Below are 288,358 nucleotides of genomic sequence, written 5' to 3'. Positions count from 1 at the left end.
AAAAAATAATAACTTGAAACCAGTACTCAAAAAAGAAAGACTGCGAATTCACATGTGTAAATGCATGTAAAAATTTTGTTTCATACTGATGTGTGAATTTGCCTTTGTTATTTAGCCCTATGCTTTATTTCATCTTGGTTTGATAATTCCATAGCATCTGCCATGATTGCGGAAATGAACATGGGATTTAAAGTAGAACAGGTGTTTGAATCCCTATATGAAAGTTTGATAATACTCCTGGAAACCTAGGTTTAGAGGATATCAAGAATTTATCTTGGGGTCTTTTTGCATCATCTCTTTTTAGATTAGTGTGATTCTGAAATGTCTCAAAATACTTCAAAATCCTGAAGATGGTCAGTGAAATGTTGGCTGAAAAATACATACAGAAGCAGATGTAGTGCTGCTAAACCATCTTTTCAGTGCTATATTTCAAGTGAAAGAAACATCCAATTTTATTCATGAATCTAACTTTGTCACAAAAATGTGGATTAAAAATGTAGGAGTGAGTACTGGAAAAAGAGAAGGTCTAATTTACTGAGTTTTTTTCTGATAAGCTTTCCTGGGGAAGTGTTCAGTTATATTCAGGAAGTTTGGAAGCAGAATAGATTGATCAGATGGTGCAAAATAATCTGCAAGAGAGCTAAGAGTTGAAAGGGAATGGAAGTTGAGATGCAGGAGAGATGAGAAGGTGAATGAACAGGAGGTAAGGAATTGGAAAAATAGAGTTTGAAATTTTCTCTTGTCAAGTGATGATGCCTGTAAATCTCTGACAAAGGATGCTTGCTGAGAGCTGAATAAACTTGCTGGTTGCTGGCAATACAAGAAAGTGTCCTGGCATGCTCCCATACAGCTGCTTTCATAGGAATAATAATGTTGGTCCTATACTTCTCTACAGCATAGCGTGACTTTCGGAAAAAGAGAACAATTTCTGGATATGGAGAGAATGGGAATTTTCTATTAAAATCAAAATAAGTTCTTGGAAAGTGATTGTGCTTTCTGTCCTAAAATTGACATATTGCATATCATATTTCTTGAGCTTGGTGAAAATAAAATAACCTTTTTGTTAGCATATTTTTATACATTCACAGTCAAATTCCTGTGAACTTGAGTTGTTTATCCTGAGTTGTTCAAATCAGAGTTTATGTTTCATTTGTTTTTCAAGCAATTAGCTTAAGGGCTTTGCATTAGTCAGACAAATACATTCTATGTGTTGACTTTTCATGCTCCGTGACATTTCTTTCATTTTAATTTTCAGATATGGTTACAGAGACAAGATTGACATTCTAGAATGACAGCTAGGGAGACTAGTATCCCAAAGTCTACCACTTTAATCAAGAGAGAGAGTCATTACTCATGCAGTCCATATGTAGCCAGTGCAACCTGTAGTTGGCATGTGTGACCCTTGACTTGAGTAACCCAGCACTGGCCTAGCGAAGTAAACCAGAGAGAAAAGCTGCTCTTGTGTGATTTCAAAGCCTGTGGGCAGAATGGAAGGAAAGGAAGAAGCTGAGGAGAGTATCTTTGAATACTCTTTAGAAAAGAGGCAGGAAAAGTAAGTGCTGAAGTAGGGGAAAGAACTAAGGAAAAATATGACAAGAAGAAACACCAAATATAAAGGAGCTGCATTTGCATAGATCTCTGCATTCTACCATCTCTGGCTGCTTAAGACTGTTGGGATATCTGATAGCTAGGATTAGTGAGGTCTTGTTAACAATGGATAATGGATAACAATAATGGATAATATTGGATATTGCTTTGTTTTGTATAGTTGTATCCTATGTATCCAGTAAGGGCTGTCTGTTAGATGATGGAGTGTCTGTCTCAACTGCTGTCTGTTTTACTGATCCTCCCCTGATTTACTTCTCTGGTAACCACAAGAAGAGAGACTGTGCTCTCTCTCTTTCCAAGAGTCTTAGTGAGCAGGGAGAGGTGGGAAGACATACAGCAGTCTGCACCCAGGTTTGCAACATCAGGTTGTTGGCATTTTCAGTCTGAGAGTCAAGGGAGCACCTTAAGGGCACTTTATTGGTGTTCTTATGTGCAAGGTTGTAAATAATTTTCCCACCAGACTGATTTATGTTACTCAATGCAGGACTGATATATGTTGCTCATCTGCTACATGGTTTTGGTCTTCCTCTTGCCTGTGTTGGACCTCAACTACCAAAACAGGAAATGTTGATAATTTTCTTTGTTACTTGGGTCCAATGAAGGTGACACAATGTGTGGTGATTCTCCATGATTTTATTGGGTGACTCACGTAACAATTTTTACCATTTGTCTGCTTGAATTCAGGTAACTGCTTTTCTTCTGTGTAAGCAGAAGAGTGTGATTTGTGCAGGGACTTGTTATGCTGCCTTCTGTGAAGATGAGTGGGAAATGCACACACTGTGGGCTGTTTGTTAGGCTGCCCTCTATGACACTTTTATGTTCTCCATGAGTTTTATTCTTGTGATTCTGCTTCAGAAAAAGGAGAGCACAAGTTGAGATTAGAGATTACTGTGAGATACTTAGAATAGCTCCTTGCCCTCTCAACATCTTTTTAGCTTTTCTTGACTGTGGGAACCTGGGAATGCTTCACAGCTCCTGGGTTCAGCTGTAAGTTAGAGAAGGTGGAAAAGAACAGGAGGATGGCAAGATGGAAAAGAGAAGTAAGTGAGAGTTGAAAAAAAAAATCGGGAATGTAAAACTCCTTAGTCCTCAGTACAGCAGAACAGTCATGGTTCTATCTAGAACTACCAGTAGGAAGCAAATATTTTTGTGTGTGATTAAAGGTTGGTATGAGGGTGTATTCCCTTCCCTAAAGCTGAAACAAAAAAAGATTAATCTAAAAAGGATGTGAGTTTGAAAATATTCTATGATTTTGAAGACAGCACTGTTGTTCTTGTGGGGAATGATGTGAGACAAGAATTTTGTATCCTGGTTTTGACATTATAAAAGTGAAAATATGGAGATGGAAAAAGTAGTGAGTTCTCCATGACAGATCAGTGACCAGGACTGGATTAACAGCTAATGCTTGCAGTAACAACTAAGAGGCAGTAGAAAGGTGGGAATAGGGTAGGGAAAAACCCCAGGAAGATGTAGCATAGCAACCTACTGGGCTGGATATTATGTTTAATAAAGCTTTATTTAACAATACAGAGTTCTCTCATAGCACCTGTAGTATCTAACAAGTTTAACAAGTCAAAGGAAGTAAATTTGCTTGTGGGATAGCTTGCTGTTATTTATAACACAAATTGCTGAGACTTCAAATGTTGCCTGTGTCCTCACCATCTTTTTTGGAAGCATCACAACAGGTGTGTTTTTCAGGCTGTGTCTTCTACTAATGCAGTTTTGGTTGGCCCAGGTCACCTGAGATGAATTCTGTCCTTTTGAAAATACTTGAATTTAAACACTGCTTATTTGAATAATTACATAAATAATTGCCAGAGATTTTTGAGGCTGAAACTTGTTCACTTGTGTGAAAAGGTGAAGGTCCATGTGCTCCTGGGAATTTTGACCACCTGCATCTGCATTTAGATTAACTTCACAATGTCTTCCTTTTCCTGTGTTACAAATAAAGGCATAGTATGCAAGATTTGGATAACTTGGGGTATGTTTTCTTATATCTTTTTAAGTGGAACTAGGATGTTCCAAAGCAAACATAAGCTTTTGGATGAGATTGCTTAATGGTGTTGTGTATTTCTCTGCTTACGAGACAGCTGTGGAACAACAATGAAAGGAAAGATGTGCAACTCCCCACATAAGTGCTGGTGAAATGACTAGGAAAATAAAATGTGTAATCTTGAGAGTTAGGCTTATCATAATACCTTTTAAGGATAGATATGAAAGGAACATATATCTGATCTCCTTTTTCAGCAGACTGTAGAACTGCTCTCCATACTTTTAAAAACCAATCTCAGTAATTTCCTCTTAAAATTTCAAAGTAATATTCATTCTTGAATAAAAAATTTCAGTGAGTGTCTCTAGAAACATTGTTTCTATGAATAATTTATCTGTTAGATTCTATTTTGCCCTGTTTCATGTTAATTTAAGCTATGCTCAACTCCTAGCTTTCAGCATATCTGTAACTGCTTTTCTGTAAGACCAAAGGACAATTCCCTAAGAAAAGAAATCTCACCACATAAATCATCTCCATTACTGTGAAACAGATTCTTACCTTGCAGAGCTGCAAAATATTTTCTTAGAAAGCAAGAAATGATCTAAGTAAAAAATAGAGTGAAGAAAGAAAAAGTTACATTGTAATTTAAATTGAAGAAATTATATGGTAGCTAGTATGTAATAGGCTTTAAAAAAATACCATAAACAGTATATTATATTTTAATGAGTATGTGACTAAGAAATATTTTAAGTTTGAATAGCAGTAATAATGTCACTTTAAAGAACAGGGCTATGTGTACAGTAATTTCATGATTATAAGCCTCACTGACTATAAACCGCATCTCTGGGTGTTGGCAAACATTTCTTTCTTTGTCCATACACAAGCCGCACCCAATTATAAGCCACTCTGTTGTTTGCAGCGAGGACCCGTGTGCCACGAAGTTGCCAATTAGTAACAGAATCGCGGGATTGGGGGGGTTTACTGGCTCGGCTCAGGCTGTAAGGGCTCGGCCTGCTCGGGGCTGCCGACGGGGCCAGGTGACCCAGCCTGGCGCTGCCGCTCAGCGGGACCACTCGGGGCCGGCTGCCACTGGGCTCACTCACCCCGGCCTGGCGCTGCCCCGCGGTGGCAGGCGGGCACAGAGCCCACTGGCACCTGCAGCGGCGGCAGTGGCAGGGGGGAAGGAGCCCCCCCGCTCCCGTGGCAGGCGGGGATGGGAGCCTGCCTGCTCCTGCGGCGACGGCAGCAGGCGAGGACGGGAGCCCCCTGCCTTTCCCCCTGCGCCGCAGGGATGGCAGCACGGGGCCCCCCGTCTCTCCCCTGGGCTGCGCTGCCTGAAGGAGGGAGTCCCCTGCCTTTCCCCGCCTTCCCCTGCCTTCCCCCACCCCTGCACCACCCGCACGGAGCCCGGCTCTACCCACCGCGAAACAGAGTAACCAATTTGTAACAATCGTGAAAAGCCGGGTTTTACTGGCAGGTGCTCGGCTCAGCACCCTGGCTGGCACTTCCGGGGTTGGAAATGTCAGAAAATTATTCACATATTAGCCGCCCCTGAGTGTAAGCTGCATTTCCGGGGTGGGAGCAAAATTTTAGTCAAAATGGTGTGACTTATAATCATGAAATTACTGTACATGTGAACAAAGGTCTGGCATTTTCAAATGTTTAAATAGTGAAGGCTATTTGACGTAGGCAATACCTCATTGTTTTAAAGCATTATTAAAGCATCAGTGGGACACTAACCCTAGGGGGCATTTTATTTACCTTTTTCACAAAAAATAAAATAAAAAGTCATTCTCTTTGCAGGAATAGAGAGAAGACTTTTTTTTTATTTTTAATTAAGATTGTATTTTACTAAGTTTTTGAAAGTCTGCTTAGTTTTATGTGCCATATTAGCTTTCTTTCATTTCTGTTTGGGAAACACCAGTCTTATAAAACCAATGAAGAACCTTTGTAAAGTGGATAATATTTTAAAATTATTTTTATTCTGCAGTTATGCTGTGTACAGAATGCCCTTTTATGTTGTAGAAGGAGCACATCTATGTTTTCACCAGCATTATGGTAAAGTGCACCTCCCCAGTTTCTGTGCGAGAAAATATTTTTGTAAAAATTATTGCTTTTTTATTTCTATGTGGAAAAATCCAGCTAGTTTTAGAGCAAGTTACGGTTATTCAAACTGTTTATCAAAAAACCAGGAGAGATACCTGTTCTCACTTTAACCTGTTTCTCATTTGACCAGTGTTCACAAACATTTGGGCTTTTCTACAAAATAGTTCAGGCAATTAAAATAGTTTCTTTAAAGGAAAACGCCCTTTGGTATTTTGACAGTGTGGTCACTCCCAAAGTCTTTTTATCATTTAAAAGATTTGTGGTGTGCTTCCAGGAGAACAGAAATATGGAAGAAGAGCAGTTTGTTGTTCCACAGTTAATCCAATGTGGTGTGGGTTATGGGTTATCAAGTTTTTGTGTTAAAAGAGCTTTAATCAGGAGCCTTTGATCAGGAAAAATCAGGTCTTTATAGCATGCATTCTTGGGATATTTCTTTATAATTACAGCTAGAAGTATTCTCAAGTGTTGAGAATACCACTATGAAATGTGTGGAGTGCCTTGGAATTAGAGGGATGTCATAACAGTTGGAAATGAACCCAGCACTGGCTGCTTTGTTATTAAGAGTGTTTGTGTCTTACATGGAGAAGTACAGGCACACGTTATGAGCAGTTAGGATTTCAGATTTTCAAGAAACAATGCAGGAACCCAGAAATCTCTTTGCCAGAGTTAACTGTATGTGGTACTTAAAAAAAATTTTCCCCCAGTTAGATTATAATTCCCAACACTGCAATTTGTTAAGTGCGGGTTATATTACAAAATTTTTATGAGAATGGACTATCCTATATCGAATAATTTTTTTGTATTATCTTAGCAATGCTTCTGCTTTCATGTTTAGTGATTTATTGAGTTTTCATTTTGTGTGTCCTAACCTAGCTTGCAAATTTATTTTGCAAGGACTGCCTTTTATTTTATGCTTTTGCATAGAATAGAATAGAATTCTGACTGGACTATTGGGGGCTTACCATGAGGAATTACTATCTTTATTGTACATATAACGGGAGTGTGACTTGCAGTTCTAGTCTTTGAAAGCTGGCCTGTGTTCCGGTAAGAAGAGTAGTAACTCTCTCTTTTCTTATACTTCCTTTTCTTTACCAGTCCGCGTTTTTACCACACATAAACAAGATCTGCAAATCAACAATTCAGGGAATGCTGAACCAGAACATTTTTGAGGTTGGGGTTTTAGCAGCAATGAAACAATGAATTGAAGGGGTCTGGCTCAGCACCAAGAAGGCTGAGCTATGAGATGCTTTACCAATGCTGCCATCTCTTGGCCTTCTTTGGTATTGCCACCCTAAAAATTCATGGGACCAACAGTCGGATCCTTAAAGGAAAACCCAAGACCCCTCTCTCCAAACCCTGGAGTTAACAAATGACATCAACATATTTTTTTCCCCTAAAGCCTCTCAATTTTTATATAAATAAACTCCTTAAACACATAACTTCATTTACTTCAAACAAGGCTGCTTTCAGTCTTTTACATTTTTAAAAACTTAATTGCCTGGGTTCCACTAACTTTCAGGTTATTTTGAGTTGCTGTCATTCAAATTGAAAATGAACACAGAGAAACAGAGGAATCAAAATCGACAGATGAATTAAAACAACAGATCTATCCAGTAGTACTGTATGCTTCCTGAACTCTTAAGAGGTTTCTTTTATTACTGGAAGCCATTATGGAAGTAAATTGGAAGTACAGACTACAAAGTCTTTTTCTCTGTTCACATAAGTTGAAACTCCACTTTCTTTTACTAGGCAATGGCTGCTTTGATGTTTTTATGAAGTAGGGTCTTAGCTTGGTTTCCAGGTGGCCATCTAAAATGTTCATTCCAGATGATAATTCTGTGTGGATATTTTAATGGTTTTGTTTCTTTTTTTTTCTTCTTTCCCCTTCCCCCCCTTTCTTTGTCCAGAAAGATACCAGTTTCCATACCTGAATAAATTAATGGGAAAGTGTGGATTGCAATAGTCTTGTATTTTCCACAGCTTAACAAAAAGGTCAGTCTGGTTCTGGTGGTTCTTTTTTTCCCCCTCTCCAGTTTATCGGTGTTTTAAAATATGCAAGTTTAAGATTTGAGGTTAAAATGACAGGTGTCTTTAAGGTAGTATATATGTAAACCTACTGAAATCTGAAGGTATAATTTTGAAATTATTGAGATAGAATAATTTTGTAGAAACCTTTTGAAATTATTTCTGAGTTTTTTAAAAAAGCTCAGTTATTTTTTGATCTGTCATAAAAATTAATATGGTTAGGTATTAATTTGAATGGAAGATAACATTTCTCAACAGATCCAAGCTCTGCTGCCAGATGAAAATGAACTTGTTTCTAAATATACTCTATCCTGGACAGCTGGTATGATTATAGTCCCTGTCTTGGCAAATGCATTTGATAGGTAAAGATAATTATGCCTGTCTAGCTGTTTAAATTCTTTTAAAATACCAAAATGAGTGGTAGGCAAATGCAAGTTTTAATTTTTATTTTTTCTGTTTTTCCTCTATTTTTTATAATATAAGGTGGTACATTTCCAATGAGAACGCTTTGGGGTGTTCTTGAGAACTGGTTTGAGATTTGCAGTACTGCTGAGAAGTTATGTTTTATAGAATACTGGTTTGAACTGGAAGAGAACTGATGGTTCAGAAATACTCAGATTTGTAATATAATTTCATATCAAACCTCTTAGAAAACCTCACTGTATTGTTATTCTGTAACTTTGCTACTCAGGCATTTTAGTGGTGGGGGAAGACAACTGGGTTGGTTTATTTTCACATTGTTTTTTTATTGGTATTTTTCTTTGACTCCTTCTGCTTGTGGTGCTCTTGGCTAGGTAATTTATGGCCTAATAACAAGCTCTGGACAACTAGAGCTGGTTGCCAGAGGCCTGACAGTCAGATCTGAGAAGTGTTTCAAAGACACATTTACTTTGAAATTGCTTTTCTGTTCTTCCCCAAATGAAACCCTGCTACTACTCACATTATTTTTGGACTGGGAGAAGCAGCAGTGGAGCAGGGTTGGTGTGTGTTTATAATGCCACCTGAAAAACAAATTTTTTTGGAAGCTGAAGCTTGCTGGGGAGATGAGAATTGGGCCACTTCTGTTTGGTGAAGAGGTGGAGTTTTCAAAGAATGAGATGGGTGTTAGGGTAATACTCCTGAGGCCATGCCTAACATTTGCATTTCTGCAGGCTGAGGTAGTGACCCTTCCATGTCTCCCCTGATTCTCTGAATGCACATGCTATAGCCCTGGGCGTGCTGCTGTCCTGAGGAGGCCAGCAGAGGAGCATCCTGTGGCCTTCTGTGATCCAACAGAGATACCTGGCTCTGCCCCTGATGCTGCTGCCCCTGTTGTGTACGGTAGAGCTCCTTACTCAGCAGATCGCAGTGGCCATGTGGCTTGTGCATCACCATGCTCTGGGAACAGGGTAATGGTGGCATTGACTGAGGGCTCTTCAGAAATGAAACACTTTTTCTTTGAGCGGTTTGTTCGAAAGAGAGCAAGGAGAGTGAAAAATGGTTTGTCTTTGTGTGAGATACAGCAAGCAGAGTCATGTCTCTGGTGGTTTCATGAAATCTTGTAAATTTCTTTCAGTGATGCTTGGTCCAATCTTTGTGTAATGTCTGCAGCATAGGCAGAATCAGTCATAATATTTAAGGGAGTGTGAGGAAATAGTTGGGAAGCCATAGTTACAGCACGTAACTCCAGGTGATCCATTATCGTGACTTTCTAGTGTTTGCCACCCATTGTCATCCTTCCAGGTCGCAATGGCTTTCCTTGTTTTCCCAGATCCATCAGTAAAGACAGTGAGACCTGAGGGTGTGATGGTTCAGTGGTCTCAGTGATAATGCAGGGGTCCCATTTAATTGCAGCAGTTTATGGCTAGGTAAATGGTAGGTGATTTGTCCTGTATAATTTTGTAAAGCACTATGTAGTGCTGTGCTATTTGCAAAGCACCATTCAAAATATTCCTGTGGAACTGGTACAATGATTTTTGCAGGATCTTTGGCATTTAATTGTAAGCATCTTTGGCGACATTTGATAATTAATTATGCAGTCAATTCAAATATGGAATGTGTTGTCTTTTTAGGCTGGTGAGGTAAAAAACCCATTCCAGAATGTGTAGTGGATTGGACCACTGAGCGTCCCATTGACCAATGATACCTGTGGGATGTAAATCAGCAATAACAACTTTTGCAGTTGTGGAAACACCAATTTAGTGTAGTGGTTTGCCAATTTCAGATTTCCCAGCCAACACACTGATTATATTGTGGATTTAGCGCTGGCTAAATCTCCAGTGCACCCACTAGAATTATTTACTCATTTCTTGCTGTGATAGGATTAGGAGAAAGGCAAAACAGGCTCAAACTTTGAAGGGTATAAAGAAAACTTTATTAACACAAACTAAAAGGAAAAATAGTAAGAATCAGTATAAAACTTGGAGAACACTTCTCCTTCCCGCAAACCTCTTTCTTTCACACTGGCAATGTACAGAAACAAACCAGTCAGTTTACCATCTCTAAAATAGTCTTTCTCCAATTTATTTAGGGAGAAGACTATCTCTCTTCAGTCTGTGGAGACTTCTTCACAAGAAACAGTTCTATCATGGCTTCAGATTCCACACATAGCAGCCGCCCAGGAAATCTGCAATCATGAAATCCCTCCCATTTTTCAGCCTTCCCACAGCTGAATTTATGGGTGATGTCAACTTATGGGGCACACTTTAAGGATTATAGCAGTTCAAGGCTTTTTTCATCTCTGAAAATGGAGGTCTTTCTTCTTCCCTGAGGCAAAGGGGGTCCTCATCACTCTACTCCCCACCTCTGCTTAAACTTCTCTTGGCATCACAGCTACTTCAACATCTGCTTACTTCAACATGAATGCCTCTGCTCATGTCTACAATGTGAACACTTCATCCACCCCAAAATGCATTTCTATGGGAAACAAGAGTATCTGATTTATCTTCTCCATAGCTTTCAAGAGAAAATTTCAGTCCACAACTCTCCTCATCCCCTGAGCAGGGAACTGACTCCTCCTTATTGTCTGACTTCGATGTCTCTATGCTATTTTCTGTGCATGTCTTAATCTCTGTCTGTCCTGGTTTGAAAGACAGGTATTTGCCAAGAAAGGCAGGAATCCTTCCCTGAGATGGAGAGTGAAAATCCCCCTCCCTCCAATTTATTATAATTTTGAAATTAAGGGGCTCTCAGGCAAAGATAGGGAGTTAGGAATAACAGTTCTTTACTAATATATCTACAAGACAAACAAAAACACCAACAGCTATGAAAATTAACAACAAAACAGAACAGTAACTCAATTCCAGTCCTTTTTGGCCGCAGACACTCTCTCCCTGTGTTCAATGCCGTGGTGGGGGAGCAGGGAGAAGGATGGAGAAAGGACTTCCCTGCTCACCGTGTGGGTTACGGCGCTCGGCTGTGTGCTCAGAGGTAGCAGGCTGAAGCAGGAAGGCAGCAGTGCAGTGTCCAACAGCAGTGAATGTGGTTCCCGGCGTTGGGATGGCGGGGGGGTGGTAGGTAGCAGCCTAGGACATCTTCCTCCGACTCCACAGGCAAGAGAGTGGGAGAGAGAGCACAGCTACCTCCCACCTCCTTTTCCCCCATGGTCTCAAGGTGTTCCCCCTCCCCTCCTCCCCTTTTGTCTCTAGCCACCCAATTCCCAACCCTGTCCTATTCTTTCACTCAGGAGAGGGAACAAAGTGTCTGGAAGTCTCATCTGGGCAATGAAGGAGTTAATTACTTGCCTGGGCCTGCAGATGGTCATGGGATCCCTGCCGGATGGCGGCCCAGAGCTATTAATGATAGTCTTTCAGCAGCTGGGCCAGGAGAGCAAAGGCCCAGACAGAAAATGGTGATGGTTGCTCTTGCTGCATTCCATTCCAGGGGGATGTCAGCTCAGCACCCCCCCAACCCCAGACTCACGGGGCATGCAGGGAGAACGCAGCCCACCCGGAGGGTGCTGCTGGGGCCCAACAGAGCCTGGTGCTCAGCGTGGGGCAGCAGCAGGGCAGGGCTTAATCTTGGCTAGATGTTAGCAGTGGCAGCACTTCAGCCACGGGCCTGCCTGGCTGTGGTAATGAGGAAAAAAACCTGTCATCCCCGCAGGCCTGTGGGGGCATGTGGGCCTGGCCCTGCCCTGCTGAGCCTTTTACCTGTATTCAAGTAAGAAAGAGCGCTTCCCGGGCTTTGTTTTAAAATGCGTATTCACGGAGGTGTGTTTAACCTTCTCAGTTGTTTAATAAGTCGTCAATTGTCAAAGCAGGTCATTGATTGTTTTTTGTCAGACATAAGAGGAATGCTCTCAGAAAAAAAAATTCTGTGAATGTCTCCTTCCTTCCTCACTAAATGTATATTTGCAAAACCAGCACAATACTGTGATACAAACCTTTGGACATATCTGATACACTTGTCTGTTTGTTATGGCCCACTCTACTAATTCAGCTGCGGTTTTTGCCTCTGGTGTTAATTTCCTTGATGAGGTTAACTCAGCATCACCTTTAAGGAAGTTAAATAAAGGTGCCAATTGTGGGGTGGTTAATCCTAAATAAGATCTTACCCAATTAATGATACCCAAAAGCTTTTGTGCATCATTTAAAGTCTGAGTTTTAGTTGAGAATTTAATTGTTTGTGGTTGTATAGTCTGATCTAATATTTTAACTCCCAGGTATTTCCGTGGTGATTGTTGCTGTACATTTTCTGGTGCAATTTGTAAGCCTTCTTGTGCAATTTGTAAGCTAAATTCTTGCAATGCTCTCTTAAATTCCGGCCAAATTTGTAAAAGGCCTTCTCTGGTTGGTGTTGATATTAAGATGTCATCCATACAGTGATAACAATATGCCCCTAGAAACTATTTTTTCACTATTGAGAATGCCTGTGCAACATACCACTGGCAAATTGTGGTACTATTTTTCATTCCCTGTGGCAGCACTTTCCATTCCTGTCTTTCAACTGGTGGCGCATGATTGATGTAAGGCACTGTAAATGCAAACTTTGGGGTATCATCTGGATGTAAGGGAATAATGAAAAACCAATCATTTAAATCAACAATTAATGTCCCCGTTGGCAGACATCATAGTTGGTGATGGCATTCCAGGTTGTCAAGTACCCATACCTTCCATAACAGCACGATGCTGAGTCCCTGCAGCCCTCTGGCCACCCCCCCCCCAGCCCCCACAGGCCACCCTCCCGGACCCACACCTCTGCGCTCGGTCTGGCTCTTCATTTCCTCACTCATACCTTTTGCACGCTCTCCCTTCCACCAACTCTGCTGCAACACACAGACACCACTCGCCCCCCTTGCCGCCATCGGTACTCTCTCCTGATTGCCTTTACTGCCCCCCCCACCCCACCTGCTCTGGAAGTGGAGGACACAGGGGACCCGTAGCTGCCCCCTCCTCTTCCCCAAATCTCTATGGATTAATAATGGATTAATAATGGATTAATTTTTCTTTAGATTTATTTCTCTTATCAGGACTCCCCTCCCAGTGTTCTATCATCCAACCCAGCGGGCTGTCTCTTGTTATTTCGGGCAACTTACATTTTTTCAGTTTCTCCAGGGTTTTTCCTGGGGTTTGCTCCTTTTCTGTCCCATTTCTTTTAAAAATAAAAAAATCCCAAGCTACCATAGTATACTTTCTTACTGTGTTTCATGCCGGGACCTTCCAAATCTGAGAAGTATTGAACTGCAGTTTAAACTTTGTTTATTTCAATTTTTCCAATCTACTCACCTCACACAGAGAACCGTTCTGTGGAGCTTTTCGAAAGGAGATGAGCTCTCTTCTTTTCCTGGGCTTGAACTAGCCCCTGGACCGAGAGGTTTACCAGTTTTCCAAATCCTAGGAAACCTACCTCCCTCCTGATCCCCCCTGTGACCGACCCCCAAAACACCCTTAGTTTTAAGCTTGACACACGAGAAAGAGTTCTTACACGTAACGTTCGCTTCCCCTTCAACCAACCACGTCCCTCGCGGGATAGTGGAACTGCAATTTCTGGGTCCGCACTCACTCCGTGATCAGATCACGTCTCACCCATGTGCTCAGTCACACCTCACTCAACCACGCAATACTTACGGTTCCTTTTCCTGTGTGGATTCTTCGTGCACGTCGAGTTTTATGAGTGAAACAAAGTTGCCGCGGTTATCCGAGAACTCTGAGCCCGTCTTCCCCCTTTTTGATTGTGGCTTCTGGTTTTAGTTCGGGTTCCTGCCTGGTTCTGGGGAGTGCCCTGATTCTGCCAGGTCGCTGAAATCAGCGAGACGCCTCCCGGACGGAAAAGGGGAGTTCCCTCTGAACCCCAAATCAGGATCGCGTTGGGGTCACCAGATTGTTATAGATAATAACCGAATTAAGCCAAATTAACTAGTAAAACAGCAATTTTTGTTTTTGTGACCAAAAATAATGGTCTTGAGAAGCCACAAATGAAACAGGACAGCACCGAGTCTGGGATCAGTGCCAGGTGGACATACACGCTGATCTGACCTTTACCACATCAGATTCCCCTGTGTTCACACTGCCATCCCAGGGAGCCCAGCTTTTATACAGTTTTTCTGGCCTGAGGCGAGAGTTTCCTTTGTTTCTGCTGTGGATTCACATATTCAGATTAAATCCTTTTCTTGGTACTGCTCTGGACAAAGGTCCTTCCTGCACATCGATGAATCTTGATGAGGGCTGTGCCTGCTCCATATTGATGTGTAATTTTCCTTGGGAGTGCTGTTCTCGCTTACGGGAACCGAAACTTTGGAATGTAATTTTTCCCGGTGGAGATGATTGGATTTACGGGAACTGGCAATGGTATGGGGGAACTCCATGTTCTTTATCGGATGATCTTTTCCTGTTCGGTTGTCATCGTTTAGCTAGGTTTGTTGATATGCTAATTAAGGCCTTTGTCTATGGCTCTGGGTGCTGGTGGCAGTGGCTGAAAATTATCTTACTTTATTTCTTTATTTTATACAGCCTTCTTATATTATATAAACACGAATTATAACAACATATATCACAGCAATATTTGCTAATACTCATCGAGTTGTGCTGAGTGTGACTACTCCAGATTGTGTAACTGGGGAGATTCACGCCTGTGTGCTGTGAGGAACCTGAATTTGAATGCCAGGGTGAACCATGTACATGTTACATATTGAGTAGAAGTGGGTTTAGAGAATGTGCAAGATGTCTGGGGACCTGGACAGGCTTTTTTGTATCTAAGTTAGATAGTTTAAGAAGTTCTTATCCCCAACTGCTCAGTTTCCACCAATGCTAGAGATTTCAGTCTCCTCAGCTCAGCTAGTGCAATTGGAAGGATACTACAGTACATTGTCAGATCATCACCCCCAGCACCTTAAGCTCAGATAATGGGCTTTGAATAACAGTAGGTGAGGAATCCTTGCACCTTTTGTCCTCCTGGCAATGGGAGTGAGATCCTGCTGATAGGAGTGAGGAGTTGGGGGTGACATGCATCTGAAGAATGCTAATGTCTTAAGTCACTTCCAGTTTTCTGTAGAATAAACATGTGTCTAACCCAAGGCAAGGCTGGAAAGGTGCTGGTAAACGTGGCTTGATATTACAGACAATGAAACTTCCTGCCTCTGAGGGGCTTTCTGCTTTCTCAAGAGAGATTGCAGTAATGTGTAATTCGGGAAGGAATGTGTGTGACAAGCAGATCAGGTGTCCTTTCACTGAAATTTGTTTACCCTTTAGACTGAGGCTGAGCTACTGAAACAGTTTTGGGTTTTATTTCAGCATTAGAAAGTGCTATATCAACTGGCTAGTGATATGTCATCTTCTGCTCCATCACTACTCTGCATCTATTAATGATTAAATCCACATGGAGCTGTCTCATCCCTGACCAGCTGCTGCTATTGCTTTGATTTTGATGCCCTGTGTTTGGAATCAGATCCTAATCCACATCAGAAAGCAAACAAATGCCAGGAGCTGCAGTGCAGTTTATTTATTAAGATAGACTGACTGGGTGTTTGCTCCATTTCTGACATTTATGCAAGGCTTGCTCTTGTCCAGAGGTTATTACTGCCCAACAAATGTATATAATGCAGATCTAAGGACCACTCATTTATATTCAATATAATTTTAACCAATACTTGCGTGGCCTCATGTATGGGGAATGATCACAACTGTTCCTGAGCATATGTGGGGTTTATGTAGTCCTCCATTCTGGCTGCCCTCCCCTTGCCTTTCTGTCAACCAACCAGCACAATGACTTTTGTGTTGGTCTCTCTGCCAGTCTCCAGGAGTTCTCAAACTAGGTCTCTTGGCTGACATGGAAAGAAGGAAAAATTGCTTTTCTCTGACCCTGTGTAATAAGGCTTGGGAAGCTACCGGAGAGATATGGAGGAGAGACGTCTAAAAGCTGTTGAAAACAGTTGGGTAGAAAATAAATCATCATGGCAGGAGAAACATGGCTTTCAGCATGACAAAGAAACCAAAGTTTTCTGTTCACATCTAGTACTATGGGACAGCAAACCATGTGCTGCATGAGGTTTACATAAGTTTGTCATGTGAGATGAAGACTGTTCAAATCTTTAATCCTTGCAAGAAAAGAGAAAAAAATCTTCCTACTAGAGTATGTATTTTTACCATTCTTACCCAAATTTTCCTTGTCTTCACTGTTTTGAATGTGTATCCTGGAAAAATTAATAGTCTGAAATGAACATTTTTCACTTTGACTTGTTATTTGCAGTCAGATAAGGATTTTGTTTCTAAATAATGTTACTGTTCAGCATTCAGGCATGTTCTCAGGAGGAACTAGTAATATTTTTGTCATACCTCAGATGTGACTGTGAGCATTCCCTAATGTGCAGTAATGCAAAATTGCCTGTATGTGATTGGAAGGAGGGCTGATTTTTCAGGGTGGCGGATGAGAAGTGTTCTTCTGTTCCTTCCCACCGGCACCACTCTGATGAGCCCATCAGAGCACTGACGATGTGTACAATGAATGCAAAGCACATCGTGCAAATAAGCACAATAATAATAATAATGTTGAAGATAGGAAATGAATAATTTCTCTAAATGAAGCTTGGGCAGGAATTCAGATAGAAAGTATGTAATTAAACCAAGCTGGAACTTGATCAAAATACTGAAATGGTACTAGGAAAAAAAGAGAAAAGTTATTTAATGACTATTAGCAGGAAAACCTTGACTTTTCATTTAATCCGGAAAGAAGACAACTGCCAGCTCCAGAAAAAAATTGAATTCCCAAGAGAATGTCCCTCTTTCTCCCAAGTGGTTTTTCCACAGAGAATTTCTATGTTGGGCTGCCAGGATAATACTCACCAGTTCCAGAGTTGGGGCAGATATTTGTGCAGGAGAGAGAATTCAGGGCTTGGACCTGGAAGGACAGTGAGATAGGTGGTGGCTGAGCTGAGCGTGGCCAGTGCTGGCCCTGTCTGAGGCAGCAGGGAGTAGCAGGTTGTCATGGGTTGATGATGTCCAGATGTCAGGCACCCACAAAAGCCAGTCACTCCCTCCCTTCTGCAGCTAGACAGGGGAGAGAAAATATAACAAAGGGTTCATAGGTTGAGATAAGGAGCAGGAGAGATTGCTCATCAAGTATTATCACAGGAAAAACAGGCTCAACTTAGAGATATGAAGTGAATTTATTACTAACGATATCAGAGCAGGATAGTGAGAAGTGAAATAAGCTGTTAAAAACACCTTTCTCCCACCCCTTCCTCCTTCCCAGCTCTACCTCCTACTCCAGTGGCTCAAGGAGACAGGGAATGTGGGTTATGGTCAGTTCATCACCTGTGGCTTCTCCCGCTGCTCAGGGAGAGGACTCCTTCCCCTGCTGCACTGTGGGGTCCTTCTGTGCTGGTTTTGCACATACGACATTTAGTGAGGAGGGGAAAAGACACTCACAGAAATGATTTTTTTGAGAGCTTCCTCCATGTCTGACAAAAACCAATCAGTGACCAGTTTTGACAACTGACAATCTGTTAAACCACTGAGAAAGTTGAACATGCCTCTGTGAATATGCATTTTAAAACAAACAAGCCCGGGAAGTGTCTTTTTCTTTCTTGCACTTGGGAGGGGAGGCCCTTCAGCTGCTGAGATCCTGCCTGCTTCCCCCTTGCCCCAGCATGGCCAGATGGCCCGAGGCAGCTCGCTGAAATGCTGCTGCTGTTAACATCTGGCTGAGATTAATCCCTGCCCTGCTGCCAGCCAAGGCCAAATGCCAGGCCACCAGGCCCTGGGAGCAGCTCTGGGCCAGGCCCACCCTGCTGGCCCCTGTGGCCCAGCAGGGGCTGAGTCAGGCCCCCCTGGAATGGAATGCCGCCAGAGCAACTATCATAATTTCTGACTGGGCCCTTGCTATCCTGGCCCAGCCCCAATGCATCTACTGAAGACTCTCTATCGTAAATAGCTCTGGGCCACCACCTGGCAGGGATCCCATGACCATCTACAGGCCCGGGCAAGATATTCACTCCTTCACTGCCCAGATGAGACTTGCAGACATTTTAGTCTCTCCTGAGTGAAAGAACAGGACAGAGATTAAGACATGAACAGAAAACAACATGGAGACAACATCGACCAGAAGGGTCAGGTCTCAGTTGAGAGGGCATGAGGGGATGTCTTCTTAGACTGAAATTATTTTGTAAATTATGGAGAAGATATGATGCATAAATCAGACTCTCTTATTTCCCTGTAAATTATGAAATGCTTATGGGGTGGGGAAGTGTTCATACTGAATTATAAGCAAAGACATTTGTCCTGAAGTAAGCAGATGTTGAAGTAGCTGTGATCCCATAATAAGTTTGAACAGAGAGAGAAAAGAGAGAAGAGTGTGATGCCCTCTGCCTCCAGGGATGAAGAGAAGATCTCTGTCCCCAGAGTTAGATGAAGAAAACTTTGTTCTGAACTGGTCATCCTTAAAGAGTGCCCCATAAGTTGACATGGCTCATAAATCCAGCTGTGGGAAGGCTGAAAAGTGGGATGGATTTTTACACAGTGATCGGATTTCCATTCTCCCAGGTGGCTGATTCACTGTGACATTGAAGAGAACTGTTTTCTTGTGGAGAAGTCTCCATAGATTGAGCAAGAGAGACTCCTCTCCCTCAGTAAATTAGAGAAAGACTATTTTAGAGATAGTAAACTGACTGATTTGTTTCTGTGCATTGTCAGTGTGAAAGAAAAGAGGTTTGGAGGGGAGAAGTCTTCTGAAAGTTTTGTTCTGATTATTAATATTTTTTCTTTTAGTTTCTGTTAATAAAATCCTTCTTTGTAGCCTTCAAAGGTTGAGGCTGTTTTGCCTTTCTCATAATCCTATCTGTTGGGGGTTGGGTTTTTCTCTTCTTTCTGTGGAATTTTCCGATTCTGATGTTAAGAAAACTTGTTGGCCACACCCTAGCATGAGTGGCTAGAGACAAAAGGTGACGGGGAGGGGGAACACCTCGAGACCATGGGAGAAAAGGAGGTGGGAGGTAGCTGCGCTCTCTCTCTCAACTCTCTTGCCTGTGGAGTTGGAGGAAGATGTCCTAGGCTGCTACCTACCACCCCCCCGCCATCCCAACGCCGGGAGCCACGTTCACTGCTGTCGGACACTGCACTGCTGCCTTCCTGCTTCAGCCTGCTACCTCTGAGCACACAGCCGAGCGCCGTAACCCACACGGTGAGCAGGGAAGTCCTTTCTCCATCCTTCTCCCACCTGAGCCGCCACCGCCATCATCCTAGCCCTTCACAACTGCATGGAACCTGCCCCTCACCACGGCATTGATCACAGGAGAGAGTGTCTGAGGCTGTAAAGGACTGGAACTGAGTTACTGTTCTGTTTTGTTGTTATTTTCATAGCTGTTGGTGTTTTTGTTTGTCTTGTAGATATATTAGTAAAGAACTGTTATTCCTAACCCCGTATCTTTGCCTGAGAGCCCCTTAATTTCAAAATTATAATAAATTGGAGGGAAGGGGATTTTCACTCTCCATCTCAGGGGGGGATTCCTGCCTTTCTTGGCACATACCTGTCTTTTAAACCAGGATAAATTTTGGCGCCCAACGTGGGGCCTGAGAGCATTGAGAGGAGGATGAAAAAGGAGTAACAGTTCTTCAGTTACCTAAGGTTTTGCTTTAGGTGGCGCCATGTAGTTGAGCTTACCCTGGTTCGGGCCCCATGTGGTCACAGCTATATCTCTCCCATTTGCAAGCCTTTTTTTGAACATGGGTCCCCTCACTAAGGTTACTGTGGTTATTATAAAGCTAATTTCGTGGGTTGATCAGATGAGGAATTAATGGATTTTTAACTTCCTCTGGAAGGCAGCCACATGAACCCAGAGCTATTGCACTGTAACTGGGTGTTTTTGGGGTTGCTTCAATAACGGTACTTGCTGTGAGGAAGTGACAGCAGGGGAAATTTTCTCCCAACCCATCACCCAGTTTTTCAAGTCCACCCCACCAGTTTTCAAGGGCTCAAATCCACTCTAAATGCTAATGACATTACACTGTGGGTGGTGTTGCTGATATGCCTGTCAAACCTGTTCTATCTAACATTCAGAGATTAAGGGGAGATTGTCTTGGATAACAACCCTGATACCTACCCCAGAGACTAGGAATGCTGTCGAAGAGCCTGACCCTACCCCACAGCCCACCTCAGAAAGGAACCACCCGGAGTGGGTGGGGATTCTAGTGAAGGAGGTAGGCCAGATTCTGAAGGGGTACCTTTCCCCAGCTGGTGAGAAATCCTGCCCCTGCCTTAACGAGGGATAATCCGATGATGCTGCAGTGGAACCCATAGATGTTACATCTGTCCAGGTTCCAGCTGAATTGCAAGGGCAGTCACAGCCAGCAGCAGTCCCCCCTGTGGAAACTAGAAAGTCTGATATGAAAACAAGACACCTAGATAATGAGGATCAGAAAGGAGGGCCCTCACAATCAGAAAGAAAGCCAGAGGTCAAATTATTACTGAGTCCCCCTCATACGAAAGTCTCCGTAATCTGCGAAAAGACATTGTACGACAGGGCTGTGAGGCTTTTGCAACTTGGTTGCTTCGGGTCTGGGACCTTATGGGTACATGTGTGCACCTGGATGGTACTGGGGCAAGGAACTTGGGATCCTTGACTCAGGACTCATATGTGGATCAGATATTCGTAAGCGAGCAAGGCCTCCTTTCCCTCTGGGAGTGGCTCTTAATGAGTGTAAGAGAGTGTCAACAGAGAGAAAATGCAGGAGCATCACCATGGAATGCGCTGGAAGACCCTTGAGGAAGCAATCCAACAGCTGAGAGAAGTGGCAGTATTGGAGGTACTCTTTGGGAGGGAAGGACAGTATGACAATGACCCTGACAAGGTCAGGTGCACAGGGCACATGCTGTGGAATCTGGCAAACCTAGGGCCATCTCAATATACCACCTTCATTGCAATGATTAATGCTGATGAACACTGAGAAACAGTGAGCTCTGTTGCTAACAAGCTTAGGGATTTTCGCAGTATGATGAATGGCGCAATGCAGGCCCAGGTTTCTGCTGTGGTCAAGAACCTCCAAGAGGAAATGAGGGAGATGAAGGAGATGAGATGTGAGATGAGGGAGGAGATGAGGAAGATCAGTGCAGCACCAGTTCAAGTCTCAGGCCCCAAAGTTAGAGCCCAATGCCCCCCAGCTAGGGAGAGAGGGTATACCCCACAAGCTGACCTGTGGTTTTTACTTCGTGACCATGGGGAAGACATGGGAAAATGGGATGGGAAACTCACTTCTATCCTGGCAGCACAGGTGCGTCAACTCAGGGAGGGAAATGCTAACCAAGGGAGCTACACTAAAGTGAAGGTAGCCTCAACCTCCCATGACCAAGGTGCTGGGCATTACAGAAGGGAGGATGATCTGTCAGACCCACTTGAAGGAACCTCCACTATGTATGCCCAGGAAAGGGATAATTACCAGGGCTAGAGGGGCCCTGCCTCTAGCCAGGGAGAAGCACGGGAAAACAGGGTCTCTTGGAGAGTGTGGATCTGATGGCCTGGCACATCAGAGACACAGAAACATAGGGTGTTAGTTGATACTGACTCACAGTGTACCCTGATACCATCAGGACATGTGGGGGAAGAACCTGTTTCCATTGCTGGGGTGACAGAGGGATCACAGCAATTGACTTTGCTGGAGGCTGAGGTGAGCCTGACAGGGAAGGGGTGGCAGAAACATCTGATTGTAACTGGCCCAGAGGGTCTATGTATTCTAGGCATAGACTTTCTCAGGAATGGCTATTACAAAGACCCAAAGGGACTCAGGCGGGCTTTTGGAATAGCTGCTATAGAGAGAGAGAGGGCATTAAGACTATCAGAAAACTCATCTGCAGTAGGGCTCCTGAAGGTGGAAGAGCACCAGGTACCAATTGCTACCTCGACAGTTTACCGCCAGCAGTACCAGGCAAATCGAGATGCCGTGATCCCCATCCACAAGATGATCCGTGAGCTGGAGAGCCAAGGGGTGGTCAGCAAAACCCACTCACCCTTCAACAGCCCCATCTGGCCTGTGCGCAAGTCTGATGGAGAATGGAGATTGACTGTGGACTATCGTGCGTTGAACGAAGTGACTCCACCGCTGAGCGCTGCCGTGCCGGACATGCTGGAACTCCACTACGAGCTGTAGTCTAAGGCAGCAAGGTGGTATGCCCCCATTGACATCGCCAATGCATTTTTCTCCATTCCTCTGGCAGCAGAGTGTAGGCCTCAGTTTGCTTTCACCTGGAGGGGCTTGCAGTACACCTGGAATCGTCTGCCCCAGGGGTGGAAACACAGCCCCACCATCTGTCATGGATTGATCCAGGCTGCACTGGAAAAGGGTGAGGCTCCAGAACGCCTGCAATACATAGATGACATCATTGTGTGGGGGAACATGGCAGTGGAGGTATTTGAGAAAGGAGAGAAGATCATCCAGATTCTGCTAGGAGCTGGTTTCACCATCAAGAAAAGCAAAGTCAAAGGACCTGCCCGAGAGATCCAGTTCCGGGGAGTGAAGTGGCAAGAGGGGCATCAGATCCCCGCTGAGGTCATCAATAAGATCACCACTATGTCTCCACCGACCAACAAGAAGGAAACACAAGCTTTCCTAGGTGTCATAGGCTTTTGGAGAATGCACATTCACGAGAACAGCCAGATTGTGAGCCCTCTCTACCTGGTCACCCACAAGAAGAACGATTTCCACTGGGGTGCTGAGCAGCAGCAAGCCTTTGCCCAGATCAAGCAGGAGATCGCTCATGCAGTAGCCCTTGGCCCAGTCAGGACGGGACCAGAGGTAAAGAATGTGCTTTATTCTGCAGCCGGGAGCCATGGCCTGTCCTGGAGCCTTTGGCAGAAGGTGCCTGAGGAGACTCGAGGCCAACCTCTGAGATTTTGGAACTGAAGCTATAGAGGGTCTGAAACCAATTACACTCCCACAGGGAAGGAGATCTTGGCTGCCTGTGAAGGAGTCCAAACTGCCTCAGAAGTGATCGGCACGGAAGCACAACTCCTCCTGGCACCCTGACTACCAGTGCTGGGGTGGGTGTTCAAAGGAAAGGTTCCCTCTACCCACCACGCCACCGACGCCACATGGAGCAAGTGGATTGCCCTCGTCATGCAATGTGCCCATATTGGAAACCTGAATCGCCCTGGGATTTTGGAGATAATTACAAACTGACCAGAAGGTGAAAATTTTGGTCTCACTGATGAAGAGGAGCAAAAACAAGTAACCCAGGCTAATGAAGCCCCACCGTATAACCAACTACCAGCAGACGAAACATGCTACGCTCTTTTCACTGACGGCTCCTGCCGCGTCGTGGGGATGAACTGGAAGTGGAAAGCAGCCGTATGGAGCCCCACACGACAGGTCGCACAAGCTATTGAAAAAGAAGGTAGATCAAGTCAACTTGCTGAACTCAAAGCTGTTCAGCTGGTCCTGGACATTGCTGAAAGAGGGAAGTGGCCAAAGCTCTACCTTTACTAATTTTACCTTTACCTTTACTAATTCATAGATAGTAGCCAATGCTCTGTGTGGTTGGCTGGAAAGGTGGAAAAAGGCAAGCTGGCAACGTAGGGGAAAACCAATCTAGGCCGCTGACGAGTGGAAAGACATTGCCACTCAGGTAGAGAAACTACCTGTGAAAGTCCATCATGTGAATGCCCATGTTCCCAAGAGTTGGACTAATGAAGAGCACTGACACAATGAGCAGGTAGATCAGGCTGCACAGATAGAGGTGTCAAAGATAGACTTATTTTGGCAGCACAAGGGAGAATTGTTCCTGGCTCATTGGGCCCATGATGCCTGAGGTCATCAGGGCAGAGATGCCACCTGTAAGTGGGCATGAGACCGAGGAGTGCTTATAAGGTTGTTCTTGAAATGAGTCCCATTTTCTGACTGTAAATCCTTACAAAGTGAATTAATTGTAATCAATACATTTTGGTGATGACTGAAAGGCAATTTGAAGACTAAATAAAGCAGGATGTTGAAATTTCAGAGAGTAGGTATTTGGAAAGGATTTGAGGCCAAAGGAGAATACCTGCAATTCTCTGCAGTGCTTGAGATGTGGCTGTGTGTGCTAATAGGATGGTCAAGCAGTACATGGCTGCATGGGCTCATGGGGAGAAGGAAGGATTGAACCTTCCTTCCTGCAGTGGAGACAAAGGAGGTGGAAATGCATGCCAGACATGTCATGGACCCATGCCCAGCAGTCCTCCAGCCCATTTTCCCCCCCAGTTTTCAAAAAAAGGGTACATTGCTTAAGGCAGGGGTTAATTCCATGGTTGTCTTGCTGCTTATTTGAGCCTACTAAACCCAGAGTGTCACCCAGCTGTGCTCTGGCTATGAGGGATGGTTTTACAGCCCCAGGCATGTTGGTATCTGTGGGAGACACAAGGGGCAAGGAAGAGTTTGCAGAGAAAGGCATCGTTGAATGCCACAAAGCTTTAGCAGTGTTAAGGTCAGTAATCTTGGAGGAGCTTCTAGCAGCTGGCACTCTGGCCTTGGCTCACAGGTGATGGGGGTCCAAGGCTGTGTGACTCCCGTGTCTGTGCTAAGCCTCAGAGAAATTAAAGCAGCAGGAGCAGAACTGCTCAGGCTGGAACAACTGAGGAAATGGCACCTCAGTACATGCCAGTTACTTAGGAATCCCAGGATGGGAGGAGAGGGAGTTTACTATGATTGCCTTCATAAACTGATCTATGATTTAGGCCTGGTTGAACATGTGATCATTAGGCTGTAATCTCCTGAGTTACTGGGAGGAAATCTACAATACGAGCCGTCCTTGGCTCCCTGCTGTGCTTGCGTGATGTGGGCTGCACTGGGGACTTGCTGTGCTTAAGGTGCTATGAACTGGATCCAAGCTTGATTTAAGGCAATTTTCTTGTAATTCACAGTCAAGCAATGGAATAGATCTGTCTTCTGAGAATCAAAAATATTAATAACTCCCTTAGATACAATTTGGAAGCAAATGAATACCTACATTTTTAGCTGAATTTGAGAGCGTTATTTTACTGTACGGAGATGAGCTCCATTAGCAGAACACATGAATTAAAACAAAGCAGCTTTATTTGCATTTTGGTTAACTGTTCTTGAGACAAGAAAGCTCATCTAGTTGTGAATATGTGGCAACGAAGATTACAAATGGTGCAATGGGGCTTAATCTTTAGTTTTTATATTTCTACAAAATGGCTCTCATACAGAAACATTGCCTTACCTACAGCTGAAATTTGTCACCATGGTAACCTTCTGAGTTTGGAGGGGTGGGATGCTCTAGGCAAATATGTGGCTACAACCTCAGAAATTGTTACCCAAACTGAGTTTCATCTCTCCTCTCTTTCTCTAACATCTGCGTGGTTCTTATGCACTGGACACTGCTCACATAACCACATCAGAGAGAGGCTGTGGGTATTTAAATGCTTTTCTTTTTTTGAAAGGAGCAGTGTTTGGGACAATTTCCTCCCTTATTTGACTGGCTCCATCGTTCTCTGGGTGCAGCTCCAAACCAATTTGGCTCTCAGAGGTTGCTGGACCATGCTGTGCTCCGATACCTGCAGTATCACCCACTGTTGCTGGGGAAAAGCAGAAATCCTGAAGTGGAACCCCAGAAGTTCAGCAGTGGGGGAGCATACTGTTAATTTACTGGCTTCAATATACACATAGCTGAAAATTATTAAAGCTTTGGAGAACCCTTGCTCACAATATTGTGTCAATGTAATAATATTTGAAAGACATGTCATTTAACTTGATCATTTAACTTCGGATTTTTATTTCCCATTTGTATGTCAAACTTCTTCACACTCCTTGCCCACGTTCCATTTTTGGGTTGTAGGAAAGTGGAGGAGTTTATGATTAAAGCTCTGGACAAAGGTTGTGCAGACTGAAGTTGCTATTAGTGAACTACTGCCACTAACTCTTGACATAACCATGGCTGAGTCATTCCATATCTTTCTTCCTTAGGTCCCTGTCTATAGACAATACCCTTTTCCTCCTTTTGCTTGTTGTGTGGGCATACACAGAGACAGCTGGTGTCAGGGATGTTCCTAATCTGTGCAGTAGTGCCTTGATTTTATCTGTGGCTTCTTGGTAGAGCTAATAAACAAACAGTGAATAAAAATGATTCAACGGAGTGCAATCACAAGCGAAGTGGTGACCCTACCTGTTTATTTGCTTTTTGAGAAGCTCTTGGCTTGCCACGGGAGCCACCATGAAAAAGGCCCTGTCATCTGAGTACATTCATGCCTTTCTTCTCCCTGTGGCTGACGTTTACATCTTCTTATCTTTACCCTGTAGGGTAGAGCAATCAAAAACATTCCTTTATGTTAAGGCAGGATGTGTTTGAAAGTGTTGTCTGGCCCAGGCTAGCTCTGGCTTCTGTGCCTGTCTTTGCTCCTTTGAGGCCACCTGCTAATCTGAAGTACATCACCTTGAAGTAGGAAGATCAAGTTCAACAGCCTCAGAGGCACTGGTAGGCAGAAGGAAGAATCTTCAGGGCAGTTTGAGCACTGGGTCCACTTCCTGGCATCTAGCACATGAGGCTGAGCTGACTGTAAATATGCACCCACCCACCACACTGCTGTCCCAGTAGGAACTGGGGGCAGAAAGCATAATTTTGGGGATTTTACAAGGCAAAAGAATATGGAGCAGAAAAAATAGCTGTGTTCACAGGTTATCATCCATCATCTCCCTTCCTTTACACTGTCTTCTCCTCTCTTTGTCGAGAGCAGCACAGCATGAGAGGGGAAAAAGGCACATGCTGAGGGTGCAGTAAGCTCTTGGTGTCCCCTACCTTCTTTCCCCTCCTGTTGTACACACTCCTCCTTTCATCTTGTTTAGGTTGGAGTAGTGGATCACGAACAGACTGTTATTAGGAGAAGGACCTTGCCATCAGACACTTTTAGACCCATCTTCCAGATTACTGATGTCCCTTGCATCTGCAGAATTGGGTAGGGAAATTTGTAAGAATGTGTTTTTCATCAAGAGACTTTTGGAGACATCTTCCTATCGGTGTGTATTGCACAAAATGGCTCCCTCCAAAGGAGGTAGGATCTCCCAGTCAACTTCGCCAAAATTTAAGGCAGGGAGGAATGTGAAAAACAACGATTTCCAAAATTATCTGAACATTTTTTTCAAGTAACTTAAATTGTTTGCAGGCTCAGACTGGCATGGGGGATGAATGGAGGTTGTGCTGGGTGCCTGTTGCATTCAAATAAATTGCTCCTTTCCCCAGAGTCCCATCTCCTCTGTGCAGCCAAATCATGTATGTTTGCAGGAGACAGTATGCTTGTCTTTCTCCCACGACCCTGCTGGCTCATTAGTGTTATTTCTGGAGGTCTTGTTTCCACAGTAACAAGCAATTACCATTGTTCCTTGGACTGCCAAAGTTACCACCAGCAACGCAGAGGAAGATGCGTTATTCTCTATATTGGGATAAAATGCCTTCATATGTCTTGCTATTCACTGAATGCCAATCCTGACGCAGGTCCTGTGCAAATAGCACACTCCACCCCCTGCCAATGCTGCTTTTTCTGGTATTAAGACATGCCAAATTCTGAAAAGATCCAAAATGATCTCCTCTGGTCTGTGGCTACACTGGTAACGACAGGGTCAGGATTTCAGCAGCAGAATGACTGTACCAATGGTAGCTCTGGTAGGAATATAAATAGAATAGCTTGGAGGCAGTTCTTTTTGCAATTGTGCTTAGCCCTGTTCTAAGTAATGCTGGCTAGTGACGTCAATGAAATACACTCTCTGTATTTACCCTATAGCTCCTACCAGTGTTGTGGTGGAGCTCCCTCATAGGAGTCCGGTGATGTTGTTCTGGCAGGGTGCTGTGTCTGTATTGCACAATCCTTCATCATCCCCAAGGGGTAACGTGTGTGCATCAGATCCAACCATTTCTTCAGTCAGTGGCTTCTCCTTTCCTGTTACCTTTACATTGCACACGGACTGATTCAACTAAAATGGTCTGTCAACCCCATAGAACGTATACCAAATTTCGTGCACGTCATAAAAAAAGTGGTCAGCTGGGAAGCTGAAGGAATATGGATGGGCTTTTGTAGGTGAGAGCAGTGGGATACTGGAATGCTGAGGCACGTTTATCAGGTTTCATGGCTTGGTGAGTTTTTATGGCTTTCAGTGGCTCCAGTTTCCAAGTGTGACTATATATTAAAAAAGGCTCTGGGGCCCTGTTGTAAGCTCTGAGCTCCTCTTAACAGAGTTTTCTTGTGAATGGGTGTATGTATGGATCTACATATACACACCCACTTGCCCAAATGACTAATAGCAGATGTTGGAGGGAGAACACAGCTTCTAGCTTTCATAAACCAAAGCACAAGGAGCCTTGCTCCAAGGAAGCTGAAACAGAGGGATCAAGAGGAGCATTTTAAAACTGATGGACTGCCTTGTGTGAAAGGTCTTGGAAACACCTGCACTAGAGATTTTTAAAAGCTGGACTCACCAAAGAAGGTAGAAAACACTTTTGTATCAGGTCACTGTATGAGTGTACTAGGGTGACAACAAACAAAGGGTGCTGCTTTGACAGCTACGAAGATTGTACTGCTTACGATGCCCTTATGGAAATAAAAATCCAACAGCAAACACACTGTCTTTTCATAGGCTGGAGAAAGGGATAGGCAGAAACAATTGTTGATAAGGTCCTTCATTCTTTGTTTTGATTCAAGTCCCACCAAGTCTGCAATGGTTGTCTGGGAAGTGAAAAAAAAACATCACAGGGAATGAGTTACTCATGATGAAGAATAGCCATCACCTTGATGTGAAATGAAGGTGGAGAAAGGAGTCAAACACAAGTGGAAGGAAAGTGCCTGTCCATCACATATCCATTCTAAAGACTGTGTCTAATTTCTAAGTATCTCTTAATTAGTAGAATTGAAGTGTTAGAAAGTCACTCAGTTTTCTTGTGGGCTTAATAGGAAGGCAAGTCAGCACTAGAGAAATGTTAAGAAAATCCCCTTGGGCATGTGAAAGGGGTCCTACCTAATTCAACAAGCTTCTGTTGCATCCACCTAAAGCCTTGGATTTTAGCATTGTCTGTATGTGGGGAAATAAATAAATAAATAAATAAATTTAAAAAATCTTATTTTCCACATGTAAACGAGAAGCTGCTTAGTTCTAAGTGACATCTTGGTTGGTTCACAATGAGGCTTAGTTTTGCATTGTAAGGAAAATGCTCCCACCTCAGGAGTGCACCAAGGCTTTGCTCTTGATGTGGGCTGCAGGGCAGCCCTGGTGCCCCAGTGTTGCAGTGGGTGTTGTGCCGAGCTGGCCGGCAGACACTAGGTGGAAGCCTTGGGTTGCAGTTCCACTGCAGCTGCTGGCGGCAGGAACAAGAGGACTTGTGCTTTCAGAAAGAAAAGCTTTTTCTTTCCTTCTTGCCTTCACATGTTAGAAAGGGAAGCCCAAGCTCTTCTGATGCGCCATGGGGTGAGCAGAGGAATGGAGGAGAAGTGTCAGTCCCATCCCGGGTCCTCCCTGCAACAGGATCTTGTGAGCAGGGCTGTGGTGGCAGCCTTGAAATCTGTGTTCTTGGGTGTGGTTGGGTGGCAAGATTGATTTAATTTATCCTGATTTATTTTATCCTCATTTATATATTCTGATGAGGATAATTTTGAGAAACCTGTGAGTGCATAAAAAAGTATTAATATTGGGATGAAAGTGAGTACCAATTAGCTGCTTTATCTTGCAACAAATGCTGGTTGATCCAGCTACAATAAAGTGCATGCTGAATTTATGATGATTGCTTTTGACAAGGCCTCCAATCTGAAAGCTATTCCAAATAGGGAGATTTAGAGTTAGTACAAAGAATGAATCACAGGTTAAGTGAGATCCAGATGAAACTTGAAATGTTCATTTGAGAGAAATGTCAAAGTTTATGATTTCAAGGTGTCTTGTTACTTTTAGTAATAAAATACTGTTTTCAGTGTATTCCTGGAAACAAAAAATTATGAACATTTCAATTAGATACTTACAGAAAAATAACTGATACTTTATTTTGAAAATTAATAAAGTTTTGGTATCATTTCACAATCAGTTGAAATGCAGAGTTAGCTAATGCCAAATCAAGTCTCATATGAGGCCGCGTTATGCAATCCTACCAGAAACATAACATACTATGAGTATAATAATTAAATATTGTTATGTAATTTGGTCCAGGTGATATTTTATATTCAAAACAAGTGATTTTTCTACGAAGTAATGAGTTTTCTATCAAAAGCAATAGCAGCTTTATTAGTCTGCTGAATGGAACAATTTAAATTTTTGCACTCTGAAATAGAATTGTTCTGGGTACTAGTTAGGGAACAATTGTTTTTAATATCCTGGAAACCTGATTTCAGGCTAATGGCAGGATATTGAGCACATCAGTGTCTCATTATTAACTGAAGAATGTAAAAACAATACAAGCAGAAAAATATGTTAAGAAAATAAAAGGTTTCTTTCAAAAATAGTGTTTTAATTTGAAAGAAAATCTGTAATTTTTTTTCTTTATGGCAGGCATTTCAATATTGAAATTTTTGTTTCAGCCTCCTTTTACATAGGGATTTTTTTATTTGTACTTAGAATTTTTTTAAAAAATGTTGATTTTATCAAAGTGGTATTTTCTGGTTGAAGACTGTTTCAATTAGAATTTTCTCACTAGTGCGAGCTGTTATGACACACTCCTCCTCCACCCTCTGAGCTGTGGTAATAGGGTGAGTGAAGTTATTGATTAATCTTCCCTTTTTTTTTTTTTTTAGTGCAATGACTTCGAGAGCTTCATGGCTGTTCTGCAGACAGATGCACGATTGTGAAACATCAATATGGACTGCAAATCTCTATGTCAGTCAGCTGCTGTTCCCCTCTGCATAACGTAATCCCTATCGCCACAGTGCCTGCACAGATACACGTTTGCAAAGATGTTTTTCTGGAGATAGCGTGTATAGCAAACACTCCCTTACTTGTTCTCATCTCTAGCAACATTATACAGAGTTTCAGTTCACAGTTCCCTGTGTTCCCCCTCCTACCACTGAAATGCAGCCAACTCTGAGCTGCGGCTATTAAACATCACACAAGCAACACCACAAAACAGATTGTGGAAAGCACAGGAATTCAAAGAAAAGCAACAAATTGAGTGAGGTCTGGGAAATGATAACAAAGGATCATAGGGAATGAATTACTCATGATGCAGAATAGTCATCGCCTCGATGTTCAGGTGATACCAGCATGCAAGGGAAAGTTTTTGAGGGTGGCACAAAGAGATGTCACTAGGAGCAGTCAGGTTTCAGCCAGGGAGATGAGCAGGTCAGCTTCCTTAACCACTGAGTTTTGTCAGTCTTTCAGAGTCCCAAGGAAAGGGCTGAAGGTGTCATGGCTTGGGGTTTTTAAAACTCGTCTGTTTCAAGACAGGTCAAGGCACTTTCAGGACAGATGAATAAAACAAGATGGAGCAAGTACTATATCTATTCCAAATTTTTATGAGTCTGAGAAAACAGTTGGGAGAAAGATGGAAAGGTCTGAAGGAATCACATGTACAAAGTGAGAAAGCAGTGTGAACTGGTGTGACAATAGCCATGACATGGCCAGGGAAAAGCTTCCAAAGACATTGCTCTTCTTTGACAAGAAGGTCATCTTCATGATGACCTTAAAATGAGAAAGAAAGAAGGGGAAGATATGCAGTGAATAAGAGGAAAGAAAAATGTGTGTGAAGGTATGTAGCTGTTTATGTGCGTGTGTAGCACAACAGGAATATTATTCAGGTTGGAAAAAGGATTGTAAGTGTCTGCATCTCAGTTTGCTTACTGGCTTGAAGAGGGCACCTTGGCACAAAACCTGCACATGAATTCTTGCTGCTTTAGGTAAAGTGATGAGTGGAGAAGGTTGCCAGACACTGTCACTGAGCATTCAATGGACAAGTAAGAAGCAACTGCAAAAGTCTGTTCCCAACTCAAGTTGCATAGCAACACTAAATCGTCAGATTGCTGTTATGTCAGTCCCTTACATTATCCCCATTATTACAGCCGGTTTTAGGAATCACGCAGCATGATGTTACTAGCCCACTTCACAGCTGGATGTGTGACCTTTGTCTCTTGCTGAATGATTCCATGTCATTTGCTGCAAAGGTGTCTCAAAGTAGTACACCCCTGAGAAAACTCTTTGAGGATCCATCAACACAGACCATAAGGAGAAAAGGATGTGCCTGTGCAGCATGGGGAAGGAGAGAGAGATCAGGGAACATCAATACCCTTAAAGAAGTCTAGTGTCTGCCAAACTTGTCAGGATGTGTGTTAGCCCATTACTTCTCTGAAGTGAGTCTTCATTGATGCAGTTAAAAGCCTATATTAAGGGATGAGCCACAGTTGCTCATATGTTTTGAATGCTTCCAGTGTGTGCTTGTGCTTGGTATTTGGATGTCTCCTGTGGACCATTGCTGCTGTGCAATTCTAACTTCCAGCCAGCTGTTTACTGCTTTTCAGTGTAAGCACCTTGTGAGCTGTTTCCTGGTGGAGATGCTGAAGTACTAAAGTAATCACAACATCATCATCCTGTGATGTTCAGACACTGCCAGTCTCTGAAAAAATACCTAGAAGTCTGCTTCTCTTGCAGGATGTTTCTAGTAACCTGCATAATGTCTTTCCTGGATGTCTTGAGTAGCACAGCATCCTCCTCCCTTTTTCATTCTATTGCTGCTTCTTTTGCTGGCACAAGATCCTGAAATGCCCCTACCATCTCTTCGCAGCCAAGGCAACCAGGGTCACTGAGTACCAAGGTGTGGCTGGAGTTTTAAGGATGCAAATAAAGTGAATGAACTCCTTTACTGCAACATCAGAGTGACATGGATTTAGGACACCAGGTGGAATGAAAATTACCTTACAGGGCTTTTGCACTGGATGATGGGGCGAGTGACCTGATAAGCAAGTAATTCTCAGTGATATATCTCCTTTCTGAAGAGTGCCTGGTTGTAAACTGTGCCAGCTTTTTCAAGATCACCACTGCAAATTATGATCCAGCAAACAGACCTCAGAAGGACAAGATAGACTGCCTGCTCCCTCTGTATAGAGTAATGGAATTATTCTGCTTCATTAAAACAACTGATGAGAAAACAAAGAGCCTCAAGACTCAGTTCCTCTGTTTCTGTGCCCAGAATGCAAAGCACACAAATGGCACAACACCTGGACTAGGACCTACAAGTCACTCTTGCTTGACATCAAGGAGACTGAGCTCAGGCAAAGTCTAACATAGCAGGTGATAAACATCCATGTATGACATTGCTAAAAGAGATCTGATAGCCGTGGAGTTACCCTTAACAAAGGAACATCTCTTTAATGCAAAAAAGCTTAGCAGTTCTTACAAAAAAGGAACAAAAGCTGTTTTTCTGATTTTCACCTTTCTTTCCTTTAGTACTCCCCTGAACTGTTGGATGGGACACTCCAAAAAGCTTATTTCCCTCTCCAGGAGAGAGTCTCCTATCTCTGTATTTTTGATGTATCTTGCTTCCCTGTGAGAATGAGGGATTTGAGAGCATTAGTGAGACAGCAGGTGTTGGAGTGGTCACTGGCACCCACCAGCTTTGTAGCTCAGTCATCCTGAGGACCATTCTAAGGAGGCATTTATCCAAGGGCTCTGCAGAGCAAATAAGACTTGTAGCTGCTCTGCATGTGTTTGTTGACAGTCCTGGCAGTTCAGTGAAGGAGTCAGTGCCGAGTTTTAGGCTGTGTCAGCCGGACTGAGAGGTTTTGTGTACAGTAATTTCACGAATACAAGCCGCACCAATTTGACCAAAATTTTGGTGGAAACCCGGAAGTGCGGCTAATATTCCGGGGCGGCTAATCTATTAACAAAATTCTAAAAGCTGCCAACACGGAAGTGAGAGCCCGCGGCAGCCCCAAGCCAAGCTGGAGCCCAGCCGGCCCCGGCAGAGGTGGGAAAGCCTGGCAGAGGCGGGGCCAGCAGTGTGGGGGGCGGGCGGCAGAGCCTGAGCCAGCAGGGCGGGGCAGGGGGGCGGCAGAGCCCGGGCCAGCAGGGCGGGGGAGCCCGGGAGAACTGGGGCTAGCAGTGCAGGGGAGCATGGCAGAAGCAGGAAGGCCGGCGGGTGGGGCTGCCTGGCAGCGGGGGAAGCCCAGCATAATCGGGGCCAGCAGCGTGGGGGAGCCCGGCGGTGCGGGGGCCTGCAGTGCCGGCCAGGGCGAGGAAACGCGGCGGCGGTGCAGACGGGAGGGGGCGGCCAGCGAGCCTGGCAGGGGCGGCAGCGGCTGGCCCGCCGGCAGGGCGAGTACGTGAACGCAGCAGCGAGGCGGCCAGCATGCCTGCCAGCGGTGGCAGGCCGCCGGCAGGGCTAGGGAACGCGGCGCGGCGCGGCCGCCGAGCCGGGCGGCGGCGGCGGCAGCAGCCCGCCGGCAGGGCTAGGGAACGCGGCGCGGCCAGCGAGCCGGGCGGCGGCGGTGGCAGGCCGCCGGCAGGGCTAGGGAACGCGGCGCGGCCAGCGAGCCGGGCGGCGGCAGGCCGCCGGCAGGGCTAGGGAACGCGGCGGCGGCCAGCGAGCCGGGCGGCGGCAGGCCGCCGGCAGGGCTAGGGAACGCGGCGGCGGCCAGCGAGCCGGGCGGCGGCAGGCCGCCGGCAGGGCTAGGGAACGCGGCGGCGGCCAGTGAGCCGGGCGGCGGCAGGCCGCCGGCAGGGCTCGGGAACGCGGCGGCGGCCAGCGAGCCGGGCGGCGGCAGGCCGCCGACAGGGCTAGGGAACGCGGCGGCGGCCAGCGAGCCGGGCGGCGGCAGGCCGCCGGCAGGGCTCGGGAACGCGGCGGCGGCCAGCGAGCCGGGCGGCGGCAGGCCGCCGGCAGGGCTAGGGAACGCGGCGGCGGCCAGCGAGCCGGGCGGCGGCAGGCCGCCGGCAGGGCTAGGGAACGCGGCGGCGGCCAGCGAGCCGGGCGGTGGCAGGCCGCCGGCAGGGCTAGGGAACGCGGCAGCGGGGCGGTGCTGACGGGAGAGGGGGGCCAGCGAGCCCGGCGGCGGCGGCAGCACCACCCGGCCAGCTCCGCCGAGCCGTGGCGCTGAGCTGGGCTACCCGGCCCCGTCGGCAACCATGAGCGGGCCGAGCCTTCCTGGCCCCGCCCCGAGCCAGTAAAGCCCGCTATGCCGCGATCCTGTTACTAATTGGCCAATTTGTGAAAGCTGCGCACGGATTCTTGCGACGAACGAAAGTGCGGCTAATATTCGGGGTGCGGCTTATCTATTGACAAAGACAGCAACATTGTCGAGGCACCGGAAGTGCGGCTTATAATCCGTGCGGCTTGTATTCGTGAAACTACTGTAACCCTGTTGCCATGGACTATCTGGAAGTACAGATATGAGAGACTATGCCATGGAGCCAATTCATGTTTGATAATTAATATGGCTTTTCCTTTTTGACTTGAGTCTTCTAGTTTATGGTGGATAAGACTGAGGGTCCCCATTGGTAAGTTGAGGATTCTTTTGTCAGACTTCACACTATGGTCAGACCGCTGTAAGATTTCTCTACATATATCTGTATCAGTTTCAGTCTGTATGTATTACCAAGTACCATCTTTGCAGTGCCTCAGCTTTATTTGACAATCTGAGTTTCCTATGACCTTTCAGGATAACATTTGCATGTTAAAATGTGCTGAATAAGGACAAATGAGAAATGCAGAAGAAGTGAAAATAGTCAGGTTTTAAAGAAAATCATCTTCTGTCAGCATTGTTTGCATGTGTGCTCATTTCTTACAAGCATTCAAAGGCTTGAGTTTCCTGTTGCTAGTATATGTGGAAAAACAAATGTCAAGACTGCACATGAGTACTTTCCATAAATTAATATTAAATGTGCAGACACATTTCATTTCAAAGTGCTTGTACACTCCTCTTGTCAGAAAACAGAATAAATGATGATCAGAATCACCACCTAGGGCTGGTTATTTCCATCTGTAGTTATGAAAGTGCTCTACAAGGAAGGTCAGGATCATAGCCTCCAATTTTGCAAATGGGAGACAGTTCCTCAGTAAAGCCACTTGTCTGGCAGTCAAAGAGCTTCCACCTCTCTATCGAACCTGCAGAGGCAAGTGCAGATGCACATTTGATTATTTTCACTTCCGTCCTTGACTACCCCTTTTAAAAGGAGTCACTCACCCTTTCATTTATTGCTCAGGACGTGAGGTTGTCCATCACCACCCAGCAGAGGCTGCTGTCCATCCTGTGAATGCATGTGTGCTTACTGGCTTGCATTTTCTCTCTGTCTCTTTTCCAAGGAGGAACTGAAGGCCTTGCTATTTTCCTTCAGGTCACCTCTGCTTCTGCCTTCAGTGCTCCTCACTGCAAAGGATCTCTTCTCCCATGGATCTCTTTTGAGCTGGCCAGAGGCTGCCTTCAGCAAATGTGCTGGCAGAAGAGTCCTGATTGTGTGCTTGAGTACTCTGTACCTTTCCTTGTGTCCTTATCTTGTTCTCAGGAGCCTCTCATTTTCCAAGGCTGTCAGACAAAGATTTGTAGTCCTGACTCTCTCTGCTTTCTTGTGTGTGTTTTCATCCTGATTGTCCCCCAGACTGTGCAGAGGTGCAGGAGGGTTATAGGGTGAGTGTGTTGTTTTGTGCCTGAGAAGATTTTGATAATGCATTTTACAAGGTTCCCTGGGAGGATGAGCTTGGTAGTGGCTTCAAGAAATGAAATTCATTCAGAAGGGACTTGATTGAAATATTTGAAGTAGCATGTATCAGAAGAGGTCTTGTTGGGAACATCTTTTCTTCATGTCTTTCCAGAAACTAGCAAAAGGCCATTTGGAGAAAAATTGGCAAATACAGTACCTGGCTACTTCCCACAGTGGTGATTAAACCATGAGGTCTGTTGCCACTGTATGTTCTGGAGGCCACAAATGGAAGTAAAAAATCCCAGTAGCTTTATGGAGTAAGCCAGTCTTCAGATTCCTAGGAATTGAAATGTTTCTTGAGCTGCTTTGTACAACTTCTTCTCAAGGGCTCTGGGGACACCAACGACCTGATTGTCCTTGCCCAGCATTTCTCAGGGCTTCTTCCACCCCGCCATCAGGCCCCCAGAGCCATCAGCCTCTGTCCCAGTGATGCTGCAGCAGGGATGTGCTCCAGCTCCCCACAGCTCTGCCCTGCTGGGCCATGGCCCTGCTGCTCCAGAGAGGTATCTGATCCCATGGGATGAGGTTGCCCCTGGTGCCTCCCAGACACTCTGCTTCTCCTGATGCCATTGGATGGGGTTGGCCCTGGTGCCTCCCAGATACTCTGCTTCTCAGCTAGGCTATAGGGATGTCCCTGTGGAGCCCCCAGCCTTCCTAGGTCCCTGGCACTTCTTACACAGTTTTGTAAGGCTGCAACCTACTTTATATAAAGTATATACCATCACATGCCATAGTCAGTAACATTTCTAAAGTGGGTGATTCTCTCCCAATATGCTGCTTTTATCAAAAGCAAGAGAGTTAATGCCTGCCAGGATATAGAACTTATTGCAGAGACTGCAAATGCGATACTTGGACAAGTAAGTCGTTTTACCAATGCTCTTCCTCTTAGAAGTGATCATTGTTAGAAATCATTGATCTTTTCCTTGTCCTCTTAGTACGACAATATCACAGCTCCAAAATGGAAAGCCTTGCTGTGTGAGCAGAGATACACAGATCAATATCCCTTCTTGTGGCAGCAAGTGAAAATGTGTCGTGCAAAGGTAGACTTCCACAGTCCTGTTAGCAGGAGCAGCTTGGATGTAAGTATCAAAAATCACGGCAGTTGAAATGGAAAAAGTGAATATAGACATTTATGGCATCAATCTGCCTTCTTTGGAATTTAAGTAGCGTTATTTGGAGGATAGTTGCAACATTTCATTATAAAACTTCTGGAATTTCTAGTGAGAAGGAGGGAAATAAAGCTAGAAATATCTGTGAAAATAGCTGTACCTCACAGTGTTTGTGCACATTCATTTCAGAAAGGCAGGTTGTGACCAGTAACAGGACCCAAGGGAACAGCCTGAGGTTGTGTCAGGGAAGGTTTAAGTTGGATATCAGGAGAAGGTCTTCACCCAGAGGGTGTCTGGGCTCTGGAACAGCTCCCCAGGGCAGTGGTCACAGCACCAAGCCTGACAGAGCTCTCAGGCACAGGGTGTGACTCTTGGGGATGGTGCTGGACAGGGCCAGCAGTTGGACTTGATGATCCTCTTGGTTCCTTCCAACTCAGCATATTCTGTGATTTGGTGATTCTGTAGTCAGCGAGAAGAGGCCAAGGGATCCATGTTTTAGTTAACACACACTCCTATGCTTACTGAAACTGCAGGCTACAATATCTTCTAGATTTACCAGCAGATATGTTGAAACTTAACAACCAGAGTCTCCAACACCAAAGTCCATGAACTAAAGTTTAGTCTTGGTACAGCCCAGGTAAATGTGATTCTGGCTCTTCCCTTAATGAGATACTCGAGCAAAACATGTTGCATTAATTGTGAGGATTTTCTTGCACCATGAAGGACAGAGGGATCATGGACAGATTCAACATTTTTTAAAAAAAGAAATAACTTTTCAGACCAAAGAGTTATTAAAATACTGGTGTCCTGACTTCCATCACTTCATTGTGTTGGATTGAGGGAGGGGACTTTTTTCTCTAGTAGAAGATTCTTCTTGAGTTTTTTGGTGTTAATGCCTGGGTCAAATTCATGGCCCAGCTGCTTCTCACGCCTAGGAGGGGATGGCTGGGCTGCCTTTTTTGCAATGTGGCAAAGGTAGGATCTGACTGTGCATCAAGTCTGAAGAATCCCATAGGAAGCCTCCCCACAGAGGATTTAACTTGTGATTAAATGCAAGACAAGGCTGCATCCATGTTAACCTTCTCTCTGCAATACCCAAGAAGGTCTCCCAACTCTCTCCTCCCAAACCTCCACCACTTTTCCTTTTTCTTTGATTTCTCAGCTAAAAATAGGGTGACAGAGGGACTGTGGGGTAAGCAGCTGGAGTAGAGCGGAGCCAGTTGCCATAGAAACCAATGAGCCATTTAGCAGCACTTGCCTTCCTTCTTTGCCTGTGGATTTATTTTTCCTCTTGTTCATGGAGGGCCTGTGTGGGGTGGCAGGAGAAATCCCACACCATCTGAGACACAGCTCCTGTGGCCACCTGGGATACCAGCATTCCCTCAAGATCTGCCTCCCTAGTGAGGAAAGAGAGAGGGAGAATGGACTTCAGATGGAAGAAGGGTCTGAGCTTCAAGGCTTGCACATACGCTGGGTTTCTCCCCCTCACCCTGGCATCTTGTTTTCCTCTCGTGCTAGATAGCACTTGGTTGGTGCCACAAATATTCAAAGAGGACTCTCCAGGCCACTTGTGCCCTGCCCTGTCTCTAAAGATGGCAAATAGCAGCAGTTGGGTTTTTTGCATATAACCATGTGCCGTTCTACACCCCAGGCTTGACTAGCAAAGACGGTAGTTTTGAGATGAACATATGGGTTAGAAGAAGAGAATATTCCTTTCTTCCCAGGTCTTCCTTCCATCATGAAAAATTACCATTTGGGTGATTATTTAAAATAGATGCCCAACCTACTTTTGGTTCACATGGGGCTAAAGTTGTTTTAATTTCACTGCATATACATTTCTCAGTGGGGAAAACCTATTTCCTTGAAAGATCAGAAGCTCTAAATGGAATACCTGAAACATATTAAGCTATAATTTGGCTACACCTGATTTAGGTTTGGAGTGCTTGATATTCAGTAGTTTTTTTCTTTTTTTTTCCCTTTTTTTTTCCTGAGACTGAAGAGACATAGATTGTTAGGTAGCACATACTTCACTAAATTTAAAAATAAACTTAGGAAATATTATCACTAGCAGAAAAGTACTAGATTGGCAGCTCTTGCAGAATGAAATCTTCTCTTCAGCCCTGAAGTGACAGAGCCAGTTTTGGTAAGACCTTCCCACACTGCTCCTCATCCGTATGCTCCAAACGTTGCTTCCTCATAACCCGAGTCATGCGAAAGAGCCCCAGCTGCTCACACCTGGATGCAAACCCCAGGTGTCTGCTGGCAGGTGTTATTTTCTTTCTCACTCTGTGCTACGTGGAAGTGGCAATTCATTAATGGGTGCTGCAAGCACAGTAAAGCTGTAAGGAGTTTGCCAGCAGAACCATGCCTGATAAAGCTTGCTGATGTATTGCTGCTCCTTCAGGTTGCATGTTACCAGCATTTCTGAAACTTAGGAGAAAAAGTCTATTGTTTAGAAATCAAGGTAGATAAAACTGAAAGCAGTTTCTGGAAATTTGGGCTGGATATTTTTTTCTCTGGGTGGTCTGAAATAGGGGGTTTTTGTTTGATTTCTCCTCTGAGCATGGAGGACTGAAAGAGAATAAATGGCATCACACAGCAGTACATACAGGAAAGTGTAAATGTTAAATAATGAATCTTTATGACATACCTGCAAAGTCAAATGTATTATTTAACTTCTGCTCATCAGAGAAGGCCCACCAAGTCGTGTGTGATGGAGTTAGAACTGGGTTAAAGGTATACCTGGGAAGACCTGAACACCTCCTTTACTGAGAAGTGGCTTAGATATCCCAAGGATGCCCTTCTGAAGTGGCTTAGAAGAGGTCAGCTTTAACTCTTGATGCTGACGCTTAGTATTACTCACCTGTACCACATCACTGACACCAGGAGGACCTACCTGTGCTCTGAAGAGCTGTGTGAACACTTGTGCTGCTGGGTGAGTTCGCTTCAGATCTCTGCAGACCTATAGAGGGAGCATGGAAGAAATATGGGCAGGGTCATGCTGTGTTCTGGTGTTGTCCTGGTTGGCACAGCATTCTTTTTGCAGCTCTTGCTGTCAAAATAATGCAAAATAACCTCGGGGTTTTGTTAATGTGTCACATCAGTGTCATTTATTTAGTTGCCCGTGCTTTCTTCCCTCTCCTAATTTCTGCCCAGGGTCTTGTGCAGCAGCTCACTTGCAGTTAACTGCTTTCCAGCATTTAACTGAGACTGCAGTGCAAAAATTTGAATTAAAATACATCCCCAGATTTAGGCAGCTTGATGCAGGTTTGGTGGTGGCCTATTTCTCAGTGAAATGTGTAACAGCAGCCAAGTGTCTTCTCTTGTATATTATTATGTTTCTTAATTTCATGGTGTGTTTTCTTTCTTTGTTGTAGTAGCCTGAAGTCATGCATCAAAACTCTTACTGTATTCATGAAAACATACCAAAGGCGAGCTTCACTGGCTAATTAAATCTTCTCTGTTGCACACTGGCAAATATGATAAATATACTTTTAAAGCAAACAAAATTTTCTATTATAGAACTTCTCCTATTCTATTCATCTGATGTTATCAGAAGGGTCTGGCCTAGGAGGCAGGATATGCTGAATGCTACCCAGGAAGTAGGAGGAGCAAGAATTTGGGGCAATTGGCTACAAAAGTAAAGGGGTGTTTGTACACAGAGGAATTCCTGTATGCTAGAAGAAAAAAGGTAGAGGTTACAAAGCAAATTCTTCCATCAGCAAGATCAGGAACTGCAATCTTCTGTTCTCTTTAGGAGTCATTCAGAGCTGCAGCTTGTTGGCTGCAGAAAGCAAATGAGATTTGGGAGGAGAAGAACTGAACCCCACAACAACAGCTTGTGGTGGAGGGGAATAGAGAACTGTCGAGCACACTGAACATCAACAACAGATGGGTTTTTGTGCAAAACATGGTGTCATGGTTAGCCTGGGAACAAAAAATGATGTCTTTCCATCTCTACATCAAAGCATTCAGGAAGAATAGGTGTGTTCTTGATGGTTTGAACTTATAGGTGGGGGTTGGCTCATTTCTCCTTCCTCTTCTTCCTCCTTCCTAAAGAAACCCTTTCACTTTTTTTCTCCTTCCTCAGGACCTTCATCTATGCAGAAAATGCTATCTTCAGCCTCTAGGGGACTGAGATTTTGGCACCCTCTAGTCCCTAATACTACTCATTACTGCCGGTTTAGCTGAGCTGATGCCCTTTCTTTCAAGTCCACAAGCTGATGTCCACATATTACTGTATAGAAGCATTGCTGGGAAATATATGGCAATAGATGGAGTGTGCTGAGTAAGCAGAAGAGATAAGAAATGACTGGGCAAGAACCAGCCGGGCTGGAACCAGGTCTGAGATGGTCTTGCCATCCAGCTGCTAGAAACAAAACTCAAAACCCAATGACTGGGTCTTAATGCTGCTGGAAAACTCTTTACTTTGCATGGCATGTATAACTTGTAGAAAAATTATTTGTTAAAAAAGTAAAAGTATTTACATATAAAATTATAATGTTTTGCATCTCTCTTTTCAATGTGAAATGAGTTTTTGTACTGGTTGCTGTTCACTGCTGAACTAGCTGATGGAGAATGCAATGAGAGAATCAATGGTAACTTGGTGTTTGGCAATTCAGCCACTGTCTGTACTGGGTCTAAGGAACCCCTGGTTTGTTCATCTGTTTTCTCTAATAAAGGGAACATAATAGTTCTAATAATTTTATTTTAATTAACATTAGATGCCAGTAAGGAAAAGGGAAGATTTTCTGCCTTTTTTTCATGTACTGAAGAACCACAGAGCTCAGGCATAAGACCTCCCTGGAGGGGAGTGGAAAAGGGTGCTTCCATGCTGATTGTGGATTCAGGAGGGCAGCATGGCATCAGATTACATCTATCTGGTATTTTAAGATTTCTTTACAATCTTAGAGTAGAATGTCATTATCTGAAGAATGCAGTCCTGCAGTTTAAGAGGAAATAAAATGTATTCCATAGAAAATTCTGCCGCTGTGGAAAATGTGGGGCCTTGTCAGAAACCTTCTCACCAAGGAGTGAAACCACACTCCAGACTCCAAGATATTAAGCATGAGGGGAACTCTCTTGCCCTTTTTGGTGAGATTGCAGCTGACAGTTTGGGCAGGAGGATCTGTGCAGTGAGTAGCATGAAGTGGGATAATGCACACTGAACACGGCGTGCTGGGAGACTTGCATACAGCTCTTGTTCTAAATATTGCCTTCAGACATAGCCTGTGGAGTATGTGCATAATGGCTCTGTGCTGGGATTTTTGCAATGTATAATCTTTGCCTCTGTATAAAATGGCATCTGCCACTGCAGACTGCTAGGCATGTTCTGTGCATAATGTTGTGGTGTTGCTGCATGTGTACATTGCTAATGCCTAGGCACACTTCTGAAATGATGAATATCTTTTTCTTTCTTATGAACTGGTGTAATGACAATTCCTCATGGAAGTGTGATCTCTACTTGCACTTCAGTAGTGCAAAAAGATCTGATTAATTATTTGTTTAAAGGCTGTAGAGATACTTTCTTCCATCTCTCCCCCTTTCATTCTCAGATAACTCAGGCATAACGTCTTTGAAAATTTTTCCTGAGGCTTGCCAGAATACTTCATCACTAGGATAAGGCCCAGGTATGTGCAGTCGTGCTTCAGAACCAAAGGAACTATTTGAGATTTGTTTATTTTGCAAACAAAACAAAGCCTGGCTGCTTTTTGTTGTTCTCTTTTCTAGGCTGTTAACTCTGGGTATTGTTCACTGTCAGTGCTAGCAGAAAATTAATAAATTTAAAGTATGACTCCTTTGAGCAACTGAACAGAGAAGTTCCTTCTCAGAATTACTTACTGCAAACCATTCAGAGCTTGCTAGACTGCTCTGTTTTCTATGGTGCTTTGGATCGTGACAGAAAGAAACTGTGTAAAAGTAAGATATTATTATTAGCTCCATTCTGTGTTCAAGCTGACTGATAACAGCAACTGTCCTCTCCTTTCATTGATGTACTTGTGAGATCTGTCAATCAAGGCTGTGTCAGCAGCACACGAGGGGGAGGGTGCAAGTGTGTTTATTTTTACTGTCAATTGTATTTGCTAATGAGACTGGAGTCCATTACTAGGGAGGGAGCCTATGTGAGTTAGTGACTGAGTCAATTCATTATCAAGTGCTGGCTTTCGTGCCAAGAATTGCTGGGGAGAACTGGAAATCATCATTCCTCCACCCCCAGCTCCCCTCTGTCTAACCTTTCACATTCACTCCTGATATTAACTGGAGATCGCAGCTGCTGGGAAACTGGCAGATACAATTTTACAAATGGATGTTGTCTGATGTCAACCTTTCCTCCTCCCCTCCCTGAGCATCTGACATTTCTCAACCAAACGGACAGATGATAGAGCAAAAGTGGGATTATTTCTTTATGTTTGTAATAATAATAATAATGACTTATTTTCAAAGTGCTTTTGCTCAGTAAGGAGTGGGGATGGAACAGTGTTTATCCAGCTTGCATTTTCCATATCATCTAATGTTTTTTCTGCCTCTCAACTTCCTCCTATTTCCACTTGATCTTTTCCTCTTTCTTCGTCCTTTTAATCACTTCTGGTCCCTTGCACATCATGTTGCTTTGGTGGTGTCCTCCTCCCCTGCCATCAGACATGGTCCTAGACCACTCTGGCTTTACAAACCACTGCTTCCTGGCCTTTTCCTGAACTGACCATATTCCTGACCCAACCTGCCCCTCCCTGGAGCATATTTCTTACTGCCTGGGAAGACATGCTTCATCCCTGCTTGAAATAAGAGCATGTGGTAGCTGCTCTTGGTATGAGCAGAGTTATCTGCAAATACTGGATAGAAACATCAGTCTCCCAAGCTCTCGGAGACACTGCCTTACCACTGCTCAAAGCAAGTGAAACCTCATTTTGCATGAGGCAGGGCTTCATAGTCCTAAAAAAGGATGAAATCATGACAAACTCCAAAGCCTTGGGAAGAATTTGGGGCCATCTGGCAGACAGCATCCTCAGATACAGTCTTACAGGACGTGCTCATCCAGAGCTGTCTCTGGTGACAGAGCGCTGTCTGCTGAGCCACCGACACAGTTCCTGCTTTGTTTCCTCATGCTGCTCATCCACTGTCGTTCAAATCCAGGCAGGGCTGTTTCTGTGGGAGCAAACCCCAAGGTTGTTTCACTACATATAGGATAAACCTGTGTGGCCTGCACATACCAATTGTCTCAACCATACTTTCAGAAAAACCCTTACTTTTAAATTCAGATCCTCTTTGTCTATTGCAACATCTTTCTCCAGGTATGCTTTTCTCTTTTCTCCAATGGAGCAATTCCTGTGTGATTCAGGAGGTGATTCTTGCATTGTTTCATTATTTCACACTCTTTTTTGGCCTTGCCTAGCCTGCCCACCTAGCTGCTCTGGTTTAAAAAGGTCCCCTCATCACCTCACACTAGATGCCAGAGGACAGTTCATAGCTCTCAACCATGACCCTAGTTTCATTGAGGAGGTGGCTACTGTTTTTTGGTGGATTGAAAAAGACTGGAAAACTGTTTTTAAACTGGGAGGAAGGACAGTGGACCTCCTGTGGGTAGACAGTAGAGGAACAGATATTCTGGGCAGTGCTCCTCCCTTGTCACCTTCGGGTAAAATGGGTTGACTTCATTTTACTCCACTCACTTTTAGCATTGTAGGTGGAGAAGAGGGAAGAAGTGAAATTCCAAACCCTTCTCTCCCCCAGGCAATAAAGAATCAGGAAGTCTTGAATGCTGCTGAGGTTGAGTAGATTCACCCCATCCTATTCCACCTTGGTTCACTGCAACCTATGTGGTAGGCTGTGGTTGTAGAACAAAGAGGAATCTCAGCAGAGGCAGGCTGAGGAATAAGGGGGAGAAGTAGAAAGTAAATCCTGTGAGCTAGGACAACATCAGGAGAGGTGGGGCTGAGAAGTTAATAATTCACTACTGGTCTTGCAGATGAGGAGGTGTGTGGAGCAAAGGGAATTACTGACACTTGTGGGGAGGAGCTGGATTTTCTGCATCTCTAAGTGGCCAGTCACTCCAGAGGTGGTCCATCTGCTTTTGGGAGTGCTGGTGACTCTGTAAGTGTTACATGTTGGGGAGCTGGGAATTGAGTGCTCCAAAGACTGTTCAAAAACAGCAGTGTTTCCAGAGGGAAAAATATGAAGACCTTGTAGTGACTTTTCTGGGTCCAGCTCCTGGGTTTCTTCAGTCTTTGAGGCTGGCTGTATTGCACTTACATTCCTAAATGTCTTCACTCTATTAATCCTTGCAATACCTCATTTGTAAGTCCTACCCTCCCACTACAAATGCAAAAGCTGTTCAGCAGAGGAATTCAAAGGACTTGCCCCTAGACTCACCCTGAGGCAACTTTATGGTTCAGGTTCCTTTTTCTTGTCTGTTACATCTTTTAGACCATGACCCCCTCCTGACCCCTCCCCTCATGTACCACCTTGCTTTCTTCTACTTATCTACCACAGTTCGTGTGAAACCTCCTCTAGTGTTGATTTAGCCATGTAAGAACAGTTTTCCTGCTTTTCTGCCTCAACTAATTGCTTGTTAAAAAATTTCAGCTGAAAGTGCATCTTCATAGCCTACGCTCTTGAATTTTTCTCTTCCTCTGCAATTATTTACCCCTCAAAAGTGGTTTTATTTAGCTACAGTATGTACATTAAATATGAAAATGTGGTTGACTTATTTAGAATAGTTATTATTGGATGATTTCAGATTGCATGATGAACATGAAGTAAATAAGCCTTGCTAAGTAGGTAGACAGTAATAGTCAAGGGTCAACTTCAATATCTCACAAGCTTTAGTTGCCACAACCTTTGTGGGTATAGGCTAGGAAGTAAAGTTCAGTTGTAATTTACCAGTGGACATTTTCAAGTCTTTGCCTTTCTTCTGTAGTTTCTTTAGTTCCTGTATGTTGTGCACTTGACTCCCAGCATGATTTATGGCACAGCCCAGAAGGTTGGTTGATTGGTGAGGCATCTTTTGTCCTGCAGAGGAGATTAAAAAGCAGTATTTTGTACTTACCTGGTTGTATGAGTACAGAAAAAAACTCAAACTCCAGACCTCCAAAATTCAAGTTAGTTTAAAAACTTTGTCAGTTAAGTTTGATCTAAAATTTGCTGGAGCTGTAATTTAGGTCAGATTTTAGGCAACCAGAGCCACTTTTGTTGAGTAGGTTCCAGCTTTATGTGTAATTGGCTGGATAGAAATACAGCAGATATGTGATGTCTGTGGCAGCACAGCTGATTCTAGCATCAGCTTTATCTGAGCTGAAACTAGTTTAAATTATGAAAAAAGTTTGCTTTTACTGCTCTGACGTAGCAACATCCTTCCATAGTGGGCAAGCATGATTTGTCCCAAGCGCTGTTCTCTCCAAGGTTGATTGTTTGCCTTTCTGTCCCATCTTCATCAAGAGCCTGCAATGGACTGCATGTACTAATTTCATTAATATGTTTGTATAATGTGTATCTACTTCATACTATACTTCATACTATATATATATATGTAATTTTCTATGCTTCTGCATGCTTTTCAGTATCTCAGTTCAGCAAGACCTGAATCCTCCCTTTTATTTGGTAGGGTGTTAGGACTTTCAGCCTGGAAAAGAGATGTCTGAGTAGGGCATGACAGGGGTCTAGGAGGATCACAGAGATGGATAGGAAATTACTGTTTTCTCTTAATATGAATAGTAGGAATCCCCAGTAGATTTATCAGTCAAAATCAAAAAGAGGCACTTTTTTTTCATCTGGTGCATGCATAAATTGTGGAATTCATTGGATGGTGTGAAGGACAAAATTATAAATAATTCTAAAAGCATCTTGACACATTTATGGAAAAAAAAAAAGAAGGCCATTAAGATCTACTAAACTCATTGATGCAGATGTGATCTTTGGCACAGAAAACTCTCAGCCACAGATATTTGGCTGTTGGGAGAATACAGTGGGAGAAGGATCACTGTATATTTGCTCTGTCTTCTCCTAAGCCTTTGCTTTGCTTCAGAGTACTGGGCAAGGTGGTCCTTTGGGTCCAGTACCAGACATATGCTTTGACAGTCTTAGCAATATTTCTTTAAAAACATTAAAATGGCTTGTTTGGAGCCAAGTTAAACATTGGTATTTAACTTCACCAGCAAAGAGGTTTTTTAACTATCTTGTCAGGAGTTGTTCCTAGATATGATCAAGGGACAACAGCAGCCTTTCTAAAGTTAGGACAGTCAATAATAATTTGGAAGAAATGTTAACATAGCTTGATTAAATATTAATGTTATGAGTCATAGGGAGTTCTTGGAGATTGAGGAGTATGGAAAGAAGCCTTAACTCTCAGTGGAACTTTGTGAGGGAGTTTTGTATTTAAGGTAAATAGCATATCCAGTATGTGTCTGAGAAATACTCAGGACAAGGGTCTTGCCTGAGATTTGGATCCTTAGTACAAGGACTGTGTTCTAGCATCTTTTAAGCTGGATGATGCAGAGAGTGAACTTCTGGCAGCTTAACTATAGCAAAAGCCTCTTTTTTGTCTCTAAGCTTAGCAATTCTATTTTTAATATATGGGTAGTGACAAATACACTATATCTTAAATTTTGTCTTAACCTCTTTGTCGTCTATTAGAAGTGCCTTCAGGGAAGACTGAACTCCAGAATCTCTATCTGAAGGGAATGTTGAACCATAAACCGCTCTAAGGGTGTCCTGGGATGAATTCAAGCTCTCTCATTAAGCTTTCTGAGCTTGTATGAGATCTGGCAACACAAGATGTCAATCTGAGAAAGATTTTTTTTTTCCATCAAAAAATTTACACAGACTACCATTAACATGAAATGAAACAGTCAGATGCATTTCTGAACCTTAAGGCTCTTCCATGAGTTTACAAAATCAGGCCAAGCAAATTTTGAAATGGTTTGGAGCTACAGTGGAAGCAAATCTTGGAGAAAATTAATGCAGTTGGAAGGGAATAATGCACTTTTTTGGTGCCTTTGTGTTCAGCTCTATCTTCCTTACAGTTGGCAAAGACATTTGTTCTGAAGAAAGGGTGCCAGTACTGGTGTGGATGAAGGTAGAGGTCTGGTGTAAGTAAAGGCAGATTTTGTAACCACTTATGATGTCCCCAATGTCTGTTTAACTTGAGACTTGGAATATGTCATGAAAGTAATGAACATTTCACAGCTTCCACTGACCCGAGCTTTGACATGCTCACAGATGTGCTAAGGGAATCCTGAGACCCACACATACCTCGTGGCCCAGCTTATTGCTTCCCTGTCTGAATTCCTTTCAGCTCTGAGCTCTTTTGCCTTTCTCTATGTTTCCCACCAAAAGGGCTGACCTACCCCATAAGTGGTTGTGTCTGACAGAATACCTGTCTGCCCTCTCCCTTCCCTTCATCATGCAATATATACTAAGCAGATTCTCATTATTGTTCTCTGGTAACTAGGCAACCATGAAATGTCAGCTTGGCCTAAATAAATAAGGCATACATATCTTTGTGATATATTTGAATCTACATACATGTCGTTATCAATATATGAGGTCATTTGAGCATGTCTGTACATGTGTGAAATCTGATTCTTACAATACTTTGCAGTTTCACCCATGATCTTAAAGCTTTTTGCTTAAGTATGCTCATGCTCTTGTGATTGAAATATTATCACTATCTGTAAATGACAGGTAAGTAAGGGAAAGTATAAAGAAATAAAGTGACATTTCAAGGTCACAGAAATACCCAGCTGAAAATGCAGGAACATCTTCTTGAAAAACGTGTGCCTGAATGTCCTGTAGCAGGTCCAAATCCTTCACCCCGTCACTATTTCCAGAATTGCGAACGGCAGACTGGCATCTCCCTGTCATTTCTCCATGCATCTGCTCCTCTTTTCCTCTCTCATTTTGCTCACTCATTGCATTGCTGTTGTTGTTCCCCAGATTTTTCCTGTTGTTCCCCAGTGACTGTACCGCTTCATCAGATGTCCTTTTACTGCATACAGACACCCTTAGACCCTCTCTGGCTTATTGTTCCTCTTTCTTCACTGCCACACCTCCTTTCTGCTCTCCAGCTCTGCTCCAGCCTGCTCTTCTTCCACCCTTCACCCACATATACAGAAATTGGCAAGATGCAGAAAATAGTCATTCCAAGAGAAACAAGTGGCATGACCTTGGAGCTGGGAGTGGCCATAGGCTGTAAAGAAAAGCATTCTCAAGTTGGAGGTGGAGAATTTGATTCAATGAGCACAAGGATTACCTGAGGAGGAAGAAAGAAAAACTACCAAATTTTGTATCTTCTCTCCTTTTCAAAAGAGAAGGATTTCAGGAAGTTTGTCCTATGTGAAGTGCATCTATTAAAATATTTTTTATAGGCCAGACATGAGTTCATGCTCTGGTAGTGCAGGACTAGTACCTTGGTATTTCAGCACCCACCAAGGAATTTCATGATGTTAAAAAAGCCCTTTAGAGAGTTGTGGGCTGGTCTCAACACCCTACTCACAGGTTAACGCTGGAGCATCTTTGTGCACTGACAGTCCTTTGTTGCCATCACAGATCTTTCCCAATATCTGTTCCAAAATAAAGCTCACCTCCCCTGTGAGCGCCTGGGAATTCCCCAGGATCTGTCTGTGTCCTGCTAGTGTGTTTCCTAGAGACTTAACCCATATATGGTTTGGATGCTGTTCAAGACCCAGGGCAAAAACTGAGTCAGGCAAAAAAAAGGTCTTAGTGGATCACTCAAGCTGTTCCTTGATTATCTAGAGAAGAATTCAGGTTTCTCAGGTTAAGGATCACTGCACGAAGTTGTTCAGCACTGAGAGAAACCAGAACCCTAGTTAAAAATAGGGATCAAGGACTGGAGAGTGAGGTTTTTTGTCCATGTGTGCCAGCCACACAATAGCAAGGGGGTATATGTACAGTTGTATGTTGAATTTTGCTTAGGAATGTGTTTATGCAAGCAAGAGGTTTGCTCTAACATAACTGCAGCTAACCCTGTGTAAATTGAGTGGGCTTAAAAGACGAGTGGGAGGAAAAGAACTGCAGCTGAGCTGGAGGCAAAAAGGGCAGGAACAGCTACCTTAAAGCATGACTACTTAAAATTTCCTGACCCATGTGGGCACGACTCCTCTCCCTTAGCTGAAAGCATACATTCATGGCTGTGCATCCGCACAGATCTTCCATCACATACATTCAGCCATGACAATTTTCAGCAGGCCCGTTTTCAGCCAGAATATAAACCAGGACAGATCCTCAGCTGGCTGCAGACACTAGAGTTGCCAGGGTCCTTTGGTGGCTGCAACCAGAGTCCATTGCAGGGCAGCAGCAGGTAGTTGGGACTCTGTGGCTCAACACATAAGAGATGCAGTCTTTCCAGGAAGGCAAAATCTCACTTCCTCCAGGTCCCTGCTTCCCCTAAGGTGTGCTGACTTCTTTTCCATGCACAGTGAATGCCATCCCATCCCACCCATCAGCAATGCTGATCTTGGGAGTCTGTGATGACACTAGGCAGAGTCAGGGCATTGGATGTCCTGTGATGATCCCAGTCTTCACACTGTTAGTGCAACCCCCAAAACATATAAAGGCTGTGCCAGATTGCATACAAAGCCTGGCTCCAGCTCATGGATGGCTTCATCTAGAGAGGTGATTCCAGGTGATGGGAAGAGGTAGAAGAGGAGGGTAGCTTTAGGGACATGAACCCCAATATGCCACTTACCTGGCTCATTTTAGCTCCTAGGATTGGCTGAGCCCCCTAATTGCTAGTGACAGAGGGCCAGGATATGTGTAGAAATATTGGTAGAAAGATCACAAGGGAAGGCAAATGAGCCTCATCCCTGACTCGGCCAGCCCAGCTAGGTCACCCAATGATGTTAAATTGCTAAAAAAGAGAAGTAATGGCTTTTAAACGATGTTTCCAACAGTAATTTCTCTTTTGCCTTTTACAGGGAAATATTCGGGGCAGCTGGTGGTGTAGCTCCACCTACCAGGAAGCAACAAGTCAGGCTCCACTGTCAGTCACAGATGGTGTAATTAATTCTTCTAGGTAGTGTAATTAGTCCATCCTATCAGCTACGTATTTTCTCAGTCAAAATTATGCTAAAGCTAATAATACATAAACCAGAGAAAACAAAAAGAAACCCAAAAAAAAAGGGGAAGCGATAATGGGAGGAGAAGGGATTAGCACAAAATTTACCAGTGTATAATTTTTTCTTGTTGTACATTTCCTCTTCCCTTCAGCTTCAAACACAATTCAGAACAACTGGTGAATGTAGCGAGCAGAATGAATACAAATTGGCTTACTTTAAATAGCAGCATGTAGGACTTAGCCAAAGTCTGCTTTCAGATGCTGAGGCGAGATAAGGCACAGATCCTGCAACGAACTCAGGGGGTGTCAGGGCTGGGCTCCTGCACTGTGCTCTGCCCCAAAGTCGGGGGGTGGGGGGTAGGAAGGCAGCGTGTCTGCTGCCCATGTGTGCTCCTCTTTGACTGGGGTCCCAACAGGGCAGACCTAATGGCAGGGCTGTGTGGAAACCTGGGTATAACTCTCCTGCAACACAATTTGGGGTGCATTGGCTGTCTCTGCTTCTGAGCATAGAAGCAGAGGCCATAGGTTTGGAATTTGGTCCCCAGAGAAGGGAAGGGTAAGTTAACTGGGACAGTACCCATTGGAGAGGTATCATGGCCATGCATGGGTTGGGGGACTATGGCTCAGAAGACGCTTGTGGACTTGTTTCCTTTCCAGCTCAGATGTTAGTGCAAAGCAGTTCTCTCAGATCCCCAAAATGTAGCTGCTGGGGTAATTTCCTAGAGTCTCAGATTTGAGGGTTGACCCTAGAGAGAGGACAACAAAAAACTGCTAGGTGAAGTCTTCCTCTACCATGACATGAATTGTTTGCCCAGAGATTGGGCAGTCATGGGGAGGAGGTGAAAACTGGGCTGAGCTAACTGGAAAAGGGGGCCTGTGGGGCTCTGCAATGAGCTCTGCTCTTGTCATGTCACCTTGACTCCCTCTGAGCTGTTTTGGCTCCCCAGCTTGCCCAAAGCATCCCATGGACTTGCAGTACCCAGAAGGGGAGAGGATGGTGGGTGATTGTGAAGGGGCACAGGGTTGGTGTTGTGCAGCTGGGGAGGACTTATTGGTGAGCAGGATGCGTCTGGCTCTCTGTGGTGGGAAGGAGGGCAGTGAATGATTTTGCAAAGAAAACTGGTGCTGAGAACATGAAGCTATTTTGGGCAAATAAGAAGATTCAAAGCAGACTGCACGAGTCACCCTCAGTAATGAGAGACTTCTGAGCACGGTCAATCTCTGTAATCACTTCTGTGTGAGCTCTCCAGAGCTGGGCAAGCTCACAAAGGTGCTGTGTGGCTCCAACATAGAGACCAGCACATGTTCCTTGGAGCATCCTGTGCTCACAGAGCTCCAGACCTGGGTGGCCCTATGAGGCTGATGCCCCACAGTGCCTGGGTGCCTCAGCCTCACTGCTGAGTGACCCCATAGCCAAAGGAGAGGGGGAGCTGGCTGAGTCCCTGTGAGCGCAGAGAGCCTGTTTCCCTGGAGATAGAGCTATCTCTTTCTAAGAGTGGATTTAGCCCAGATGGGAAAAAATTGCTGAGCGGGAACAAAGTCCTTTTTTTAGAGCTTGAGGAGGCACAGCCTTCCCTAGTGCTGACCCTCAAGTCTCTGAAAGCACCCTTTCCTCTGGGAAGAGGTAGTGAAGCAGCCTGGCTACTCTCCCTGATCCTAAGCCTGACACCAGCAGGAAAGGCTGCAGCATGGTGTGTCCTGGGGGAGGGTACAGTGTACAGGGCTCTGGCTCTGGATGGGGTGCATGCCCTGGGCAGCTCTTGGTGTCGTGCCTTCCAACCCTCCCAGCAGCTTCAGTTCAACCAGCTGAAAATCAGCTATGGTAGTGCTCACCTGTCATTCCTCAGTGAGCAGGGCAAGAACTGCCTCGTGGCTACCCCTTGACAGAGCACTTTGTGCTGCCTGACAAAAACCAGAATTGGGGTAAGTTCATGCACTGCAAATGACAAAGGCTTTGGTCATAGATGAGCTGGTGCAGAGCTTTTGACATGCAGATCAAAGTACAGGAACCCCAAGACCTGCAGTGTAGCTCAAGAGGGAGCTGGATGTGTCCCTCACCCCATGCTTTCCCAGGAAGGCTGAAGTGCAGAAGGGACACTGCTACTCACAAACTTTGTCCTTTAGAAGCTCAAGTAGCTTCAGGCACCACATCTTTCTCTTAATCTCCCTGACAATTTGGTTTCTGTCTTTCTCATCTCATTTTGCTTCAACATCCCCCCTAACACCCCCTATCCATCCGTCTGTCTTGTTGCTAGGTGAAAAACTTGGAGCAGCAGCCATGGAAGCTGACTCATGGCCCTGACATGGGAAACTGAGTATTGCGAGCTGCTGCCGAGTCCCACTGCTCTGGTGGGCTGCAGTTGCCCTGAGCACCTCACCTGGAACCCCCACCCATTCACCCTCCCTGCTCCTTGGCCTGGGGATGCCTCAGCCTTGCTCTGAGCCTGAGCTGTGCAGTGAGCAGCACAGCTTTGATGAATCTTCTTGTGTTTCCTGACTGACCTTGGACTTGATTTGTGGTTCTGCGGTGACTGCTGTACTGGCTTTGCTCAGGTGCTGTGCCTGTGTTGGTGATGGTGTGGTTCTGCAGTGCCCAGCTTTTCCTGCTTTTCCTTGTGGAGCAGCCTGCCCCTTCTGCTCCCTGAGAACCTAAAGGATCTCGCATGAGAAACCATCCCCAAATGTGTCACTTGTCTCTTCTCCATCACAAATACTTTTCAAGGCATTACTGAGAAGAGCACTGATAATTTTTGGCTTTCCTTACACCACTGCAAGAGCATTCAAAGTGTGGCTGTAATGAAATGGCTGCTTGGCTTCTTCTTAGAGACTTTAGAGACTCAGTATAGCTATGAGCCTTCTGCTAATTTTCTGGCAATCTTGATGTTCTTGCTAATTCTGAGTTGCCATTCTCTGTTAGCGACCTGGAAACCTTCTGCAGCGACAAGGATGATGTTTCACCTTGGACCATGTTTCTCCTACAACAGGGTGGTGCAAGGCAGTGAACACAAGGGAGCAGAAAGAGATGGGACTTGGGCACTGTGCTGCTAATATTTCCTAGGAAAAATATACAAGGTGGAGTGTGTGGGGGTCATTGCCAGTAAAAATGGTATTTAAAACTCTTCAGATTTTTCTTCAGAGCTAAAATTATGCAGCAATTTATAGTGTTCATGATGATCTTTCGTCACATTGTTAAAGAAGACCTGATAATCTATTAGCTTAACATGGCAATGTTTCTTTTTGGTACACAATGGCAAGCATTTAGGGTTCTGTATCTTTTCAGGTTTCACAGATCTCTAGAAAGCTGGTGTGACAACCACCAGCTCTGGAGCTGTCAGCCTGGCTTACACAGGGGCAAGGGAGGGGCATATAGCTCACCATTATAGCTTTCCACTAGTGCTTCTGATCTCATCTGAGTACTAAGGGTACTTCAAATTCATACTCTTAAATCTTCCTAGAGTGCAGGAAGGACCAAAGGCTTGATTTGGAGGCAGATTAATTTGGCAGAAAAATTACTGTTCTCGGTATCATGAGAGGAGACAATGATTTACCTGTGTAATTTTGGGGTTTTGTCATGACTACTCATTGTACAGTATAGGAGCTCTTTACATGCTGTTGAAGCAGCCTGGGCAGAACTTGGGGAAATTTGCATGAAGATCAAAGAATCACCTGTTTTAGGGTTTTGCCCCATTCTGGGAAGAGCAGTGCTAAAGTGATGAGGTATATTGGCTCACACTGCATAGTGACTGGGATAGAGCACTGAGAGCCAGACCAAAGAGGAGACTGATCGAGGGGAGGAAGGGCAGTCCACTGTCAGCATAGCTAGAGATCTCCACTTGAGTGTGTTGCACTGCGTGCTCTCTTCTTTCCCTTGTGCAGTTCTCCTATTGGGATCTGTGGTGCATCCTCATACACAGACTGTGGCTTTGAAAATGGATCAGACCTTAATTGTTCTTCAGCTCTGTAAATGAGAACAGGATTTGTTCCTTGCTCTGAAAAAGGACTTTAGTTTGGCTCTTCCACGAGGTGCAGTATCAGGCTGTTTTACATTTCACATAATAAAATGAAGTCTGTTTCTTCTCTTACTTTTGTGTATGGTATGCTGCTTGAAATAGTAGATATTTTTAATGTTTTAATAGCTTTTTATTAAAGGAAAATGGAAATGGAAACCACATTTCTTAAATGAATTTTATCTCTATAGCAGTTCCAGCGATTCAGATCTGTGTCAGTGCCAGTTTATTGCAGTCTATTTTCTCCTCAGTGAGCATCTGCTTAACAGTTCAGTGCAGATACAGACAGATAGGAACATTCTAGCATGCACCTAACTCCACCCTGGGGCATGGTAGAAGTTACTTATGGTACTAATTCATCTTTGTAAAGCAAAAATATTTTGGTCAAGCAAGATGTTTTGTCCACTGAACAGGTTAAAATTGTCTTAGAATAACAGAAAAAAAAGGATTGTGTGCTCTCCCTCCCACTGTTTCCTTAACTTATTTTTCCCTAGAAGCATTATTTAAGTAAGCTGTTGAATAAAATTTGTATTAATCTTTGTATGCTTTACCCTCATCTACATATCATTCTTTGGTCTTGTGTTGCAATGTAACCTAACTGCTATGACCTGTTATGACAAGTTGCAGAGCAGAAAGCGATGAAGCTCCCCCAACTCATGTTTTTGCCCTTTCTCTTTCTCTCCACTGACTACAGGATTAAGTATTTTTTTAATGCTTATGCACTGTCAGGTCAAGAAATGGATTCTATTACCAGGTGGAAAATAAGTACAGGATTGAAAGCAAAATGCTCTTGTCTGTGTTTATGGAATTGTTTAAGAAATACCATTTTGGTTAAGCAGAGCATAGAAACAGATATAATTATCCATGCTATCTAGACTGGAAAGAGTGCTGCGAGGGAGGATGAGGAGGAGAAGGAGGAGGAGGAGAAGGAGGAGGAGGAGGAGAAGGAGGAGGAGTAGGAGAATGGCTTCCTTCTCCAGTAAAGGCAGAGTGGTTTCTACAGTGGAAGAACTGTCCTTGTTGCTTGGGAGTGCCCAGTCAGCCACAGAATCATGGCGCAAAATGAGCAAGGTTCTTTAAACAATAAAGCATGAAACAAGACTCTTCTGTTCTTACCTTTATGCTCCTTAAATAAATAAACTTATTTTTGAGATGTTTCTATCAACAGGCTTTGTTGGAGCAGTGATCCTGGAAGGGAAGGATCTGATTGTAAGGGTCCTGCTGCAGGGTTGGGACATTGCTGAAGGGCCCTCAGTCACTGGGCTCAGTCCCGCCACTCTGAGGGGCCCTACTTCACACAGGCACACAGGTACTTGTACACAGGCACACCACCAGCAGGCCTTTGCTGATGTGATGCTGTTTTTGGCATGCCTGTGCATGACTACACCACCTGTAGGGGTGCTTGCAGAGCTGACACCTGAGTATTTGGTGGGGGAACAGGGATGTATCCAGAGCAAATGGACCCCTTTGCTATCAAACAAAAAAGGATTGTTTTGCCAAATCAATACTTCAGACTTCCAACTGGAAAAACGCACGATGAATTATATGTGCTTCAGAGAGATTTCAGAGTAATTTTCAGGATTTCTACTGCTGTCACGATCTCATCTCAGTGAAGGGAGCTGGCTGTTGTCTCCCATGAGAGGCCATTGCAGGGACTCAGCATTATACCTGCCAGCAGAAGGTCTGGCTATGGGAGCTGCGTGATGAGGCAGGGGAAAATCACATGGGTAGCTTTGGGGCAGTACTAGGCAGCACTAAGGGCAGCCAGACCAAGGTTTTCTGCTGTGCCTTGGTTTTGCTTTTTTTCCTCCTAAGCCTTATCTTACTTGGTAATTTGTGCTCCTTGTCACAGCAGGGGGACGAAACAGAGACTTCATTCAGCTATGTCTCTTCTGTCAGACAAGTGAGATACCTATGCCACTGCAGCCCTGACCTTGTGGGGGTCCTTTGAAATCACCATTCTCTGGTTTCTGATGGAGTATTGCCTTAGCATTGCCCACACTGCTGGCTGTGGCTTTAGGCGCACAAGAGACGTGGAAAGGCTTCTGCCTGCTTCTCTGCCAAAGGTGTGGTACAACTGTCTGCAAGAGCAATTAGGCTAGAAATCCCTCTGGACAGGAGAAACACTGGTGAAGATAGAGTAGGGTCCCCATAGATGAGGAGGGACCCTTAGGGCATGTGTTTTGAGCATCATGATCCCTCTGGGAATTGGTGGCTGGTTCTCCTCGGTGTGCTACAAAAAGCTTTAAGGAGAAAAGATAATTTCATCTGCAGAGGCTTTAGATAGCACTCACCCCACACTGACTTGGGGTGGGAGACTGATGCAGGGAGAGGCTCTCATGGGAGGTGTGTGGAAACCCAGCCTCCAAGCATCTCTAGCTGCAACTCCCACAGCAAGAAGAGTGTTTTAGCTCCTCATGTCCCTGTGACCTTGGTTTGGCACAAAGTGAATACAAAGCAAGGAGCGGTTTAGTGCTCAGAAGTGTAGCTAGCTAACTACAGCTGTCTTAGATCACCCTTCTGCGAGATCTACAGATTGCAAGGCAGGAATGGGGGTGGGGGAGAGGATTTAGTCAGCCGATGAGCCTGGCTTCTATGTCTCTTTTAAGAAAGCGGATTTATTGGTATTAAACATGTCTCTCTTAATGTGGGTGATTTAAAATGGAAATTGCCTTTGAAAGGGGATTTCCTATTAACTAGCTGAGAAAGAAAAATAGGATAATACCATCATCCCTATACAGGGTCCATAGATGAGATGCTGGAACGGAATTATTTGGTTAACTGCTGCTTCTTCAGAAATTATAGCTTCTCTGTAAGAGCGAAACTTGCTCAAATTCCTCTGTGAGGAATGGTTGTATAGATGCTTCCATAAAGTTATTTTTATGGAAACAGCAGTGATTTTACTGAGTCCTTTGGGCTTCAGGTAAGAACACAATAAATACTGATTCTAAGGACTTGTTCAAGAGTGTGTCCAGCTCCTGCAAGTTTTATATTTGGGGCCAGATGGAGACAGACACTCAAAGACTGGACTGAGTATTCACTTTTGTTACCATACAGTTAATGCCAATCAAAGCTTGGATTAGTTAATGATTTTAATAAGAAAAATAAAGCCTTGTCTATACCCAAATTTGCACTAGTTTAGTTCAGGTTGGCCCAGTTATCAATTTAATTAAGTCTATGCAGCCTCTTTATGTGGGAGGATTGATTTACTTAATCTGAAACCTTTCAGTTAGCTTTGGTTAAAATACATCTTTACAAGGGCAAGAGTGTACAGCCAATGGAGATGGAGGTGGATATATGTAACCCAGGTTTGGACAAACCAAATCCAGAATACTACCAGCAAACTGGTGCACATGGGCTGATTAATGGCGTCATTATATGCCACAGTTAGGATTTTCTAATGTCAGTTTACTATACCATGGAGCAGACATGCTCTGTCAAACCTAACAATCCATTTGGAAACCAACATCCTTCTCCAAGTCTTTCAGGACAAAAGACAATGTGCATTGGAAAGAAGTGGCCACAAAGTCTTCTGTCCCTCAATAGTCAACTTGGAGCACACCATGGAGGCGATCCCAGCCCCTAATAGTGATACATCTGGTAAAAGCAGTGTGCCTTTCAGCTATGAGGGCTGCCCTCGTACAGACACACATCCCTGATGGTGCCAGCATGTGAGCCACTGAGCTCAGCTTTCCCTGGGGTGACTTCTTAGATTGCCCAAGGCAGCCTGGGGAGCCTCTTTCTCAGCTGTGCTGAGTGAAGACAGCAGTTGGCTCACCCTGACTTCTCCACCTTCTCTAAATGCAGCTGACTGGAGGCAGCAAGGCCAAGCCTCCAATTTCTCCTGAGTGCCATTGGCGCCTTCCAAGAGTTTACTGCCTCTCATTTGCTCACAGTATCTGCTTAAAAACTCTAGGAGAGTGAAGCACAGAAGTGACCTTCTGCCTTCATCTCCCTTGTACAGGAAGTTATATGATTGTGATACAAGGGATTTGGTGTTTGGGAGCCACTAGTGCTGGTCCCAGGAGGTGCTGTGACTGGCACCTGAAGAAAAGCAGAAGAGACAGAATAAAGAGCAGCAAATAGTCACTAGAGGATCTTGCTGCTGGCTGTTTGTCTCCTGCCATTGTGCTTTACAGCCCCTGAGGAGTTTGTTCCAAAAGTGGCCAACTGGGGTCTGTCTGCCCTGTGGCTCTGGTGACTGGTTGAACCACCATCCTCCCCAGGATGATCATGTCATAGCTTCTGCAGAAGCTTTGCAAGGACAAGGTGTGTTTCCAAAGGCAGATAAAAACATTGTGCTTCATTTGAAAGATTGGGGTGAGGCTGGAGGAAATACTCTGTGTGTTCTAACAGTCCTGTGAAGAGGAAGGAGGACTTAAGGCAGGTAGTGGACCTTGGAATCATTTGTCTTGGTATGAGGAGAGTGAGCTGACCTTTAGTATGTTGCATAGAATTATAATCCAGGTTGGAAGTGGCAGGAGTGCCTGGGGTGGTGCTCTTGGTTGATGAGGGAAAAGAAGAGGATGGATTTGAGTGGAACTGAGCTATGGCTGGATGGAAGAGACGCTAAGAGGCAAAATGGTACCAGGCCCATAAGCTTTGGAGTGGATTTGCACCGGATTGCTGCGATCTGCCATGGTTGGTTGCTTGGAGGATTCATGTTGCTTGGCAACCCTGTTGTCAGCATTCAGATGCAATATCTGAGGAGGGGACACTGGCGAATACTCACTGGGAGAAGGGGGAGCTGGGGGACAAGGATGGGTACAATAACCACGGTGGAGATAGGGAGCTGGTGAGCATCTTGATGCTGCACAGGGATGCGGGCAGAGCAGGTGATGAGGAGGAAGGGCACTCTGTCTTGGTACCAGCCAGAGTTTTGAAGAGATACATGGAATGTGAGTGTGTGGGGATTCTGGAGCAGGCCTCCTCATGCCTTTGTGAAGGCATGCTGGTAAACAAGGGGGCTGTCTGTCCAGACAACAGGCTTTTTTCTGGTCTTTCTCAGAATTTTGGGCTCAAAGTCCCTGTGGAGCATACTTCCATGCTTCTGCAGGAATTGACTGAAGACAGGAAGGCAGTGGGACAGATTGCCCAGAGAGGCTGTGCAGTCTTCATCCCTGGATATTTTTATATCTGGTTAAAGACCTAAGCAACCTGTTTTGGTCTCACAACTGACCCTGTTTTGAGCAGGAGAGTGGACTAGAGCCTCCTGAGGCTGCTCCCAGCCTGAATTATCCTGTGATCCTATGACAGCTTGGGCTGCTTTTACTTTGTCTCTGTGCTGTAAGATGCCCACAGACTTCAGGCCAATACAGCACCTCTGCAGTTCCCAACCTTTTCAGCTATCAAGAGGAACTTGCAAACAAAAATGTCACAGATGCAATGGCAGTCAGATATGTAGTTAATACCAAAACCAGGTGTTCCTATTCACCCCCTTGAATCAGATTGTATTTCTTTGATGGCAGCACACAGAGGCACCAAGCAGAACTCTGTCAGACTTCAGAAGAAAGAGCAGATTTTTGAGGAGAGTGTCCTTTGTGATGACAACTCTGAAAGTGGTCTTTTGAGTAGTAACTCCAGGGGACATTTATCATTTGTACATATGCAAGATTCTTGCTATCATACAGCTTGGGGCCTATCATTACAAACTGAGATTGTGTGATTAGTTATGTCAGTTCTATGCAGTAGAGTTACTGGTAGAGAAGAATAATGCAGATCCTGGTGGCAGTTTGGGAGGATGGGGCTATCACTAGCCTAGTATTGTTCTTCTGTGTCCTGGGAAGTTAGCCAGTATCAGTAATCTCATCATGCTGTTTCCATTAAGCAAAGAAACCATACAACTCAGTTTATTTTTTGTGAGCTGGTTTATTTGCAGCTAGTGTGCCTGAGGACTTGTTTCCTGGATTACTGTAGAAGCAGATGATCATAACCAGCTTCCCTGCTCATTGCCCTACCAGTCAGGAGATACCTAACTCTGCACCATGTTCAAGTGCACTAGAGCCTCTCAGGTAAGCTGTCCTTTCAGATCCCTGGGTTTTGAAACAGTGGTATCCTGTTTGGTGGAGATCTACTCAATACTAGCCTGCCTCCAGCATCAGGTGACCAGAATTTTCCATTTGTGTCTAGTGCCTTCTACCAAGTATGACCATTGCAGATGGGGATTCCTGCAGCCACTTGCACTGTCCTCTTTGCTTCTTCCTTGAAGATTTGTGTGTTTGGAATAATAACAGTAGAAGTCAGACTTCTCTGCAGCTGTTATGGTCCCCTAGTCTTATTTTAAGTATGCTCAGAAAGGAAAAATTCTCAGTTTGCTTTTTTGGGGATAAAGGTTGAGGGAGACAGTGGGAATTGCTGAGGAACAGAGAATAGACTGAACTCAACTGTTAACTTTATGTTACCTGGATGCCTGCACCCAGCCCCAATCATCTTATCCTATTGCATGCTTTTTGTCAGAGATCCTATGATGTGGGCTTCTGGCTTTTCTTGTGATGGGGACCTGGTCTGGGGCCAAGGCCTTTTCCAGAATACTGTCTATTATCAACTCTATGACCTAGTATATGTGGGCAGAGAGAAAAAGCAATTCTGGACCCCTTATTTTTTGAGGCACTGTTTAGACTTTTTTTCCCCCCCCAGCTGCAAGTGACTTACCCTGATTCCTGCCTGTGTGCTGCAGACCATCAGTTCTGGGAGACATGAACTAACACTCCAGGGGTTCATGGTGTTCTCTGCATCTGGAAAGGCCAGCAGCAGGTACAGGTGCTTGTATACATGTGAATATCTTCTGAGTTGCTGTGCCATGAATTTGCACACATCCAGGACTCAGCATGCAGCCTTTAAGGCGAAAGGTGCAAAGGGACAGCTATCAGCTTCTGTTGATGGGTAGCAGCCTCAGTTCATCACTGAGGCTGTCACAGGAGGGGTAGGCACTGTCATGGTCCTCACTGTTTATCCCATCTTGATATGCCCCATGTCACTGCACACCTTGTAGTGTCCTAAAGGGAGTACTAACAGTTCTAGTTAAACAAATTCTCCAGTTGCTGGGCTCTACAAATTGTCAGCCTGAGGTGATAGCTCACCAAATGAAGAAAAAGGAGTCTATGCCATTATAACATAGGGACTAATAGATGGTTGAATAGGATGTTTGACTTTCTCTATGGGTATTAATGCAGGCAGTGTTGGGTGTGTGTTGGATGCCTACATAGAAGTTCTCTTTGTTGTCATGGCCAGGTCAGGCTTTCTTCTGCCTGTGGACAGTAACTTTTCTAGCACATAGCCACCAACCTGCATTCCAAATGATGCAGCTTATCCTAATTCTTGCATCTCTTTCTGGCTGTTTCTGGCCATCATGTACATTGCACTAGCCCTTCAGGTCCTGTTGACTTGTCACGTGCAGTCAGTCACCTGTAACAGCTTCCCAGGGTTTGCTGACATTTCCGTAGCCTGTTCCAGACACCACAAGACAGTGAGGCCAACAAGGAGCCATTTCATTCAGCACTGGATTTGCTGAAGTCAGACCTACCTTTGCTCAGTCTAACCACATCACCAGTATTGGGTGACTCCTGGTAGGTAAAGGTCTCTTTTGGTAATATAAATGTCCATGGCAGAAAGGAAGCGAATGTAATTCACACTTATAATTGACCAGTCATAAAATTATAGAATAAGCTGAGTTGGAAGGGACCCACAGGGACCATCAAGTCCAACTGCTGGTCCTGCACTGGACACCCCAAGAGTCACCTCATGTGTCTGAGAGCACTGTCCAAACGCTTCTTGAGCTCTGCCAGCCTTGGTGCTGTGACCACTGCCCTGGGGAATCTGTTCCAATGCCCAACCACCCTCTGGGTGAAAAACCTTTTCCTGTTATGACACCTAAATGACCCCTGACATAAATTCATAGTTTTGCCAAATAATGATTTCTTCATTATTTTCTCTCTCAGCATCTCTCTTCTCTCTGCATCCCCTGAGCTGCCACAGGAGCAATATAACTGAGACACAGACCCTCTCTGATGTTTTTGAAGACAAAAATATCTGGGAAAAGTGGTATTAGTGATACCCCTCTTCCCTGTGCTTTTACTTCATTATCTTGTGGACCATCCCTTTGTTGTCTGTGCCACTGAGACAGTGTTCTCTGCAGAGGATGTGCTGCAACAAAAAAAGCTGTTAGGCTAAAGATGAGGCCTAAGTAAGTTGAGTAATGCAAGAGATACGAGTCAGTTTATGAAAAAAATTTACAGTTCCTTCAGATAGCATGAAAACACATGGCTGTCCTTGGCCTAGGATAAGAACATGACCAACAAGGGCACAACAGCCTGCAGGTTCCCTTGTTGTCAGCCTGAGAAGGCCTGGTAGCACATCAAGCTCAGAGTTCTGACTCCTGGCTGACGTAGGGGCTGGAGCAGAGATGGCCAGCTGCTCTTTTGCCAAGGAAATAAGCCATAACTCCACAGGAGTTTTATGTACTTGCACTTAAAGGGCACAACAAATGACAAATGGCCTTGTTGTAAACCCACAGAATACAGTCACAGACTTCCCTCTACTCAGGCAAACCTATCTACAAGAGCCAGAGGAAGCCAAGATTTTCACTGTGAGCTGCTTTAAGCTGTCCTTCCAATAAATGTTGCCTTGCTGTATTGCCCAGCCTCCGTCCTTGGACTGGGAAAGTTGCCAGAGTGTGGCCAAAGCTCTAGGTGGACATTTTCTCAGGATGATGATGGAAGAGGGACAGAACATCATGTGCTTTTCTGAATCCAGTGCTTAATAAGGAGTGAGGAAAAGGCCTGCCCCATGCACAGGAAGGGTTCATATTTTACATTTTCCCACTGCTAGGGCATAGAATCCTGGAAGTAACATGGCAGGTAGAGGACATACTTACAGACCTGCTGGAGGATGGAGGCTGGTCAGCTGAAGATAGCCCTGACTCTGAGTTCATAATCACAGTGAAGGTGAAAGAGAACTTACATTTGAGTAAGGCCTGGTCTTTGGGGTCAGGTGTACAGCTAATGTATGGGAAAAAAACCCACAAATCCAAACAAAAAATGTCAGAGCATGAGACATTTTGTGGGTAGTGCATGCCATTAAAATGCTGACGTTTGAGTTTGGGTCAGACCTAAAATGAGAGCAAAAATGGGCTGCTGGGCTTCAAAGCTGTTGAGACAAATGCCTCCATTTCAATTTGATGGTAGATTAAAAGATGCAACTAAAGTGTACTAGAGGTGTTTTGCTTATTGCCTCTTCCTAGATGTCTAAGTAAAGGAGAAAAGAAGGTGGCAGTTTTCTTTAGAATATAGAGTAATCTGACAGAAATCTTAATGTTTCTTCCAGCCAGAGGGCTGAATTATTGAGTCAGCTGGCTCACTTGGAAACAGCTCAAGCAAAAGAAATCTATCTCCATTTGCATAAAGTAATTTGCCAAGGGTAGGTCTTTTTTTCAGGAAGGTGTGGTGGTGATGGAGCAGCAGGATAACCTCAGCTGCTGTAGGTAGATGTTCTCTCCAGGACTGTGGATATTCAGGTTTAGCACATGCTTTTCCATCTTTTGCATTAATGAGACTACTATATAAATGGACAGAGGAGCAGGTGACCCTGATGCTGCTGGCTCTCAGCTGACCATGGACAGCAATTTTCAGAGCTACTTTTAAGCTTGTTAACATCTCTCTCCTGTTTGCCCCTGGGCAGAGCTATCCTGGGGGACCACAGCTGCATGCTACCAGAGCTAATTTTTCACTATAAAAGGTGTCTAAAGAAAACACTTATCTTAAATTAGATGGTCAATGCAAATTCACAATAAATGCTGTCGTGAGCACCTAACTCAAACCCAGTGAGAACGTTTCCAGCTCACAGGCTCTTGGCTTGCTGGTGAAATCATTTGTACTTCTGTTTCAAGGAAGGCTTTCAGGCCCATATTTCTGTGTTAGAAAAGTGATCCGCTTTTCTAAATCTATGCTGCTCCTTTTTCAGAATCCTTGTCAATACAAATAATATTTTCCTTCTCTACTGTTTCTTCCCCTGCACCCTCTTGGTAAGTTATTTCACCTGAAGGAGAAATGAGATGAACAGAGAGAGACTTGGTGCTGTTATCAACCCCAAACTTTTCTGAACAGAAGCAGGGGCTGTTAGGATATAATGAACTAAGGGATTTTCAGAACCGTGCCAACAGGGAGCTGGTGACAATAACCAGTGCCTACCCTCTGCCACATTGGCATTAAAGTGAATCCCTTTGCTGGATATATCCTCTCCATATGAACTCGTGTGTAATAAATGGTATCAAAAGTTCTGACAGAGCTTGCAGGTGAAGGAGGGCATAGGAGGTGGGTGGGTGGGACTTTGCTTTGTGTACATTGCTTCCCTGTGTCAAGGACTAGAAAGAAAAGATAGAAACCATGTGTTTGGGAGGAAAATAATAGTGATGCTTTGGTGTTAGTATTTTTATGTCATAAGGTGTTTAAACAAAAAATACATTCTTTAGGAGAAAACCAAATGTTTATGTACACTGCTGTTGTTAGATTTGGCCTCAGTGGTGACATGTGTATTTTTAAGAGTGAAGGATTTATTTTTTACCCACAGTAACTTAATGTTCCAAGTGAGTTTATAATAGCACTGATTAACTGGTAGCATTTAGTTTGAGTGAATTATCAGCTCTGATGTCTCTCTGTACGCTTTTTTGCTCCAGACACTTTTATCAGTCTTGGAGCTATTTAACTTTACTTATTCTTTTCATAGGAGGTGGTTTAGCAATGTCCCATTGAACAAGCATTAAGGATTTGAAGCTGCATAAGTGAAGTTGAGGTATTCTGGGTAGCCTTAAGAAATCTGTGGAATAGCAAGGAAAAAGCTGGAAATATCCCATTGTTTTGTCTAGAAGCCATTGAAATGGAGTAGGGCTTACCAGCCACTTCACTAGCATGTGGGCTTTCTGTGTAAGAAAAATAAATGTACTTATTTATGATAGCACCAATACTGTAGACCTTTGACCCAACTGTAACACACTGAGCAAAGAAGTGGCATGTTATGAACGATTCTGTTACCTACAACAAAGCATGTTAAAAGGTGAAACCCAGCAAACTTAAGTGACTGAAACTTATTGCCCTGTATATTTGTAGTGGGCAGTTTCCCTTTTAATACTGGGGGCTGGGAAGTTTCTTGGCATGTGTCTAGTTGAGCTTTTGCCTTTTTATGGATATTGTGTTAAGGATGACACCATCTAGGTAAAACGGATCCCTGAGGGTGTTTGCAGCAGCTCTCAGTAGCATGAGCAGTAAACTAGATAATTGGTGTGTTGGTTCTCATCCAATAATAATTTATTTCCTGGGAGCAACTTCAAAGCTTAATCCTAGAATTAAATCCCCTATTCCTCCTTGGGATTTTAATTTAGTTCTGAATGCTCTGATGGATTGTCTGCTAGAACATTAAAGACAGCTTTCAGACATAAGGGTGATTTTTCTGGCTGCTGTATGCCCTGTATGGAGAATAGGTGAATGCAGGTACTTTCCTGAAGAAACTCTTCTTTAGCTTTTCATCATGATAAGCTGGCAAAAGCCACACTTTATCTTTTACTGAAAGCGGTTTTTCAGTTTCCTTTAAACCATGAAGGCAATCCGCCTAATCCATTTTGCAGCTCTTCCAGTCAAGAGAGTCATCACTTGAATCTGGAGAGAACCAATAAGATTTTCATCAACCAGAAAGTTGATTTTAGAAAAAAAACCCCAGATAATCTGTTTGTCTTGTTAGGGCTGGAGCAGAATGGAGATGACTGCCAGGAGGGTTGTGGTTTCCCATTCATTCAAGTGTGTCAGGAAACTGTATCTTGTTAAGACCAGTGAGATGGGACAAATCTCCAGCCAGTGGAATGGTCTTTGCACCCCATAGGTGGAGAAGAAAGACATCATCCTCAGAGTGATGCAAGGCAGTGAGTACTTCAGCCTTTCCTTTCTTCTTCTGAATGGCAAGGTAAAAGGGATGGGGTCTATGGCTAATGTTTGTGCCATGCTTTGATGAAATACAGTGCAGCATTTGATGATAATTACTATTTATTATTAGATAGATGTGCTGCCTTTTGATGGATAGGTTCTTCAGTCTGAGTGTGTATAGGTAGAAGAGCCATGTATCATCTTAGAAAAGTGACAGTGTCAGTTTGAAATCCTGTCTGTACTTCTGCAATTCAAAAATAACACATTTCCATTTGAAAGAACAAACTCCACAGTTTCTTAGTTTAATGTGCCTGTATTTCATACATAAATGACCATCCAGGAAAACCAATTTCGGTGAGCCTGACATCCCATACTCAAAAGAATAAAACAACTCTATAAAGACACAGAGAAAGCTATTTCTCCTTTAATCTACTTCACATTGTTTTTGATTCTGCATGACAAAAAACTAGTCTGCTAGCTGTTAGAATTTCTGGGGGCAGACTGACCATGGCAGAGACAGTAGGGGATGCTGCAATTATTGCAATGTAAAATGATGAGAGCACAGCTAAGTGTCCTGGTATGACAGTTGAGACAACATGTGTAACACTTCAAAGCAACCACAACAGTGTTCACAGCTCCCTTCTGCTGGGCTGCTGGCAGGATGAGTGTCCTCAGAGTGGCAAAGTGATCAGCCTCCTTGTGTCCAGGTATCCTTGCAAAAGATTGATGAGATCTCCCCACCCAGTGGCTTCTGGCTCCATCTTGCTCTAGCATCTCTTCACCCTGAACCATGTGCAAAATAAAGGAAAACAAGTTTCATGCCGAAATTTAGCTGAGTCTTTCAGCCAGGTGGTTATGCCACTGTCAGGTTTGTATGCTTTTTCCTCCATTTGCTTTCCCGTTAATTAGCTGATAAAATTTCTTCCATGTTATTCTTTATGCATCATGACATAGCATCCTTGTTTGTGGACCTGTGTGGCCAATGTTATGGTGATCTTCCAAAACTGACATAGGGCTGGTGTCTGAACACCAGGACATGGGCATAAACGTATTCAGCCACTTTATAATCAGACTGGCTGAGTAGAGCAGGGCACAGAGCACTGTATAAAAGCAGCTGGATCTTGGTTACCATGCTCTGCAGCCCATGTGCAAACACCCAAAGGAATGCTACTATGAAAAACCTTTTTATGGTGTGAATTATCCAGAACAGTGGATCCATTTCATTGATTATAAGAAATGGTTTTCCATAGACATGGCTTTTCTTCTACTAATGGAAGTGTGTCTGTGTTTGAACAGAGGACCTATGAAGTGGCAGTCTTTTCTTCTGCCTGCAGACCCCATTTACCTGGAGCCCTGGAAATAGGCTCTGATTTTTTGAAGTCTGTGGGGCCTTTACTAAGGGTCAAAGCTGCTGTAGGGCCTTTGTCCCTGTCTGTGCTGGCAGAGGCTGTTCTGTTGTGTCAGAATGGCTCTGCTGGATTGCATCCTCCCCAACATCATCACTGCCACATCCAGCCCTGGTTTTGATATCAGAACTTTCATTCACATTCTTTTATCTTAGGCAGGACAAAAATAATATACCCTTAATTTATAGTAAACATGACCTGTTTAAAATAAATCCCTCAATTTGTCTTACAAATAACATATAAGTGGTTTTGAATTGCTGAGATGTTTGAAAAAACATTTCCTATCAGAGATGCTATTTGTTTCATTTTATGCAGTTCATTCATCGTAGTTGATTGGAGAAAAAATAAAAGCCTACCCCAGCTAGTGACAGTAAAACCAGCCACAGTACTGCCTGCTGCAGATTTTGCAACATTTTTTATTTGGAGCCAGTCTCCACACACATTATTTGCAAAAAAATTACATTTTAATATGAAAATAATTTGTGGGTTAGATGTTGTGCAAAATCTTGAGAAGATAATTCTGAAGCATTTGGCATTTTTTGTGCCCAATTTCAAACTTGCAATTGAGCCTGATTTCTTTGGTCAAGGGGAATTCACCCATTTTGTCTGAAAAATGTGTCAAATTGGACACTCAGGCCCCTAATCTCTATAGGGAACTTAGCCCTTATGATTTATTTAAGAAAGAATTATAAATATACATATGTATTATGTTTATGTAAGATGTCATAGATATCTATCAAGTAGAAAAGCAACTAGTCTCATCCTTAAAAGTAAACAAGGCTTTCATGTACCATGCAGCTGTGGAGTTGTGTAGTTTTATAAAGGAAAATAGTTGATGAATTCCTTCATCTTAAGATCACAGAGAATTATAACCTTAAATATTGCTGACTTGCTTAAAATGATTGCAGCCCCTTGTCAGAAATTGTTCCTAGAGTTACTTCTTAACCCTCCATTTTGTGTTTCTAAGTAATATGCTGGATGAAATCCTCTCCCTCTCTTTTTGTCAAGCTCCTTGACTGCTTGTTTCATCCAGAAGAATGCAGGAGGACTTGCAGAGTCATAGTTTATCCCTTCTTGCCATACAGAAAGAAAAAAACATCCCTTGGCCAAATCATATCTGCTATTCCTGTATCACTATTATCAGTGAAAGTAATGGCAAAGTCAAATGACTAATCTCTTCAGCTATTAGCAGCTTCTGTATGTAAGTATCACTCTACAGTTATTTCCTCCAACTGTTCTGAGATAATTTCAGATTACTTTAGGCTTTGGCTAGTATGTCTTTCATTTTTACTGAAATCAGAATGCAAAATATCATAGTCACTTTTTAAAAGTGTGCCTAAAAATCTTAGGAAAATCTTTCTAACAGAATAATCCTTACCAGCACCCTCAGGAAGATCCAGGCTGTCAAAACGAAAATATTGGTGTCTGCTTTTGTGTAAGAGCTCAAGCACAGATTGGTATTGCTTGTGGTCACTGCAGCTACATGAAAAATATCACTGTACACACACTACACATGGAAACAGAAATTCATTCAAGCTCCAGATGGCATATTGATATATATGCACACAGTGCTACAGCCACATTGCTGTCCATAACCTTCCCTAGAGACAAGCAAACTCTATTTGGACCATGTGGATCGATTCTGAGGCACAAACTGAGACAGGACCTGGGGCTTAAGAGAGCCACAGCTGCTGTGGCTCTTTCAGGAGACTTTCTCCCTCAGAAACCTTGGCCATATGCATGATTTGTCCTGCAAGTACATACCTGCAACAAAGGTCCACCACTGATTGCTTGTCTGCTCACAATTCTTTGGAATGTGGGATACAGCCGTCCTTGCCTGTGTTTTGAGCAGCATGATCCTCACTGCTCCTGGACATAGAGCATGGTAGGTAGGGCCAAGCAACCATGTATTCCTTGGAGGGGCCTTTCAGTGAGAGGGATGCAAAGGCTGGACAATGCAGTCTGCATCAGCACTGAGCATATGGTGTTGGGCCTGGGGTCTGATTTCCTGCAGGACAAGTGTAGCTGGCATGGAAGCATGGGGAGGGCTTTCCTCAGTGCTCTTGTTTCTAGGGGGTCACCAAGGACCATCTGAGCTCTTCCAAATCTCCTACCAAGACTCAGACATTGGCAGGATGGGCATTTGCAACCCTACAGTGACTACACTTCTACCTGGAAGGGGTCTGCTTTGTTACCCACTCTGGCTTTTCCTGGTAGGGGGCTAGACTTGCCCTAGGGCCGTTCACAGTGCCGAGGAGGGTAGGCGGGCATGCTCTGCTCAGGCCACCCATGGCACAGGAGGGGACAGGAACGGATCTGTGACAACAGAGTGGATCGCCCTGCCGCAGCGAGGCTGAGAGCACCATGGGCAGCGAGGGTGCAGGCATCCATGGGCAGGGCAGGATGAGGATGACGACACGTGTTCCTTTCTGTTCAGGCTGATTTCACATTTCTTAGCTTCCAAGGGGCACTGAGAATAGCAATTAAAGCACCGGGCTTAATTGCAGAGTATCCAATTTGGATATTAGCGTTATCTCTGCTCTCACTGCTTTCTTTTCCTTCGGATCCAATTCTGCTGCCTGCCTACTGGCTGGGTGCCTATTCCTTTCTTCTCATTATTACTATTTTATGGTTATTGTTATTATATTTTTTTAAAGCATCCCTTCTCTCGGTTGCTTCCACCCATGCGGGTCGCGGTCGGAGAGGGCGCCGGGAGCCCCGGGCGGTCCCCGCGGAGCTGCGGCTCGGTTCGGTTCGGTTCGGCTCGGCCCGGCCCGGCCCGGCCCCGGCTCGGCCGGAGGCACAGGTGTCGCCCGTCCACGGCTCCCCCTTCGCCCCGCCAGAGGCCGGGACCTGCTTCCCCCGGCGGCGGGCAGGGGTTGGTCTCCCCTTGCCCGTACTGCCCCTCCTCCTCCTCCCCCCCGTTTCCTCCGCTGCTCACTCGCACAGCTTCCCCGCCCCTTGATATCTCCCCCTCCCCACCATTTTCCGCGGGTATATTTAATTATTATTAATCATTAAGCCGCTTTATTAATTCACCTTCCCATGCTTCCCCACCTCCGGGAAGCATTCTCGGAGCTTTTATATCGCTGAGAATTTTTTTTTTAATGTATTTTTAGGGTGATGCTCTGAGCACTTCCCCCTCCCCGCCCCGCATCTCCCACCCGGGCAGTACCAGAGAGGAGCATGAAGAAGTTGAGCATGTCTGAGGCGGATCAGCCTTGCAGGCAGAGAGGGGGGCAGTAGCTACTCAGAGCAGCCCGAGTGCTTGAAGCAGGATTTGCTGGTATGTATGTGGGTCTGGATTTTATGACAGCTGTAAGTGTGAATCTTTTACCGAGCGAGAAAGGAGGGGAAAATAAATATCTACGGCTTCATTAAATAAATGCCTGCATAGCTGTAAGCCCTGTCCGGCTGTGCTGGAGGAGGTGGTGGTGGGGACACTCCCAGCCATCCACCCACCCCAATACAAAAAAAAAAAAAAAAAAAAAAAAGCGCCCAAGCGAAGCCCGGAGAGCCGAGGGTTGCGTTGCCGGGGGCGGAGGAGGCGGGGGGCCCCGCGGCAGGTGAAGCATCCCCCGTGCCCCCCGCCCCCGTGGCGGAGCGTGTGCGTGTGTGTGCGCCCGGCGCGCCCCGCGCTGCCCGTGGAGCCGAGCGCGGCGGGCAGCGGAGCCGGCAGCACTGCAGAGGGGTGGGCACGGCCCTCGCCAGCCCTCGGGGGCTGGGCCCGGGGGTGGGCGAAATGCTGTGCGTGCATGGGGAGGGGGCCGCGGGTGGGGGGGGGAGTCGCTTTCTCTCCGCGATTCACATCGCGCCCGCTTTCCCGTCTCGTATGCATGCCTATCCCGGGAATGGTGTAGTCAGCCCGTATCTGAATTATTTATAGACTCGTGCCAGCTGTTTTTTTTTTTTAATATTTTTTTTTTTAAATTTCGCTTGTGTGCACTATTGGGAAATGCGTTTTGCCTTCCTTTCTTCTCAATATATTAATGTCTTTGTTGGGGAGCGTTTTCTATCCCCTTCAGATCCTTCTAATACAAAATTGATGCTTATTTTTCCCTTCAGGAAGGGGACGCTTTGAGGATAATCATGCTTCACAGAAGAACAGCACCGACCTCCAGTTGCATTAAACACAACCTTCTCCACTAGGGCTCCAGGGGAAAAAAAAAAAGAGAGAGAGAGAATAATTATAAGAATAACCATTAAGAAGGCGAAAGGAATGCTTACTCTGGAACCTGCATTTGACGATCCTCACCACTCGCGCTGAATATCCTCTGAAGTGATTCTCTCCAGCTTTTGAATTTGCACCGCTTCAAGACGCAAGATTGCCACAAAGAAACCTCTATTTTTTTTACAACCAAATAGGATTGTTTTTTAACTCATTCCCCCACGTTTGCCCCCGACCCTTATTCTTCTTACGTGGATATGCAAGCAAGAAGAGAAGACTGGACATTCCCAACATGCTCTCTCCCTTGATCTGTCCGTCTAGAGGTTCTGCTTCTACAAACCAAGGTAGGGAAATTCCTGTTTCTGTGGTTTTGCTTGCAGCTCATTTTGGTACACGGGTTTGCCCAGGGAAGATCACTCACGGTAGAACAAAAGGTTTAGAGATGCTGCTTTTAGAAGCAGATAGAGGGGAAAAAAACCCCAACATTCACCAGACATGTTGATTCCCTCTTGGCTCATCAAATAGGACGTGAAGAGAAGGCGAAAGGGTTTGAGTTAGGTACCACGTTGTAAATTGGGGGAAAGTCCCTTGTGATTTCTTTGGTTTTTTGGGGGGGTGGGCAGGTGGGGTCGGGGGTGACACGGGAGGAGGAACACGGCTTTGGAAAAGGGTGAAAACGAGAATAATTTTCATCCATCCACCCGCAAATCGCCTCCCCCTTTTTCACTGGTCCAGCGGCTCCTTGCCATGCTTTGATGTGAAAGCAGAGCTCGTCAGGAACAGCAGGACGTAGGACCCGCTTGTTGCCGCGGAGGATGGTGCATTACTGAAAACCCACGCCGGGCTCTCGATCGTGAGCGGCCTAACGCGGGGGCCGGGGCCGGGGCCCGGGGAGTGGCCGGGGCCGCCCCTGGCACCGCGGCAGGAGCCCGCCCAGCGCCGGGGCCAGTGCGCCTGCTTGCGTGGAGGTGGAGGGCTATTTTAAGTCCGAGCACGTCAAGCGACTTAGCCTGAACCTACGAGGCGCTGTATTCAGGCAACTTCACGTGTTTTAATTTATCCCCGTCCCCCTGGTGCTATCAGCGAGCATCGTGGCCCCTCTCCGCCTCGCCCCATCCTTTTCCCTCCGCATCCGCCGCGCCTCGCACCCCGTGTGCCCGCGCCGGCAGCCCCTTCCCCAGCCCACTCGGGAGGGATGCAAAATGGCCATCGTGCCGCTCGGCTGTAGATACGCGAGAGATACCGGTGCATCCCGACCGTAACGCGGCATGTGAGTCTTTCCGTAAGATGGTGGCAAGACAAAGGGAGCGGAGCCGCCGCGGGGTGCGGGAGCGCCGGGCACAAGGTGTTGAACGCCTCGGGGTTATTTTGAGCCTCAGCCCGTGCCCGCCGCGCCGCTTCGCCCGTCACGCGTGGGTCTGCCGGGAGAGACGGGGGCAGGCTGGGGAGCTGCACAGCCCCCCCGGGGCGGACCCCAGCACCCTCACCCGCATCGCCAGCCCCCCGCCCAGGCTCCCCCAGCCGCCTCTCCCTTCCAAGCCTGGAAGCGGGTGGGGGGCGGCAGGAGCAGCGGGAGGCGCACCCCACAGAGGGAGGAACAAGGGGGGGTCACCCTCCAGCCCTGCTGCGGGCTGAGGCAGCCTTGAGCCACTCTCAGCCCTTGATGCGTCCGAAGCATACCGAGGCGGGGGCGCGCCTTTCCTACCACCTCCCTTGCCTGCATGCTTCCAGTAGCTCCTCGCCACATTTCTGAGGGGGTTTTGTCGGCCTATTGTTAAAAACCGGGAGCGGTTCCGCGTGAAGGGGTTGAGAGCCACCTTTCCTGACATATTCTGGCTGTGCTTCTATAAATATCTAAGGCTTCCCAGGGTATCCGCGCCTGGATCCTCCCTGCCTGAGCTCTCCCTCCCTCGCCGCAAGTGGGAGTAGAAAGTTTACCTGTGCGGAGAGGAGGGCGTGTGGGAACCTCTCCCCCGTTTTCCGAAAGAATTTCTCAGGCCTCACAGCTCCCGGATTTTCCCAGGACCCCAGCACTGAACTGGTGGGGGATTGTAGCCCCCTACTCGGCCATCGCACACTCCTGAGAGATCCTAAAAGCACAAACCGCGGAGGAGGATGCACGGAAAGGGGAGGGTGGGCTCAGTCCCTGCCTTTCTGCCCCCTGCTCTGGGTTTTGCAGGCACATCGGAGGGCAGAGGGCAAGGTTTTCTCGGGTTCCTGGCCAGCGGGGCCAGGCTGCCTGCTCCCCTAGAGAGCTTTACCCAGCCCTGCCGGCCACGGCCGCCTGCCCTGCCATCAGGGCACCCGGCCCGAGCGGTGCCGCATCCCTGCCACAGCCCCTCCTCGCCATGACCAGGGCCAGCCTCATGCAGAGGTGCAGCAGGGCAGGTGGGACTTGGGGAGGGGTCTTAAAGCTTTGATGCTCAGCCGTGGGAGCCAGGAGCATCAGCCCACATCCTCACTCCTCTTTACTGCCCAGTCTCTCTGGCTGCTACCTTTACCTGCGACTTTTCCTCATCTTTGCAAGCTCCAGTATTGGCAAAAAGAGATGCCCACTGACATTGCTTTCCCCACCATCGAGCACAGCTACCTCAGGCTTCACAAGCAGTGTATGGAGGCAGCTGATTCCTCCTGAGCTGCCCCTTGGGCGGGCAGGGTATGCAACACCCCCAGCTCATGGGGTGCTAGTGCTATCCCATCCCCATAAGGCCTTGGGGATTAGAGCAGGGACACAGGACCCTGCTGTGTTGGGTGACCTGGTGTGCCCCAGCTGCAGCTCTGTAGAGAGCAGCAGTTCGTTCGTGGGTGCAGGATGCTCTGCAAGAAGGGAGGTGTGGGTATGGGCAATTTTCAACTGCTCACCCACGCCACCCCAAAGCAGCAGCTCCTGTCACCTCCGTATATCCTGCTTTTCTTTGGTCGCTCACCACACCACCTTGTCTCCCAGTCCTAGGTGGAGGTCTCAGAGGGTTGGGACACGATGGAACAGGTTGATGGCAGAGTCAGAAAAGAGCCTGGGGATGGTGACATCTGCTTCTACTTCCCCTTGGCGCAGCCATTGTTACACAGGGGCAGATCTCAGCAGGGAAAAGAAAGGAAGCATGGTCAAAGCCATAGCTCCTCTTCCCAGCGACCCTGGGCTCTGATCTGTTGGCACACACCTGCTGCACCAGCCAGTTCAGCCTGTGTCAGTCCTAGTGCCTCTTGAGATCCGTGTGCCAGTGAAGCCATTGCTGAGCAAAGGGAGATGTCAGCAGCGGCACCCAGCCATCCTGTTCTGGGCAAGGGTCTCAGGATACCAGCATTGTTGGCTGAGTTCTTCTACATTGCATCTGTACATGCCAGAACATCATGCAAGAGATCATGGAGAAGTGGAAAACTCAGAATAGGGGCAATAATCCCAAGCTGCTATCCCCATCCTGATAACGGACGCTTTGATTTGTATTATCCTCATTTTGGATTACCAGCTGTCCCTGTATAAAAAGTCTATCAACCTATGAACCAGCACCTGATCCCCAAGCGCTAACCTACAGGGGGAAAAAGTGATGGAATTAATTTATATTTCATCTTGCTGGGGCTGTTTCTTGGGCTTGGTTTGGAAGAAGGCAGGTGAATCTCGCTTCCGGTGCCAGAGCTCTGGAGCTGCCCTTGGATTCTCACACTGGACTCATTGCCTGGGCTGGCACCAGGAATCGGTCTCTCTGCAGTACCATGTGGGAGGTCTGGATTTGATTTCTGGTGCTGTTTTTTCATTCCCCCAAGCTGGCAGAGGGTGGGAGCACTGTACAGATAGCACTGCTTGTATCTGCAATGGGCTCCATTCCACATTCCCATCCTTAGGATGCACAAAAGCTGCCTATGAGATAGCCCAGACTGAGGACTGGTCCCTAGAGGTTTAATCTTCATGGCCTTTAGAGGGGCCGTGGCTCTACGCTGCCTGTACTCTCCTTAGCAGCATGGTGGGCAGTGGTGAAGGACAGCTACCTTGCGGCTAGAGAACACACTGAGGGTTTTTTAATTTTACAAATTTCTTTGTGTAAGATGCAATTAATTGCAAGAAAATGGATTAGTTAATAGAAAAGATGGACTAGATGATCTTTCTGAGCAAGGTGGCTCGGTGTATTGCGATTGCCTAATCCACCATGGAATGCTCATAGTATCCCTTCTGCCTGACGTCAGGGCTCTAGGTCTGCCTGACTCTTCTGCAATTCTGTGATTAGCCTTCTTTGATATTTATTTATACTTGAGAGAAGAGCACCAAGTGGTTGGGAGAAGCACAGCTGAACAGTTATCTGCTGTTACCCTGATCTGTCCTCTGTCCACCCATCCACAAGAACTCTTTACACCAAAGTGAGTCAACTTGTTAATTGTCGCTTTGCTGCAGTCAGACAGACTCGCTGCTGCCTTGGGTACCTCCCTGCGTAAAATGAAATGGCAGTTTGAAGATCACAGCACTGAAATATGTAGAAGGGGAATCAGAGGAAAATAAGATATTTGAAGCTAAGCATGGCCCACCTGCTACCGCTACCTTGTCCCTCCTTACCAGTTTTGTGTTTCTGCTTCTGCAAAGTACCTTGTAATGGGAACTAAAACACCTATTTCTCCAAGTACAAAGGGGCCTCCACCAATCCCTCTGACCTATCTACCTTTCTTGCTTGTCTATTTGTCTAAAGACAGGAAAGAAGGTTCCTGCCAGGTATGGTACTGGTGCTCACTCTGGCAAAATTAGTGCCATGGTGCTAAGTGCCTGGGAACTAGGAGATTGACCTGACAGGTTAAATGTTAAAGCTGCTTTTCATGTTGGGAAAAAAATATCCAAGCAAACCCATCCTTTATTGTTCAGGACCTCGTTGCTTCCTTAAGCTGCAAACCACAAGCTTCCGACTAGAATTGTACATGGAAGTGTAAACTGGTGTGTATAAAAGTCGACCAAGTGCAGGGCGGTGATCAGTGCAAACCAAGCAGCATATCTCCATGGGCCTGAGGTCACTGCAGAGAAAAAAATCCCATCTCTATGCACTCAGAAACAATTGTGTGGCAGTGTGCAAACTGTGCAAATTCAAATTGAATTCAAATCATGGCTAATTTGGACCTCTCGAGGCAAGGCTGCCTTTTATTCAGTGTTTTCTTGGAAACAGAACAGAACACTGACTCTGGGCAGGAGAAGGGACAGACTTCTCTTTATAAATTTTTTACATATACATTGAATATGCTTGTGAGAAGAATAAAAATACTTATTTTTCCGTACTCAGGGTCACCAAAAAAATTGAAGAGTGAAAGGATGTGTGTTCTGAGACTCATTGCCAGCTCATTCTTCCCAAAACAGCTGGTATTTTCAGACTGCAAAGTAAGCTGGGTGGCTCTTTTCCCTTTCTAACACAAGCAATTGTTTTATATCAATATATATAATCTAGATCAATACCAGTATAGATGAATTGATTAAACATCTGGGGAAAAAGAAAGTTTGAATGAGAGTGGTTATTGGCTCAAAGGGATACTAGCCTGAGATCTCTGCAGTCACCCCCTACACCTCAAACCCAAGGAAGGTTCAGAACTGAAAAGAGTCACTGAAAGTGGCTCGGGTAAAAGGTTAGGTTGCTAGCTCTGAATACTGAGGATGTTTCTGTATTCCCAAAGCACAGTATTACCAACATTGGTGTGCAAGGCTATGCTGAAACATTTATAGGAAAGAAACGCTCTAAGGGGAAAAATGTGAATTTAATCTTTATGTTTGGTGGCTTATCTGTACTGATGGCTCCTCCACTAAAACAGGTGCAGGATCACCAGGTTATCTGGCCTGAATAATCCATGAGATATTATTCTGTCACTCCTGCACACCCCTGGCATGCTGTGGTTGTAGGAGCTCACCTCCAATTAACTGTCCATGTGACAAACTCCAAAGCTGCTTCTCAAGGTAGCAGTCAACCTACACTACTTTGTCTGTGTGTAGTTATTTAGTTATTTAGTTATGAGAACAGTTCTTGCTGACTGTACTTCCAGTTTGGACTTTCAACCAAGATCAAGAAATGAAGCAATGTAGCTACCGCCATCCTCCTCCACACCAACTGTCCAGCACATATGTGAGCTCTGTATACAATCCTCGTTTGTTCAAAATTGTGATCTGTCTAGAACCTATTTACAGATGTGGTTTAGCTCTGCTTAGGTAACTATGTTCTGTTTGAGGGCAGCACTTCTAAGAGAGGGAAGGACTGGGGGGAGTGCGCAGGAGTGAGCAAAGACAATGATCACAGAGCAGAGGAAACAAGACCTGTAAAGAAAGAATGAGAGACCCCGGGAAGCTCAGTCTGGAGAAAAGACAACTGTGGGTGGATCCTTAGCTGTCTGCAAATACATAAAAGACTATTACAGAAAGAAGACAGGGGCCAATTATTCTCATTAGTCACAGAGGACAGATCAGGAAATAAATTACTTTAAGATGAAGCAGAAAGAATACAGATTAAACATCAAATTAAATGTTTACTGCACTAATGTTTTAGTGACTGTAGAAGAGCTGATAAATTTGGCAAATTAGCTGCGGCTGACAATATTTAAAGCTAGATGTAGGTGCTAAACTATCAGGATTTTGTATCTAATAAAGTCTGCCTGCAGTGAACCTCAGATCATGATATTTGCATGCCTATGCAAACAATTTTGGAAGAAAGATAATGAGGTCAATTTGTCCTGTGTGCAGGAGCGACAGACTGTCCCATTGGGGGAAACTGATTGGGTTTGGCTCTGTGCAACAAATCTCATACGGTACCTGTAGGAGTCAAAATTATGGTGTCGACTGGTGGCACAGCTTGTGTGCATCAGGAGCTCCCCAAAGATGCCTGGTTTACAAAAGCTCTGGTACGTTGTGACAGCTCACGCTGTCCAGGGGAATGGCAAGAGCTGCAGTATAGAAATCGGGCAGAAGAGGCTTACAAACATGTCCTGTGTGAATGATGCTTTAGCATTTGCAAGCACAGTTCTTGAATCCTGGGATAAGTTGAGCTGTTTAGATTGAGACCATGTCTCTTTCATTCTGTAGCCACTGCTTTCAAGGCTTTACACTACCACAGCATCTGAATAGCTACTGGGCCAGAACCTGATACTGCAAGGGGAGGGGAGGTTTACCCTCACACACTGTGAAAATTCCTACCTTGCTATTGCATGACGTCATTCTTTTGTCTTGCAAGATGAGGTACAGCTTAAAAATACCTTCTGTTTACTCCTCTTTGCTACTTCTAGAAAATAAAATGGCATCTGGGTGGCCATGGGCATTGTGAGTTCTGGGGATCATCACTTCACTAGCCAGCCTTCACAGTCAAATCTCTTTGTGCTCTGAGTTGGAGGAGCTTCCTGTGCCTGCTTGGGGTTTGGATGAGCACCTCTGGCAGTGGGTTCTGTGAGGTATCTTCCTACCTCGGGTCACTAGAGATTCCCGTGCCAGTAGCTGAGATGTCTGAAAGGGCTGTTTTGAATTGAGTTTGGCCAGCATTGGGAACATGCTATGTGGCCTAAGGCCTATGCCAGTGTAAATCCTCCTGTGCATCAGCAGAAATGGTGACTGTGGTGCAGCCCTGCTGGTGGATTACACTATTTTAAAACAGAGTAACAAGCATGTAATCCCGACCTCTGGTGTTTTTTTGTAGGAATCGGGAATTTTCTATATCGGTGTCCAGGACACACTCAGACTCAAATGGAGGAAATGACACAATAATCTCTTATTATACTTGTATTTCACATTTTTATTTAGCTTCTTCATCTAATCTCTTAGTTTGGGTTGCCATGCACTGTTGGGAGATAATATATACAACTCTCACATGGATGTAGCTTCTTGCATGTATAACCTCTGAAGAATTTGGAGGATTCTTCAAAAGGAAACAAATGTAAAACTACTAAATTCACTACTTCAAAAGAGACTAGGAGGTGAGATGGCTACTTGAAGCCAGCTGAGGCAGATAAAATCTGGTGTCACCAACCTGATGATAATTTACTAGTGCAAATGCCGTGTCCCACATCATAGCTGATTGCCTAATAACCAGATGATTGTTTTCAGGTGATAGGCAGAATAGCCTCATGGATAGCTTAAGATTGCAGTGTTACTTCTGGCTGTGGGCCATGAACAGGATACAGTGGGATATCAGTAGGTTAGAGATTGAAGTTTGTAGTAACAAGGGACTGTGGTTTCCCTGTGTCACATGAGACTTCTGCTGCTCACTGCTGGAAATGAGGTACTGGAGGTACACAGTGCCTGTTTGAAAGGTGAAGGTCCTAAATCTGTACCACCTGGGAATTAATTGCAGAAGAACTGCTAGGATCCTAAAGCCAAGGGCAATCCCAACTCTTCACCACCAGTGATTTTGAAACCCGTGCAGTGAGAAGAATGGCTCTACTGCTGCATGGAAAGCTGTCAGGATGCTGCCACTGCTCCAGGAGGAGGATGGAGAAAGGGCTGCTGCTGTAAATCTTTGTGCCAGGTAAAGCAGTTTTTGTTTAGTTGTACACAGCTGGATTGCTGAGGAATTTCTGTCACAAGGCTTTGCTTAGAAATGCATTTGAAGTGCAATGTGGCCCAGGAAATGCACTAGAACGCGGTAACTTGCGGCTACTTGCACGTAGGCATACGCTTGTATGGAAAGCACATGGGAAGGATCTGCATATCCCTGCACCCCTCTCTCTCCTCCTCTATAATTCTCTATTATTGCTGGCTGCTGTAGTCAGTGGCCTGAGTATCTCAGGGGAGATTCCCTCCTGTCAGACGTGTGTTTCGGCAGAGGCAAGCTGAAACATCAGAGGCTGACAATCCCCAAGGGAGAGTCTAATGAAAGCGACAGAATGACATAATCTGTTCTCATAGTCTCTCCTTTTTAGCTCTCCACGTTTTTGGTGCAACCTGAAATTGCCCTCTAATTTATTACTGAAAAGGTGACTATCATATATAATTGAAATTATATAGATAGTGTCCTGAAATGTTCAAAGTCAAAGTATAAAATCAGCGTGGATGTGGTCTGCGGTACTGTCTTTCTGAAGGAAGCTTTTAAAACTCAGTCTGGTAAATGCCATGAAAGTATAAATAGAATCTCACAAAAGACATGGCAATAATTTCATTAAGTGATGGGGCACTGGTACCCTAAACAGGAGGAGACAAAAATTAAGTAGCTTAGAAAAATAGGATAGCTGTGGACTGGCTGCCTTGAAATATACTGTGGCTCTTGCAGAAAGCTCTTTGAATCCCTGGTTTGAAAGTTTGTGAATTTTCAATCCAGGGATTCAGAGAGAGAGAAAAGGATCATGCATTAACCATTTTTAATTTGTACCATTTCTATGTAAAGGGGCTCCAACTTCAGGACTCAGAACTTTGCAACTGAGTGCCTGTACCTTGGAGTGCTCTGAATCAGCAGCTGGATGTCACAGAAGGTATCATACATGACCAAACCTTTCTGTGCAATGGCCTTTTTTCTTACTGGAGGGCATAATAACTTTCAGAAACCAGGAGATGCGTAGGAGATGAGTGTTGTTTAATAACATGCCTTGCCTTAATATTCTTGTACAGTTTTTTTTTGGTAGGAGGTTTTTTGTTAGGACAGATTGATTCTTGACTTCAGCTTTTGACATTAGAGGTGATAAATGTTTTTGACAGAACAGGTTTGGAAATGGGTTAACAAAAACAACAAAAAAGGTAATGTAAAGGTTTTGCTAGTTCTACACTGAGCTTAATTAGAGTGTTTGATGTGTTTTCATGAAAAAGCAGAGAAAAGACTAGCTAGCATCCTAGTTGGCAAAAAACTAACAGGGTTTGGTGTGACGCATCCTTATTCTGCATACTTCCAAGTGGGGACTTGTCCCCGAGGTTGTCCTAGCAAGATGAGGGCTCAGACTACTGGGTCCTCTGCAGTAATGCTTTCTCAGTTGGAACTTTTCCAGTTGGAACTGTTCTACTTTATATAAATGCCTATTCATTGTGCTGGAGAGGGAGTGCTCTAAGGACTGGGCTGCGAAGGTAGTTTGTTTCTTTGGCCCAATACAAAGTAATTACTTATAAAAAGAGAAATGATTTCAGCATGAAAGAGATGGAGGCACAGGCTCTGTAGCCCAGAGGCAGTGGAGTCCTCTGAGACATAGGAGACATGGGAGCTAATTCTTCCTCCAAATTAGTCAGTACAGGTTTGTTCTTGTTCTGCTTTGGATGCATTTGTTTTTTCACAGTGACATGACAACAAAATGTTTCATTTAGCATTGAGCTCCAGTGCTGATTCCAGGTGGGGAGTAAAGCGACAGGAAGAGGTGAGTTCCTGAGAAACAAAGACCTGATCCTCAAGCAAGTGCTCTTAAATGAAGGATGAGGGATGAGAACTGTGTACTCTGTGACAGGAAACCAGAGTTACTGTTCCAATGAAATTTTTATCATTTCCTATAATGTGCAGGTAGCTCTTTACAATTGTCTCCAGATCCTTAAAATCATTTGGGATTTTCATTCCTGCAGTTCATATCCCTCAGTATATCCCCTCTCATTGTTCATTATACATTTGCTTTTATAAGCTTGGTGAGATGTTAGACTTTTATATGGAAAGGGGAGCTTTTCCAGAAGCGAACACTGGCTGTGGGAGACTTGTTTCCAGAAGAACTCCAGGGAATCAGTGGTGAAAGGTCAGGTTCTTTGGACGGTGGTGTAGAGCAGGAGCCCCATGGATGTGCTACAGCTTGCCCTCTAGAAAAGCTAGTCCCTATTGATTACAAAGGTAACTTGCATAGATGAGCTTTCTAAAAGCTTTTAATTGTCTCTTTTGTTCTGTGTATATGCATTTTAAGGATGTACTGGGTTGGGAGCTAGAAAAGACAAGAGGTGTATTAAATTATTACTTTTTCACCACCCAGTTTGGAAAACAGTCATGTTCCATGAGAAATCCAAAGTCTCCTAGTGCCTGCTACTCTGTTGTGTGTTTTTCCACTGAGAGAAAACTGGGTACGTGACCGTCCATCTCCTTTTGAACAGGAAGACTGGAGATTCCTTAGTCTGTGTCCAGTGTAAATGGAGCTCAAATATGATTTGAATTTAAGTAACACCAATGTCCCATTAGGTGACCTGAGCCACAATTTATGGATTTCTCAGACCTTGCTTTCAAACCAGACAGTGGCAAGTTGGTTCATGAAATCTCTTGACGTGACCAGGTCTAGGGCTGGTCTGTGGCACCCCACAGAGACCTGTTTCTCTGGATGTTACAGGCCAAGGAGAGATGGCCAGGGCTTGCTGCTTCTATCCCCACTGTGTCCCAGGAGGGAGCTAGTTTAAGAACGAGATTTTATTATAGGTGTTCATACATTTTTTCTGCGTGCATTTAGAAGCATTGCCCATCTTCATTAAGGCACAGCTTTCCTCAGAAAATACTGCTTGCATGATGGAGCGTAAAAATCAAACAAAACAGCAAATTAGAAAGAAGGTTTGCTCTGACAGTCTGAATCCTTTTAAGTGCACAGGGTAATACAGAAATTTGTGTGTTCTCTGAAGTGACAATCTTTTGTGATAGTGCAGCTCGTAGTGCAACTGTGGCAGGACAAATTGTGTACCTGTACAAGGGTGCAGCTGCAGCCCAGAGACTGGCTCCACTGTCCCTTTGAAATGGGAAATCTTGGCACTGGCTGTGGATTCAGCATCAGACTGGATTGACTTTGGATGTCTGCTCTGTGGTATGGGATGCAAAGGCTCCCAATATTTATTTGAATCAGCTTCATTTTGAAGTATTTTTGTTTATAAACTTGTTCACTTTTGTCACTGAAGGAGCATCATAAGCAGCTGTTTAGGTACTGTCTAGGCTGTTTTTTCAGTGCCTGCAATAAATGCTGCATTAATGCTTCGTGTTAATACAAAAGGTTCTATTTTTTTGTCCTTGTGTTTAATGATTTCCTTGTTTCTTGGACATTAAATAACATGATCTTACACACTTCTTTTCCATGTAAGTTTTCAGGTGTTTTCTTGATGGTGTAATCTATTGCTTTTCCTGCAGTATGGAACAGGAGTAGGTATAGAATCTGGTTGACATTCAGTTTTGGGATCAGATTAAGTTGTATCAGGTTTGCTCCCCCAAATCCTCGGGGACTGTACCTGGGGGAGAAAAATCAATGCTCTCTTGTAGAACTGCTTAAAATAGCTGTATTTGGCATAGTTGAAATTTCCATTTGAACAAAATTTGAGACTTTTAAAGCAAATTAATTCTGTTTTCTCATAATTTGTACTACTTTGAAAGAGCAATATAAAATGATTTTAAAGTTGCAGGACAAAATTTGGTTGAAAAATCATAGAACTTGATTTTACTGTCAGAGATCCGGGGCGAGGGGAATAAAGCATTCATGACATAAACTTCTTTTAAAATTTCTGGTTTCCTTATAGGATGTCTAAATATTTAGTGGTAAAAAGACAATATTTAGTCCCATGCTCCTCCTGCATAGGACAAATCTATGTGTGTTATTTAGTTGAAGTATTGGGGTTTAAAGAGTTTGTATGCAAAAGACTCAGCTTGAACCTTGGTTTTACTGAAATGCCACATTTATTACACCAGCCAAAGAAATACAGAACTTGGATAAAATCATCTGGAGATTGTATGTTCCATGAAAGATTTGAAAAGCAATGTAAAGAGAAGGTAAGCTTCACTTGGGAGGAGGATATTGAGCTGTGCCTCTTGTAACTGGCAATGAGACATGAAATATTCACACCAGTAAATAGAAGAACATACTGGGGAATAGCTGCAGAATCTTGACCAGATCTCGTGGTGCGCTGAATGGATGGAGTTCCTCAGCGCAAAACTGAAGGGCTTGGAGAAGATGTAATTGGGAATCATCTTGTCATGTGCTAGACTGGGAAGGTAAGAGCCACACTAAGCTTTCTGTTGGCCACAGTCAACTCCCAGTTAGGTGAAGCCAAGCTGACCACCTCCATCATGGTTGAGCTGGTCTAGTACATGCTGATCAGCATTTGGCAGAAGGTGGCCATGCTCGGTCTGTGCCCAGAGGTATGGTCAGGTGGTTTGGATGCAGCTCCTCTGCTTTAGATCTATGCACAGGTCTGGTCTTTCTTATCGACTAGAAGCACACTAGTCTCTTGCAGGAGGACACTTGGGCTTCAAGCAAGTGCAAAGTGTGGGAAAGGTATATGTGTGCATCTGTGCCATCTCATGTTTTCTGAATGTACGAAGGACAGACACAGTTTTGTATTTTTATGCAACCCACTTTGTTTTCTCTCTCTGCTGAGACAGATTCTGTTATAAAGATCTTTGTCATAGTGCTAACAACTGTCATGAATCCAGCCAATTCACATGTGTTGTGGCTTTTCAAATGACTTGAGTTGTGCTAAGCTTCCTTCCTTCTGAGTCTTAAAGTTGATCGAAAAACCTCTTGATGCTGGTGAGGAGGAAGCGGGCTGACAAGGGTTATGAGCATAGGTTGTGGCCAGAAGACAGATTTATACATCTTGTTGGACTTTCACTGTCTGCATTCTGGTCCTGCTAAAACCTGGACCATGAAGGACTGAGAGAACTGACACATTTACCCACACTGTCAGTACATATTAATGGGAGAGGGTAGGAGGGAGTAGCCGTTGTTTTATTTTGGACTTCTCTTTGAAGAGGGAAGCTGATGCTACAACCCACTTGGTGTGGTAGATGTGCCCCCTTCATCTGGGTCCCAGAGCAGAAGGGGAGCAGGCACAGTCAGAGATACAGTGTCAAGGACCCCCCCACTTCACTGAGACCCTGCTGAGCCACAGCTGTCTTGTGGCTGTCAGAAGCTGAACTGGGCTGAGCAGCATCTCCTCCGTGGAGCTGAGCAGGCATGTAGGCAGTGAATCACGCTGCCCAGGGCAGGCTCCTCACCCACCCTACCTTTCCCTTGTTCTTCCATCTTCTTTTCTCCTCCTACAGTCTGAACAAACCCAACTGCACTTCATTCCGTAAAGCTTTGCGCCAGGGCAGTCCTGCAGGTGGTTGGTGTGGCTGGGGAGGGAAATGCACTGTGTCTCAGTGCCTTTGAACTACTTTAGGAGCTGTTGGAGACTCTGGTGTCTGGGAGCTGGAAGGGCAGGGGAAGAGTTTTGAAGGAGATTTCAGAAAGTTTTCGGGGAGGAAAAAGGTTTTTTTTCTCTTGCATCCTAAAAAATACTCTTTGCGCCCAGGTTCTGCTTCTGTGACTACTTGCGGCTCAGGCAGCATCTGGTGTGTTTTGCACAAATGTGATGTCTCACAGAAAGGCTTTGAAGTAGCCTCCCACCTCCCTCCCTCTTTGGAATGAAGGAGGAAGGAAGGCTTAGGCACCACTGTTTGGAGGAAGCTGATATTCAGGCTATTGGGAAGGTGCCATGCCCACTTGAGGGTGTGCACAGAAAAAGGCAGTGTACAGAAATGTACCTCGGAGTGATGCTTAAACAGCACCTGCTCAGTGCTCCCAATTGTTGTCACAGGGCCTTGCCTGGGTCTCCAGGGCCCACTGCTTTTTCTGAGAGCAGCAAAGCTGTCCCTCAGCAGCCCAGCATCGGTCACCACCAAAGCAAACTGAAGCCCTTGAAAACCTTTTGGCAGTTTTTGCCTGATTATGGGGACATGTCTGTGGAGAATCCATATTGTCTTGTGAATTTAGGGATATGCCTTGACTTTACTCTGATGACAACCCCCATGCCTTTGCTTTGTGAGAGTATTTCCGTTGGAAATCAAAGAGATTTGAGATATATAGCAAGCTAAGCAGTCATACCTCAGAATAGGATTTGGGGATTAACAGAGTGGATAGTAAATTGAATAGTAGGAGTTAAAATCAGGCTGTGCTTGAAAAGAAAGCAGAGATGAGAGGTACACCCCTGGAAAGCAGTAATGCTAGAAATGACACTGGGGTTGCACTGGTTAGCAAATGAAATATGCACTCAAAGTACAATGAGGCAGCAAAGAGGCTGATGTGATTTCTGGATTGCATAAATGGAACTGTTGTGTCTTGAAGCAAGAAAATGTTTTCTGCATGTTTCTAGTCATGTTTTCTTCGTGTGCCTGATCTGAGTGTACCTAGTCTAATTTCTGGAGAACTTAGTGTCCCAAAGATGGCAGCAAATTAGAACAAATTCAGTCGAGCAACAAAAATGATTAAGATGCTGGAGGGATTGATCTAAGAGGGAAGATTAAAGTAACTAATTACATTTAGCTTGGCCAAATGACAATTAAAAGAGAGATGTGATGACTGCCTTAAAGTGTGTGCTTAAGAATGTAAACAGAGCAGAGAGAAATAGAAGGAGGGATTGTTTAGTGCTGTCAGAGTGGCTGCTGGTCAGATGCCTGCTCTGCACCGCTACCGGAGTTGTGTGGGAGCCTAGAGACTGAGAAGTAGCTGCAGCCAAACAATAGCGGCAAATGAGCAAAAGAAAGTGCTGAATAGACAGCACAGTTCCTGCTGTGATATGTGGCAGAGGCTAAAGTACTGTTTCCAGGGAAGTGATGGTAGACTCTTGAAGGTTTGCTAAGAGTAGTATCCAGAATTCTCCTGGGGAGGAGGAGAAGGGTGTGGTGTTCCCACAGGAGTACTCCCCCTCTGATTTGCAGGACTCATAGATAATTTCTCCCCTGTCCTTTTGTCTGTGAATGTATAGTGTTGCATTAGTGTCAGGGGTGTAGTGTTTTCAAAAAGATAGTTTGCAGGGTGGAGCGGGAGCGAGCACAGGGACGGGGGAGATGACAATAGACACTAAACCCTGTAAGAACGGCTGGGAGAGCCAGACATGTTCAGTCTAGAGGAAAGAAAACTGTGGGTGGAAACCAAACAGTAATTCTGTAAAGGGCTGTTATAAAGAGAGGACAGGGGCCAATTATTCCCTTTAGTCACTAAGGGCAGATTTAGAAGAAAGTGGGCCCTTGGCTGAAACTGGGAAAAGCAGGATCTGTATGAAGAAGCAGCAGCCTGAGTGCTAGGTGACAAGGAGGCCAGGAGGAATGGGGGAATAGTTATGAATGTAGATGGCCAGGAGTGACATTAGACACTTGTTTATCACACAATGCAGGCATTGGGAAACTGATCTTGATTCAGTAAATTTTCATGTGATTCTGGAGCCTCTAAAATCTTCTTGAGCTTCTTAACAAGATAGAGCTGTGGTGCTTTTTCTTGCAGGTTTTTTGTTCATATTATGTGTATCAACATGTTTATTAATGTTTCTTTTTCTTTGATTACAGATCTGTTTGAGTGCTGTCTTTTGAAAGGGAGGGACTATGGAGGAAATGTACACTTCTTACAAAAATGAATGAGGAGTTAGTTCCAACAAAGTGTGGCTTAGTTGGGGCTTTTTTGCCCTTTTGGTATGAATGAGGTTATTTTGGGGAATAAAATAGCCTAATTAATTTTTAAAAAGTGTGCAGTTCTATATCTCCTCATTTTGAATGGCATGGGAAAATTTGAAACAAGAGCTGTTATCACAGTATTTTTCCTCCAGTTGTGCTTAAAAAATTCTGCACATTTTTTATATAAAGTCCATTTTCACATACTAGGCTATTTCACACATGGAAGTATTTTATACTTGGAAATGTTAATTTCCTGGTCTGCTTTTAAGAATGAGTGCATTTCCAAGTGAAAGGAAGAGGTGGGGATAAGAAACAGAGCCATTAGCTGGTGCAGTATCTCAGCTGGTGCTCCAGTCTCTCTGGGTGAATAGCTGTGTCGACTGTGATGTGAAGAGCATCCTAAACATATTCTTTTGTGATACCTGTTTGGAGGACCATTTGTAAAATAAGTGCTTCAGCATAGTTCCCTGTAGGACAGGGACTGTGTTCTGGTGTCACAGCTAGTTCCTGGGCAATTTTAAGAGGAATTTCAAAGAGCCCAACCTCAGAGAAATGGATTCTTGCTGCAAATTTGTAAGGACACTTTTTAAGGCAAAGCCTGAAGCACTGTGTGCAAGTGTGGGGCTGTGCTGTTGTGGGCTACAGGGAAGACCTGTGGTAAGGATAGGAGGCAGGTCATCAGGGTCCTCCTATCTGACTTTTCCATGAATTAGCTTTTATTTAGTTAATCGAGAGCTATGGTCAGTAAAGTAATTTTGCTTCCTTGCCCCAGCAATCTTTTCCTGCAGCAGTTCAGTGGTCTGGCATGCCCACCTTCATTGCTGGTTAAGGATAGTGTATCAGGCTGTCAGCTGGAGTGGCTGAAATGCAGGCACAGATCTCCTTCTGCCTTGCCAGCTGCCCACAGTACCTTCTCACTAGCCTGCCAAGCTGGGCTTGGACACGTCTTAAGCAGTAGCAGGATTTGTCAGAGCCCATGAGCAAGTCACTCAGGCTACTTGTGCTACTGTGAGCTGGGATGTTGAACACTGTACAGCTGTATTCAAAAGTCACACTTTCCTTTTGTGCTTGTGAGGTGCCACTTTTCAGCTGATGATGCCACAGAATTATACTTACTCTTTACTTGGTCTTAGCTTTCAGAGCTCTAGCCTTGGCATTCTTCAGTGGTTTGGCACTGAAAGAAAGAAAGCAAGCAAAAGCACCATACAGAGCAGAAAAACACTTCACAAAGCATATTCTGATGAAGTCAGCTCCTTGAACAGCTGCAACAGGGACAGCAAAGCAGCCAGAAATATAGAAAGGAGAATGTGATGGGAGATTTATGCTGGTGAATCTATCAGAAGATCTGCAAGATCTGTGCCTAGAGAAGATCTCGGTACTGTCTTATCTGTGAAGCCCTCATCCCACACTTCCAATGCTCTGCAGCCATGGTTAGATTTGCAGCTGTTTTACATGATGTGGGGTTTTGGATACAGTAAGATCCCTGATGACAGGGATGTCCTCTGAAACAAGCATGGAGCATATTGATTTTCCCCTAGATTTCTGTCATGGCTTCCCGCTTCTTATGTATTTATTTATATCTATTTATTCTTTATTTGGAAGGTAGACACTTAGCTCATGCAGTGTGTAAACTGTCAGTGCCAGTGCACTGAGTCACCCACATGCCCTGGTCCTGTGGAATTCTTAGGAAGAGCTGTACTCCTGTTGCTGGAGTATTGGATGGTGGTGAGGAACTTGGTCTGAAACTCACTATAGCAGAGCAGAATATTTTTACCTTTGTTAGTTTTGGAAAACCTAAAATGTTACATTATACCTAAATAACCCTCTAAATGCCTTCATTCCAGAAATGAGTGATTGAAATGATTGAAAACAAAGTCTGTTTCTTTCCCCAGACTACCTCTGAGTGGCCAGGTTTCACTCTAAATCAGAATGAAACTATACTTTTAAACTGCAAAAGCTTTATCTAAATGGAATCCTGCTCCTTTGCAAAGCTCCAGAAAGCCACTGTTTGGGAACACAGACTCACTCAGCTCAGCTGCTCAGGGACACCAGGGCCAATACGGACAGCAGCGGCTCTGAAAGTTTTATGTGTAGAGTTTTATGGGAGAGCAAGTGGGAGAGTGCCCTGGGTGTGTAAACGTGCCCATGTGCAAGCCTCTGTTAGCAGTGGCTGCCCTGTGTCCCCTTATGATGCTGCAGTAGCAGCTACTCAGGTTTCCTGCCCCAAAGGGCTGTGTGCCTGCCTGTACCCCAGCTGTCCTGCTGCATTCTTGGGGCTGGCATCAGGACACTCATGTGCAGGGCATTCTGACCTGCTTCATGCCAGGCAGACAGTGGAAGCTGATTGCTGGAGGCAGCCTTTGGTCTGCTCACAGATTGGCTTCAGGGATTATATGCAGGGAAGTGTGAGCCAGTAGAACTGCAGCATTGATGTACCACCCTTCTGCATGACTTTCTAGAGCTTGAGGGACATGAACTGCATTGTGTGAGATCTTTGCAGCAGCATGTGCGTTCTAATTTCTGAAGAAGACAATTGGCATAGCCACCTCCCCCTTTTCTCTAGGTTGCAGTGGGAACCAAAGTCCCTTTGTGCCTTTCCTCTAGCCTGTTTCTAATGTTGCTAATATCCATTGACAACATTTTTCCCTGCCAAGTGCTGCTGGTTGGAAGGACTGGTGTCACCCATGGTGAATCACTACATGTTGATGTATTTACTTTACCTGTTGCTCTGTAGAAGCTTGAGATCTGGACTCTGAGGTTTTGATGGCTCCCTGCCAATCAGGTAAAATATTTAGCAGCAATAGGTTCTGGGCATCACGTTTCTGACAGCGTATTTTATGCATCATTTGCTGTAAACTTTGGGAGATTTTTAGCTACTGCTTGCAAAGTAACTCCTTCTCTACTTTTTTTCCCATTATTATCTCTTCTTTTCACCCCTCTCACTTCCTACTTTTCTTCTTGTCCTCCCTGTCTCTGCTCTGCTATTTCCTTTCCCTTAGCTTTTATCCAGTTTCTCTGATCACTATTCAGGGTGTGTGCATTGCACCTGGCATGGATGTCAGACTGCAATGGGATGGAGGGACTGCCAGCACCTAATTGTGCATGGCCACCTTCTTGCAAAACATGTGCATTGCTGGAGGAAGGGCTCAGGCTGATGGGCTTTTTGGGGCGTGGGAAGCACCTGAGGGTAAGAAAAGACAAAGCATCTCTGTCACCCCTTTCTCTATGATGCAGCTCTATCTGCAAGAGCTATCTGCTTTACTCTTAGCACATCTGCTGGTTGCTCTGAGACTATGACTAGGGGGCAGTCCTTTTCCTTTTAGTCCCCTTCCAGCTGAAACTTTTGTAGGAAAAAGGGTACAATCATCCAACTGAAAGTGTGGTCACATCCATCCCCATGGGATCCCTTTGTCCCACCAGTTGTGTGCTTGAAGCAGACTTCTGTGTCAGCTGTGCTGACATCTGTCTGACATCCTGGTGCTGGGATGAGGCCCATCAAAACCAAAAGTCCAGTGAAGGTTGTATAAAAGAGAAAGGGGTATCTCTAGGTGAGGTTTTAGCATCAGATAGTATTTTCTGTAATGGCAGAGGGTTGTCTCCTGGAACACAGCAAACAGTAGGGAAAAGACAAGGACCTTCCTTTGCTTCTTTCGGGTGCTGGACAGCAGGTACAGGTTTCACAGGTACAAAGATTTCTCATCTAAAAAGTACAGTTGTCTGGTGGTCATCTGAGTTTTCAGGCATCTCTAAGGAGATGGCCCTTTAGAGGGGCTCTGTGGAGCAAGGATTAGAGCTGTCACTAATGGTTGTTCTGGGCCGATGCTGGGCTGGGGAGGGTAAAGTCTTCTGGGCAAGAGAACTCTGTAGGCAGGCTGGTGCCCTGCATGTTTTATGCTGCAGAACCTTCCCTAGACCTTTCCCTTCTTTCACACTTTGCTTGTCTTGCTTTGGTGCTGTTCACTGTAAGCTGTGGTCAGATAGTTTGACTCTTCATTACCCTACTGCCTTGACTCTTTGGTACGTGCATCTTTTCCACTGCTCTTGCTCTAAATGTGTTGTCTGCTGAACATGTCATTGCAGTCCCAGAGGGAGCCTGTGGTTCTTACTGCCTCCATGTTTGCCCTGTGTGACTGCTGCTCTGCATTCCTGTCATCTCACATCTGGTATTCAGCCCCAGCTGCTCCAGCTGTCCTGCACTACCAGTCCAGGAGATGATTGTTGGTGCCAGGGCCAGGTTTTTCAAGCATGTTTCTCTCCTTCCTGTGATAAGTCCGAAGCCATCTGGCAAAGCATCAACCTCTTCTTTTGCATTTCTGTTGGCATGGGACATATCCCCTCTTCATGCCAGTGGGCTTGAAGGTGTGAGGGAGACAGAACTGATGTTACCAAAGGGATGCTTAGGAAGATGCCTTGCTTTGAAAGCTGGCATCTGTGTGTGATTATTTTTCTTTGTGAGGGGATTAGGGACCCTCTAGGTAGAGTGAACCCATAGATCACAATACTTAGAGAAAATGCATCTTCCTCTTCTCTGATCCAATGGGCAGTGAAACCTTTCTGGCTGAGAATCTGCTGGGCTGAGGTATGGCAAGCCAGATGGTTTGAAGCAGGTACTGGGGACATTTGGGAAGCTGCTTCAGCAGAGATAGGGAGTGGAAAACGCCTGTAAATTTTGTAAAGCAGAATATCTAGTGATGAACAAACCAGACTGTTTAATTTCTTGATTTATTTCTCTCTCTCGCTCACTCTTTTTTTTCCCCTCCCTCCCCTCCCCATTGCTCTGGGCCTCTGCAGTCCATTCCCTGCATCTGGTGGCTTATTTCCCTACAGATGTCATTTTGGCAGTAACTCAAACCTGAGTACCTCCCTTAGGGAGTTGATGCACTGCCTGAGTGCTTTTTCTTTCCCCAGTGTCTGGGTATCTGATATTTTTGGGTTTGAGGCGGTGGTTTTTCTTTTTTTCTTTTCCTTTTTTTTTTTCCTCTTTTTATGTATGTGCTTTTAGGCAACTGCATTTTATATATAAATAAAATTTTTAGCAGTGGGGGGAAGCTGGTGGATAGATGGATCTGGAGTGGACGGTTCTTTAGCTGCATGCCAGGCCTGGGTAGATGAATCACCTGGAAGGGCTGCACAGCTTGCCCCACCGACTCATCTCAGTTCCAGGGCTGGGAGCTCAGCTGTGGTCTGTTGAGTCCTCTGGTCTCTTTAATTAGGAAAGAAGGAATGGTAAATGGGTATTGTTTTTTGTCTTGCTGAAGTACCTTGGGACTCTGGATGAAGTGGTGACAGGGCTGTGCTAGGAATATGGTCAGGGAGGTGGAGAGTCCCTGAAGCTCTGCAGGCTATGAAGATAAACAAGAGGAAGGGGATCCCAGAGCAACACCAACAGTGTAGTCAGTTGATAATGCATAAGTGTCTTATTTGTTCCAGCTTTTCCCCTTTTCCCCAGAGACAAATATCTCTAAGAGTGTGGCAAGAGGCTTCTCTCTGTGTGCTGTGTGCTCTGTATGTAGACTGTGAGTTGTGAACCCCTTCCTGTGGTTTTCAGTGCCTCACAAAGGTGCTAACACCTGTGAAAAGTAAGTTTAAGATGCTGCCGCATCAGATCAGAGGGGCTTTATACCCCTCTGGCACAGCAGTAGTGGAAATGAATAGTGCAAAGGCCTCTGAGAATTTTAATGTACTTTGGCATCTTCATAAATAGAACAATTGACATCGCTGGTGCAGAAATGCCTTCTGGCTTGGAAACAAGGTCCTGACACAGTGTCATCCTGAACAGGACACCAAAGAAGAGCTGTGTCAGAGAGGTTTTGCAGGAAGCAAGGATGGTGTCTAAGGGCTGATATTTAAAATCTTATTTGAAGCTGGCGACCCCATGGGGCTGAAGTTCATTTCACTGTGGCCTGGACCTGGCCTGGAGAACAATCAAAGCTATGTTGACATGAAAATCCCAAAGTGAGCATAGCCTTAGGAGTTTAGAGGGGGGTGAGTGGTGTGCTCAAGGCACTTGGAGAGGCAGTCCATATAGACAACTGGGTTTGCGTTATCTATATCATTTTGGGAATGGGTAATATTTGCAGCATATAATCTTTGGCTATTTGGGATGTCAGTATTGGTGCTGCTGTATACAAACAAGGGTGGGACCTAGGTAAAGACTTGCTAACTGACTGCTTTAATATGGTGGTTATTTGCCACTTTAACTGCAGGACTGTATAAAAGTCCTTCAGAAGGTGGGACTGGTACCTCAGTGCTACTGCAACAGTTCAAGATGGGCACTGTTAGGACAGCCCTTGAACTCCCACCCACTGTCTGAGTGGTGCCTCTTCCAGCCCAGAAACAACTCTTGGGAGGGGGAACAGCTGCTTTGTGCTGGGTGCTGGCCCCTGGTGTAGCAGTAACATTTGGGTTTCTAACTTGGAAGCTGATTTCCTTCAAGGGCCATACTAGATGTTAGAGCTCCTAAGATTTTTTTTGTCCATACTGTAAAGCCTGGTGACTCTGGTCTGCCCCCCTTCCCCCAGAACAATTTAAATCCAGGCTCTCCATTTTGGAGACCCATGCCTAGGAGATCTCCTTTTTGAATTTCTGCAAGTGAATTGAAATGGAGCTGAGCTTTACATTTCTACTGTCCAAGAGCTGCTGGAACCAGAACTCCTGGGTCTGTATCAGACCCTCAGGGCAGATCTCTTGATGAAATAGGAGTTTTCTAGGTCTGGTTTGAAGTTGTCTGAAGGATAGGCCCTGGTGCTGAGGGGAGCTGCAGCTCCACCCCAGGTGCTGAAGGCTGGCTGCCCATTGCAGCTCTGCTCCCTTACCTAAGCTCCACATTGCTCTTGTTCTTCCTTGCCAGCAAGGAAGCTGCTTGGGACTAGGTGAAATATGTCATGAGTTTAGACATTTTTGTGAGCATAAGCTTAACAAACCTGCAGTTGCTAATACATTTCATCAAAAACTACAAATCAGCAGCGTTTTGTGATTTGAGTCAATGTGGCAAAGTCGATACTGAGTCCAGGAATTAGGTTGGCACTTGCCAAGTATTTGTGGTATTACAGGATTTCCTTTCTCTCTGCTCCTAGCTAAACTAGGATTTGTTGTCCTCAAGATCTTGGACATAGAGGTTTTTAATACACTCTCTTGGGATCCTATGAGTAATGTTTGGTATGATCTCACGAGAAGACATTGCTGCCTTCGGGTAAGTGCAGTGGAAAGCAATAATTATAATCTCAGCTCCTGTAGCTTCTATTGCTTGAGAGTCAAAAGTACTTTAAATACCATAAATAATTAAACATTCCAACTCTGTGAAGCAGAGAAGATGCATCTCCACCTTTCTGATGAGGAGAATAAGGCAAAGGATAAGAAAGAAAACAATGGCATTTACACTTTCAAAAAATGCTTATTGGTTTTAGATGGTGATATGAAGGATTAGAACAAGACTTCACTTGTTGTGACTTGTTCCCTTCATGCTTGTAATATTTAAACCCAGACAATGAATGGTGTGAATATAAGTGAGCTAAGAGGTAACAAGCATGGACCAAAAATATGACAAGTGCTTTAAGTGAGAAATGGAGCCATGCTGAACAGAAAATGGATTGGTGAGAAATGATGGATGGAGAAAGCTGAGAAGGGTGGTAGAGTAGGACATACATTGTAGCTTGAAGGAAGTTGATGGGGAATATTGAAATACTGGATTTTTCTTTTTTTTTTTTTATTTTTACTAAGCCCTCATGCTATTTTAAAACTATACTGATCTTAAAGCATAAGTGAGCCAGGGCTACACTTTGCCCATAGTATTGATTTTTATTTGCTGGTATTCACTGTTGTGGCAATTGTCACGTTCTGGTCATGTTATCTCTTATTCTTGCTACTAATGCTTCTTTTTCCTGCTGCAAATGTAAGCTGAAGTGACTTCTGTGTAAAGGAGATGAGATCCAAGGGAGCTGAACTGCACCATGTTGAAGTCAGTGGTGGAGCTGGGCTGGGGGCTGGCATGGGCTGGTACCTCCTCACACTCATTTGCTGGCAGGAGGAGGAATGAACAGTTAATGAGCTACTGGGAAAGGTGCCTGAAGTAGCCAGCATCAATGAATTTGAGAGGCTGGAGAAAACAAAGAATAGAGAGGAAAAAATGCATGGAAATGGCATTCAGCTGAGCCAAATCTGGTTAGTCTGCGCTGGATTGGATCTTCCCATCCCTGTCCCTGAAGCATCAACAGCCAAACCTGGCTTTGCCTGCGTATCTTTCTGTCACTGCAACTCTGGAAATGTGATTGAGTGCTGAGCAGAGGGAGAGGTCAGTGGCTGCTGGGTTGGGTTCCTCCAACCGGGAGAGCTTTCTGGACATTGTTGATTGAAGGTCTCAGCAAGATGAATTGGCCCTGACCTGTCATACAATTGCAGGCACAGCATGGTCTGGTGCACAGCACTAATGTACTGTGAAAGCATATTGTATCCAGCTGCTTGATGGCTGGCCCCTTCCTGGTCATTGAACTCAGAAAGTTAGGGAAAGGGAAGAGAGTTGGGTTGGAAGAAGAAAGAGGGAAAAGGAGAAAAAAAATGGGACTACCAAAAATTTTTCTGATTTGCGGTTACCAGTTCTCCTGGCTTTAGTGCTTGTTGTAAGGATCAAGTTTTTCTAAAGGGTTAATTGTTTTTTGGGATGCTTTTGGATAGGGAATGTACAGCTCCAAATATCTTGAATGGCACACTTTTAGGTGTCACACGTTTGTCTTCCCTTATTATTTCTCCTGGGTAGACTTAGTTTTATTTTCCAATAAATAATGATAACAGGAACATAAAAGTCCTTTACCAGGGATCAGAGTGAGGAGAAGGGAGGGATCAACAGACAGGCAATTATAAGGAAGGACACTCAAACCAAAGTTTCTGGTTATTCCTCTATCATTTCTAGTGGCCTGAGCAGAACCTGCCTTTGACTCGGCTTCAGTGGCTGTGTCCTGCCTCTTTCCACGTGCTAAACCCATTGTCTCAATCCCTTTCACTTCCAGATTAATTACCTGTCTTATTTCACAAACAAGGGTGGCACTGTCACAGGGTCCCTTGGTGCCTAAACCTCATGTTCCAAAATGCTATCTGGCAGTGGAGAACAAGAGGCCATGAACTCCTGAGGGGTGCTGGTGGGCTGTGAAATGTGGCAGATCCATGTCTGTAGCACTGCAGCTTTGTCCTGGACAAGCTCACAGGATGCATCTCTGTCTCCACCCCACTACCTCCACTTAGCAGCTCTTTTGTCCTCACGTCTTTGTGCTTCAGGCATCAAGTCACCTTCTCTACCATTTCTTCTGAACACCTTCATAGGAGTCTGATCAGGCCTGGTCAACCCTGGCACTCTGCTTTAGGGCTGTTTCAGATTTGCTGTAGCAGTGCCATGAGCAGAGGTGGTGCGTATTTTCTCCTACCTTGTCCCTGCTGCATGAAACTGAAATGTGCACCCGTGAAGATATTTCGTAATGGATGGGCAGCTTTATGTTTTAAAACTGTATCCCGTGTCATACATTATATGTGAGAAGGTAGGCAGCAAACAGGATGTGTCCAAAGTGCAAGCGTAGTTTGAGGCTGTCTCCCTCTGACTCAGATGCCCTTTCTAGAATTCTCAGACTTGTAGAAGATGGAATCACTCAATTTTGGCCTAAGAAAGGAAATCTTTTCTTTCCTGCTTATTGTATATTTTAAAATACAATTCTGAATTGGCTTTTGCATTCTTTACATCTGGCATCCAAATAATTTAACACTGTCTCTTGATGTGAGACTTTGAGTAATCAATGGGAGTTTTGGTACTGGTGTGGAATTTGGCAGCTGCCTTAAAGAGCCCCTGCAGATGGTTTACCTGCTCTGTGTTTTCCCTTCAAGGAAATGGTGCAGGAAATGAGCAGGTACTGAGTGAGGTGCATGAGAGAGTTTGGGAAATGGGAATGTCCTTCCACCCTTGGAAATGAAAATTCTCCTTGTTTTTTAAATTTTGAAGTTCATTGTATCAATCTGTTAGTGCACAAAATGCAGAGTTGATTAAAGGTGAATAGAAAACCTCAAATTAATACATCAAATAATAAGAAATGCAAAGGATGTGCTTTCCCAAACCATCCAAGTGAAGTTAAATGTGCGTTTCTGATGGTTATTAATGGATTGGAGGTATTTAAATCCCTAGCTTTTGGAAATTGTGGTCTTTAATATCCTCATGTTATTAATGTGCTGTCGATTCCTGCTTGGAAATGAAAACTGGAAGTGGAGAATTAAGAAAGGAAGGAAGGGATTGTCCAATGGATTTTCAAAAGGCTTCAGTTCTATTTAAGAAGCAAACCTGGTGCTGCTCTGCGCAGCGCTCTGCTTCCTGTTTAAACTGATTCTTGCGCTTCAGGAGGCAAAGCTGCTTTCAGCCATGCTGAAATCCTGTGGAGGGGCCCTGCATGCAGCAGCATGTCCCTTGATTTGGATGGTCTCTGTCTGAGCCAGGATTCAGTTCTGAGGTGGGGCAGACAGCAGTTGCAAGTGGGAAATGGTGTATACCTTCTAAGCTTTGAAATCCTTTGTTTCAAGCAGAGCATACACATGCATAGAGTGACAGCTGTGGCAACTGAACCCTCCAGGTGGTGAGAATATTTCAGTCTCTGGCAGGGAGGACCTGTCTCAACCCTCTAAACTTCTCTAAGCAGGATGCTGGGGGAAGGGTGAGATCCTGGCAGGGGAATAGTGGCTCTAGCCTGGCTCAGCAAGCCAGGCTTGCAGAGGCTGTGCCAAGCCTCTCTGCTCTGGCATTTAGAAGCTGGCACTGGGCAATGCCAGACTGACCTGCTGTCTCTCTTAATGGCTTTTGTGTGTGTGACACTGAGTCCTGCAGCTCTGCACGTGTGTGCCAGTCTGGGTAAGCAGGTCAGACCCGCTCCTTTGCTCCCTCGCCCAGACATTTCTTTCATTCTCCTTCACTCCTCCTGATGAAGATCCAAGGGAACTTGAATTATGAGGAGCAATAAACACAGCTGAACTTTTGCAGCAGCAGAGGCAAGCCTCAAGGGGTGATCAGATAACCACCTATAAGCATTTTCGCAGTGGAAACGGTGAGTTGAGAGGGAGAAATGGTTTAGGCTGAATGAAGGAGATATTATTAAATTTACAGGATAGCTGAGCAAAGGGAAAATTTAGGCTCAGTTTAGGGATATCTTTCAAAATATAAGCCATCTCCTAGCAGTGGTAATCTTATTGATTGAGTTATTTCAGAGCAGGTAGTGTGCTAAAGCAGGTGCTGTAGACAATAATCCTGAAGTGACTAGGGAAGGGCAAGACTATTAAGCAGAGGATTTTAATTTTTGATTTCTATGAATCATTTGGTATTGATCTCAACAGAAGGTTGCAGGCTGTGGCTGTATAAGCTATCAGCTGTAATATGTAAAATACGTGGGTGGGAGGAAGTGGGAAGGACACTGGGAACTTACCCTTGGGCAAGCTTAAAATAATGAGACATAGCTCCTCATCTATTGGGAATGATATGGGTCTAATTGATGATCAAAGCGTTTTTTGTACTGCCTTAAGTGCAGGGAGAGAATTGCACTTCTTTTCATGGGGTAGAGAAGGGGAAGCACTTTTCCACCTTATTTTTGCATACACCTGTTGGATACACAGAGGCGAGCTAGCCTCTGATGTATCTGACGCTGCCCAAGTCAGGGAACTTGGTTTAAGACTGGTTTAATGAAGAAAGAACAGCTCTGAAGAAAATAGTGAATAGAAGTAAACATATGTGCTGTTTTCCACCCAGTGTGTATGGAAAGAGAGCTAACAGTGAGGTAATGAGGGAGCTCCAAGGGCTTTGAAGGCTTTGGCTGAGGGTGTGTGATGCATCCCCCAAAAGAACAAGGCTGACTTGGGAGAAATAAGGGAAAATTAGAAACATTTGTTGTGTTAGATAGAAATGGATCTGTGGGATGTTACAGGCATGGACAAAGGTATCTAAGGAAGAGGGACTGATTGTGAAGCATAGAAAAAAGACCTTGGAGGAATGTTTCTGCCACTGTTGTAGGAGCATTTACAGCACAGAATGATAAGTGATGTCCAAATCTAGTTAAAATAAACTAAACCATATCAGGTTTCATCTGAAACTACTGAAATGAATTTAGAGAGCTGTTTAGTCAAGGTCACCATAATAAACCCTTTCGGTCCAGGTGCTGGATTGTTGCATTCACCACTGTGTATGGCACTTTCCATTGTCTCTAGTCTCTGCCATTTTTCTGCTCTGAATGTATGGAGATTTTCCTGCAGCATCATTCATTCTGTTTATCAGCACCTGAAGTGTGCAGGCTCTTTCAAGACACATCTATTGTGCCCCAGATCCATCCTCCTCTTCTTTGCGTCTGTTGACAAAATTCCTGGAACAACAGGGCTGTGAGCCAGAAGAAGATTTATGGGCACTTATGTCACCTGTGTGGTAAACAGTAATATGGGAAACAGCAGCATAGGAGTTGTCAATGTACAAATAGCCTGGGCTGAAGATAGGGTAGGATGATAGTTACAGCAGTGTTAGAAGAAGAACAATGCCTCTTCAGAGGTATACAACATGCAATATGCAGCATGTCTATATTGCAAAGAACCGTGAGATTGGGAGGACTTCCTAAGCTGGAACTGGGTCTTCCAAAAACAGAGAGATGGAGAAACTTAAGTGTAAATTGTGGTGTGATTCGTAGCTTTAACTCCTAGCTCTTAGGAGTAATAGCTGATGAGATTCCAGTCTGTCCTTCCTTTTTTTTTTTTCTTTTTTTTAAAATGGGTCTTGTTAGCTGTTCCTGTTTTCCCATAAGACAGGTAGTAGACAAAAAGATCAAAATGTCACCAGTCTTCTGTCATTGGTAAGTACAGAAATAGCACTCTTCTTTGATCTGGCCATACTTGTATTTCCTTGTGTGACAGCCCAGTAGCCATCTATTGCAATGCTGACTTCCCTACAGCTTTTTCTAGTGCACTTGTTCTCTGGTGGTGTGTTGGATACTCAGCCTAAAGCACCTTTGAGGGTTGTAAAGTATTTCACAGGTGAGATGGATTTCTTCCTAACTCCAACTAGATCCTGAAACATGAGGATTGCTTTTGGGTTCATTGTCTGATGCTGCTGAAACTGTCAGAGGAATGAAGGCAGTGTGAATTAAGATGCTGTCAAAGGTGAGCAAATGCCAAAGGGCGATGCTGATGTCTGACACTGGGTCTGGCAGGACATCTGTCTTTAGGTAGTGAAGGGACTGAGGGTGGTGATAGTGGTAAGGCCTGGAATTGGGCTACTGATGGGAGTAGGGCTGGGAATTAGCACTGCAGTTGGTGCAGATACAAAATTAGCTGTTGAATTCAGATTCTGTGGCTTGAAGTCTAAGTGGTGTTTAGAGCATCAGAGCTCTCAGTGAGCTGAGCCCAAAAAACATTGGGATAGGATCTTCCTTGTGGCCCTCCAATGAAGCATAGGAGGGGGAGGCTGGAGGCAGGCTTTTCATATGGAGCTGATACCCCAGTGAAGTTCCCTTTGATGGTGGCTAGGGGCATTGTTCAGCCTCCTCCCAAGCATTGTCTTCATCTTAATTAGGAAAACTGCCTTCAAGACAGCTTTTTGTCTGGAACTGCAGTATTACATGACTTCCTTTCGTCTTGCTATTTTGAGCTTGGAGATTGAGTTTGGGGAGCCTGCAAACACCCCTCCTAGAGGGCATTGTGCAAGGCTACCTAGAAAGCATGATTGCAGCAGGAGGATTGCAACAGAAGTACCCCAAAAACCTGTGACCAGCCCTTGTTCTGCCTCAGTTTCTTCACCTGACCTGAAGATGGCTTGGCTTTGCTGTACGATGCTGGAGTAGTAGTCTGTTTACAGTTAGCCTGGTTGAATGCACGGTGACCTATTTGTGTACTTTCTGTATTTTGAAATATCATCCAGAAATATCTCTTAATGCTGAGCTGTATTTTGCCTGTGCAGCCTAATAATTTTCTATTAATACTTACCTTAGGTCTGATCCACATAAAAGTGCAGTGTCAAGTAAGGTTCTCATGATATTTTTAAGCAATCTAACCTTTGGTCCTGGCTAAATTCCAATTGGAATAATTACTGTCTGACTACCTACATTCCTCTTGCATTTTGAATTGGAGAAGTTAGCTTTCACTTCCCATTTTGAAAATGATTGTGTAACAATGCTCTGCAGTAAGTACATGCTGCATTCCTCTACAACGGTGGATGTATTTTATTGGTAAGTAAAATAACATTATAGAGGTATAATGATTTTACTGGCATGTTTATACCTAAATATAGGTATGTCTGTAAAACCACTTCATCTAATGGCCCTACCATATATTATTTCCTAGGAAATCAGAGACAATATAGTAGTGTGCAGTAATGTGTAAAGGATTTTATGTACCAGTCTGGAGTTTGGGATTTACTAAATTGTTTTGAAATGCCATAATCACAGGAAATACTTCAAACAGTGTGTTGCCCCACACCACCTCTAAAGGAAAATCCTGCTCATGTAAAATACTTGGTAATAAAATATACTTGCATGTTTTTATAATCATTCTTGACTGGTGAAATTATACTGTAAAATTATTAAAATTTCTTGAAATGACAAAGGGTATTACAGCTGTAGCCTTGTGAGGTGCATATGAATTTCTTTGTGTGTGAATTTCTCCATCCCCCTTTTTCACTGAGACAGGAGCACACTTAGAAGGAGGTCTGTGTGCTACCTCCAGTGCTTTCTTGATTGAGTACCTTGACTATTTGCACTTGAACACTGTAGAAATTATGGACAAAAGTTATTGCTCTGTTGGCAGAAATATATTTTCACAATAGTTCTGGGGTGCCCTTAACCTGATAAGTCAGTGGTGGTTCATGCCTACCTTGTCTCTGCTAGCACACATTCAAGAGGGGCCAGCAGTGAGCCAGACCAGAGGAGGAATGTGAGGTGAGGTTGGTGTTGGGATGTCTGTCCCTTTCTCTAACAGCTAGCACATACACATGTGTGGAGAGTGGCTACTGATGTGAATACAAGTCAGCCCCAAGGAGGGAAGGGGTTATAAGACCACAAGCATCCCTGATTTAGAGTTTGAGCAGCTCGCCCCTATGCTGCTGCCTTGTGGGAGCTGAATGGTGAAAACCACGCTCAGCCCTGGTTGGGTGTGATTTATTGATGTTCTCCTGCCTTACCACATCCCAGCTCCCATCCTATGAGGGAGCCCAGCCTGGCCCTGGTACCTGCTATTCCCTTAGGAGAACACTGCTGTCTGGCACACAGACTGCCCATGGGACACCTGAAAGACATTGTGAACATGACAGATGTGTTATGTGTGAGTGAGAGATGGAGACAGATGTCTTGGCTTAGGTACAACACAGGCTACCTTAGCATTGCTCTGCCTGACCCAGAGAGGGCTAATGGCTGAGGATCCAAGTTGGAGATGGCAGGCTGGTTACTGAGCCACAGACAACCTCCTCTTTGAATTAGTTTCTTCCTAGCCCTGGCTGCTCCCTGCACATCTGACCAAAGCCTGAGGATCTGGCACCAGGCAGATAACTCCATCTTTTATTGAATGGAAAAGTCTACCCAAGCAGGGCACAGACACCCAACAGATTGGCACCTATGTGCTCTTTAGGATCTGGGCTCTCTTCTGCTTGGAGGTAGATGCTAGAGATTTACTTGTTTTGATGCAGGTGAAGAGCAGGGAATGGGTTTCTTGGCTGCCCTTTTTCCCACTGGAAGAAACATGTACTTGGACGTGAAGGCTGACAGCTGCCATGACTGCCTCTATAGCTCCTGCTTGAATGCTATCTGAGCCCTGGGTTTTATTCCTGGTGGGAAAGGGGCTGGCAAACACCTACACTCTCCTCCCTGGGCATCACAACTAGCCATTGCTTAACCAAGCGTAATATACTGTGCGAGTCGATGCAGAGGGACCGCAGCAGACATATTTTAAGAGAACAAATATAGCATTTAAGTGAGTGAGCAAGAGAGTGAGAGACAGAGAGTGTATAGAGTGCATTAAAGTTAATAAAGCATTGCAGAAATGGGGACTGCATTTCACTGTGAAGGAATCTAATTTAGTGAGTCGTAATTGGAGGATAACAGTCATACTGGAATGAAGTTAACTGTTCATTTTGCCAAACTCTCAAAGTCTCTTGGTTCTCCTTGTGAGCATCTCTCAGAACGTGAATCCTTCAGAGAGTTTAGAATCGATTGGTGCTTCACACCCGCAGTCCCTTTCAGCTTCTTAAGTGGATTTGGTTTCTCCAGTGCATATTTATTATCTATTTTATTATCTGCTTATTTATCTGGTAATCTCAATGCAGGATACATCCTCTCTGCTTAGCCTGACAATGAGGGAGCAGGTGTTGAGCTTGTGTATCCTCCTGGGCAGGGCAAGATGAGGCCTCTTGGGTCTCTTCCCTGTGCGTGGCTGGTGTCAACTAGGGTTGTTTTTGGACTTCTTGCTTCCACGTAGTTTTGCCAGCAGTGTCCTGCTGCTGTGGCTTTCTTTTAATTTGATAGAAGCATGTGTAGCAACAAACAGTATGGAAGGGTCCCATTCTTGGACACCCAAGACCAGGGGTGTAGCACAAAGAAGTGCAGGGCTGGTGTATTTATTTCAAGTGTGCCTGATTGCTGAAGAGCAGAATTATGGGCATGAGTAGCTGAGTAGGACCTGTTGTGTTGAGGGAAAGTCTTCTTTCGTTTGAAATGCCTGAAATCTTCTTGGGACATCAGTGTGGCCCTGGGTGGGCACACCAAGCTGTGCTACATCTCACAGGGCGAAAGGGGGGACACTGCTCTGTTGTCTTTGATATTTACACTGCATGGGTGCTGTAAGAATTGGCTCACTAGGATTTGTAAAGTGCCTTGAGGATGAAAAGTGCTGTGGAAATGTGAACTATTATTAAAGCATGACTGAATAAATAAAGAGTGAGGAACAGCCCTGCAGGGAACTGTCCCACTCAGGCAGGGGCTAGAGAGATGACCTCATCAGGTTTTTTCATTTCTGCTGTTGTGATTACAAAATAAAGTAGACATGCTCAGGGAGAAGCTTGGTGTAACATGCCTGGCTGTAGTAGCTGAGGGTGAACCATTCTAAGCTCTATTGGCATTTCCACTTCAGTGCAAACACAGCTGTCGCATAGACTTGGAGGATCCTAATCCAGTTTTGGCCATGACCGCTAGGGAATTTTGTATTCCTGTTTGGTTGGTTTTTATTTTTTTTTTTTAATAAAAAAAGAGTCTTGTGTTTGTGAAAAGCATATGGCTGACTGTGCTACATGCTGGTGCTGTGTGTGTCCTGGTGGTGGTACAAAGGTTGCATGCAATGGACACACACATACATATATATCCAATGACCTTGCCCATTTCTCCTCAATTCATTCTGGAGGGACTGTGCTGAGAAAGGAAAAGAGAGTCCTTATCTGCCTGGTCTTCTCAGTCTTCCTGTCTATACCTCCAGCACAAGTCCAAACTGATCACAAGCACCAGTCATTCCTTTGTGTTGAGGGTGAGCACTCAGACAGGGGCTTGACATAAGCAATTAATTTCAGAAAGACAGCTGATCAGCTGTCAAAGGACAATTCTCTATCACTTTTGACTTGGGTCTCAGAGTGACATGGGACCTGAGAGATGACATGATCCCATCTTCTGCTGACAGCTGTTTTCTTAAGTGATGGCAGACTCTGAAATAGGGGCTGGACTGGTCTGACCCCCAAATTTAACAGAGCCAAAGGGCTAGGCACAAGACTGGAAGGATTCTTGGGAGGAGAGCTAGTGACTGAGCAAGATCAATGGATCTACCTTGAAGGCTGAGTGCATGACTGACTTGTCAATTAATCACTTTGTTTTACTTTCCCCCTTTTTTCTTCCTCGTTCAGGGAGTGTAAGAGCCGAAGATGAGGCCCAGGGTGGAGTGCTACTCTCCAAGGTTTTGGCTGGTGCTGGCAGTCCTCGCAACAACAGGGAGCGGGGCTCATGCCCAGAAAAGCCACCCGAGCATTGGCATTGCAGTCATCCTGGTGGGGACCTCCGACGAAGTGGCCATCAAAGATGCCCACGAGAAAGATGACTTCCACCACCTGTCAGTGGTGCCTCGGGTGGAGCTGGTGGCCATGAATGAGACAGATCCCAAGAGCATCATCACCCGCATCTGTGACCTCATGTCTGACCGCAAGATTCAAGGGGTGGTATTTGCTGATGACACAGACCAGGAAGCCATTGCCCAGATCCTGGACTTCATCTCCGCCCAGACTCTCACTCCCATCCTGGGCATCCACGGAGGCTCCTCTATGATCATGGCAGATAAGGTAAATTTAAATGAGCTTCCTTATTTTGCAGACCTGTGGATCCAAACTTAAAACAAAGAGAAGTATCTTACTCTGTGATCCTCAGGTGGTGTCTCATGGGGCTGAAGCTTGGGGGATTAGACAGCTTCAGATTCAAAGACAGATTAAAAGAGCTAACTGTGTGTAGCACTACTGAGAAGAGCCTATTAATCATGTGGAATTACCTGCAACAGAGAAAAACTGAGGAGGGAAAGAAGAAGGTAGAAAAGACCCACAAAAGAACCAGCCCTTTTCTTCTTCCTTAAGAAGGGTAAAGAGCCCCTGACAATTGTAAATTTTTTTAGGGTTTTATTTTTGCCTGTGTTTTACCTTAGAAGAGCCAGGGATCATAGACTGGATTTTTTCCTGCGTGTAGCTGGAGGACATTGTGGTATTTTCAGGGATGCTTAATACAGCTCTTACATCTTAATTGGAATATAATTGAATCTTTAATAAAGCCATCCTCTCTATAAAGTGTTCATTAGCTCCTGAAGTTAAATAGGTGTTAGCTAAAGTGACTAACCAGTCTGAACCAGTCCAGCTAAATCTTTCTTTTTTTCCACTGCACTACTTTATTCCTTCATGTCACAGACATTTCATTGTTTTCCCAGGCCCTAGCCATTCTTCTAAAGAATTAGTACACAAACAGCATCCTGCTACTGCTTTTGAACAGGGCAAGATGCAGAGAGGGAGTAGTGTCTTTGGCCAGCCAATAACTCTTAGTAGAGCCTCCATGGTGTGCAGGTGGACCTGATACAAGTCTTCCACTTTTCAGGAACAGGATGCAGCAATTCACACCTGAGTGTGCGTTTGGCCTGAGAGTGTGGCTAACGGTGGCCTCGAGGCTAGTGTTGGGCAGTGGGAACATGTGAGAGAAGCTGGCTGTCCCTTTCCCTGCAGGCTTGAAGCCAGAGAGTCAAGGCCAAGGCTTTTATTGAGAAGACCCTCTTGACTATTCTTTGCGCATCCCAAAGATGTAAACAGGGACACAAGCTGACAGCCTTTTTCTTTTACAGTTAGCTCTTAAGTGAGTCTGAGACATTCAACTAGGCAGAATCAGGCCTAATTGAATGAAGGGTGAGAACTGACCTGGCCACTATGGCAGCTCTTCCTCAAAGAGATCTAGTGAGCTGAGAAATCCAGGCACATTCTGCTTTATCTGCCTTGCAAGTACATAATCCAGTGCAGGCTATCGAAGGTACTAACAAATTATTTTCTCACTCTTTGACCAACTGTTCAGTTGACAAATAACACACAGTTAGTGTGCAGTGTTATTTGAAATAGTCACTGAATAATCACAAGTCTTTTTTTCTCTCTCTCCTTGAATAGTTGCACATGTGCTGAAGTCACACTGCCCCATTCCACCCACAGTGAAGCTTCTCTGCCTTGGAGGCCAGGCAGGCAGCAATGCTGCAGCTTGGTGCTCTCCTGCCTGCTGCATTGCATGGTTATCTATGTGCAAAAGAGAGTTGGGAGCAGTGCTCAAGTGCTGCACTTCACACTTGCCATGACATTTTACATCTCTAAACAAATGTAAGAATTACCGACAGAAGACCTCCTAAGCACTGGGGAAAGGTCCTTGTGACTTTGAACATGGCAGGCCAAATTCTGATTTCAGATTCCCGCAGTGTAAATCCAGCACAACCCCATTGCCTTTGGCAGGATTAGATCAGATTTACGCTGCTGCAATTCAAAGAGAAATTTGGCTTATTGAACTTTGAAAAGATTTTTCTTTCTACCTGTCCCTAGTCTCTCCTTGGGAAGGCAGCATCTCCTGCCACTGCCCTGTGTACCCCACTGGCTTGCTTCTAAAGAGTGTTCTGGCAGGCAGGCAGCCCACAGGGAGCTCAAAGGTGGAAACCTTATGAGTGGAGACTTCTGTTTAACTGGACTTTTGTTTGTTTGTTTGTTTGGGGTTTTTTTGTTTGGTTTTTTTTATTTTTATTTTTTTTTGTTTGTTTTGTTTTTCTGGTAGTTTTGCAGACAGGAGTTTTGCAGGTTATGTACAAAGATCTGCAGTTTTAAGAAAGGCCAAGGTTTCTTTGAAAAATAATTTGAAAAGGCTGACCTTTACAACTTCTGATCCACAGGTGTGTAATCTTTAATGGATAATATTTATTTGATGAATTGAATTAAAATACAGTAGAGAGTAAATACACTGAAATTCTACTAAAATTACTAAATAGCCTGGTAAGTCCTTAAACAATTTATTTTCCATAGAGGGTCTTGACAGAGGCTTTGCTTTCAGTGACTCTTAGTCATGTTCTTTGTAGATGAGTTGTGTGGTTGAGGTTTGATCCTGCAAGCATGGATTACTTTTTTCAGCATCCCCTCAACGCCCACAGCAGTCAGCTGTGATTGAACTTGCTCAGCATTTCACAGGTTCAGATCTGCACTTACAGCTTCATTATGCTCCCCGTGTGTTTGTGATCAGTAGTGCCAATGCAAACCTAAGGAATGCTAGAAACCACTGATGCCTTGATGTGACAGATAAGGCCCTATTTGCTGGACTTTAATTCAAAAAAAGTCCCCAGTCAAACCACCTTTCCTGGAGTAGCATGTGAAATTCTATTTCACCTTCAGTGAGGGTGTAGTAAGTGTTCTGTTAGGAAATGTGGGTCATTTGTAAAAAGGACTTAGAAATGTACCATGCAACTGGTAAATTGAGGCACAAAAGGGCGGGCAAGAAGATGAAGAAAAAAATTAGTATTTCAAGCCCAAATTTTCTTTTGTCCTGTATATAAAGACAGAAATATTGTATCATGTGCACTATAAGCTGGCTTTATTTTGGTTAATATTCAACTAGAAGTTTGCTACCCACCAGCTGGAGGTCTAGACATCAGTGGTAATGGAGGCACCACCTGAGGACAATTCACCCCACCCAATTCAGGGTGCAGTGAAATGCTCGTGGGACAGTCCTGTGTCTCCCCACTGATTAGTGAAGAAGGCTGTACCTCAACGTGTTCATGATGCCTCAAGTTAAATGCCATGAACCCTGCCCTAGGTGTGACATAGCAGGTGGAGGTACGTTGCTGAAAGTGTAACATCTGTTTTTCCTGATTTTGTTCAAATTCTTTAATATTATATTTGATTAGATTTTGTAAATAACATTTGTATAGTTTGTTTCCCCTGTGTTTTGCCTTTTTCCTCTGGAAAATAAGTATACAGGAATTGACATGTTTTAGCTGTTTTTACTCCTTAGCGCTCGAGTCTCTAATTGCACCTGCTTACCTGTTACAGAGTGTTACATTGAATTTCTGACTAATCTGGCGTAAGAAGAATGTGACCAGATGATCTGTGTGCACACCGTGCTCTGGGTTCAGTTCCAGGAAAGCGGTGAAGCAGAGACACATGATGTGCCTCACTCGAGCTCTGGAGCAGCCACTTTGCAGAGTGAGAGTTCTGCCATAGTCAGTTCAGTCCCCTGAGTTTGATAAGCGTGCCAGCAGTGACTCCAAATGGAGTGAAGAGCAGCAGTCCTTTAGTTTTGGCTGGGTGGCCTGGGAGTGATGTCTAAGGGGGTCCAACAAGACCTCATATCAGTTCCTCTCAGAGGAGCAAGGCTGGAGCTCTGGCACAGGGTAGAAGAGTGCTTGCACTGTTTCAGCCCTGTAAGAAAGCACCTTATTTTGGTGCTGATTCCTCATCTCACCAGGACCTGTGATTAGAAAGGAAATAGCATTGATCACTGGTGATCTCTGTTTAATCTAAAATAGATGGAGAGGAGAGAAATGTGCACCACCACCAGTGTTAGGTTTCTGTGGTCGAAAACCTTTTCTTGCGGAAGCTTGCTGGTCCCTTTAGTTTGCCTGATGTTGCTGCATTGACCTGACTTTAAACAGCTCTGTGTTTCCTGATTTTAAGCATTAGTTTGTATTATCTAGAGGACTGCAATGCACTTTTGACCAGACAGCATATCTGCTAGCTTTCCAGTGTTATAAAATAATTTCTTGTTTCTCCCCAATTGTTTTGAAAGCAGAAATTAAATTGTATGAGGATGCCCTGTGTTAGGAGACTGATGGTGAAAGTAAGTCTTCAAGACTACAAACCAAGCTTCAGTTCAGATAACCACACAAAACAGTCTCTTGGGTTGCAGACCTGAAACTGGAAATCTGGACTAGGCTTTTCTTTGTTATTGTTTCTATATTACCTAAAATTGGTTCTGCCCAGAGCTAGGAGGTAAAGGAGCAGTCACAAAATAAAAAGGAAATAACATTTACAAATATACATTTATAAGTATCTCAAGGGAAGGGCAAATCGTTATTCTGATTGACAAAACTTACTGTGCTGGAAGCAATTTAGCTTCTTGCCTCAAAAATGACCACATCATTTGGCTGATTGGTCCATCTTGTAATGGCAGACTATTTATTTGGTTTGAAATAGCAGAAGAAGGCAACTTGGTGATAATGAATGCAGAAAAGGGAAGAACAGAAAATGATTTGGGTTCTCTTATAGCAGAGCTGCTGGCCATCATTTTTGCTGGAACTGTTCCTCATTACTTCTCCACATCACATTATTTTGCCAGAGCTTTGTGTCCTGTGCAGCTTTATAGTAACACAATGGTGCACAGACAGAAGAGGAAAAAACTGTTGGGAGAAGAGGATGGTTATGTTTTCCCAGGTGAAAATCAGTCTTCTATGTCTCTGCATCCCTTGCTATTTTCTCCAGGGCTTGCCCACACAGGGATACACGCAGTATGCATCAGCATGCTGATGGAAATAAAACGGTAGGAAAGAGTGATCTATTGCTCGGCTGTGCCAGTAATACAATTTGGATAAAAGCTGCATAAAACTAACCCTAAATTTAAAATCTGGTCTAGGCCAGATTCTCCTTCCTTTTTTTTCACACATCATGGAGCTGGCTTTTCTTTTACTCCCTCCACTACCTTCTTTTTTTTTTTTTTTTTTTTTTTTCCCATTTATACCAAAGCCACAGTGTTTCCTCTGCCTTTTTATCACCAGGACATAAATCTCTGTTCCCTTTATTTTTGTTTTCTGTAAAATTTCCAATATATGTTGTCTCTCTCCTGTGATCACTCCATGTTTGGACCATGCTGCTGCTGCATTTCTTTGTCATTTCTTTGGTATTTTGGTGGAAAACAAGTCCAAAGTTGGGCCATGGGGGTAAAGCACCAGGGAAGGAGAGTAGCTGCTGGCCAGAGTGCAGCAAAGTGATACTTCAGGTACAGGGAAGCCAAAACTAGCTGGATAAGCTGAGCACCTAGATACACACTGAAACCAGGACAAAGTCAAAGACACTGGGACAGTGCTGCTAAAAGCAGAACATCTGTAATTAAAAGGAAAGCACTTTCACTCTCAGGTTTTCAAAGGTTAAGTAATAGGGATGCATAGGGAATGAAAACCTCATTTTTGGGTGTAAATCTGTTTCATTTCATTAGGGATGACATCTGAAATTTTTCAAGCCCTTGTGTGAAGGAAATTCAGTTAAAAAAAAAGAAAATTAAAAAAAGATATTAAGTTCCCTTTGAATGGATTATATGAATTGAATTAAAATAAATTCCAAACAAAATGCTGCTTAGAAGGGGGGGAAAAAAGGCACATTTTTATCTGCAGACATTGAAAGATTTCTATCCTTTTTTTCCTCCAAAACAAATTTATATGCTGTTCATGTAATTTCACAAAGTGTTTTCATTTCTCTGAAACTGCATTTGATGATAGTAATAGTTTAAATGTTTCTTGAGCTAATCTAGTGATTAGCAAAGATTAGTTTGATTTATAAAAAATAAAATAGAAAGAAATCAGCAGTTTTCCTCCAAACTCTTAATAATTTTATTAAGGAGATGATTAATACACTTCTTTTGCTTTTGGTACTTTGTTTCCTTTTGCTGCCAAAATAAAGATCTCTGTAGCTCCCAAGTAACAAAATAAATATCATGTGTCCTCAAATTACAAGTCTGCTGCAACGATTGGGGAAGAAGAATAAAAGGTAAGTCACAGAGACATAGACAATAAAAGCCAGTATTGTACGCCAGTGTTGTTTTTCCATTGTATACACACATAATAAAAAGCCAGGTGGGTCTGTAATTTATGTTGACATCTGTGTCTAATCAACCCATACAAAATAACATTTTATTTTATTCATATAAAGAAAGGGATTATGGGCAGCATATTTTTGAAAGTTTAACACCTGAGCATTTCCCTAGAACTATTTTTATTACTTTACAAATAAATTGTAGCACTTAAAAACCCTTAGATATTAGGAAACCTGGAAATGAACTTTTAAGAGGTTTAACTCTCCCCAGGGCCATTAAATCCTTAAATGTGAACTCTCATTTTCTAAACAAGAACTCAAGTACTCTCATCAGTATTATTCCAATGAAAATATGACTTTTCAAAGAAATATATGATTTTTTATTAATTGTCCTATTAAAATAGTGTTTTTCTTCCTCTACTTCATCTCTGATTTTATTGGGAGGAACTTCATTTCAAGGCCTTCACTTTTTCTGGGGTATTGTTTTCAAGAGTCACAGGAAAAAAATGTGGAGTTAATTCCTTTCTTTTTGGTTTATTGCTTAAAAGCATCAAGAAAGTCTCTTTTTAAAAAAACAAAGAAAACAAAGTTCTTACAGATTGTGCAGCTTTCCATGAACTATCCCTATCGCTTTTTCCCTCCTAATAATTTATACTGGATGTAATTCCTATTTGCCATGAGCCTCGGACACAGGGTGCTTGAAGGTGTTGCCTGAGTTTGGGTGTCACAGAATTGGGAAGGAGAAAACCCTGGAGGAAAACCTGGTACCCTGGTGAGACTGCAGCCCTGCTAAGGTGCCCTGGGACGCTTCTGGCAGGGGCAGTGCTGAGGGAGAGGATGGCCACAGAGGTGTGGGTCCCTTCCTTTCAGCAGAAGTTGTCTCAGGCAACAAATGTCAAGCAAAAGTGAAGTTCTGATTCCTTTACAGCAGCATTCTGCAGCTATTTATAAGCTGTTTTGTTTCGGGTCATAGGATTTTTCCTCCAGGAGTACAGAGTGTTAGTTTTCTTCTGCTATAGTGGTGTTTTCTTTTGAGGGACAAAAGACCTTTCCTTCCCTAGCTCTGCACGCAACTTCTGCAACTCACCTGAGATAAAGAAAAGGTGAATTAATCTTGTCACTACTGTTTCTTAAAGGTGATATTGCCACTGTCTACCTGGAAATAGAACTGCTGAAGTGTCTGTGAGAAAAATGTTAGTTTCCACCCAGCTTAGACCTGGTTATCTGTGAAAAATGTCTTTCTTGATAGAATTTTAACCTTGATTTTCACACTAATGATATTTAGGTACATCTCCAAATCTGTAAGCACTTACCTAAGGAAAATCTGGAACCTTCATGAACTCTGACCAATAATTACTTATAATCTTTATCACAACTCCTTTCTTTCAAAACAAAAAAACCAACAAAAAGGTCTTAAATCAATTTGTGCCATCCCCAGCCGGACAAGGAGATTAATTTCTTCAATCTGGACAGGCAGGCCTTTATTACAACCCCAAGCAGTAACTTGTCTCACAAAATCTAAATTAATTACTCTCAAATTTGTCCCTACCCTAAACTGGCCTCAAAATGAAATTGGAAACACTGAGTGTGAAATTGCCCGATGCTACTGCTTTAGATCTCCATGTCATTCCCCAGTAACTGCAGGACAGAGAGAAACAGTTCTTTCCAGGGAATCTCTTATTCTCTTTGCCTTTTATTTGCCTCATTAGTCAAGTTTGGTGGGGATGGATTAGGAAGGAAGCTAAGGGAATTACATATATGGAGACTGGAAAAAACAGGGTAAAGAAGATGACATAATTGTAGTCTGTGACTCTGTTAAGAGTCTGGAAGAGCTTGTATATGAAGATTGAGTGAAACAGCTCTATGTGTGTACTGTAGATTGGTTGAACAATGACTCAGGGTGTGATTTATATACTCAATGAATAGAGGTAGACTAAGACTAGAGAAAAAAAATGCTTAGTGTAGCTAGAAGAAGAAGTAGGAATGATAGGATAAAGTTAGGGAAATATATTAAATGAAGTATTATGGTATATTAAATGATGATGTTATTTGGTATGTATATGTGTATCACAAAAAAGGCTCAGACACTGACTTTTCTTAGGAAGTACTCCACACTTCTTAGGTAAGAATATGGAAACCATGTTCTTCAGCTATTTTCAAACTGAACATATTTCACAACTGAACTAAGTGCTGGAGAATGTTACATAGATGAAGCAGAGGAGAAAGAGGATAAAGATGAAAGACAGATAGGAAAACTTCTCCTGAACCTTAGGATCATGGGGAGAAAATTAAGGGAAAAAAAAAGAGTAAGTTCTAAGAGTGAGAAAAAAAATACCTTAAAGGCTTTGTTGAAGCGATTTTTCTCTGTGCTTGGCAATAGCTTTTAGTTGTGTATCTGTGAAGTTCCTGATAATAACAATAAATGTAGGTTTCAGAGAAAGGGGGAAGACAGGAATGAAGGATATGGAGAGTCTAAGGGTGAGTGGGCAAAAAAATAAAGGAGGTGAGTACATGCAGTGAGGGGAGCTGATCTAAAAGGTGCCTACAGAATCTAGCAGTTCTAATAGACCCTAGTCCTCACTGCAGCTCTGCTATAAAACATGACTTTAAGACACTTGCTCTGCTGCTATCACAGCAATTTGCCCTTTACAAGAAGTCCATAACAATGTTTTTGTAAAAGTTTGAGCTCTACAGAAGGCAAAGGTGACCTAATTACTAGGAAACAATTACTGGATTTGTCTAACTGAAGTAAATACAGTGCTTGAGATGAAAATCTGGACTCCAGGAGGAGAAGCTTTAACCCCCATTAGAGATGGTGGCTGAATAGCTGCATCATCCTGGAGAACTCATTTTATGCAGGGCTGATAGTACCATCTATTGTAAGCTTGGTCAGCATTCCCCATTATAAAATCCTCTTGGGGGTTTCCTGTAATTTTGCCAGACTATGACTGTTTGAACAAAGTTTCCTGTGCCAGGTGTATGCCTCAAGCTGATTGATTTATTTTGCTAATTTATTTGGAAAATGACATATCTCTCTCTGAAAATGTGGCACAGGCTGATGTGTGATTTATCTATATTGCAAGTGCTGTCACATTTTCCTCCAAAGGTTCTGCCTGACCACCACATGTTCTCAGAGCAAGGACAAAGGTCTGGAGCAGGGGTGTCTTGCAGGGAAGGACTTCTAACCAGATATGTGCTACCACTGCACAGGCTGCTCCAAGTTTGGCCTTGATCATGTGTAAGAAGCTACAGATGTGCCTGGAGTCTTTTTAGATGTTTGCCACGTCTCTTGCAAAGAACTTGTCCTTGCAAACCGTGCTTCAAAACTGCACCTGGCCCTGGGGGCTGCATGGGCAGTGCTGGATCTGGAGGTCTCCTGTGGGATCCTGGAGGGATCCAGCCAGCAGGAACATGCTGTGCAGCAGGGAATCTGGGCAGAAATGTGGGTGGGGTGGGGGGCAGGCAGGGTATTCTGAGGAGCTAGTACAGAGGCTGAGTGTATGGAAGAGATCCTGGTACAAGGAGATGGGCAGGGAGACTGGATAAAAGTAGGAAGCAGGAGATGGTGGATGGGAAAATGCAGAGAGGAAAAGAGAAACCTGCCCAGGTTATGCTTCCTTCCTGGCTGGAGAAGTAATAGCCAGGGAGCACAGGGGGTGGCAGAACTGCTGAGCAAATGGGATGAGGAGTGTGGAATGGGAGTGGAAAACCTGTCCACTGGAAACTGCGTAGTTGAAAAGACCAGATCTGGGCCCGGTCAGGGCTCCCTCCAGTTGGGCAGAAATGTTCCCTTCCTATTCTGCCCTGAGCCACAAAGGAAGTCAGAAATAACTGTGCAGGGTGACTGGGACACTGGCATCAGTGCTCCCTGCTAGGGCAAGGCCAGGGGGTCTTTTAAAGTGTGCCTGGGGCTGGCTTGGCTGTGCACTCCTTCAGCCAGCACCCCTTGTTCCAGGGCCCCAGACCTCATGGAGAGGGGGAAGAGCAAAAAGCTCCTGTGAGGAGGGGGCCAGGCTCTCCACCAGCTGCCTGGCTTGGGGCCAGCATAGCCACTGTCAGGCCTCTGTGCTGGAGGGCACCAGCTCCAGGATGGGGCTCCAGCTCCTCCATGTGAGCTCCTGCAGCGCTTTGTCCTCGCTCTGGCTCCAGCTCACTCGCTTTCTGCAGAGGCAGAGCTGTGTCCTCACCCCCCAGCTCTGCAGCAGTACTGAGGTGTGTGGTGAAGAGCCAGTGGCCCTGACACAGGGCTGGGCTGAGTGTACACCAAGTCACCAGCCCTGCTGGGTCTCAAATCCTGCTCCCACCTATCCCTATTCCTATCTTCTCCCTTCTACTGCTTCCCTTCCTTTCACCCTCTCCTGCCTGTCACTCTACCTGTTTCTTAATTCTTGTTTGCACTGTGCTTTGAAAATGCAGAGTGCTGTATAAATGTTAATTATTATTATTATTATTATTATTATTACTATTATTATTCCTTCTTTTTAATTGGCATCCCTCACTCTTTCTTCTCCTGCTATTGTGGCTTCCAGAGAGAATGTGTGGGCTTACATTATTTATAGCTGTGTGAGAGTAATTACAGAAATGATTTAATTACTCAGTTAATACCGTTCTCTACATCACCAGCTTGACAAGCTACTGATCCTCTCACCACAGCTGGAACATGCAGACTAGCATCCATATCATGGATGAGCGGGTAAGGAGAAGCAAGGCTAAGGGAATGATTTGTTAGAGCCCTTCATGTCTCTGGTTACTCCCCCTGGGCTAAGGGATGAGGTTGCTGATCCCTCAGGGGCTTGGCCAGAGGCAGTGTGTGCTGTCACCTCAGCTGGGGCAGAGCTGCCCCCAAGGAAATGGTGTGCAGTGATGGCTCGTGCCTCCCAGCTGACAGGGGCTACCTCCAACACAAACCTACTCAAGCTGAAGATTCAATATTTGGTGTGCTGCATTAGCCAGCTCTTCACATTTATCAAAGGTCAGAGATCTGGCACAGTTTTGTTTTCTTAACTTCTATTTAAGCCTGCCAGATGAGAAGGTAGGGTTCATGCATCCTGCATAGGGTCAGAGTAAGAGAGAAAATCACCATTACCAGAAATGTTCTTTCTTGCAGGTGGCCACATGTAGTTCTGACCCTCTTTAAGTAAATGAGCTTTCCCGCTGAAAGGGATGGCCTCTTCTTGCTGAGACTCCTGCGCTGGAAATGAAGTGTTTCCATCACTTCCAGTTCACAAAGACTTGTGAAGAGCAGGGAATGTCCTGTTTCTGGTGAAGTATGGAAGGAGTTTGAGCAAGGAGAGTACATGCTTTCCTTCAGGGCACGCACTGAGCAGATGGTTACCAATACCTTTTAGTTATCTACCAGAGACAGTGGAAAAAAACCTCACAGACCACCTCGTGCGTTCAGGAGAAAATGAAAAAGATTATTTTCTGACAGCACCGTAGATAAAAAGGAGGGTCAGTGGAATTCTTAACAAAGGAGAAGAGTTGCTTGGGAAGTGGAGAGGGGCTTTTGTTGGATAATGGGGTATTTGTCAGATAACAGTGTACGAGGAGAGCATCTCTCAGAAGTGCCTGCTTTCCGTGTCTCCAAATTGCCTGGCTGCATTTGGGCTCTTCATGGTGCGGGCTGTGGGCCAGGTTCAGACTGTTCCTCGACATGGCAGGGCTGGGTGGGCGGCGGGAGGGTTGGGAACAGGTGGCATCGAGGCTGCTGGAGTGGAGCGCCTTTTCCACGCGACGCTGCCTGCCAAGCTGCAAGGCACAGAACACCTGGTATCTGAATGGGCTCTGCCCACCTCCCAGGAAGTGATGGCAATCAAAGAAGTAGGCTAGAGTGTTTTAAGTGTGAACAGTGAATATAGGTCTTTTTTTTTTCTTTTTCAATATCCAACATGAGACAGCTTAAGGCAGCCTACATTTGAGAAAATGCTGGGCTCCTTCTTCTGAAAGTTGAGTCTTTCATGTTGTATCTCTGAATGGACACTCAGAGTCCCTCCCTCATTGCTTTTGCAAATGCACGCTAGAGGCTTTTATTTATTTTTTCCCCTAATTTGACACACTTGAAAGTGTATTTTATGTTCTAACATTGGAACAGCTTGTTGAGAAGACAGCAAGCGGAAGGGCAATGGAACAAGTAATTTTGTCAGCTCCCAAATGAATGAATCCTGTTTTCACTGGATTCGCATCTCACAGTTAATTGACTCTTTAACTGAATCATATACTAAGGCTCTAATGTGAGCTTAATCCATAAGCTTAATCCATGGTAGACACCATAGTGTCTGCAGAGGTGAGAATTTGAGCTGGGTGAAGATATTTCAGAAGAGCTGGACTCATCCTTCCCCCAGTGGTGAAGACCAGGGGCATTAAAAGGGTCTCATTTCTTCACCCACTGCCTTGCATCAACTCAAAGATGACCAGTCCGAGTAAGTGTGTGCACCCACAGCAGCTTCAATTTTTCAGGACCTGTCTACACTTCCTCCGTACAAAAATATAATTCTCCTTGTTTTTCTCCCAGTTTCCACTGTGCATTTTATAGTCACTGGCTGGCACAGTATATGAAAGCTGTATACTGTGGTGGCCTGAGGCATCTGTGTATAGGGGCTATCCACCACAGGCATGCTGCCAGGTCAGGATGAAGTCTATTTGATTGCCTAGCGAGCCTTTGACTGTGGGTGGGTGAATCATGCACACTGCTGTGGGGTCAGGCAAAGGCTTTGGGACTGCATGCAGTTGCAGGCTCTATTTTGTACAGCACTATAAGAATTTAATTCTCCTCGAGTCCTCTGCCCCTTTGTCAAATCAGGTGGAAATTGGGCAGCAGGTTCAAGAATTACTGGGAAACCTGACTCACCTGTGCACAAACACACGCACCCCAGGTTTGCAAAAACGCGCACACAGGTGAGCGCAGCCGTGCGCCGAGCGTGTCGGGAGCTGTGATTTGGGCACAAGTGACCCGTGCGCAGACACACACAGACACACACAGACACACACAGAACGTGTCCCTGCCCTCCCGCTGTGACTCACGGATTGATGACTGATTCACCCAGCGCATCCCGCTCGGCGCTGTCTCTCGGGGCTGGACACGGCTCCCACTGCACGGGGCGCACACGTGTGCGCTGTGACTCACATGGGCTGCAGCAGCACAGGAGGCACGGACATGAGCACGCACTTGCTCACTGCCGCATGCTCCTATCGCTGAGCTGTCTGAAGGGGAGCATGGGCGCGAGGCTCGGAGATTTTAATATTTCTGTCCCACAACAGACCTCTTGAGGGAAGAAATTAGCCTGATGGCAGCAGCAGTAATTGGATTATTCTGTTTGTATCCTCTGTGGTAGAGAAAGACATGTGCCTTTAACTGTATTTTCAATGCAGACTTAAAACTTGCACTTAAAATGTGAATTGTGCCTTTTTTTTCTTCATAACTGTCAAGCAGACATCTGTTTTCTGCCCCACTTTTTTTTCTGCCTTTTGACTGGCTGAGCTTTCTGTCTAGCTTTTTTCTTAGCCTTGTGGCAAGCCTACAGCAAACTCTGGTGGTTTGAGTTCCTCACCTGGCACTGAAGATCGAGGCATACTCTAATCACTGGGTGCCTTGGGCACGCTGAGGAGGAGCCAGCCTGGTGGTGAAAATAAGGAGGATGGATGCCTCAATCTAAACGAGGAAGTGTGCCTGAATGGGCTGAAATCCTGGGAAGGGGAGAATTGGGGAGATCTGAAAGGTCTTTGCAGGGCAGGGAAGTGCCCAGCACTGGCTGTACCTCTGAACAGTTAGCTCTCCATGGATCTCTGGGCTAATCTCTGCAGCTGCAGTCTGGCTCTGGCCATTGAAATGATCTGTAATGGGTCTGACAAAGTTTTGGAGTATGTGCATGTCTGCAGGGGAAAGCATTGCTGAAGTAGAGGGAGAGAAGGTGGAACTGGACAGAGGATGAACCAGTCAGCTGTGTCTTTCTGCTGGTTTTGGTCATCTGAGAGACTCCTTAAACCCATGTGGCCTGCTTCTCTTGTGTTGTATAATTGTGAGGTTAGTTTTGATGTGTTCTGGGCACATCCAAATGTTTGACACAGCCATTACCTACCCAGAGATTTAATTTTTTTTTGATAGTCAATTGGTTCTTTAATTTGGATTTAATAAGTCACTTTGTGCTCCATTAAATAGGCCTTCATGCAAAATGTTTAATGCCAAAGTGTGCTCGCCTGCAGATGGTAGAGCAGCTTCATTTAGGGAATAGCTGGAAACCTCACCAGGCTGTGCTGGTGCCCATGGTCCATTTTCCCCCAATGAGCCATGCTGCCATTAACCTTTGCTGTCTCCATGTCCTGCTGTGAGACCTCAGGGCTCATCTTCACCAGGACTTGTCCAGCTGTTCTCTCTGTTTGATCCCTCTGCCCTTGTCTGAGCACCCTTGGAAGATTTTATGTGCACATGTGGATTTGAAGTTTCAACTGCTTAATTGTTATAAACTGGAGCTGTGACTTGGAGCTTTCTCATCAGAGGCTGACAAAAACATGTTGGGATACCGACCAGTGGGAGGAGAAAGAGAGGTTGTGAGTGATATTTGTCTCTTGCTGTGTCTAGGACCACATTTTTGTCTGACAATGTCACTCACTGGTCACTGTACTGGTCCAGCAGTCTGTTGCTCTATGTCTTGAGGTGTGCCTACACAAACATTCAGTAATACACAGTACAAGCTGTGGGGAAGCATTTTGTCCTGTGAGACAGCCAGTAGCCAGCCAGCAGCGCATGCTGTTCTGCAGCTACACAATACACGAATCTCTTGAATCATACATGGGAGGCTTTTTTTTTGTTTAGTAATAGTGGAGTGAGTTTAGTTTTTCCATTTTTCCCTCTCGTGGTCTAGTCTAGACTAAAATACTAGGGAGAGGATTATCTGGCTTGGCTTGTTTAGGTTTCTGTGACCAGAAAGAAATGGTTTAGTACAGGGATGGGTAACATCATGTGGAAGATGTGGCTGTGTCTGTGTAACCATGCTTGTGCAGAAGCATGTCCTGTCCTCCACACTGCATCTGTCCCTGCTCTCAAGGAATCCTTTTGGCCAAATGTTTTGCTGCATTTGATGAATAAATTGGTTAGGGAAGTGAGGTGACATGAGTAGGTTAGACATGAATGACGAGGATCTTGCCTTGACAATCAATTTATTGCTTTGCACTTAGGAATCTGTAGGTGATGGTCCTCTGGGAACTCATCCACTGGGATTAGTACCTTCAATTACAGGGAGGTAACTTCCAGAAGATTTTCTTTGCCACTCACTTGGTTTTACTACTCTTCATACTGGTCTACCTTCATGTACTAGCACCCTGTGGGGTGTAGCCCCTTGCAGACTGGATGGGACCTCTGATAAGGACTAAGAAAATGTAACAGAACAGTGCTGGAGTAAGAAAAGAGATGGGAAGATCTGCTGAATGGGTGTGTTTGACAAAGGGCAGCAGTGCAGAGGGAGGGCATCCAAGTGTGAGGGTGGAAGGAGGCGAGGGTGTGGGATGAGGAAATTTCATATGACATTCAAAGTAATTCACAGACTAAAGCAGGTAGAAAGGGCTCAGGGTGAGATCAGATAATTAATTAACAACTGCAGGGATTCATCTTTCTCTCTCAGCCAGCAGTATGTGCATTGTGTGACTTACAGTGAGCATATCACTCGTGCTGCTTCTCTCACTTAGTCCATGGCCAGATGTGTTCAGCAACCCCAGCTCTCTTACAAACATCCCATATGTGCTTTCCCAAGGGCTGGAGCTCCTGGTGGTCACTGCCACCCTGTGTCATGTTGCTGCTTCTTTGGTGATGTGTGCTACCACTCTGCAGTGTCCCCATGGGATTTGCCATGTGTTCCCAGGTTCTGCCTTGTCCTGGGAGGTCTTGGTAGGGGACTTCAAAGGAACGAACAGGGGTTCCAGTTGCCTTTCCTCCTTCTGTTGCCCAGTAGGCAGGATCTGGCCCTGCTGCTGATGAGCAGCTGGGGAGGGAAGGCAGTGCAGCCAGTAAGGAGTGACTCATTCTCCCCAAACAAGCAAATGCACAAAAATGTGTCTGCACCTAAGGATGGGGGGAAAAATACAACTTAAGACTCAAAAGGTTCACTTCTGCTTCCAGAGTACCCCCAGAGGAAAGCTTTTTGTTGCCAAATACTTTTCCTTCCACAGCCCCATTATTTTTTTCCCCTCAGAATTTTCTCTTAATGGTTGAATCGTTTAACACCACATATAAAGTCGTATCTGGCCGCTCTGGGGCGATTCTGGGTTGCCATGGCAATGAGCCCTGTCTCTCCAAATTAGGACATTTTTCCTGCTGCCTTTTCTATGCAAGGCTTTCTCTCATCTCTTTTTCTCTTACTCTCCCTTGATGTCTAAAGTGCTGAGCGCTGCCTCTTCTTTCGCACTCTCCCTGAAAGGGATCAGACTTTACCCGTCTAAATTAATTCCTCTGAAGCCTGTGCCAGCTTGGCGTGGACCAACTTTGTGCTCCACAATGAACGTGCTGCAGAATCAGGATCAGGGCGAGGAGGGGTAGGAAGGTGTAGAGGTGGTGAGGTTAGCAGGGGACAGCAGCGTGTGACCGTGGTGTGCTCATTCCCTGCTTCGTACAGCATTGCCTCATCTCTGCCTGGCTGCTGCCAGGGCTGTCTGGAGCTGGGTGCTGAGGTGAGGGCTGCTTAGCTTAAAATATATCTTAGGGCTAGAAAAGCTAGTGTAATCAACCTGGGGTGAATGTAAATGTGATAGCATGCACAGTTCTGTCAGACAGCCTTGGCTCCCCAGTGTCCCATCTTCCATGGGGCAGCACCTGCAGCTGGAGAACCATAGGAGTAATTTGTCTCATTGGGGAATTGTGAGTGCTGAATCTTGTCCCCTGGATACACTGAGCTGTACCTGGTACGTGTCAGTGTGCTGAAGCAGGCAACTGGCTTTGTACCACTTCTGCACCTGTATATTCCCCTTGCTGGCTTTGGATTTGGCATGAGTCAGACCCACCTCAATTTATTCTGGCTGCTGACAGACTCCCAGGGCCCCTGTGGCAGCTGGGATGAGTCTGACACATGGATGCCCCCAGCCAAACTGTCTTCCCTGGGCTACACATCTGACCCAAGGGAGTAGGAAAAGAGTTGGCACAGGCAGCACTAGAAACTTGCAGAAATTGAGGCATGCCCACATTGGGCAGGTCCAGGTGGCTGAGTATTGTCAGGAACTGGGAGCTGATCTGCTGTCCCCGAGGAGTGTCATCCTCACAGTGTGAGGTGATATGTGGCAGAGCAGTACGATCCAGCATTTTCTACCTATCAAGGCAAAAATGAAAAGGTGATGAGATGAGGTTTCCTTGCTCATTCTTCCCCTGGCCATATAAACTACTATCCCAAGACCAGTTTTTAACCCTGTGGATTTTTTTGGGAGTTCTATGTATAGCAGAGGGTAGAAAATCAGGGGAGGACAAAAATAATTGTGAGTATTTGGAGCAGAGATGAAGGTATAAATTTTGGTTGAGAAAATGATTTGCCTCAGAGCATGTTCTGTCCTAGCCATGGTACAGCATTGCTGTTTTTCATAAAATATGCTTTGAAGCTGGGGGCAGCTGGCTGTGAAGTGAAGAGCAAAGCAGAGTGATGTTCCATGGCTGAAGTCCTTGGGCTCAAACCCAGGTGCTCTGCATCTTTGGCTGCTGTGGGACAGCAGTAATGTCCTGCTTTTTCTCCAGGAAGCCAAAAGCCTTCTTTCTGTTTAATGATGCAGTGTCTAAATGAAATGAGGTGGGCGAACTTGTATATTGGTTTGACTGATAGTGGTAGGAAGTTTGCTACTGTCCCAATAGACTTAAAAGTTGTCCAGTAATATTAATTGTTATTTTAGAAACTTCTTTGTAATGATGTGTGAACTTGTTTATATCAGAAGATAATTTGGTCCTGGATTTTGCATCCAACAGCAATTGATAGAGGATCAGTTAGAGATACTTCCTCAGAATATTCTCCAAACATCCCATGAGTTATGACTTGGAAGTCTCTAAGATAGTCAGTATGCCTTTGCATTTAGTAGCTGTTGATGGGTTTTTCTTCCATACCCTTACCAACATGCAAATTCTTGCCATTTGTGGACCCAGGCACGTTTTTAGCATCCAAGAGATAAAGGAGTTTCATCACTTGACTGCTCATAAGGTGAAGAAGTTCTTTATTGGAAACTTGCTCCTTGGTATTCTCATTTTGATATCCCTTCATTCTTTGACAGGAAAAAGAAAGTAGCAGTTATTCTCCCTTCACCTTCTCTATCTAGCCTCTGACCTTAGAAGTCCTTACTGTCACTTTTCTTCAGGAGAATAGTGATTTATTTAGTTGAATATCAGGAGGACTTTTCCAGTTATGTCATCCATCCTCATACCTTTTTTTTTGCCTCTTGGGCATCTCTCTGTGGGAATGAGAAGATCTACAGGCTGTAGGAATTATTTGCAGTGTCCAACTGAGCTGGCCCTGACACAGACACAAAATGCTCTGTGCTGTCCTGAGGGACTGTTTTTGGCTCTGCCCTCTGAGATGTGGGTAAGAGGTGCATGTATCCACCCCTGATTGAAGGGTGATTATGAAGATGGTGGAACTAATCTGTACTCGGTAGTTCCAGATAGTGTCATAGAAGGCCATGGTGGGTCCTTGGACAAGAGGAAAAAATTTCGACAGTAAGGTAGTACAGTGTTGGAACAAGGGCCTTGAGGTTAGCTGCAGCTAAGCAGATCTACTGCTGGTGATGGCCTTGTTGTGAGGGGATCCCTCAAGTCCTGTCCTGCCAATGTTTCAGTAGGATGCCATGAAGTGACATTAGGATGCCCGAGATGATACATGAGCGTAAGATGCAGAAAATTTCTAGGATTGTCTCTATGGTACAAAAACTGTGACTCCTTTTCCCCCCTCCAATTTCAGTTTACATTGAGATTGATCTACTAGGTTTTTGTCCCTTTCCTGCATTCCTCTAGGAAGCACACAGCAAGATTTTGGGCTGCAATGCTGAGCAGGTGGGTTTTTAGCTCCCAGTTACCGTGTCCCTGGGAAGCTGTAGCATGTGGAGTAAGTGCTGTGGGAGTGCCCTGGGGCTTCCATCAGCCTGCCTGCCCAGCTGCACAGGGATGCTCAAACAGGCCCCAGTAGCAGAGAACAAAGTGTGGGACAGGGCTTGGGGTGAGTTTGGAGTGCTGAGCAGAGCAGCAGCTGGGTCACAGGGATGGATGCAGCAGAAGTCTTGTAAAAACAACTGACACCTGAATCACTGCATGCCTGGGAGATGGAAAAGCCCATTAAAACAACAATTAAAAAAAAAAAAGAACAAAGCTCCTAAAAGTTTCTGTAATTGCAACAGATATATCTGAAGCTTCCTCAGATAATGTGCAGGTTTTAGTGGTGTAAGCTGGCTGAAAATATAAGATGTGCTGGGATGGGAGGCAGGACGCTTCCCAAACAACAATTCTGCTTCCTAAACTTTGAGTACTGTCTTCTTTTAGTTGTTCCAAGATATCCCGAAACTTTCATTTCTTGTAATGCTATTCTATTATTTCAGGTGCTTGTCCTGTCTGATAAATCCTGTTGATCTAAAGGTTGAATCTCTAGTCATCTTGTTTTGCCTGCCCTGACTGTACTGCACCTTCACTCTTGTGCTGCTCTTATGGATTACAGAATATTAGGATTGAAAATGAATGGGAAAAAGGGAAAAGTATCCAAAATTAATAAAATAGCAGCAGTGTGTGTGTATATCTGGCAGAGGTTACAGTGAAAATAATTTGTTCTGAAATGGTATGGGGCTTGCAGAATGTAGGAGACTTCAAAGGCTTTGTTTAACATTAATAATGCTATATTATACATGTAAATGCCATTATTAAAGGCTTCTGGGTATTTCAGTGAAAAATTAGAAGGAAAACTTTGGGGCAACTGGTGTAAATCAAACCAAATGAATGAGCTGATGGCAAGAATGAATAATTATTCCCTTGCTTCCTAATGCACCCGCGCCTTAATTTCTATGGCATCCTTTCCCCTATTCTAGAATGAACAAATAGCCCCAGAAAAAAATAAGAAGAAAACAAGAGCACTTGGTGCTCTGAGCATCTTCTGGGAAGAGGGAACTGAAGTTCTCTCTCTGAGTGTCTGGGAGAAGTACAGGAGGACTAAGCAAAAAACCACATGAAGAAAATCTCAAGCCTTCCTAGAAGTGCAAAGAATTTAAATTAGTGCTTGTAAAATGCAACAATGAATAAGACAGGTAGGTAAAATTCTCGCATGTAATACCGAAGTACTTGAAGTTTTTGCCGGAGGGGAACATTTTCACCCTCTTGCTTTCCTTGAGAAACAATTCCCTTTAAATTGGATTGAGGAATGCAAGATGACTCTTTATGTGTGGATTACTGCTACAGGATGACTGCCAAAACAGTCAACTATAGTGAACAAAGTAGGAAATACAATTATTGCTGCTATTTCAGATCACAGAGAAAGAATTGTAGCTACCTCTAAGAAAAGCAGAAATGTAGCATTTGAAGGAAACAAATTTTTAATTATTCCAGCCGTGGAGTCCCACAGGAGTGAGCTCATGAGGTTGAGGAGAGCTTGCAAAAGAAGATGAAGTTGAAACTGCAGTCCAGTATGCATGTGCAGTATCCACACTTTTCTGTGTGACAGGGACAGCTCACTTGAGTTCTGTGGGCTGATACAATGCCTGTGAGTACACCTTGTCAGCAGATCCTTATGGATTCCAGTGAGGCTCTTCACAAGCATGGCAGAAGCTGCTTTGCAGTCAGCCATATGGTCAGAGCAAGAATGAAAATTAGAGTCCACCTATGAGCTTCTCTTGCAAAAGCTTGTGCTGATAATTTGTCATTTTAACTGTGACTGGCATTTTAAGGGGCATATTCCACCTTTTCTTTAGAGACAGATACTTAAAGTATCTGGAGATTATAGAATGTAAATAGCATATTAATATATACCCAACATACTGGTATATACAAAACATTTCTAAATGTGTAGTAGAACTACCTGGAAAGTTTTCCAGTGGAACAATTTTCTGCTGGAAATTGTTGATTCTGTGATATGAAAAGTCCACTGTGAATGTGTCAGGCCTGTCACAACTGTGGATGGAAATGAGGCAGGTTCGTTGGTCTGCAGAGAGTCTGTGCAGCTCTTCCAGATCCCTCGCCTGCCAGCTGAGTAGGTGACAAGCTAAAAATGCAATCTCCCAAACTGGAGTTTTTCAAGTATTTATCTTCTGTAAGTTTTCTCAAATATTTGATTTTTCATACATGTCAGTGGGAGAAATTTCTGCTCTCTGTCTCCAAACAGAACAGCAATTCTGTGTTCTTGCCAGTTCAAGATACACAATTATCAGCACCTTTCCAGCTACCAATGCAAAGCACAGCACTGTGAGGGCTGCTAAGGCAAAAATTAACTCTATTTCATTTAGACCCAGTATACCCCTTCAGACATAATCCACTTCCAGAATGCCCCTCAAGCTGCTCTGGTGCCTTTCTTATCAGTAAAAACACGCAGGTCCTATCGCTATCAAATCTCTCTTTCAGTCCTTTTAGGCTGCAGCCTTATTGGCTGCACCCCCGCATCACCACCTACTGCACAGATGCTTCCCCATCCTGAAGACATATTTAGGTGCAGGGTGTAGGGTGGGATGGGGCAAATGAGAAGAGCTACCTCCCTACAGAAAGCATAGAGGATGGAGGAGAGAGGCAAGACATTTTTATATTTGATTCCTCTGGTGCTTCTCTGCCCTCTGTGGTGTGGGACTCATCTGAACCATCTCTATCTCCATTGCACCCACTTGCTGAGGACACATGTCCCTTCTCCTGAGAGGCAGTGGTGGCCTGTTGGCCCTGTAGGGGGAGAGAAGGGAGCTGTGGCATGGGGACTTGTGAGAGCAGGGTGATGCAGTGTGTAACAGCAATACTGTGGAGATGAAAGGCTGTGTTTACTAGGAACAGTGAGGGGACATTGAGCCGAAGCTGTCAGAAATCTGGGAAAGGCAGATGGGATGGGGGGGGGGGCAGGACAGGCTCAGAAGCAAGAGGTTTCCATTCTTAGGACACACACATGTTGGGTGGAGAGGGGCTGTGCTTGCTGCTCAGTGCTGACTTCTTGCATAACATCCTATTCTGTTGCGTTACTGGGAGCTTGTGCAGGTCCAAGATGTCGTGTCTGCACACTTATGCCTGCAAATATGTCTCCAAATATATCTTTTTTACCTCTAGGTAAAAGAAAAGGAGCTTTTTGACTTTTCTACAATGTGCTGCTGTCCAGGGCTCAGTATATCTAAACCACACCTATGAAAGAGTCAGAGCCTTTCCCCACACAGGTCTATGTTCTTCTCTCCAAGCCCCAGTGTGTAGCACGGTGGGTAGGAGAGGTGCTTTGCTAGGACTCTGTATGATGATTATCCAGGATATTTATAATTTACCTTCTGCAATTTGTGAGCAGGGTGACCTTTGCACATCTTCTTGGTCATCCTGTGAAGCAATGCCAGTCCAAAATATGCTGCTATGGGTAATATCCAGGGATTATTGGTGTGCAGAAGTGAAAACTCTGTGAGGAGCATGGATGATAAAATCACTGAGCCAGACATGCCTGTTAGAGGGAGTCCATCCCGAAGCTGTGTGAGGGTGACTAAATGTGCCTCCAGTTCGTAAAAGAGGATGGCCAGGCGCTCCCCAATAGCATCTCTTTTTGTTTCTGCATGACTAGAAGCCCTTGTAAAACAGTGATCACCAGACCATTCCAAGAAAGGGTTGTCCATCACCAGAAATGTATTCTAAACCAGACTTTATGTAGTCAAATCCCACACATGAGGGTAATGCTGATTTGCAGTGTGTCCTTCTTTGTAGTAGGTGTTTGCCTAGTCATTTCTGAGCTGCCTGAGCAAGCCATTGCACAGAGGACACATTCTCCAGGAAGCTTTGACATGACCCAGATGTAGCCAGCTGTTTTGTTACAGAGATGCTTCCCTTACTCCTGTGAAGCAACCTATGAATGGATGCTGGGTGAAGCTGGCTCCTTGACTCTAAGTGAATATACCACCAGGAGTAAAATGAGATAAAACATGTTGAGTAGAAGAATAGACCAGACAAAAGCCTTGCCACAGCTCAGTCTCTTTGGAAGTGCAGGTGATTCAAGGGAACACATGCATAGTAACTGGCTCTAAACCTGCAAGTAAAATGAAAAATGTGGGTAGCTGGAAGCATGGGCTTTTCTCAGGGTTTTTGTCCATATGAGCTTTCATTTGGAATGGGAGTGCATAAATTCAGTGGTCCTGGAATTAGTGTAAATTAATCCTGTGGTTTTCAACCAGAGTGAAAAAAGAAGACACAAAGCTCAAGTGGGCTTGTGGAAGTGGAAAGGATGAAGTCTTCCCTATCTGGCAATTCTGAGATGTTAAACCAGTCCCTGATGGAAGACTGGATGGTGCTAGGAGGCAACAAAACTCAGTAAGTGTAACTAGAGAGAGAACATGAGCACAAGATGGTACCCCTTGGAAAACTATTCTGAATTTCCTGATGGGGGAAACCACTGAGTACAGTGAAAGCCTGGATTTGGTAGGGAACCTGATATGCTGCAAAAGAAGAAATCTGCAAAAAGCTATTTGGCTACCTTCCCTTTTCAAAGTCAGCATCCACCAAAAATGACACAGAGAGCTACTGATGTTGCAGCTAACAGCAATAACCAAGACAGGGCCGACATTTGAGAAAAGGGTGTAAGAACTGCAGAGCTGTGCTTTCTTTGCAAAGGCAGTCCCAATATAGTAATGAAGATGCCCTCATCGTCATTAAAACTGGGCATTTCTTTGTACCTGCAAAGAACAGTTTTGCAATAGATGATTTTGTTGTTGGTATCAAAGGAAGTGGGATACTTCTTGAAGTGAACTTGCACAGGAGTATGTTAGTCTGATGCCAGAAAAAATTACATTAGCCTTAAAAGTGAAAATAATGGAAGGAAGTGATAAAGCAAGGAAGTTTAGGATGTATGGGAACGGTTGGTCTTTTGAAGGGAAGTGCTGAATTGAAAGAATGGCTAAAAGCTCAACAAACTTAAGAAGGAATGGTCTGTAATTTTAAGGATGAAAACCAGCTAACCTTTCTCTTCAAGGAAATATTTGAGGATGTGTTCCTGGGGTGAGGGAAGCTGCCTAGCTATAGGGTAGAGTGGTAGGAGTCAAGTCAACTCATGATTCATAACCCTAGAAAATTCCCTTTTGTTTGTAAGTGAAGAGTAAATAAAAGATTTTATTCCTCTGGAAATCATCAGGTGATGAAGTGAAGTGTGTAAAGCTGGACACATATGACCTCAAAGAGTAAATAAATGTTTAAAAATAGATCAGTTCCTGCTACTGTAAGGGGAAGAATTCTGAGACAGTGGGCATGAACATTTAGATAGTGGAAATTTTGAGCTGCATTTAAACTCCATAAAGCTGTTTTCAGATCTCTGTGAGGAACCAGTAACAGTGAAGTCTAAATTACATACTGTGAAGATTTGTTAATGCAGGTAGATCACAGTGTTGCCAATACTGCCCCAGAGACAAGGAAAAAATACCACAACTTAGTAAGAAATTTCAGTGCCTCATTTAGTTCCAACAGCCCAGGTCCTGAGAGCACTTCTGTGCAAGATGTCCAGTGAATACAAGATGAGAAACTGAAGATTATGTTAAGGTAATTTAGGGATTTAAAAGGGACTTGAGAGGGGCCAGAGTGGTTTTATCCTGAACTCAGAAGAGTGGTGATATTGAAGAGGCTGTCAAAGCTTTTCACACACATACCAAAAATGTAAAATGTAGGCCGTGTTAAGTGAAAGAGTTAGTGGTACAAAGAAAACTGTCCCCTTGGTGCCTGGAAAAAGCAGCAAAACAACCAACACAAAAATAAAACAATTCAGTATGTACTTGTCCTAAGCTATTATTCTCACTTCCTCGAGTTAACCTTATTAGAAGACACTCCAGCTAAGTAGGTGATCATGCATACCAAATTTGTTTTTCCAGACACTGTACACCTGACTTACTTAGTAACATCTGACTATAGGCCAGCTTAGTAGGCATGAATTTTAAGTAGTTTGCATGGATTTTGACATGTAACTGCTAGTTTTCTTCATCCATGATTTAACAGATGGGTTGAAAACCTCATTAAAATAATAAAGAACAGAGTGAAAGGGATGTGGGTTAGGGTTTGATCTCTTTTAAATCACAGCATGGCATCAACAGGGTGAGACGTCTCCTGCAGGCTTTTTGTTCAACAGAAAACTGGAGTCAAAAACTGGGGTCAAAGTGACTTGGGATTTTTGAATAGTTATATGAAGGGGCAAGTAAGGCAAACCAAACATCTCAAAGCATTTGCAGTCTGAGAAGCTTCCTTTCTTCATGAAATCATTTTATTCACACATGTGCAGAGAAGAAGAGCTAGGAGTGGGCTTGGCAACATAGGAAAATGCTCTGTGGTAGGAGACTGTCAGGTCAGGGGGACACGTGTGATGGAAGACAGGCAATCTTCACATTCTGCATGGGAGTGCAGCAAATCAGTCATTTGGCTCAGCAAGGCTTCAGGTGAGTTACAGCCACAGCAGGTGAGAGATGTGACCCTGGTCACAGTGTGACTGATAGACTCAACACTGCTCTGCACATGGAGAAGAGCTGGTTCATGTGATAGCACAGGTTGCCTCAGAGACATCTCAGTGTACTTGTTTGAGTAGGCAATGGACAGGTTATAAATATGCAGAATTTGGTATTATGTTGATATTTGTTGATTCCTATTTTTCTGATATTTGCTTGGGAAAGGAAGAGGTGAGGGTCTGTGCCCTTGATGGTCTCTGACCTAAGCCTGTTAGAACTGATCCTTTCCCATCTGGGGGCTCACTTTACTCCATGCATGTCAGATGGCAACTGCCATTTTTTACAATAAATAAAGCCTCTCTGTTTCATTGGCTGTGGGTGATTTCCAACCCACTTGGAACAAAATTTTCTGGCCTATCCTGGCAATGCAATATCTTTTCCCATAGCTGTACCACAGACCAGGGTGTTGGTAGAGCAGAGAGACTGGATGACTCTCCTGCTCTGGATATGATCCTTCCCCCAGGACCCATGGTGGAGGTTAGTAAGAAGTTTTTGCATTTTGTTACCTGTCAGTTTGATCCTGACTCTCCCTTGCTTCTCTGGTGATGTCCCTCTGAAATTAATTTTGTTTTCCTGTCCCATTCCTGGGATAGAGTGTCAAAGCACTACAGCTCAAACTCCTCATGATTACCAAGCCTGTTGAGGACCGATTTATCAAGGTGTTAGGTGGACCTGTGGTCTTCCAGCCAGTGGAGATGGCTTCTACTAGTCATAGACTGTGTCTCTTTGAGATGCTCAAATACCAGCAGCATGTGCATTGTAGTGTGCCCTTCCTCAGGCGCTCAGTGGAAGAAGGGAGGAAATAACACGTGTCTTGCATACATCCATTGTTTGACTTATCCATCCATTTTATGAAGCCCTGGCAATGAATAGCTTTTAGTATGAATCATGGGATGGAAAGCAAAAAGAAACCCCAAACCAGGGGAGAAGATTAAAGGGAGCCTGTTCTACATTCCAACAGTTAATTAAATCCTTCACTTTTGTAAGCTGGTGTTCCTGGCAGACAAAGGAAGATAAAAGAACCCATTGCATGAGATTATTGTGTTTTCACCTTAATATATTACCAGGTGAAATTTTACCGGTGCAATTCAACTTGAATTTTAACTGTAGCTTTTTCTACTTTTATGCATGGAAGAGGGGGAAAAAAAAATCATGCTTTTAGTATTTTTCCTCAAAGGATGCTTTTACACATTATGACTCAGTAAGAGGCCAAACAGAGGGTCCTGCTTTTCCTTTGTACCACACCCTTTAATCACCAGAGGCACACAGGGAGGTCTGGGGGCTTGTAGTGTGGAGGTGGGTGCTGGGGTGGAGCAGTGAGATGCTTCAGCCGCAGAGGGGCCTGGAGGCACAGATTTGCAGAGTGCTGTTTCCATGGCAGTGCTATGGAAACCAGGTTCTGCTGCTCACTGCTGCTCAGGGTGGAATTTCAATGCTTCACACAGCCCTGGTACCCAGGAAACAGCAAACCCACAAACAAAACCCCACCAAACCTGCAGATGCCTCATTAAAGCACAGTTTCTCATTCAGTCTGTACACCCTACCTTCTGCCCTAGGAGAGGAAAGGACAAGTACAAATCAGCTAAAATTAGAGCTTGTTACACATTTGTCCCCCCCACCTCCATCTGGGCCCCTCAGAATAATTTTGGAGGTTCAAGTAAATTTGACCAACTCTAGAGTCTTTGATCTGCTGCTATATGTAGGCTGCTGAATGCAGTTTGGAAGCCCCAGGCAATGCTACAGTCTGGAGGCAGAATGGCTGGAAAGCAGTCCAGCAGAAAAGGACCTGAGGGTGTTGGTCAACAGCAGGTTGAACATGAGCCAGCATGGCTGCTTAGGTGGCCAAGAAGGCCAATAGCATCCTGGCTTGTATCAGGATTAGTGTGGCCAGGACAAGGGAAGTGATTCTTCCCCTGTGCTCAGCAGTGGTGAGGCTGCACCTCGAGTGCTGTGTCCAGTTCTGGGCCTCTCTATTCAGGAATGACTTTTCACTGAGAAGGGCAGTGAAGCATGTAAAAGGGGAGAGGGCAAGTCCTATGCAGCATGGCTGAGGGAATTGGGGTTGTTTAGCCTAGAGAAAAAGAGGTTCAGGGAGGACCTTACCACTCTCTACAACTGCCTGAAAGAAGGCTGTGGCTATCTGAGGGTTGGCCTCTTCTCCCAAGCATCCAGTGACAGGATGAGACATAGTCTCAAGTTGTGCTGGGGAGGTTTAGGTTGGACATTAGGAGGAATTAGGGCATTAGGGTGATTGGGCATTGGGATGGGCTGCCCAGGGAGGTGATGGGGTCAACCATCCCTTCAGGTGTTTAAGGAAAGACTGGATGTGGCACTCAGTGCCATGGTCTGGTTGACAAGGTGGTGTTTCTTAGATTGAACTTGATGATCTCAGAGGTCTTTTCCAACCTAATCGATTCTGTGATTCTGAGTGTATTGCAAAGAGTGGGGATGCAGGGGGCTAAGGAACACCCAAACCAAGAAAAGCTTCCTTCTACTTTTGGCTTATTCCCGTTACCTTCTCTGAATCACCTTGGTTCCCCATGCCTCTGGTTAGGTAACTGCCAAATTTTGCCACCCTTTTGATCAACAGCCTGTTAAAAAAAAAAATAAAAATGACATAAAGCTTATACAGGCTTCACCCTGTTCCCTCTGATCTGTGTTTCTTGTGCAGGATGGAGCACTGGCACTGTGATTCAGTGCATGGAGGCTGCAATACAGCAATTGCAATAGTAATACTGGGATCGTTAGGTCTGCAATACCAGAGACATGCCATGCACAGAAAGGGAAAGGAAGATAGCGTGAAGGTTGATCTTTGACTTTACAACCTTTCAGTGCTGGCTGACTTTGACCAGTGTAGTTTGAAACCCAGCAATCAGTTGAGTCTACTTAAAATTTTTCAGGAATGCTGCTGAGTATATCCCTATGCCAGTAACAACGTCCTAAAACCTTTTGGTTGGTGGAGGCAGAGTCAGAACAAGCCACAAGAGGCAACCTTCTACCCTCTCTCATCCCACGTCTGTACCAGCAGGGCCTGGAGCTCCTGGATGTTACCTCCTAGGAGCCTGTGTTAAGGTGTATCAGTCTTAAATTCCCAGGGAGCTGCAAGAGCATCCATGGGTCACCCCAAGCTTGTCTCTCTGAGCTCTCCCTCTGCCATCCCAGCCAGTACAGCACACTGTGTCAGGCCAACAAGAGCAGCCCACGCCTGCAGTGAGGCATGGCTCACTGTGCCCTGTGGAGTGGAAAAGCGCAAAGCTGCCTGTGCCAGCAGGGTCGTGCAGAGTCACAGCTGTGTGGCTGGCGATGCTGCGTGGATGTGGAGAGGAAGCAGAGAGGGAAGTGTGGGTGTTGAAGGTCCCACATGCAGGTCTACTTCTCCATTGGTTGCCTTGGGGAATGCTCTCCATCCTTCTGTATGTCCTGAGCATGCTGAGGGAGCCAGACAGGGGTCATAGCACCTCACAACCTTTGAGGGCTCTCAGGATGATGGTAATAACAACAGATAACTTGCTGCAAGAGTGTCAGCCTTATAAATACCAAGCCTATGACAGTGATAACAGGATGGTCCTTAGTCATATGTTGGGGAGAGGATCCTGGAGAATCCTTGGGGGCCCTGGCTGTGTTGTCAGAGCAGCATCCCCTCACTTGCCAGGGATGCAGGCAAAGCTGTGTGCATCTCTTATTCAGAGAGCAGCCTTCACTTTGGAATCAGCTGCCCCTCTCCCCCTGCAGAGGAATTGCCTTCTGCTTAATAAACGCCTGCTTGTAATATTCTGAAACAAGGAGGCTAATCAAAGGCCCCATTCTGTGGAGCAGGGATGCTAAGTGACAAGATTAATTTCAGTAATCAAGCAGCTTAATTTGGACATTTTTTTCCCTTCTTCTGTGTTGCTGATGGAAATTGAGGCAAATCTCATTCTGGAGAGACACTCTTTCCCTGCCTGATACCATCAACCTCCAGTACTGAAAATGCTTGTGTAGGGATGGGAGGATGGGGAGGAAAGAAGAGTAGGAAAGGGTCACATAGGACAGTGTCAGTGAATGTGTGTGGACTGCTGTGAGTGATGTTTCTTGAGCATCTTTCCTCTGGAAAGCTCCCAAAGTGTTTTATAGACTGCATTGCAAAGCATCTACTCAGCACTGAAATGTAGTCATCTTGGCTGGATTGCAGCAAGTCTTTGAAAGGACGTGGAAATTCAGCTGGTTAGGAGAAGGCAGGCAAGCAGGAGGCTGTGATACCACCAAAGGGAAATCATTAGACATGAAACTGTGATGGTGTGGAACTTACCTGAAACACACCTGTGGCTCAAAGGTCTCACCCCTGCAATGAAGAATAAATTGGTCTTCATTCCTTCAGTGACACAGAGCACTGAGGGCCCCTTTCCTCAGCTCAGAGCTGGTGCTGTGCATGGTTCTCACTCATCTGTCCAGCCACTGCTGCTGCCATCTCACCTGCCCCATGTGGAACCATGGGCACCTGTGGAACCTCACCAGACATGATGTCACTGAGGTCTGGTATCCCTGCAAGCTGAGAACCTGTGTCAGTCATCACCTGGGGACCTCAGCCCATTTTGTCCATTCCCTGATCAGAGAAGTTAGTGGAGTCAATGGATAGTGGATAGAGGGTTAGGGAAGAAATCCCAAAAAATGCGATTTATGGTGAGGCAGGAAGAGCTGAGTCCCTGCTCTGGTGTCGTGAGGAAGCACTCCTCCTTTAGCTGCAATTTTGGCAGGGGAACACATTTCCAAGTGTTGTAGCAGAACTCAAGACTGGGTAAAGCCTTTTGGAGCAGGTAAAAGAGGTGTTTTTCTTGGGGGTAGTTTTGTGCTGGCCTAAGGCTGAGGTGTGTACGTGGGCAGGCAGGAGAAGTCTAATAATAGCAATTTACTCATTCAAACGCCTGTGATCTGAGGAAGCCTAGACAGGCACCCAGTGGCGTGTGACAGAGCCCTCCAGAGCCAGCGGAGTGGGTTTAAGGGAATGACGTCCTTGCCCCGGGCAGTGAGGTTTCGGGGCTGGCAGCTTTCCATGCCGGGCTCTCCAATCGCCCCGCTCTGTCAGCGCGCTGCTCCGCTGCTGCCACCTCTCTCCGTGTCCCCTCTCCCCTTCCCTCCCCGCCGGGGGCATCTTTAACTCTGCTGCCCCCCTGCCATCTTCTGGCAATCAATTTTTCAGGGACAATCCGTGATGTTTTCCTGACCCTCCTCCTTTCCCTCTTCTCCTTCCACTCTCTCTCTCCCTCCCTCCCTCCCGCTGACTTGTTATTATGTACTGCAGCTGCCCGGAGGATTTTAAATAGACCCATAATCGCACAGCAGCTCCTCTTGGAAGTTTAAATATAACCTCCTTGTTAATCTCGCGTGTGGCAGCAGCACAGCACCTGGGGAAGGGAGGGATGGACGAACGCTAACCCGTGGCTTTGCATCACAGCTGGGAGGGCTTAGTGAAGTTACCAAGAAATTGCCTCGTTCATTTTAACCAGAACAGTTCTAGGCTGGTGCAAGGTGCCAAAATGATGATTTTTGCGGCACAGAATTATTTTCTTAGTTACCATCCCAGGCACATCACAAGAGAAGGCTGCCCTACAGCTGCCCTCCCACTTTCCCTGGCTTGGACCAGTGTCTGAGCCCTGCTCCAGGAAGGTGCCCCAGGAGGCAGGGGGCAGCTCAGACTTCCTAAACTCATTGCCTTCCTGCCAACAGAGCTTGCTGCTGTTCCTGCAACAGCTGTGTGTGTGGTGCTGAAGGAGGTGTTTCAGGGGGACACTCTGCAGCTTGCTTCCCAAACTATTTCAATATAATTTCTAGCTGATGAATTAACTAATTTACCCCTCAGACTGGAGCAGTGTTTGCTGAGCATCGTAGTTCAGGGACACTACAGAAGAGATCACAATTAATAATGGATTTCCCCAAAGGACCTGTTCTAAAAGAGCAAATCTAGTGCCCACTCGTCCATTAAATGTAGTGAGACACTTTCAAACAGGAACTGTTGCCTGTTGCTTGAAGCTAACAGGATCCCTGCTCTTCCTGCATCTCAGATGCAGCCATCTTCTCATACAGAGGGACGAGAGATGTGTGTGAGGATCATGTCCTAGCTAGTTCTGCTCTTGCTGGAAGGAGGATCTAGCTGGCTCTTCAGGGATGTGGGTTGTATTTCCTCCAGTCTACGGAGCTGGTGCACACCAGGAACTTTGACACACACTGACACCGGAAAGGTTTATTTTCCTCCTCTGTAAAATATAGAAATAGACCAAACCAAATACTAACCAAACCAAGTAACACTGCCCTAAACCCACAAAAAATCCCAAACAAAGAAAATTAAACAAAAACCCCCTGTCTTTTAATTGATGTTGAACAGCACCCAGAACATGAAGTAGTATTTTTGATGCTAAATTATCCAATAGTTCTAATAATCCAGCCATAGTAATTGCTGAGATGGGGGACTAATTCACAACACATAATTTATTCAGTGCATTTAGCTGCTTTTTCTGATCATGGAATATCAATTGTGCAGATCATAATTTCCTCAAATTTATTTGAATTTATTTAGTGAACTTGGAAAATATTTACTCTATGGATTGATACAGGCTGCTTCACTTAATTATGGTTGGTCAGAGAGATCTATTTGGTATTGTTTCTATTCCCTTGTTGAATGAGCACACAAGCACTTGTGTCTTGAATACTTGCACATGAACATGGTAGATGTACACTTCTGCAAGTTTTTGCAAATTTCCATATATGAATATGCAGATAAAACTCCTATATGGGAGCACTGACAGCAAACAAACACAGACAAGCTAGGCTTAAGTGATTTTGCATTAAAAAAGTGAATTAATATTTTTAAAGGGCCTAAATTACCAGGACAAAAATCATATTTTACTGCAAAGTAACCTAGTCCTTGCTAAACATCATCTTGAATGGCAATAATGGAATGTTGAATCATAACCTAATAATTTTCCTCTTTGCCTCTTTCTGCTCATCAGTGCAATGATTTCCTGTAGTAAAAGGAAAGCTTGGACATTTATTTTATGAAGACTGTTTCTTTTTCAGCTGGCTGTATTCACATAACACTATAAATGTGCTTGTGTCCTTCACTGGGTAGTGCTTGAATGGGAGACCGGATTTTCTCACTTCCATTAATTACCTGTTTCTAACCTGTCTCCCCAGCTCCCTCTTTCCATCTCAGAAAGGAGACGTAGTGTGGCTTTCTAAATGACAGAATTGTAAATGTTTCCACATGTTTGGGTCTGGTTTATAGTGTAGAAATGTGAGAGATCATATTCATAAAGACATTTGTGCACACGTGGGAGTAAGTAGTGTAGTGTGATCACCACAGAGTGTAGCAGGGAACAAATGTGAAGAACTGGACATTCTTCAGGACCACAATATAGAAGTAGGCTGAAATGTGCCAGTGTGAAATCTGGGACCATGCAGACAGACATGTGACTCCAGTGGCTGTTTTGGAGCCCTGGTGTGGGTAGAACCTACACTAGATCTTAAGGACTTGAACAGTAGAAAATTTTTGGAGAGTGCAACACTAACATATTTTTATTTCTTCTAAATGGTCTGGATGACTTTGCACGGTCTACTAGTCTGCATGGAAAGATTCTTTGTTACTCCTACTAATTGACCCTAGAAACAATAGGATTATCAGTTATAAGCAAATGAAAAAGAGAAAAAGTGGGAGTATTATTTACTGATGTGATAACTGAGTCTTCAATATGAGACATCAGCATAAAAAGCAATTATATTCCTAGGTGCCAGGCAGGATATTCCCTGCCAAGGCAGAGAAGTGTCAGTATCATTGTAAAACTCTCTACTGTAATTTCCTCTGTGTATAATTCTGTGTATAATTCCAGTTATTCCAATTAAAGCAAAGTGGAGCCAGAAAAGTATCTGGTTGGTAAAGAGAGGGAAGAACACATTTTACAAGAGGAGAGTAAGACAGTGTAGCTTACCTAACCTGGCAAAATGCAGTCTGAGGAAACAGAAAAGGCTTCCCTTCACTAAAACAAGAGTGAGGTGAAAATACCCTGGCAGCAGTCGTGCTCTTCAAGGTAAAGAGCTACTGGTAAAGGTACTGACTGGCTAGGAAAGGGCTTCAGCAGAAACTCATCAGTACAGCAACTTTCAAATCACATGGGAAAGTGAGAAACCTAACTTTCCTCCAGTGAGAGCATTATTGGTTCCTGAAAAGAATAATATGGAAAGACTCTCTGGGAAACCAGGGCTGGGACATCCCTCCCAGACTGCTGCTTCTTAATTATATCAAACCCCCTGTACAGGCACTCTGTTCTTCAGATTTAAAAGGACCTTAATTCACTTTAGTTCAATTTTCTTCTAAGGGTTGCTTTAATTTGGAAGAACTGTGTCCATTGAAGGCTAATGTGATTTAATGAATTCATGCTAAACTCACAACTTAAGTTAATTTGGATTAATTTTCCCAACTGTTTCTCAGCAGACAACTCTTAAGACGCAGTAGAAATGGCAAAGAAATCTTGAGCAGTCCTGCTTGCGATTCAGTTCTAAACTGGAAAGTAAATTTTTTGACTGCAGAAGGCCTGAAGAAACATCTGACCATGTCTAACATGCTTCTCCCTGGAGAGGTGCAAGCTCCCAGGTCCAGTGTCTCAACTGTTCTCTGGTGTTTTTCCTTCCTACTGTGGGGGGCCAAGCAGAGCAGCCTGGTGATGTCCTTGTTTGGAGAGAGTGCTAGTGCCGTCCCAAGGGAAGGTGGGCTCTGTTCTGAAAGGTGCAGTTGGGTGTGCTTTGTGAATAGCATTTGGCAGTAGATCAAGGGGAGTGCGGGCTGTTTGGCTGTGTGCTACCTGCACTTGGGAAAAAAAACACCTTATTTTAATTCCCTGGACTGCCCTCCATTGCTTATGGTTGCCAGCTTCTAGGAAAGAAAACTCATTTCCCTGTAATGCTGTTCTAAGGGGTTTACAGCTCAGCTGTGATGGGAGGTGTTATTTCTGTCACTGCTATTAGCTGGCGCATCTTTATTTGCCTCTTTCTGGCTGGCACATGGTGGGTGGGAAATCTGTGAGCCCTAATCTGTCGGGCTCTGGAAGGCGCACAGAGGGTCAGTGCTGGCAGCCCGGGCCGTGGAGGGCAGCGGCCGGGGGATTTAGCGGTGCGGAGCGCGGCTGCTGCGGGAAGGGACCAGCGCTGCCCGGCTCTGCACGTTGCCATGGGAACAAAGCTGCATCCTTAATCGGGATGTGTGTGGACGCGAAGCCACCGTCTGCTGTCCTTTTGGCCTCACCTCCTGCTGCCCCAGTCCCAGCGTGGTTGAGACTGCCCTGTGCCAAGTGGGTGGGAGGGGAGCTGGTGTGGAGGGACCCTGTGGGGCTGAGGGTGCAGAATGGTCCAAGGAGAAAAGGTTAAAGTTGTTCCCTGGGTCCTGGGAAGGGAAAACACCTCCGCTGAGGTGGTGGGGCAAAGGGAGCCTGAGGAGCAGGCAGCAAGGATTAGTCTTCCTTAGCAGCTGTGGTGGGAAGCACTCTGAGATATTGGGGTGCCTAGACACTGCAGGAAGGGAGTGAGTCTTGAGAAGGTCATTGCGACATGACATCATGTATGGACCCTTAGACAGCACCCAACAGGCTAGCTCAGAGTGTATCATCAAAAATTTTGTTCAGGAACCATACTGAAACCACTTTGCAGCTTCAAGGCTGTACTTGTGCAAGTTGTTGCTGTGCCTTATGGTCTTTCTAGGTGGTTCAGGTTAGCTCTGGCATTTCTGAGGTAGAGGTGTGGAATTATACAATATAGACATGGTTTTGAGAGGTATGAAAATGTGAGGAGGCTGTTGCTGGGGAATTAAAGGAATTGCATAGTGCACTTAAAACAAGCTTATGCAAAAATGTGTGAGCAAGGAGATCTCAATTTATTCCCTCTGCACCGTGAGCATCAGTTGAGAAGAAAAATTTGCTAAATGAAAATCTTTTCAGTTGTAATACCCAGCTCAATCAATACCTAGAGGGGAGCATTTCAGGGAAACCTAGAAGCTGTAGCAAAAGCTCTTGACACCTCAAGAGGCAATAATCTGCTTTCTGAGTCCATAAAGACTGCAAGATAACTGATAAACTCTGAGGAGGTGGTTTGGTGCAATCTGTAGGATGGAAGGTGTTGCCCACTCGGAGTCCTGAAAAATCCCCTACCAAGATTCACCATCAATGGGGGTATGTCCATATCCCAGCAGGAAGGATTATGACCAGCCTGCCTAAAGTCCTCCTGATGCTTCTGCCTGAAATGCTGTACAAGTTTAGACTGTAAACTTGCACAGCATCACTGCACCCTGCTAAAATGCTGCTGTCAGGGTTCCCAGAGAACTGAGGACTTCCTTTGTCCAAGTCCAAGATACACAGCTGACCTTGTATAAGGAAGCAAAGTGCCCTGAGAAGGACTGAGTCCAACACTGGGAGGGCTTGTATGATTAATCTCTGTTGAAACAGACATGCTGGTGCTTATGGAGTGAAATGAAAATCTTCTGGGGACCCAACGATTGAGGCATAGCAATGAAACACACAAATTACCAATGGGCTGTGCAAACCCCCCTGCCCCACTCCCCCCTAAGATAGCTGAAGGGGAATGCATGGCCCCTGATTTAGGATCCTCACCCCTTTATATAGGAATGGAATATGTACATTGTAAAGCATTGAAAAGCATTGCTTGCTTTTTCTTCCTTGGATATCCTAGAGTTACAGTATAAAGAGAGATTCCAGTAGGAAGGCCAATGAGGGATATGTGGAAAGTCCATGTTTTTCCACTGATGAATAGAGAGATTTGTCCATAGTCTAGTGCAGAATGCACAGGGAGCCTGACCATATTTTCACTTCCATTTAGAGAGTATGGTAACACTATGACGTTAGTGGGATTAGCCTGAGGAGCAAAAGCACAGAGATCTACTGTCAGCCCTTAGAAACTGCTGGGTGACATAACAAGAGCAGTTGGACACCAAATGAGCTGTAGAACACTGGGTTGATGTTTTCCATGCAGTGTGCTTCATTCACCGAGCTTGCCCAGTCTGCAAGGCTGCATGCCTTGAACAGCACTGACACCAAGATAATAAACATGCATCATTCTTCAACTCTGCTCCTTCTACTCCTAGCACACAGAAGAGGAGAATGTCCTCTGAGACAGAGGGTGCACAGCTACTGCTGCAGGCTCCTACGCAGTGCAGACAAATGCCTAGTGTAGGAATGTACACATCCTGAAGGCACTGAGATAATGAAAATGCTGAGCTCCTTGCACTAGCCACCACTCTTGAAGGAAATTTATTTTCATCTCAGTGCTTCTCAGGAAGAGGTATTCAGAAGTTTTATATGAAAAAGAGAAAAAAAAACTTCCTACAAGCAAAAAAATTATCTTGAAGCTAGATGACCAGAGTAATGTCTTTATATCAGCTTTCAGAATTGCTTAGCTGCACCCTGAAATAAACCTTCCAGTGGCTAAACCCTTCCCAGAAATATTCCCTCTTATGACCTACCTAAAGAAAATTTTTTTTGTTATTCTTTTTTTTTTTTTTTTTAAACCCAGATCTTCTTGATGTATATTAGTTACATGACTACTTGCCTCCATGGAAGATGAGTTCTGAAGGACGGTATTTTGTAAAAAAGATTAAAGTCTGTTAAAAATATGTTTTGAGAGTTTTCATACAGGATTTGAAGGCATCTGTCTTCCTCTGGGCTGTGCCAGGGCTGTGTAGTGAAGCAGCCTGTGTAAACCCTGGCTTCTCTCTGAGAACACTAACCAGAGGCTTAATTAGCTCTGAATGCATGTGTGGTGATGCAGACACTGCTCTTCAGTAGGTCTGGGCTGCGCCATCACCTGATTTCCTAGGGATCATTGTCAGATGCTAATCCCCTTCGGGTGCTGCCAGCCTGCACTGGAGTGTAGCTGGCATGCTGGAGATGAGACACTTTGCCTCTCTTGGGACATCCTGCATGTAATTGCCTTTGTACACATGAACGTGTATGTCAGTATACACATGCCTGCATGCAGTGAGAAACCAGGAGTGCAGGAAGACACAAAATTACTTGGAGTGACACGAAGAGGAAGGAAAGAGAGCACCACAGCCTATGGTTCTTCCCTTGCAGCCAGTGCAGTGCTGGACATGACTTTTTGTTTTCTCCCCTCATGTAGTTATTTGTTCATCTTTTGTCACAGGCCCATGCCAAGTGGTGCTCAGACTGAATAGCTCGTTTCTCCTCTGCTTGCTGTAGCCCCTGCTGATGCTTCCATCTACTTCCCACTCCCCCATCGTGCCTGAGTGTGTGGTTAAGAAAGAGGACGGACAGGAGATGCCGGAAAACAAGATGCATCAGCTTTGCCTTTGAGTCAGTCAAAGAGCTATTTCTATACCTAACACATCTCACTCTGGCTTTTATTCTCTTAGATGCTTTTGTTACTGTTATTATTAATGACCAGCAGAGGCAAATTCTTTTGCTGCTCTATCATTCCCTTTCTCTGCTGTGTTGATCCTTGACAGAAATCTCAGTGTCTCATGTGCGTGTGTGATCTTGAAAAAGATATGGCAGTTCAGTCTCAGCCTCGGGTTTTGCTTAAAAAAGTACAAAGCCTAATATAGATAGAAAAATTTGAATTCAAGTACAAAAAGTATCTTATTTATTATACTTCTGCTTTCAAGTTATGTCAAGGGCATTTTGAATATATAGATATATATTAATGTGCAGGTAAGTATAGAAAAAACCCGAATTCAATTATGTGTGCTTCAGTACAGAGTTAAGCTGACTGGAAATGGGCTTCTTGACTTTCATCGTCCAAGCAAAAAAATATACAAAACTGAAACTTGTATCACCCTTATTGCAAAGTCAGACAGACCAATTCCCACTTTCAGATCCTCTTCATCATATCCTGAGGACTGTAAATGTTCATGTGCTTAGATCATGGAAGTGGATAGAATGGTCCTCACAGCACCAATCACTGTTGCAACTGTGAATATTAAGTACTTCAGGAGCTGTGGGGAAGATTTCAGGCTCTAGCTCTACAAGTCTCCTGTGGTCGCCAGTCTTTTACCAAGAACAACTTCCAATTCCTCGGAGTTCAGAAACAGCTGAACGTCAATAGGGAGTTTGCCATAATTTCTGCCTCAGTCTCATAACAACAAGAGCCATGAAAAACAACTATTAATCATCAGGGCAAAGAAAAGGAATGGAAGAGCTGTGATCCCAAACAGAAATAATAGAAAAAAAATAATGCAGCAGCTGTGGATTTGGCAGAAGATGCTGCGTATGTTTGGATGGGCATGTGTGCATGCAGGAGACTTCATGTATTTGTGAGTGTTTTTGTCTGTAAAGCTGTAGAAAACCTCCTATTGAGTTTTTGAGACTTAATAGATGGGAGCTCAAGAAGATTTGAGAAGGGAGCTTCTTTCCTGTCTAAAATCTGTGTAAATAACTCCATTGGTCTCAGAGTTTCCAGTGGGGATGAGCAGAATCAATAATCATTTAAAACTTTGTGAATTGATTCGATAAGCAAGACAGACATGACAGCAGCTTCCCAACAGGGGCACTCCTGAGTGGTTGATTAGGAAGGAGAGCTGGGTGGAGAGAAGGTAGGTGCAGTTTTCATTCATCCTGGAACACAAGCAGTAACAAACTATGGCCAAAGCAAGCTCTAATGGGGGTCAGGTCTTGAAGCGTATTGAAATCCTTATTGTTTCAGCCAAGGACTCTCACAACACACTTCAGGGATGCAGTAGCTTTCCAAAGCAGGGACCTAATCCAGAGGCCTGGTCCAATGGATCGGGAGTCCATCTTCTCCTCAGACTTGGAGAGTCCCCAGATAGATCTAATACCAGAATAAGGGTCACCAGGATGGTGCAGGCTGGGATTTGAACTAGTTAGCTGTCGTGGTTTGGCAGCTCTACTGGACACGAGCTGGAGCTTCCACACAGTGCTGATGAACAGATGCCTCAGGGCCAGTGCATGGTTTCTGTGCCTCCTGTTGCCTGGTGCAGACATACACATTCTGTGCTAATGAGACAGCTGCTTGCCAGCAGCATGTCCAAACAAAAATGGACCAGCGTACTCTTTCCTCAGTTTATATCCAGATTATTTCATCCTGTTCTGGAAGTATAAGGCAGGGGGTAAAATCCCTCATAAAATAAAAGCACACAGAGCTGCCTTCTTGCCTGGTGTACAGAACAACGATTTGACATCTGTCCTGTCCCAGCCCTTGCTGTAAAACACAGGTTGAAGTGAACTGAGGTGAGTTGGGTGTGGGAGAGCTCAAGGCAGGAAGGAATTATGCTCTGAGCAAGCAGCACCTCCTTTCCAAAGTGCTGGAATCTGATCTGGAGGGTGCGGTGGAGGAGCTGTGGATACTCAGGGTCTCAGAGAGCTGTGGGTATGAAATGGCAGGATGCTTGCTCCCAGGCTCAGGGGGAGGAAAGGTGGGCTCCCTTCTTTCCGAGTGGTCCCTCTCCCCTTGCCGACCATCTCTGCATTCCCAGCAGGATGAGCCCTGCACTGTGATTTGGGTAGTGACGCCCAGCCCCAGTCTTCGCAGCTCTTACGCCAACGAGCCGTGCCGTGGGTGCTGTGCCTGCCGTGCCGTGCCGTGCCCTCCGTGCAGTGCCGGACCGTGCCGTGCAGTGCCGCGCCGAGCCATGCCGTGCCCGGCTGTGCCCCACGTGCCGAGCCGTGCCGTGCCATGCCGTGCTGTGCCCGCCGTGCCGTGCCGTGGGTGCCGTGCCGTGCCATGCCGTGCCGTGCCCCACGTGCCGTGCCGAGCCATGCCGTGCCGTGGGTGCCGTGCCGTGCCGTGCCATGCCGTGCCGTGCCCCACGTGCCGTGGGTGCCGTGCCGTGCCGAGCCATGCCGTGCCGTGGGTGCCGTGCCGTGCCTCTCGGCGGGATGTCGGCGGTCGTGTGCGCTGTTGCCAAGGAAACTTCGCTGCCGAACTGGGACCAGGGCAGTGGGGCAGGACCGGTTTCCACCTCTCTCGCTCTCTTTTTTTCTTTTAAAATTTACTTTTTCCTTTGGGATATATTCAGAATATCAGTTAGGACTGTCTTAGAGAAGAGGCAGCCAGGTGTGAGGTAATGGGAAATCTGGAGTCTGTGCAGTCTAGGCAGATCTCAGCTCTTGGTTTTGTCCACTTGCTAGAGAGCTCCTGTTTTAAGTGAGTGTTTTGTTTTCCCTTCGAGTAACAGAATTTCCCATTTGCTGCTATCCAGGATGGATGAGGCTGAAGCCTTTTATTGCTCCTTGCCTTAAGGAAAGCAGAGGGCACATCTACACAGACTTGGCGTGCAGCTGTTCGCTCATTTGTGCTCTAAGGCAAGCCAACTCTGATCCAAATAGTATGAAAGTTATATCAATGTGTTAAAAATTATCTAAACTGGTTAATAATAGCAGCCTATGAGAAAATATTAAATCCTGGTGCAATATTACTTTAAGCTGACTGCTTTACTTCAGCTGTAGTCTGTACATCTTGGTGTATAGGCACAGCCAACTCCACTCTGCCCATTAAGGCTGACTACTTCTTGGCCTCATCAGGACTGCAGGTGTCATTTGTTAGGACAGAGAAAACAGCTAACAGCTTAGCCTGCAGAAGGTTAATGATTAAATAAGCAAGGCAGAATTTGAGAGAAAGGGGGCGTCACTACTTTATTAGAGAAGAGGAATAGAGGCACTTAACACCTCCTGACCTGTCCGCAGCTGGATCATAGCGAGAAGAGATCTTAAGCTCCTAAGAGGCTCAGAGGGCATTGGATGCAATGCTGAACTTCCAGGGCTTATCTAAATTGACTCTGTGAACCTTTGGAGGTTCAGCTTATATGAAGGTTTGCTCATAATAAGAGACCAAAGGTATACTTGATGAAATGGGAGAGCAGTTAATTTAGAAATGATAAAAAGAAATAGTATTTCACCCAGGATAGTTAACTTAAGAAATTTATTCAATGACATCTTGCCAAATATTGTGACTGGAATTTTTTTAAAGTGCTGGATAGTTTTATGACTGTTATTGATTAATAAGGCTATACCAATGACATCCCATTCAGCTTACAGTCAAAATTCAGTCCTTAGTCTGGAGCGTAAGACAGCCAGAAAAGAAGAGCCAGGCAAACACCATGATGTAATCAGATGGATGAGTAATGGGGCAGTCTGACTTTCATTTGTTTTGGGCTGGCAGTATCAAGATATTAAGCCAGCCTAGTGGGCTTCTCTGAGTTGGGACAGGGAACTGGTCCTGGGCTGTCCAAATTCTCGCATGGTATAATGTCACCTGGTGGGTGGAATCTACTCAGCGTGGCCAGTGGTCTAATCCATCCATGTACTTTGATCAAACAAGGAAATACACACCTACAGAGGTGAAAATGGAAATGTAACAGTCCTGGTGGGAAAACTGTTTATCCTGGCAGCTTGCTAACTGCCATTTCTCCTCTGTAGAAAAATGCTGGCTTCTGTGTATGATACTCTAAGAAGCTGGTGCAACGTACCATCATATATTAGGCTGCTTTTACTGGTCATTGTTTGTAAAATTTACAAATTTTACACCCTCTCTTTAGTCAAACAGCTGAATTTCTCTGAATTGTGTATGTCAGACAATTGCCTTGGTATGTTTGACTCTTTCCTTTATTTTATTAACTGCATGTGGTACAGAGCGAAACAATACCAAGATCAAGATTACAGAATCGAGGTTATCTTGTGTTTCCTCTGTTGCAAAGTCTTTTGAACAAATTATTTCAGCAGACCCTCAAGTGGGAAGTGGAAACCACTTAGTGTTTTTCAGCCCTTGAATCATCCTTAATTGGAGACCTTTTTGTTGCAGCTCTCAGGAACTTCTTGGTGCTGGAGCACTTGGACTGTTTCCCCTGGGTTAAGGCTCTGCAGCAGACAGCAGATCTGTTTCCACTGCTACAGAGAGATCTGTGCCCAGTCCATGACTGGGATCTGTGTATATGACAAAACTTATATGTGTAGGTAATGTCATTATACATGTGCATTTGGTATATTTGTTATCATTTACCTGGGTAATAATTGAACTGTGCTAACAATTCTAGATTCTTCATTGCAATTAGTAGCCAGCAGAGATTGTGGCTTCCAGAGAAGACCTAGAGAGTCAACAACTATTCTCCTAATTAATTTATCACAGTGGATCTTGTCTGTCATTCTATCAGTGGTGACATTGAATTGCGTCTCTTGCAATCACTCATCCACCAATTTTGTAACCAGTTGTAACCACCAACTCTGAGCTATGCATCCTTCTGTCAAATAAGTCTAGTGTGTTCAGTAATTATTGCAAGAACAAGGGAGGGAACTGATAAATGATATAGTTATATAAACCGCATTTGTTCATCTAACGAATTTGAACTTCCCACTAATAGCACATTCCCAAGGCAGGTTAGAGAATTTTCACTAAGAACGATCTACTCATCAGTGAATCAGAACATGGGAAAAGGATTGCAGGAGGTCATCTGCAATGCACGACAAAATAATTAGTAACCCAGGGAACCTATTTCAGTAAAACAGGAAAGTTTTGAAATCCTATTAAATAGTATAAACTAGGCAGAGTCATTAGGAAATGATGCAATCCAACGTGCTCCAACTTTACATTCAGTAGGTTTTGCTTTCAGTGTATCTGTGGAAATGTGTGTACATGTGTGTGAGATGCAGAAATTCTGTTTTAGATGCCAATTCCACCAGGAGAACATAATATTAGGTCTGTAGTGTCACCATGTTCTCATAGTCCCTACTGCAAGCATACAAGAAAGGACTCACACAGCATGATACAGCACGTAATATAAAAGCCAGAGTTTTATTGTATTGAGTTGTTGAAAACTAAATAAAAAAATTAAATTTGGAGAGAAGAAACCAAACAGACAGAGGATCCTGACTGTAGGCTAGCCTAAGGCAGTAATGGATTTGTGGTAAGATAAACAGAAGTAAATGAACACTTAAGCAACAAAGATCCTGATTTCCTGTCAGATATGTTATAACAAACGGGACTCAGACACATATGAAACTTAATTATAAGACGTTGAACTGTTGTGGCATTTTCTATCATGAGCAGTAAAACTCCCAGTGAATCAAGTCTCCCACCAGGACTGTGACAAATAGGTACACGGTGGTGTCTCAGTTCTGGAGAAAAGAAATACATAAGTAAGGAAATGAAAACCTGTGTTTTCCCAGAAGTTATTTGGTACTTGCTCTCTCCTCCCCCCTCCAAATTGTGTGGTAAACAGGACTGAAATCTAAACAAGAGGCAGTGCTGTGTGATTTTGCTGTTGATCATAGAGTAGTTTTGTAAATCAAGACTGTACTAAAGATTCATGAACAGTTTTTCTTCTAAATCAGGAAAATAAGAAGAGGGTTTTGGAAAGTGATAGTGGACTGAGTCATTAGGATCTGATAGGATCCCTTCTGCAAGCTGGAAAGGAAGGACAGACCCCAGCTGTTAAATTATGGCTGGGCAAGAAGCCTAACGAAGCAGCAAATGGGGTTAAATATACAGATGTTCCGAAAAGCCAAATAAAAAGGGGCTACTAGCCTGGCAGCACAAATTGTATTTGTCCTGCACCTGTCTGGAGACAGCAGAGTAGGGCATTTGGCAATGACATGGCATATTTCTTGAAATCCTGGAAGCAAACAAGTGCTCTGGACTTGCTCCTTCCTCAAATTCCTTGTGCAATACTTGACACACCTTGCCTTTGTGGGGTCTGGCACTTTGAAGCTAAGGGAGGTTGCCAGCCCTAGCGAAAATGTGTTTGTGGACCAGCCACCAGAGCATGGAGCACAGAAGCAGATTACATTCAGGCTGGCCAGTTCCTCAGCATGAGTGGACCACTACAACTGTTTTTGGGGATCTTGCATTCCCCTGCTTTGTGGATGTTCCCCAGTTTGCCCCATGCTGAGAAGCAGTTTTGCTCTGGATTGTAAGATGCTGTTTGTAAGGCAGTAATTGCATTTGCTTGCCTGGGGAATCTAGAGTGCCTGTTAGGAAGGAACTTGTGAGAAGAGCTCCCTGGGGACCTCTCGTGCCACATCTGTGGTAAATGGCTCATTAAATGGCAGTGATTGGTTTCAAATGGTGCAGCTGGAGGAGGGCTTCTGGGGGAGTTACCTGCAGCCTTGCCAAGGGCTCACTGGTCAGTGAGGTGTGGGTCAGACCTGGCCTGGTCTGAAGAACTTAGAAGCGTTGGTGATAGCACTTGGTTGTTCTCTAAATCTTGTCCTACCTGTTCCATCCACCTAGGAACTCAACTAGCCACCAGTCTCCAAGAGGAGGCTTCATGGTGAGTGTGTTTGTACCTTCACCATGTGCAATCCAGCCTTCTTATCTGAGGGGTTAAACGTGCAGGAGGAGGAGGCAATACTTGTCCCAGCTTTGGTAAACTTGGAGCAGATTTTCTGTGGGAAGCCATCTGTCAGCTGAGGAGTGGTGCTGTGTCAATTGATCAGCTCCACCTCCAGTTCAGCTCTGTACACTACAGATCCCTGACCTTGTAGGTGACAGGGGGGGAGCACTGGGATCTCTGGAAGCTTTAAGATCCTGTAATGGAGCCTCTGCTCTTTTAGACTGTGAGGGACACCCTGCAGTATCTTGCTGTCTCTTGCAGCAGGTAGTGATGGAAAGCCTGAGCTTGCAGGTGAAAGGGCTCCAGGAGAAATACAAGCTTTTTCCTCAGCAAGGGGATTGTATTTCATGTGCATGATGTGCAATGTAAGGGACTTCTGATTAAAACTCGACCTATCCCTATCCCAAACTTTAATCTGTCTCCCAGCGGTGATGCTGAACCGTGTTTTGGCTGTTTCAAGGTAAAAAAGGTGGAAAGTGTGAAATTTTTTCAGAAGAAAAATAGGAACTTATAATGTTCTGTAAAAAACTTGCAATGTCTGGAAGAGTGAAATACTCCTTTTTGGTTTTAGACTGTAATAAAACCATAATGATTCTATAGGGTATATGTGTGTAAAAAATGGTAAAACTGCCTTTGATCTATCTCCTAATTTAAAAACTTTCACTGTAACACTACAGTGAGGTCAAATTCATACTCTGATAGCCCCACTGTTTTGTATCAGTTCAGCTCCTTCTCTTTTTTCTCAACTTTTGATCAGGCATGCCCAAAAACAAGATTGGGAAGAAAATTGTAGCTTTTGGACATTTTTCTTAGTTTGCCTTTTGTCCCCCCAAAAAGGCAGTGACTGAGATTTCTATCCAACTCTATCAGCAATTCTCCTGATTTATTATGAGAGGGACACTTTCTTCTTTACTATTGTCTGTCCTTCCTTCTTCACCCTTCTCTGAGTGCTGAGTTACTTAGGGAATGAAGAACATTTGGCTAGCCCAACTATTGGGGTGATTAAGTGCCAAGAGACGTCTTGGCAAACCAAAATCTGGACTGGCTTGGACCTCCTTAATGCTCTCATTTTGAATATAAGTTGCCTCTTCTTGCTGCTTCTGTAATAGAAATGCCAACAGTTGCTCAAGAGCAATTATTGCTGCACAGCCAAGTGGCCTGTGCTGTTTGATTTAAAGTGGGGTGCTTCCATTTCTCAGTGGAGTGGAATTGTTTTGCTGGATTGTGATAAAGCTATCTATTTGGTGTATTGATTTTTGATGTTCTGATACACTCTCGTTAGTGAGGTGCTTTGAATTTTCTCCCTGAGTTTTTTGGGGCAGAATTCCCTTCGACAGTTAGGTGGTGCACTCATGTGGAACAAACTGTCAGCAGGCATTTTAGATTGACCATTTTAGTTTAAATCACTGGGAGGGCATTACCTCCTGCACCTTGCTATCATGCCTGCTAACTCCTGAGACTGTGTGTATATAGCCTTGAAATAGTAGTGGATTTACCGTCTAGTGTCCCCTATTTGTCACCAAGGAAAAAACCAGACAAGACTTCCAGACGCTGTGTGTCAAATGTTCCTGTAATTCAATAACCAGGCCCTTCAGATCTTGGACTCTCTGCTAGAAATGGTGAAAAATTGCAGTCAATTCAGAGGCTCTTATGCATAAGTGTAGAAAGGCTCTTGTTGAACTTAATATGAAAATAAATACTAGTCATCAGTGTAACTGTCTTGCCTTTTCATGTTGCATGAGTCTTCGCACTCTAGCATTCAGTTTGCTACAAGTGGCTTTCAAAGGCAAGGTGCAATGAAGGGTGTTGGAGATGCTTGTTCAGGAGTTTCTCAAATTCTGGCAGATGCTGTGACAATAGTTCGGTTTTTCCTCTGTCTTTTCTAATTTTCTGCATAAGCTTCAGAGACATAAAGTATCTTTTTATTAGAAGAGTAGGTTCTTTTCCTGAGCACAGTTCAGAGAGAAGGGGGTGAATTCCAGTGATAAAAAATATGAGATGTTTTCCATGTGTTGAGCGGCTCCAGTTGCTGCTCATGGGTTTTTGCCTTTTTTTTGTTTGTGTTTTTGTTTTGTTTTGTTTTTTAAACTTGTTTCCACTTCGTTGCTGTTGTCTTTTCCTTTTTGTTTATACATACATTTATTTTTCCACTAAGCAAAGAGCAGCCCTAAGAGAACTTTCACATGTGGGTGGTGAGCTGTATGGAGGAAGTGAACAGTTTAATCACCAATCCTTGTAAGAGAAGCATGGGGATCTGGGAGCAAGGACTCTTTTGTATAGGATGTGACCCATAGGGAGCTCAGCAAAGAGAAATGAGCAGCTTAAGACTGGGTATGGGATCAGGCCTTTATTACTGTTTTTTTTTTTTTTTTTTTTTTTTTTTTTCTGGAGTTGCTGAGCTATAGCATATTTTGTCAATATAGGAAATGGCTATAGGTAATCAAAACCACAACTAAAGGATGAATGGATGATTGATTAACTACATCCCTGCCGAAAAACAGATTTATCTGCCAGGCTGTAGGAGACTTAATTTGGTAGAGAGCTGTTCTAAATGTGACTATCTTGAGGTAATGTCTTGAGGCACAATTAGTTTTCCCAGGTCTCAAACTCCTGAGCATGTCCTTTTGTAGCTCTGGTCCAGTTTTCCAGGCTTATTAAAAGAAGGTGTGGCTGTTCTCATTTCTTAAAGTCATGTTTGGATTTAGAGAACTTTCTTATTATAATGGGAATCTCTACTACCCAGAGAGATATAATTTAATTCTTGGTTGTTGTTTTTTAATTTTTTTTTAATTTAAATTTGTGTTTTTGTTTTGTTTTTTGGGTTTTTTTTTAAATGATGTAATCCTACTCTACAGAAGTCAGCAGGAGTTTGCAATTGATTTTAAAAGATAGAAGATAAATCCCTGAGATAGGCTATTGGCAAATACTTTTTTCCGTTCCTTTCCTTCATGAATTGGGCAAAAATAGGGATTTGCATTTTTCTGGATCTGTCATAAATTGAAAGCCTGGTATCTGGTGAAATCCCAGGACAAAAAAGATTTACACTATGCCATTGGAGAGCTGAGATCTGTATAAAGCTCCCTTTGAGTCTTCAAGGTTGTAAAGTGGTACAAGTTCTGATTTTTGCAAAGATGAACTTAGTATGGTAGAAGGATATAAGAGCAATACCAAGAGAAAGATTAAGCTGACATTTCTCTAACACATGGTGTCAACAAACCTTTAGAAATCTGTTTTAATATGTTTTATGTTATTCTGAGACTGAGCCCTCACAGTTGTACTGAGAACTGTACAGAGCTCTGTGCTGCTGCTTGCTTTGAGAGGAGCTAGCAGTAGAGATTGTCAGAGCTATTTGTATCCAGTGATTTTGCCTACTCTATTTTTACTTTGGTCTGGGTACTCAAACCAGAGTGACTGTCCCAAACTCACTATCAAAGTGACTGTCCCAAAAATCAGTATCGAAACTGCTGTGTATCCTGTTTATGCTACATATAAGGCTATGATAATGCTGTGATTAAAGCTCTTAATTTCATGGAAATATTTTGTACATATTCTGTTTTTCTGTCCTCACTTGTGTACCACTTGTTCTCTGTCTGTTAGAATCAGGCCTAACAGTTGAAACCTTTGAGTAATTTTGGCAACCTGCCTTTAAAAATAAAGTAAGGACAGCTGGTCATAGAAAGAATTTTACTTCCTTCTCACTTCACTTAAATTTTAAGAAGTTAAAAATATTTAAGCTCTGGCCAAGATATGAAGTAAGATCCTGACTGAGTGCCTACCCCTTTATGTTCAATGGATTGACTAGGAATGCTGTTTATTTCCTTTGACCTATTCTTGTTTTCTTTTCTTCTCTCTTCCTCTCTTTGACTTCCCATTCTAGGATGAGTCATCCATGTTCTTCCAGTTTGGCCCATCAATAGAACAACAAGCTTCTGTCATGCTCAACATCATGGAAGAATATGACTGGTACATCTTCTCCATTGTCACTACTTACTTCCCTGGGTACCAGGACTTTGTGAACAAGATCCGCAGCACCATTGAGCACAGCTTTGTGGGTTGGGAACTGGAGGAGGTCCTTCTGTTGGACATGTCCCTGGATGATGGGGACTCAAAGATCCAGAACCAGCTCAAGAAGCTCCAAAGCCCTGTTATCCTCCTCTACTGCACAAAGGAAGAGGCCACCTACATTTTTGAGGTGGCCAACTCAGTGGGTCTGACAGGCTATGGTTACACATGGATCGTGCCCAGCCTGGTGGCAGGGGATACAGACACGGTGCCATCCGAGTTCCCCACCGGGCTCATCTCTGTCTCATATGATGAATGGGACTACGGTCTTCCTGCCAGAGTAAGGGATGGAATAGCCATAATCACCACGGCTGCTTCTGATATGCTGTCTGAACACAGCTTCATCCCTGAGCCCAAGAGCAGCTGTTACAACACCCAGGAGAAAAGGATTTATCAGTCCAACATGCTCAACAGGTAAGGGAAAGAGCTGGGCCAGCCGTACAAAAGGGCGGTCAAAGGCAACCTTTGATACCAGGATATTTCTGCTGGGGTGTGTGATGCTTTGAGACAGCAGATGGTGCTGGCCAGAACCTGGGCAAGGGGAGGTGAGCTGAGGGTGGGACCCATTTGCTGTGCATCATGAGTGCCAGTGTTGTCACCCTCTTAGACACCCTTCATACAACACAGCAGGCAAGTCAGCATGAGGAAAAGGAATAATGAAGGCATACTGCAACAACTTGAGTGTGCCCCTCAATGCACAAATTATTGCTTTCATGACTGCACTGAACTTCTTGGGGTGTCTTTGCATGACTGGGTCTGCAGCTCTCAGGTGGGTTCTTGCAGAATGGGAATGTTTGTGTTGAAGTCTAGAAGGCACCAGCTTCTGCTCCAGGCACTAGCGCTACGTGAACAGGTATCCCTTATATGTGATGGCTGTGTAATTGTTGTCTGAACACCAAGTGTCCTTCTGCTGTTCATTAGCCCTGAATTACAGGATAGAAAGAAGTGCAGAGATGAGGAGAACTAGAGCTGCAAAAAGAGTTAGAGTCATCAACTCTGCTCAGATCCTGCTTCACACTCAAAGCCTTTAAAGACCTTGGATGTCTTAAGAATCTGGTTTACCTCAGAGCTTGTGCTGTCACACTGCTCTTTGGCACTTCACTGTCCATTGTCTGCTGGGTGTTTTGGGTACTGTTCTCTCTTGAGTACCTTATGCAGAAAGCCTAGTACATTGATTAGAACAGCAAGTTTTTCCAAATTGAAAAGGATATTTAAACATAGAGAAAACCTGTTTGGATAAACATCTTCTTTTTATCCAAATTCAAAATTTTCTAAGAAACAGTGCTAAGACATCTATTTAAGGGCATGGAGGAAGCTTGTGGTGGAACGACCTCTAGAACAGCACTCTGATTACTAGATGTTCCTTTTTGTCCCAGATGGAGTTTTAGTGAGTAGCTAATCAACCCAGATAATTAGATGTGGAATCCAGATGCCCCCTGACCTGCTCAGCTGTCATTGTCCAATGTTTTACATATAAAATCCTTGGACATGTTAGATCCTTTGTGGTGAGAAAAGGAAAATCCAAGCAGTAGCCATCAGGCCACACAGAGCTCATTGTCTTTGTTAATTTGTCATGTTGAATCACTGAGCAGTGCAAATGTGATGGCTTGGTCTGCATGCTGTGACCCCTCACTGTCAACTTCACTAGGCAGATAGAGGGACTAAGGGACAAGGAAGCAGATTTTTGCTTTGCCTGAATGTTGGGGACTGTAAGAGAACTTTATTCTTTGGCCCAGTATATTACCATATTACTATTTGTTCTTTGTCCCTATGAGCCACTGTCATATTACCAGGTCTTACTGCTTTTACTTCCTCCTCTCCATGCTGGTTTTTCTCTATGCAGGCCTTGAAATTACTAAAGGTGCCCAAAGCTTTTATCTCTTTCCTTCCAAGCTAGGCTTGGGAGTAAGGGTTTTTTCTGCAGCTCTTTTGAGTCATCAGTGATATGATTAAGCAGGGAAAATATATTTAGTGTATACAAAATAATGAGAAGTAACATCAAGGCAGGCTTTTGTTCTACCTTTCCAAATGAAGAGGGATTTTGGGGGGAGCTCTATTGTGTCTTTTCAGCAGTTATCTAGAAAACAAAACGTTCCCTGCTATGTGATGCAGCGTTCTGCAGAGACCTTCTGCTAATGAGTTCTGTTGACACTCTGTTAGCCTATGCATAACATCACACCCATATAGCTATGCTGCTTCAAGGAGCCAACATAATCTCTCTGCATAGCACCTTTTTTGCATTGTTTAGAAGCCGCCAGCTCTGAGACTCCTGAGTGCAGATATGACAGCATTGTTGTGCTGTGTAGATATGCCCTGAAACCTGGGCACCCCACATGAAAGCAGTTCTTGTCACTTTTGAAGATCCTAGCTTTCTTTTCACCTTCACGGCCCAAATCATGCTATTTCTGCTCCCTTGTGTGCTTTGGGTACAACATTCACAGGAATGAGTGCCAATATGTGTAGCTACACCCAGCTTAGTTTGGGTACTGACATCAGTCTCACTGAGAAGCACAGTCAAATTAATCTATGCCAAACTCTGTTCTGCCTCTATGTAGATTGCTGCAGGCACCTGAGCTAACTCAGAAATAATTATACTTTTCTAGTGACTTGTGAGCACAGTGCAAATATTCACTTTTCCTCACGTGGTGCTGGCCTGTGAGAGGTTTCTGACCTCACCTCCTTTCCCCCATACTGCCCATGTTTCCACCCTCTCTGTATTTCCAAGTCAGATGGTTCAAAATCACTTCAGTGGGTTGGGTTCTTAGTTTTTTATTTAAGGCAAATTACTTTCAGGTACCTTTTAAAAGCTAGTGGTGTCTGAAACAAGCCATTGCTTTTACAAATCCAAGGGTTCAATAGAAATTAGATGGCTTCAAAATCAGCCTCACACCTGCGGAAGAGGAGAGGTAGAGGAGAAGCACAAGATGTGGAAGGAAGCAATCATGAAGATGTGAGTTCACCTCACTGAGACAAAACCCACAGAGATTAATAGTTGTAATCTGTGTTCATACCTTCCAGTTCAATTGAATTTACTGGAATTTACTATGTGCTAAGCTTTAAACCTCTCATGATATGCTTTGTCTGTCTGGGATATGGCAGATTCTGCAGAGCTGGCTACCACATACTTTCTGTAACCCCTTCCACCTATTAGAATCCCGTGGTACTTGTGCATTTTGCGCTCCAGGTTGCAGCAATACATGCATGTCTGGAACATGGTTTGGTTCATTTTGGACTGGACTACAGGCTCTGGAATGCTAATTTTAGCCTTGCTCTGGACCAAGCAATACTATATTCAGCATCTGCAACTTACAGTTGCCCTTCTACATGCCTACAGAGTGAAGAAATGCATGTACATGGGCTTGATGTCTGGGGAGACAAAGTGTATATGTATGTGATCTCAGACAAAGCATCACCATGTAACTACTGTTTCAGAAACTCTTGAAGCTAATCCAAAGTGGTCCAATTTACTTCAAATCCATAGCTGGGGAGGCAATGCAATAAAGGAATTTTCCCTTTTTATTCTTTGGAGAGTGACACATCCAACTAAAAAAATGTGTCATTTAGTTCAGCTGGGGCACACAATACACTGACTGTGAATTAGTCATTTCCCAAGATCATCCTTTGAACTCTGACCATTTCTTACTTTTTTCCCTCGGCTTTCTAAAAAGGCAACTCTTCTGAATGCAGGTAAAATCAAATGGTCTTGCTCAACATGGTATCAGTGGTTGATCTGGGTATATAATGGAGTAAAGAGAAAATGAACGGAATGTTGTTCTGATTCTCTCTATATTTCCTCCTTTTTACACTGACACTTGTTCCTTTTTGCAAGAACTTGTGCAAACAAAGTTTTATTTGAAGTATGGCTGCAAGCACAAAAAGAAACAAGGCAGGCTGTTATCTAAATGCCATTTATTGACAATGTAGGTGTTTGGTCTGCATCTTCTTGTATTGCTAATGGTCTCATAGCAACTGTTTCTGTCTGCTTTGAAACTGGTTCTCTGTTGTGTTAGACTGGAACTGCAAAAGTATGATCACGACCACTGAATATTTTGGATTTTGTCCAATAAGTGAACTTGCTGATGTGATAACTCCACTAAAGGGTAATAAAATGATACTTTGACAGAGTTTTGTTCTACAAGGTTTGTTAGTTATTTTTTTGAATAATTTTTGAGGAATTTTTCCTCTAGTGGGGGATTTATCTCAATTTATGCTGATAATAGGCTTAGGTGGTAATTTGGAGTCCAAATAACCAAATGCTGTTTCCCAGTTCAATTACAGTCTTTAATTCTTTGTTTTGTTTGTAATAATTACCTATTCATTTATTCCTTCATTGTCCCAGAAAAAAATCTGATCTGAATATTTCAGTCTACCAAGTCTGTAAGTTATCCCAATATCTGGTCTTCTGGGCACCCAGCAAAACCACTGTGCACTCTGCTCTTTTCTACTGGATGAAAGATCTCAAAGGTTGGGAAGGAAATGTTCAGATGAGTTCTTTTCTTGTGGTCTTTCTTAGGAGAGTTGCTAGGCTTCCAGGCATCCTGCAAAACTCATCATTTTTCCCTTCACCATGGCTGCTGAGGAGTGAGTGGGCAGAGGTGGATGTGTTTATAGGCAGCCTTCTGCTTATTTCGTTATTTTAATTGATGGGACAGATTTCCTTGAGCTCTGGATTGGTGCTTCTCATTACATTTTAGCAATGGGAAGAAATAACTAAATGACAGGAGTATTCTTAGGAGTGGAATTCGGAGATGAGTCACGAGAAATGAATATAATTTCTGGCACATATTTGAGAAATGGAAGCTCAGCTGTTTTGTATGGATATTCACAGTCTTTGGGCTACATAAGCTGTGGTTTTATTGTAACCTTCAGTGAGACCTGGGCTCTTTCTCCTTATTGTCATGGCTGCTTGTGAATGCTGGGCCATAACTACTAGTTTGTTGTTGTAGGGTTTCTAATGAGTTCTCTACTGATTGGCTTTAATAGTCTCTCATTTAACACCAGGCTGCACACAGCAGATTTCATTTTAATAAAAAGTGCAGTGGAGCATTTGCTTTGGAATTAAAATACAAATGTGGAATTATACCACCTTTGCAAAGGAATACTTTTAGAGAGAAACAAAGTTAGACTCAATTCTGTACCTCAGATTCTTCAAATAGGAAAACAGCTGGCGAGCTTGCTCAGTGCATTGTTTGGACATGACACTTCCACTCTGGGGGAAGTAGCATTCATCTGTAGTTTTACCTCGCCAAATAGATAAGAAATGCAGAAGAACCTTTGATGAGTACTTGGAAACTGTTTTCCCTGGAACAACCAGGGCAAGCTCTGTTCTCACATGACTGCATTTCCCTAATAGAAACTAGGAATTGCTGGGGCTTAGATACCCAAGCAGTGAGCAGAGAAAGTTCTTGCAACTGGGTTGTACAAACAAACTGCTTCTGTGGAAACTCAAGACTGCATGGGTTGTACATATCCCTAAACAAAGTGCAGTGCCCCTTTAGGGTATTGTGTCACCCTGATGAGCAGCACCACACCCATAGCACCCGGACCTGTTTTCCCCAGATCAGCGCCAAGGACAGTGCCCAAGCAACACTTTTCCTTGTTTTTATGGTCTCTCTTAACCCATCCTCCTGCCTTCTCCTCTCTGATAATGGCAGCCATTGCCTTCCACACCAGCACTGGGGTCATCATTTGTCATTTGCAGGTATTTCCATGGAGCCTCTCTGTGTTGTCTCCTAGTTGAGTGAGTCACAGACCTCCACACAGTGCAGTAGGGGAGTTGAGGGCAGGAATGGACAATCGACCATTTTCACTGTTCTTTCTCCATTCACAAGTTTGCCAGTTGTGCTCATGCTAAGAGGCAGGAGTCCTGTCTTGCTCAGTTTGGCAGGGCTACATCTACCTGCTTGGCAGCTGGCTGGAAAGCCCTGCTCCAGCCCTCAAATCCTGTGGTGCTCCAGCTGTGGGAGGCACGGTGCCAGGACTTGCTTCTTAATGCTGGGGAGAGAAGGTGTAAAGTGGCGTGTTCCCAAGGATGCAGAAATTGCCCTTTTCAGAAACTTGGAGGGTGAGGGAGCATATGTAACTTTTGACCTTTAGGAACCTCTAGGCCAGTGTCTAGTTAGCAGTTCATTGTGTTCCCACTGCTTGGTGTGTCCCGCTGTGTCAGGCTGGTGCAGAGTGGCAGCACGTGGCATGAGCGCTGCTGACAGATTAGACATCCCTGCTGCTGAAATCTGCTTGTTCCTGTCACTGCTCCAGCAGCAGCTGGAGGCTGGGGCTGGCCTGTGCCTCCTGCCTCTGTCAGGGTCTCTCTGCCTCCCTGCATCCCTAGTTGCACGTCATCTCACTCTCTGTGCGTACTGCCATCACCTTTTTGTGTCCCTGTCTGCATCTCCTATTGCATTTTGTTTGCCCTGTGTGCATTGCAGTGGTGCAGTGCTGGTGAAAGGTGCTGGGTTTGTTGGCTTGTTATTCATGTTGCCTGGTCAGGAGGTGAACAGTCGTGTGCCACCACATCTTGACTTCCTCTGACTCCTTTTTTTTCTATCACTGGAGAGGAATGCTGAGGGCAGATTGTGACATGCCCTTGATCCAAATCTCACCCATACAGGTGCCTGATGCAGAAGAGCAGTCTGTGTCTGGCTGTCCTCCTTGCTCTGCCCAGCTCTTAAGCAATCCTGCTTGGGCAGTGGGAAGCACAGCTGTCCTGCAATGGAAGGTCAAGCATCAAACTAACTTGTTGCTGCTAGGATACTGGAGATCCCTGGCTTCTCAGTGGGAGTATATGATGGCACAGCAAAAATGTTTGCTCCTCAGCAGGCACCACAGGATGCCATAGTCCTGCAACGCTGGGCTTTGTCAGAGGGGGAGAGGAAGTACTTGCTCTGTGTGGACAGTTGTGTCTTTCAGACTCTTTGCAATTAAAATAGGATCACAGAATCACAAAATATTCTGAGTTTGAAGGCACCCACAAGGATCAAGTCCAACTCTTAAATGAATGGCCTGTACATGAATTGAACCTGCAACCTTGCTGATACCAGCACCTTGCTCTAACCAAATGAGCTAATAGAAGGGCTCAAGTGAAGTGATGGTTTTTTGGCAAGTGTTGTCTTTTGATTAAAGGACATACCCTTTCATTAGCTCCTCCAAAATCCACCAGCTGGGAATGAATTTTGGTATGCACCATCAGTTTCCAGATGGGAAAATGTCCGTGTTCTGCTTCCAGCCCTCTGAGACATATTCTGCTCTGCAGCCAAGTCCAATTAGTGCTAGTACCGTGGCAACTTCGCTTGCTGGTGACAATATGTTTTAATGTTTGCCTTCAGACTCTCTCCACTCCTCCTGGAAAGTGAGTCAAAATCCTCCCTCTGTGGTGGAGCTTTGAAACCACAAATCCAGTTCAGGCTACAGTTTAGCACCAGGTATGCTTTGCTGATCCTGCTCTGATCACAGAATGCATTTAGGGTGCTGTGGGCTTGAAAGCGCCTCAGGGAATTTGAAAGCCTGCTTTAGCAGAGCAGTGGAGGGATGGTGAGAAATACCCTTTTTCCTTCAAGAACTGGCTTGATGGGGCAATGGATATTTTCTGGCTTGCACACCTGCACACTGATGGCTGGCCATATGGCCACATGTGGTTTCATCACTGGTGCCTATCAGGAACGTGTGCATTTTTTTTTCCTTTCTCATAGAAACGTAATTTCTTTTTTTTCCCCCCTCTCTCCTCCCCTCAGACTTAATGTTCTTACTATCTTTCAAGTTTTTAAAAATAGGAACTACTGCGTTGCTATGGCTCCCTGTGCAACTCTGGAGCAGTTTTTTTTCCCCTTTGATGCAATTTGGGTCCACGATTCAGTTTGACAAGACACCAGTGCTGCTTGTACCTAGTGCTCCCTCCTGGAAGTTGGGGAGGGAGCATGACAGCCTTTGTGTTGCAGAAATACACCAAAAAAGGGAAGAATATTAAGTCAGATGACCTTTCTAAGGAAAGAGTGGAGGTATTAACCCTGGTATGTCTGGCATGAGATTTTTTTATGTTCTGCAGTTTTAACACGTTCCTGTGGTGTAACTTTCAGTAGGATGTTCTTTCCCCCTTTTTGTCCTACACTCTTGTGTGATAGAGCTGAGCCCTGTCAAACATCTGCCTACTCCCCTGCTGAGCTCCTGCTGTTCAGTGGCTTTTGCCATCTATGCTTTGTCCAAGAGATTGTGCGTGGTTAAGTGCTTTTCTGAATTGAACCTTAGAGCACTCCTGACTAGATGCTGCAGATGAAATTTCTGTCAAAATCATTGCTTCAAAGGTTACTCGAGTCTTGCATCCACATTTTGGGAAAATGTGGATCTTCATATCTGTATATCTGCAGCTGAATACTTATCTGAAAGGGAGCATACCAAATACTGCACAGGTAACAGGTTTTGAATACCTGTTACCTCTGCAGAGTCCACACCTCCCTCTGCAGACCCGTACAGACCTCTCCACTGGCCTATTTTCAAGTAACAATAATTTTAAAAGTACATTTTGTTTTACTCTGCAATTTTTATTTTCATTCACAGTCCAAAGGTGAACAGTTATAAAAAATCTGAGCAAAAAAAAAAATCCCTGTTCATCCAATTTTGAGTTAAGAGAGTGTGAAATGGATGAATTTGTTCTGCTTGCAAATAATTAGCCAGCAGTGGGGTTTCTGTTGGTGTGGACAAATAACTCAAAGCTAGCTTCACCTCAAACTTCAGAAATTAGTTTGCAGTGTTAGACAAGGGATTCCTGCTTTGCTAAGGTTAGAAAATGTAATTTTGAATTGAATATAAATATTTGAGGATGATCTACGTTACCTTAATGTAATTTTTTTTGTATTGTACATTCACTGTGCACTATATTTCTTGAAGTGTTTGAATGGAATATAATTTAGAAATGTGGTGTTTAAAATGCTTGAATGTGAGTGAAATAATAACAAAGAAAATAGAAATAGCAGAGACTTGTCAGCTTGTTCAGTACACCCTGCTCTATCATTTCTGCAGCATGTTCTCTCCTGATTTAAGTAGCAAAAATGTCCCTACTCAAGGCTGCAAGCACCTTAATATAAAATGAATATTAAAATCTAACCGTAGTTGCCCTTGAAATGATCAATCAGACTGAATGCTGCCAGCCATCTTCATACAAAGAAAGCTCTTTTCTGCCCCAGTGGAGAGATTTCTGATCCTGTTACATCACACCAAACAGGTCTCTACACCTGTCTTTATTGAGTAAGGGTGGCAAGGTGATTTGGCCTCCCCTTTGCAATAATGTGCTGTGAGAAATGGTGAAAAAACAGCTTTGGTGACCTCAGTGTTGGTCTATGTTAAGGATCTGGAGAGACAGAAGATAATCAGATGAAGAGTTCACTCTCTTGTTGGTGTGGTCATGGTGGAAGAGAGATGCCACAATGGACTCAAAACCTGTGAACCTCTGTAGCCTGACAATGGTTAGAAATGCACAAATTTTACTTGGTTTTTGAAGCTGTATTAAAACGAGACGGAAATGAGTTTTCAGTGTCTTGCCCAGTGTTCTTCCCTGTTATTATTAGTGTCACAAATGAAATAATTTTTCAGCAAGAGGGCTACCTCCAGTTGCAGTGTCAGCATCTTACATTTATTTATGACAGGCTGTAGCATCCTTTATCTGCAGTTCCAAAGCACTTTACAAAGTAGAAGGGGATGGCTTAATTCACCAAAAAAATTCAGCCATCTCGGGGGTGAAATAGAGCAGCTGTTTAACAGGATATAATACGAAGTGGAGATGAATACTGCACCTCACTGGAGCTGCACGAGGAATTTCAGCTGGCAGAATTAATTTACTAGAGGTGGATTTTTGCCAAGACATTGGGGGTGTTTAATGAGCACAAGATATTAGTGGCAGTGCCACACATGCCTCTCTTATGCCTGTGTGAAGCAGGCAGGCAGCAGCTCCAGAAGTGGTTTCACAAAGGAGGTTAGCAGCTTTTCCAGTGTACAGACTTCAAGAGCAGATGATATCTAATTTCAGTGACTTCTTTCATCCCAAGAGAATGACATGTTTTGAGCTGACTTTATCTAGATTTTACATTGATTATCTGCTTATTTCCCCTAGAGACAGCCCTGGGCAGAGGGAGATGTCCAACAAGGCTGCTGTGGTTACTGACTGGTTACAGACAATTGATGACTAGAACTGGATGGAGAGCAAAAGGGTTGACTGCAATGAAGTTCTGAGAGGATTTAGCCACATGGGTAATAGATGTCATATATAACAGATGATCCTCCCAAAAGGATACTTTCCATTGCATTCTTCCCCCTTAAAATAATGTGTCCCTGACAGATTAGGCCCTGTGAGTGATATGAGGTACCTCAAACAGATTGCTGCAAGCAATGCTTTCTACCTTCTTCACAAAGATGCTGATGTTGTCCTTCTGCATCTGAGTGGTGACGTATGGCATGGTGAGAGCACACAAGAGCTGGTACTTAAGCCATGACAAAATGCTCTTCAGCATCACCAAGGGACTGTGGAGACTTTGAGGTGCAAAATACAGATGCTTACAGCCTCTGAATAAATCTGAGCATCTAGCAACTGCTCTTCAGTATGCCTAGTGTGTACTCATGTCAAAAAGCTGTTCTGCAGGGCAGTGTGGGCTATTGGGCTTTCCAGCATTTGACTTGCACAGATTTAGAAAGTGCAGCAGAACCATTATTTTGGAGTTCTGCATGCTTTGCTGCCCTTGTCTCAGTTTCCTTTTCCTTTCCTTGCAGGCATGTAGATGAGACATTGGGGGGCTTTACTTGCAGATCTATTTTGCTTTTAATGTAGCCTTGAGATGGAGGAATGTCTTGCTTTCAGCAAATGTGAGACTACAGGTCAGATGAATCGCAGAATCACAGGATGGTTTGAGTTGGAAGGGGACCTTGAAGATCATCTAGTTCCAAGCTCCCTGCCATGGGAGGGGACATCTTCAACTAGACCAAATTGTTCACAGTCCCATCTGACCTGGCTTTGAACACCCACAGGGATGGGGCATCCACACCTCCTCTGGGCAACCTGTTTTCTAATACATAATCTAAACCTACTCTCAGTTTGAGCTGAACATTCCCACATGTCCTGTCAGTATGTGCTCTTGTAAATAGTCTTTCCTCTTCTTTCCTGTAAGTTCCCTTCCGGTGCTAGAAGGCCACAATTAGGTCACCCCAAAGGCTTCTCTTTTCCATATTGAACAATCCCAGTTCTCTCAGCCTTTCCCCACAGGAGAGGTACTCCAACAAGTGCCTTGGAGGCAGCACCAAGCCACAGTTTCTCTGGTGGCTGTAGAAAGATGGTAGTTCTAGAAAGGGCTCCAGTTTGACTATCTAGAGTGAAAAATTTACTTATTTTACTGATTTGTATTTTTTTCTCCAAGCAATTTTTCATGGAAGGCTCAAGTTTGAATTGATGAAGGCACAAGCTTAAGCAATGCTGTGAAATTGATTTGGAATAGTTTATTATAGTCCCATGAAATTGCTTAACAAGGAAGTTTGGCAGAGTGAGGGAGCCAAATGAGAAAAGCATGGTGCTCCCAGCAGTGGATGGCACTGGGAGTGCTGTGTAAGCCAGTACAGGAGGTATGTAGGCATTCAGGGGTGGGATTAGCCACAGGGGAGAGGAGAGCTTCCCAAGTGAGAGGCATCCACCAACTTGCATTGCAGATCTGGTCTGCATTGCTGCTGGTTTCCTTCTGTTTTGTCCCCCTCTTCTGGATCCTCACAAAGCCTGCAGAAGGGGTTCTTCCTCTTGGTGCTGAGCTGCAGCAGCTCAGAAACATTTGCTGCAGCCATCAGTTGTCAGTGTGGAAGCAGGTCCCCAGAGAAGGGCACTGACAGAAAGGGAGTGTGGGGATGTGGTGCAGATGGAGGACCACTTGGGGAGATGTAAAGCATCACTGGCCTTGGTTTTAGAGCACTCACTGTGAAGGACATGCAGCTGGTTCTCTAAGTGGGAGGGCTGTGGGTGACACTGACTTTCATTCTTCTGTGTGGTTTGGAGATTGCTTTGCCTTTTCAGATGCCAGAGGTCAGAGCAGCAGAAGTACCTAAAACCAGGCAATTGCACGGATGGTGTGATTTTGGCTGTGGCCATTCTGCTGAAGCTGAGCAGTGGGAACTCCTATGCCAGGAAATCCCTGAACCTCCTCTCATCGTCTGAGAAGTCAAGGGAAAGCAGCCATATAAATTTGTTATATTTGTGACAGAGGTTCATGCTGAAAGTTTCTTTAAGTATCAAAGAAAGTTGTGTGGTAGCACCTAGGGGTCTCATTTGGAGATGGCTGTGGTCCACTCCCTTCACCATTACAGAAGAAAGGAGGTGTTGGGCTGGTCAAGGAGACAAACACTGTTGTGCCTGTGCCTATTTACTTAATTACTACACCTCTAGGAGGCTGCTGCACAGGACTGTGGGTCTCAGCCAACGCTCAGGGTATTGAGGGTGTTCTCAATATTGCAGTAGTCTGGTGAGGTGTCAAGGAGCTGTCTTGGTACCACCTGGGAGCTGTGGAACAAGTTTTTATGTAGTGGCACATGCTGGTGGGACTGTGAAAGATGTGGACAAACTGAGAGAGGTCTGTTTTATAAGAATGGCGCTCTAGTAACAATTCACACCTTTGCTGATGTAGACCTATGTCAAAAAGCTTGTTCTCCTAATCAAGTCCTTATGCCTTGGTTTTGCAATGTCTGCTATGTATTTTACCACGAAAAATGCTATTTCTTTATGTTCCTTCTTCAGGCCAGGAATCTCCTTTTGTCTTGTCAGCAGGCATGGGAATAGTGGGCTTGTTCTGGCCAGTGGGTGCAAGAGGAAATTTAGAATGTATTATTCTGCATTATTCGGAACCTGTTCTTCTGCTGTGCTTCTAAAGAAGGATGTAAATGGTGGGTAGTCAAATAGAGAAATGGAGAGGATGGAACAAGTACTTAGGTGTTTGAACTAACAGGTTTTTTTTACTTCCTCCCCAACCCACTGATCCTAATGGGTTTCCCGCTGTTTCCCTGAGAGAGCGCTTTGAGGGGTTGGGAGTGGGACGCTTATGAGCTTGCCAGATCAACAGTAGTTCTTGCTAACTGACATTTTGTCCTTCTTTTCCAGCATAATTTTAGGGCAGGCTTGCAGGTTTGCATTGTGGAAGGAGAGAACAGGAGGTTGCAGGGGAGGCAGGAGCCCATAAGCAAAGCCTATTGCACTGGTGTTTCCATGATTCCATGCTCACGGTGTTTTGCAAACAGTCAGGGATGAATCCACTGCTCTTGTTATCAGTCATAGCCCTTTGTGTGTCTCTGTGTCCTTCCATCACTCCCATCTTCCATCTTCTTATCCTTCCCTCAATAGGTGATTCTTTTCTATAGAAATATTAAATCTTAGCTTAAAACAGAAGAACCACCCCATTTTTCCTATCCCTTTTCTTTCCTCTCTTTCATCTTTTCTTCCCATGGAAGTGTTTGAAGTAGCACCAGTTCCCGAGAAACGCGTTTTTTTTTTCTCCCTTTGTGCTTTGGCTCTGTGTCCCTTTTTCATTATATCTTCCCTTTGTTATTTTGTTCTGCCTGCCTCCTCTCTCTGTCTTCTCCCCATCTCTCAACCCTTCTTCAAGGCTCGTTCTTCATTAATATGTTAATTTCTAGCCCAGGAATGGTTCTTGCAGCTCACTGTTCACCAGGGAGACCCAGAGGAGTGAACCAGGAGAGAGAGAGAAAGGGGAGAGAATAAGTAAAAGGAGTGAGTCAGTAACTTACAACAGGATACAACAAGGAGTGATAGCAAAGGAGAATCTTGCACTGACAGGTGTCAGCATGCCAGGGAGAAGAGGATTATCCACAGTTTGGACTGGATTGGTCTTTGTCTATTGTTTTGACATTTTCAACTTCTGAAGCTTAATATTAGTAGAGAAAAAACCCCATAAAACTAAGGAAGCTCTGAACTCTTTTTTTCAAGTAGCTCCTTTTTGGCAATATCTAAGTTATCTTTCCCTCTGCACAGATTATTTTTAAACATCAGGCCCTACTCCCACCCTGATATGGTCTCTTTGTTTCATTTGATGCAAAATTGTTATCTGTATGGTCTTTGCATAAGGCTTTGGGCATATTTTGCAGGATGAACAAAACCATACCAGAAATTCTCTGAAGGGAATTTTACTCCAAAATAAGTTTTCAGATGAGAAGGAGAGAATGTTTAAACTGCTGTTCAGGTGAAGAGGTATGAATAAAGACTATAATGCTCCAGAAGTTATATAGCAGTGAAAATGTTAGGGAACCTGGGGTTATAAGGAGCATGACAACTACCATTAGAGACAGATGTGATGAGTCAAAGTTTTCCTTTCTGCCACCCACCACTACAGTTACTGGGTGGAAGGTTGCAAAGAAAGAAGAGATGGAGGCAGGCACCTCTGCATCATGGACCAGACCTGGGAAGGATGCAGAATGCCAACACTATTGCAATTTTACCCTGAAATTAGGAAACCTCTAGCTATTGTATCTGCTGTTTTATATCTAATGAAGTGAGACCTCTGTATGTGCTTATAGTCCTAGGATTGTGATTGCCCAAGCAAATAATTAACAATGCAGCAATGGAGCTGGCAGGGTGGGTGGCAGGAGGTGAGGAAGCAGTTCTGAGGAAGGGCATGTGGTAAAGGAGAGAGACAGGCAAAGACAAGCTCTGATACAGTGCTGCAAAACCGGTGTGAGCTGGAAGCAGAATAACTAGGGAGGAAAACTCAGGGGGACTGCTGCAATGTTCTGTGAAGTCCAAGGCCCCCGAGCCAAGAGCCTTTCATATATTACGTACACACAACTGTGTCAAAAGAATATTATTTAGGTTGCAAAGGCAAGCACTTCAAACAGAAGAAAATTCCAGAACTAAGGCTGCAATCTTAATTTAGCATTCTTATGTCTATGCATTAGAGAGCAGTGGTTTCAGTATTATCTTTCAAGACAGGACCCCTGCCTGCTTCTATATACAGTATGGGTGACATTTCCTGGCTGAGCAGTGATTCAGTATTTTGTTTCCTTTGCCTTATTTAATGTGTATCTTTAAGCTTTGTGTTGTGTCTGCTTTCACAGGCTGCTGAAAATTGAGGATTCTTTGTCTCAAGGTGTTACCTGTGGCACGTTAGGCCAGTATCTCAGTACATTGTGAAGTTCATGGATTTTCACCCTACTCCTATGAGATGAGAGGACACAAGCTACTTTATGTAAATCCATTGTATAGGCGGGGAACTGAGGTGCAGCAAGATTAAGGTCAAAAATGTCTATTAATTTTTCATGGCCCATCTGAGACACCGAGAATCTCATTATTCAAAGTACTGATCATTACAGAATGCTTTCAGTGTTCAAAGCAAATTTCTCTTTGTCTTCCACTCAGCAATTCTTCAATTGCCCCCTGCCAAGTCTTACCTAGGACTGAGCACCGTTTTTCATTGATTTTTTATTAATGTAGAAATGGAAATTTGGTGACACACAAGTTATATGGGCTGTTTGTTTATACGCTGTATAATTGTTTGTTTTGCAGAAATCATCTTGAACCCAGGAGAAAAACAAAACAGTCTCCAAAACATTTTCCTTTTTTAATTTTAATTTGAATTATTTCTTTCAATATATTTGAGATGAAACACTGGATTTCGAACTCCAATTAGCTTATAACTTCAATATGTATCTTCCTATCATTTGAAAAAAAAGATGTTTGAAAATGTTCTCATTCAAAAGAAAACAGGCTGAAAAAAATGTATATATCTATCAAAATATATATATATATATATGTCTAAAAAATCTGGTTTCAGAGATTTTACTGATCTCTTCTCCCTTGTGTCCAGTAGTAGGATGCATGTGAATGGTTTGAAACTGTGCCATGTGAGGTTTAGACTGGATGTTAGGAAGGTTTTCTTCACTAGGAGGGTGGTCAAGCACTGGAACAGGCTTCTTGGAGAGGTGTTCAATGCTCCAAGCCTGTCAGTGTTTAGAAGGCATTTGAACTAGATGATTGTTGTAGGTCCCTTTCAAATGGAATGGAATAGAATATTCTTTTCTATTTATACCACCATGGCCTTGTGCAGAGGTTGGGACAAATCCAGCCTTGCAGTCCACCTTTTAGCTGGCTTAGCAATATGATTTTCCTGTTTGTCCTCGCCATTCTCAACCTCTTACTTGATTACTGCCCATTTTCCAAACAGCTAAGTTTGATTCCCAAATTAATCTATCTAGTGCATTCAATGAGATCGGGGTTCTGCAAGAAAAATTGTTGATTCAGGACTGATTCTTAGTTGTTATGCAAAATGGTATGCATTCAAATTGTTTGAATAACTATAATGCTGACGTTTTCCCTCTTTTGCAGTGTTTGACTTTGTGTAATGAATGAGCCACCACTTTGCCAAGCTGCATGGTTTAATGGTCACAAACTTGCTAGCTTTTCTCTCCCACTGCTGGCCTCTTGTCTCCAGCAGCTTGTCTTGTCTGTTCTGCCCTTCTGGCTTCTTGCCCCAGTGTGGTTCTCACCTAGCAAAGGTAGAATTTACCTTACAGACAAATAATCTAAGCTCCAGAACCTGGATCTAGAAAAATCCAGCTTCCACTGCTGGATGGTGTAACTTATTTTCATCTATTTCCACTTGTCTCACATTCTGACTCCTTGTCCAATCTGTCCTCCCCTCCTCTCACTTCCAACAAGTCACAGTCTCTTTGTCCAAATAGCCCAGGTTCACACCTTCCAGTTATCTTTTCCCATACAACATTTTATCCCCTTACTGCTCATGGTGTCCCAAGTCAGTGTATCCTGATTTCCTTCCTGGCTCTTTCCTACTGCTTTGGAATTAGCCAGCCTCCTTTTCCAGCAATCTCTATGTGCAGGGAGCAGGTACAATCATGGGAAATGCAAACCCAGGAGATGGATTCCTCCTTCTTCTGCTCTCCAGTCCACTCATAGGCCTTTTATGAGCCTTAGACAGCAGAAGGCCCAGTCAGGAGAGGAGTTTAAAAAGGATGGGGTTTTTTTGGTTTTTTTTTTTGAAAGCTCTAATAATTTTTCTTGAACAACTGTAAATTGCAGTTTTTCCAAAGGCTTATGACCTGTCTAGGTTTTCACAAGTATGGGAAAAATCAGCATGAAATGAATGTTTGCTTTCCTCTCTCATCAAAATTCATGTCCCTTGAAAGCAGAGAACTACCGAAGCTTTTTATAAAGGTCACTATCTTTTTCTTAATGTTGGTAAAATAGCTTTTTTCCCTCTTGTCTGTTTTTGGAAAAGAACGGACCATTTTAACTTCAATCTTCGTCAAATATCAGACATGACATGAACATCTGATATGGAAAATGTCGCTCTTAAAGATAAAATTTGGCATGGCTAGAGGAATTTATAAAGAAGGCTTTACCTTGGGAAGAAGAGGACAGCTTGAAGAGATGGTGATACCAGCTCCAGCAATGCAAATCTCTCCTCTCTCTGTGGGCTTCCTGGAACATTTTTGGGAGGTAGATCTGCTTACGGCTGAGCATGTTCTTGTAGGGTCTTAAACATGGTCAGCAAGCAGAGAAACTAATTGTTTTATTTCAGTTTGAATTGAAAATGATAGTTCTTAAAAAAGAAAAGAAAAAGTGTCTACCCAAGGCTTTCAGCACCTTTAATGTTCATTTAAAAATGTACATCACACAATGAAAGAAAATCGGTTCCAGTCCCCAGCACGGAACTAAAACCAATCATCCAAACAGTTAGAAAAAACAAGTGCAAGAGTGGAAAAAAAAGCCAATCATCCACAGGCTGTCCTTTTCTTTCTTCTCCTTCTATCCCTCCCTCCTTGCTTCAGCCATGGGTGTTCAGCTACAAGGCTGTATTTTGCAGTCCTACCTTCACCAAAACAGATTAACTCATGCAGCTCATGAATCATCCCCAAACATGGGAAGCCTTAGTGGGAAGAAAGCAGTGCCAGAGATACTGTTTTTTCTCAATTTTTTGTAAAATGTTTCTAGGAGCCAAGTGGCATGTTGAGGTTACAGGCTCCAGATGAGAGCTCTGGCTGAGAGCTAGAGAGTGTGGCAGACTGGAAGAGGCAAGTTTGGGGTCAGGATGCTGAGAGAGATCTGGCAAAGATTGGCCAAGCATCTTCTGGCACTTGATGCATCCTCCCTTGGTCTCTTCCTGGAGAAGACATAGGGGAAAAAACACTACTTCTTGGGACTCCATGACAGGCATTTTGTGTTCTGGGAAGAGATTTCAGAGTAGGTGGTGCAGCCTTGAACCTCACCACTAGCCTTAGATAAACATTCATAGAATCAAAGTATCATTCAGGTTGGAAAATTCCTCAGAGATCATTGAGTCCAGTCATTAACCTAGCACTGCCAAGTCCACCAGTAAACCATGTCCTTAGTGTCCTATCTACACGTCTTTTAAATACTTCCAGGGGGAATGGCTATCCCATTCTGTGGGCAGCCTGTTCCAGTGCTTGACAACCCTTTCAGTACAGAAATTTTTCATTATATCCAATCTAAACCTTCTGTGGCATAACCTGAGGCCATTTTCTCTTATCCTATCATGGCTACTTAACAGTTGTGGTGTGGGACTTGTGAGACGAACAAGGTATCTCAGTCTGGTTCGGTGCTGATATTATCCCTCTCCTGAGGCCATTCTCAGATAGTTCTTGTGAATTGTCCACAGCAGAAGGGGCAGGGGTTTGAGTGGGGCTGAATTATGAACTGCCTTCTCATGGCAGGTAAGTGATTCCTCCTGGCTGACATTCAGTAGACTGTGGAGGTAGCTTGCCTGGCTGATGCCCACTTTATACTTTCTCAGGGATAAATAAAAATCTCCAGGGTTATTATGATTCCTCCTCATATGAGTCTGAATATAAATTGAAGAAAAAGAGGAAACAGGAAAAAACACCAGCATAGCAAATGATGTGCAAGAGGGCTGGTGCCTGTGGCACTGCATGTATTCAATTTCAGTGTGCTGTATTTACTTCTGTTTCCCTTCTGAAAAGACAGCCTCCAGGCACTTCACTAAATGGATTGAAAGGTTTGTCTGGTTTTAACTATGCTTCTGAAAGAGCTTGTGTGTTATTCCTCCACTTAAATACTTCAGAGAGACTTTGCAATGCCTCTTGGTAAATCAGAACATTATGAATACCTTGGCATTTAGGGGGTAGGCAATTATCCATTCTAGGACTGCTTTAGAAGGAGTGACTGGGGTTAATAAGCTAATGTTTTCTAGGAGAGGGTATCCTAATATGGGAGAGTATGGGAACAATCAGTGGATTAATTAAGATGTGTGTAATGGCATGGTATGAACATTTAGCTTTTGCAATCATAGGAATTGGAAGCAGAGTTTCAGTCTCAGGTGGGACGCTGTGCCAGCACTGTTCAGCAGTAGCCAAAACTCTAATGTGTTACCAGCTCCTTTCTAGGTACCAGTGCAAAGCACAGCAGAGTGAGGCTGGTGTGGGAAAATGAATTCCATCTCAGCCAGACCCAATATAAAGCTCTACCCTTAATTGGTAAAAATCTGGAATATCAGTGTGTTGAAGAGTGCCACAGAAGAATTGGGCAGCAGAGAAAAACTAAATGGAGTCACATGGATTTGTCTGCATAGCTAAGATAAGGTCTGGCTTTCTGGTTTTGGCAGCAGAGAGGGGAACTCAGTGATCTGGGTGAGAAAGGATGTAGTTCTGGTTCCTCAGCATGATAATCATGAACCAGCATCTATGGAAAAAAAATTGGAACAGTTTTTTTTTCTGCTCACATTCCCAAGAAGCCTTGGCTGCATATCAGTGGTGAAGGATGGGAGAGCTTGTGGGGAGAAAAAACTGATTTGGTCTCAAAGACTGGCATTATCTGTGCACACAAAATGCCTATTTAGGGAAGAAGTCCTACTTGGTACTTCTGTGACCTCAAAGAACAACTGCTCTAGGGGTGGCAGATGTATTTCATTACCTGTTACATCTATCATTAGCCAAGTTGGGGCTGGCACTATAGCCTGCTTTGATGACACTGTTAGATGCCACAGATCCAGGCTTCAAAGAATCACAGAATCATAGCATCACTAAGGTTGGAAAAGACCTCTAAAATCATTGAGTCCAATCATTGGCCTAAACTGTCAGGCCCACCACTAAACCATGACCCTAGGTGCCACATCTCCATCTACCTCCAGGGATGGTGACACCCCCACCTCTCTGGGCAGCCTGTTTGCTGGCTCAACTTGGAGCCATTTCCTCTTATTCTATCTCTTGTTACCTGGGAGAAGAGACTGACACCCACCTGTCAATGACCTCCTTCCAGAGCAATCAGAACCCCCTGAGCCTCTTTTTCTCTAGACTAGACACCCCCAGCTCCCTGGGGAGGGTTTAGCCTGGTGGCGCTGTGGGGTAGGGGCTCCTCTGTCCAGGATCCTGAGGGTGCTGCCTGGGCTTGGTGGAGGTGGCTTTTCATAGACGGGTTGTCCCATGGCCTGTCCCATGCCAGCAACCTGTCCTCCCAGCAAGTGGCCCCTCTGATAGACTCTGTTTCCCTTAAATTCCTCTTCACATCTTCTCCAATTTGGTAGAAACATTCTTACTTTGACTCCGTGCCTGTGCCCTCAGCAGATTCAAATCATTGGCTGGGGGTGTGTGTGGTTGAAGGTCTGAGTGTTCTGCCCATGCAGAGTCTTTTTTATGACATAAAATTACTTCTGAAAAAGGGATTTAGAGAATTTCTTCTATATCAGTATATATGACATTTTCAAATTTAGGGCACCTTCTCAGGGAGACTGCTTGACACCCTTATCTGAAATCAGGCATTTAGGATTTGAGGACCCAGTGCTTTAACTACTGGGCTTAACTAGTGGGCTTTTCTGGAGAGGAAAGGAAGGTCTTGGTGACTGACTAGAAGGCAGTGAAGAGAGCAGAGGATATATGCATCCAAAAGACTGTGAATAATGATGTAGAATAATGGACATGAATTGTAAAAGATTCTGTCTCTGAAGAGCATCACCTTGTCTTAAGCTCTGAAAAGTGTCTGAAAATGCCATCTCACACCTTGTGAAATTTGAACCTTGTGTGTGAGCACTAAGTTTTAGAATTGATGGGTCAGCAGCTGAGCCCAAATTCCTAGCCTGCCTTATAGTACCATGTGGGCATAGAAAAACAGCCAGCAGTAGACTCCATTGCCTGATTTTCACTCAAGCAAAAGATAGTGATGCAGATAGCAGTAGTTACTCTGTTTCTGAGAGGTATCACGTTAAAGAGCTTGTTAATACCCTCCTACCTCCTTCCCATCCCTTAGGCAACCAGCATGGGCAGCAAGTATAAATAAGTAAGGATATGCAAAGGGCAAAATTTCACTCCAGCTCAGGGCATGTTCTGTGATGCAATGAATAAGCACTTAGAGGGAAGGCTGGGATGGAATTCTGTGGCGCTCCTTCCCAGAGCTGGAGATAATTGTTAAAGGCAGACAGAGTCGGGGTGGGGATGTAGCTGAGTGGGACTGCGCGAGTGGGAGAGAAACATGCCTGACTGACTCTGGCAATGGTGGGGGGTGCCTATTCTGGCAGCAGGTGGGTGAGTTTGTGGGCTGCAGTGAAAGTGTGGTGAAGATGCATGATTGAATTATTAGTTTGTTATGCACGTGGCTGAGGCAGCTGGGGGGAGGAAGGTGGTCAGTGGAGCAGGCTTTTGTCTGTCTGGTCATGGTGCAAAGAAAACACTGTGGCCAGTATTTTGATGGGGCTGTGGATCTAGAAGGACTCCCAGTGTTGAATCTACCTTTTCAGCTCTCTGGGACATGACAGCCTCCTAATTCCCTCTTGGACTTTGCAGACCAGTTTTCAGCTATTGTAGGTTGCTGCAGGGCAGCAAATCCATTTACATCTGGGTAACAGAAAATATAAATTTTGTGCCATCTTTCTTGTCTGTCCATCTGTCTTACTTTGCCACCCTTTCTGCTTTGTCTTCGTTAGCTCTCCCTGGCTGTCACTTGAAGCTGAAATGAACTTTCTGGTTTCCCCCATTGGTTCTTCCTTTCAAATATGGTTAGCAGTGATCCTGGATTCTGGGCCATGTATGACTGTGCAAAGAGGCTGCACTGTGCCTTAGGGAGAGGGAAAGGCAGGGCTAGCCAATTTATGATGAGAAGCACCTAGAAACAAGGGTATAAACCAGTCTGAAAGCAGCAGGGATAGCTCTGAGCATCCCTGCTGGGTTCATGCTGGAGCATTCTCTGAGCATGCTGGAGCAAAAGGGCTGGCAGTGACCAGACTCAGAGCTACACAAAGGGGACTCTGGGGATTAAGGTCCTCTCCTCACCTGGAGGGAATTCTCCTTTTGACCCTTGCTATGGGTGAGGGTGCTGTGCTGGACCATGGGAGCGAAAGGCTTTGCCACCCTCAATCTCTTAAATCACTGAGGTTGCAGTGGCAGAGCATCTAGTACCAAGAGTGGGAAAGCTGGAAGCTTAGACAAGGAGTAATGAAGAGATAGATATGGGGAAGATGTAGGTGTTCCCACCCTGCATGTGCTTCCTACAGGAATCGTGGCTGCTCTTCAGTTTGCAGTGAGAGGCTGTGTGCTTGCTCAGGGGCTGGAAATGGCTGACATCAAGAAACCCACTCTTATCCCTGGAGTTGGAGACGTTGATGACTTCTGGGCTAGGACCAGTTAAGCACTTCTCCCTGCAGAGCTCTTCCCTTTAGTCTATGGTTTGGATAGCTACTCCTCTTTCAAATTGTGGGAGGCTGATGGGGTGTGTGGTGTGTGTTTTTGCTGTGTGTATGTGAAGAGAGCACCCCACCTACATTAGCTTCTGAGCACCAAAAGGCTCTAGGGCAGGAAAAGGGATTGATACTAACCTTGTGCATTCTTTAGCCATTGGTTTTCTTTTACTGAATGAATATCACATGTCCTTCCTTCCTGCATCATCCCCTCACCCCTCCCCCTGCTCTGGGCTTTACATCAGCCTCCTTAATAAGAAGTGCTCTGTTTTTAGTCTTAAGTGAGTGCTGAGCCCTTTGCTGCAAGGCTTACTGTTGCCTAAAGCTTTCATCTGAAATATCAAACTGGTTCTTCAGGCATGTTGCACACCCTGAAGAGCCAGCCCTATCTCAGCTACCCTGCATGGTGCATGGGGACTCACAGCCCCCTCCCACCCCACCTCCACTCCTTTTATTCCAGATCATCAGCAATGACAGGGAGATAGGAGTAAAAAGCAAATGCTTCTCATTTGTGGTTTATAATAAATTTCTTCTGGTAGTCATCTGCCATACCAACAATGCTAGAAGAATCTCACAAAAAATCAGGGGTAAGAGGCCCCTGTTATTAAAGGAAATTGGCAAGGATACATCTCTGCTTCACTCAGGGCTACCTTGGGAAAATGTGTCCCTGTCAAGTGGCACTGACCTGAGCATGCACCACGGAGTGCATCCTTTCTCTCACCTGTGTGCCCCCCACTCCAAGGTGGTGCCTTTGCAGGGTGCTCACAAGGCACTGTTTCTTTCACATGTATTTCCCAGTCTTTCAGCTGCCTTCCCCTTTATATTTGAGAGTTTGTTGATATTTCTTCCATCTCAGCACTAATTTCTTGAGACTTCCTTACTTGACCCTACCATACCTTCTTCAATATTCAAAGAACAAATAGTATTTCCTGAGGTAAAATATGTGAAAGGCAGAAGACTAAAAGGAGAAGACTTAAAAATACAGTGTCTAATTAAAATATGGAAATAGCTGGAATATTGTGGCAAATAGCTTAAAAAAGAAACCATAATGGATTAGCCAGCTTTCTGAATAGGACTAACCCCAGCTGTTACACAGAGCTTGACAGGAGCAATAAAAGCTCATATATCAATTCTGCAGAGGCAGGAAGTTCATTGGGACAGTGGTAGGAGGGAATTGCAGATGCTCTCATATCTCTGTTCCAGGTTGGGAATCCTCAATCATCATTGTCATCAGTAATGATGAAACTGATGTGCAGGTCAGGGCTCCAAGGTGGAGAAAGTTTCATCCTTAAATGACTCAGCCTGGCCCTGTGCTTACCCCTCACTCTGAGCCCTTCATCCCTCTGTTTTCTCTCAAGTGTCCTGGTGTGACGAAAGCAATATCAGCTCCCTCTTCAATGTCATTACTTTCCTTCACTCTTTCAGCTGTGCACATGAGCTGTTTCTGCCATGGGCCCCTCTGCCTGCACCTAGGGCTGCCTCTTGACTGAAATGGTGGGAGAGCAGGTACAGTGGGCAGGGACCCCAGCAGGGAGCTGGCACCCATTGAGGCTCTGTGGAAAGGAGAATCCAAAACCAAGGAAGTTCCCTTCAGTATCTAAAACATGACTGTTTAGCTCAACTCCCCATACACATTGGCTCTGAAGTGCTGAGCTAAAAAACTCAGAAAAACTAGTCCTGGCTTGTGAAGTTCCTAATATTTTGCTATGCTTCTATAACAGATCCAAAGATTCCCCATGCCCCAACACTCCACCTCTCCATCCAACTATTCCACCATCACACTTTTTGCCCTTAACTCTTTCCTCTCTTGCTTGAACCTTCTTCCCACCCTTTACCCATTATACCTAACTACAGGATTCTTTAGGTTTCTTTTCAGTTGACTTTTATTCTGCTATTTGTTAGAGTAACTGAAAAGACCTATTGTTTATTTTTTGAAGAAGGAGCTAAAAATCTCTCTGTGTATGTGTCATTTGGGTGTGTAAGAGTGGGTGACTGTGACATGAAACAATAAGTGACAAGTAAGCTAATGATTCTAGTTTGATGTTTGTTTGCTTCATTGAAAAATGGATGGGAAAAGATTACATAAGCTGGCCTTGTTGAGTGGAGGGCTGTCCCAGGTCACCTGCAGAGGTGCTTTCTAACCTGAATTTCTCTGTGACTTAAAATCCTGTTTGCTGTAGTGGTATTTTCATCCTGAGGTGTGTTTTTATTTGCTTGTCTCACAGTGCATGGCATGGTGGGACTGGACAGTATCTGCAATATTGTTGTCTAGGCACAGAAATCCAAGCCAGTGTTTCTTCTTTCATGACCTAAACAAATCCTTCTTTGCAGGAGAGCAAAAAATGGCAATTCGAAGGGCTCCTCTGTAGAAGTGTTTTGCCAATCAAGGGCTGCAATAACAAATGAGATCAAAACCTTTACAATTTCAGAGAGATAAACGAGGGCTTTCAGCTGGAAGTGTAACTGCAAAGCTTGAACTGGACCTATATGTGAATTTTACAGTTCCTTTTTTTTTTTTTTTCTGTCAGAATGGCTCCATTTGCAAATCTCTGTAGGCTGCACTAGGTCTTCTTAGTCTCTGAACTTCCCAGGATGGCACCTCAGCTTCTTCATGGAAACTCATACTTCTCCCATGACTTTTCCCATGTCAAAATAAAATGAAGTGGGCATTGATGGCAGCTTCAGTGTTCCTAAGATTTTATGTTCTCATTCCAAGACACTGGGATTAGTGAGCCTTGATTCTAGCTTTCTGCAAAGACTCTGAGAAGGATTTTCAGATATATCAAACGGTTTGATTTTTTTAGACATAAAGAAAGCAGAGTTAAGAAACTTTATTTTGAATGACTGGCTACTTGATGTACCATGGCAACTGACCCTCTGGAGGCTCTGCAAGCCTAGCTTGCCTCTGATGTCCCTCCTCAGCTACCCCTGTCAGAACTGCTCCGGAAGGACTGAGTCAGGGATTGACAGATGACATTTGCAAGTTGAGAGGCCAGGGATGCTCAGAACATTATTCCAGGGCCCACTCCAGTGAGCTGCGTCCCTGCACAACCTCAGCTGTGTAAACTTCCTCTTTTTCAGTCGCTGACTATTGGTCTTGGTGGTGATGTTTGTGCATGGGATTCAGGAGCCATGAGGGCCCTACCCCAGCTCTCAGTGCTCTCCTTGACCTGCCCAACAGATCCCAAAGAAACCTGTAGCTTTGCCACCCTCTCTCAAGCTGTTTTCTATCACCATTATCATATGTGGCTGTTTGGATGCCAGCTGAGGCAGCGTGTTTTGGAGTGGGTCAGCCTCCCCTCTTTCACAGGAGCTATTGGAAGAGCTGACTGCAAACAGATTTTCACTGCCCCAATGTGGACTGATGTCAAACAGTGCCCAATGAGAGCTGACAAGCTGACAGACCCAATCCATCAGTGGAGGATGAGGGAGGGGGGAGAGAACATCTCTTGCGCACGCCTTCAAGAGACACAGAGCAATTTCACAGATGGGCCAGCAAAGCTCTTGTAAGTGATACAAGTCCATATTTAATAGCCTATCCATTTCTCTGGAGGCAGGTGCAGGTGCAAGGGATACAGGGATAAAAATTTCAGTACCAGGCACAAAATAGCTAATAGGAGTCTGGCTTCCAGGAGCAGACTCCTGTTTGGTACTTCCACTGAGTTATTTTATTGGTAAATAACTGGGAGTGGGCTGGCTGGGAGCCCCTGCTGAGCCCAGAAGTAGGAGGTCTCTGAAACCAGATTCTGGGCCACAAGGACTAAATCTGTCCCCTTTTGACTTGTGCATCCAATGTTGCAGAGTATTCCTGAAGAGCAATTGCAACAGTGAATTCAGAAGGAAAATACTTGATATGGTTCCTTTTATTGGTGTATGATTAGTTGTTGTATGCATAGTGGGCTCTGGGCTGTGCACTGTCCTCTCTTCACCTTTGTCTGAGGCTAAGATGCAGCTTTGCTGCCCTTTGGGTAGGGGTCACAGTGTTTTCTCATCTAGTGGGAGCCCCCATGCCTTTCTCCTGCCCTTAGGGCACGGTACTTTGTCCAGGCTCCAAATCATCTCACAAAAATGACCCAAACTTGAACTCATCTGGGTCTACCACCTTTCCCCAAAAGCACCCTTATATTGGCCTACTGAATGACTCCCAACACCTTACTTCAAGATTTTAAAGGTGCCCAGCAAGAAAATAAATTCCCCTTGTGAGGTCACCTGCTTGAAATTGGTCCCAAAAGAACAGACTTGCCAGGGACTTCTCAATGCAGACCATAGAATCATAGAATGGTTTGTATTGAAAGGGAGCTTAAAAATTATCTAGTTTTAACCCACCTGCCATGAGCAGGGACACCTTGCATTAGACCAGGTTCTCAAAGCCCGCTCCAGCCTGGCCTTAAACTCTTCCAGGGATGGGGCATCTTACAACTTCTCTGGACAACCTGTTACAGTACCTCACCTCCCTCACAGTAAAGAATTTCTTCCTTATATCTAATCTGAACCTACTGTCTTTCCATTTGAAGCCATTTTCCCTTGTACTATCACTGCATGCCCTTGTAAAAAGTCCCTCTCCAGCTCTCCTGTAGCCCCTTTAGGTACTGGAAGGTGCTATGAGGTCTCATTGGAGCCTTCTCTTCCCCAGACTGAACAACCCCAACTCAGACTGTCTTTGTAACAGAGTGGTGCTCTTCCCCTCTGATCACTTTGTGGCTCTCCTCTGGACTTGCTCCAACAGATCTATGGCCTCCTTGTGCTGGAACCCCAGAGGTGGATGCAGCACTGCAGATGAGGTCTCACCAGAGCAGAGCAGAGGGGTAGAATCAACTCCCTCACCCTTCTGGCCACACTGCTTTTGATGCTGCCCAGGATATGGTTGGCTTTCTATGCTGGAAATGCACATTGCCAGGTCATGTTGAACTTCTTGTCAGATCTTGTCAGATCTGGAAATCAGCACTGAGTTAGATTTGATTTATTGGTTGTTTCACAACCAAAGTCCATGTGAAAAAACTAATCCCATATGCTGACTCTTTTCTGTATTGTCTCATTTACTGCTTAAGCCCATAACAGATCATTTTTATAATTTCCTTTTTCTTCCTCCAAGATGTTGACTGGTTTTAGGTCCCAACAACAGCTGAAGTAAGAGTCTGACCCATTAGTGATTTTTCACTAATTTTCAGCCTGATGCTGTGATTATGAAGGCGTTATTGTGGTATATTTGTATCAGACACATGGGAAGTTTTGAAGCTCAGAAGAGTCAGTCAGCTGTTCTTCCCTCATCAGGAAAGTTGGGAAAAATTCTGCTACTGTCCATACTCATTTTCTTTATCCTATATAATGTGGCTAGATAATCTTAGAGGTGGTCTGGAGGTCTGGGCTTGGGCTCTAATCTCAGTAATAACAGAGCAGTGCAGATGAATCACTTGATGGTCCAGCGGAGCTGTGACTGGGCTCAGAGCACAGGGGCAAAGATTTTTTCTTCTGTTTGAGCATTGTCTGCAGGTTGGTTGCTTCATTTTATCAGTGCAGATCATTTAGAGAGATGCATGATCAGAGCATAGAGCACTTTGGGATCCCCAGCTCTGGAATATATGTGGGAAAACCAAGCTGCTGCTGCAATAGAAGTTAAGCTACTTCATTGGTACTATACTATCAGTAGTAATCCAAACACATAAAAGCATATAAACCAGGCCCTTTTTGTTTGGTCCGTGTCCTTTTCTGTGATGAGGTGGAAACTGGCATCTCCTTGCTTTATAACTGCCTGATTTGCAATCTCTCTTTCACTCTTCCCCCACCCTCACAGCAGCCTGTCCTCATACTACTGATTCATTGTGCAATCAGATGGGTGATAACAGATGCTTCAGGAGAAGGGAATCTTCCTCCACAATTTGCTTAGCCAGTTGTGTGGTTGGAGTAGGAGTCAATTCCTTCCTGCCGTCTGCAGCCGTCTGCAGCCTGAAACGACTCATCCATCCCTTACCATGCTAGGGGTACAACTATAAATACTAGCAAGGGTTCGTAGGATTTGCCAGCCCTTTTAAAGTTCTTTCTCCAAACTCTGTTTTTGACCATTTCGTACGGCACCAAAAGGCTTCCGTCAAAATACAGTGTGCAAAATGGTGTGAATGGTTGTTAATTTCAACGAATCGCCTGCCCTCCAAGTGTTGCAGATGGCACAATTAACTTATTTTCACTGTGTACTTCATTTCTGTTAACAGAATCTCCTCTAATTTTTGCTTGGCCACAATACTGTGACATCTGTCGTGTTTTAGAGGTAGGGTGGGACACGTGCTATACTGGATGGGACAGGTACAGCTGAAGGGGATCTGGCCATGTACAAATGCAAATCCAACAACAGCCCTTCTTCTTTCCTCAGTAGCTAAGTTTGCAGGGAAGTAACATTTCCATCTCGATTTCTGTGATTAGGAGTGACATCCTCTTTCTACAGCCATCTGGGGTGTGAAAACAAATACATCTGCGTGGTCCAAATCGATCCAGAAAGGTGGAAAGAAAACCAAGGGCTATCAGGAAAATGATCCCTCTTTGCCTCCCTGCTTTCTGCCTGCTCTGGTTGATTTGTTTGCTGGTTTGTATTTCCTCCCACTCTTCAGCTGGGCCAAATATGGTTCTGTCAGGTGGAGGCAAGGGCAGAATCAGTGTCAAGGCTGTTGGGAAAGGGGGAAAGGAGTGGAACTGGGGTTCTTGGGGTTGAGGTAGCCTCAGGGCTGGCAAGGTGACTCCCCCAGCACCTCCCAGGCCCCACTCCAAGTCCATTTCTAGGATCTTGACTGACTTTGGCAGTTGGCTGCTGATGGAAGAGAGTTTCCATGGCAATGCACCAGTGCTGCTTGCTCCCTCCTCAGCACTCTGCCTCCCATTCCCTCCCTCTCCCTCTCCTCACCCCCCTCCACAGCCCTCCTGTTTCTCAAGCCTGTTGCCATGGAAAAGTCATATTCCATAAAGAATTTCAGATCCCCCCACACCCGTTGGGGTTTGGGTTTTTGGTTTGGTTTTTTTTTTTTTTTTGTGCTAAAAGTTTGCTTTTCAGTTTAATGTGTGGGTAGGAAGACTGTATCTGCCTCTGAAACCTTGTGCCTGGGCAAGAGGGAGGTCTTTACCTTGGAACTGGAGGTCCTCCTGGAGAGAGGGTGGTATGAAGCTCTGGATGGGAGCTCCAGCTAATGGGCACCCCATCAGGGTTATGGCTTTGAGAAGTGCTTACGTGACATTGTAGTGTATGACCATTATTTTGAAGGGACTGTGTCATTTGGCATCTGGAGTCTGAACCAGTGATGTATAAGCACCCAAGACATGTTGGAGAAATAGGAGTGAGAGATTTCTGAAAGGTGCCTCCTCTTTAGGCTGCTTTTTCTGAAGTGATTTTAGTGACTGCTGCCAACAGAAGAGGGTGCAGACAACTCATACACTGCCACAATATGTGCATAGCAAGAGCTGTGGGAATGATGCAGCCAAAGATACTGAATGAGACCAGAACTAGAGCCCACATTATTCCACTGGTATTCATGATAATTCCCAAGCTTTCAGGGTATGTCCACATCTATCAGGACTTGTGTATGAGATTTGTGGGTTATGTTTTAGTTTGTTAGCTTTAGTACCAATTAAAGGTGAAAATAGTTACATTTCCGAGAGCTGGTTGAACTGGAGGAAGCTGTGGTATGGTAATAGATGTGGAACTTGACCCTCTGAGGCACTTTCCATGGAAATGTTCACTCCTGGGACACTTGTTTTCATCCATTCGCACTTGTTTTCATCCATTCCGTGTTCAGTTTTCCCACAGTGGACAATGTGGCCTGGAATGCTCAGATACTTGCTGGAAAATAATTTTCACAGTATTTCTAGGACCAAGGAGTCCTGTAAGTCTCCTGAGCAAAGAAATATTCTTGTCAGATTTCCCACTCTGACTTTCAGGAGGGAGAAGGAATAAGGTTCAGATAATATCCCAAATTTGGACCTTGTACTTATTTCAGACCTCCTGAGAGTCTTTTATTGGATGCAATGTTAGTATCATGCCGGAGGCTTGTTTAAAGTGACCTTTTCTCAGAGAAGAAGCAAAGAAGTAATTCAAGATCAAATGCAACTCTAGAATAAAATGGCACATATATTTTGCTGGAGATGAAGCAACATGGGCTGAAGTTGACTCTTTTCTTGCTTCAGGAAACACTGAGGATGCGTGCTCTGTTTCATTTTTGTATAAATGACTACATTTAGCAGTCTCCTTATCTGCTCATCACGGCTACCTCTCCCCATTGTCTGTGTCACTTGCTACTCACCTGACCTCAGATGCCATAATGGTCATGGAGTCTAGCCTAGACATGTGGAGTAGGGGATGGAGGACAGCACTGAGTCTTTTCATGCTGTTAGAACAACTATTGATTTACAAAACTATCAAGTCATAGTGCTAAGTCATTTTAGAGCCTCTTCTTTTGGATTAATCCCTGGAAGGTGATGGATTTCCAACTGCCACAGAATGTGGTCTGCCGCACAGAAAGCAAAAAGCCTGATCTCTCAGCAATGCTTGCAAAATCTTGATCTGTCAGCAGAACTCTACCTTTTTCCTTGGCTATATGCCTTTACTCTGTTCTAGACAATCACAATTTCTCCAGTTCCATGCCCTAGCTTGTTTGTCTACTTCCGTCTTCAACCTCTTTTCCAACACTGCTGAGGAAGAAGCCTGAGAAGTTCCAGTGGCGAGTTGGGCACCTATCAGGTGAACCCCATCCCTGTGTTTCACAAGGGCTTATGAACACTTAGCAGCAACTGGAAAAATTATTCAATCACTACCAATCTGGTCTAGGAGTTAAATTATTATTTCCATTCTTTTTGCACCTGTCAGGCCTCAGGGATGGATCCCAAAAGATTTTCCAGAACACTATATGGGAATGTAGGAGTGCACTGATCATATCAGCAAACCAGTCACCCTCCTTGTGCTTAGCAAGACCTTGTGTAGCCCCAGATCTCTCTCTCTCTTTTACCAAAGGGAAGAGAGAGAGAGAGGCATGTGAGTTGATTTAACAGAGCCTGGGGTACAAACTACATCACAAAACACTCTACAAAGTTAATAATACAAGGCACAAGTCGGATATGATATAAATGATGTAAATGTGTGAACTCTGAGTAGGACTTTGGCAGTGTTCCCAGCCGTGTTCAAAATGTACCCATGATATTTCTATCTCCCATATTGGGAACCCACTAGAGACAGGCATAAAAGACTTAGGTTGGGTTTATTATCCATATTTATCATTCATTTCAGAATAGCATCTTCCTCCCACACTGATCCATCCTCATGGCACTACATTTGCACCCAGCTCAAAGCAGAATTCTTCACACCCTGGCTTTTGGGGCAAGAGTTGAGAATGGTAAGATAGGCTTGAAGTGTGTGTTGGGAAACCCAAAATAGATGGTGCAAGGGAATATGGACTCTGTAGCTATACAGGTGGATTAACAGAAGCAGTTTGCAAGTTGTCAGGACATGGGGCTTTGGGGCAGAAAGGAGGCATCTTTGAGTGTAGCAACCCATGTGAAAAACTGGAAGGAACTTGTTGGTATTTATCTCTCTTGTATGTTTTCCCAGTGTTTGAAAAAGGGATGATGTCAGTGAAAGAAGAGTGCAAAGGTGTTGTTTCTGTGGCTGGGGTGGATATAAGCAAAGGCTGGGGGCTGAGAATTTGCAGGGTAATTTTTGACCTGGGAGCTGGGGTCCAGGGAGCACCCAAAGGGGGACATCCTGACTTTTAGAGTTTGTTGTCCTAGTCAGAGCAGAGAAAGTCCCAGCTGGGCAGTGGGGCTGGCTGCAGTGAAGGCAGCAGTGTAGCAGCAATGGCCGTGTTGGAGGTGCTGATGCCAGCAGAGAGCCAAAGGGAAGGACGGCAGACATGGCAGATCGGGTGGCGAAGCAGCCACACAGGGAAGGTGCTGATGGCGAGGAGGCTACTAATTGCACCAAGTGTTGTTGGAGTGCTAACTACAAGTGAGGACAAGGATGACTAATTACAGACAGGATTGTGAAGAGGAAGAGGAGGCAGGCTCGAGGAGGAGTGGTGAGGTCTGTGATTATGGCATTTTGCAATGAAGAAGATGCTGATCAGTGCGTGACTACAAGGATTTGAGCTCTGGCATTAACCAAAGCTGTGTTCTTCACACGTGCCAGCTTGTGGTTTTCTTGCTCCTATCTCACTCTTCATTTTATTTGCTGCTGCAGCATTTTCCCTCTTTGCATGTAGTATGAAGAGAAATGCGTTAAGGGTTTCATGTAGGGGAAAAAAAAAGGAATTAAGAAATCTTTAGACACTACCCCACTGGTGATGCATCCTGTAACCCTTGTCAGACAAATGCTAGCCGGGAGGCCTGATCGGAAAGAAAGAGGTTTTCCTAATCCTACAGGGGAAAAAATTCACAAGAAAGCGTAAAGGGAAGGGGGGAAATTTAAAAATAAAGAACCCTAATAGTTCTGAAACTTTCATCAGCCCAAGGAAGAGTTAATGCTTTAAATGCAATGTAATTTCAGCGGCACTAAAGAACACGTTTCCATGGAAACATCAACCCACAGAGGGAGAGAAAGAGGGAGAAAGGAGAGGGAACAGCAGCAGAGGGAGAGTGGCTCCTCTGGCAAAGGAAGAGCAACCTCCAGATCCTCCCTTCCCAGTTACAGACAGGAGTGATTATATTTGTTTATTTTTTGAATCGATTCCCCCTTGGAGATGTTACAGGGAAGAAAGTGATAGGTTGCCAGATTGGCCAAACTGCTGCAGACCCAAGAAAATCCAGTCACACTTTTTGGAGTGAGTCTCCTTGTAGGCATGACTCTGCTCCTGCCAACTCTGTGAATTCATTGCCCCTTACAAATGCATGAGTGCTGTCAACACCTGATAAATTTGAATAACCCCAAAATCAGTAGTGGCTTCTCCTTAGGTCAAAAAAGTTGAGCTAGTTTGCTCTTTTTGAGAATATAATGAAAGGATTAATTTCAGTCTCCAACTGAAATTGTCAGTGAGATGGACCTTTCTGGCAGATTTGGATGGTTTTCCACAAGCTAAAATTTTCTGAAGGCTCTGTAGGAAAACTGACATGTTCACCTGTTTGCTGGTCTTGAGTCCCAGGGCAGAAACTAGAATGAGTTCTGGGTAAATAGTGAGATGCCCTGGTGGCTGGCTCCACACCAGCATACCAGCCACCTTCAGAAGAGCTTGTTGACATGCACATCTGCTTGGCCAGTTTTTTTAAGCTGTGGTCCACAGCCGTGTGAGAGATTTCAAGGGGATGTACAAAAATTATTAAGGAAAATAAGGCTGCTGTCAGTGGGATTAAATTCACTGCATAGGAACAGTAGTTCAACTGGAATATTTTTTACAGCTCTTCAAATTGACAGAGCTTGAAAGACATCATCCTGGGTGAAAAATCACTGAAGAGCCTCATTTGACTTCTGTTCTGTGACTGCTTCTCCTATCAATGATTGTATGACTATGCCTTAAGACAGATTAACAGACCTGAAGGACATCTTCTAACCTTTCAGTATTTGCCTTATTCTAGTGCTATGGCTTTCATCAGTGACCTGTTAGCTGGCGCCGAGACATAATTATGACCCATTGTCAGCTGTTCTGACAAATGTAATTTTCCATGCTTTTACTGCCCCATATAAGCTGATGTTTAGTCCTTTCATATGGAAGAAATACCTTGAAAATTATTTTTGCTTTGGAGAAAAGTGATATGTTATCTGTACCTAATGAGTAAGGAAGGCTGTAAAGGTGTAGCAATAAAAAAATAATACTTTGAAAAAGGAATTGGCAGGAATTTAATAAATCTGTAAAGCTTTCCAGCTTGATCCAATTTTGAACTGAACATTTAGTTTTATTTTATCCAGTGACTGTAACAATTTTGACCTTAAAGCTAATTTTCTATTAGCTATTTTCTGTTACTTAAAGGTTTGGTGAGTCAGTTCAGAAGTATATTTGTTTTTATCAAAGATTTTCTGGCTAAAAAAACCTTTCTGAGAATAGACCGATTTCCTATGACATTTATAGATATTGCTAGCTTTAACAGACTATGCTCTTAGAACATTTTTCCTTATTTCTGTTTTATTTCCGGTGGGGTCAGAAGACATAGAGGTATATTCCCTAGCTACTTAGGACTGTATCATTTTCCCAGTAAAAAGAAATAAAGATTAAAAAAATAAGAGATAAATTTAGAAGAAATCAAAATTTGTAAATCAAGTATTTTGGGTTTAAAAGAGAATATTTTGACAAGGAAATCCTTTATGCTGTCTCTTGTGTTTAGGAGCATGGGAGTTTTGTATTCCTATTTCTCCTTCACAAAACTTGAACTAAATCTTCAGTGATATTCCTTCCCCTGTTGAGGTGATGCTGTTCCTTGTAGGATTCTTTTCATGTGGCACATCAGAGATGTGTTTTAACTGGGACTCTTGTCCACAGAAGAAAGGGGGGAAGGTGTGACACAGCAGACCAGATTCTGTGGGAGCATGGTGGTACCAGAAGCTTCATCTTCTGTCCAAGATTACTGCAGTTTTCAGATCTTATGTTTCTTTTATTTCTAACAAAATGTTGACCTCTTCATGAGAAAATGTTGTGACCACATTCTTATCCCGTTTAAAAAGTGGTTTTGCCAGATAATTTTTCATGGTTCTGGCACTTGTGAAAATAGGCTAGTCTGGATGTCTGTGAGAAAAAATTGTCTTTGGTTGAAATTTCAAGGTATTGCTGTGATCAGCATAGCACACAGGGCAAAATGAAGATTTATCCTGCTCTTTTTCTCAGGAACAGGTTACCTCACCCTACTGTATATTTGTGTATCCTACAATTCACATGCAGTCTGGCTTTGGTACAAGCAGCACCCTGGCAGAGGGAGTGTGAAATGCCACTAGCCCTGAACCTCTTTCCCCGTTTCTACAAAAGGCAGTGACTGCATAGGATGAACAGCAAATGGGAGATCAGGCCCTGGATGACATTACGTACATGGAGTAAAAATTTATTGTGAAAACTGAAGCTCACTGAAGCAGCTGGACAAGCAACCTTCCACCTAGGTGTCATTACTATCAGGTTGGAGCTGACTCCATGTTCCCTTTTGAGGGGTGATTCAGTAATTCTGCACAGAAACTCCCCCACCGTGTCTGCTTCCTGATGGATACCTGTCTGTGAGGCAAAACCCTGTGGTGTGAGGATGAGTTTCCCTTTACATTCTCAGGAGGGAGGCTGGGGGCTGCACACACTGTGGAAGGAGAGCTTTGCTTCTCACTCTCAGGAATGGTCCCATCTCATTAAGATCAAGCAATGTGTGTGGGAAAGCAGCCCTGCCATTGCTGTGGTTTCCTGCATTCTCCAAGGATAGATATATCCTCAGTCCCCAGGAGCTGTCATCTCAGAGCCTTTCTGAAATGACACATTCATGGTAGATAAATATAAGAAATGGGAAACAAAGTGGAAGCACAATTTTTTTTTTAAGATTAAGAGAAGATTGATGGAAAAGATTCATCCTTCCACTGTACGTAGGAGCTTTCACTTGGAAGTCTCAGCACACATACACATTGTTTTCAAAGCAACTTTGCTAAATATATTGGAGAAACAGCCAGGACAGTTCAGTAGAAATTTGTCTTCCACCAGAAACAGTTATTTCAGAGCTCAGGATTAAATACCAAAAAAATTCATCTTCCTAGAGGGGAGGGGCCAGTCTCAGTGGATTGACTAGTATCAGTCCATTGATGTCAGATGAATATCACTGATATATTGCAGCCCAGTAGCTGCCCTCTTGTCTTCTGAAAAGGTGTGGACAGCAAAGACAAACCAAATTAATGTCTTACATCTTTGCTATCTTTTAGCCTGAGGGACATTTCCTAATCTAGATGATCTACAAATCTTTTTGCTTATTGAAAACAATCTTGAGCTCTGGGCATTTCTCTAAGGCCACTGGCCAGATTGATTTCTAGAAGAAATTTAGTTTGTAGTCTGGGCAGATCTTCTGGTGCAGGATGCCTGTACAATTTGGAATTTGGTAGCACTCTTTTCTACTCTTTCTTTCTTACAGTGCATCTTCCCATATTCACTGGTACCACTGACAGTGAAAGAGAAAGAAACAAATGCAGAAGAGTGAGACACCGTTTCCTTAAGATTTAATTTTCCTAGTCAGTGCTTGTTTCTGTAATTTTTTTCCCTAACTTGCTTTGGTTTTGTTCTTCATAATAGCTTCTCGTTACATAAAATCAGCTGCACTCATGCCCTTTGCATGGAATCTTTTCACTCTAAATTGTACCTGACACCAGACAGATGTTACACAGATACAGACAGATGTGCCTGCCTTTCCCAGCTCCATAAGCCACTGACAGCACAAGGGACAGTGCAGGGCAGTGAGCAATGGGAGAACCTCTGAAAGGCTAAGCCAGGATGAGGATCAGAACAAATTCCATGGTGAAATTCGATCAAAGGCCCAGCCAGAGCCTGTTTTTGCCTTTTTTGGGGGTGAACAATTGGGTTTGATATCCTGTGGAGCTTGTATCACCTCAAGAGACCTCATGACAGCACAGCTGGGTCTGGATGGCTCTTGTGTGTGAGTTGGCTGGGCTCTGAGGCAAAGGCAGCCACAGAAATTTGAAACAATGGCATAGAGAAATAATATCTGTATTGTTTTAAAATTTCCATGGGTTCAGAGAATGGAGGAATAAGTGAAAGGATCAGTTGCTGCTTTCTCATTAAAAAATCAATGTTATTTCAGATGAAGGCATTAACAGCTTAGTGCTGGTCAAGTCTTTTATCAGTCCATCACTTGCCCCTTGAAAGTCAGAATTCCCATTTGTAGATAAATATACTGGTCCTAGACTCCCTTTTCCCTGTCCTTTTAGTCCACCCATCCTTTTGTCTGTCCATCCTTGCTCAGGTGGGCCCTCACAGCCCACCCTGCTCCAGGGCTGGATTGATGTACTCTGCCCAGGTTGTTTGCATCAGGCAAGCTTGGGTTGGTCTTGCTGGTGCTGAGAGAGGGAACATGCTCTGGAGCTGTGGGCACTTCTACTAAAATGCAATAAAATGCTTTTGGTTTTTGCTCCTTCCTGGGCATGAAGTGGGTCTGTTCCCTGATACCTCATACTGGTGAATTTTTAATACTGTCTCTAGTGGGGAAAAAGAGAATCATCATGCAGATTCTGTGGGGTAAAGACCTTTCCCTGCTTTCATCTCACTGCTGTTATAATTGGCCTCAGTGTTTTCCACTACAGTGAGATTCCAGACAGGATGACGGTGGTCTGCATCCCTTTATCCTGCATCACATTCCACCTGCCTTTTACCCTGCAAAAGGTAAAAGATATCCCACAGCTTTTCTTTCCTCACCCTCCACCTACACCCTGTTTTTCCCTTGTGTGCTTGGCTGTTGAGATGCCTCCCCAGTGCTGACTGTGGAGAGGCTGTTTTATTTATATGGTCTGTTTTATTCAGGGAAGCGATCGATGGAAGGATAATCATGCCATTTCAGACAGACTGCTTGTCTCACTGAAGCATAACAAGCACTGACAGGACACAGGGGAGGGTGTGTGTTTGTGTGTGTGCTGCACACATGTGAGGCAGGGAATGTGACGGAGTGAACCGATGCAATGTCCAAATTTGTCCCTCCAGTCAGCAGGCTTAGGAGGAGCTGATTCCAAGCAAGGCACTGGAGGCAGAAGTAGGAGTGGCCACTGCTGATTTCAAATGCATCTCCTTCACACCTGTCCCTGGGGCAGAAGAAGATTTGGTTAGCACCCTTTGTGTGTTCCCTCAAGCCCCCTGCACCTACCACATCTGTCTCTCCAGGCTTTCTCCATCACTGGCTGAAGCCATTTAAAATGCTATCATCTCTCTGCTGGTCCTAAATTTGCCATCTGATATGGTTTTAATGCTCTATTTGCTATGCCAACCAGCCTTTAAAACACTCTCCTTTAACTTGCAGAGCTGGCAGCCTTACATCTAGGATGGGTGATGTTACTTCAGAGCCCAGGATGAGGACTTAGGTCCCCCTGGGTTTAATCTGCCTTGTGCCCAAGGGCATGTCCCTTTGTTCCTGCCTGCTTGTCCATACTACAGGACTCACGATGTCAGCTTGTTTCCACAGGCTGTGTCTGTTTTGCTCTCAACCATCTGAGTTTGAGCATTGCATCCACTGCATTGCCACTGGGCTGGTGAAGAGCTCAACCCTCTGTGCTGGCATCAAGTAGTTCCAGAAATGGCCACATAGGCCAAATCTTTTGCTGAAAGGTGTTTCTTGCAAATTAAATTAAATTAAATTAGCCCCCCTCATGCCCCCTTTCATCTTGGAGTCCCAAACATGCAGGGATCAGGATTTTTACAGGCAGTTTCCTCCTGATTTACGTCACCTGCATGCACAACCTGCTTGCCTTCATGTTGTGCCCCTGTGACAGCTGGTGGCTCAGTTCAGACAAGCCAGGGAGTCTCTCATCCCGCTGCTTGCCTGCTTAGGGACTGGAGTGTGTGTGGGCTGTAGGCAGGAACCAAATCCCCCTGGCCAGAGCAGGCGGCAGCGGTGCTGGCACCCCAGGGCTGCGGTGCTGCCCAAGGGGATGACTCCTGCTGCAGCAATGATGGAGGGCAGAGCCACTCGAGTGTGGCTGCCTTGCAGCACGCTGCTGACTCGGCCTGCCTGGGAGTCCTTCAAGCCCTGATGCTTTGTCACATGGGCTCAGTGCACCCAAGCAAGCCCTGCAGCTCCCTGTGTGCCGCTCTCTCCCTGCATCCCTGTGTTAGGTGGTAGGATAGGTACAGGAGAGCAGGGAGAGCTGGGGGGGGATGCCACTTCTTCTGCACTTCTCCTGAAAACTTTTGTAAACACATTGCTAATGAGTCGGAGAGAAAACACTCTGAAGAGTTATATTGCCAAATTTGGAGACTAATTTCAGTCATTAAGGTGTGAAGCAAGGGATTTTAGTGCTGCTTTAAGTGTAAAACTCAAGGCAGCTCCAAGGATCAGAGTCGTTTATGATTCCACCTTGATTATTATTAGAGGTTCTAATCTTTCCAGTGAAAATGAGCATAAATGACACCCTCTTGTCTCATATCTATTGCTGATTTCTGTGAACTCTTCTTCTTAGGCTGTGCAAGGGAGATTCCTGTAGTGGAATTGTTCTTGGGTGTGAGGAGAAAGAGGTTGAGAACGGTTTAATATTGGTGCTTGTTTAATTAGATATTGGCATTGCTTACTCGTTACTGATATATAAAGCTGCAACTCCCATCAGGCTAATGACATCCTCATCTTCTTCTTAGAGCCTTTCTTTGTCTTTACTCTGGTGGCCAGTGCAGAGAAGTCATGAAGTTGTAGTCTTGGTCCACTGGAATATCCCTCCCACCACCAGAGCCTTAACTGGGTCTTGTAGGGTGCACATATCTGACAATAGTACATGCCTGGCATTCCTCAGTACCAGAATAATTCACACAGCCGGGGAAAAAAAAAAGCCAGAAAAAGAGCATGTGTGGTCCTGACACAGGATGTTTTATGCCATTACAAACAATTGTGTGGCTACAATTTTCCAGGCAGAGGATGTTTTGGGGTTCGCTCAATGTTTGGGTTCAAAATGGCTTTGGTTTTTGGAAAATAACCAATAGTCTGCCTTTGAAACTTGTCCTGTTGCAGATGTTTCATGCTGGGCTCCCTTATGGCTGTATTTCCAATGCTGAACACGTCCCTTGAAGGTCACAACGTGGAGCAAGCATGGAATTTCCTTTAGAAATAAACATAATTGCTGATTGCACTTGGCAATGGGGACTTATTGGATGAGTTTGGTTGATTAATGAAGTTAGAACAAAAAAGTTTGAAAAGGAAGAAACTAAAATCATGACCTGCTTTTTTATTTGTTTGAAGAAGTTTCCCTGATACAATGCTTTCATTAGATTAGCAGGGAAGGTCTCTGTGCAGATAGTTGGAAAGTGTGAAACCACTGAAAGAACCGATTTTTTTCTCTTATTTATTTTCTTGAAATTGGTTCAAATTGAGTTCATAAGGGACAAATTGAAGCTGAATATTAGGAAATGTTTCCTGATGTCATGGTGTAATAGAGCAGAAGAACCTCTCATGTCTGTAATAGAAATGTTGCTTGTGTAATTTGTAGAACTGTGCAAAGTAGGGGAGTGCAGAGTCCAGGGGCTAGCCCTGCAGGCAGCTTGGTCACCTCTGCCTCTCATGGTGATGTGATGCTACTGGTGCCAGAGCAGATTTACAAAGGTAAAATCTACTTTACGCAACAGGATTGTGAATTGAAATGAAATATATGAACAGGGCAAACTGTCAGAGTGCCACGGCAATGTCATATAAACCACTGAACTGTGAAATGTGTATTTACCTCCTCTTCCCTACAGTGTATTTCTAGATGGTCTGACAGTTAGGAAAACAATAGACCTGATTCTTATTTACAGCAACACCCCTTTAACATGCTCTCACAATGCAGCAAGACCTTGAAATGAGTGTAGCTGTAATCTCAATCCACTTAAAGGGCTTCCCTATCACCAGAGCTGAGTAAGGAGGTTTTAGGACAAATGAGATTGAAGCCTGGACTGTTTAACTGTCCATTTGTACAGCTGACATGAAATGCCCCAGCAGGGAGTGCCTTCTGCAGAAGTGATGGGGCCTTTCCAGACAAAGAGAATCACTGATTTTGGCTGCAGGGCTGATGACCCTTTAGTTTGATTTTACTGGGTGTAAGGCTTGACTCTCTTCCTAGGAAAAAGGACTTTCACTGGACTCTTTCAACATCCTTATCCCTATTCCTAAACTCCTTCACCAGATCAGTCTGGGCCCCATGAGGTGTGGCTCTGATAGGGATAGAGCTTCTTGCAGGTGTGCTGCTCCTTCCTCCGGTGTCCTCTGCTTCCCTAGTCATTGTCTCGATATTTGGGCTGTGGGGAGGCTGTCTCCACTGCTTCACCTGTCACCATCACTGTCCTCAAATGGCATGCAAAATCCCTCTTGGAGAGTGAGTGAAGTGCAGGCTGTGGAGTGTGTTTACACAGCTGATTGCCATGGATCCCTCTGCCCTTTGAGACAGAGGAAAACCAGGAACTGTGGGCATACAAGTGTGTGTGACTCTTAGACGTGCTTTCAGGAATTCATTGAGAGCTAGCACAGTACATCACTTCCCTACCTCAGTCACAAAATGGGGATAATTGCCCTGTCTTGTCTGATTGTCCCAATTTCTGGACTAATTGTCTAATTTTCTAGCTCCCTTCTTATTAGATTTTCCATTGTTTATACTGTGCTCCTATGCTCCTGCTGTGAGCTGAGGAGTGGAAGCAGGGTCTGGTTTTGGGTTTGGTTTCCAAGCAGTAATGTTCTCTTTGTTCTCTTCTCTCTCCTGCAGGTACCTGATCAATGTCACCTTTGAAGGCAGGAATTTGTCGTTCAGTGAGGACGGATACCAGATGCATCCCAAGCTGGTCATCATCCTTTTGACCAAGGAGAGGAAGTGGGAAAGGGTAGGATATGTTTGGTAATTCTGTAACTGTGTCAGGGAAGAAGAAGGGGGAAGGCTCTAGGTGAATAATCCTCCCACCTTTCTGTACTTCTTATCAAGGGCTGGCAATCTGCTTCTTGTATCCCAGACCACTGGTATCTCCAATGCCCAGGCTGCTGTCTTTTCCATGCAGGATGCCATTACAGTCTTCCATTAGCATGCATTAAAAATTCATCAGCTTCCTTTCTGTAAACTCTGAACATGAGTTTTCCGGCCTTTCTGAGAAGATACCTTCTCTGTGCCATGAGTTTCAAAAGCTGAGACACAAAACATTTCTCTGTATGGCTTGGTGGCATTGAAGTTCTGTGCACTAAGTGACTATGACTGAGGCACAGCCACACTTAGTAATTCACGCCAGTATTAACTGTGCTTGATATATCTGGCCAATGTCTCTTGCAATGGGATGGTGCATTAAGTAGGATGTGAACGTGAGTTGTTCAAAGATCCAAATTTGTATATTTTGGAATAATTTGCATGTAATCCACTTTAGAAAATGGTGTGAATTTCTGAGTTAGAGGGAAGTTTTGGCTCATTTCACTTCCCACACAGGACGTCCAGGCTCAGAACAAGCACACAAACAACCCCAAAAGTGTTTCAGTTGAAGCACAGGGGATAATTAAGGGCTAAGAAAATGAGATATAAAAAAGTTATGGGTGTGAGAAGTCAGAGCAAAGGAAGCAGTGTTCATCAGAACACTCAATAGATATGAAGCAGAAGTTGGTCTGGATGCAATTGTGCGTATGGCTTAGTGAAGGTGTAGAAGATATTGCAGGCAACCTCACCCCTGATACATCAGAGTTGTACTAATTACCAAAGAATAGCCTTACCCTTAATGGGTCACAACTGTGACTAATAAAGATAAGTGTGATAAAAGGGGTGGGTTGGCTGGTCTGCGGGATCTTGGAGGAAGAGGACCTTGAGGAGGTAGAGGAGGCCTGAGGAAGGATCCAGAGAGACACACAAAAGAACAAAATGAGGAAGAGAGCCGCTGCAATAAAAGATCTGCTATGAGATCAGTCTGGGTCTGATGGAGTTAGAGCTTGCTGTTGGAGGCTGCAGTCATAGTTGAGCTAGGTAAAGGCCTGCATTCCGAATCTGCAAACTAATACTTGCAGCCATGGTCCAGTCGCAGTCAAGCAGGAAATAGCCAGCAGAATCTGCAGTTGGACCCTACAGTAGGAGCTTGCTGTAGGCAGAGTCAGAATGGCTAATCTGTAAAGAAGAATAAACTGGGACCCTTTTTAGGTTGTTGAATGAGAGTCTGGGCCTTGGCTCATTTCTACCCCTAATGGGAGGTCTGCTGCAACAGCTTAGAAAAATGCCCCTTTGTCCCTCCACGCACAGAAAACATTCTCTGCTTGCCTGCTTGTTCCCTGCATGGACTTGCAAGTGACCTGCTTGGTGAAAGCAAGGAAGAAATTAATGGGGAAATTAGAGTGAAATGAGGAGCTGTCAGGAGATATGTATGCAGAAGAGAGCTGTAGGAACAACTTGTGAATGAGACAGAAGAGCAATCACATTAGTGCCTGGCAGGCACTAGGCTCTCACAGTAGTTGCAGGAATTTGGGAAGAAGGTGAAAGTCCCCAGCTTGTGCCTGGTTTCCAGGAGGCTCTGTCTACCTCATGGTCTTGACACTATTCAGACCAGATGAGGGTGTGTGGTCTGGGAGAGTCAGAAGAGGTCTCAGTGGGTCTCAGTAGTGTGAGGAAACAAAGGGTATGGCATAGCATGTGTGGACAACTCTTGGACATAGCAGAAGGCAGGCTGTCTAGGTACTGCACAGGGTGTGGACATCACCTCACGTCAGGCTCAGTCCAACACTCAGCTTCATTAAAGCTTACCAGGAAAAGTCCAGGAGGATTTGTTCCTAGCTGGCACCAAATTTGTTTTCACAGGGGAAAACTCCATCAGAGAAGGAAAATGAGGCGGTAGCAGCATGAATCCTCCTAGGGGTTATTAGGAGGGCTGGCTGTGGGAATCTGTTGCTGGAATGCTTTGCAGTCTCTGGGGAGGCACAGCTAAATACAGTTCTGTTTTTATCTTGCCTGTCACATGCTTCACGTGTTGCACCCTCAGTGAAGGCTTGGTGGCTTCCATCAGTGGTAAGAAGGGTTTTTCAATCTCTGAGAGTGTATTTTTGGTCTCTCAGGTGAACCAGACAATTAATAGAAGGAATTCTGGTGATCAGGAGTGTTGGGATTAGACCTGTGACATGCTTGAGCCTTGCTGTCTGTGGGGACTACAGTAAATTCACGAATACAAGCCGCACTGAGTATAAGCCGCATCTCTGGGTGTTGGCAAATGTTTAGGTTTTTGTCCATAAGTAAGCCGCACCCGAATATAAGCCGCTCTGTCGTTCGCAGCAAGGACCTGCGTGCAATTAGTAACAGAACCGCGGGAGGGCGGGGTTTACTGGCTGAGCTAAGGCTGTGCAGGCTCGGCCCACTAGGGGCTGCTGACGGGGCCAGGTGGCCCAGCCCGGCGCTGCCGCTCGGGGCCGGCCGCCGCTGCCACTGGGCTCGGTCACCCCGGGTCGGCGCTGCCCCGCGGTGGCAGGCAGGGACGGAGCTTCCCCTGCTCCTACGGCAGCGGCGGCGGGCGGGGACGGAGCTTTCCTGCGCCCGTGGCGCCGGTGGCGGGCGCGGACAAAGCACCCCGCCTCCTCCCGGAGCCGCAGCAATGGCGGCGCGCCCCCCTCCCCGTCCTCCCCGGGCCGCGGCAATGGCGGCGCGGGGCCCCCCCCGTCCTCCCCTGGGCTGCGGCAGAGGAGGGAAGAAGAGAGCTCTCCCGACTCTCTCCCCGCCTCCCGTGCTGCCTGCAGGGAGCCAGGACAACACAGTAACACTGTAACAATCGCGGAATGCCGGCTTTTACTAGCAGGTGCTTGGCTCGGCACCCTGGCTGGCACGTCTGGGGTTGTAAATGTCAGAAAATTATTCACATATTAGCCGCCCCCGAGTATTAGCTGCACTTCCGGGTTTCCACCAAAATTTTTGTCAAATTACTGCGGCTTGTATTCGTGAAATTACTGTACTTGGCATCCATTAAACCGCAGCAATCCTATGTTTCATAGGAGCTGGGGCCAGACTGAAATGAGACTATGATGAACTATGGTATTAGTGGTAAAAAAAACCATGTAGTTCTTCCTGGACACACATGTTCTATCTTGAAGCGGGTGTCTTTCTCAGAGAGGATCAGATTATTAAAATCAAACTCTGAACTGGTTAAATTTTATGCTGGCAGGTTCTTCCTTGAAGACACTGAAGTAATCTCCAACATATTCTGATCACAGGACAAAACCTTTCATACCTGGAACCTCATGCTCATTTTCTTAATTCTTTTCCCTTCAGCAGAATTGCAAACATAAAAATATAAATGTGAAATGGAGATCTTTGCAACAAAGATCGTAGTTTTGTTCCATATTTGCAGAGAGTCAGGCAACACACACTGCTGGCCCTTAACAACAGCTCCCAGGCAATGCCACAATACAAGAAATTAATATATTTTTAGCACATAATCCCAATACCTTTATAAGTGCTTTGTAACATTATCCAAATTCCCACTAATTTTATGTAAACAGCAAGGTGCTTCATCCTGGCAACTTTTAGGCAAACAGGCAGTAGGAGACATGAGATAAAAGGCTACGTAAGAGACGCTGATTTGGTCCAGTTGCATTCACTGTAGCTCAATCTTTAACTACAGACTTTTATCCATAATCAGATGCTATGCCTGGAAGGAACATCAAGAGGTCATCTAGTGCCTCCCTATGCCCCAATAGAGGGTTTAACTAGACTGAAATTATTCATGACAGATGTTTGTCTCACCTGTTCTGAGACCTTAAATGCTAGAAATCCCATAAAATCCCAAGTCAGTCTCTTCGACAGCTTCTATCTCCTTACCCTGCTAAGTTTTTCTGATGTCTAACCTAGATTTCCCTGGCTGCAATTTAAGCCCATGAATACTTTGTGTCTCCCTAATGGAAATGTAGAATTGTTTATTCTCTACCACTTCTTATTGTCCCCATGTGGCTTTGGAGTCTTCTGTCACGTTGTCTCCCAGTCATCTGTGGTGTAGGTTAAACAAGAATTTGTTCAGTCCTTCTTGGTAGGTCATGTTTTCTAGTCTTCTGATCATCTGTTAGTCTCCTCTGGGTTTAGTAACACAGTTTGCAGCTCTGTACAACTTGGTGCATTTGATTCTGGAAAGATGGCAAATGGATTTTGAGGGTATGTCTCATGGAGTAGAGATATATAAAAAGATGTTTTAAAATAGGTGTGAAGTCTTCCATTTTCTGAGCAGCAAAGATCCAGACAGTGACTGAACCGTTTCAGGATTTCAGGTCTGTGAAATCTTTTGCAATTCTGATTTTTTTTCCCAATTTGGGAATAAATATCTTCACAACCTCACCAATATTTCAGAACAGGAATTCATTTCCCAGAGGAACTGCAGCTGCCCCCAGACTCTGATGATGATAAATCTTCTCATGAGTGCTTCAGACAAACTGAAGCCTTGGAGGGCTGACAATCATGAAAGAACAAGAAGAGAAACTGCTTTCTACAAGGGGGCAGTAACTAGAGCTCTCCTGCTTGTCTTGACCAGGAGTAATGATTCATCATGATAAGCAAATATGCTGACTTTCATTCACTTCTCTGTACTCTGCTCTTTGGGGGCAGAATGCTGCATGCTCTTCCTCACTACCTTTTCATCAGCTGATTAGTAAAGCTCTTTGCTTCACTGGCCAGAGTGCCTAGGTGTGTTTTGGGTTGCTAGATGGCTCTGTTGTATTTATCATCAAGGTGCAGGTGGAGGTGGTGAAGGATGTCTACTCTTATGCCCCATGAAGGGCCATGCCTCAGGGCAGTGATGAGTGGGGCCAGATGTCTTGCAAAGTGAGCCAGAGGGTCAGTACTGCACAGGTTCTCTGTTAGTGGGTTGTGATATTTTGCGTGATAAGAGTTTTCACCCAGGATTTTTCTTCACTATTTGCCTTTCTCCTCTCCTTTCCTATGATCCCACATATGATGAGGACTTAATTCTGGGTTCATGATCCCTTTGTGAGAGCTAGCAAGTGCTGCTATCTCCAGGTCTTGCTCACATCCTCCTTCTCTACTGTGTCCTATCCCACTAGCTCCCCTCGAGCAATCCTCTCCCATTAACTCCCAGATCCTCCCACCTGCTTCCTCACTTTTCCCCAGCAAACCTGGGAGTGACACAAATGTTAACTTTGAGGCCCTCTTTCAGATTCTTTCTCTACTTTCATTACTAGTGAGTTTTGTATCACTTCTATCACTAGTTTGTGCTCAGCCTCTTCTCTTAGCTGTGCCACTGGGGATTCAGAGCACTCTTCCATGAGGCTCATGACACCAATTTCTTGTGCCACCCCAACAGAACCCTTTGATTTACAAACTCCCTCCATCTCTTACCAAGCACGTCCCATTCATTCCTCTTCCTGTCTGGACAAGCAAAGCCCCATATGATGGTTTTGGTCAGGGTGCCACTGCAAGCTTTCTTAGAGGACAGATGGGAAACTTATGCTGAAAGATTCATTCTCCTTGCTGCGTGTACTAATCCCCTGCCCCCATCAACCTTCTGCCCGCCCAGCAGATAAAATGTTTGCCTGCTGCTGGTGCTATAATTATCAGCATCTGACTTTTGAACTCTTCAACTCCAGCAGGGTCTGTTCTGCTTCCTCTAGCCATTGGTGTGACCATGATTACAAATTCAGGGGCAGGCTGCTCCTAGCCTGTACCTTTACACCACTGTACACATTAGTGCTCCCTGGGAACGGGGCCGTTTGCTGTGACATCCTGTCAGCTGCCTCAGTGACTGTGGGCTTCCAGCACCTTCTAATGCTGCAACAGGGTGGAAAACAGTGCCACTACTTTCTGCCACATGGACTTTCCAGAGATGTGTTCAACCTCAATCACAGTCTGCATGAGTTTGTGATTCTGTGATCCTGACTCCAGGCTGATACAGAGCACCATTATGCCTTTCCATGCCTGAGAAGGGCTCCCCTGGGATATGGGAGGGAGATAACAGAAAGGAAAGAAGGAAAAAATGAAGATTTCCCTTATCTAAAAAATGAGGAAAGACAACAAGATAAATTTTGGACACCTAAATGATTGTTGAAAAAATGCGCGTACTGGTCAGCTGCTTTCCATGCCCCAGTAGGGAGAAAGAAGTTGTCTTACTAAATTTTCAAGCAGAAATATTTCAGTTAGATATGTAGGGAGCTGTCTAATTATTGGCATGGTGAGACATGGTGAGGCTCATTTGCTGGTAGAGGTTCATTTGCTGGAGGACATAGAGAAAAATATCCAACAGTGCAGGATCTCAATCTATCTTATCCTGCCTCTGAGCTGGTGGATGCAGTAAGTGATCTCTTGTGGTTCTCTGCCAGCCTACATTTCTGTGATTAGATGAGCAAGCAAACCTGAGGAGTGTCTCACCAAAAGCAGTTTATTTCATAGGAGAGACAAACCAGGTTGTGGACAAGCTGATCAGCAGAAACTTCAAGCCTGATCCAGTGAGGACATAATTTCTTCAAGCTTGTACCATGAAGCTTTTGTACGAGCAGGCAGTTGGCATGTGAAGGCTATTGTGCATGGCTGTGAACAAAAGCTCTTGCAGAGGCACTGTCACCTCCTGAAATCTGCACCTTTGGGGTGCTGATGAACACCAGAGAGATGCTGAAGAGGCTGTAGCATTTGATGGTGATGCAGCCTTCAGGACTGATCACAAGTCTTTCTGTGCATTAAAAGAAATATTCACTGTCATCTCTTTGTGTGCTTCAGTGTCCCAGTGGCAGAAATAACAGGGGAGAGGAGGAAGAGGACTGAAAACACTGATCAGTATTCTTGGCTTTTAGTAACAGTCCATGAGGTACTGACCACTCCGTGAGGAATCAATATGAATCATGTTATCCTATCTGTTATATTGCTCAGCAGAAGGAAGGAATTTGATTTTTTTTTAAAATTTCACTTTCTTAGAGAATAAAAGCCTCCTTAAAGAAGGCTCTTTAAAAATAGGAGAGGAACAAGAATGTAGGGTTGTGAGGTAAAAACTGCAGCTGTACAAATCTAAGTCTTTCATGAAGGCCCTCCCTTGCCTTTGGAAAGATGACTAGATTTTTTGAGACAGTTTCTTCCTCGTGTTGTCTGGTGCCCACCTAGACAAGCCTTTCTGATCACTTACACATGTATGCACATGTATGCTTGCCTCCATGGGGTAGAAGTTACTGCCTTGGGGCAGGTTCTGCTCTGTGTGTGGAGTTCTGGCATCTTGCCTATATGTCCAGGGAGGAAATTATTTTTTTATTCCGTTGACTCCTTTTACAGTGAGACAAGATTGGATTGTTTTTGCCAATAAGTCTTGTTTTGCTAATTTTTCTGTCTACATGGAGATTTATGACTCATTGTCCCTGGTGAGAAATGGCATAGAAGTTTGTTTAAACCTACTCAGAGTAAGTGACTGATTCTGTTCCCACAGAACCAGTTTTTAGAAGAATATAGCTTCTCTTAGGGCAGAGGGACTGTTCTGGATTCAAGCACATATGACTGGAATTAGAACGGGAGTCTGTATGTGCATTCCCACCCCCCCCTCCCCCCTTATTTTTAAAGTGTTCTTTCTGGACATGTCTCTAAGAGACCATTATTTCCTGAATGCCTTACTTCTCATTAGACAGCAGACTTGCATCAAAGAATGCATATTTTATGGATATCCCACTCCCAAGTGAGTGTCCCTTAGATACCTGATGTAGGTCACATCTGATGGGTCTGTTTATGACCCTGATTCAATCAGACAACCAGATGGCTTTATTTGTGCACCTATGCTGCACCCACTGCCAGGATTTGGCCTGACTTCTCACAGTTCCAGGATCTAACTGCATGCATTTGTGACTAATTATGGCCATGTTAATCTTACACTGACTCCTAAGGAGAAGGGCAGGTTCAAGTGCCACACAAAGCCTTCCCTATCAGAGGATAAACAGAACAATCTTTCTGAAGAAGCCTTCTATGTAAATCTTGCTGTCATGCTGGTCAAACTGTGTCTTTGCTGGATTACTGAATCCTGCAGTAATAAGCTAGTCTAGCTCTGACCAAAGAGAACATACTGAGTGTCTCTTCCTAACCACTGTATGTTATGTCATCAGATGCTGTCTGCTCTCTTTACCTCTTGCTGAAGCAATTCCTGACTTTGCTTGAATTTTGGAGTGTATTTGTATGATTCATAAGCCTGCAGAAAAATATTCTGGCTCTTCTCCACCAGACCCTACTCCCTTGCTACTGGAGGGAATTCTTACATTGAAACAATGACAGCTTCTTGGAGAGACCTTGTCCTCTTATGCAAATCAGGTATTGGAATATCTGGAGATCTTTATTAAGCCCAGGCTGTAGTTAGAATGCCTCCTACCATTTCTGTGCTGGCATGGCTGATGAGGGTGAGAGGAGCTGTCTGACCTTTACTGGGGTTGCCAACCTCCTTGGACAGGGGATCCCGGAGGATTGTACTTGGTGTATTAATGTGATAACAACATCCAGCCACAAGAGAAGACTGCCCTCACCTCCTTGTACTCTGGATGAGAACTCTTGTCTGGAGCTTTCTCTCAGCTGACTTGCTCATGCCACACAGAGAGGTGCCACTGTAGCCCTTTGCTGTGTATGTGCAGCCACCTCTTGCACACCATCATTGCTGTCCCCAGCACCCAGTGATGGACTTGGGGCTCTGCTCTGCAGGGAGCTGAATGAACACTAACAGAAAAGGTGGCTCCTACCCCCTTGTTTAATTACAAGACAAAAGGTAGCAGATGGGTACAGATGGACCAACGGGGGAGTATAAGGGAACAATCAGACAACATTAGTCAGCATGGTAGGCAGCAGGCTTTACACACCAACTGCCTAACTCTTGTGAAGCCTTTGATAGGCAGCAGAGAATCATAACTGGCTTTGTGCAGGCTTATGGGAGCCTCATTGAGAGTGTGAAGGGCAGACAGGGAAAAGCAGTAAAGGTCTGGGAGAACTGAGAAGGTGCAACAGCTCAAAAATACCTAATGCTGCTGGAAAATTTCCAGTCTTAATATCTGAGGGGATAATCCTAACTTTACAGAGAACCATAAAACCTCTGTTAAGGCCACATCTGGCAATGCAGCACAAATTCCCAGTACAGGGCTGATGTGCTAGTGCCAGAACCACAATGCTTCTGGTTGAAACCTATCCTACTTGCCAGCAGCTTGGAGATTTCCATGGCATGTCAGATGCTTCTGTGTATCTGTGCTCCTTTAGTCGTGAGCATTTCATTGAATGTGGGATTGTTTCATCTCAGCATGTTGAAAATAAACATCTGTATCTTAGTGCAGGAGATAGCTGGTTTGCTATGGGAAGATGAGCTTTCAGGTATGGTTACAGTAATTACATATTCCTGTCACAGCACAGTATCGAGGATTCATCCTATCCTTATCCCTGATCAATCCATAATATCCTCAAAAAACCCCTACAAAACTCGGAGACCAGGGAGGGTGATTTGATTTTGTCCCTAATTTCAATCTGATCACAAGACTAACTTTTTCCTCAAATTCCATGTACAAGTCAACTGACTGAAGTGGCTGAGGTCACTTGGCATATTCAGCCTGGAGAAGACGAGACTGAGTAGAAACCTCATAGCAGTCTCACAGAACTGATGGCATCACAGAACATTCTGAGTTGGAAGGGACCCACAGGGACCATCAAGTCTAGCCCTTGCTCACAAGGAGAGGTGGCCAGGCAGACACTGATCTCTTTTCTCTGTGACCAGTGACAGGACACCAGGAAATGGCAGGGAGCTTTGCCAGGGGAGGTTTAAGCTGTATATTAGGAAGAGATTCTCTACCCAATGGGTGTTTGGGCACTGGAACAGGCTCCCCAGGGAAGTGGTTACAGCACCAAGGCTATCATAGTTCAAGAAGTGTTTGAACAATGCTCTCAGGCACATGGTGTGATTCTTGGGATGATCCTGTATAGAAGCTGGACTTCAGTAATCCTTGTAGGTCCTTCCAGCTGAGGATATTCTAAGATTCTGTGATTCTGGTGGCCATTTATCAGCCCAACAATACAGTCATTTCAGAATTATAAGCCACACCATTTTGACTAAAATTTTTGTCCAAACCCAAAGTGCGGCTTATAATCAGATGCGGCTTATATATGGACAAAGAACAAAAAGTTGCTGTTTTAGTTTGGAGGACAGGTGTCTGCTGAGAAAGGCAGGAACTTCTCTTTGAAATGAAGTATGTAAACCCCCTCCCTCCAAATTATTATAATTTCGAAATCAAGGGGCTTTCAGGCAAAGATATGGGAATTAGCAATAACAGTTCTTTTCCAGGGAAATTAAAATAGAAATACAGTACTACAAAGAAACAAACTCCAAACCCTGACAAAGTCAGAGTACAAGCTGACACCCCATCAGGCAGGGTGTTGGTAGCAGTCCCATTAAATGGTGGCTGCATCCTCCTGCAGTGACAGATGTGGTTCAGTTGAAGCAGTGCTCCTGCAGAAGGTGCAGTTTCCCTCCAGAGGTCCAGTGGTGATGTGGAGAAATCCGGTTTTCCTCTGGAGTCCAGTGGAGAAAGGGGCTCCCTTAGTGTCCCAAAACCTGTGATTTTATTTTGGTAAGAAATGTTGGGCTCTTCCCCCTGGCTGGAGCAACTTCCAATGGGATGCAGTAATTTTATCAGTCACACAGTGGGACTCAATGGCCATTAGCAGAAAATGACTCTCTGGAGGAAGGATGGGTTGTGAAAAGATAAAGAACAATGCCCCACCTGGTTTCAATGGATGGCCCATTACCAGAATATCTCCCGCAGAGATAAGGATCACTGCCCCCACCCTCAACAGATGGTGATAGAATAGATACCTTTTATCACACTCTGTATTGTATATAATCAGGTGTGGTTTATATATGGACAAAGAACGAAAAGTTGATGACACCCGGAAATGCAGCTTATAACCAGGTGCGGCTTACAATCTTGAAATTACTGTAATTGCTTCATTGGTATTCCACTCAGGAACAACTTGAACAGGTTATGTATCCTTCAATACTGGATATACACACAATATAGCCACTTTCCCTTGCTTTGTGCTCAGTCATCTACTGGAAATCACTTCAGTAGCAGTGAGGAACCACACAGGTGCTATTGGCAGAGGTGGCCAGACTGTGCCGTGAAAAGGCAGCTGAAAAAAGCATGGGAATTTAGGCAGCTTTAAGATTTGAAATGCATGAGGAGATGAGGGCACAGAAAGATAGCAACCAACCAAACTGAGACTGAGAAAGAACTAGCAGAGCTTCAGCTGAAGGAGACTCACAGTGAGTGAACGTGCCCCCAGTGCCTGAGGGTGTGTTTTCATCTGTTCAGTTGCATTTGCTTGAAACTGTCTCATGTCAACGACATCTTTGCTTGGCCTGTGAATCCTTTGCTTTTTCTATTTTTACATTATCTGAATGTTATTAACTGGAGGCTCTGTTTTCCTTCCATGGGGCTTGAGAGAAGGGAAGTGCTGCATATTCATAGGACCCTGTGTTTTTCTTTCTTTCGTGTTTTTCTTTTTCTCCCTCTCCTCTTCTCTATTTGTTTTTGGTAAGATTTTGGCAGTTTGATTTTCCTGCAGTAGAAACCTGACCACATTTGCTTTTGAATGAATTTGTAATAAGGTTTTCCTAATATGAAATGGCTCAGACATTTTTCATTAAGAAATAGCATGTTTGTTGTGCCTTTGGCTTAGGTTGCTTCTCTCCTCTGGTGTAGGCTCTGGCCTACAGTGTTCCTGTGCTTGTTCTCACATGCTCCTTATTTTGTGTTTGAACCCTGGCTGTATGTGGCTGACTTGGCTTGAATCTGAACTGCATCTTGATGGTATTTTTTACTGGACTGGGACAATCTTTTCCCTTGTGGTCTTCTCTGCACTTTTACATGTAAACTTCTCAAAGGTATTTCAATGTTAAAGCTGTGATTACCACTGGAGCTGTGCTTGAGTTACTCTCACCACTCATGAGCTCTGACATGCGCTCAGTGCCATTGATTTGAGCATATAATATGTTCAGCATCACTTGTTTTCCCTGGGCCTGAACTGTTTTCCTCAAGTCTGTAATTTTTGCAGACTGCCTTTGGTAATGTTAGATCCCAGCTCTGACTCTTTCCTTGCCTTTGCAGTGGTGTCTCAGTTTCTGTCCAGAAATCATCCTTTGGCCTTTCTTTTTTGTGAAAGGACCTGGCATTTACTAACCTGGGTTTAATTCTAAAATGTGCAGGGAGTTGTGCTGTCTTCTGCTGAATCAGCAGTTTGACAGTCTTATTTAATTTCCTTCTGCTGGGCTAGCTGCATGCTGCAATATCTCCCACCATGCCAAGCCTGAAAGGCTGTTTGACAGCTGTTTTCTTGCTCCCCTTTAAGCTTTCAAATCGGTCTGCATTTTGTGTGGCAGCTTCTGGTGCTTGTTTCCCTTAGGTTTATTTCCTCAGCTCCCATACACGGTAATGACTTACATTTCTATTGTTCCTTCCTTCCAGAAGGATCCTAAGCACTTTGCAAAATTAACATAGAGGCAACATTTCACTCTGAGTAACATTCAGCCGCTCATGTGGTGGAATGGGGTTAGGCTGTTTAATGATGCAAAATAGCACTGCACAACCATGTAAGGGAAGGAACAGGAGCCTTAAACAGAAGGAGGCAGGAATTTTTAATTAGATTCTGGCCAACTTTGTCCACAAAGTCTGTTTGTGGGGAAAAGGACATGGATCATTAAATAAGAGGAGTGATAAGGTCTGTGTCCTTCCCTTTCCAGATGATAATGCCCAAGCCTCAGAAATACGGTGGGAAGAACAAATGACTCTGTGAAAAAACTAGTTCAGGATCAATGCAAAAATTGATTAATTTTGACCAGATATGGAGGATTTATTTTGGAAGTTTTATTGCTGTAAATGAAAACTGACATCTTGGTGTTTTAATGTAGACTCACAGAAGCCTTTGGGTATTATTCACAAAGGTGATGTGGAGGAGAAAATGGCAGCATCTCCCCCAGAACCCAGAGTCTCGTCAGGCAAACAGTGAGGACAGACTAGTAGGCATTGGGAAAACTGTATTCAAATCATTTCAGACTAACTCAGAATGGAGGCTTAAACTGCAGTCTCTGTCGCCTCTCATGAAAAAGGTCAAGCTTTTGGGACTGGGATTTTATAGTTTATTTTATTTTTTAAATTGATATTTTGTTGCTAGTGAATACATGAAGTGTCTCTGCAGATGTGTATTTCGATCCAAATTTCCATCACTTTTATTATTCATGTCTGGTAAAGAACATGATTTTTTTGCATGTGTTGAATGACTGAATTTGATTACTGGAAAATTCTAAAAAGCAAACAAACCTGTGTTTAGATGGAAGAAATACCTGGGTTTAGATTGAAGTAATGTCTTTAATTTTTTTAATTTTTTTTTTTTTTTTTTTTGCTTTCGTATTGTTCGTATTTTGCTTTGAAAAATCGTTTTTTACATAACTTCATCAGAACACCATTTTGGTCAGTGGTGGAGCATGAAGTGTGGGCCCTTAGGTGACTGGAGAAACTGCAGAATGAAATGTCAACGCTAAGGTGTTGCATATCTTTTTGTTCTCCCCTTAGATCCATCCTGGTTTATGTAATCATGTGGTTTTTGAGAGGAAATAGTCTTTGCTGGCAAATCAACTTATATTGGGTGCAGCACTGGAAAGCAGAGACGTACTGTGAGTTTTCCAGTCTAAACAGTGCCATACAACAGCCTCACCCTCCAAGATGGGAGGTCCGGAAATAACAGAAAGAGTCCATTCTGCAGTCTGCTGCTGGAGATCAGCTCTGGCACGCCGAGTTAACTGTTTGCTCTAAGCATCATCTGGGTGTTTTAAGAATTCAGGATTGCTCTGGTCATTTCTTTCAGCGAGTGCTTTACTTTTGTTCTTTTTTAGAAGTGGGAACTATTTGCTTTCCTTCTTAGATGTGTGCTCATTTTCACCAAGGCCAGAGTTCTTTGTATTGCTGCATTAAATTATGTTTGCTTTGTAAAGACTGCTGGGATTATGGCAGCATCTCATTTCTGTAGCTTTTTTCGCCTTTGACAGGGGCTACCTGTGGACAACTGCTTTCCTTGAGCTTGTGCTGTGTGTATAGACCAGCCTGCATTTGTAGTTTCCACCAGGTTCGTGCCCTGTTCCTTTTCCTACAGGTTACTGCTGTTTGAGGTCTCGGTTCTTGGAAAGGCTGAGGAGCAGACCCATAGGGTCTCTGTGTCTCTATTTGGACATTTGTTCTATCCATGCTCTGTCTTCTATTTGGGTCCAAAATAAATTCTGTGTGTATATATATTTTCCTGCTCATTGCCCAGACACCTTGCTCTAGCCTGGGACTAATGGAGACACTGTCTTATAAATAAAGATTAAAAGAGTACAGTCTAGTGAAATCGGCACTAAGAACTTTCTCCATTAAGAAGTCCCCTGTCTCAAATAAACACTCTGAAGAATTCCCAAGGTTTGCAGTGTTACTTGGACTTTAGCTAAAACCTGTTTTCTCTGGCTCACCTGTGTCTCACTGGTCCCTTGCCTGGTTCCAGAGGGTAGATTTTCCCTAAATATATATTTTTGCTAGATAGGGAGTATGATAATTTTCTGCAAGTGTTTGAAAGGAATATTCAATAAGAAAAGGAAGGACTTCTTTAAGACATTCCAAGTGAATGTAATTAAAGAGTAATGGGGAGGCAGGGGGTAAAGCAAAAGTGCATTTAAATGTAATATCTGGAAAGAGGGGGTTCTTTTGGAAGATACAAAAGTAGTCTGATGGATGTGCTGGGAGCCTGGTTGCTGTAGCTGTTGACTAGGGGACAGGACAGACCACATGGGAGGGAGATGGAGAGGAACTGACAGCACAGACATCTACCAATTTTTTTATTTTCATTGTTCCATGTCTGTTGGTGTGTTGCTCTAGAGGAAGAGCAGCACAAATCTCCCCTGCTCCAGGAGAAACTCTCCCTCTCCCAGATGTGCTCTTCCCCCGGCAGCCCTGCCTATCTTCCTACGGGCAGGAATGTAGAAGAAATTTTCTTTGCTTGATGGGAGCAGGCCCAGTGAGTGCCATGACAGAGGGAGAGGGCTGAGAAGCCCCTGATACCCTGAGGAGGCTGGCAGGTCTCTGCACTGCCTGCTTTGTGCCTGCACGGGTGGAATTTTCCAGGATCATCCCCCTCTGCCACCACTATCACTTTGAAAATTCCAAGAAATGCAACTCATGAAAATGCATTCTTAGCACACAGCTGACATGGTCAACATCTGCTTTCCAAAGAGAGTGCTGTGAGAGATTTCAAATTGCTTCACTGTGGAAAAAACATGACTTGGGGTAATTATAGATACCTAACAATACTATTTAATTTCTTCTGCCGTATCTTTCCTACATAGTGTATCTGGTAATGCTTCAGAGAGCTGAATAATTCTGACAGAGGGCAGTGAAAGGGGTAGGTAAGGGAGGACAAAACGTCCCCCGTGATTTCAGCTGGGATCTGAAATAAAGAAAATGTGAGCAAAAGATTAGGTGTTTTCAAGTGCTGCTCCAGAAAGGGGACCTTTGCCTTTTTTGTGCAGTGCCTGCAGGAGTAGGTAGAGGATGTGGATGATGAAGGCAGCTCCAAGCACAGTCTCACAGGACAGGGGGAGCATAGCACAAAGCCTCACTAGTACCTGGGGTGCTGCTTGACACCACTGCTTCTGAGCAGGCTCAGAGCTTGGGATCCCAGGAGAAAGGGAGGCAAAATTTATGAAGGTGGACCTGTGACCAGTTGCGAGACTCACTTTTCCGGGCAGCCAATTCAAAGTGCCTAAAAGTCAGCCCTGGTCAAAGGCACCTTTGCTTCCTCTGGTACAGAGAGAGCCTGAAAAGACCAACCTCAAACAGGTTCAAGTAGGACAAGTATGGGTCCTGGCAGCATCTCCTCTCTGCTTCATGAGTGCTGTTGCTCTGCTAGCGCTACATTCCAGAGGTCCTGGATAAATTGTGTGTGTTCACAGTAAAGACTCCTCTTGGCAGCACTCCTGTGATGACCTGCCACCCAAGAAGTGTTCACATTCCCTGAGGGCTGCTGCAGCTGAGAGGAAACTGTTGCAGGGGAGATTCAGAAGAGGCTCAAGGGTCAAATAGGGCTACCTGTGGGAAGGTCAGAAGATGGTTTAGGAGAAGCCCTGAGAGACTAAGTGGCACATATGAAGGGCATAGTGAGAACCATGGAGAAGTGGGGAGCAGCGGGAAAAAAACAGAATTTGGGTATATTAGATGTTGGTTCTGGCATCAGAATGGAGGCATCCAGGAGACAGGGGCTTTGGGGACTGTTTAACCTTTCTGTAGAGCCAGCAGCAGGAGAAGGATGTTATGGGAGGCTGCTCTTTCACTTGGCTTGCAACACATCCAGGGTCAAACTGGATAAAAAAGGATGCAAGGTGAAGATGAAGCCCATGTCTCAAGCCCTTGGGATGTTATGTGCTTTCACCTCTGCTGGGTGCTCTGTCCCACCTCAGTTTCTGTCCCTGAGACAAGTACAGATGTGCAAAGTGGAGGCAGTGGAGGTTTTCTAAAGGGATGATAGAAAATCAGGCAGAGACTTCAAGCTGAGGACTTCTCAATTAGAATGGCTTCTACTGGTAAATTATCCTGTGAAGGCAAACTGTTAAGAATAATTTAATACAGAGAAATTCACCAAAAGGGATATAATGAAGATATTAATATTATGGAAGAGTGGCTATTATCCTGGAAGAAGCACTGGTTTGCCTACCCTGCTCATTGGGGCTTTGTCGCAGGGATATGTAACCTGAAGAGCTGTCGATGCTGATTTGTTACAATACTTAAGTGTAGGCCCTGAGAAAGAGGCCTACACATGCAAACATGAGTTACTCTGGCTTAAAGCAACTTGTATTGAATTAACTTGCAGAAAAACTTCTGAAAGTTTTTTCGGTGGAGAATTAGTATTTTTTTTTTTTATTTGAAGTGCTTATTTTCACTGAGACAGCCTAACTTTTTTGAGAAGTCTGAAAAACTGAGAAATTACACTCTCGAGTCTTCTATGGCTACAAACAGACACATTTTTTTTTTTGCTTGTTTTGTTTTTTATCTCAGATTTTTTACTCCTATTTTTAAATTTTCAGCAGCAGGAGTCAGGGACCTCCTCTCATTTCTATTCAAATGGATATTTTTGTGTGCTTCAGGAAGCCAGAAACATGAACCAGATGATTCTGGTATTAAAAAAAGAACATACTCTTAGCCACTGTACCTCCTTCAGAGGAAATTATCATCTCTCTGCTCCAGAAAGTTCTGCAGTGATAAATGCAAAGCTGTGCAGATGCTAATGGAATAACCGAACCTTGGTTTCTGAGGAAAAAGCTGGGGATGGAAATCAGTTCAAGGCTGAGATCCTGAAAGTGTTCAAGGACAGTTGGATGGGACTTTGAGAAACCTGGTCTAGTGAAAGGTGTCCCTGCCCATGGCAGGGGGCTTTGGGACTGGAGGATCTTCAAGGTCTCTTCCAACTCAAGTCGTTCTGTGATGCTGGACCGATCTGAAGCTGTGAACCCTGCTGAGGGCTTATGAAGGGTATGGTGCGCATGGGCACAGCTGTGTGGCAGGAAGTATACAGAAATTATTGGCAGGAGATATAAGAATGGATGATAAATATTTAAGACAGCACCACAACTTTGCAAGATGGTTCCTAAAAATTAAAGCAAAAAAGAGGTGTTCTTGAAAGGCCTCTCTCACAGACCACAGACACCATCCCCTATAGTGACATGCAAAGTATGTGTCTTTTCCTTGCTGCCTTCTGCTCTCTCCCTCTTCTGTTGCTGCAAACCAGACTATTTTGAGCTACATTGATGTTGTAAAAATGGTACTGCAGTTCCTGACACAGCCCCCCTTTCAGGGACACAAACACAATCTCTGTCTGCTGGTACCAGTTCTTGTCTGGTACTTCATGTGAGATGAACATGCTTAGGAAGTATTTTCATGTTCTCCCAACATTGTCACTCCAGACAGTGCTGGACAGGATTGTGGTGGAAAGCTCAGTGAAGTTAGAAAAAGAAAATAGCCAAGAAAAGAGGGAAGAGGTGGGAAGCTTTAAAATAAATTACTCTCATGAGATCTGTGTTGAAAGAAAATTGACTGCATCCTTGATAACAAACATATATCCTGGGGAAGAGACTAAGCCAAGGTTATTTCTGCTTGAAATTTTGCAGTTACTGGTCATCTATTTCTGCAGCACTTTGCAGAGCAGTCAACTGAATACTGACTGCCACGTGGCCAGTCAACTATGTACCTGCAGCATAGCCCTGACAGCACTGGAAACTGGAACTGACTTCAGGCATTTTCTGACATCACCATGGCCTCTATAGAAGGAGGAGACAGGTTACCAGCCTTCTGTGAGAAGCTCTAAGAGATACTGTGAACACCTTCCAAAGTAGATGACCTCTTCTTTTATCTACCGCCTGTCAGAGGGTTTCCTAGCAGCTGAAGGCAGTTTCTGAGTTGCCTGTGCAGAAGTAGATCTGAAAAATCTCTGATTTTCTTAACCTGCTTCAGCTTAGGTTTGGGAACAGGGAAGCTGTGAAGGTTGTAATTACCATGATCCAGCTGCTGAGTCAGACACAAGCTTTTCATTAACACCTCCGTTCTGTTCACTTCACCTTCGGGGTAGTTTGAGGTAATTGCTTATCACTACAAGGGTGGTTGGTTTGGGGGATAAGACCTCTATGTGAGTGTGAGCAGCATCTCTTTTTGGCAGTTTTCTAGGCTCAGACTTCACTGGAAGAGGCCACAAGAGCTCAGAAAAGCAATAGATAGTGTTCCAATTTGCCCATGAAATGAGACTGGATGGCTGATCTCCCAGTACTGGCTTGTCCCATCTATTTTGTGTTGGACATGCAAACAAGAAATAGCACCACAGCTGTTTAAAAACATCTTTGCTTTGATTTTACTTGTGTTTGTTCCCTTCTTGCTGCAGTCATTATCTCTTTTGCTACTGGGTGTATAGGAGCCTGTGCCAAAGTCATAGTGAGGTTAGAGAGATTTCATTGAACAGCACTCATACACTGACCCTACAGCACATATCTCTTCCAGGGGGTTGATCTACCTTGTTTTGTGTTTCTGCTGCAACTGAAAGTGCTGAATCTGTTCTTCAGAGCCCTCTGTGCCTTTGCATCCTCAGTATTTTATAGGTTTATCTTTCAGCCTGGATTGAAATCAGGTTTGTGCATGTAGTTTACAGGTGGTGTGGTATTCACACAGGGTGCTAGACACTGATACTTTCTTCTGTGCTCTTGGTAAAACACAGGCAAAAGGTTGCTGACCTTTATGACAAGTTGCACTGCCTCCCTGCTTGCTGAGTGTTTCTGAGATGTTTTTCTTCTTTATGGACTGTGGAGATCTCAAATGTAATTTTTCTGACCTTGTGTTAATTGGAAGTGTTTCCATGGATGTTTTTCAATTTTATTGCTATTGCACTTGGAGAGATTGAAATAATACACAATATAGAATGGGAAATAAATAAACCTAATGATCTTATGAGGTTTGGCAAATCTGACATCTGTGGTGCCTGGAGCATCCTTTTTGGCTAATAAACTACTTGTCCTTTTTTTTTCTGACTTCTCTTCCATAGAAAGTGTCCTCATAGGGTCTCTATCTTGCATACAGTGAATCCCAGGATTGCTAAGGAATGGGAGGGAGGGCAGGGGACAAGGGCAACACACTTTGACTGGAGGAGATGCAGGGTAGTAGGGAACTGTGAAATGTATGAAGTGTTATATCAAAGTGGAATTTCACTCCTTTGTTAATCAAGAATTCAAAAGAAGAGGAATCAATCAAGCAAAGTGGTCTTACCTGGGTTAGAACAATTCCTTAGCTAATTTCCTTAGCAAGATGACTGATGGGTGGTGGTGAGCCTGCCAGAAGTCCCAGGAAATGGGACTTGGTCAATAAGGAGGGAGCAGCCCCAGCAGCCTGGTGAGCTCCTCAAGCCTTTGTGCTGCAACAGTGCATGAGGTGAAGCTTCCTCTCTCTGTTGGCGCATCTGCAGAAACAGAAACCTTCTGCTTGTGGATAGACTGACCAAAGAGACTGCTTTCACCAGCACTTGTTGAAAAGGGAGACTCATGCTGTGGAGGCAACACTTTTCTTCCTGTTTGTGTTATGGTCATCTGGACTACTTGCAGTTGTGTGGCCATGGCTATGACAGAAGAGTTCAGACCAAAGCTCACAGTAATGTCCCTTACCTCTTGCAGTTGGCCACATTCAGAGGAAACCCTCAAACGGTTTTGCTGCAGTTCACTAAAACTGTCTGTAATTATGTCTTCTCTAAATCCCCCTGAAGAAGATACAGTTTTATTTGCTTTGATTTCCATCCACAGTCTTTTGACAAAATAGTTTACAGAGGGGCATATTTCTGGGATAAATTGGTTCAATATTTATTGTCCCAGAATGAGAATTTCCTCTGTACTGCCATTTCCAACAAACTACTTTAACTTAAGAAAAGGAAAATTTTGACATCTTGCAGTTCTCTGTCCTGAAGCCATGCTGTGTACCAATGATCTTCTGGCCTGTGGCTGTGGGCAAATGTTCTTTTCTTATTACCTATTTTACAGCAGCAGTGTTAATGCAACATGTAAGGTGCAGTTGCCTCTGAAAGGGTGATGCTTCATTGTTCTAGGTCCTTCTTGTAGTACCCCTGCAGCCTATAATGGATGGCATATGGTACAGACTAATTAATTCTTAAATATGTCCACAAACTCCCCAAGAGAAGCCAAGGGAGGAGAGGTGGAACTGACCTTGTGACAGTTTTCCCTCCCTCCCCTGAGCCAATTCCTCAGGCTGCTGAGGAAGAAACATTTTGAGAAATGGCAGTGGAAATTAAGCTGTGGCAAGAGGTGATAAAGAGAAGTACTTTTTGAAAGAACATGTTAAATCCTAAACATCTCTTTCAGTCCAACACCTCTGCCACTTAACTTCATGGTGAAGACAGATCAAGGGACTTTCACTGGTAATCAGAAATAGCGGGGTTTCTTTCAGCAGCTGCCATGAAACCTCTGCTCTATGCTACAGGTTTTTCTGCCCAAGGCTAGAAGCGTGACATCTCCACAGCAGGCAGTGTTTTAATGTGGGCAATGAATGATATGGGAGACTTCAGAGTGGCTCAAGACATAATGTCTCATTTTTTCAGTAGCAAGGCAAGACTGCTTCTGCTGTCTGGTGAGCTGAGTGAGTTGTATCTTCCAGGCTTCTCCACAGATACTGAGAACTGCTAAAAATTCCAGTGGACTAATTAAAGTGTCCAGTGATTTGGACTTCATGTATAAGGTGTCCCTTGGGTATTTTAACTGTGTGGTCCCCTGGAGCCCAGAAAAAGAAATAAAACTGTTCTAGGGACAAGCATTTTTCTGGCATAATTAATTGTATGTTCAAAGCTGTGTTCTTTCAGAGTTTCCCATAGGCCAGGACAGTCAGCAAAGGTAGATTTACTTGCGGAATGGCTTAAACATGATTGAATGAGCTAGACTCCCCATCAATGATGTATTCAGGGAAAATAGCCTAAGTTTTTAGTTTTGGGGTGATGGTTTTTTCTATCTTCTTTATTATCTTGTTTTGACTGCAGTCTAGGACTTCTGTTCAACGGCCAAAGATCTCAGGCAACCAAAATGCCAGATGTGAAAGTCAGATACAGCAATGTTATGTTCTGCTTGACACTTAATCATCCAGGCTAGCTTCTGGCTTTTGTCTGCTTCTGCACCTGATACACCAAATGTAAGCCTAGAAAAAAACCTCACCATGGCTGTGACAGACAGTGGTTGGTACTGGGTGTGAGTCTTGACCACTGTCTTGAAACATTGCAGTGTTTAACTTTGCATATTATTCTTTGAGGGGCACAGGTGAGTGGTGTTTACTGTCCTCTGAAAATTGCAGATCTGTACATGGTTAGTTGGGCTTAACAGGGTAGGTATGGAAATGGGATCTTGTTTGTGCTTCTGTGTGTGAGTTAAGAGATATCAGTCCTTGCAGTGTGTGTGGAGCACTGCTTTGGTATGTGTGTGCAGAGGCTAAAGCCATCATCACTTCTTTCAGTCTTGATTGGTCACAAGAGTTTTCACCACTCCTATAGATGCAAGTATCTTCATCTTTGCTTCTTTCTAATAATTGCCATTGCAACTTTGGGAGTGTTTTCTAAACCTGGGAATGCTCAGTCCTTTCTTCACTGCCAACCCATGTTCCCTATTGTTGTGCTATGGCAGCAAGTTCCATAGCCTCACGCTCTGGTTTGTGGAGAAGCATTTCCTAGGTCCCAAAAGCATCTATGTGTGATCCTAAATGAAAGACACAAATGGAAATAAACTTCAACAAATTCATAGTCATTTTTTAAAGACTCCAGATTCAAAACATAAGACTTTCTTTCTTTTCTGGATTGTAAGCAATTTGATTCTGGTGTGGTCTTCTATAATTGTATCTAATCTTCTACCATCTCCTAATTGACAATGCTCTGCTATTTTGGGATCATGGTGATCCAAAATATTCTTATTCTGTATGTGCCTGACCCAACATTTCTCTAAAATTTCAAAACTGTAAAAAAATTTTTGAAAAAAAAGCATTTAGACTTTGGGTATTTTTTAAATTCTATTACTGTAAAGAAAAAATACTTATTTTTAATAAAGACACACTTTTTAGTGCTAGTATAGTTCTGTGGTTGGTCAAATTTTAGCTTCATGCTTGTTATGTGGCTTGAGTGACGTTTCACATCCAAGGAAATCTAGTTCACAAATAGAAACGTTCTGAGTGATTGTGAGTGAATGTTCCTTGAGACTGCAGCTGTTCCTTGAGATTTCTTCTAATTTTCTCTTTTTGAAAGCACATCAGCTGTGGACCTCCTGAGGGAGCTGCACCTAGACATGCAATTTTCTGGAGAGTTGTTCTTCATATCCAAAACAATGGTGAAGATTAAATGCTGGCTATAGCCAACATTCATGGTGAAGTGCAGTGGATGCATGAGCTTGTGCTGTTAGGAGAGAGTCTTCTATCACATCTGCTTGTGAAAATGTGTTTTGGCAGATGGGGTGGGAGTTTAAATGTTGGCAGCTCATTCGGGTAAGGGCTGTCTGTGCTTTTCCCTAAACGGCCATTGACACAAAGGAGCATCAGATGTTTCCTAGTTCACAGAGCTATGCCATGGCTGCAGCAGCTCTTTGTAAAGCTGTGAAGTTCATTGAGGTCTGGGGCACTGCAGTGGTCAGGATGTGGTAGCAGTCCTGCTGGGGCAAGTATGGGTCCCTGGCTTTCAGTCCCTGGCTTTCAGTCCAAGGCCTTCTCTGCAGTCCTGGAGCTGGCCTCAGAGGGTATGGGCTGCATCCTGAGGAAAACAGGAATTTCTCTGGAAGGAAAGAGATTATACTACATGGGTGATATATGGGGCATCAAGGAGGTCTTTTCTGCACCATGCGTGATTTCCTTTGGCAAGGGGAAGGCTCTTCCCTCTTCTCTCTCTCTTGTTATTTCCTTCTCTTCCCCCCACCTCCACCTTTCTCTTTCCTTCTCACTGGCTGGGTCGCTAAGAGCAGCTCAGTTGGGACTGAGCTAGAACTTCAAACTGGCCTCTTGTGCAGTTCTCCTAAATGCCTTTTCAAGCAAGCTCAATAATTGATGAGCACCCGAGTCCTTGTCTGCACTGAAGAGTGCACATGGTATTTAGTACATGAAAAAGCAATTTTGCCCATCACAGCTCATTGCTGGAACAGCACTTTTTCCCTAGCACACCAGTTAATTGATCTCTCAGTAGTTATTGAGAAACTTCCTTTCTCCAGTTGTCTCAACTGCTTCACTTCTTCCAGCATAGAACTTGTACCTGCTGTTGACTTCCACTTGTAACACCAGAGCACAGTTTGGTTGCCTTCCTCCTCCAGTGGGTTATTCCCTATCACTCCTGTCCAGCCTGTCCTCTGGTGTAACTGGAGTAAGTGTAGCAGACCTCAGATCATCTCCTGGGTTTCCACACCTTGGGTTTTCACACTGAAACATTTCACAACTTGTTGCCTGCCCAGGATTAGCTGCTTTTATAGAGGTGAAAGATGCACTGACACAGCTGCGAGTGCAGGAGAGAGCAGGAAGTCAGGGTTGAATGTCTCAGAAGAGATGGAGAAGGAGGAGGAAGAGTGAGTGTTGTGGTTTAACGCTAGCCAACAACTATGTACCAAGCAGTCCCTTGCTAACCTCTGCCAGTGGGATGAGGAAGAGAATCAGAAAAAGGTGAGACTGATATATTGAGATTAAAGCGGTTTATATAATATAATATAATATAACATAATAATAATAACAATAATAATAACAATAATAATAACAATAATAATAACAGTAATAATATAATAATATTATTATATAATATATAATAATAATAATAATAATAATAATAATAATAATAATAATAATAATAATAAAGAGAGTAATAAAACCCAAGAGAAACAAGTAGCGCACAACAGTTTCTCAATGCCTGCTGATCCCTGAGCAGCAACTGATGACTGCCAAACAACTCCTCCCAGTTTATATTCCAGGTATGACATTGTATGGTATGAAATATCCCTCTGTCTCGTTCAGGTCAGCTGTCCTGGCTGTCCTGTCCTGGCCATACTCTCCCCAGTCTTCTTGTTTACCTGCTTGCTGGCAGAGCATGGGAAACTGAAAGTCCTTGACTTCAAGTAAGCACTACTTAGCAACAATTAAAACATCAGTGTTATCAACAGTATTCTCATACTAAATCAAAACCACAGCACTGTATCAGCTAATAGCAGGAAAATCTAGTCTATCCTAGCTGAAACCAGGACAGTGGGTGAGAACTGTCATATCAGGGAAGGTGCAAGCCATCAGCTTAACATCAGTCCCTGCTGAGCACACAGGTTGGATAGGGAAAGCAGGACACAGTAGCTGAGGATGCTGCTGAACCGTACAGAGGCATATTGATAAAAGTGAGTGTGGAGTGGGAGGAAGGACTGAAATAGTTGAGGTGCTGCAGATCGGGTCAGAGATAGACTGACTAAACTGCTTTGTAACAGCCTCCTTTCTCCTGTCTCAGCAACACATTACATACCCAACCTGCTCCATTTTCAAAGCAAATTTACAGAAAGGGCATTCGCTGAAGGCACTGCATTGAATCTGTACCTGTAAAGCTGACCCAGCTGATATTTGCCAGATACTGGAGAAACATCAATGCCTGTCTTTAAAAAAGATCAGATGGAGCAGATGGGAAAGAAGCTCGGGAATTGTAGATTTATGGCATCACTGTTGCTTAACCCTGATTCTAAGAAAGTATATTAAATGAATGATCAACTACACTCTTTGTCAGCACCTGAACAATGACATGGAGACTTGTAGAAGTCCACCAGGATTTGTTAAGAAGTCATGTCAGACCAATCTCATATCTTTCTGTGACAGGGTAACAGACATTTTGGACAGAGGTGAAACTTAAGGTTTCAGTAAGGTTTTTTCATCTATTTTATCATACTTTGCTATCAATCTAGAGGAACAAGGTCTTGAGGAGAGTGAGTAACAAATGCATGCAAAATGAACAAGAATGTCAAAAGGGAAGGGGGAATGGACTGGAGTTGTCTGAGGGTCTTTCCTGTACTCAGTTCAGTTCAATGTTTTCTTTGATAGCCTTGGTGGTGGATGTAGAATTTGCATATTAAATTTGGAGATGACAGAAAGCTGAGGGGGACTGTAAATTTGTTAGAGGACAGGGTTAGAATTCTTAATGTTCTTGACAAACTGGAAGTACACTGAAAAAGCATGATGTAATTCAATAGAGACAAGTGCAAACTATTGTACCTTGGCAGGAACAATAGACTACATAAAAACAGTGCAGAAAAAGATCAACTAGATCACAGCTCTGCAGAAAAGGATTGGGAAGGGATAAAAGAGGATCACAAGCTGAACGTGGTTGTGTATTGTTGAGAAAGGGGCAAATGCTGTACTTGGACATATAAATAGGAGTTTAGCCTGCAAGGCATGTGATGTAATCTCTGCTTTGCTGGATGATGGTAAGGCTTAAAATCTCTGCAGTTTTGTGGATAGCACTTCATGAAAGGCCTGGACAAACTAGAATGGCACTGGGGGAAGCAGTGAGAGTAATCAGGGATGTAGAAAATAAGTCTTATGAACAGTGATTTAATGAATTGGCATTGTTTAGTTGTAATTTGGAGAACTGAGGAGAAAAGGGGAAGAGACTGCACAACAGGCAATGGACTCTGAATCTAAGAACTTCCCCATTTGCAGCAATCCCTTTGGCAGCACTAAGTGACAGCATCATTGACAGTGTCGGCACTTTTACCTGGTCCCCATTGGAGGAAGTATTTCTGTGATCTGGTTAGTTTTGTTAGAGGTTCAGGTGGTTCCTGTGTGTTGGAACAGTTCCTTTGGACCACATTCAACACAGTGGCACTGGAGGCTGGAGGAAAGAAGGGGGGAAAGGGCTCATGAAGAATCTCTCCCACTTGAAACAAGTGGGTGCATCCAGGCTAAGGGTCTGCTTGGGCCCAAGAGCTGTTGTAGTCACTCATTGCCTGTGCTGTGTGCCAGCTGATGTCTTCAAGGCAAGGCTGGAAGGTTGGCAGGTCATCTTCTGCACAGCATCTGTAACCCTGGAAGAAGGATAAAGGCTACATATTGTTTCTTCTATTTTTTTCTTTAAGTCAGGCTTTGCTCTTTATTGCCTTACTTGACCTTATCTTTTTTTCTTTAATCTCTGTGTGTATATGTCTGTCTGTCTATCTTCCTATCTATCATCAGTATATATTCACAGTGATTTAACTCCCTCAACATCTACTCTTCTGGACTTCTTGTATGTGTCTCCTGGGTTGCTGCAATTCCCTAGACTTTCATATATCAACTCTCTTATCTTTAATGTCATTATTATGGTGTCTTGTATTAGGCAGCACAAAAACACTTTCCAGAGGTCGGTTTCTCAAAGTGTTGAAAGGAGATATTGCACACTACAAGTAGATAAATTAAACATACATGGGAGATCTTGGGTGCAATGAGGAAATGAAATACCTGTATTATAGCATAAAGAATGGTGTTTGTAACTTGTTGTCTGAATAGCTCCTGCAGACATCCAAACTGAAGAGAGTTTGAAGGTTGAATGTCATGGCATTTAAAATGACGTTCAGATTTCATTGGACGCAAAAGTGACAAATTCTGTCCTCTCAAAGGAACTGGGAAACAAATTTAGTCTTCCATACCTGAAACTGTATCCCATTAATTTCTATTTTTTAAATTTCAAATGTATTTACCACATACTGCCTTGACATATTTTTCTTTTTTGGGGGGTAGTGGTGGTGGTGATGTAATATTCATAGACAGTTATCATCCGCATTACTTTTGATATGTATTATGAGTTGAGGCCCTGTGAACTCTTTGACTAGCCCTATCTGGCAATACTTAGGAGCTATATAAAACAACCTTGAAATGTGAAGGCAATATTGGGGCATGGAAAGACAGGTGTTCTTAGTCTTTTGAGAAGACCTAAAGTCTGTAGCTGAAGATAAAGGGGGCAGGCAAGAAAGCTCCTAGGAAGACAGAAAACAGAAACGCAGCATTTTTATGGATGAATGAGCTTTTATGAAGTTGCTTTTAAAAGGCGAAATTATATGGCCATTTGCACTGCCTCTTGATTGCTCAGTGCACCAGCTATTCTTTATTCTGCATGCCATTTTCTGCCTTGTATTTAACTTCGCAAAATATTCTGGGATGCAGTTTTCATAAAGAGGCCTGTATTAACACATCTGTACTGTTTTGTACTGTTAGATGGGGATAGGATTGCCTCCAGGGATGCTTATTAACTTCCAGCATTTCCTACCCCTTTTTTATCCCATAGCTGAGCTCTAGGCTCAGCTGAGTTAGCTGAGCTCTAGACCTGAGTATGACAGATGGCTACTCTATTGCAGCCTTTTTTGGCCCTTTTTCTCCTCCACTCACTCTATAGCTGCAACATAAGTTTTGAAGGCTCATTATCTAAATCATGGCATAGAAAAGTCTTTTGAGAGCCAAGTTCACCTCTGGCATAAGCACTGCAATTCCATTGACTTCAGAGTAGGTTCACTGCTTGACGTCAGGAGAAAATTTTTGCAATGTAGATACCAAAATGAGCAGGTCTAAGACATAATGAACTGCTTTCACTCCCCAAAACGACCCATTCACAGGCTTGGTTTGGATTCTTGTCTGTGCTGCACTCCACCCTTGCATACTGAGAACCCCTTTTCTATTTGTTTCTGTCCTGTCCTGTCTTTTCTGCTCCGTGTTGTATCCTCCTGAATGCCTCCAGATCTGCTTGTCTGCAATCTCACGCTTCCTCTCCTCGCTCTTTGGAGATGGTTGTCCCGAGTCCTTGCAGCAGGCTGAGCTTGAGACACAGCTGAAACAGGATCACCCTTGCCACTAGGTCTTAGGAGGTTGTGGAAGATGCAGACTAAATCCATCAAGGCTGTCTCACAGCTACTGCAGGCCAGGACTCTCGTTTCTCCCTTACACAAGGGAGCAAAGACAGGGAAGACCCCTGGAAGCCTGGTGTAGTGTAATCTTACAAACTGGAGGTATTTTCAGCAACCAATACACAGCTCCTGGTGGTATTTAGAGACTTGCAGCCACTCTGGAGTGGACAAGTTGTGACAGCAGCCCCTCAAATGGGGGAGGACTGTAGAAGTGCAGGCTGGCGAAGCCTGAACTGATTGACTCTTATTGGCAACAAACTATTTTTGGGAGCCAATGATGAGAACAGCCTGTACTGCTGCAAGTTTGACTCTGCCTCGCAAGGTTATTATCCGTGAGTTTAATCAGAGTCTGTCACATGCATGGAGTGAGTAGCTAGGGTTTCAAAGGGTGTGTTTCATGCTGGGATAGGGGGAAGGAGAGATGGGGGATGGGGAGAAAATCTTCTGAGGTATGAATGGAAAAAAATAGACACTTCTTGGGTTTCTGCTGTTCTTTCAAGTGCCATTAAATACATATAAATTACTTACACAAATTCAAGACAGACGTCCCAGATACCTATGGACTTCTGGTGGTCAGGCAAAGGCAAATCAGAGATTGCAAATCTCCTATTTTCCCTGAGCCTGGGGGTCTCTGAGCTCTGTGTGAATGAATTCTGTTCACAGACGTTGCCTTGCCCTCTGTAGCGATGTAACTGTGCTTTCTTGGGATGAGATGTGGCAGCCGTTCATCAGCACAAAACCCTTCTAACCGGCCATTAGGAAATGTGTGAAAATGGAGGGGTAATTAGGGAAACAGACACTGTAATGAATAGCTCTCGGGCTGCAGTACGACTATCATTCTCTGTCATGCAAAAGACCAGCCCTGGTTAGTGTGATTTATGAACTGTGCAGAACAAGCTTATGGTTATTTTGATTATCTGTGTTACTCTATTCACTGAAAAAGCCTGCCAATAACCAGTGCCCTGTTGTGCTGCGGGCTGCACAGAGAGACCTAGATGATGGCTGTAGCCACTAAATACTTACTGGATAAATATAAGCTGAGAAAACATGGTCACACAGACAGATGGGAGAGTCGGTGCACAGTGAATGCAGGCTAGTTAAGAACAGTAGTAAATATCCAGGATTTTTTGCTCAACATAGTTTGGGGAGAGTCAGTAAAGAGATGACATATTTTATCCACTGACGGCAGTGAGTATTTTTGCATTGACCTGCTATGGAAATATGAATTGTAAATGAGCAAGAATTTTAAGATCTGTGGACTATAAGCTTAACATATTCACAGCCTGACCATTGCAAATTATCTGCAGCTTTCTGGTCAAAAGTGAGACACATGGAGGGTAAGACAAAAAGCAATGACAGAACTTCACTTGTGTTCATGGGACCTCCCTGAAGAAGAAGGCTAAAACTGAAGAAAACTGTGTGGGTCTCTAAAAAGCTCCTGAAGAAAGTGGAACAGGTCGGCATTCACATCTTGTTACTGACTGAGGGGTTAGAGGCATTAAGTGCCTTGGAAAAGAGGCACTTGATACAACTGAGAAGGGAGGCAAAGGAAGACTGGAAAGAAATGGGAAAAATTATATCAGACAAATGATCTCTGAAACAGACTTCAGAATGGATGTTCAGGGGTGGGGGACTAAGAGGCATTTGCCACAGCCGAAGTGAAAACATGGCAGAGTATGGAAGAGAACAGAACCATTAATATCAGTGCATCTTTGAAGACAAAAATGGGATCAGGAGCCTGGCTGTGTTCCCCTCCAAAGAACAGTCTTTCCAGAAGCAAGGTTTCCTTTTCTGTACCCAGAAATTTGAGCATGGAACTCTCCTTCACTCAGTCCTTTCTTGCTGTATGTCATCAGACTTCTGGTTTTTGGAGATATCTTGTTCAGCTCTCATGAGACCTGATTTTTCCTAATCTGTAAGATTACAGGCACCTTTGACAACAGCTTTACAATGGCACAGTTTCAGAAGTGCAATGATCTCCTGCAGGAAGCAGACAAAAGTTCCTATGTATAGGTAAATGCATGAATGAATGAAGTGAATGAAGCCCATGAGCCTTCAAAAATTCGTGTTTGTTCTCTATATTAGTGTCTGTTCTGTTTGCAAAGTGTGCATTTTTTGGGTGAGAGAGTTCTGTAAAGTGAAAAACAAGAGACCCAGGAATATACACGTATTTACTGCAGTGCTGACAGGCAGGGGTAATCACAGACAGGGAGGTGATGGGTGGAAAGGGCTTGATGCCACACAGAAAGCAAACTGCAAGAAACTTGACAATGCAGCAGCCGCTCTGGGGAATCATCAGCTGTGATGGCTGTGAAAAGTCCCAAGGGATCCCAAGTGCGCAAATGCAGTTATGATTTGACATCTGGATGACTGGATTGACATCTTGGGAAGGATGTTTTCATTTTCCACTCTGCTTATAGAGAAGTGGGAATGGATGGAAGGAATGGGCTGAATGCTCATGTTGAGTGGTATGCACCACATTGACAGGGCACGTCCATCTACTGCTCTGGTGGATACTGCTGGCTCTTCTCACTCTTCAGATTGCTGAGGGATGAGGCTTCTCCCCGTAATGGAAGAAGGTTGCCTAGAGAAGGAGGTACATTTCTGTGTATTTATTGCAAAGAGTTCAGGTAAAGAAACATACCCTCTCCCATTCCTCCTGAACACCCTGGTTTGCATATGTCCAAAGGTTGGGTTTTTTGATTTCTTTATACAGATTGGATATTTTATTTTGTCACTATCAATAATGAGCATTTAACCCAGACTGTCTTCCCTTCCTAAAGAACACTACAGCAGGGTAAAAAAAGTGATAAAAACCCATCCTGCTGAGGCAGAAAGAAAAGCTGCAGAAATTGCTGAAACAGAGAGAAGAAGTGACTTTGGCTGACTGCATTCACTTTGGGCCTGAAGCTCTTGCTGATGACTTGATTCTTACCATAACTCAGGTAGCAGGCAGAATCTTGTTTGGAGGAGAAAATAGTACTAGTGAACCTGAAAGGGGACCTTCCTTGACCTTTTCTGCTCTCTGGGGAAGTGAAAAATCTGGGACATACTCCTGAAAGAAAGTTCTCCAAATCTCTCTGAAATGTCACCCTCCAACAGCTGCATGCCAGTGCTCAAAAAATGCCCTCCTGACCATATAAGTGATCCTTCAAGTCTGCTGGTGCCTGCTCTGGGGTCTATGTTTTTTTGCTGGAGTGTGCTCTGCAAGAAACTCTCTCTTGACTGATTTTCTGAGAGCTCTTTTGGCTCTCCTGGCTATGTTGGGTAGCATACAAATAATATGTGGTTTCCTAGGTTATGGCATATTTTACATGGCTGTTATCCTTCAAACTCCTGTCTTATATGGGTGACATAAGTGGCCAAATGTATACCCTATTCCCTATAACACCCATTTTCAGAACAGTGTTTCTCAAGGAATCTAAAAAAGATCCAAATGTTATTCTTTGATCTCTCAGAGAGACTTGTGAAATCTGTAGTGCTATGGGCATAAACACAAATAATTCTGTGTGGATATAGCTGGTGAACCTGGAAGGAACTCTCAAAGGAACTTCCTGGTACCCAGTTCAGAGGGCAGAGGAGCAACCAGGTCTGGGTCTCCTGCCTGGCTTCTCCCTGTGACAGACCCAACCAGTCCTCAGAGATGAGCCTCCAACATTTTCCTGGGCATTCAAGGCCTCTTTCTGCAGTGTGAGCAAACTAGGAGAACAGTGGAGCAGCTAAACCAAAAAAGACTCAGCATTGGTAGTAAGATTAATTAGCTGTGTCTGTAATGGTTCAGTTAAAGGCTCTTTCCTCTATCAGCTTCCCAGTTTGGCACATTCTTGGCTTTTGGATTTATGCAGCTGTACTAACACACACGGTGTGTATTATGTCAGCTCTGATCTCAGGGTGAAAAACAACCCACTGTGCTGGCTGGGTGGAGAAGAGAAGGGGATGGTTGTGTTTCCAGTTCAAACCCTCACCACTTGTCTACTCCCAACCCTCCAAGCCATATCTCTGTTCTTTCTCCTTTGTGTCCTGAATACTGCAGACAAGTCCCTCACATACTTTTCTGCATCTTCTGCGGTTTAGTGGCTGGTTAAATATTTATTTATGTAGCACTTGCCCCTGGGGATTGTCTTATGAATGCAGAGGAGGGCTATTGTGAGAGAAGGAGGGAATGAGCAGTCCCTAGAGGGCTCAGGGTTGTCTATTGCTGAGAGGCAGGAACTGCATGAACAGGCTTGTCCTGGAAAAAAATTAATGTGTGAAAGAACAGGCACACACCTGTGCACACAAACACACACTTCTGTATAAACACATGTATAAACACAAACAAAAAGCTGGCAACTGAACACAAAGAGAAGGAAAGCATTTGCATGTAGAGTCAGTCTGATCTGTTCAGTCATGGAATTTGCTCTCTTTTGACCCATAGGACACAAACATTTTTACAGACCTGCCATCCAGAAAATGCTGCAGAAAGATATATAAGGCAGCAGGGATGGCCTGAGACACTGTGTTCAAGAACAGGCTACCATAAGAAGGACAGGCTGTATATCATCAAAAATACAAGTTTCCTGACGTTTGGAAACATACTTGAATTTGCCCATTGATTTAAGTGTTAACAATCTCTTTGTAGATAGCATGTAGGAAAATCTGGAATATTTTTTGCTTTTATGACTGATATTGCTTGAACTTTAATCATATGCAAGAGGCAGCTCAGCTTGTTGAGTTCATTAATTGCTAAGGCGTAACATATTCACTTAATTGGATTCTCTGCTAGATAGAGATGTATTTATATGTATTTGTATATGTGGTTAGTGTATATATTTAGCTCCACAAAAGATGATATTAATGGAACGTTCAGGTTGCCTGGTGAAATAATCAGCAGACTGGAAGGGATAAATGTTCAGTCATAAGCACGATCTTTTCTGTTGCAAAAAAGGGTAAGGCCTCGATTACTGGATATTCTTGGCACAGCAGTAAAGCAGCCAGGCCTATAAAGTTGTCACTGAGGAAAATTTGCACTTGTATGTTCCTTGGGCTGGCTGTGGGGCTCTGTCCCACCACAATGCCTGTTTTGTCACTGAGGACAGCTGGTCAGTCCTTCTCCAAGACTGTTTCTCCTGCCCTGGTCTCAGGGGCTCCCTCTGTTTCCTTGTGGAAGACAGCAGTGCATTGGTGAGCCACAGCTCTCAGCCACAGCTGGAGACCATCCTGGGAGGTGGGCTCTGAGTAGTGCAGGACAGGAGAAGCAATGCTGCCGTCTGAGGAGGCTGCAGCCTCCTTCCCTCCCTCCCACCCACATCTCATCTCTGTGTGTGGAGAACTACTGTGTGGGATCCTACATGGCACAGTGGCTGCTTCAGAGCCACGAGGGAGAGCTGTGGCCAGGGGCCTCAGCTGATTGAGCTTTATCTTGTGTGTAGGAGATGAGATGCATCTGCTTTCCAGAGGCTAGAAGGGACAGGGCTGAGCACACAGCCTGAGCATCGCTGTGCTCCCTTTTCCAGGAAAGGTATTTTCAGAGAGTGAGGGAGCACAGCTGCCTGGTCACTTGTGTCGCATCAGCTTCCAGAGCAGGTGGAGAAAACCCAAGAATGTTCTCTTGAGCTTTAGTTAATCTCCTGCATCAAAACTAGTCCTTAGCAAGCAGCATATAGAATCCTGCTGCTCCATTTAAAGGCGCTGATCCACATGCCTGGCTTGCGGTGCAGCTGCGCTGTCATTAATCAGCACGATTCCCACTGCTGGCTGCCGGCACGCACGGCTGCTCTGATCCCACCACCACCCTTCTGTGGCACAGCTCCTGCTTCTCATGTGGCGGTGAAGGTGGTGGAGGTGCAGCCCTGAGCTGCACAGCTCCTCTGGAGTGGATGAGCTGGGGCATCTCCTTCCTGTACTGCCCCTTGTCATTGCTCTCAGCTGTCAGGTCCTTGTTCGTGTCCCTTACAGCAAGGGACTGATTATTCAGAGCCTTTAACAGAGGGAGAGCTGAGCTTCAGGAAGCTTCGGTGGCTTGCTTAAGGTTACAGAGTAAGCACAGGGCAAGATAATAGCCAGTACTCGGGTCCCTTCACCCCTGGGCATCGGAGGAGAAAGTGTCTGCTCACTGCACAGCTGCTGCACAGCTGCTTAGGGCAAGTTTGCCCTGTGAAACACAGCTATGTGCTGCCTGTGCTGGCATATGCTTGTGGTGGTAAATCCATACGGAGCAGAGCAGTGCCATGGGGTGCATCAGCACAGCACGGTGCAGGGCAGCTGTGTAGCCTGGCAAGCTGCCTCAGCTCTCACCTTGGCCTTGCTGGGCTACCATGGCTACATGGCATCTGGACTGTAATATTCCCATTGCATCCACCCCAGCCATGGTGCTTCTGCCCTGAGGTTGCACAGAGCAGACCAGCTTGGTCCCGTCCCCACCTTCCCTGCAGTACAGCCCTCAGCCCACTCTTAGTCTCTTAGCAATGTATTGCTGCAACACAAGAGGCCTGTCTGCAGCATGATGTGCCTGATTAGTGCCTTCCTTTCGTCTCACCTTCTGGGCATCATGACAATGAGGGACCTGCCAGCTTCACCCTCTTCCACCTCTCTCCAGTGCACCTTCTCCAATTTGGCTTCTGCTTTCTTTGCCTCATTCAACCCCTTGGCAAGGTCAGTGCTGGTTTTTTCATCATAAAACAAGATTGCGTAATCTCTACATTGGTTGATTTTTTTGCTGTCCATTGCTGTTTCTTTATTCCTTTCTCCTCTTCCAGTGCTTGGAGATTTGTAGATAGCTCTTTCTCCATCTTCCTCCATCCTTCTCCACTGATTGGCCCATTTATTGGTTTTGTAATAGCTTGTGCACATTCAAGCCGTAGGAGCAATTACATACAGAAAATAAAAGAACAGTGGTTCAGTTTTTAACTTGTGAAGTCAAGCTAGGAAATGCCAGTCTTGTTTCCCAGGCCACCTTAATTCTACTTCAAGTTTCTTTGAAGTACAAAGGTTGAGGGAGGGACTCCATGGTGAGAGCTGCATGCATTCATTAATTAAAATTTGAATTGAAATGTCCACGCACAAGTGGGATGGAAGAAAGGCTGAAAAGAAAACAGTAAACCTGCCATTTTCTAATACTTCAGCCTAAATAAATTACCCTTAATGTAGTTTGTTTTATGGTTTGGTGGTGGGTTTTTTATATGTACTGTGTTTTAATTTGTTTCTTAAGAGGAAACCCCAAAATCTTTTCAGTAAAATAAATTGTTCATTCTCATGCATGCTGAGCTTTCAGCACTGAGTCTGACTGTTCAATCCAGTGACTAACTTGCACTTGCTTCACAGATATTCATGAAAGCTTAGAGTGGTTTGCCTTTCTTCTGCATCCTGAGCAGTGGAGTGGAGGTGACCTTTTCACATTAAGGCACATTTAAGCAGATAGAAGAGAACCTGGATGACTTGTCCACATTTTTTGGGTAGACTAATTGGACCTTTGCCTTTCTCTTGCTCTGCCAAAGCTGAGGTGTACTTACCATTGTACTGGTGGGGAGTTGATGCTGATTTACTGAGGTGTTGGGTTTAGCTCTTAAAACATTTATGCTCAGATGCAGTTTGGACTGTCTGCCAGGATTTCTGCAAGAAAGTGACAGAAAAGAAATTGTGATTATTCAACAGTTTATAATGCAGCTAAGGAAGAATGAAATTTGATGGGCCAAAGTAAAACTCATGTCCTTAGCCTCAGGGATTTTGCCCTGCTGACTTTGAAATGCCTGTTGCAAAACATGGAGATGTTGGTTTTTCTCAGGGAACTGGCCTGAACACTCTGGTAATGGAAAATGTTAGAGAACTTAATTACAGGCTTACTGCTTATCCCCTTGTAACAGAGGCAGCTATGCAGTACACACACATTTAAATACACAGAGTCATTCACCTAGTTCTAGACTGACAGAAATCATTCCATGTGTGGACTTGCATGTCATCATAAAACATATCCTGCAACCTGCTGAGAGTCTTAGCTTCATCTTATGTCTCCAAGACTGCCTCTGTCAGGGTGGTTCTCCTAATTCTAGGCCACAGGAATGGCACAAGATCTGTTTAGTGTTGACATGTTTATGCCCAAAATGACACACGTTTTTGAAAAAAAGGTGTGTCTGAGGTCCATCAGGCCTGAGAGAAGGGAGGAATTTTATTTCTTTAAGGCCATGCGACCAAGAAAACAGTTCTTGGCTTAACTCTTCTTTGCTAGCTGGGGTTGGCAAATACATAGCTTCCTCTCTCCTTTCCAAATCACTGGTTTCAAGGTTACCTCTCACTCCCTCCACACTCGTGTCTGATTGTGCTCCTTTTGCACAGAGATGCCTTGCAGCCCAGATGGCCTCAGCTGGGCCCTTGGCAATTCTGCTTGGACTCCAAGCTTGGATGGGCTTAAGGTAACTGCTGCTGGGGGGTACCTCTGTGTGTGAGTACCTGTGTATGGCATGGGAAAGGAAAAAAAATCTTTGGCAGAGTCCCTCCCTGATGCTCACAGAGCACTTGCTGGCTACAGCCAGCATGGCAGTAATGTACATGTGTGCCATGAACCAGCTGTCCTGCTGATGGGCTCCATCCTGGTTGGGTCTTCTCTGTAAGGTAAAGGTAGAGCTGGCAGGTCTTGCCTAGTGCTCCACCCAAACTTGGCAGAATGCTGTGGTTTTTAAGCAAAGCCCAGCACTTGGCTGCAGCAGTGGGTCAGGTGGGGGTCCTGAAACTCCTGGGTTCTCTTTCTGGAGTTCTCATCCATCAGAAAGTCTGAAGCTTGAGCTTCTTAGGTGGGAGTCTCCAGCTGGGGAGTACAGCCCACACTAGCTCCTGGGAGGCTCCATCTGGCCTGGAAGTCCCTGCTGTATGAGAGGCTGATCTGCAGCTTCACAGGCAGAAGCACCCTGGTAAGTCCCACTGCCAGTGGAGATGTACAGTGCTGGCTTGGGCAGCAGTTCATTTCAGGACAGAGGTGGACACTGCTGAGATGCAGACAAGCCAGTCCATATCTAAGTCAATGAGAGCTGAGATAAGGGGAATTCACACTGAAAGTTACTCCCCCATCCCTGCAGGTTTCTTGGTTGCTGGCACTGGTGTCACTCCTTTGGTCCTGGCACAGGGGCACCAGACTAAAGATGTGATGGAGGCAGTGGTTGGGACACAGGTCTGGCAGTGAGGACTGTGTTCACGGTGCACAGCAGTGACAGGAGGCAGGACTGTGGGTGGTGGGTGGGAGGTGGGATGCTGATGAACCAGGGCATGAGGGACCACTGTGCATTTCTGCTTACACAGGTGAGAAGGAGGCAGTCTGCAGCTTTCCCCCATCCCCAAGGTGAGAAGGAGGCAGTCTGTTGCCTTCCCCCATCCCCACTCCCTCTCCCCTGTGTTTATTGGGGAGCACCTGAGTGAATAAAAAAAAAGAACGGGGAGAAACTGAATCAGGGCATGAGTATATTTACATGCTTTCTACACAGAGGCAGATAAGGGAGACTGTGGATAAGAAATGCAGTGAGCAGCCCCTTTAACCATGCATGGGACAGAGGGAAAGCAACGAGGGTGTCCCTGGTTGCTCCTATGCCACAGCTTTGCTTCCTATGCTGTCTCTTAGCAAAGCCAACAAAACAGACCTGGCAGAGAATCAGGCTGCAGAGCAGACCTGTTGTTTCAACTCAGTTTGGAGAGCTGGTGACAACTTGAACAGTGTTTCAGTGGGCTTCCTCTTGGGATGGCCCTGGTGCACTGCACAGGGCTCCCTGCCATGTGCCAGGTTGAGGGGGGCTGCAGACATGCACCCTGAAGATTTGGAGGTAGTGGGGCTGTGCCAGTGGGAATCGAGACCCAGGATCCAGACAAAGGGTGTTCTGCAGACAAGGACAGCATTTGCAATCAGCAGCCTGGTGCTGTCAGGTTTGGGACAAGAAAGAAATGGGATCTTGTGGCTTTGTAAGTGGTTTCCCTGGAATCTGCCTCCCAGTATGTGCAGTAATTCCTCTGGAAGAGGTTTGATCCTCCCCCTCCCAGCAGTGAGAGAGCCGAGGACCTCGTGTCTCTGCCAGAGGGGCGTGCATACAGCTGTGCCAGTGCTGCTCTTGGCAGGCGTGCACCTCTGCACTGGGGCAATGTGGGGCTGCCAGGCAGAGGACAGGGTTCTGGCTGCTCTATGCAGGGTGGGGAGGTGCTTCACCCACTGTGACACCCTCCACTGAAAGGGGAAGGGTCTGTCTCTGATATTCTCAGGGATGCTTTTCAAGCAATGCCTTCAGTCTTGCTTGCACAGCACAGAAAACAGTGAAATTTAGGTAACTCACCTCCTCTCTCTTTGTTTTCTCCTCTCCTAACCCTGCTGGGGCTGGATTTAACATTTAGCTTTTCTCAGCACAAGGAAACAGAAGGCTTTGGCCTTCTTCTGCATCTGCATTTTTGAACTTTCCTTCAGTTTCAGATCCCAGGAGATTCTGGGAGAGATATTCGATCAGTGTAAAGAGTAGGTGTCACTGCACATGTGTCAGGGTTTTGTACACCACTGTACTGGACCCACTTAGCAGCCAAAGCTCTAAACTGTCTCCCAGACTGCAGAGTGAATTGGCAAGCGTCCCTCCCTCTGTGTAACATGCTTTAGGGGGGGAAAAAATCTGAGTGAAAGAAATGAAAACTCAGCAAAATGAAACTCAAATCCAGAACTCAACAGGGAAAGCCAAGGGGAAAAATCATTAGATAGGGCATTACATGCATGGACACGTACTAGATGCAGACACACACCTGCACAATGCGGATGCACTCCCAGAGACTGCAAAATGCTTACATAAAGCATTTAGATGCCTATACATGCACACAAAAATACATTTTCTTTAAAACCTTTGTGACTCCTGAATCGCCTGGGACACAAAATGTGCAATCTTACCAGTAGCCCTGCTACATTTTCCCCTGCCTCACAGTTTTGCAAAGAAGAGCAGCAGAGGTGGACAAGGTGAAATCTTCTTTCACCTTAGATGAACAGTGATAGGGACAGTATAGGCTCCCCAACTTTAGATTTTATTTACCAGACCAGAATCAGAAACGACTCATCTTGCTGGAATTTGGGATATTAGTTAAGCTCCCCTGTCCTCACACAGTCGTTTCAGAAGGGCATGATGGCTCTAAGAATGCAACACTATTAAGTAAGAGTCTGAGTCAGGTGCTGTCACTGTCTGTTAGCTGAAGGTGGGTTATGTTGGATGGAAGTCAGTTTTCAGTATTTTTTAAGATATAAATTTTGTTCTAATTCTTCTTCCCAAATCCTAACACCTGATTTGCCCCTGCTAGAATCTTAGAGTTACATTCTCCAGCCTACTCAGAACATAGCCCCCGCTACCATTATCAGCTTCCTCTCTCCTCATGTCTCCTATTTTTGCCTGTGATGATTGCAGTCTGCATTTCCATAAATCGTGGTTATGTATACATCAGGTAGCACTGAGGTCCTTGAATAACCATGTCCCCCTAGCATCCCTGCTGCTCCAGCTTGAGCCAACCTTGCCTGGATGAACCACTTTCTGGGATACCAAGTTAATGCTACCATCAAGAACAGCATCATCTCCCAGAGGGGCAAGTTTTATACCTGTATTGAATTCTTGGTGCCTTCTGGTTTGGAGGAATAATTTACCTAGGCAAATTCTTTGGCATTCTCACAGCTCTGACCTTTTTGTATCACCAGTGGAGCCCCATAGTTCACTGACTTTGCAGAAGTCAGAAGGGCTCAAAGTATACCTCATTAACCTTCTGTGGCTAATCATGGCAGGGGACTGGACCTTAGCAACTGCAAAAGGCATATAAATGCACCAGGAAAGAAATGTTTCAGCAAAAAATGGCAAGAGTTGTGTAAATGCCAGACCTCAGTGAGATGAAAGACCGTGTTTCTGCAAAGAGCTCTTATTCCCAGAATGAGTTGTAAAGCAGGAGCAAGTACCTCACCCTGTCTGTATTCTAAGCTCAGACTCTCTCCTTCTGGCATATGCTAGGTGCTGTATAAATATAGAGGGGAGAAAATCACACCATCTCCTGTAGCCTACATTTTTAATTGAAGGCTATTAGAAGCAATTCCTGTTTCTGCAGGTGCAGTCAAGAAAGCATCCCTCCCCAGGTGGTTGTGGAAGGTGAACTTGAGGTTCAAGAAGGAGTGTTGTTTTTGTGTTAATTAATTTTGCATGTGGAGTATTCACAACCATTTCTTGTCTGCTTTGGTTGATGGGGCTAATTAATCACCCTAAAGTGTCCGTAAACACGGGATTTTTGCTCTCTGCGGCATCTCTTTTCCACCTGCTGTAGACCAGCCTATGTGAGGATACAGACCTGTAGCATCACAGGAATTATATGTTTGGTAGTGGGTGTGATGTCAGCACTGCAAGTGTGAGAGTCATAACCTAACCAGCTTGGGTGAAGGCTAAGAGGAATGTTTTATTCTCAGGGCACTGGAGAAGGTGTAGCTGCTGAATGAGGGAATTAGGAGCAAAGGAGCTCGAGGTATCATTTGCATGACTCTTTGTGTTCATGTGGGTTAGCTGGGGGACAGAGATACGATGATTAAGACAGAGTTTTGACATTTGCAGACTGAAAAATTGAGGGTAAAAGGCTTTTCACAGTGGAATGCCTCCTCTTGCTTCTGCTTACTTATAGTCACTGGCCTGGAAAGGCTCATCTGGTCCCATCCCTCTGCTCTAGGCAGCAAAATCATATAGCCCTGTACAAACCAGTTGTGCTTCTTCTTGACCCCATTTTAGCTGTTTTCACAGCTACTTTTGGGCAGCTCTTTCAGAACTTCCCTCTCTGATGGTTAAAATCTATCTTATTTTCAAGGCAAATTTTCTTACAATCAGTTGTTCTTTTACTGGCATTGTTTTTCCTGCTTAAAAATCACTTCTCCCTTGTGTATATGTCCCCCCTTTATTTATACAGAGCAGTCATATCCCCTCTTGGCTTTCATTTATCTAGGTTAGACAAGCTTTTTAATCTCCTTCTTTAAGACAGACTCTCTGTTCCCCTAATCGCTCAATCCAAGGTTATTTCTGATAACTAGCTTTTCTGTAAGGTTCCTTGCTGCTTTGCCCAAACTGAGTGTAAAACATCACGACCTATTGCCTGTTCAGTAATTTTGGGGTAAAGAAATATGTCAAATATCAAATCCAGAAAAAGAAACATCAGGGTACTGCTGTGAAAATTTGCATCTGTTCTCCATCTAATCTCTACGAAGCTAAAGACTCCCATAATAACTTAGTTCCTGATAAAATTTCTCTTTAGAAACAACAATGACATCTCTATTCAGACTGAAAGCCAAACTTGTGGAGCTACAGTAGATCTCTGTGGTTCGGTCCTTGTGGAATATCTTGCACCAGCCTTCCAAAACTTATTTCAATCCAAAATTATTCTACTTTATTTATGCATGATTTATTTCTTCACAGTCCACTGCAGCATTAAGGTTACAACAGCATCCCCTAGGTCTAGCTTTATTTTATGTACCCTGAGTAATGCCTCCTTCCATTGGCAGCGCCCCAGTTATAACTGCTATTTCTATGGTGCTTCTAGAGTAGTCCTTTTCAGGTCCTGCCCAACTGTTCTGGTTTTCCCATGTCCTCATTCAGGATCTGTACCAATTCTACTGACAAGAATCTTATTTCTCCTTGGACTTGTCCTGCTTCCCAGAGGGGTTAGGTATGCTTCTCCATCAGCTATATTACCAATAACAGTCCTATTTTCTGCCCCTTGTCCAACATCCTACCTTTGCCTTTTCTATATTTGATCTTCCATTTTTCGTGTATTTAAATCAGGTGTAAAAGTTATGAAATATCTTTCCAAAGATTAAAGACAGGAAATTTTCACATTTATTCATTCATACACATTTATATATTTCACATTATATCATTCATAGATACATGCTGTATATGTTCCCTCATCTAGCTCTAGACACGTGTGTATGTGTCTCGTCACTTCCACAGTATCTGTGAGCCTTGTGGCCTTTTCTGTGTTTATCTACCCAGTGCACCCCAGATGTAAAGACATGCTGTTATCTCAGTTTTACACAATGTGGAGCCACAAGGGTGCAGATCAGGTTACAGAGATTCTTGGTAGAATAGGGAATTTCTACCTCCTAATTCATGCTCTCTGTTGTTGCTTTAGTGCTTCTCCACTGGAATGAATAAACTCCTCAGCTCCTGGGGAAAAAGAAATAAAAGAACCAATAATAAAGGAGGAAACATTGAGCTTTTGGGAAAATGCAGAAAGCAGTTCAAGTCCTAAGTGAGTTTGGAATGGTCTTTTTTTAATTCTGCAGATGAAACCAAATCCCTTTTGTTCCTTTCGCATTTCTTCTATGGTGGAGGCGGGGAGAGCAGGAATTGAGATAAGATTTGAAATGAAAAGAGAGTGGTGCAAGGCATGGTGCAAATAGGAGCCTGAATAAAATAATAACTATCAGGAGACTTTGCTTAGCTAGTTTTCCTCCAGCCTGTTGAAAACCACCGGAAGGTTCAGGCTCTCTCATGAACCTTCACCCCAAATACCAGTGCAATGCTGCTGAGTATCTTGCGTAAAAAATGTATCTGAACATTTCTGGTTTAATTTAGAACTCTATTCTTCTGCCTAGCCCTTGAAAACCAAATTTCTAGGAGGTTTGAGTTTTCCACCTGTTGATACTAGTTATAGGTCTCTCCAGACGTTTTTGTGTTTTGAAGTACTACCTTGCCGTATTAGGAGGAACTCAGGGATTTACTTCTGCCTTTGTTGGAACAGATAATTTTGGAAATTCATGGGAGTAGCTTGTCCATACTACCCATCTGGATAAGGATTTTGTAAAAGGTGAGACTGGAACAGGTCGCTGCTTTTTCCAATAAGCTACTAAGATAGCCACTGAATGAGACTATGAGCTCCTCTGGGTTAAAAATATCTTACTGACCTGAAAACACTGAAAAGAGCACATTTAGGAGAATAAGGAAATACACTCTCCTGGTATAAATTGCAGCAAGAAGACTTAGGTTAAACATCAGGAGAAAAACCTCGTTTTTTAATGGGAAGGACAACTAAGCACTGGAATAGATTGCTTGTGGAGACCATGGACTCTTTGTCAGTGTAAGGACAGGTTAGAGAAACATCTGCCACAAATGGCTGTTACAAGTCTTAGCGTCCCTTGGGAGGAGAGAAAAGCCTCTGTTAAGAATTAGTTTCAAGGAACTAATGTGATGCACCTTTCATTAAAGATGCGCATTAACATACTGCAGAACTCTCTTGTTCTGGCTGCATTATACCGCGGTTAAGGCAATTTGCCAGCTGGCTCCAAGGCTTTCAGAAGGCTCCCACTTGTTTTCCCCTTGCATAGGCAACCTTGCCTTTTGTCTGCATGGGATAACTTATATGCTTAGACAAACAAACAGCATATGTGATTAACTTTTCCCTTTTTTGCAAACGTGTTGGCCTTCTACTTCCAATCTTCTTATCCAAAATAGGATCATATATTTGAGGTAAAAGTTAGCTACTCCCCTCCCTCAACACCTACAAATTAATCCCCAAACCAAAGTGACTTTGCTTCCTTGACAAAATCAGACAGAGCAAGGGGCAGTGCAGATAAAATTCTGTTTCTTAGGGGCTGTGTCCTGACATAAAGTAACATTACATAGGGATTGGAGAATATTATTAGGAAGGAGTTTTTATAGATCCCTAGTATCTTTACTTGAAACACTAATCTTAAAGAAATTAAGATTTTAGTTAAAAGTTAAAAGAAAGTGGGCTTGAGATGGTTACCTGAAACTTAAATAATTGATTGCCTGTCAATTTATATTTGTTCAGCTGTGCTTGCAATGGGAAAGGATGAAACTAGTAGTTAGGTCCAAAGAAAATGAACAATTGCAACCAGAAACTCATTCTTTGCAAAACTGGAGTTGCCCCAAAAGCCATTTGTATTGTCATTAATAAAAAGGTCAGGGCGAGGAAGACTTGCCTTACTTCCTCCTTCTAAGACCCCTCCCCACAAAAACGACCCCAGACTTAATTCAAGAAGCCAACCACGCATGCTTAATAGCCATTCAAGCTAATTACCATAGGAAGCAGGGGATGGGAGGGGCTGGTATTATGAATATGTATTTATTTAAACCTTTTGTTAATAAATAGACTCTGTGACCACCTGTAATTTCGCAATGCTTATTAGGGGGCTACCCCATGCTGCTACCCAGTGCTGAATAAACAGACACTTTCTAACTTTAAATTGTTAGAGAGTCTTTTGTCTGTTACAGTTGAGTATCGGTATTAGACCAATACTCATATTTTGGTAAATCATACTTTTACTGATTCTGTGACCCTCAGGGTTCCTAGTGGGAGTTTGGATGACTAGACTGATTGGAGAACACTGAATGGGTCTTGAAACTGCAGGGTGACCAAACTGAAGGATGCCTGGGATAGTTTATTTTTCCTCTTTTTGCTGAGGCAAGCACTCCTCAAAACCCAAGTAATAACAGTTCATAGGCTGTTACTACCAAGTACCCTGAGACTTTAGAAATGCTTTGCTCTGCTCTACACAGCTTGGTAGGTTATATTCCTTAGGCATAGGCATCTTTACCTGGACAAATCTGTGACATTTAATTCTGCTAGCTTCTGTCCCTACAGTGAATTGCTCCTTCCCTCTCACGGCAGATTATCTAGCGTACGATACACATTTGTGTATTCCTTATCTTGCATTGTCTCCATCCTCTGCACATGTGGCATTTCTTATTGTCCATATGGTGCTTATGCCCATCCTTCTTTAACTATGTGCATATACATTAGACCTTTGCATGCATAAGCATGTAAAGAAATCTCTTTTAATTCACTATGATTTTCTGGCTTTTCTTATTCATATCTGTACATGTATGGAGGTATATGGCATGTCTGATTGTTCAGGTTAGCAATAAAATGTAACATTTGCAATTATTTTTGAGGCAATCCATAGCTGATTTGAAAATTTTGGCCAGAACATTTATTTACATCCTGTTTTTCCTTCTCTTTGGGCAATTTAGAATGATTTTATTGGGATGATGAGGAATGGATGTGTGTTACTGTATTTGCAGGTGAGGTGATGTAGTGCACAGAAGGCTGTGGCAATGCTGTCATTGTTATCCTAATTTCATAATGTTTCTGTGTAGTACAACACTGTGAGACGTGCCTGGCACACAGCCTTATGAACTCCCCTTTCTGTCCCAGAGAACTTCTAGGTAATTATGGGTTGGGTCTACCTATCTGATCTAATTTATCACTTAGGGGGTTGTATCATGCCTGTTACTGAGCTATCTAAGTGCTGCTGAGATTGTGCGAGATGTCTCTTTCATCAGCCACTTATTTCTATGATGAGTTAATGTTACTGAGATGAAAACTGGGCTGTTCTGTGCAGCATCTTAATCACTGGTCCCTGCTGAGCCCCGTGTGGCAGTTACTACTTTTGGGGATTTGAGCTCAGTTACTTGAGAACTAAAGTAGCACTGCAGAAATCTCTGGCTCAGATGATGATAAATTGACCTGCTTGCTGAATGAGTGGGAAGTCCAGGGCTGAGCAGACCCTGGATAAGCATGTATGTCTCTGCTCTTTATTCCTTTAGAAATTCACTTTCCACATCCAGGCCTAGAAGCGTGAGTACAGACCATCCTCATGGGTGGAGGGAACATTAAGGGCAAGCTCTTCTTGGCATTCTTTGCCTTTGGGAAGGCAAGACCAGCTGCCCACACACTGTGCCAATGTTTTTACAACCCTCCTGCCTTGTGCTCACTGGGGTGTTGTGTTCACCCCGCACAAGAATAGAGGATGGATGTGGAAACTTCTGTCTCTGGGTGATTTCTTCTCCTTTCTTCTCCCGCCACAATCCCCTCAGAGGGGATTTTTCTTTCATGGCCAGATGAAGGGCTTGTTTGTTTTGAAGGTGACAAATGTTTTATGTGATTTCTGGGTACTCTCAAATGCCAAACCCCAGCTGGGCTTTGAGTTTCACAGATTAACCATTGACACCTAATGAGCCTTTAATAAGTGTTTCTCCCTCCCATTCTGTCATTTAAATAAATAAATGACTGAAATTTGGGGGTGGTGGGAGGGGTGTTGGATTGGAGAGGAATGAAACTTTTCTGTTTACCCACCAAGCAGGTACGCTGCTAAGAGCAGTCATGCAAGCTTCCCACACATCTACACTGCCTCTTCCATCAAGTCAGCATGTCTCAGTCCTGGCCTGCAGGACTTGCTTTGAGGATCATACAGGAAAGCTTCTTCTAAAGCCCAGTTAGCTTCTTCACCCTCTCAGCTTTGGTTGCCAGCCAAGGTGCTAATTACTGTCAACTGTGATGGTGGGAGGGGGAATTGAGAACAAAAGCGAGACTTTGATAGTTGAAAGTACAGTTGATGTTCAAGTTTTCTCTTTTCCTGGATGGTTTTTTTTTTTGCAAGAAATGGTCTGCCTGGGCAATGGGTGGGCTTACATGCATTGTCTCTTTAAGGACTGCAGTGGCTTCTAAGCAGCTTTCATTCTTAGCAGAAGGTATAAGATAATTGAGTCCCACCCTCTTTTTTGTCTACTGAAGATGTAATCTCTATTCACTTAGGAAATGAAAAACTAAGTGTTCTAAAATTGCAATAGAAATTTTTGGAAGTTATGAGAATTAGGGAAAACCAGGAAGATTTAAAAATCGTAGATACTCTTCGGTATTAATTTTCATGCATCAGAAACGTAAAACAATTCCTTGTTTCCAGCTAAGGTATATAATCAAGTAATTGTGTTCCTGTTTTTTGGCTGAAAAAGTTGAATGATGTAAGTCTGTTTGACCACAGTTACACATTCCTGTGGTTATCCACTCACTCTCCCAGAAAGTGAGACCATCAGAGATGAGAGAGCTCAGACATCTTCCTTGCTCTGCACTTCCCTCTTGTTTGGATCCACTTACTTAGAGCCTTCTCCCCAGAAATGTCCCCATCTTGTATGAGTCATGAGTTTAGGTACTCTGGAATGGTCCTCTTAGCCAGTCCTGCAGTAGCTCTGGTTGGTGCAAAGGGATGGGACAATTACAAGCCTATCTTCTGTGGTTTGTGTCTCTGCAGGTGGGGAAATGGAAAGAGAAAAAGTTGCAGATGAAGTATTATGTGTGGCCGCGCTTTGAGCTGTATCCTGACTCTGAGGAACGTGAGGACGATCACCTGAGTATCGTGACCTTGGAAGAGGCACCGTTTGTCATTGTGGAGAACGTGGACCCCCTAAGTGGCACCTGCATGAGGAATACGGTCCCTTGCCAAAAACGCATAGTGACTGAGTATGCACCCCTGTATTTCTCTGCTCATCTTGGGCTCTTCATTCTCAGCAGAGTGTAAAGTGTCTGTTGGGCCAATACCATCATAATCTATAATCCTTTTTAGAAAATCACCTCCATTTGCCCAGCCTGTCCCATGTCATTCCTAATGGGCCCCTTTGGGCAAATCGTTGTAGTGAGTCCCTTCACCCTCCAGCACAGATACCACAATTATATAGTGGGAGGGGGAATGCAAACTGACAACAGAGGGGAATTACAGGAGTTTCTCCCAGTCTTTTAACCCATTATTGTTGTGATGGTTCAGGAACAAAACTGATGAGGAGCCAGATTACATGAAGAAATGTTGCAAGGGATTCTGCATAGACATCCTCAAGAAAATCTCTAAGTCTGTCAAGTTCACTTATGACCTCTACTTGGTGACTAATGGCAAGCATGGAAAAAAGATCAACGGGACGTGGAATGGAATGATTGGAGAGGTCAGCAGCAGAGGGAGGGCACAGTGGGCTTCAACCCTGGGATGGATGATGTGGGTCAGATCTAGCCTCCCATCATTATTGGGTCCACTTCTGAGGCAGGGACAGAGGTGACTCTAGAAATGAGTGGCCTGCATTCTTTCTTGGCGCTGAGTGAATTAATCTGCTCAGGCACTCCGACCATGACAACCTTTCTTGTCTGACCATTAATTATTATTCTCTGTGGTCTCACAAATTTGGCCTACACAGTCTTAGAAAGAGGCTGATAGCCATTCACCACGGTTGCTGCAACCTAGATTATGCTTAGGTTGTATATAAGGTGAATAAAGAATGAAATAAGGCTTTGCAGTGTTAAAGGGAGGATAAAGCAAGGACAGAAAAATGAGATAAGACGTCTTCTCCGTGGATGATGTGTTTATCCTAAGACCTCTGTGGATTTATTTTTTGTACACATACCAGCTTTGCGGGGAAGATTAATGTCTATAGGTTTTCTGAAAGAAGGTGTCCTGATGAAAGATTAGAAAGGAGAGATGCTACAAACAATATAGGGAATGGGATTACAGGAGTAAAAGGATTGTGTTGAAAGGCAGGAAGATGAGAAGGGGCTTGACTGTGGTGCTTGAGATCTACCTCGTGTCTGTGTGTGATCTTTTTCTTTTCTTCCCCCAGGTTGTCACCAAACGGGCCTATATGGCTGTGGGATCCCTCACCATTAATGAGGAACGTTCAGAAGTGGTGGATTTCTCTGTGCCCTTCATTGAGACGGGAATCAGTGTCATGGTGTCACGTAGCAATGGAACTGTCTCACCTTCTGCCTTCTTAGGTATTGTTTCAATCTAAAATTAAAACTTCAACCAATGGTCATAAAAAAATTAGGTGAAGGTTGCTTTTGATTCTTAGCCTGAAAACTCTTTTTTGAGAGTACCTGTGGGACAGGGGTATAAAAATATACTGTGATGTTTTAGAACTGAATCCCAGGCAAGCAAAATCCAGGCAAATTCAAGTGCAAATAGACATTGACAATGAGCTTCAAGCCAAGGCATTTTTCAGCAATTGTATGCCTAATCCTAGAAAAATTGGGCTCCCTCAAAGTTGTCACATACACCACAGCACGTGGTTTCCCAGTGACTCAACTAATAGTATGTTCAAAGAGTGTAGGCCAGAGGAAAATTGATTCAAACCTTATAGCTGGGATAACGTAACACTCAGTGACAGCAATTGGCAATAAATAGTTGCACATTGAGAGACATTATTTGTAAAGACGTTGTTAACTTGACCCTCCCTTGACACCTAGTAGAAGTTAGAGAACTAATAGACCTTTTCAAGAACAGTTGAACCATTGGTTCTGTGCTGACACTGTGTCAGCAATAAAGGCATTTCTAATGTCCTTCAGCGATGGAGGGTGATCAGAGAATACGGAAATGATACTGCCCAAGATTTCCCCAAGACATTCATGTCTTCCTAGTGTCTACTATTTGGCTTTATAAAATACTTTATGATGCTGCAAGCACAGTATACGAGTTATATAATTACTGTCTGCTCTCTGCCAGAGTCCTGAGAACATTCACAAACAGAAATACTTTTATATGGGTAATGAAATTTTCCCAGACCTTTTAAAATATGAGTTTCATGACTACTAACTCTTCAGGAGATTTTTCCCTTAGCAAGTTCACCAATATTGCTGGGGTATGTAAAAGTACTGTTAAAGTTATCTCCAAAATTTTAAACTGCAATTTAACTGAAGTTGCAATATTGGCTATACTCTGGAGCAAAGTTCTTTATTTCTTTGGTCTGGTTCAGTCCTATCTTTTTCTGTTTAGGCTAGGAGAAGGAGAAAACCTGGCAGAGATAAATACTTGCAGAACATGAACACTAACATTTCTAGAATGAGCCAGTGTTCCCATTGCTTGAGGGATGGAATACTAAAAAATATACAGTCATTATGGTTGAACCTTAGAAATTTGGAGAAGCTCTTTGGCTCGATAGTATCTTGCAAGCTGGATGCTTGTCTGAAACTCTGCCAGTTCTGCCTGATTTTCCCCACTCTCTCCAGATGGTGCTGGAGGACTTCCTGGGAACAATCTTTTATCAATGTGTTTTATTATATCAATGCATGCCACAATGGCTGTGTATGGTTCCAGATGGAACCATGTGTCACGAATGTAACAGTACGATGGAATGCAGTCATTGCAGAGACAGCAACTGCAGTTTTCCCAGTTCAAGAAGTTTTTCAGAATCAGGTTGAAGACTGTATTAACTTCTGCTTTTCCCCAACCCAGTTTGCCCCACACTGGGCTTCTCTGGAGAGCAAAGGAGGTGTTATCAGGTCTTTCACCATGGTTTTCTCTTCCTCTCCAGAGCCTTTCAGTGCTGACGTATGGGTGATGATGTTTGTGATGCTGCTTATCATCTCTGCGGTGGCTGTCTTCGTCTTTGAGTACTTCAGCCCTGTGGGCTACAATCGGTGCCTTGCTGATGGCAGAGGTAAGGGGAGCTGCTTCTTGCTATGATCCCCTCTGCTTTCCAATTCCGTTTGTTGGGGCGTTCCTTTTCCTAGAATGGATCTAGCCTGCTCTGAGCTCTGCATTCAGACTAAAGAGGACAGGGATGGAGGCACAAAAAAGGCTCTGAAGAGAGCAGATGTGTATAATGGATAATTTGCTTGGCGTGAGAGACGGAGCTGTGTCGCTTTTCATGTCTAAAACACATACCAGCTCCAACTTGTTTCTCATTGAGGGAAAATGGGCCCTGGTAGCCAGTGCTGGCAGGGCTATGATGCTGCGCTCTAAGACAATCACAGGGCTCAGCACTGTCAATCCATCCTTCAGTGCTACATCTCCCTGGAGAGCAAGCCATTCTGCTGGCTTCCCAGCATAGTGCTATGTCCTCCAGAATCCACATCTGTCACCTGGTCAGGTCCTTCCCCTACTTGCCTTTCTGACTTTCTAAGACCAACTGAGAGAATAGGAAACTCGTTTTCTTGGAAGTGGGTAAAAAATTATTTTTCAAGGGCAGCAGGAAAGTTGGGAACAAGCAAGTGATCCATCTCTGTGGTTCTGATCTTCAGAAGGCATTCATATGAAATAAAGAAAGGCCACCTGTCCTTCCTAAGATGCAGACTTTTTTCTGTTATTTACATGAAAATTAGCAAGTTGAGTCTTCTTTCATATGCAGATCTTCATCCTCTGGTGAAGCAACCCTTCAAACCTTTCTGTATTTATTGGTTCATAGAGAATAGAGGGAGAGAGACAGTCAGTGGGAAATGCACTCATTTGCTCCCATGTCTAGTGTTTTGAGTGAATTTATGCCATCAAATTAGAGAGAAGTGAAAATAAAAAGTGTTAATGAGCATGCAGGCAGAACCACATACATGGGGAAGTGGAGAACTTGTCTAGTAACATGGAGCTGTGGAAGGCCTTTATGGCATCTGATCCTAACCCCATGGATCTGTGGGCACAAGTACTGAGAAACCTGAGTCTCCTAGGAGGCATTAATATAGATATGGAACTGGAAGCAGTTTTTAGTACAGCTGTGCAGTTGTGCAGTTGTTAAGTTAGCCAAACTGCAGCTACAAGTATCAATATTTCTGAGTAATTATGAAGAGTATGGCATGATCAGACAGATATTATCCCTGAGGGATGAAATATGAAGATACAGAAATCTGATGCAGAGACTGCAATGCTGATTTTGGTAATGAGAACCCTGGCTAATGTTACTTTGGCTGCATTTGAACTGTTACAGTATGCCCCTGACAGTATGCCTCAAACACCTGCATTATCTCTTTATGGACATCAAGACTTTTGGATTGGAATCTGCCATTACAATCTTGGTTTGTGTCTGACAAAGTAATTGTGGAAGCATGGGGAGTGATCAGTGGAGAGAGGAAGGCTTTCAGAAGGGAACTTCTCAAGATTTCCTTCCACATTACAGTTCCCACTGATGTTTTTCACCTATATATCTTAGGGCACATTAGGTAGAGAGGGATGTAAAGATACCACTCCAGCATATAAAAAAACCAAAGACTGCCAAACCATGTTTCTCTTAGAATCTTTATCTCCCTGGAATTTAAAGGCACCAGTTTCCAGGTGGTGATTCTGCTCTGAACTTAGTGTGCAGTTCCCTGGATGAAAAACCAGCCCCTTGCATTGTTCAGTTGTATTTAGGGTAACATGGTTAGTGTTTCCAGATGATCTATGCAATTCTCTGCTCAGAGGTTTGGAGAAGCATGATAAAACTTTCTTCCCTTTTGCTATTTGGCTAGAGTCAATCCTAACCACAGGCAGCAGCACCAGGACTCAATCAGCCTGCCTGAGGAGATAAAGCATGAGATGCTGATCAGGTTGGCACCACTGGAGGCATGACAGATGCTTGAACTGTACCAGTCATCCTAAGAGGATCTTCTCAGTATCCAAAGAGTGGCCACTTCTGCATTCTCCCTCTCTTGTGCTCTTCTTGTGCTCAAGTTGAAGAAATTCTTGGTGGGTTGGGTTCCCACTGATGGAACCAGCATGTGCTGGGAGTATGAGATTGCTGGGAGACAGGTGCCATTTCTCAAGTTCTCAGATTTAGTGCTTCATTAGCACACATGGTTTCTGGGGTATGAGTGAACTTCCACACTGAAAAGTGAATAAGGGGAAAATAGGAGCTTTTAAAATGCTGCTCCTGGACTATCTAAGGCAAACTTGCAGATTTTCCTAAAGTGGGCCAAATATTTGTTACTGTCATGTACCTTAGACACAAAATATGTGGAAAGGGAGCTGTGTTCTTCTCTGGTTCGTGAATCTTCAGCAGACTGAGTAATGAAACATTCTTGCAGAAGTATTTGTAGAGCCCTGTTATTTCAGATGGTGCTCTTCCTCATACCTTTACAAGTACAGTGAGAGCCGTGTTTTACAGAGGTGCATGCTAGGAGTTTGAGGACATCACCCTTGAAGAGTTGGAAATGAGGATAGAACGCTTCTGAGCAAATTCTATTTCTGGGGACAACACTTCAACCAAAATTAAATGTGTGGGCTTCTAGATAGTTCAATCAAATAAAAACACAGGCCCTAGTGTAAGGTTTCAGTGGAAATCCATGAGACAGAAAAAATATGGAAATCTGAGGACATTTTTAAAAAATAATTTTCCAGGTTGCACTTTGCTGAGGTGGGGTAGCGTTAACTTAGTGGAGTGCAGCTGCAGATGCTCACCTCACAAGTGGCAATAGATTCTGCTCTTTAGTCTGAAATCAAGATGTGTTTGAGACTGGAAATGCAGACCGCTTACTCTCAGATGTTCATTGTGTGATCGTGTTTCTCAATCACTCTAGAACCAGGAGGTCCCTCTTTCACCATTGGCAAAGCTATCTGGCTGCTGTGGGGGCTGGTGTTCAACAACTCTGTGCCAGTACAGAATCCCAAGGGTACCACTAGCAAGATCATGGTGTCGGTGTGGGCCTTCTTCGCTGTCATCTTCCTGGCCAGCTACACTGCCAATCTGGCTGCCTTCATGATCCAAGAAGAATACGTGGACCAGGTGTCTGGCTTGAGCGACAAAAAGGTAATGTATCCACCCAAACCCTCACAGCAGCCTTTTCCGCAGAAGAGGCTGCTCTACCCTCTCTTCTTTCCTTTCACAAGGAAAGTGGGCAGGGGTTTTCAGAGTCGCATCATAGCTTTAGACCCAAGTTTAAATAGCACAACTGTTTTCCACTGGTATTCAGTTGAACTTTTACATGTGTTAAGGACTTCAGGAATGAATTATAAACAGAACTGAACTGTGCTTGTTTGCATGATCCCAAACCACACCTTGACTGTCAGCAAGAAACAAATTAATGGAGCTTTGGAGATGACGTGCATAATGGCTGTAACCTGTGTTTTCAGGTTTGAATAATTAGTTTTGGGTAGGAATGCTGGCCATAAGTCTTCAAATATGATCTATTAATTTATTCTGAGAACAAGTTCTGTCCATGGGGGTAAATCACTGTGGATTGGATGATTTACTGTTGCTTGCATTTGAAGTTATACTGTCATTTTTTTGCAAGGTGTTTGGAAGCTTAGCACAAGAAATCTTCTTCTGTTCAGACTGCATTTCAATGCCTCATTTACCTGCTCAGCATTTTGTCCATGCAGAGCATTCACTTTTGCTGGACTCTGAACACTTGAGGATTTTGAGATTGCTGGTATATGCAGGGTAGTACTGTCTGGCTCGTGAGGGTGTAATGCTTTGCACACTGCTTTATTTTTGTTTTGTGGCAAGTCTACTCACAAGGCATTGAGTATTGTGAGGCTCAATTGCCCATGCTGAGCTTGTTACTCAGTCACTGAGGCTGCTTAAGGGGTCATGCCATTGCAGGGCAGCCAAATAGCAACGGGTTGCACACTTTGCTATTGGGGATAGCAGCCAGAGGAGGACTGCAAGTGTCAGTTGTGGCTTCTGGGTTGGTTGTAGTTGCTGACTCTTGTGTCCCTCATGACAGTCTAGAAATAATTTGTGACCAGGCCTCCTGTGTATACAGCATCCTGCTCAGCAGGTTGGAAATTCTGTGATGGATTAATCATAGGAAATTTTCTTACTAATTTAGTTGTTAGTTTTGTTGTTTGTTTGTTTGTTTTCTTGGAATAAAATGGGGCACAGAATAATGCAATCCATGCAGAAGTTCTCCTATTATTTGTTTTAATTTTGACCTCAATTTGTTTCACACTGTCTCTTCAATGTGCTGTGTAGAGGATGGGGTGGAGGGGAGGATGCTCTTCTGTCAGGTGGAGATTTTTGCAAAGACTCCTTAGAAGCTGTAAGCTCCTTCAGATTGAAAGATACTGATCAAAACCAGCCAGCCCTTTCAGAGGTAACATTAGTTTGTCATCATTAGGTTTTCAACTGTCTGAGCTAAATGGGATAGTTTGTACCCATTTGTTTGTGATCTATTATTTGAGGCTGTGCCTAGGCCCATGGAGAGAACATGCTTTCATTCTCTTGTTTTTCAAGGTATTCTTCATACCTGCAGAGGTATGTGCATGAAACACCATTTGAAAGCAGTGACTCCTGGAGCTTCACAGAGCCTTTGGATACAAATTTCTGGGTCTGTTTTAGTTGATTTCACCATAGGCCCACCTGTGTGTATTGGATTGAGGCCATTTTCTTCTAGTTTCTCTGCCAACATACCTGTATTTACTTTTGCTACACTAAAGCATATGTGCTTTTTTCCTTGGGGAAGAGAAAGGCCATACTACATAGTCAGAGAATTGTGGTATGTCTCAAATGTAGCTGCTTGTGCAAGTACAATATTTGGGTAAGATTATGATCTACCAGAGCATTTGGAATCAAATGAAAATTGGCTGGTGTAACTGAAGGCCAACAGCTGCCTTTGGGCAATAAAGGCAGGTGGGACTAACTCCATCCAAAATAAGTGAGTGAATGAGCTTGATCTACTGGGCTCAAAGATTTTACTCTCTGAATATGCGAAGGGTAGGATCAGTCATCTAGACATTTGTCACACTGCTTCAAGATTCCCTGGTCTGGGAGGAATTCACTCTTCTGAATCTCATCTTTTCCCTTTTCCAAAGCCTGCACACTGCTTGAACTCACTCACCCTCTCACTGCACTGCTTGGCCAGGGTGAAGGGCACAGCCACATCCAGGGCACATGGAGGTGTGCTGTGTTCTACCTCACTTCTACTTAAAGCCAGTTCAGACTTTCAAAAGAGGCAGTCACTGTTCAAAGCCAGTTGGGAAAGACCGTTTTCCAAGAGAAAAGACTGTTGCTTCCCATCTCTTTTATCCCCAGTGTAGGATATGGTGTCCACAGCAGAACTCAGGCAGATTAGTCTCCAGCCTTCTCCATCAGCTGGTAAGGGTACCTGTGTCCAGCACAAGGACTCAGCAGAGGGTGTAATCCAAGCCAATAGGCAAAGTGACAGTAACAAAAGGATATTATTGTTCCTACTTGCCTAGGCCCAGATCTGCTTGCAAATGTCTATGTAGCTCAACAGTACCTGGGGAAAGTGTCTAACTGACACTGTAGAGCAACCAAAATGCCAGATGCACTCACAAAATCCATTACTGTGCCTGGCTGGGATGCACTTGTCAAGGTCTGGCTGGCTGCAACAGCTACCCTGAAGGTCTCCTTGGACTGTCTTCCTTAGGTCTTACCTGGCAAAAACCACTCTAAGAGGTGCCTACAGCTGCTGGCAACCCACTTCCCCAGAAATCAGGCTGAAATGAGATGTCTCAGGAGTAGATGATGTCTTGCCTATGCCTCGGCATTAACCCCTAATAGCATGCAAGACAATGACTAACATCATGGCCCCACTGTGCTTCTGTGGATGCTGGAACATGTCTGTCTGAGCTGGGCTGGAGTGGATGCCTTCACTCAGGGTAAGCAGGGTAACCCAGGGTACCAGGTTGAACTGAGGGTGTCTGGAGGCCCCCTGTATGAACTTAGGGACCTCTGTCACTCTCTCTCTGTCCCAGGTGATGCTCACCTTGCTGAATGCCACCCTTTGAGCATAGCTGGCTCAAAACAGGTGCCAGAGCTGATACAGGAACCTGCCTGATGATGGCTGTTAGTTCCCCCATGTTAACCCTTGGAGCTGCTAAATCATACATCAGGCTTTAGCGCTCAACTCTGGGGCAGCCATGGGCAGTTTGAGGGAGGAGAAACCTACTCCTGCCTGAGAGCAGTGCTGGCCTCATGAGTTCTGCAAGAAAAGTCCTGCTCTTGACAGCATCTCCTTTCCAGGTCCCTATGCTTGTGGCATGCTGAACCACTTTCCTCCTGTGCAGGTGCCAAAGCAGCACCTTCTGCCTCCTGCATCCATCCAGGACCTGTGTGGGGGACTGCTATTGCCCTGACCCCTGTGAAAGCCCCAGTGGTAAGAGGGCCTGTCACAGAATACTGCAGTCAGCTCCTGGGTCTGGATTTCATCTGAGTGTAATCAGAAGATATAACCCAATTTCCATTAGTGGGAGAGCTTCAGACACATTAGAGAAACAAGCGCCTGCGGTATTTCAGCCTAACGAAGGCAATAAATACAGGAAAGATTATATAAAATGAACTAATGTGTGAAGTAATCTAATAGCTATACGTAATTGCCATTTATATACACTAGTAATAGAATAAAAGCAAATGTGGACAGCCAGCAGGGCATTTAAATAAAATGATTTAGAAGGCAGTAGGTTAATAATAATAATAAAAAAAATAGTATCCTTTCCTATGAATTAGTTGGAAATGCCAAAGAAGCTAATAAAATGTCAAAATGGTAATTTTGTAATTGACATGAAAAGGAGAGAAATAGATTTCTGCATGCCTGCAAATCAATATAGATTGCTGAAATTTCACACGTATTTGATTTATTTGCTTTTTAAGATGTTAATGAAATGTTGAGACAAATGCAGCATAGGTCAGTTAATTTTTCAATAGATATGAGTTTGTTTATTTTGTTGAAAGGTAGGTTTTGAAGTTAAAACTGGCCAGTATTTTACAAAAAAAAAAGCTTGAGGAGAGTATAAGAAGGCAGAAGGAATTCCCAGTATTTTCCAAAAAAGCTCATTTTAGTATACTTCATACAAAATACTTTCTGACATGTATTTTGTAATTTTCTAAAGGCACTACTCATAAAATTGACCTACATTTAAGGGTGAATAAAAAGTGGAGAAAAGATTTTTTTTCCCTGTAACAAAGGAAGAGGACAGACAGAGATAATTGGAAGACAAAACAACACAGGTAGATTTGAGGTGAATGGAACATTTCAAGTTGATACAAAACAAAAGCCTCACTGAAAAACCTACAGAAATAAAAGGATCTGCTCTTTTCTGGCAGTAATAGATGCTTGGCTGTGAAACTGAAAAATGAATTATTTCCCACATTGTACTTTGCAGCACATTAAATCGAAATTATACAGGGATCCCAGATATGCAGAACACTTAAGCGTGTGCTTAACTTTGTGCTCATGAGCGGTGACATTAAAGTCAATGGGCTATTATTCACATGATTGAAATTAAATGCTTCCCTGAGCCTGCAGCTTTTGCACAACAAATACCTGTTCTGAAGAAGTCCAGGGAAAATGCAGAGGACACACCTTCAGCTAGATGTTTTTCAAGAGGGCTAAAAGTGAGGGTCAGTCTTGTGCCTTGTGAGTTCTGTTAGGGGAAGATTGTCTAAGTTGGTGGTTCAGAGGCAGTACAAATCTTCCACGGGATTAAACATTTAGTGTTAACTGACATTTGTGGTACTTCCACACATTTTGGCAGGATACAAAGGAAGTTTTATGTGGCGGTGTCCAAAGGCAGAAAGCACACAATCTTTCAACAGCAGTATGATTTTTATTGCCAGAACACCTTTGTGGAGATACGAGTTAGGCAGACAGAAGAAGGACCATGCCATTTCCAAGCCTGACCTCTTGTGATAAATCATAACCTTTTCCATCTGATGCACCTTACCTGACAAAAAACCTCCCCAAATAAAGAAGTTCTTGAATCTCTTATCTCTTGATCTTATGTCATGGGGTAGAGTTCAATTTCTTTCCACAGTGCTTTTTTAGGGGTACATCTCCCTATAAATGAGTTGTACTGTGTCTTTTGCTGAAATATGATCTTTATCAATAACAGTGGTATCAACTAGTGCTTAATACAAGAAACACTGGTTCATAGTGAAGTGTAAAAAACTCAGAGCTCTGACAGTCTGAAATTTTATGGCTTAAAATCTGATTATTTCTCTGCATCTCCTTGTAAATCATCAGATACTATAGCATGAAGAACTTAGAAATATTATGTAGTGCAGCTACATATTATGTGTAAACACACATAATGCATGTGTACTATGTGTAATTACATTATGCTAAAATTTTCTTATTAATAAATAGCTATTAAATAGCTACAGCATACCATATGTTTGTAATAGATCTTGCTGTTTTGTGACTTACATTTATTGTATACATAAATATAATCTCAGATAAATTTTTGCAGTTGAAGATGGATGTGCTTATAATACATTTAGACATTCTGCAGTATTGTATTGGGATATTTTTTATGCTTTCTGAAATCTTTGAAACAAACCTCTGTGCCTGTGTGCTAAAATGGGATTCAGTAGTTTTTAAGACTATAAATGTTTAAAGTCAGTGGGTTTTCAAATATGTTTTGTTTTCCCCCTGCTTCAGTCGTACTTTAGCCTCCACTTGACCTCTCAGGATTCTCTCTTTTTCTGTTCATCTGGAGGGACTTCCCTGGGATCAAAAAAGACTGGGGGATGAAGGGGTCAAGAGCAGTCTTGCTGAGAAGGATTTGGGAGTGCAGGTGGACAAGAGGCTGGACACGACCCACCAATGTGCACTCAGCCCAGAAGGTCAGTTGTATCCTGGGCTGCATCCAAAGCAGCCTGGGCAGCAAGATGAAAGAGGGGATTCTCCCCCTCTGCTCTGGGGAGACCCTACCTGTAGTGCTGCATCCAGCTCTGGGATGTTGTCTTCTGAACAAATAGAACATGGACGTGCTAGAATGAATCCAGAGGAGGTCACCAGATGGAGCACCTCTCCTTGCAAGGAAAGGCTAAGAGAATTGGGATTGTTCAGCCTAGAAAGGGGAAGGCTTTAGGGTGACCTAACTCTGGCCTTCTGGTACCTGAAGAGAACCTGTAATAAAGATGGGGAGAGACTTTTTAACAAGAGCACATAATGACAGGACAAGAGGTAAGGGCCTCAAACTGAAAGAGAATTGGTTTAAATTAGGTATTAGAAAAGAAATTCTTTGCTGTGGTGGTGGTGATGCACTGGAAGTAGTGCCCAGAGAAGTTGTGGATGCTTCATCCCTGGAACTATTCAAGGTCAGGTGGGATGGGGCTCCGAGCACCTGGTCTAGTGAAATGTGTCCCTGCCCATGGCATGAGGATTGGAATTAGATGATCTTTAAGGTCCCTTCCATCCCATTCTATGATTTAGTGACAATAAAAACTTCTAATGGAACTGTTCAGGATCATTGACAGTTAAAATGCAGTTTAGTTGGGAACTTAAACAGGTAAGATACAAAGGGAGGGGATACTCAGTCAGGCTGTAGGCTTAATTCATCCTTGCTGGAAAGGAAGAAATGCAAATCCCTGACTTTGTTGGAGGGACAGATGAGAGTAACTGGATGAGGGACTTTGGTGATGGGACTGTGGTGTAGTCCTTAGCTTGCAGCTTTTGCATTCTTCCTCCACAGCTCCCTGGCCTTTCCCAGGCCTTGGCCACCACTGACCCTTTCTTTTCATCTTCCTTTCCACCAGCTCTTGGAGCTATCCCCCTTTGGAGGTAGTAGTTAAATTTGGTTGCTTTTGTGCTAATTGCTTGGCAGTCTGGAAAAAGCTGTCTTTGGAGAGTTACGTAAGGGGAAAGGGTGAGAGGAAAGCAAAGGATTGTCCTGCTTATAACATCAGTGGAGAGGGAAACAATGGATATTTTTATTTATTATTTATATGGTGCCCATAAATGTACTTGGCACTTTGCAGTCAAATAAAAGACAGTAGCCCTGCCAGCAAAATTTGGCAGCCTGAGAGATGAGAGCTGGCTTTTTCAACTGAATGATCAGGGTGAATTACTGGTGGGGAAGGGATGGGAGTATGAGATCTACAGGACTGAAAAAACAAAAAAAATACAACAGCTGTACCCCCACACTTTCATTCCTGGTGCCTAGTGACCATGACATTTGGAGTTATATGTACATACATAAACTTGATAAATATTTGGCAGGTTGTATCTTTCCAGGCGTTTTTACTTCACTGCATGGAAAGCAGCCCTGCTTCTCCCAGGCCTTTGGTTACTCAAGGTCAAACTTGCCCTAAATGTCTGTGGCCCAGTAGACTTGCTTACCTCAGGTGTAGCTCTGTGCCCCAGGACTCACATGGAAGTGATATAGTTTTCATTCCTCTGTCTTTGACTTGCAGGTAGGAGGCAGCTTTCATCAGAAGGTTAAAGGAAGGTGTTATCTCCCAGCTCTGGGAAGTTGCTGCCTTGTCTGTAGTGCCCTGCTTTTTTACTTTGCCTCCCTGCCCTACAGACGTGCTTAAGAAATTGCACTAATATGATTACTAAGCTTTTAAAATTGCTTGGATGAAAATTCTGACCCCTGTTAAGTCTTTTGGAGGTTTGCCAGACTTGCGCAGGGCTCCACCCTGCTGCCCAGTGAATAGAACCCACATAATAGTAGGTTGGCTACTGTTAGTACTCAGAACACAGGAGGATCTGACCTTCCTTTGTTAGTGAAAATGGGTGAAAAATGGAATTGCTCCCCCACCAAATGACATCCTCTGAATTTCTCAAAGTGTTTCATAATTTGTTAACCAGCTGTCTCATGTGCAAACAAAGCAGATTTGAAATTCCTCTGTACTTAGCTGTCACCTCTCCTCTCAAGGTCTTTTTAATCAGTTAATTTTCTCCCTCTGAATGAACATCTACATTCCTAATGATATTAACATGAGTGTAGTAAGTGGCATCTTTCTGCCTCACGAATTTCCCTTTTGTGTTTGCCTGGGATTATTCAGTAGATACCTTTTGTCCCACTGTGTTTAACTTCCAAGAATTAAATCCATGGCACGACTTGAGACTGGATAAACAGATGATCTCCATCCTCTACATGCATGCAACCAAAAGTTGAGCGTACCATAGCTATGATTTCATAGAGCCCTTCATTGCAACAGATATGACTGTGGTGTTCTGTTATCATTCATATTAACACTTGAGCTGTGCAAACAGCTCTTGGCTAGGACTGGTGAAGCTCAGTGATTCCACTACAGATTTCTGGTCAAGCTTGAGGGACACGTAACAGTGATTGGAAACCTATATACTGCTGAATGTTTCCTGAGGAATATTTAAGGCTTTAAGATTACCTGTTGGGTGGAGAAACTGCACAGAGCCTGCAGAATGTTCACACACTTGGCCCACCCAGAAGACTCCTGGTGTGCTGGTGGTGGGTGGACTCTGTCTGTATGTGATGGTGGGATCCTGAAGTGTGACACCTGGTGTGTCTGTAATGCTGGCCACACCAAAAGGCAGTGTGGTGGCAGCAGGCACAAGTAGGTGTGGTCATGGAAGATGTGGGATCCCCGACATGCTGTCTGTTTGGAGTGATGCTGCACTGCCCAAGGTTTTCAGCCTCCTGCTCTGTGCAGGGTCAGCACAGAGCAGGTCTGTACACAGCAATCCAACTTGCAAAGAGGCTGCACAATCCTACTGTGTGCACTGCTCTGGCAATAACTGCATGTGATGGAGGCTTCTTCCACCAATTGGATCTCTGCTTTCATCTCAGTTGTTTTGCAAGGACAACTATTTTTAAAGTTGCTATATTTGAACTCTTTTCTTTTGCTTTGACCTGCCCTCCCTCACCTCTGCATTGTCTCCAGGCTGCTCTGTTCCCTTTCCTGACCTGCATGTGTCCATATGTCATCAACAGACTTTCACAGATTTTTTTTCTTGTTTGTGGGTCTGACCCCCACTACATCTTCCTTTAAAAGGGACTTTAATTGAATTCTTTGCCAACTTCACTGCAGTCAGCTGGACTAACTGATAACTCCTTTCTTGGACTTATCTAGAGCAATTCATGGGTGAAAGTGCTATGCAAAGCAAGACAGAGAATTTGAAACATCACTGAGTACTGAATAATAAGATAAACCACAAAGTCAAAGTCTGAGGGAGCACAAGGTAATTTTGTGCTCTCCCAGAAGTGACATATTGGATTTAGTGCTGTTCGGTCCCCCTTTTTTTAGCTTCCTTTTTTTGTTTGTTAATAAATCAAGGCATGAGTTGTTTGAGTAGTGAAGACAAGAGTCTAGGGTTTCAGGAAGAGTTGATGTGGCAACTGGATTCAGAGCTGTGAGGAGTCCCAGCCACTGCTGAGAAGGGAGAGAATGTTATTGTGAGGGAATGCAGGAGGGAACTAAAAAGAACTAGGGTGAAAGGATGATCTGAAAACTTATAGTCACTTAGAAATAGCTGAGAGTTCCACCTTGGAAATAAAAAATGTCTGTAATGTCAAAACTCCATGGCTGTGCAGAGGGGAGAGGAATGCTTTAGGAATGAATCTCGAGAAGTATCTGTACAAGAGAGTCATTAATAATAGAGAATGAGCTGCACAGTCACTTTAGTCTGCTCTCCTCACAGACTTGTACCAGTGCTAAGATTAAGGTTTGCAGTATGATTTTCTGCCTGTGCTGTTGGGCTCGCACAGCTGGCACACTCCTAGCTGGGATGCAATTTTGTAGATTTTGAAGTGCCTACAGCATCACGCCACCAACACTTGCAAATTCCATGCTTAAAATTGGTAGAGCACCTCCTCTACCAGGACAGGTGACTGGGGGCATGGCTTTGTGCTTGTGTCTATGTGCACAATCCAAGCTGCATAGAGAAAAGAATACAGTGAAAGCCCTGAAGATGGTGCTGGCAGTGATGACTGACATTCCAGAAACAAACTGATCTCTACCTGCATGCAGATCACGACTGAGTTGCAGTTTTGAAGAACTTGCAAGCTGAAAATGAAGGATAGGCAAGACATGATATAATATGGAGAGGCCCTGAGAAGAGTAATAATAAACATGAACTCTCACTAGCATTGCTTGTGTTGCCTTACTGCAAGCTTTTTTACACTAATATTTTCTCAGCATCTTTGGGTCTTGATCAGATTGTTCTGATGGTAGCGATCATGTTCACCAACCAAAGGTAAATCAAGGAAAGACCTATAGGATACAACCAAAAGATAAGGGCAAGAATGGTTGCAGGTCCATATCATACAGCTTGCAAAGAAAGACTAAAGAAACTGGGCTTCTTTAGCTGCAGTGAAAGAACATGGAGAAGCAGCAGCACAATGGTCCTCAAAAACATAAAATGCACCTTCAGAGAAGAATAAACTATTTGGATTTCCCTGCCCATGGACAAGATGACAGAAAATATTGCAGTTGTATTTGCAGCTGGAAGGCTTTAGTTCAGATACTTGGAAGAACTTTGCAGTAGTAAAGCTCTGGTAGACATTGTCCAGGGAATGGAGGAGTGTCCAGCACCATCTATGTTCCAAAGTGGGCTGGATTAAGAGCTATCAGGAATGGTGATGTCCAGGAGAGACTCACCAGAGAAACAGAGGTGGAAGAGACATCTTCTCAGGGTGAAACCCAGGTGTGAGATTCTGTGGCATGCTGTGGTGCAGCTTGACGACAAAAATTATGTATTTTGAGGACAAGAAAAAACCAAGCTTTTTCTCTTTGAGAGTCATCCATTAGGTGCGAATGAATTGATTTCCTGGCTGAAACAGAGGACACAGAAGGCCGCTAGGGAAAGACATGCTGCTGTGGACGTGTGTAGCCTATCAGGACTTAAGTACAGGCATAGAGCTACCTCAGAGTTAGACCTGAAAACTACTGACCCAGCCTTCAATTTTTAAGGTTCTGAAGGAAGCTCTTGTGCAAACAGCCTGGTTGGATTTTCAGGCAATGAAGAAAGGTGCAAGCTCACTGCAGTGGCATGCAACTGAAGCATAACAAGAGGAGACAATCAAGGATGTTTGGGCAATGCAAAGAGGTTATACATTAGGAGGGTAGGCACTTTGGGATTGTTGCTACCCATAGTGGTTGGCTCCCTGTACTTTTGGTGGGAGAAGATGTCCTGAGAGCTGAATGACCCCGTGGCTAGATTAATTTGGGCTGATGTAGATGTGTAGATGCTGTTTTAGATGTACTGGAGTGTCCAAACTACCCTCAGGTGGCTGGCAAATTTGACGCAGTGGTATGAGAGATCTGTTCCCAGGGTTTAATTCCATAGGCTTGGCACTTACTTTTGGGCAAATGAAGTGAGCTCAAAGTATCTAACATGGGCTTAAGCTCTTTTGGACTTGCAGCTAGCAGAGGAGCTGAATTTGTGGCTCTTAGTTTGATGGGCCAGAGCTGTGAAACTTCCTGTGGTAGAAAACTTAAACTGGTCATCTGGGCTTTACAGAGTGTAAGAAGAAACTGTATAAGGGTGAAGCACTACACCCACACACCCACCCTTGCACCAAGTTCTGCCAGCTCATTATGTTATTCAGCAGTGGATTGATTTGGGGTTTTTTTAAGCAGTGTAAAAGTAGATCGTCTGATAAAAAAGCCTTTTTGTTGCAAGAGCTTGCTGAGTTTGGGAAACTGCTTTCAATGCTATTGGCAAACACTTTACAGTGTAAACAGGGCCTACATCAGGCAGATAAATAAGTGCAGATGTGCTTTTCTGTAGGATCCATTCGGTGATAGACAATATATTGAAAAAAAAATTCTCATCAAATTAATTGTGGCCAATTAGACATAACCCTTCCCCTCATCTCTGAATCCCCTCCAATTGCTGCTGCGTGAATGGGAAGAGCTCCTATCACCTGTTTCATTATGCAGATTGATATCCGAACATCTGAGAACAATGCTGCTTTGTGCGCGGCACGGCTCCAAATTGCTGATGGAACAGCTCTGCCAGCCGAGTCACTCACACCCGCTCCCACTGCTGCTGTCAACAGCTCTCGTGGCGAGATGTGCAGGGGACTGCCAGAGGAGCCCTCCCCACTGAGTGTGCTAACAGCTCCCAGCCTGGTGTTTATTGCTCTGCAGAGAAGGAAGGTTTTTGCTCTCTGACTCGGAGAGGTTACTTTTCCAAAGCTGGGGTCTGTTTTGCACTTAATTCTCCTTGATTTCAGTTTGGGGAGTGAGGGGTTGAAGAGGCAGGCAGCCACTGGGCTCTGAGCACTGATATCTCATGTCCCAGAGCTACCCCAGCCCTTCAGGCATCCTTGGTGTCTGCGTTCTGCCCCAACCTCTAGCATCCGCCTTCACAATTGATGTGAAGCAAGTGGGACTTCTTTCACGGGAGAGAGGATGTGCACATCACCTTGGGTACATAAAAGGGGAGCATCTCACAGCAGAGGTTCTGCAGTGAAGGAGTGGGAGGATGCAAGTGGGATACATCTCTGCCTGGGGTTCTTTGGGTGCAGGACTGCAACTGAGCCCTGCAGGTTCCCTCACAGGCAGTCACCCTTGAGGTAGGTAGAGCTGGGCAGCAGGATGGGTCTCCTGCTACAAGTATAATATAGAGCTCCTACAAGTGGGGACCCTGTACAGCTGGGTTTTCTCAGCAACTGATGTAGTTGCTTGTCTTCCCCTATTACCACCACATTTTTTTTGCCAGAACCTCACAGGACTCCTCTTCACAGATGCCTGGAGCGGAGTAGCTGTGATTTTGGGCTCTGACAGGAGAAATATTTGCATGAAATAATGGGGCAGTTATGTCATTAATCTACATTCTGATCCTTTCTGTCCACATCTGTGGTTAATTCCTTTGTCAGTGTTCACTGCAGCATTGAGGTTACCTCTGCACAGGCTTCTTCCATGTAATGGCCCCTGCATTATACATCAGCTCCTCCCTTGTGTCTGAGACCCCTTATAGCTGCAAAAGAGCCTTGCTTCCCTGGGGATGACACTTATGATCCAGGCCCATGGTCCCAGCCCCTGGGAGAAATCAAACAAGTGGCTTTCCTTACTGAAGTCTTTGACAATCTGTCAATTAATTTTCCTTCTTACAGATCATCTCCAGTTCCTCCACACATTCCTCTACCATGTTGGCAGGAGAGGACACACTCCTTCCCCATCTGTCCCATAAACTTTCTGGGAAGGCTCACATGTCTTCTTGTTCCCTCAGTAAGAGCTGTGTGCGACAGAAGTTAGTTCAGAATGATGCAATATGTTTTGACTCTGGAGAGCTCACTGGGTCACTTCATCCCTGCACTGAGCTGTGCCCACTTACTGCCAAGAAACACACATGGGGAGTTTTGAACTGCTATCTCCTACCATAAACCTGCATGGATGTACTGCTATTAATTCTAAAATATGGAGAAGTAGCTGCTTATCTCAGGCTGCATTGACTGTGGAGTCAGCTGGACATTGGTTACTTTCAGCTTGGTGAACATTAAGCTACGTTAGTTGGGGATCTGTGTTCCTCTTGGACACTCAAGCTAAAATTGTCTGGTGTGGGCCCCATATGGATCCTTTCATATTGTTTCCTGTCTTGCTGGTCACCAAGCTATTGCAGAAGTGTGTGTGTGCATGTTGGTGTGTGGAGAGTAATTTGAAGATCTGTTCTGACTAAGGAATGAGCAGGAGGTAAGGATTGGTGAGTGAATGAGTAGTATGTGAATTTGTAGAAGTCATCAACCTGGCTTTTTTCTCTAGAAATGTGCTTTTCCAGTTACCAGAAACAGAAATTATCTTGTAATTTCTTACAAGATAAATGTTTTCATTTATTTATGGATTGCCCAGGAGATTAAAAATTAATTCTGAAGACTTTCACTTGTGGCTGCTATTATGGGCTCTGGAACAGAGTGGAGGCAAAAGATAATTCAGAGTTGGGATTCTTTTCCTTATCCCAGGGGAATGCCTGACTTCGTATTGCTTTTTACTCCAGTTTGTAGACATCACGATGGAAGCAGACGAAAGTAGAGGTTGTGTCACTGGGAATGGAGGGTGGAGGTATAAAATGGACATGCCAAAACTCCATGTCACACAAATGTTGGTCAGGCCTGCCCAATGCTTCTCCTGTTGAATGTACTCTGTCAGAGGGCTCTGTGGTAGTGGGAACGTCCTGTGTGCCTTCAAGGTGGGGTTCTGCAGCCTCTGGGAAAGCAAGCTGCCTGCACTGCAATCTCCTGGTTTAGCATGTCAGCGGAGAGACTGTGCTTCTTTGTGTCTGGCATGGCAGTGCCCTCCTTGTGATGGGTCCCCTAGGCTGCTGCTTTAATCAGCTTAGTAAAAAAGAATAATTTTAGCATGCTGTGGTGATTTTTCTCCCATCAAAGTTTGCTTTCATTACAGTCTTTGATAGCTGTGAGTTTGTCTTCCTCCCTAGAGGGTATGGCAAAGTTCTAAGAGACACCTTACTGTCTGTTTTATGGTATGTGAAACTTCTGTTTTGTTGGTGATGCACCAGCCTGAGTTCAGAAAAACAATCCCAATGTTTTTTATTGGCTTAAAGCAGTAGGATATGTTTTCTCTCTCACACACTGACATGCACATACAAGTTAGCCCATCTTGCCAGCCAAACTGGAGAGATAAGTTGACTGGTACATAGAAATAGGTGAACAGTATGTTAATCTATCCACAGACACAGCTTCTAGCTGTCCTCGTGGCTGGGACGTTGTGAGAGAGATACACTGCTTTAGGTGCTCTGGCCTCCTCAGTTGAGTTGACCAAGTTCCAAAATGGCTTTAAGCAGAGCTCAAAAACAAGGCTCATCTGCATGTGTTTTAAGCTATAACTATCTGCAGATTGCAGCCCTGTAGAAGGTGGCAGTGAATGACTGCACGTATTCATGCACCAGGTGCACTGCTGCTGTTAAAAGGTTTTGGTCTGACCACTAGCATGTTGTCAGCGTGCTTCTCAGGATTGTAGAAACACACAGTCACAGCTAGGAGTCAAGAAATAACACCAGGCAAACTATTGCTTGATATATCCAGAGAGGAGGAGGCTTCCTTCAATTTAACCTACCTTTGCATCTTTTTCTTTACTGCTTATTCAGTTCCTGGTTTATAGTTCTGTGCTCCTTCTCATCTGCTGGTCCTAGGGGTTTTAAACAGTCTTGATAATTGACAATCTAAATTTTACTGCTCATAAAATCCCAGAGAGCATTGATTATGACTTGAATTAAGCAAGTGGCATATAAAATCTCAGAGGCTTGCAGCCGTGGGGGAATGTTATGATGAATGTATTTCTTGTGAGCAGCAAAAGCGTTGGAGTGTTCTGCCAGCTCTGTTCTGGGCATCAAATGTTAGTAGTAACTTGCAACCACTAACAGTATTTCATTTGGGACATTTGCCCAAAACTTTGAAAACTGATCATTTGTTTGGTGAAGTGGTGAGGTGTGCTGAGAGGCATCTCTCCTCTTTAATTACTTTTCTACCTCTGTCAGAACCAGAAAGTGTAAAGGCATCCACAGAGCTGAAAAAGATACTTCTTAGGCACTAAATCACAGTTTGTGGATAAAACGCACATCACACAGACTTCATTGGAAACCATTTCTTGACTGTGTTCCAGCACCACTGTTACATTTTTCCTTCCCTTTGTCCTTTTATCTAACCTCCTACTTAATCTTTGATCACTGACTACTTCATGCACTTAATCCAGAGTAGAGAAAAAGAACAGCTTGCTCCGATTTACTTCTTGTTTCTTGGGCATTAACAGGAGATATTCGTGTTTGAAAACAGTGAAATACAATATCTTCTCAATTATGTTTTCTACATGATAGTAAAATAAAATCAGATCAACTTTCCGATGTTCTCCCAACCAGATGATTGCTTCAATCTGAAAGACTGTGAAAAATATTCCTTTTTCTGTTTCTTCAGTTCCAGAAACCAAATGACTTCTCGCCCCCTTTCCGCTTCGGGACCGTTCCCAACGGCAGCACGGAAAGGAACATTCGCAACAACTACCCTGAAATGCACAGCTACATGGTGAAGTTCAATCAGAGGGGGGTGGACGATGCCCTGTTCTCGCTGAAGACTGGGTGAGGCTTTCCTACATGCTTACTCACCACAAAAGCCTGACTTTTTGCATACTTGTCTGGAAAATTTGCTTTTTAGGGTTTGAAAAATGAACCTCTATTATCATTCCATGGTTAAAAGTATAGCAAGACCACACAGAGCACAGTAGCACAGGAGAGTAACTCTGTGGTTCTTTTTTGCCAGGTTTTTCTAATCACATCTGGTTTTACTGTGTTTATAAGAATTTTTAAAAAAGAGGATCTACTGTATCCCTGTGTACATAATCCATGTGTGTACTGGTCCAAAAGACCTTGCTTTGTCAAGATGTTTTGTTCTGATGGGTTTTTATGCATACAGAAGAAAAACTCACAGGTCTCTGTGGACAAAGTTTTTTTCAGAGCATTTATAGTGTCATCTGGAAATTCCTTTGTTTTCCCTCCTTCTGTGTATAAAAGATTATGTTAATCAGGAAGCTGTCAGACTAATCCCACCCCAGTGTATCACCAGCTAATATAATGTAATGTAAGGTATGTTTGAAGCAAATAGTTTGGAAGTAGCCTGCTCTCTGGAATATTTTGGTATCAAGAGCTAAACAAAACATTATTTGAATAATATGGAAGTATTAAAAAATGTAAGCGTTTCCTTGGGTAATTTTAAAGTTGTTAGCAAAAAGCATGCTTGAATAGCTCATCCTGTTTTAATAACAGTGAACCTGCAAAGGACCTAACTCAAAATGACATTTTGCAAGCCTTTGTCCTTTGTAATTAAAGACCTCTCAGAACTGACCATTTTGGTTGTCAGAGCCCAGCCCCAGTGAACAAAAACCATTTTTGCTTACCCTCAAGTTGCACTCTTATGAGAAAGTTCGTTCCAAAGCATAAATTAAGATGTTTAGCCAATTTAATTACTAGATTGACTGAATAGTCCTAAACCTGTTTGCCAGGTTCAGAGGCCCACAGCCCATTGCAATTGGTTGTACCATTGTTGGATATCATCCTGGGAAGGTGTATTTGCCAGGATAGTCATCATTCAGGAAATAAATATGCACTGTCCTGGAAATATATGGATGCAATAGAGCTCATCACTTGTGATAGATGTCGTCCTTGCTCCTTATTCACCCTTGGACAGACTTCCTCACAGATAAGCACTTGAACTGAGATAATCACCATACTGTCAATATATGTGCAGGAGGTGTATTACAAACATAGTACGTGAACGAGAATGTGCAACTGGAAGGTCTTAGGTCATTTATCAGAAAATGTTTCATGTCAGATCTAGTGGGAGGATTTACCCATCAGCTGTCTTTGTGTTTGTGGAAGATGCAGTCTCCTGAGGCTGCCCCCCATATCTAAATCAATTTGTTACAGTGTGAAAAGGCTCTCATGTGGCTACTGTACTCTCTACGTCCATAATGGGAATTTCTCTGGGTTGAAACACAGTATTTGTTGTGATTTTTCAGCTGAACATTCTTTAACAAAGACCAGTTCTGCATGGTAAACCATACAGTGGCTGTCATGGCCAGCTGACATGGGTAAAGATCTGATAGTACTTTTCACACTACTGAGGAGTTAAACATAATATCCTGACTGTATTTGATTTGAAAAAAAAACCCAACATTTTTCTCAGCTAAGTCATGCCAGCATTTGAATTGGAGAAAATATTTTCCTTACTTCAATTCTGCTTTGCTATCTAATATTGATACATTTTATAAGGCATTTTAGGTTGAGATGAAAGGCAGTACAGAAATATAAGTTATTCTTAAATATACATCCCCTTGACTTCCTGTTCATTCATCTTTATCTTGCGGTATGTTTTTATTCCAAATTTTCTTTAAGATCAGAAATTATGATTACCAAATAGAAAGGAATAGACTATCCTCATTTATAACCCAGATTCACCTGGAAGGCACTTTAGGCTTGTATTTTATTTAACTATGAAGATGACACCTGAAGGATGGGATACCATCCAGAGGGACCAGGACAGGCTCTAGAAGTGGGCATATGGGAATTTCATGAGATTTAACAAGACCGAGTACAAGGTGCAGTGATTTGGGAGTGCAGGTGGACAAGGGGCTGGACACAACCCAGCAATGTGCACTCAGCCCAGAAAGCAACTGGATCCTGGGCTGCATCCAGAGCAGTGTGGGCAGTGGGGCCAGGGAGGGGATTCTGCCCCTCTACTTTACTCTGTGAGACTCCCACCTGCAGTGCTGCATCCAGCTCTGGGGACCTCAGCACAGGAAGGACATGCATCTACTGGAGCGAGTCCAGAGGAGGCCACTAAGATGATTGGTGATAGAGCACCTCTCCTACATGGAAAGGCTGAGAGATTTGGGATTGTTCAGGAGAGGAGGCTTTAGGGTGACCTAATTGTGATCTTCCTGAAGGGAACCTATGAGAGAACTGGAGAGAAACTTTTTATAAATGCATGTTGTGACAGGACAAGGGGGAAGAGTTTCAATCTGAAATATAAGATAGATTAGATATTAGGAAAAAATTATTTTGCATGATGGTGGTGAGGCACTTTACTGTGAGGTGATGAAGTTGTGGATACCCCATCCCTAGGAGTGTTTGAGACCAGGCTGGACAGGGCTCTGAGCAGCCTGGTCTGGCGGAAGGTGTTCCTGCCCATGTCATGGGGGCTGGAACTAGATGGCCTTTGAAATTCTTTCCAACCCAAACCTCTCTATGATTCTACATAACATATTGCAGTCCATCTGAAAGGGGTTAATTTCTTCCTTAGCTACCTTAAAAAACACCTTTGATTTCATATAGATTTTACGTTTTCTGTACTATACCCTCTTGTTTCTTGCATCTGTGCAGGAAGTTGGATGCTTTCATTTATGATGCAGCAGTGCTAAACTACATGGCTGGCAGAGATGAAGGCTGCAAGCTGGTGACTATTGGGAGTGGGAAAGTGTTTGCCTCCACTGGCTATGGCATTGCCATCCAAAAGGACTCAGGCTGGAAGCGCCAGGTTGATCTTGCCATTCTACAGCTTTTTGGAGATGGTAAGTGACAAGAAAAAGAAGTGCTGGAATTTTCCTAAGAAATACCGAGTTTTGCATGTAAGAGATGGAAGTTTCTAGCTATGGTGCTTCAGATGTGAGCTGAGAGCATGGAATTATTAATAGGTTTTTTTAGATGTAACACACCAAAAATGAGAGGATGTCACTTCTTTCATGTTGTTGATGCAGGGTAGCGGTATCATCAAAAGCAGTGCCAAAAGCACTAAAGTTTTCATAGAACAAGCTCAGATGTGTGTTTGAAAAATATCTTATGTGAAGAATGTCTTGTAAAAACAAGATTTCTGGTGTGAATTTTTCACTAGCTTTGAGGTTTTTCCAAATTAGTGGGACCAAACCACTAATTATACCAGACTGTCTGTGGTTATTCCATACTTTATAGCTCTAGACAGGATCAATCCATGCAGTTTACAGAATTAAAGTATAAAAGATGAAAGAGCTAGATCAGATTTTCCAAAACATGTAAAAAACTAAAAAACAAAAAAACCAACCAACCAACCAACCAACCAACCAACCAAAAAACCAAAAAAAAAGACCAAAAAAAAAAAAAACCAACAAAAAAACCAAGGAAGAACTTAAGACTCAGAAGTATATTTTGAAATGAGTTTTTAATTAGAACATTATAGTTACCTAGTTCACCTCTTCATTCACAGAGAAATTGCTAGTATTAGCAAAATTTGTTCATGGGAAAATAGATTTCTTCTTTCCTGTCTTTCCATTTCACATTACACTTTCCTGTGTCCTTTTTATGAATAAATAAAATTCACAGGTAATTTTATTTATAAGTATTCTTTCCCCCGCCCCCTGAAATCTGAAAATAACATATGGGATTAAAACTATGGAAGGAACATAACTTGGACATATTTCAGAAAATTGGCCACCTGACAGATAAGTTGTTCTGTTTCTTAAAAAGCCTAGTATGTACTATTTCAGAGAAGGACATAAGTTCTCCAAAAAGCTTCAAAGACTCTGCTATGGCACCACTTAAATAGATGGATTTTTTCTCCTGCCACTGTACTGGAGATTGAAAATCTGAAAAACTAACTTTCCTAACTACATAAAACAATTTGTCATCCTGCAAAATTAGTTTGTTCTGAATGTCTCAATACGTGAGTGTGTGTGAGTGTTTACCTCTCACTCCTCATGAAAGTACTATAATGGTAGTAAGTGGTGTATGAAATTAGAGTACAGAACATTTGCTCCTAGCTGATACAAATTAGTAACATTTTTGATTGGTCAAAGCCCTTGGAAGTGTTGAATTTGGACAAAATTGAAGGGAAGAAAAACAAGTTCAAATACTCAAATTTTTTTGGAACATTGCACCTGGTTTTAATGAGCTATGGATATGATGGGGAAAAAATTGATTGAAAACAATCAATATTTTGATTCCGAGTTGGAAACATATAAGGTTTTTATCTAGAAGTGATTAATTTTTGTCTACCACTATCAGTCACTCATTTCTCCCTTCATTGACTTAATGAAAGTGGAAGCTTGTGAGGCTAGGTCTTCAGTCATCTGGTGGATGACTGTTTCAGGGTCTCAGTATGGACATCCAGCACTTGCCATAGCTATGTCCTGTGGAACAGTTTGTTATGGCTAACATCAGGCTGTGGAAAAATCCTGTTGACTTTCCTGTGACAAATGGCACTTGCCCCTGTCAGAAGAGCAGCCAAAATATTTTATGGATGTTGTAGATGTGGAAAAAGAATGTAGAGACTGGAAATTACATTAGATCAGCTTCTTGCTTTCAGTCTGCCCCAGTTTGGGCTCTTCAACCATTGCAGGGTTATCTAACCTGTTTCTTTCCTCCTGTCTGTCATTCTAGGAGAGATGGAGGAGCTAGAAGCTCTCTGGCTCACTGGCATTTGTCACAATGAGAAAAATGAGGTTATGAGCAGCCAACTGGATATAGATAATATGGCAGGTGTCTTCTACATGTTGGGAGCAGCCATGGCCCTCAGTCTCATCACCTTCATCTGTGAGCATCTCTTCTACTGGCAATTCCGCCACTGCTTCATGGGCGTCTGCTCTGGCAAGCCCGGTGTGGTCTTCTCCATCAGCAGGGTGAGTGCCATTGACTCATTAAAAGGATGAACAGAGGCTTTATTCAGACAGTCCTAGGTACTGGAGATGGGAATATCCACCAAGACTGTCTAATACACAGGTGGCAGTCAGCACAGTCTCATCTGTGCACTGTTGATGTTGTAAAAATGGTAATTTTTTTTCTGCGACATCTCTGGTCTCTGCTGGATTATGGTTAAGGAAATGGAAATTTCACATGGAAGTGAAAACACAGGAAAAGGCAAGTCAACTGTTACTGTTTGCTCCTCCAAAGTGAGTTGTGACGAGGCCTAAATGTAATCAAGTGATGATGGATAATATGATTAGAAATTCGGGAGTTTTACATTGTCCTCTAAAATGCAGCTTTTCAGCTGACCTTTTGTTAACTACAAGTGTGCCTTCATTGACAGTCAGAAGTCCTTAACTGAAAGCCATGCCCTGAACTATGCAGAAATCCTTCCACAGAAGATGACCACATAAACTCTGCAATTGCTTTATGCAAATCTGCCTTAGGGTACAACATTTACATTTAAAGCAGATTCTAGCCATTTATGAGTCATCTTCTACTATTAGTGTTGCTAGCAGTATCCTATTTGGAGCTTTATTTTCCTTCTTTCAAGCCACTGGTCCTTTCTCCTGATCCATTCTGAAGTGAGGTCAAATCTTGGCATTTTTTAGCTCAGCATCTGATGTAGCAGAATTTACTTTGATTGTACAAGGAGTGCATAATTGCCACATAACGTACTGAAGAGAAATGAAAAGCTTTTTGAATGCAAGGGCATAGCTTCTCTTCTATATTATAAGTTCCTAAAGTGGTTTAGTCTGGAGGTGACATGTTCCCTTGTGTTTGGTGATCCTTAGCTAAGAACAGATTCTCTTATTCTGTGGTTATCTGCTAGACCTGGGTCATGTTGGTGAAAGGTCTGAAAAGTGGTAATCATCTGCTAGCTGCTGAGAAACCATGATAACATGATGTGATGGCGTCCATTTCACAATTGACAATGATCATCAGGCACCATTTGGCAGGTCAGGGAATAAAGGAGCCCCTTTCGTTCCGTTCCTAGGGATAGCCCTTGCAAACAGTCATGGGTGAAATGAGCTTGTGGAGAATGTGGAGGAACTGGGCCCTTCTGTTGTCTGATTTGATGCTGAATAGAGGACTTCTGCTCTCAGGGATATCAGTTTGGAGCCTGTTATCACTGTCAAATTTAACAGACTGCAATTAAAAATTCTACTGTACCTCAGTCAACCAGATGCAAAATACCTAAATATGTATTCAAGAGTTCTGCTCTTTCTCTGTTTCCTTTTCTAATCTGTACTGGTGATAAATGTAGCTAAGTTTATGACAAATGAAGGTGTTCCCTTTTTAAGTTAGCTCCTGTATCATTGATTCACTGATGCCCAGATGATTTTCAAGGGCCAAAACAGACTTTTATCCTCTCATCCACACAGAATCATTTACCTTGATTCTTCTATTCCCAAGGATATTAATGTCCCCATTTGCAATTCCATGTTATACCTACTAGATTTGACTAACTCTTACAGAATGCAAGCAGGCATTCCTGGATCCTGGAGATACAACTTGAAACAAAGCAGAGGAAGAGGAATGGAGGGAAAAGAAAAATGTGAGGGTCAAGAAAGAGGGTCAGAACAGCGGGGGTTGGCAGAACAGATCTGACTTCATTTGATTTGATTGTGCTTCATGATGGAAGGTTGATAGGCCCTGGTATCCTACAGGAACACACCCTTGATGCTTCCCAGTTCAGCTCCCCCTCTGCGTATTCTTTGCGTGACCACTCACCTCCTTGCTTTCTCTCATTTCAGGGTATCTACAGCTGCATCCATGGCGTGGCCATTGAAGAACGCCAGTCAGCAATGAATTCTCCCACAGCAACTATGAACAACACCCATTCCAACATCCTCCGCCTGCTTCGGACAGCCAAGAACATGGCCAACCTGTCAGGGGTCAATGGCTCACCACAGAGTGCCCTGGACTTTATCCGCCGCGAGTCATCCGTCTATGACATCTCTGAGCACCGCCGCAGCTTCACCCACTCAGACTGCAAATCCTACAACAACCCCCCCTGTGAGGAGAACCTCTTTAGTGACTATATTAGTGAGGTGGAAAGGACCTTTGGCAATCTCCAGCTGAAGGACAGCAATGTGTATCAGGACCACTACCACCACCACCACCGCCCCCATAGCATCGGCAGCACCAGCTCCATTGACGGGCTCTATGACTGTGACAACCCGCCCTTCAATGCCCAGTCACGCTCCATTGGGAAGAAACCCTTGGACCTGGGGTTACCCCCTGCCAAGCACAGCCAGCTGGGTGACCTTTATGGCAAGTTCTCCTTCAAGAGTGACCGTTATGGGGGCAGTGGGACCCATGATGACCTGATCCGCTCGGATGTCTCTGACATTTCCACTCACACGGTCACCTACGGCAACATTGAGGGCAATGCAGCCAAGAGGCGGAAGCAGCAGTACAAGGACAGCCTGAAGAAGCGCCCAGCCTCCGCCAAGTCCCGCAGGGAATTTGATGAGATAGAGCTGGCCTACCGCCGGCGCCCACCGCGCTCACCTGACCACAAGCGCTACTTCAGGGACAAGGAAGGGCTACGGGACTTCTACCTTGACCAGTTTCGGCCCAAGGAGAACTCACCGCACTGGGAACATGTGGACCTGACGGATATCTACAAAGAACGGGGAGATGAGTTTAAGCGTGACACGGGAGGAGGAGGGGGTGGATCCTGCACTAACAGGGCTCATCACAAGCACGGCTCAGGCGAGTTTGGTGGAAGCAATGAGCACAAGCATGGTGTTGTGAGTGGGGTCCCAGCGCCATGGGAGAAGAACCTGACCAATCTAGACTGGGAAGACCGGACCGGGGCTAATTTCTGCCGCAGTTGCCCTTCTAAGCTGCACAACTACACGCCATCAACGGTGGGGCAGAACTCCACCCGCCAGGCCTGCATCCGCTGTGAGGCTTGCAAGAAAGCGGGCAACCTGTATGACATCAGTGAGGACAACTCGCTCCAAGAGCTGGACCAGCCGCCTGCCCCTGTGCCCGTGGCCACCAGTGCCACCTCCTCCTCCAAATATCCTCAGAGCCCTTCCAATTCTGCCTCTAAGGTGCAGAAGAAGAACCGCAACAAACTCCGCCGGCAGCACTCCTATGACACCTTTGTGGACCTGCAGAAGGATGATTCAGCCCTGGCCCCCCGCAGCGTCAGCCTCAAGGACAAGGGCCGCTTTTTGGAGGGGAGCCCCTACGCCCACATGTTTGAGATGCCAGCCAGTGAGACCACCTTTGCCAACAACAAGTCCTCAGTGCCCGCCACCAGCTACCACCACCACAACAACCCCGGCAGCAGTGGGGGCTACATGCTCAGCAAGTCACTCTACCCCGACCGGGTCACCCAAAACCCTTTCATCCCCACTTTTGGGGATGACCAATGCTTGCTCCACGGCAGCAAATCTTATTTCTTCAGGCAGCCTGTGGTGGCAGGAGGGCCCAAAGCCAGGCCAGACTTCCGAGCCATTGTCACCACCAACAAGCCGGTGGTCTCAGCCCTTCATGGGGCTGTGCCAGCCCGTTTCCAGAAGGACATCTGTATAGGGAACCAGTCCAACCCCTGTGTGCCTAACAACAAAAACCCCAGGGCTTTCAATGGCTCCAGCAACGGGCATGTTTATGAGAAACTCTCCAGTATTGAGTCTGATGTTTGAGTGAGAGGGGAAGATCGCGGGGAGGGACTGGGGATGTATGTGGAGCATGGGAGGGGGGGGTGGGATCAATCCCATCAGCTACTCTCCTGAGTCGTCCTTAGTTTGTGGGATACTGGAGTTGTGAGTAGTGCAGCACTGGTGACAAGTGCCACCTCTTTGGTTTCCCCTCTTCCTCCTCCTTTCCCAAGCCTCCCGTTTTATCTCTTTTTCCATGTTCTTGCTCCTCCCATTCTCTTCCATTCCTGGCCATTGCACTTTACAGTGATGTCGGAGTTGGATATCCTTGCTCGTGGTTTCAGGAAGCAGAGAAAAAGGCAGGGAAGGGATGGGCTGAGGAGGAGCAGGAGTGACTTTTAGTGTTCACTTCTGCTGGCTCCCAGCAGGGAAAGGCATGTGTGCACACGTCTATGTAGGTGTGTGTGGCAGGAGGAGGCAGCAGCAGCAGTGTAATGGACATGCAGGAAAACATGCTTGCTCAGGCAACTCTTCCTAAAACTGCCTAGAAAAGAGTAGTGTTTGACGTGGAGAAAGTGAAGGGAGAATAACAAGACTAAGTTGATGATGCACTTACATGTTAGCTATATTGAGGTTCTTGTTACATTATTTTGTGAAGACTATGGGGGTTTAGGGCTGAAATATATATATATATATATATATTTGCGTATATGCTGAGAAATTTTACGCTAAAATTTTGAATTGTCTGCTGGGGGTGTGGAGGGAGGGAGAGAAGATTTGTCTGCAGGTCAGGCTAGTGGTTTCACTGTGGCTATTACAGCCATTGAATCTATGGCAGACCAGTGGGAGAGAGAGAAAAGAAGTGGAGTCTGAGTTTGAGGAAGCTGATCAACAGCCTTCCTGACTCCAGGGTTGGTTTCCAAAACTCAGACAGAAAGTGCTGGTTTGCATTAAAATAAGAAGGATTTGAGGAAAGAGGAAAAGGGTTTATTTGTTAGCTGTGAGCTGCTTGCTAGTTCTGACATTCTTCAAGGGTGGGAGCAGTATATAGTATGGGTTTACCTAATGTGAGTATATACAATAACTTTATACTTGAAATGTCTGTGAAGAAAGCAAAATAAACCCACTATCCTATGAGGTGTCTGGAGAACAAACACAGTAGAACAGAGCTTAAGAGTAGGGAAAGGTGGGGAGTCTTTTCAGTCACTTCAGGGGACACCAAACCCATTTTGGCATGTCCTTTCAACAAGGATGGGAGAGAAAGAAGGAGCTTAATCCTTCTGCTCTCTCTATGCTTGGCCAGCAGGTTGAAACAAAAAGAATAGGGTGCCCTCCACCACTGCTGGAAAGGAAAAAAGAAATGCCATAGAAAGGTGCGTGTGGTGGCAGTGGTGCTGGTGGACTGTTTCAATGCCTCCTTGCACATGTGGAAATGGGAGGAGGGTGTATGCACCCATGGGAAATACATATGTATATTTACTATTGAATGTACAGAGGAAGTACACAGCTTGTCTTCCTGGGAAGGGATGTGCTGGAATAAATGCCAGAGAGCACAGAAACTTGTGCTGAAGACTGAAGGTGTGCAAAGCTGAGATGTGTGTGTACATGTTGTGTGTGCCTCTGTGTGAAAGAGAGAGATACTAGCACAGGTGCAAAGCTGGAATAGCCTAGGGTTTCCCATCCCTGCAGTTGTAGTGACAGCTTTCCTGGTGCACTTAGTATCAATAAGAGTGTTTTTTCTTTCTGTTGTATCATTTTAGATGCAAATTAAACTAAAGAAAAAGGAGCAATGGTAGGAGTGAGAAGCTGAACACACCTCTCATATGTCATCTGTCTCCTGAGGTGGGGGTGTGGACTGACCTCTCCCATCCTGAGAGATATGGCAAAGTCTCTATGGCTTATCCTGGGTCTGTCCCAGTGTCTCAATCACCATGGCTCACCAGGTGAAGGGTTGAGAGAGTCCTTTGCTGAGAGCATAGGGACCCTTCTGAAGTTTGACTCTGAAGGGAGATGGCAGCCCCTCTGTGTAAACCACATTTCTTGGAGCTGAAAGCCACCTCTCTCACATTCCTCACCACACCATGGTTGATATTATCTTATCATTCTCTTTTTAAGCCAACAGAAGGCCTTTTATTTATTTACCTATTTATTTTATTTATTTTATAAGCTGAGGCAGGGGGGAGGGTGGGATATACCTGTAAAGTCAAAGTGTGTGAGGAGAGGGTGGGCAGGGTTGGTGAGGGGAATATTTTCTTATATTTCACTGAAGAAATTAAGGAGGAAAGAAGGAAAGAGTCTTTGTGATGCCACCCCTACTCTTTGGGGTAAGGGAACTTCTTACTCTTTCCCTCTTCTCTCATTACAAGGACAAAAAGGAAAAGAAAAGAGAAAAAAAAGAAACCAAACAAATTAACAGAGCGATCTGCAATCCAGAACACACGGCAGCTTGTCAGACACCTCTGATAGCGGCCACCAAGAAGGCGTTCCTTTCATTTGTAAATATTTCTTTTTTATTGCGTTTTTGTATAAATTGGTGTTTCTCTTCTCGTGAATATTCAGGTCGTGGGGTGGGAGGGAGGGGAAGTTTGTTTCCGTTCTGTTTGTTTTCTATGACTTTTCAGGCTGCATTTTTGGAAGCGGTTTACGCAGGTCGAGGCCGTATGAATGAGGAAAAAAAAAGAGAGAGAGAGAGAGAGAGAGAAATCCATGTGTGTTGTGTTCTCCTGAGGCCCCCTGTATTGCCCTGTCACCTTTATCTTCATGAATGGAAGACGCCGGAACGTCACTTCAAGCCTTGCCAGCAGGGTTTCATGTTTTGATGGGAACACCCCCAATTCCTTTTTGCATATAAACTCTCTGTACCAGCATCTCTCTGTGGAGTTTGGGCCTCAAGGCACTACACTGTCTTGATAGTGGTGGGGTGAACCATCAAGTTGGCCACTCAGGTTGGACCATCACTTTGACATTAAGAGACTTCTCCAATGCTACTTTGGTTTAGAAATCTTGGACCTGGGAAAGCTCGTGATAATTTCTGGTATTTCCTAAGGGCTTGGGGTTGGGAAGCTTGACAGCTGACGAGGGCAGCTAATCTCTTTGGTGGTTATCTCAGTACTTTTCCGTCCCTCCCCACCTGGAACGAGGAAACCTGGAGGGTGGCTCTGCAGGGAAATTAAGCTGAAAACAAACCAAAAAGAAGTTAATGGAACTTTTTTCAAATCTCTTCTTAAAGGTTCTGATTTTTGTGTTCCGGGTTGAAAGTTGGTTCGTATTTTCTCCGAACTGGTCTGTCCCTTGTTCCACTGATCGGCAAATGATAGTTTGCCAAAATCATTATCTAGTATTCTTACTGTTGTAGCACTGTTAACACTCCGAGTGCTCTGCAAATATTAACTGTGCCACAAACCACTCGAATGCTCTAGGGCAACCAGAAAAGAAGAACTGAAAATTCTGGACTGAACCACTGGTCTAACCACAGGAGTCTGGTATTTTGCCTTCTCCCATAATATATTAGGCCACGTGTCCATCAGGTTAATCCTTTCTCCTATAAGTGATCTTTTCTGGTTGCTTTGTTTATTTTAGTTCTGACAGGTCAACAAGTTTTGGGACAGAGATGAAGGGGAAGGGGTGGGAGGGGGGAGGGTGTAATTCATAATCAAGAAAATTAATCAATGATGTTATTAAACTCTGATTATATATTTAGAATTTTAGATTTGGTGTATTTTCATTGTAAGTATTCAAGTGAATCAAACAGGTAATATTAGCAGCAGGTGTTGTCTATACTAGAAAACCACCCATGTGCTGTTTATTACCTGTCCAGAAAAGAATGGGATTTCATACCAGAGCCTGACAAAACTCCACATCCCCTGCCTTACCATTTCTCTCTCTCTGCTGTAGAAACACCAGTATTTTCTTGGGCAGTGGCTGGGAACATTTCCTCTCTCTGAAGTTTTCTGCACACAAGAATACTGAGCAAAAACCATTGTGTCCTCTACAGTTGGTGACCTCTACTGAATATTTGCAGACAGCTCCCAGGAAAGATTAGGCTCCTTTGGCAGTGTTTCTGACATTTACCTCCTCACTTCTAGCCAGAAGCATGACTCTCTGAGAGGTATTTTCATGAGCCATGTTCTTCTGAAGTGGTACTGGAGTGTATGTACTCAGCTGAAGGAGGATGTCTATGAAGGAGATGGAGGAAATATGCAAAAAATATCAGAAATGTGCCATACACAATGGAAAGCAACTGGCAGGTAGAACTTGCAGCCATGGATCTCCACATCATAAACCTTGTTGGAGTATTCACACCATCTTTTTACTGTAGAGCAACACAACACAGGCTGGTGTAGTAGTTCTTTGTCTCCCATCACGCCTCCCAGTGAGGGCAGTATCAGGACTTGCAATGTCACATCCTAAGCAGGCAAGAAAAGCTGCAGTCAGAACTTGTTGTCAGTTGAGACAATGAAGCACACTGTCCCCACCTCAACAACAGCAACAACAAAAAAATCCCATTCTCTCTGAAATCCAGCATGCATTGTCAGAACTCTCCAGGTGAGAACCCCAGTGGGTTCAAAATGCTCAGCAATATCAAAGTACGAACTTCGCTGTAGGGAACTGATAGTTCAATTTCCAGCATATGGGGGGAGGAAGGTTCCTTTGTGTTGTTGCAAAGGATTTGATGGAGGGGTTAAGAGTTGCCAGGATAGCCCTCTTCTTCAGCAATGTCTGTTGATGTTGAGCTCCTCACTCCGAGAAGACACTAGCATCGATCTGGAATAGTGCCCTTTTGTACATTCAGATTAGTCTGTTGCACACAGCAAAATCGCCAGCAAAAGAGAGAGGGGGAGATAAAGAATGAATATGATGGTGGTGACAGGTTGGAGCGATCAGAGATACCTCAGGGATCTTCATAGGCAAGTCTTTGCTTTAGAGCTTTCTATCAAATATGGCATATCCTCCCACCTCCATTGCTTATCAACAGATGGAAGCAAGCCTGGGAACACAGCCAATGATCAGACTTAGGCCTTTCACACATCCTCCACTCCAGTCAAGCAACCTTTGATGAGCCCTTCTCATGGAGAAGGATGGGAGGTTGCACTTCCCCACGCATTTTTGGTTGCCAAAAAGAAAGGGAAAATGGAAGCAGATAAAGATCGGGAATGTTGATGAAAGGACTTTGTTCTGACCCTCTGTGCCCTTGCTCTGTGGAATTGCACTTCACCCTTTCCTCTCAATCCAAGCTGGCAAAGTGTAGGATCCAGTTATGCTTCCTTTCTGTGGCACAGGCCTGGCCACCACAGGAGCCCCTGGGAACTGTGTGCGAGAAAGGAACCAGATTGCTGGCAACAAATGGGGACAGACCCCAAGCCACAATCCCCATCTGCACCCACTCTTTCCCATAAGTGCTTCCCTGCTGCTGAACACACCTGGCGTGTCCACCTGGAACACACCTACCATGCTGCTGGATGCTGCAGGTAGTTACCTTGAGATAGTAACTAGTGGGACCTGATTGTCGTCCCCACAAGGGCTTATTTTCAATTTGCAGCCAAATAGATTTCCAAGCCATAGACCCTCGCTGCATTTACCTACACTTCCCTGTGGCTTCCTCTCTCCTCTCCCATCAAAGGCAAACTGGGGTGCCGAGTGTCTCACTGGCAATATAAATACTATTGCTTCATCTTCATCATGGGCCCTCTGGACCTCCTAGGGGCTGACTGCAGACAAACCTGGGTGTCCGCCACTGGAACAGCAACAATGAAAAACACTTTGCAATTGGCTTTCGTTTTTTTTCTCTTTTTCTTGAGATTCCCCAAATTCCTATCCTAGCCATGCCATTTGAGTGAATTCTGGCACCCTTCTGCCATTGCTGACAACAAAACTGACACAGCATTAACTTGCTTGTGTACAGAAAAAGACAGTGAAACCATATTGCAGAGAGCAGGACTCATGTCTGCCGATGTCAAGGGAACAGTACCCTAAGTGCTGAGGTAAAGAAGGATCTCTGTGGTGTGTTAGTAGTTCAAATCTCATAACCTGCTGGCTTCCTGCCATTAAAGGTTCACAGAAAGCACTGGTATACACTCCAACAGGTCAGAAAACAATTCCATGCTGTGGAACAGGGGTTCCTCTGGGCATGCACACATATACGAGACATACATGAGCTGGGGAAGTGAGGCATACATGAACAAACCTGAGACAGCAGGAAGCTGTGAGGTTTGCCTGCGTGTATGTGCACACACACCCACACACACACACACACACACACACACACGACACAGAGTACATTGCAGTACACTTAATGACTCTGTCCCACAACACATTTTTGCCAAGTAGGAACAGCGTGACCTTTCCTGATGTTCTGCTGGTAGTTATTTAATTTATGTATTCACTTTGTGACTTTTACATCATCTGCTTTCTTGACTGCAGCATTACTGTGTAAATACATGTGTATATATGTACAGAAATTAGCTCAAGCAATTATATTCAGGTTGGGAAAAGGGTGGGTTTTATATCTGTACAGTATTTCCTTATTAAATAATGGCATGGGGGGGGTTGGGAAAGTTAACTTCTAAATTGTGGTTTTATTGGTCTGTGGTGTTTGAAGTTGTTTCAGTGGTTGCTTTTGCTGGTTCGGAAAGTTTATCTGGATGTTATATGTGTGTGCCAAGAAAGGGTCCCCAGAGAGGGGAGGTTTGGGATTGGTAAGGGGTGGTGGGTAGCAGAGGGTGTTAATAATTTCCTGTAATAAAAGCCGTGTTGATTGCTAGGGACTGTTTGTGTGAGGCACAAGGCTGTTTCCTTCTCTATGTGCTTTGCTCTTTGATTACTCCCTCTTCCCTGGTCCCCCTTGTCTTCTCCCTGGGATGTCAGCAGGGTGCATTTGTTACTATGGATTACAGGGATCTCCCTATGGGCCTTCCTCTCCTGGCCAGCTCTTCCTTTTCCCTCTTTTTGTGGTCTTTCCAGTACCAGTGAAAGGGAGGTGGCATGGTCTCAGACCCTCTGTGCCATTCCTGACCTCTTTATTTCCTCTGCTCTTTGTCCTTCCTCTTAGCAGAACCCCATTTTCAGGTGTTTTGATCTCTCCAGCAGCTTACTGCTTCATCTCCCTGGCCTCTTATTTGCTGTCCCGTCTTACACTGATTCTTCAATTTCATCTTGATGCCGTCAGAATTACTTTTGCTGCTGGCTGTTTGCCCACTCTCCTTCTCTTACTACTCTCTTGTTGCTCTGTTGTCTTCACCAGCCTTCACAGTGCAATGCTGTGTGGAAGATGAGTGAAGGCAAGCGTCCACTTCTTCTCTCCCGGAAAATTCTAGCCATGACCAGATTTTTAGAAGATGATATTTTGCAGCTATTTTTGACTTCTCTGTCGTGTTCACTGAGGTAGTGTTCTGCTCTTGCACACTCAAGAAATAAGAAATCATCAGTATGGCAAATTTGCCCATGCAAGGGAGCAGTGAAATTGTATTTTCTGAGAAAGCCCAGAGAAAGATCATAATTTCTCTCCTTGATGGCTGACTGATAAATTTATAGCAGGGAGAGATACAGTTTTTATCCACTCCAGCCTGACCTACATCAGGATCAGTACAGTTTCTTTGCTTTTATTCTGTGTGAATAAAGCAAGGCTGCTGGAGAGAAGTATGCTATCTTTTAAAAGCACAGGGCACTTCCTTGATTACTTAGAGGCTTCTAAAGGTCTATGGGAAGTTCTGCTGTGTTGCAGACCTGGGAGTGAGTGCCCAGTAGTATTTGGTCCCGTTCTGTCTGACAAATCAGTACAAGCTGGTACTTGGCATTATCTGCTAGGGTTTGTGGTCTGATGTCATAGCAGTAAGGAGAGTGATAGGATGGTGAATAACATGGAGAGAGCCAGTGTGAGACTGGTAGAGGCTCTAGGCAGATGTCAAGAATCTTCCTTCCCTTTTTGACAATTTGCATTGTTTCTTAATGAATGTCCATCAACCCACCATCCTCAATGTCCCTGGCACTGGCTGCTTATCCCTGAAGACGCAAGGGTCTGCTGGCCACAGTGAGAAAGGGCCAGTCACCCTCTGTGTGTGCTGTGTAGTTGTAGCTGTATGGAAGCACATGGGCAACGCAGGGAGCAATGCAAAGAGTCAGCATGGCCACAGGTTATTCAGAGCAGCAGCCTTTCTCCCAGCTGCAGCTAACTTGTTCAACCTGCCATTCCATTGTAGGCCTGTGTTTCTGATTTCTGGGTGAGAAAAACCACCACAGCCCCCTCGGAATGGGTCTCTGCTCACAGGTGTGAAGAGGATAGTCAGGTTTCTGATGTACCCTTGTTCTGATGTTGGCATAACTATCCCAGCATGGTCCATGGAGGTCTGTGTACCTGTGAGTACATGGCTACAAATACCTGTAAGTCTGGGAGGAGGTGTATGTTTGTACATTTGAGTGACTCCTGGCAGAACTCCAAACACAAGTGGAGTTGAAATGCTGGCCCACTTGGTGCTATTGTAATGATGCAGATATGTATCTCCTTGGGAGTACATCCCATAGATTAATTTATGGCCAAATAGTGAGTTACCTTTCTGAATGACACAAGGCCCCTTGCTGTGTTTCCTTTGCTTTTTCAATGTGCCAAAAGTACAGCATAATGGCAACCTTTGCTGGGTGTCCAGAGAGAATGCATCCATTACATGAGACTTCTCTCTAGGCCCTTGGGCACTGGCTGGTAACCAGAAAAAGGTTATACCTGTCCCTGAACAGACAAAAATCAGTCAAGGGGATAAGATTCAAGTTTTGTACTTTCTCCCCCTGCTTTCCTTCCAGGCCTTGGAGCCAGACCCATCTTCACAGGCAGCTAAACTCCTGTGAAATTCAAGGAGCTTTTGGAATAGCTACTTAGGGGTTTAGATGTCTGGAATGGCTTTTTTGGATTCTCTTCCTTGTGTGGGCCTCTTCCTGCAGTGTATTTTGCCAGGATTCATCTCCCAGGAATCTACCATGCTTGAACATAGCTTAGAGGGGTTCCCTCTGCTTGGGATCACCATGTGTATGTTGCATGCCTGTTGCTACTGTCTGTATTTCTTGCACGTGTCTACTTGTGGGGGGCAGGGGTGGGTTCATGTTGGTATGTGTATTTATGCAGCCTGCACACATCTGTATGTGTGGTGCCACTGTGTGTGTGCTTAGGTGTTTGTACGCATGTGTTTGAGCTGAGACAAAAGTGATGGGAGCCGTATGCTGCAAAAAGCCAGATGATGGGTACCTGCAGGTGAATTGGCAACACTCTTGTTCCTTCCTGGTATGCCCTGGCATGGCTGCTTTTTTGGATTTCAGGGGACCAGCTCTGAATCACTGATGAGGCTGGGATGCAGACCCCTGTAGATGGTTTGACTACAGCACCAGAAACCCATTCCATGTCTTCATTCACTTCTGTGCTTCATCCACCGTGCCACATTTCCAAACCATTGTGCCACACTCATTACCTACTTTGGCCTTAACTGGTAGGTGGAGCAGGAAGACAATCACACACTGACTAGTAAGGTCTTTTGGGAGAGATCTGGTCAATCTGATCTGTGACTGTAACAAGAGACTCCCTTGTTATTCATTTTGCTGCCTCCTAGGGCAATGCAAGCACTGAAATTTCACTTGCACAAAAACAATAGCCTGTCCTTTCTTGCTCTTGTATCAGATGGACACAGCAAAAAGCTGAGCTGAGGTAAATTGGTCTCCTATCCCATTACTTAGAAAAACATCACTTTTGCTGCTAGGAGCTGAGTAGGGAACTTGCAAATCCCAGACTCTGGAGGGGTTCCATTTCCCCAGGGGGGACAGTGAAAAGAGAGAGTAGAAGGGAAAAAACTTTCTGCCACCATTCTCCATCCCATTCATTTCCAGGAGAGATCACAACACTATTAACACCAGAGAGGATGACCTGCTGGGAGTGCCCTACAGTGCCAACCAGCACAGCACTTTAACTGGCCACACTGCTGAACAAGACACTGCTGTCGTCTGTCAGCAGCCAGAAAAGACAATCAGGACCCAATGAAGAGATGCCATGATTAGTCAGAAGAGGAAGGAGCAACTAGGGGCTAGGACTCTCATCATTTAGCCTATCTTAAGTCTGCTTAACCAGCTCTTTAGTGCTGGTGTCACTGGGCCTCTTTGATGGTTTCTTTTCCTTTATATATATGAAGTGTAAGAGAATAATCTGTGGTCTCCAATAACTCATTCTATCAGACCACTTCCATCCGCCTTCTCTGCTTTCTTCCATGTCCAGCTGCTCTTTCCTCTCCATCGAATTGTATCCTGTGCTCTGCCAGGTTTGTCTTTTATGGAAGAGAAGATATATGTGTGTGAATGCTTGTACACGTGCGTGTGTGTATTTTAGATATTATTGCTATTATCAACATGCTATACACCTAAAAGCTCCTAGCAAGCTGGAGCCTTCAAGAGGTGCTGTAGGAAATGACCTTCCACTGGGCAGCAGTCAGTGTGGAGGTTAGCACAGAAAGCTGCTAGCTTTGGAGGCCTCTTTGCCTGTCTGGTTGCTTTTCCTATCTTTGGAGCAGGCTGTCTCTGACCTGTGGTCAGAAACACAGCAAATTGCTCTTTTTAGCTTTGCATTTTCAAAATTTCTAACATGGGGGGGAAAAGGTTTATTGTTTAGCTGTTGATTTATTTTGTAT

The 288,358-nt window shown here is 44.2% G+C and overlaps 1 protein-coding gene and 1 long non-coding RNA gene across 2 annotated transcripts; both read left to right on the top strand.

The window, feature by feature from the left end:
* Nucleotides 1-29,471: 29,471 nt before the first annotated feature.
* LOC116995490 lies at nucleotides 29,472-33,228 on the top strand. The gene is made up of 2 exons (XR_004417745.1): nucleotides 29,472-29,571; nucleotides 30,882-33,228. It is a non-coding gene; the product is annotated as an uncharacterized LOC116995490 (long non-coding RNA).
* A 40,468-nt stretch (nucleotides 33,229-73,696) lies between these two features.
* Nucleotides 73,697-280,280, top strand: GRIN2B (glutamate ionotropic receptor NMDA type subunit 2B). Its single transcript, XM_033058313.1, has 13 exons — nucleotides 73,697-73,779; nucleotides 107,579-108,007; nucleotides 156,850-157,448; nucleotides 199,059-199,173; nucleotides 246,782-246,990; nucleotides 247,292-247,463; nucleotides 248,130-248,283; nucleotides 249,819-249,944; nucleotides 252,769-252,998; nucleotides 268,796-268,956; nucleotides 271,756-271,943; nucleotides 273,784-274,022; nucleotides 275,844-280,280. The coding sequence occupies exons 2-13, from the start codon at nucleotides 107,597-107,599 to the stop codon at nucleotides 277,749-277,751; spliced, it is 4,512 nt and encodes a 1,503-aa protein (XP_032914204.1). The 5' UTR covers nucleotides 73,697-73,779; nucleotides 107,579-107,596; the 3' UTR covers nucleotides 277,752-280,280.
* The last annotated feature ends 8,078 nt before the right edge of the window (nucleotides 280,281-288,358 follow it).

This window comes from Catharus ustulatus, chromosome 4 (assembly GCF_009819885.2).
Source record: "Catharus ustulatus isolate bCatUst1 chromosome 4, bCatUst1.pri.v2, whole genome shotgun sequence".
Taxonomy (NCBI): domain Eukaryota; kingdom Metazoa; phylum Chordata; class Aves; order Passeriformes; family Turdidae; genus Catharus; species Catharus ustulatus.
The sequence above is the reverse complement of the archived record's forward strand: the minus strand, read 5'-3'. Positions and strand labels throughout refer to the sequence as shown.

Bases quoted from the DNA above. Each gene is read 5' to 3' on its own strand.
- GRIN2B (XM_033058313.1), top strand. From the start codon at position 107,597: ATGAGGCCCAGGGTGGAGTGCTACTCTCCAAGGTTTTGGCTGGTGCTG. The intron at 246,991-247,291 runs GTATGCACCCCT...GTGATGGTTCAG, and splicing joins CAAAAACGCATAGTGACTGA to GAACAAAACTGATGAGGAGC. The intron at 274,023-275,843 runs GTGAGTGCCATT...CTCTCATTTCAG, and splicing joins TGGTCTTCTCCATCAGCAGG to GGTATCTACAGCTGCATCCA.